Consider the following 233178-nt stretch of genomic DNA (forward strand, 5'->3'; position numbering starts at 1 on the left):
CACAGTGCCACAGCAGGGCTTTGCCAGCTATCCCGAGACGAATGTTTAAAGGCAAGTGGGTGCACAAGAAGGACCTACAAGCCCTAGAGGCTCTGTAACCGGGCACTGCGTAGTACCGGTGTGCTCCAAACAGCCGTCCACCAGTGCTAGTCAAGAACTGGACCTTTCTGTTTGCAGATTCAGTATCATCTCCTGCACAACTTGCGTCTGATCGCTTCACCAGCCAGATGCAGCTAAAATAAAACAGAGACGCTTTACCAGTGAAACAGTGTTTAATATAGTTAAATTACTTAAATAATTTCAATTTCCATGGGAAATCATAACTGTATCCATTTTTGCAAGATCCAGAGTAAAGAGTGTGTGAATACCCCTTGAAATGATCATGACACACTGTCAACAATCACACCTAGAGATACTGGGGACTTGAAATTTCATTGACAACACAACTTCATAAGATGAATCAAAAGTTAAGAAGACTGCAGACTTTTGTAAAGCAGAAAGCAAACCTAAAACTGAGTGTATGGCATGAAGGGAATGAGACTCGGGGGGGGGGGGGGGGGTAAAAGGGAGGGAAGGTGGAGGAGAGGGGAGAAAGGTGTGATGCAACTTAAGTATTCTGCAAACCAGGAAGGATGTAAAGGAGCAAAAGTATAGTACAAGGGCAGACTTGGCAGTTTTACAGAAGTCAATATACTATACTTTTCAGAGATGTTTCCTAGTGGAAGGGAGAAAGGGAAGAGGCGATGCCATTTAAGCTCACGTTTAAATGGCTTAATGCTTGGGTTATGCTTAGCAATATAGCAAATTAATTAAGACAGGCCCATGGATTTTCACTGATTCTCTTTGTCGAGTAGGAAAAAAATAAATCGCCACCACCATAGTGCAATCATTAAGCTGTTAGTACTACAATAATTCTGCCCTGAGAAGAGTGGAAAAGAACTTTATTAAATGTCAAAAGACTGGAGTCGTTTTTAGTGCTAGCCAAATTCAATATCAAAACTCTGCCCTTATAGAATATAAAAAATATAGCTTTTTTTTAAAATTCATTTTTTTAATAAAATAGCAAGGGATTTTTCTTTAATAGTTAAAAAAGGTACATAAATGATAACAGTGAACTATTCATAAACCCCCCACTCATGATAAAGATGTCTCCAACACAACATCAGTGGCACTGTATTTTAAGGTTGACCACCTCATATACACACTTGCCATCATAACCTTTTTTGAAGATCACCTAATTCCTGAAACTTGAAAATCTGTGACTCAGTTTAAATAAGTGCCTACTACAGGAAAGTCAACTTGATGCTGCAGTACATAGTTCCTTGTAATGTCAAATGGCAGTTACAATATCAGACAACTCTCATATCAGCAGGATTCTATTAAGACCATCTATGAAAAATGATTTTTTAAAAAGAAAAGTTCAAATCAGCTTTTTTTTTTTTTTTTCTCATAAGAGCTCCTGTTAGAGTTAGAGGATTTGCTTAGAGCTCTTTTTGACATGTTTGATACCATCTCGGTAGCTAAAACTCAAAGGTGTTTCCATTTGTTAAGATGCCACCCACCGCTTGAATGCTGCACGGAACAACTGCGACTACCGCATTTTGTTTTTTCCTCTTCTTTGGGGTTGCAGATTTTTCTGGATTTTCATTTTAAAACGCATCTGATTCAGCCTGGAAACTCACCTGTTTGTTGTTGGTTGATTGTATAGTGATAATCTGAAAACTGCCAAGTCTGTGTTCAAAGTATTATGCAGAAAAAGATTACACAAAAGTCTACAGGTTATATACACCTCCCACCACACCTTGGTGTGGACAGCCTGCCTTCTAATTTATATATAATTTACAAAATATAGAATTTGGTATATCTGTTAGATCTCCATGTTTTCAATATTACAAAATAAAAAATACAAAAAAACCCACAACAAATTTCAGGGGAGTTCCCCCCACAAAGTGTCTCTTGTTTACATCTAGTCTTTCCCATGTAAACTGATAGATACCAAAGAAGAGCACAGAAGACTTTAATAAATATGGTTGTAGAGCCATCTTCCGTTATCTCGGTCTTCCCCTTCGTCAGACGTGCCAGACCCACTCGGAAGAGCAGTCATTTAGCCATGTAGAAGAAGGGAAAAGAGGGGGCCAGAGCTATAACGTCTTTTCACACCAAGACATTACCAATGCCCTTCTAAAAGGCTTTTTTGTGTGCTGCAACAGTGGGTGTCAATTTTGAAAGCCCATTCAAAACAGCTAATAAAAGCACAGTGGTACACTTCAAATAGCTGGCAGTATGGGATGGAAACATTATGGGAGTGCAAATCCATTCCAAAATAATGCTTTGTAGTGAATCATACATTCCTTCAACCAAGTAAATGTTGTGTTGTGTCTATAAATACTTAAATAGCTTCTTGTATCATCCTGTCGTAGCAGCCTTTTTAAAAAATTCCAAATTCATGTCTTATCTGTGAAACTGTGTTGTACCACATCTTTGGTCGACTTAGCACTCAGCCAGGAACAACTCCAAGGTGGTTTCTTCCCATCGCCTTTCATGACGGGTGGCCAAAGAGTTTGCTGATACCAGCTCTAGAGTCACGGTGTGTAATTTCAACTGCGCTGCATTTTCAGCTTTACTGCCAAAAAGTGATTCTTCTCCAATTCACAATCTTGTCTAATGCAAATTCCATCTGAGTGACGCTGCAATCGGTGCTAACTAATTGGAGGCCCTTCATTTAGAAAGTAGGTGGTCATTTCTCCCTTGCCTTTGACTTTAATGACCCCCCGATATTCCAGCTGATAGTTGTTGGCTGCTAAAACCTGGTACATGTCTGTTGTTACCTGCAGAATAAACAAGAATAAGCAGATGCTTGTCATGCCTTCCACTTAGTCTTTTCGTTTGCTTTTGGAATAATGCACAAAGTTAAAGTAGGATCAACTATTTTGTTTCTACGTCGTTTGACTTTTGCAGCTCAGTCACTAACTGAAAGGTTGGCACAAGTTGCAGAACACACACAACCTTTAGAAACTGAAACTACAGAAGCCAGTCACACATGGTACACAACGTGGGGAAAAGTGCATTTTTCAGGGAGGTCACAGGATAAAAAGAAACAAGTCAGTCACATTTTTAAAAACACACCTGGCAGTCCAGGTTACTCAGATGCATTCATTATATCACCAGAGTGGTAGTAGGAAAATGGGTTAAACATATTTAAAAAGCCCTCAAAAATGACCTGGAAATTACCCAGTGGATATACAAATTTAGAAGGAGTTGTTCAGGGGGTTGTTTTTACAAAGGAGAAGGTGGTAGCTGGCAATGAGGAAGACCAAAGAAATGGAATAATCTAGCCAGCACCCAAATTCTCTCTGCAGATGCCATTCAGAAACAATTGCGCTGCAGAGTAACAGAAGTTTAACAACCATATTTTCAGAGCTATTTATTTATTACAATGTATTTATTCACTGGTTTCCAGGTGGCTTTAAATATTTCCATTTCTGGCTTCCTATTGCTGTAACATTGCTGTGCTGATTTGCTTAACTAGAATGAAAATTGTTCTTGGACCATCTTGTAGGAAAGTTTAAAGGATGTTGGATAAATATTGATCCAGTTAACTGACAGCTTAATTGGAAAGAAACAGCATGGCTTCCCCTCTCGGGTTTTACATCAGTTATTCTAACTATTTTTATATCCCTTCAGTACTTTCCCAAGGAATGACAATCTGGTACTGTGGACATTGGCTCAGCGAAAGCAGGACAGTGGAATGGAATCGCTGAAAAGGTCACTGTCTGAGGGCCAAGGAGACATTTGCTTACAAGACAGTCTTACATTAACCCCTTAAACCATCCTCTTTCTCTAGTTATATATCCCCTTTGCATTGATGCCCGGGCCGTTGCTAGCCTCACAATACGTACATTGTGAACAGAGAAGTGAGTTACAGAAATACATAACTGAATCAAGCCCTTGGAAAATAAAACAAGCTGCAGTTGCACACAGCCAAACAGCAAAGCTGGCAGCACGAGGCTGTAAGTATTGCAGCAGGATTGTGCTCACAGTGCCAATGAGGCACTTGGGGAAGGAAAATCAGCTCAGTGCTTCCACCCAGACCTAAATGGCAAGTTTTTGACCAAAGGTTGAAAAGTTGGTCAAGATTAAAAAGCGAAACTTGATGGTACCATTAGTATTCCCCAGCTGGCTTTTCTTTCAGTACTGCATATGTATGGCATAAAGGAATAAAATGAAACCAAAATTGCAGTTCTAATTACGTTTCAAAACCCAGAAGTGACAGAGGGCTGGCAGTGGAAGTTTTCCAGTGAATTCCTTACCTGAATCCTGTCAGGCACACCGGTGCTGTCCATTCGGCTGGCTACATTCACCGTGTTGCCCCAGATGTCGTACTGGGGTTTGCGTGCTCCTATCACCCCAGCTACAACAGGACCAATATTGAGGCCTGGAAGGAGAGGAGAAATCCCACAATGCCCAGATCCACATGAAGCCTGAGGCAAATTATTTTTCAGACAATAAAAAACATCCTGAGGTTTGTTGGTTCTAGTTGTGCTTCAACCTGACATGTAAAGCCACGGCCAAACTGTGGGCAAAGAAACTTTTAAAGAAAAGTCATAGTCTTTGATCCATTATGCCTGTCTGGCAGCACAGGCTGGATCTGCTCAGTCCAGAGCTACTTTCCAGCACCAGGTATCAGGATAAGGTTATTTGCCATCCAGTTGCCAAGCAAACTGCTCACTTGGAAGTCACTATACAGCTGCTGCAATGCTGAGCGCCTGTAAGGCAGCAGCCCAGTGGCCTTCCAGAACAAATACCACAGTTACCCTCACGTTTCTTCTCTTTCTCCTTTTCTGTCTCGTTTTATTCCCTGACTTGAAAGACAATTTAATGTCCAAGGATGGCAAAGCCTGGGACCACAGGGGGTGTGGGCAGGGAGCACATCACAGGCAAAATGAGTCCAAGCTCAACTGCCATGTGAGATCATGCTGTAGTAGGAGCTTCTCTGTGCCAAGGTCAATTGCCCAACTGCTCCTAATTCCCCAGGGAGCTTCAGTAATAATGCTGTGACCCTAACAAAGCTGCCTTGATGTTCCATGGAGGCCAAAGTGGTCACCAGGCACAAGACAATTAACATCACTGTACAGCTAAGGTAACATCTGTGGGTTTCTCTCCACAAAATCCCCAACTCAGAATGATCACTAGCTATACTTAATCCTGTAAACACAGTGACATTACCTATCTTCATCTGGAAGTTGTTGAATGAATGTTCATTAATGTATTTCATTTGGTCCATTAACCTCATGGCAAAATCAGCCAGAGCTTTGATATGCGTCTTCCCTTCCTTGTCGTAAGTGGAATCGTTGAGGCCTGATGCAGCCATGTATGTACTGCCGATGGTCTTGATCTTCTCCAGCTGCCGAAATTGGTCTTCACTTATTATCTGTTTCACAAGAGCAAAAGTAGTGAAAAAAACCTTGACAAACACATACATACTGGTAATATCCTTGCCACGTGTCCTCCCTTAGTACAAGCACTACAAAAAGTACTGGCCAGAGCCTCTGCTACTCAAAGAATAGGAAGAAAGGGGATCAGATACTTGGAGGAGCGGTGAAGGAATAGAAGGGATTTTAATGTGGTTAGAGAAAAATGAATCAAAGACTTCTGGCATGAGGAAAAATGAACCATGGCACAAGGATTCTATAAGCCACCTTCCTTTAGGAGCTCAGCAAAGTGCAACTAAACTCATTGATTAGGTTCACTCTGCCCACCCGGATTTTCTGCAACTTACTTCATCAAAATCGGCAATGATCTCGTTGAGCAGTCTCAGACACTCCACCCCTTCGTTGTTGGCCTCCAGCTCCACGTAAAACTCTGAGAAGTTGCTTATGGAGGCGAACATGACAGCCACACACTCACAGGACTGGTAGTACAGTTCATCATTTCGCCGCTCCTGAGCCAAGAAGTGGGCTGCCACGTCCTTCGGCAAAATGTTGTGGAGGAGGCGTCTGTTATAGGCCTGCAGCTCCTCCATTTCTTCTTTCTCTTCAGTGGCCTAGTTTCAAGGGGAGAGACAGTGATATGCTTACTCTTTTGGTAACTGCTCTGAGGAGGGGAAAAAAAGCTGAAAATGAACTTGCAGGGAGGACAGAAACAAGAAAGGGGGAAACTGCAAAGGCGAGCAGAACTAGAGAGATGCAGAAGCTTGTGTTTTGCTGTGGAAGATGGTCCATCTCTGTGTGTGTATGTAAAAGCAGGCACAGACCAACACCAAAATCCAATATTGTTATATTTCTAGGCCCTGAATTGGGTAACCTGTACAAGGTCTGTTCTTTCTGGGGAACTCCACTGCCATCCTGCCATCCATGAAAACACCCATTTAGCTTTCCCAGTCAAGCACAGCAGGTTTCAGGAGAACACAGACAGCTCATCATTGCTGAAGGTGGACTGCATGAGCAGCACTGAATTATAATGCTCTCCGTGCACCCTCCAAATGCTCATGTAGCTAATTAAAAGGACTCTCCTTTTCCACAAGGTCTGCTGAGGTGCAATGATGGTCACGAAGTACAGTTACCACGCAGCCCAGGAAACAGGCCAATCCAAAACTCCAGAGAGGACTTTTCACCAGCCTATAAATCCCACGAGTCCTGTGGTGGTGGGTATGTCTGGGCAAAGGGAATCATGAGGAGGATAGGTTGTCTTGTTTCTGTGCTAATGTGTGTGGATTTGGGTTTAATGTTCAGCTGGAACCAGAGCTTCAGGAAGGATGTACCTTAGGACACTGTCCTGGTTTCACCTGGGATAGAGTTAATTTTCCTCTTAGTAGCTGGTACAGTGCTGTGTTTTGGATGTGGTGTGAGAATAATGTTGATAATGTACTGATGTTTTAGTTGTTGCTAAGTAATGTTTATACTAAGTCAAGGACTTTTCAGTTTCTCATGCCCTGCCAGCGAGAGGGCTGGAGGGGCACAAGAAACTGGGAGAAGACAGGGCCAGGACAGCTGACCCGAACCAGCCAGAGGGATATTCCATACCATAGAACATCATGCTCAGTATACGAACTGGGGGGAGTTGGCTGAGCTGCTGCCTGCTGCTCGCGGACTGGCTGGGCCCTAGTCAGCAGGCACTGAGCAGTTGTGTTGTGCATCACCTGGGGGGCGGTTTCCCTCCTTCCCTTTGGATTTTATTGTGCTCTCCTTCTCCCTTCTTTTCATTACTATTATTATTACTATTAGTATTTTTTTAAATTTTATTTAAATTATTCTTATCTCAATCTTCGAGTTTTGCTGTTTTCCTGATTATCCTCCTCATTCCTCTGGGTGAGGACTGAGCAAGCAGCTGTGTGGTACTTAGTTGCCGGCTGGGGTTAAACCATGACAGACACCTAGTATGTACCTAGGCCTAGGTGACTAAAATAAAAGCATTTAGAGTTCACTAGCTTAATCAGACTTCAGAACCAGATTTGATTTCTCTTTGCAGACTTGCACAATACCATTGTTACCTCAATTCATTGCTTCTGGTTTGTAGGTAAAGGCACAGAGGTGTGTGTACTGATCACCTCTCCCTCCCCCACTATCTGACATCAGCAGTATTTTTCCCTCCTTATTTTACTTTTTGCCATTTTGAATATTGCATATGAGTAAAGGAAAAGACAGAGTCAGGTGAGGCAAGGGCTGGGGAAGGCACAGCTGAGACAGGGGTTGCACAGCTTATGGGAGCTCTGAAGAGCTGTCCTGTGTACAGCAGCCTCCCCTTCAGCAGAGGCACCAGGCAAAACACTGAGTCTTTTGAAATGGGTCTTCTTCAAATCTTTTTTTTTTTTTTTTTTTCCCAATTACTTTGTCATTGCTGGAGAGCTGAAGCCAAAACAGGAACGAGTTTCCTGGCACATTTGGCCCTTGGTGTGGATGAACACAGCTCAGACACACTCTCCAGCCCTCACTTTGTGACAGAAGAAGGGGTAACCTCCCCACATCCCCTAAGTACTTTGGTAAAGGCACAAGCAATACTTGAAAAGCACTTACAACTTTGCTCATGGATGCTGGTTTCTGAAATGGGAGAAGTTAAACAAGGAAGGACCCTTTAGAAAGTCATATGTCTGGACAGAACAAAGAGAACACTTGGCTCTGTCTGGGGAAACAAATGCTTTGCCCAGCTGAGCCCAGACCTGGGACAGGCAAGTCAGCTCATCCCTTCCATTGTTGTGCCGTTTCTAAACGAGGATAACAATGTTTATCTGCTTCCCAAGGAGCTTTAATTAATTGGTGCTTCCTCAGTGCCTCCTACTCAAACTGCTGAGACCACCTATTATTAGAATGGTGTCCTGCCATCCAGAAGGTAAAAACATCTATATAAAACCTGCAATCCTGCAGTCCCCCAGCTATGAGTTCTGGGTAGAGGTGACACCTGTCCTGCTTGCTTGAGAATCACATACAATGCCACAACATCACTTGTGGGCACAAATAGTGAAAACTTTAACACTGAACCCGGGGACAGGAGCACAGTGTGGCATTATCTGTAGTGTGTTTGCTATCCAGTACTGCTGCCTAGGAGCTAATGAAGGCTGGATATCAAGCCCATTCCCACTGCTTAACAAGAAAGTGAATGAAAATGCAAACGTCAATCTTTCACACCCCTGAACACAGCAAACTAAAGCTCACTAAACTCTGGGAAACAATTCAGCAGTGAATATGAGTTTCTTATATTTACAAATCATGTTATATTACAGGTTCCTGCAAAAGTCACAGGCTCAGTTGCCCAAATTCATTAACCTCAGTCTTCAGATCTATAACCCTTTACTGTGGGGACCATCCAAAGTGCATTACAAGGAAACAAAGTTTCGTTGTTAATCTGTTAAATAACCAGGATGAGAAGGACTGAGTATGCAAAGTACCAAAAAAGAGCAGAGAGTTACTAGTATGCTCAGTTATATGCCAGATCCAGATGAAATTCAAAGACACTCTATAACACTCAACTCGACAGTGAATAGCTCAGTAGTTTTATATGAATGCCAGTGACTATGTGTATCCCTCCAACACAACAAACACCCACTAACCTGGAGTTTCCAGAGGAAGTCAAGCCTTGCAGTGGATTCCACTTGCTGGGCGTGCAAGTACAGTGCCAGGACAAAGACAGTAATGATGACAGGGGTCACAATCTTCAGTGCAACTCGTGTCATTGTTGGAGAGCTGCTGCTGTGAATGAAAAGAGCAGAATTTCCCAGTTAGCCTCAATGTGGAGAAACACAGCTTAGCTACACTCCACAGTTCCCACTAAAGACTAACCAGCCTCTGAAGAAAAGGCATTTTTCTTTCCCCTCAAAACATGTGTTGTTAAAAGGACAATCAATACCTGCAAAAAGCTGAGGAGTTTGGCTCACAGGCACCAGTTTCTAAAGCAGGACTTTGAAATCGGAAATTTAATCCAACTTCTTAAAAAAAGCCATTTTTTAGAGAATGGTCATATATGCTCAGCCACCACTGTGCTTGGCAAAACCAAAATGCTGACAGTTTTTCAAACTGTGTTCACTGTGTCTCCTGCACTGGCTTCCCCAGCCTCCTAAGTCTGGAACTGTTCTATACTTACTGCTTCTTAACTCTCACTGCTTCTCTATATTAGTCACTCCTTAAAGGCATTTGTTTTGTAAGCAAGTATTCTATAAGCTGAAAAGAGCACTAAGACACATTCCCATCCCTTCTGAAAATCAAGCAAATAAAACCTGTTAAATCTGAATTATAAAACTATACAGAATGAAAATATTATTTTGATAAAACCTTGACTTGTATTTACAAGTAAGCTCTATGAGGTGCTCTGTAAAGCAAGTTGACATAAGTCCCACAAGAAGGGGGATGCTCTGAGAGTAGCTATACATACAAAAGGGCAGCAGTCAGTCCACTTAGGGCGTTTGCACTGTGTGGCACCAGCTCACAGCAACGCATAACCAAATACCAGACACTGCTGGTGAGTCACCATGCTGATATACTGCACCTTGTGAACAGAAAATGCCTACCAACAAAACCCCATAAAAATATTTCATGCCAGAGTGACTCACCATGGGAACGTTGCATTTGGAAACACGCTGAAAAAAACCACAAATACAAGGTTAGCAGAATGTTTGGCTCCCTGCCGCACTCGTCCTTCCATACATCATCCAACAGCACTTCTGCAATGTGGCACCTCGAACACTGTGTGGGGCTATAAGCCCTTTTAAAGCAAAAGATGGAGGGCGGGTGTGGTGTGTGTCGTCTCTGCTACACTCAAAAATCTAGAGCGATGGTGCCACATGGTTAACGTGGTTAAAATACCCAAGCAGCATTAAGTGTCAGAGAATCATTTGGGATTTTAATGTCAGTGTGGGATGCTTAGCAAATGCTTGTGCATCCGTCACTACTTCATTAGGTCAGGCTGGAAAATTTTATCTGAAGGAAGCTTTGGGCTAATACCTTGTAAGGGACAGCTCCTCTATTCCCCATTTATTGTAGCATGGAGATGTGTTTAATTCCTTTAACTGTAGCACTACTCCCTTCTTCTGCAAGTTACTGATCTCGTGCTGTGCCAGCTATGGGTAGCACACACAACTGCACTAAAGAAACCCTTACATGAATTGCTATTACTGTTCACAATAGTGCAAGGTACTCATATGAAACAGCTGCTGGAGAAGATTTTAGGTGTGCTTGTCTTACAGTGAAAGGTTGGAAAGGAGCTTTCTGGTAGGTAGTAGCTGTCTGAGTTCCTGACTGATTGATTGCTTAATGCTGCTGGGTTTCTTCTCAAGTGTGGGTGGAATATTAGGTGGCTGAGAATCATGTACATGGATCTCTTAAAAAGCTATTTAAATGGAAAGAAGGACATCAGTGGTAAAATTACTGTAGTGTCATTGTTGCAATTACAGTTTTGCAGGCTACTAACACGATACATCTTTAGCCTGAGAATCTCATGGCTGTCTCGAGAGCTTCAGGCCACAGTTTTCTGGGGCTGAAGGGAACCTCTCACTACAGAATCAGACATGCAAATCATCAAAATTGAAATAGCTGAGGGAGCCTAACTGGGCATAAAATTAAAAAATAAAAGCATAGCGACTCTCTAACCTTGTTGGTTCTGAGACATTTTCTGCAGCTCTGAGCATGGAATTTCTTCTGACACAGATTTTGCAACCCACTGTTGTCTTGCACACAATTTATTGCACGGCCTTTTGGCCAGCTCCAACACTGAACACATGTGCTTGGACATGGACACGATGTAGGAACCCTGGGGATAGTGACTCCCACACTAAAAGTTGGATTTAGATAGAGTTGGAAACACTTCCCACATGCAGCATGATTCCCCTACTCCCCTAAATCACTACCTGGCCAAGGATGACTGACTGCCCCTCATTATTGCTCTGTCTTATGATGGCAGCATGGCAGATCTGACCTTCTGTACTGGGGCTGCAGCTCACTGTGGGTGGTTAGGCTTGCTCTAAAATCTTCAGCAGAGACTAGGAAATGTACCAAACTCAATATTTACAATAACACTTTGGATAACTCAAAATGCCCAGTGCAAGCAATAATGGCATAACATTGGTAGGTTGCTTCCCCCATGTGCCAGACATCTCCAGCAGCAGATGGCTCTTTAATTACTGGAAGGTAACACAGAGAGAAGCTTGCTAGATACACGCCTGCTCAAGTTAAGTCCACATTTTTAGCCGGAAAGGTGGCTGATTTTGCTCCCATAGGGCAGAAGCCTTCTCACAACCACGATGGCAGGGACAGACAGCCCTCTAAATCACAAACCTCAGCTCGAACAGAAATGATGGGCTTGATGAACAAATCACTGGGCAAAGCTCTTTGGGCTCCACTGTACAGGAACCCAATTTACAAGATTACATTGGTCTATCACATCTTTAAAACCAATGCATTAGTTTTTTCTTTTGCATAGGGAAAAGACAATATGATAGCAGCTTTGGGCATCCAGTTTATACTTCACGTGTCACCACACTGCTGTGTCACTGCAGTCAAGTCTAGCAACTCCCAATGTGCTATAATCAGCCTTTCAGTTGCTTGCATGCTGGGTTGGTTTGTACACAGAAGTGTGAAGTGACATCTGCATCACTTCTAATTAGTCAAGAGTACCATAATGGCTGCAGAGCAGACAGTAATTATGTAGCTACAACGGGCACCCAATTAAAGTAGTATGAGGTCATGTTGCTTATTTTTTTTTTATCAGCTGGACAATAAGGTACATCTCTGAACTATGCGCTACATGCTGAGCTCCCATTTCCCACAACACACAAATGGACTGCCAGAAACTGGGACAATAAATAGCTGTGCATGGAGCTCTCCAGACAAAACAAGTATCATTTAGTGAGAGAGAATATAGCATCACAGAAAGCTATTTCTGGGAAAACATGCTAACCTTCTCCACTTTGTTATTGACATTTTGATTGTGAAGTGACATAAATTATACTTCTAAGTGCTGTAATTTTGCTTAATTCTTGACTTAAAAGAATAAAATAATATTTGGGATACAAAACGCTTTTATTTCTCTAATTGTGTTAGAAAGTGCTAAATAGTGTCCACTGTTGGAATACATAACGTCTGCCAGAAAACGGAGGGAAAACTCGTTTTCCCCATACCTCCACAGAAAGCTGCGTGGGGTTTCCTACATAACTTCATTTGCTTAACATGGCAGTAAAAGCCATACCTCCATTAATTATTACTGGGCACACAGAAATGCTAAAATCATGGAATATTTATGTGAAGGGCAGAAATAACCAGATGCATCTAGCTTGAAGGGGTTAACGACCATCACAATTTCAGCAACTACACAAGCTACTTCATAACATATGAGGTAGCACTGGAAAGGACCAAGTGAATCTTCTCAACCACCCTCCTGTCCAAGACAGGAGCAACCACAGCTATCATCCTTGACAAATATTTCACCTAAATTGGTGCCTTCTAGATCTCTGTTCTCTCACACCTTGGACTCTCCATTATCGTGAACTGTCTTCTCGTCCGTCCCACTCCTGACTACAGCAATGGTCCACTGCTCATGTCTTACAGGCAGCTCTCCTTATTATGTGCCCTGGCATCGTATTCACCTTTAGGCAACACCATGGTTTTATTGACTCACATTCGTGTACAATTGTTGCCTACAAGGGGAAATCATCAAAACAAGTAGGTAACACAACAATGCGGCTCCCAGTGAGAAATGAAACTTGTGGAGGAGGACGGGTTTGTGGATGTGCCAAACTTCTCTCTCTGGTGTGACCTTCAGGAGAGGGGTAACCATGTCAGTGGAAGGAGGTTGCCACACCATGATTAATGTATGACCTGGTGATGACAAACTACCTTTTGCAAGTAAAAGGGCAACTGCCTACTCCCACTTAGCCCAGGCTCTCCTGCTGGGAATTGTGCTGAGACCAGCTGTTGTAATGGCTTTTCAAATGTGGATATTTGTCCAACAGCAGCTGTCCCAACCTGGGATTGATATACCAGGTGTCCAAACACTGCGGTGGTTCATTATCACACCCCTGAGCCAGCTCAAATTTGTTTGAGGATTTTTTTTTCTTTTCTGAGAAATGACATTTCTATGTTTGGAATGTAATACCAGAAGTAGTGAGGATGACTAACTAAAGCTCCCCATTTCCAGAAGAAAAAGAAATACAGATCCGCTCAGATTCCAGTTACATTTTGTTATTAATAGATAGTTCATTAGTCAAGTTCCACATTAAAAAGATCTTAAAGGGAACTGCATTCTTCTGCTCTTCAGAGGTGGAGAGCAGCATTGATAAGGCCTTTAGTTTACAGCCATGCCTTCTCTGGTACCATGGCCTTCCCTTGCTTGCACCACAGCCTCTACACTCCCATCCACCTAATGCCACACTGAAATCATTGGGTGAAAGAAGTCAGATGAAGATTTCAGAAGTGAAAGACACTTACTGGGTTTTAGCTGTAACCAGGAGATCTGCATTGTCAAAAAGGTTGACCCCTGGCACTTCCACAATGAGAACATATATAAATTCAATGATTAACATAAGGATCAGTTTTCCAATACAGCTGATCTGAAGGAACACAGAGCAGGCCAGGAGACTCAGTAAGACACTGTAGGTAAAGTACTGTATAAAGACAAAAAGGGGAAAAAAAACCCAGAAGAGAAATGAATGTCAGCTGAATAAATCAAAACTGAAAACAAAGGAAACTAAACAGAGGGACAGAAAGGAATTGGGATCTATGTAGTTGAGCTGACCGAACACGTACACCTGGGGCTGCCTGTGGGATTCTACCATGCTAGAGGTCAAATGTTAAAACTGAATTGATGGAGAGGAAAACTCTTGCATTCTTCATCAGGCATTATTTGCTTTACACTCAAGAAGCGTAGGGCTCGTAGCTGTATACCCAAGGTTGTGATGTAGGTTTGCCCTGGACATGATTACTGAATTAGCAGAAAGCAGTTATGCTGGAATACTTTGTGCTTCAAGGTCTAATTCTGGACTCCAGTTCACATACCTGCACAATACATGGGACCAAGGGTATTAGTAATTCACACCACCAGGACAGATACCCACTTGAGGCCAACTGGGAAGTATCACCCCTGCTGATGTGACACACTGAATCCATTGGCAAGATCAAGGCTGGACAAAATTCTACCAATGCCAAACACCACGATCATTTTTTTCTGTCAGCAGTTGCAGAAGTGTGCACATGTGTGGTAGTGGAGCCCTCTGCCACATGTGGGTGGTGGGGCAGCAACTGCTGCCCATCTGAGAACTGAATGTTTAGCATGTCAGTACTTTCAAATGTCATTGCAGCCTGCAGGTGCCATTCATGGCTGATGGGAAGGCTAGGATGTAAAACAGAGAGGCACGTTATCCAGCTCATTATTGTCCTGCAGTCTTAAAGCCTGTAAAGATTTAAGCTTCTACTCTGTCCGGACAGGCCTATTTCTGGCAATAAACCTGTATCAGATGCCTGAGGCGATCCATCTTTCAGTTAAAAGCAACCCCTAGTTGAAATAGAAATACGCCTATGTTCTGAGCTCATTTATCAATAGTTCATTGCTTATATATTAAATTAGAGAAAATAACTTGTACAGCTCGTAACTTGACTCTTCAGTTTCTAGAAAATTGGGTGGATGTTCCCTGTGGCTGAGGAGTAGGATCCTACCACCTCCTGAAAGCACACTGGGAGCAACAAACAATGCCTGTACCAGATCCAACATCTGCCCTGCAGAGTACAGGGGAGGGACTCCTCACTTCTTAGCCCACTGACCGGCAGGACCTGGCTCAAGGCTGCCATAGCATCCTTAGCATGCAAATGGCTGTTCCTCATGGATAAAATCCCTCTCTGTCCTGGACCAGCACTCCTGACAACCTCATGAGGGACACAGTCTATTTCTAGTTCTCCATTGTGCCAGATTTTGCTCCTGGGTCTTTCTACTTCGCAGGGTTGAAAGTCACAGTAATGGTGGTCACAGCAACCTCACTGTATCAGATAGGGACCATATTCCTGCTAAGTTAAATGGAAAAATGCTCAGTGGGATACCAGGGCTTTCAGTAGCACCTTGGACATCTGGCTGATAACAGATCAGTCATAAATCTGTCAGGCCCCCATACACCCAGATGACCTTGACATAAATTCTGCCCCCATCCTAGACAGATCTTTTCAATTTCCAGTAGACAACAAATGTAATGGCCATGACCTAAAAACTCAGAGAAAGGTCTTTGAATAGCTATGCAAAAATATTGTATTTTTGGCAAAGCCTTCTACCAGAGTGTAAAGCATAGTTGGTTTTGGGGTTGGGGTTGTTGTTGTTTTTTTTTTTTTTTTTTGGGGGGGGGGGGGGGGGTTTGCCATTAGAAGCATTTGTATTTTGTTTTAAACAAGTTGTTCTGACAAGGTAGGATTTGCATTTGCAAATTGAAGCAGACCACTATCAGGGCTGCTAACTTGCCTGAGTCGAGTCCAGAACCTATTACACCTAGTGAAAGAATATATAAGCAAAGTTTTTCATAAGGACATAAAACAATGGAGGGAAGGGTTAATCTGTGACTAGACACTGATTTTCAGTGAACTGATTTTCAAGTAACACTGAGCACCCGCAAACTCCTTTGAAATTACTTGCAGTTCTACATGCATTAAGGACATAATAAAGGCAATTTTTCCTGCTACAGGCAGGATCCAACAGTTATAGAAGTCTACTGATTATTCAGCCCCAAGGAACTTAAAACATTAATGTGGACTCACGATAATAACTTCAGACATTTAAGTTTGTGCATAGTAGCCTGTGTCAGTCCTATAATGTCAATCAGGATCAAATTTGCTTTCCTCTGAACCACTGAGATTTATCACACAGGTTTTACAGCCTCTTCTCAGATCAAGCTCTGTAACCCATTTTTGCCAAGCAATACCTCTGGAAAGTTGCAGTTGGGCAAAGGACTGTCACAGAATCCCTGCAAGGTGCCCAGGCTGTAGTTGGAAGTCAGATTGCTGATAAGGCATATGTCCACCCGGTCAGGAGTGATGTTGTATTCTGCAGCCATGCAGCTGGCGAGATCCACAGTGCTGCACATGAACTGAAGAAAAAGATGGTATTAAACTCAATGGCATAGACAAGGAGAAGAAAACAAAATAGTTCATGCAAAAGTAGCAATGTGCAAAATATGCAAAATGAAATCACCGGCTTACGTTTATGGCATGTATAATGGCTATGTTTTTTCTCCCCCCCAAATATTAATTAATAAAATCCAGGCTGTGCTCTCTAGAAAGCTAGTTTCATGTTCAACTTCACATACAACTTTATGTCTGGAGGTTCACAGGAAGAGGGGTTGTAGATATTACACATACAAATATATCCTGCTGTCTGTTACAAGGTCCTGGTGTTGCTCTATTTCTGCTAATGGAAATTTCTCAGCTGATAACTTTCCCTTGCCATCTTTAAAGCTGCTGCTGTGGGTCCTTCTACAGGGAAGACTTTAGCATCAAGGCTTAAAGGCTAATGTGCTTGTTATGCTCAGGAAGCAGCAGAGGCCCATTCTGATCTTCTCCACATGCTGCTCCATTTGTCCATTTTGCTAATTTTTACACTAAGCAGTTCATGAGTGCAAAGTACCACACATTATGCAGAAAAAAAAAGCTCTAATTTCTGCGTGGTGCTCAGCAACCTACACCAGCTCTTTGCAGGCGACTGTGGAGTAAGGTGATGGGGTGTCAATGCCACTGAGTTAGTGCCTCCCATTCAAGTACCTCAACAGAACATAAAATTGTTCCTAAATCTCCACTATGAGTATTGGGAAGCTGAGGCAAGAGCAAGTACTGGTCTGTTTTGTAGGTGTTTAAGCCTCTCCATGCCAGTGCAAGTCAGCACTGCCCCAGCTGAGGCCATAACTGAGAGGAGCAGAGTGCTATGTGAAGTCTTTGTAGCTACCTCCAAGCTCAGGGCTTTAATCCCAGGTCCGTTCCTCCTTCCCCCCCTGCTTCTCTTAAAAAATGAAATAGATGTATGCAGAGTAAAGAATACTCAAGTGGCTTCTTTAACATACATTCAGCCTTCAAGCCATTTGTACAGGTGAGAAAACAGCAGCCACAGGGTCCTAGAGAACAGCCCGTCTTTCTCTGAGTTTGAGTGCAAAGCTAGAGTACCCCATCCCAGAAGTGCAACTCAAAGCCTTCACAGTCCTTGTTAGGTGATTACTGCACTTGGAGCAGGATGCTGCGCTGTGCAGAAGGCTGGCACAAAGCCTACACAACACTTAAGTCCCACTCAGTGTTGTGGGAGTTAAATGACGCATCGCGCTAGTGCTGGCCCTTTGCTAAAGGGTACGAATCAGGCTGGGCTTATGTACTTGGAGCAGAAGCATTTAAAGAATCAGAAAAGAATATGGGCACAAATCGGTGCCAGGCATATAACTGGCTATAGGGATGCAGCTGTCAGGCTCCCATTTCTTTTCTGTGTCCAAAAAACAAAGGGGAACTGACCTCAGATGCTGTAAGCATTAGGCAGGATTAAATTAAACCCAGTGGTTCTAAGGGTTGCAATGCTGCAGAGCACCAATAAGAAAACCATGCAGAACCATAGGAGTGAAAAGGAAATAGTGCACATACCATGTTGACAAAGGCAGATAGAAAAACCAGGATAATGGCAAAAACTCCAACTAAGGTACTATTGGTCCTGGACTGTACAATCTTCCTAGAAAGGGTCTGGAGTGGAGCTGGGAAAAGCTGGATGTGACAGGGAAGAAATAATAAAAAAAAAAAAGATGAAATAAACGTGTAAAATCATTACTTGTTCTAGAGATTACAACCCACATTTGAGCTGCCTGCATCCTTCAGCACAGGATCTGTGCGGAAGGCACACAGGGGTTAGGGAACAGTGATGGAGATGGCAGCTCCAGGACGAGGGTGAGCAGGAACGTGACCACCTCGTGGCAGCAGGCCCAGCTGGCTCACCAAATCTACTTAGTCCTTCCTAATGGGAATGATGGCTCCTGAGCCGGGATAGCATGGCTCGCAGGGCTGTACTCATCCTGTCGTGAGAAGCAAACCACAAGCCATCTGTAACTGAAATAGCCAGGAGGTTGAGCCTGTAAATTACTGGATCAAAAATTAACAAAAGCAGAAATGAAAAAATACATGTCATATCCCTCTGATCGCAAAGGCATATCATAGGACTTTCTGGTGCCATTTCAGAAACAGACTGTTGAAAAGCCCAGGCTATCTCATGATCTGTCAGACCCTTAGTGAAAGGCACTGCAGACTGAGCTGGCCTCGTCACCACAGACACACAGTGCTAAAAATAACCACGGGTAAGGGTGATCACAGAGCTCCCCCAGACAGACTGTCCCAGTGATTCACTACTATCAGAGCTAGAAGCTTTTTTCTAATTGCTTTCTGACTGCAGGCCACCAGCATGTTTTGTGTTAGGTGCTGCATCGTATTCTGGGCAGCGACGGTGTGTGTTAAAGCAGAGGCTAACCAGGCGCCCTTTGCAGCAAGGGTCACCCCTCCGCATCGCGTGAGGCCTCCTTGCATCGCATTAGCTACAAGAGAAGTACAGAAGACAATGCAACCAGCCCTTTCTCTTCATACACCATCCACTGTCCCGGCGCAAGCTCAGGGCTGGAGCAGCGAAAGATGGACACCAGAAAACCCTCCATGCCACCGTGCCGGGGCAGAGAGGCTCTGCTGAAGGCTGCCAAAGTTTTTTCCAGAACCCAGCTCTCCCCACCAGCACGCTGCATGAATAACCAAGCCACTAGAGGGTATTTTTAGAGACACAAAGAAGCTAGCAGTGCAGCGACACGGCACTGCAATTTAACTATGACTAATGTTTCTATTAAAAGTCTTGCTTATCCCTTTTATCCTTCACTCTTACATCTATAGAGATGCAACATTTTGGCACTGCATAGCTTCCCACACAGCAGTCCTACAGTGTAATTACAAAGTGTTTGAATGGCCAAAGCACCGATTAGCTGGTGACTTTTACAGGGGGAGAGAGAGATTGTGGCAAGAGTTTTGAAAGAGCTGATTTCAACTGCTACCAGCACATGCACAAAAATCCAGCTAACTCCAGGTGAGAGGAGAGGGCAAGGCTCTGGGGGGAGGGGGGCGGGAAGAAAGGGGAAATTTGGATTATGACTTATTTGCACTGAATGAGGATTGATTGCAATTCACTGAAAGCTTATGCAACCCTTCAGGCTCATGTAGACACTGTAAAACAAAGCAAAACACCTCTCAGAAATAAACCTTGCTCAAAGAGAAATCCTTGGCTCTGTTGCTAAACACAAACCAAAATATCTCCTTGCCCTACTGTGTCCAGCTGCTTCCATGCAGACATCAGGTAGCAGCAGATCGCTACCAGCGCAGGGATGTGGGAAATGCCATGGGGCTTTCCTCTGCTCTAAACTTTAGAGGATTTGGAGGGAGAAGGAGGATTCATGTTGCATTTAGACAGTTTACTCACTAGATTACAGCAGGACAGGCTTTCATGTCACCCCTTTGTTTAGGCCTCAAGTCCAAGCTCCACAAAGGTATGCACGGAGCTAACCTCCTTCTGTAATCTCTGGGAAATCAGGCACCTAAATAAAACTCGGGAGCACTTTGTTGTGGATCTTGGCTCAAGCCCCTGCTGCCAATGATCCCAAAAAAGCCTGACTTTGAACCAAGCCTGAGATATCAAGCAAAGCTATCAGTGAAAGACACTTAAATTCTAATGAAAACATGTTTTCTTTGTATTAATCTTGGTTCTCATTACTTTGCAAACTAGGGAAAATTTTAGGTCAGTAAACAAGTACAGCTGGAAAAAATCCTGAAGAGGAAACAGATGCCAAAAACCATAGGAGGTCAGGATTGCAACAGAGAGCACAATGGTACAACTGTGCCACGCATCTGAGGAACCTCTGCCTTGCGAGCAACATTCATGGAGGCTCTGCAACATAAATAATGCTCTTCCCTCTCACAAAGGCAGATAGAGATGAGGAATACTTGCAGCTTGGAGGACTTCTATGCCAGAAATGGGGGACCTGTGTCAGCTCTGACAACTCAGCTCCAGTCTAGCAATGTTCCCTCCATAAAAACATCCACAAGTCAAGGGTATAACAAAAAAGAAGAAAAAAGAAAATAAGATTATTTCCTCTCCCATATTGTAATAAAATAAAATAAAAACCCTTCTGTCCTAGGAAAAGAAGCAGAATATCAAGATGTTATAGTATGGTGAAAATCCTATACTGTTGCGGGTTAGCCCATTGGTTTGTATTGTCCAACACCATTTACTCCGCTTAATAAGACTCAAATCTTGCCAGAGTGAAGAAAAGGACAAGGGAAGGTCGATGAAATGGTAGCTCTAAACCTGCATGTGCAGTATTGATAACAGAGGCTGAAAGAAAGAATGTGATCCATTTGGGAAGCCAAGATTTACATTTGGGTTGCCACACAAGCTTGAGGTAGCTCATTAGCCCTCTTAAAATTGCCCATGTAAAGAAAAATAACCACAGTGGGAAAAAGGAAATTGTATTGTCCAGTCGATTCCAGGTCATTCTGAATTGAAATGCATAAATGCTGCTGGAAGATACTATCTCCCAGAAGACAGAGGCTCTGAAAGAATGCAGGTACCAATGAATATACAAAGGGAAGGCAAAGCACTGTTGTACAGGTGGAAGTCCAAATTTAAAAAGCGATCCAACAAGTACTAGTGTTACACTGAAAATGATCCACAACCTCCAGTCATTTGCATGACAAAAAATACACTAAATAAAAGCTGTACTTTGCAATAATGGCTGATGGCAGACAGAAGAGTACTATTTCTCCTTTTTGGTTCTTACATATATTGTGGACATGGAAAACGGCTTAGATAATTGCTGTTGTCTTGCGAGATGAAAAAAATTATGAGGTCTTTACATTCTGATTTTTCAATTTGTAATAAAAGCCTTTGAGTCATTTTGAAGCACATTAAGATGCTTCTGGAGTAAAAGACATCTCCAGGCAACTTAATATTGCAAGTGCACTTATGTAACTTATTTCACGGTGATTTATTAGTCTACTAAACAAGTACAGTTTTCAGAGGTATTTTTTCCCCTGCTTAAGAAAAAAAAACCCCAAAATTAGGAGCATCTAGACCAGCTTTGGGAGGCAAAGAAACAGGCAGGCAAGCTGCACCTATGTAAGCTACAGAACAACATATTTTCTCATAAAGGATAACTTGAAATTTCTCTCATATGTGCTTCCAGGAACGTGCAAGAAGTTGAATTCAACACAGCAGTGTAGATACCAGAAGTTAAGGATTTTAAGAAGCAACACAAACTTGATAAGTTAGTAGCAAAGCAGATGTCTGTCGGTGGAATATTTGCAAAGGGATCCTGGTTCCCATGACCTTAGACTCTATTGGGAAGGAACACCATCTCACAGTGGCCAAGACTTCATGGAGCATCAAAGTGAAGAACTGGAGCTCTCTTGTTTATTACAGCTGAAGAAACTTGGAAAGCCAAGCTGACTGCGTTGGCTGTTCCAGGATCAACTTCTAGTCCATGGAGAATTTTATAGTGGAAGATAATAATGACAGCAAAAGAAAATAAAACATGATCAAGCTGTCCAGAAAGAGCCTGCTGGCCATTGTCAAAGCCAAGGATGGAAAGGCAAAAACAGGGAAGGAAAATCTCACATGAAAGCTGGAAAGAGGAAGAAAAAGGAGTCACTTATCATGTAACAGCACAGCAAACAGGCCAAAGTTATGCTTATACTGCTATCCTGGGGTGGACACCTGCTTTCCAGCTTTGTGTGGAATTACATTAGTCTGTAAAAGACATGCTCTCCTATCCCACATTCAAGTGTGAAACAGAGCAAACAATGCTGACATCCTTACATCAAAATTTCACCTGAAGGATTTGTGAAAGTGCCTTCCTTATGCACATGTGTAAAAATGTTGCCTGGAGCAATGTGGAGTACAGCAGGTCAGTAACACTGCAAAACCAAGGGCTGGGTAAACCCACTGTTTAAAAACCTCTTGACTTGAAACACTAAAATCTTTCATGATAGAGGCAGGCTGCAGGTACCAGAAGCTGCTGCCATCAGATGGGTAGCTGACAAGCTAGAAGTAGCTGTCCCCTAAACAAGCCATTTCACAATCAGATGTTGTCACTAGAGGCTAATTTGGAGCCCTAAAATTAGGGTAATTAAAAAGGCACTGGAGCTATAAGGCCTGATATTTTCAATATTTGCAATCTGTGCACAGAAGACACTGGCCGCACTGAATGTCATACGTAAGCAGCTTGTGGGTCAGAGCCAACATGCTGAAAATTCACTTTTGGAAATACCAGGAGCTTCATAAAGTCCTATAAATTCTGATGTTAGTCTGAATTCCCTCTGATGTCTCGTGTTCCCAGGGCCTGTGCACTGAGAAAAAAACAGCCTAAAAAGTTGCAGGCACCAACAAACAGACCTCTCCTGCAGGTATTTGGAAGCTCAAGGCAAAGAAAACACGACTAAATATCTGCCTAGGGTCACAGGGACTGAAAAATCCTGTGTGCCTTTTATATTAATTGTTAATTAAGATCAGTAGAACTATTAAACCAAAAAGCCCAAACCAAAACCAATAGCTTTGAATGATGACAGAAGAAATGAGAGCTGCTGTCAGTATGTGGAAGCAACCTAAGCCTGTAAACCCCAGTGGATGACTAACAGTTGTGCACTCTGAAATTCATCTTTTTGCAAGTCAGCCAGCTTGAATGCATCAGAGGTCTGGGTCTGCCACAGCTCTTGCCCCAGTATCTGCAGAGCACCAACAGAGCTGGTGTGGTGCGGCTGGCAGTGCGCTGGGATGTTGCTGCCAGTGGCACTGCAGTGTAAGCAGGCTCCAGCACAGCTCTGCACCCAGTTTCCAAGTCCTCTGTGGCTGTGACCAAAAGCCACACTGGTTATTATTTACTGCTAACTGCACAAACTGCTGATACTAGTTTACAAACTAATGGCACTCAGCAGCATCCTCATGTGCAACAGACACAGCAAGTATAACCAGGAATCTTTGGGTACCATCTCCCAGCTCAAGGGACATAAGTCTTCCTATTAGCACTGTTATTTCTGACTTGTAATTCTCATTACTGGTAAACAAGCAGGACCAATTGGATGCTGTGCTTATGAACTAGGCTCCCTTTAAAACTGTCATAAGCCCAAGGGAAGCCCCGTGAGTGAGTTGTTAAGTTCAAATATAACCTCAAGCTTCTTTCACTGGGAACATTTTGTAGCTCTTATTAAATGAGAAGGCAAAGCTTAATTCTACAAATCTTTCAAAAATCAAAAAGACATGAAAGGTGCAAGTCTGTCAAGATCACCCACATTCAACTGCTGAAAATGGCACAGAGAAGATAATTAAAGTGAGGCAAATCATCTGCCTGACATAATCCATTACTCCACAGTTTCTTCTGCAGGAAACATATTGCTACTGAGCTATTTTATTCCAGGCTCTGAGGAACAAAGCTGAGCTTGGGCTAAGGAACCTGAATCTGAACGTCTTCCACGTTCTGACACTGCTAGACTGGAAGGATTTCCAAAACTGCAAATACAATCAACATTGTAATAGGAATACCTTTGAGCGAAAAAAATAAGCACATCACCCTTCCCAAAGTGCTTACTGCCAATTTACCGATTTAGACTGCCACAAACAATTAATCTGTTTTTGGATTTCACACAATGTATTTCTTTGCTGATCAAAACCAGTTACAAGAAAGAGTCCACCGAATGTTGGAATCTCTGTACACTCATCTGAGAAAGGCTGATAACCTTCTATATGGCTTTTGCTTCCCCCAGGACATTTTTCCTTCATGATATTCTGCTTCTGGTTATCTGCCTACCCAAACATGCATATGCAGCAGGGGCCAGTACACAGGCGACTCTGCAGGAAGTTTACAGGGAGGAAATGAATGGTCAGTGTTTCATTTCACATTGGAAAATGTGTTCTTATATCAATATCAGAGTGCCTGCAGGGGACTTCATAGACATGCAGATCCACAGAATGGTTACTTCTGACTGATCTAAAGAGATGCCATCCCTAACATCTGTTTGCAGTTCATTCTGTCTTATCAAAGGCTTTTTCTGTAACCCTTATCACATAGTGTAGAAAGGGTGGCTGACAAAACATGCTCTGTTAGCTGAAGAAACAGATCGCTGATCCAGTTATCTTAGGCAAAGGACTCTACAAAGAAACCACAGTACTCACCTTCACACAGGAGTAAATGACAGAAACAAACACCACCGTGGTCAGGATCAGGAAACAGGTCAGGTAAAAACCCAGCATAAATGTAGAGCTGAAATCAAGGAGAATTTTTTTCTTAAATGCACACCATATAGAATAGCTACAGCTCTACTCTCCAGAACATGACATTTGTACAAGCGATGACACACTGTACACGCTTTCTAATTAGGAGAGCAGTGGGAGATAGTAGGTGCCTTGATTACGAACAGATACTCTGTCCTATTTCAAATTACTCACACAGGCTGCAGAGCAGAGAATACCACATCTTTTATGGCAATCACCTTCCTGCTGGGGTGACAGCAGAGGAACTGAAAAATATTTAATGTGCTACAGGAGCTCATAGAACAACTTGCTACGGCAGGTCGGCACCCGGCTGGCTGCGGGCAGGAGATGCCTGGGAAGGAAAGTGTGCTGAGCACTGCAGTGCGGCTGGGTGGGAATAATCTCAATGGGAATAGCTGCCCGTCCTTGCTGTGCACAGGGAATATCTGTGCTGCACCATGGGAGCAACCATGGCATGAGGATATTCAGGGAAAACAGCCTTAGCTTGGCTAAATTCCTGTTCCTCCCAACTTTGAAATGCAAACAGAACCTCAGGACCAACTTTGTAGTATGCAATTTCATCTGTTTTGATCACCAAGATACTCAACAACAATTTCTCGTGATTGGTCTCAGTGTGACAGCATAAGGCCCCTCCCAGGACTAAGCCTTGTTCATAATTTAAAGGAAGTATTCTTGCGACATGACATCGAGGCAAACCACACCAAAGCCAACTGGTCCCTGTGTTCTCTCATGACTACTAAGATAATTGTACTTGTTTGAACCTTCGTGAAATTCATTAAAGCTATTCCTCTTTATCATTATGAATTATCAATGCCATTTTGTCTCTAGTTTCAAATTCAAATACCATGGTGAGTTTCATGAAGCTCTGATGGTGACACATCCTGTGGTTTCAGTTGCTGCTTAACTCTTACCTTCAATAACAACCCAAACCATGCAATTGAAATATAAGAGAAAACAAACCAAAAGGTGAAGGAAAGTATATTTTACCTGCAGTTAAAACATGGAATTTTATTCACTCTTGAACCAGATCACCATTCAGACAGGCTAGGCTGCCTAAAGGGCACTTCAGAATGTACCAAAAGACCAACCACCACCCTTATGGGCAGTGTGGAGGGAGACTGAGCAGCGTGACATTTACACCACACTGCCATAGGGGATTGGCTCCTGCGTAATACTGAGTCAGCCATATAGCTGCCACAGATCAGAAATTGTCAAGTTGTCATTTAAATGTTAAACTGGGTTTTAGGGAGACAGCTTAGTAGCTGCTTAGGGACTTTGATAAGCAACACAAAGGCTGGTAAAGGGCCTTTGCAGGTGCGAAGTCATAGCAGTAATATCTAGAGATCCAAAGCGTAAGCCTTTGCTAAATCAATTACTCCCAAAGAATATTTTTTTATTTAATTAACTATGCATTAATTGCTGCGATTGATCTAGTTTCAATTTTGAGCCTCTTTCAGCTTCAATTCCAGTTTCGCAAAGCGGATCTGTCTACATAGTGCATTTGTACTGATGTTATTTTGCCGATTCAATCCTTTTGTGAGCAGAAGTGAATGTCTTCTTGCCTGGGAGAGCAAATGACCTCAAAGATCAGACTATGCATTGTTTCCATGACCTTCCCAATATCTGATCTAAACACTACAAACCCATCTCTACTCTGAAAAGATCCGTGGTGTGAACAGAAGTAGAAAGCAGTTGTAATGGCATAAAATAGTATTGGAGTTCTCTTTAAATGAGTTCAAATCGTGTTTTAATGAGCTTTAAAAGCTCTCTTTTTTTGTCTTGTAATGAAGATGAATTTGGAGTATTTTCAGAGCTTGTGTGATCTTGTTCTTCAGATTAAAAATGACTAACTCCATATTTGTTTCCAACACAGCAGAGCTCAGTGAATGATGTATTATTGCTACTAAACCAGAGCACAGGAAATACCAACGTGCTTTAATTTTAAGGGATTTTTTATGAACTCTTTGTGAAGAAATACCATGTCTGCAGAGCTCCCTGCTGGAAAAGATCTAGGGGGTTACACTGTGCCTTTCAGACAAAGCATTTCACTGCAGTGGTCCAAGAGCACTGTGCCCCACAGCCCTGAGGAGTTTATGCCATCCTTACCTGGGGAAAGAAAAGACTGCAACACTTAAACCTGGAGTGAGCTACTCAAAGCTTGGGCATGTGTGGCTCAATTCTCTAACTACCTTTTGTCTTGCACTGCTGCTCTGAGTCCAGAAGAATAACTGTACGAGAGGTTATGCCTCATCTGTTAAGCAGACCCTGAGACCTCAGTGCTCTGAGCAACGAGGCTGTGATGGGTTTTTCGCCTCCCTGTCCCACTGCATTCAGATAACAGGACAGCCTAGTCTTGCGTTATGAACGTGTGTGCAACCTTAGTAGGCAATCCTTCCTACTTAGTGATATTTGTTTTCCACAGACTTATAAATGTGCTGAACTGACCTTCCTAAAATGAAGGTAATGGTGAGAGAAATCATACTGGGAAAACAGAAATCCTCATGTGCCAGTGAGGAGGTTTTAATCTGTGCTAGAAATGAGTGAAAACAATAAGTACCACACATCACTTGAGCATGAATTATTTAAGGATTTTTCTCTTCCCCTTGATGCTCTGAATTCTCAAGAAAAAAACCAAAGAAAAGTAGGCCAGAATAGAGGAGGGGAGCAGATGGGAGCAAAGGGATGAAAAGGTACTCACTGTGGCACGATTATGATTTGAACAAAGCAGATGAAGAGGAAGACTAGGGAGGCACAAGCCACGTAGGCTCCAAACCTGTCATCCACCTGCTTGGAGTACTGCAAAAAATGCAAACAGGGTTGTGTTAGTGGCAAGTTTGGCTGGCTGCCTTCTCTCCACAAAAACTTCTTACTTGGCTTCTGTTTAGGTCCTTGGAAAGCAGCACTGGTAGGAAATGACTAACATTACAAACTCCCCTTCTCCCTGGGCAAGCTGTAAGCACTTGAACAGACCCAAAGGCCAGGGAACAAACCCACACAGCTGGGCGAAGAGAGGATTCGCCACGTGCCCCTTGCATGACAGGAACAGAAATGGATTAACTGGGACCAGGATTATAGGTCACTGTCGTCAGACCTAAACTTCCTCCAATGGAAGTTTCCTCCAACAGGGACAAATGTTGTTAATGAGAAAACCTTGTATTTTGTGCAGACGGCTTGGCTCATTCTAATGGTAGTGTGAGGATGCTATGTTTTTCACACAGTCACTTCATCCAACTACTTGTCAACATATCGGTCACATGGCAGCTGCATCCGTTTCCCAAAGACGCTTTATTTAGCTTGAAGCATGGTTGTCAGTACAGGCGGTCACAATGTTTGAACAAAATAAAAGGTGCTCAGAACAGGTGAACTGCTAATTTCCCTAGCAGTTTTCAGCTATAAAATTGAAGGGAAGGAGTGGGGGGAAATTACATGCTTGAGCTTTTATGCAGTCCAACACTGATTCATTGAACAGCTGTAAATCCTGCAAAGGTCTGCTTTTGCAATAGGTTGTAATTTCTGTCATTGAAAGAGTGTTTCTAAATAAAATTATAAAATATTTAGTGCAAACTTATTACTGAAGCTTTTTCCATTGAATAATGAGTTTAACTTGAAGACCACAAAAGTATCCCAAGGATCTGTGCTTGGGCAAAAAAAGAAAAATGATGACTTTGACTTTCTTTGGGCAACTAAAACCAGCAGTTTATGTAGTACCCTTAATAACAGCATCCAAGTACCTTTGGACTTAACTGAATTTAACTTTGCAGCCATCTAGAGCCCATGTTGTCTCTGTTATACAGACAGAGAAATTGAAATGACCTTTGCCTCCCAACAATATCTGAAACAAAATTAGGAAGCAATCAGCTATTCAGGAGCCCTAGGTGTCTTACTCCTCTTTGTCACATTTGTGAGATGAAGAACTCGTTGCTTAAAATGGGCTCCCAAAAATGGCTGGAGTATGAATTGCATCCCAGTGACCTCTAGTAGCACGTGGAGCTCCCTGGGGGGACAAAGGGCAGGGAAAAGCCCCACCAGAGGTGGTTCAGAGCTCAGGCAGGCTAAAACAGGTTTCTCCAGTGATTTGAGGGAGATAAGGGGTGACTGCAATCTCAGTTTGGATGCCTCAAAGTCAGAGAAGAAAATCTGGCTTATTCTGGATTCCCTTTACAGCTCATCATTACATATTCACATGTGTCTGACACAAATGGCTTGGTTTTCCTGCTCAGTGCTCCCTTCCGATGACTGTGACTTTCCAGGGACATTATTATATATTAGTATATTATATTAATATTATATATATATTAGTATATTAAGGTTCCCATGAAGAAGCATGGATTTTTTAAGACCACAACCCCATCTCCAACACCTAAACCCTAGCTTTACCTGCAGTTATAAAAGCTTGATCTTATGCAGAAAGATTAAAACTCCTAAGAAGCCTGACAGACAAGTTGCAATGACTTTTAGAGAACATTACCTTTTTTTCCAAGTCAGGCTCCCTGAATGTTAAGAGGAACTTGCGCACGTGCTCAGAGCGTAAGCGATCAATACTTCTGGCATCGATGGCACGGCCCAGAAACTCATCCACTTCATCTTCTGGGTTCATGCTTTCCTGTGTATTCCTGAGGATGTCATGAAAAGGGAGCATAAGAGGACAAGATAATTTCCTTCTCTTCACCATATATTATCGTTTCACTGTACAATGAGCTGGAGGTTAATGTCATTTTGCTTATGACAACTTCAAGTTGGAAAAAGGGTTATGAGAAGAAAATGATATCAGCTCTAGAGCTCATTGCCAGTCCTGAATCGACTAGTGACGGGATTTGATTTACTTGCCCTTTTTCTATACTACATCCGTTTTCTTGCCTTGCAGTCTCTTTACCATCCTTCATTCTCTAAAATCTGTCAGCAGTCTCCTTCCACTAGTCCTCTGACTTACTGCTCCCTGCACTGCTGTGCTGTCATAGCTGTTAGTGCCTGAACTGGCAAAATGATTTATGTAACCAGTCCTATTTCTTGCTTCCAATAATAATTTCTGTAAATACTTTGTGAAAATTTCTGAACTTGAACAATTCTCCATTTTTGAGAAAAAATTGTTTACACGGGGGGAAAAAAATGTGGCCTGACTCCCCACTGCCTCCCCTTCATGGAAGTTGTTTATGAGTATAAAGCATAAACCAGACAAAATTTTCTGCTTACAAGCTATTTACTGAACTCAAGGAAAGGCTGCAAAAGAAAAAGGTAGCAAAAGAAAAATATACAGATTAGATTCCACTTTCTAAATACATGGAGCAGGATTTCTATATTGCTTATAGTCTTTAGTATCAGTGTGTTTCTGATGCTCAGCTACAGCTTCAGAAAAATGAGGCTTATTTTCAAAAACTGTTAAGAAAATAACACTGAGAACTTAATTGCTCTGAAACATTTTGCACTGAGGATCAGGAAACATGAAGCACCTCCCAAAATTCTCTAGTTATTTTTAAAATGTATCAGGATTTTAATTACTTGATGCTGTCACTTTAATGGCTTGCCTTAAAACTAGTTACAAGCAGAAATTAAAAGCTAATCCTGAAGTGCTGTTTTTCTGCTCTGCTTGCATGATTGCCAAGGTTACCCACAGGATATGCCAATAGTTACCCACTGGAATACACCCCCAGCTTGCACTGCGGCATATTCCAGTTGATGACTATTTCTATGTGCAAACCCCATGATGGCACAGCAACTTACGGCTCATGTTGTGTAACCTTCACCTTAGGCACTCTGGAGAGAAAGTCCCGAGGGTCTGACAGCTGCACTGCTTTATTTTCTTGGTTTTATTTGTACTGCATAAGAGTGCATAATGCACAGTGTTGCAGCCAGCAGACCCCTACAGGTATGACTGTGCTGGAAGCAGAGATCGCTCAGAGCAGCTTACAAACCAGAACGTGACTCTCTTCTACAAGTTAAAGGTTCCTTTCCAAAAGAACAGCTCTTCCAACGCTTTCTGCAAAACCAGACCAGAGTTTAAGCAGCCCTCTGTACCCCAACACTACTGTGTACCTCTTGCCAAGAGAAAAATAAATCAGGTCCATCTATTTGTTTCCATTCCACCTCCCTTTGCCCCAACCAAAGAGCTGAATGTGTCTACACCTCAGCTGGGTCATGATGACACACCAGTGGCATTTATTTAGTTGACCATATGGCAACTGCAAACCTAGTTTGTCTCAAGGTTTCATTTCTATTTTAGCCAATCTTAGTATTTCAGTGGGGTTGGGGAAAACTGGGGTTTTTTTAAATTATTTTGTTTTATTTTGGGGCTCTAGAGTTATTTTATTCCTTGAACTTCATATATTCCATTTTGAAATTAAAAGTGGTTTTGTCTCTAGAAGGACAGAACATTCAATTTACTTCTAGTTGCTTCCTTAGAGGAAGCACATCTGCTTGAGCATTCAAGACGATGCTGCTTATTTTCATTCAGTCCTCACAATATCTTCTGGACTCTTAAAAATGAGCAAGGAAATCATTAGACTTCATATTTACAGAATGTCTTCCAAGATCTTGCAAGTTATTTACACATTTGGGTCATTCACATTTAGTCATTTCATACCACGTACAAGAGATGCAATATGTTTTCCCCTAGAACCGAAGTTAAAGTGTCAGCTCAGCATCTTGGTGAACCTCAGTTAAATTTCAAGTTCCAGTCTAAAAGTGTCACACTGGAAGACACAAAGAGAAGAAACTGCCTGCTTGGCCTGTGGCCTTGGGTGCCTCCAGTTTTGTAATAGGTCATTATACTGCTGAGGGTATCTCTAATACTACAATAACTTCTGTAGTTGCAGATTGTGTAGAAATCTGCAGGTTTTAAATTGCCTTGCTGGGATATTCACAGTGAGGCAGCCACCTTCATGTAGACTGCAGGGAAGCCTAGTCACCTTGCATATACCTAGCTGCTCAGGTGACTTTCACAGCCAGTTGTATCCAAACTAAATTACTGTACAGCAAGTTAGGGTACATTTGCATAAATTTAATTTTAAACTGAAATACAAAATTTCCCCATGCTAAGGAGTGCCCTGATGGCAGTGCCTGTAAGCCAGAGCTGAGGTGCTGCCATACACTAATGAAATTCTTACGTGGAAATAGTTATTGATATATTGGTAGTGTGGTTTGGGGGGGAAAAAACGAAGGATTTCAGGCCGCCACAAAACTTCCAGAAACATCTTTCAAAAGCACTGCTGAGATTTCTCCAAGTGCAGCCAACAGAAAACCGTTGTAAGGGACAGGAACAGCACAAACAGAGCTTGGAGCTACTTTTGCACTCTGCTTGCAAATGTGAAAGCTAGCAATTAACCCAGAGATGCTGGCTTCAGAGTAATCCAAAAATGTTCTGCTGATTTAATTATTTTCTGCAAATTAAGAGTGTGACCACTGCCAAAACTACATGTATGCCATAATTTTAAATGGTTCATGCCTTGATTCAGTAACTAAATCTGCATTTAGGCACGTAAATGTCAGGTCCTGTTTCCAGAGATCTGTGGTGCCTACAACTTCCTTCACTGTAAGAGAAAAGTATTGATGTTCAGTGTTTCCGCACATGAAGGCACTGGGTGAAGTGCTTGACATGGTTTAGGTATCTAATTTTAACCAGTATCACCATGAACATTTTGTGCTAGAGATCTTTTTTTTTTTTTTGCCAAATCTTTGTTCTTGAGTTAAACAGATTTCTAGACCAACAGAATCTGAGGCAAGCAGTAGCTTCTTTTGGTGCTGAACAGAAATGCAAAAATCCTGCAATCTGTACAATAGGATGGCATCACACTGAATCAGTGCTGTAAATACACAGCTCTTAGCTATCGGCCATAACAGCTCAAGTAAGCTTTTTCAAACTACAGGATGGAAGAGAGACATTATAGTCCTTGGAGCAACAGTGGGGATGCCATTCCTCACCAGCTGGGTGACTCTGCTGTGGACTAACACTGATGCAGCTGAATTTATCTTTTCTCGCACAAACTATGAGAAGAGATGCTATTTCATGAGGGATAATTAAAATTTTGGTATTCCTAAGAATTATTTTGTTGTAATCAATAAGTTCTTTTCTGTCCAAAGTACATCTAACATCAACTGAGTTCCCAGCAGCCACAGATGCAAGAAGAAACCCTGGTGACTCCCCCTAGACACCTTGTAGCACCAGCAAAACTTAACAGGGTGCACAGAGCTAGATGTTACAAAAATCAGGTTTGCAATGAAGGGTGAAGGAAGGAGACAATGATTCTTAATATTGCCATGTTCAAGCTTATCACTTCCCTTGACTTTCAGGGTGTTGCTCTCAATGCTCAACCACCATAATGTGCATTTTCCCAAAGCCAGATGGGCCCACAGAAGCACTTAGCTGTCCCAGCTCACAGAGGTATGCTCAGTCCTGACTGGCAGCCTGAGAAACATGATAAGGAGCAACAGCAAAGTATTTCAGGCATCAGTCTCCCCTACTGTCACCTGTCTTGCTCTGAGCAAGCTTACAGTTAATGCCATTCAGTAGGACTGAATCTGAAGTTACTCCAAGCACCTTTGATACAGGAAATGCTTTTGTTATGCCCAGCTGTAGAAGTTAAAAAGGTAACACAGTTGGGTTTTTTCCCTCCAAAAGCGATTTTTCAAAATACCACTCTTGTTAAATTGTTATTTTAAACAATTTAAGTTCTATATGAAAAAAAAATGAAAATGCTGCTTTAATGTGGCTGTCTTTCAGAGTATGAAAGTTTGAATTTACTTTTTCAAATAAGCTGTCATTTCTGAGTACATTTTTATATGTAGAAATAAGTAGTATGCAATAATGAGTAACACAAAATATATACAAATAAACCCCAAAACTATATATATATATTTCAATACATAAGTAATTTTTTCTTATCACAGATGTTCAACAGTTAGACATACTCTACGGGAAGATTCTGTTCTTGGGATATTTTCAAAGTAGCAAATAGAGAAGAATATTGGGGGCAAGGGGAAGAGAGGCAAAAGCATTTTAATTACAAAAGCAATTCAGAACCACACAAACAAATAAATGTTTTTAGGGCAGTGGCAGCTCTGAATGCACATCAGTCAATCCCATGCCCTCAACTGGCTGTCCCTCCAGGAGAAACCTCTGGGGAGTCCAGGCATTATTCTTGGCTGCTGGGCATTAATTTTTGTCTTTTTTTTATTATGAGAAAAAAATCCCAAATGTGCAAACATAAAAGTGTATGACAGAAGTAAATTTGCTTACTTGTCCTTGGGGTCCTCAAAACCCTGAAAGAAAGGAAAAGGACACGAGAGTTAGTAAACAGGCTGACCTCAAGAACACAAAGTATCCTGAGAACAGCATTTCACAGAGTAGTTTTCCAGGGCACTCATTTGTTAGGTGTGGATGGATGGCCTTACCCACCCGCAGCAGTATTTTGTGTCACCAGGCAGAGAGAGACGTTTTAGAAAAACACATGCCTTCAGGTATAATTTGTGGAAGTGAAGATAAGGGAAATGCTTCAGCTGCCTGCTGGCATGCTTTATATCAGGTGTCTTCTTTTTTGCAGTCATCATTAAAGGACACAATGGGAATTATGCTGATATTATAACTGAGGTTGTATTTTACTTGAAACAAAACTCAGAACAATAACATAAGTCAACTATTGTATTCAACAAGGCTGCACCTCTTTATGCTGGGGCTCAGCTAAGGGAGCTGGATGCATTTTGGTTTTCATCTCTTCAGGAGGAACCTCAAGGGGTCTCCTTCATTCTCCCCTTGCTGTGTGCACACACAAAACATGTTTTCTTGAATAAGATTTCAGGAATTATTTATAATATTTTTAATAGCCAAAATGTTCACAGTTCCTCTGGGGCCACCTGAACTGAGTAAGTGTGTGTGTTTAAGGTCATCCAGAGTTTAAGCGGCTAGGAGGCCTCAGAGAAAAATACCTACAGAGACATAATTTTATATGTTTAGCTTTAACATACCTAATAGACCAAATTGCATCAAAATGGCCATTTTGCATGGGCTGAGACAAAATCTGCCCTCTGACATCGAGGCTTATATTTAACTGAAGTCAAGAAAAGTTGTATATTTGACAAGTAGGGTCAAATACTCAGGCACAGAGTTTGTACCCTGTGTTCCAAAACAAAACAAATGTAGCTGGGAGATAGGAAGAACTCCTTTTGTTTTCCTCCCAGAGACTCAGGCCAAAACTGCTCAGAGCATGTGAGGATATTCCAGCTGCTGGACCTGCAGCCGCTACCAGGCTGGGGGCAGCAAACTGAGATCCGATCTGACTGTAAAAAACATAAAAATCTTTGCGGAAAAGTCTTCCCACAGGCTGCCTTGTCCAACACCATCAGAAACAAGAATGCTGATGACATAGTGAGAACAGATTTTGCCCTTGCGACTAGTTCGCAATGCTGTGATACAGCAAGAGGCAATAAAGCCAACACAGCCTCCCTGAAAAGCAGCAGCTTTGCAAGAGGAAAAAAGTGGGTTTCATCACTCAGGTCAAGAGCCAGGACTGTGATTCACTGAGAACGCGATTTCCATTTTTACACGCTCCGTTTCAGACTCAAACCACACTTCTAAATAGAAACTGCAACTCCAGCTTAACCCATCAGAAATTCAGATAAAGGAAGTCTCTCAGTCCCATGTAACAACCACCAGCAGATCCAGTGGGAAGGAAATAGTAATGTTGACTCCAAGTTAGCATGTTCAGTTATCCAAGCCAAAAAAACCATGTACTTTTTGATTTCACATTAAAGAGTGATGGAGTGATCATTCAGCTTTTTGTTGTGTGGCTTTTTTCTCCCCCTTGCTTAATCATTTTACAGTTGTCAGGAATATCTGATCGATTTATTTATTTATCCTCTAAGCAATCCTACAACACAATCCAAAAACAAGTGCCAAAACTGAAAGCTCACTGATTAATCATGGAGACAAAATGCTCACTAATTTGTCTGGTGTCATAGTCAGTTAGGCTGGAAAAAAAAAAAAGAAAATCAGCTGAACATGAATAGTTACCAGCTGAGAAATAAGTGAACTGATGAGAAAACAGCCAGTACTTGCTTATTAGACAGACATCAAGTTCACATTTTCAAGCTTAGCTACATGGGGACTGGATGACTGCAGTGGAAGAGTCCCCTAAAATGGTATGATTTTCACAGAGAGCTACGTAACCATTCATCCCACTGAAATCCTCAAACTAAATGCAGACCTCATACACCTGCCCTCCAGGTGCACAAGTTTGAGGATACAGGCCAGCCAGGTCAAGTTACTAAAACACCTCAGCAAGCATATCCTCAAAAAATTCCCCAATATTTCAAGCATGGAAAAATATGTAGGCTGCATATTTAACTGGTCATTTATATGGGTGAACATTTTATCAACATGAAATTTGATTCTCCCTTGCTTCTCTCCTCCATCAAAACTGTTACAAGGAAAGTCGCTAAAATAATACAGAATTAATTGATCTAGCTTTTTAATTTAAAATACTAAATTGTGCTTGGAACATTGGAAATTATTCATGCTGGTAGCTCAAATTAAATTGGCATTTCAAAATTAAAACTTCAAAAAAAGGCGTATTTCAGGTAAAGCAAAAAAAGGAAAAGATTATTACATTTTCTTTCCTGGATCTTCATTTAATGAGGCTAAATATTTAAGAACAACTTGAACTTCAATTAGAGAGATTCAGCTTAAAATTAAATGTAGTAGCAATCTCTTTAAGTTAAGCAAATTAAATGCTTCACTTCAAACGTTTCCATTTCATATGAAAGATCCTTCAAGCAGAATTGCCAAAAATGGAATTGTTATGGAGAAAAGTCTGCAGGATTATTTTAGGAAAAAACCCCTCAAACACAGCTTCTTAAAAACTGGACATTTATTACAGGAGATCTTTCTTATTTGCTCTGAAGGACTTTGTCAGGATACAGAGCAAATATACCTCTAGGATCCGGCTGTAACCAGAGATTTTCTCCTCTATCCACTAAAGAGCCTGTGTCTCAATAAGGTATCAAGAAGCCTTTTAAGTGGAGGAGATGATTGCACGCACTGGGTCACGCTGCTCACCCTGTTTTGAATTGGGAGTGAAATTTCCCCATAGGTTTTGGTTAATGTGTTTTCACCTCCTCCTACTTTATGGGCATTGCTCGGTCCATTGAAAAATCTGCACTGAAATTATTTCCTTCCCGTTGCACAAGGCTGGGGCACTAATGACACACTCCTCTTTTTTTTTTTTTTTTTTTTTTCTTTTCTGCAGCTAGCAAACAGTTTAGTTTCTTTCAGACTCAGATGCTTTGCTCCAATTAAAGCCCTTTGGCTCAGCATAAGGCTGCTCACATGAATTGGAATGGTCTGTGCTACACACAGGTTAAACACTAAAAACAATCAATCCTGCAGAAATATGGTCTACATGGATTTGCCTTCATTTCTGAAAGATTAACACACTCATGATCTAGTAGACAAATTTCCAAGCTCAAGCAAGAAGTGAAATAACAGGGGCTGCTGTGTGTTTATAAAGCCATTCTCCAGCATCCCTGATCTCACCTGTCTGCGCTTGCTGGAGGCTGGGTAGCTGGGCTGGAGCTGTACCCAGCCTGTTTGGGTATAAAGCAGGTTTTGAGCTGCACAAAGATACGTCAGGGCTGGCTTTCTGCACACAAATATACAAAAATCTGAACATCCAGAAGAAACAGCTGATAAAAAGGAGGTGCCAATAATTTAGGAGAGGGGGAGTAAGGGGGTAGGAAGAGAAACAGTCAATTCCTGGAGTTAAGTATGCAGATGCCCTCTCGACTGCTTATGGATTTGTGCCCAGCAGACCGAAGCGGTGCCAATGGCTTTCTAGGGTGTTATGAAGAAAAAAGCTGGGAAATTGTCAACAGGGATGAAAATGGCAAAAGTGGTGATGGCTGCAAGAATCAGATTCTTGTTCACAGGAGTTCAAGAATAGCTCCATAATCACGATGATGAAGTAGCCCTTGTTAAGGCCAAAATTCCTTTTCTCTAGAAGGGAATATAAGGCATGAGACATGTCTTATCGCAGTGCAGTACTAATGGATTGCTGCGTATAGGACATCATACAATTTTTATTCAGTCTCATTTTAAATGTCCCTGATACTGCAGTTCTCCCCCTTTCCCCAGGAGGCTGCATTATTCTGCCATCAGATTGCAAATGTAAAGGTAATAGCATTTAATAATTGCTCTGAGACTAAGACAGTTGTCTCTATGACTTCAGGAATATTAATCCAAACTTAGCTGAATCAGCTCCCTTAAAAGCACTACTGCCTACCAAAGATCAGTCCTGATCTTTCCTCTATCCTACGTGAGATTCTTTAAAAATCAGATTTTTTTATGGCAGGTCAGGTGGCTCTAAATTTACAAGCACTTACTTTTAATGACCATCCTCAGTGGGATTAGACATGTGCAGGAGGAAAAAAAGAGGGACTGTTATATTACTGCATCTGTCCCTAAGGCTTACTATTTTATGTGGGATACTTCATGAATATCTATTGTGCTAAAAGCTCATATGACTGCCATCTCTCTGCTTGACTTCTAAATTAACTAAGCCCTTTTCTTTGAAGATTAAAACTGGTTCCTTAAATAGAATGAGAAAATGTTTGTCAAAGCCATGACAAGCTGACTGCTATACCATAATGCTTCAAATCAAGAACCATTAGAAATAATAATTCTAACTTTGAGAACATTAGCTGAAATTATTAGCATACTGTAAATATGCAAAAAGAAGTGGAGCAGACTTTACATCCTTCTAACTTTTCATTTAGCTCCAAAAATAAGACACTCGAAGGGCTGATGAGCTCTATGACCTTCTTAATGGCAACATGGCTTGGAAGCATGGATTCCACTTTAAAAACTTTGCTGGCAACTCCAGCAAAAATCCTAAGAGCCAAAAGAGACAGAGAAACTAATTTTTCTTGCCCTCTGTTCACCTCTAGAAAAAGGTTGAAATGGGACTTACATGATGTTAAAGCAGAAAGCAAAAGAACTTTAGACTTGGGGACAAAATGAGCTTTGTAAGAGGTCAGGCCACCTTGCAAAGCAAAGGTGCTTCACAGAGACAGTGACCATGGAAAACAGAAGAGGAGAGCGACAGGCTGAGAGTGGATGTACTTAAAAAACAAACTTGGTTTGGCCCCACTGCAAAACTAATTATTCACATCTGTTTTTAGCAGTGTTACACTTTCAGCCTTTGTCCCTGTGGTCAGAAAGTCAAGGAGACAAAGATAGATGCTGTCAGGTGTAAAAGCAGAAACAAAACTGAAGGACTTCAAAGTATTTGAGCCAAAAATAATGCAATTTCTATACCAGAGTCCAGAAAAAACTGGCACAGAAAATACTAAGCCCGATAGGAAGGATATTTAACAAGTATCTAGGTGCAGAACAACAAACTGGCAGAAAACCAGTTTATGAAACAGATTATATGATGAGTGTGTCTGCTATAGCTGGAACACAGATTAATGAGCTCCAAAAAGGAAAACTGAAGTGCTCCCTCTCTGCAGCCCACCCCACCCGATAAATAAACTTTCATTCCTCTGCACTGCTCACAGATGGTGAACCATTCTACTTTGTTCTACTCAAAATGATTTTGTACACAGTCCCCAGCTGGTAGACCAGACCTGGCCAAACCCATGAATTTATTTAGCCCATCAGATTTATATCTGTAGAGCACAAGTGGCTGCTTTTGAGATAGGTTCACCCCCCCTACCCCCCACCCCCCTTACTTTTAATTAACTTCAGGCTCTGAACTCACACATCTGAGAAGTGTAGGTTGCTGACACTTCCCAGTTTTCTGTAAACTCTGAATCCAATTTTTTTCAGTTCAAAGCTCATGTTTTCAAGTGAAATAGTATGCGGTTCTGCACCTTGCCTGTGAACAGTTACCCAAACTTGCAAAACAGAAAAAGACATAAAAAAAGGTAGTCCTAGAAACGCTCTGAATCAGTTCCTGGCTCCTTAATCTTTGTCCTTACACCTCTACACTCCAAATGATGATAAACACAACCAACTTCCACAGAAACTACTGTCAAATAGCTCTCTAATCAGATGCAGACAGGCTGAATTCAAGCTTAACCAGCCTTTACTGAAGTCATCCACTGGTGCTGGCCAGGGCTGCTCACCCTCCTTGAAAACCAGACCCAAACCTGCTGATCTGCATCTTTTGGTCATTTAAGTTTACTGTCCTGTCTGCCTTAGGAAGCTTTGGAAATCATTCTGGTAAGTGCCACAACTCCACCTCTGATGTCCACCTGTGCAACGCTGCCACGAACATCAGAGAAAACGCTTCTGTGAATAAAGGCAAATTGGTATCTGTATTTCCATAGGCTTAATTTAGTCCCACTCAGAAACTGTTTGATACTTTTAAGTAGCACCTCAGTCCAAACCACCTTTTCCCATATGACTATGATTTAGTCTAGAAAAGAGTACTGAATGGTGGAAAAATTATCAGTGCAAGACCTTCAAGCAAATATTAACCTCTGCCTAAGTTTCACAGAAGCAGCTGCAGATCAGCTGTTGCATCTTGCTGATTCTTATCCCTCTTTTAAAGAATTTAATCAAGGACGATTGCAAGTTCTGACCAACTAGAGTAAGAGGTTTGCAGATGAGGATACAAAACTGTATGAAGCCTCTGAGAATCTGAGCAATATACAATGTTTCATATAGCTTCCACTCACTAATATGAGATCACATGGAAGATGCAAATCAGGCAAATCCTCTTTTCAGAAGCACCAAAGCAATTATATAGCCTAACTGCAGGATAGGATTCCTCTCCTTGCTGTTTGTGAGCTAACCACACCAAATTTGCTATATAAAATCCAGACTAGACCAACAATTTCCTCGCAGGTCTACAGCAATATGTGGAGATTACAGCAGAAAGGATTGCTTGAGGGTTTCTCCCTGCTTGATTACGAGTTCAGAGGATTCTGCATACTGCTATAGCAGTGAAAAAATAGTGGGTCAAATTTGTCTCCATTGGGTGCCCCTGTCCAGCTCCGCTGACGTCAGTGTTGCTATTACCAGATTTAGCAGATGATTGCTGGAAAAGAGGATAATGGTGACCTTCAGTTAAATGAAACCTTTAGAAGGGGGGTGAAACCTCAGCACCTCATTCATGGACTCAAATCCACTTCTGTTTGACGGGGCTGCACTATTGACTGAGGAAAACTTGCCCTACTGAATTTTATTTTAATTTTTTTAATAATTTCTGATCTTTAAGTGGTTAAGTTGGCACAGCTACAGCATCTGTTCCTCTGAGGCGCTTGTTCCCCAATTTTGATTTTTTGAGTAACAAGAAAAATCTATTCTAAGGGCAACTTCGAGACATAAAGGGAAGAAGTGAGATGCATTTGTGATGCAACATGGAGAACTGATTTAGGACAGGGCAAATAGGACAAAGATTTATATTTTATGGTTGAATGACCAGGCTTGTAGATGAATGTTGTTTTGTTAGAAAGTAAACACCAAGCGATCATCATGTAGAAGATTGTGCAGAGCTGTGAGCAGCACCACAAGGAATCAGGCAGTGCCTACCTGAAAGAAGAGCTTGTTCTTCACTGCACCAGGCATATCCAGGATGCATTTTTATAACCTCATCTCACATTAACATCTGCATACAGTCATATTTCCTACACGTGTATAATACCCATTTGATTTTATTTTGGTTTTTACTTTTGAACGAACATCGACGTCATACACAATTGCATTGCAAATTAAATGCTTCATTGGTTTTACACAGACTCATGACAGAAAGGTGGTCAGACTGAAATCAGTATTGCAGTCTTCAGAGTTTCCTCTTTCTGTTTCTAAACTTCCTAATGTTAAACCTCATCAGCAGCTGAAAAAATCAAAGGAAATCTGCCAGGCATCTACAGCCAGGCTCAGTAACCACATTAGCCACTCTGCTCACATTGGATTATAAGGACTCAGAGGTACCTGTTTCTGAAGTAAACCTTCCCAAAAGCATGTAACAGTGGAACAAGCTTAGCTGCTTAGTCATACTAGCCAGTGTGAAATAAATGATAGCTGTATGGCAGCTTTAGGATCCAACAGCAGGACTCTACAGCTGAGTAGATCTCATGACACAATTAATGGTTTTTTGGGTTTTTTTGGAAGCCAGGCAGCATTAGGCTGTGTCAAGTCTTGTTGTAAGACCTCAAAAATGACCAACTTTTTCTGGGCAGCACTAATAAAACCTCAGTAGGAGTGCTGGGTTCAGTGCAGGTGCTCCCTCTTACTGATGAAACGGCAAGTGCTCAGAAGGGACCAAAACCAACCACCGGGCTGGAAAGCATCAACTAAGAAACAAACTTGATGAGAGAATTAGAGCTGTGCAGAGACATGGTAATAGTCTTCGAATACAGAGAAGATAACTGTAAAGGAGAGAAAAATACACTGTCCTTATCTACTGTGAATAGCTTATGTAGCACTGTGTTTTAAAATTGAAGTGGGGAAATTTGAAGTGAAACATCAAGAAAAAAAATCAAACTGTTGAAAAGGGTGCCCAGCAGAACTGTAGGGGTTTCATCCTTTGAGGTTTTTAAACAAGGGCTAAACAAATACCTGTGAGAAATGTTATGGGTATAGTTGGCTCCTGAACGAGGAGGGAGATCAATGCCTCAGAGTTCTGTGCAGCCTAGATTGGAAACTCTGTAAAATCTTTACATCTATCTCATGTTATTCTTATATTCTTTATTCCCTATAAATTCTCCTGATACAGAGGTTTTTTACATTGTTTTTTCTATATTTGCAAAGGATTTTGTAATGTCCCTCCCAACTGAAAAGCCCTGAATAAAATAAATAAAATGTTTTCAGGAAAACCAGGAATTACACAAGCTCCTTATGCAGCCTATTCTTTACATCTAAGCTTTTTCTTAACTTAGATCTTCCTTGCAGAAAATTAAGAGGATTATTTTTAATCCTGCCTTTTGCAGTCATGGAGAAAAAAGATTTATCATTATTTCTTACCTTCCCGTATTTGAAGACTTTTCTTTCTAATCAGTCCTCTCCCTTCTAAACTAAACAAACCCAATACTTCAACACTTCCTCACAGGTCACACCACTGAAACTCTCCTAATTTGTAATTTTCTCCACTGGACTCTCTCCAGTTCATCCACATGCTCCTAAAGGATTGCAATCCCAAATTGGATGTGGTTTTCCAGCTATGACCTTACTAATGCTGAGCAAGGTAAAAGATGCAAGACAATCATTTGTCATCTAGAACAGCCGTGTAATTGTGGAAGGTATCAACATTTGCCTTTTTATCGCTGTTTACAACAAACCTCTTTCAGTTTACAGTCAACTACTATTGCCAAACTTTTTTTAAAATCGTAGTTTTGTTTTGCTGATGAAAACTGAGACATGAGGATTATTTCCAGAACTCTAAAATCCATCAATATTTATAAAAGCACTCTGAAATCTATACTGGGAAAAGCAAAGTATTTCTTAGTGGTGTATAAATATTGTTATAGCTATAAATATACCTGTACTTTCAAATGCTTTCAAATCGGTTTATTTTTGACCTTTTAGCAATTAAAAACTAGACCAGAGAGACAGTGGGAAAGACAAGGCTGGTGTATGGAGACTTGGGGAAATGCTGCTCCTTTGCATATATCACAAGCAGCACAAAAGTCTGTATTTCCAGAAAGATACAGTTACTGGTCCTGGACTGAACCGCTTTTGTTTAGGAAACAAGAAAACGTGCTGTAAAAAGCAATAAAAATAGAAAGCAGCTGTGCTGCTCTTATGCCGTGCTCTGGCTCTTTTCATACTTTGTATACAGCCACAAAGCTGACCCTGTCCAGGCTTCTCTGCCTGCCCAGGGCACGCGAGGCAGCCCTCCACCCACTCCACGCCAGCAGCATCACCCAGCCCAACAACACGGGCTCCCAGGGCCAGGGCCGCAGCAGAGGCTGCCAGCCCGGACCAAGGCACTCTGCCTTCCCACCCCATTTGTATCTGATCTTCCTCTGCTGCAAATGTTCCAGTTTCTTAGGGGCAGCCGCTGACCCAGCAGCCCAACCCAGCACAGTCCCCAGGACTGGCTTTCGCTGGGCAATGGCTCCACCAGCTAATGAGGGGCAGAGTCAGCAATAGGCAACGTCAGCGTCTCCTGCGTGCTGCCTCCCTGCAGGCTCTGCATGGCAAGAAAGGCCACCGCTGAGCAGTAGGAGGGGAAAAAGAAGGATTTGGGATGGTCTGGAAAGCAGAGCAGTGCATGAGGGAGATGGAGGGATTGCTGGGATAGGTGGGATGAGGTGGCACAGCTGCATATTCCAGCTGACTCAGGCCCCAGTTTGCTACAGTAGGACTAGGAAAATAACTCCAGTTTTCCAGGACATTTTAGATTACTGCTGCATGGACATGCGTAGGATATTTTGTCTTATTTATGTGTGTGTGCAAGTGCCTGAATAAACTCCTGTGTGACCAGGGGAACAACTTAGTCTAGGAACATTGTGGAAGTCAGCTGGACCCAGCAGAGGTTAAGCTTTGAGCCACAACGCAGAGAGAAGCGGGGACCAAAGACCTGCCCATGCCACCAGCTGGGCTGCTCTCCCACACAAACCCTGCCAGATGCACTGTTGGTGTGCACAGACACGGAAGCACGTTGAAATGTCATGGTATAAGAGAAGGGAGAGAAAAAAAGGAATCTATGGCTACCTTTGATACTAATTCATCTCATCCAGGGCTACTAATATACCCTAAGAATAGAGGCAGCTACCAGCGCCAGCATTCAAAGGAAAGAAAAATGGCCAAAATAATTACGTTTGCTATTAAGTATACAAGTTCCCTCCCAAAAATGCACTTCAGGGAACTTCAATATTATCTTTCAGGGAAATGTAAGTAGTGCCACAAAAAAACTCTCTCTTTTTTTCTGAAAATGCGATTGTCTTCCTAATGCAAAATGTTCTGTTTGTGACAAAACCCTGTGCCCTTAATAATCATCCATATTACTCCCTACACACAAATGTATTAATATCTACATATCAATATAATTTAACTGCACATCACTGCAACATTACCTGGCTCCTGCCTGAAGACTATCTCACAACTACCCTTATAAACACCTGTTTTGAAATTACAGGGCTAAGGAGCTCCAGGTTTTAAACAGAAAGGCAATGTTGCACTGCCTGCCTCAGCGTACTACTTTAACTAATCCAACCCTACATGTTCCTAGTTTCCAAGAAAAAAGGCCACATATAATTATGTACAAGAGGTCTGGGGGAAAGGTGGGTGATGTGGCACAAAGAGTACATTTTCAAGAGATTTGAAAGCTGGTGCAGCTTACCAAGATCAACGATCAATGACATGTCATCCCAGAGGAGCACTGAAAAATGCCTTTTTAGTTCTGCTCCCCTTCTGTCTGCCTGTATTTTCTGTTTCTAAGCAAGCAGTTTGCGGACAGTGTGCATGTTTGTGTAGTCAGCACGCACTGTGCATGCATTTAAGCACACACAGCACCCATATAACACAGTATTAGAGATTACAGGCAAATAAAGTACTGTGCAAAGCTGGGTAGTATAAAGAAATGCATATTTAAATTAGAAGTTAACACAGAGAGAAAGAGTTGAGACAGGAGATGGAGAAATTGTTCCTATGATCTAATCAATAAAATGTCCATCTAGCAGATACTGAAATGGTCTCTAGGCCACAGAGAGCAGCATGTTTTCATTTTGACTAATGCATCTCAAACATAAAGCAGCGGGAAATACTGTAAATAACAGACGTTTAAAAATAGTACCCAAGAACAACAAAAAGTCTAGCTGAAAATAATACATCTGCATCACGTTTAAATTGGTTTTCAAGAAACAGCCTGGCACATGCAACATCAGCCTCTCAAAAAAGAGCTTAATACAAGAAGTAGTATGGAAGTAGATTGAGTGGAAAACATTTTCTGAGCTGCTGGATTTATAAAAAAGTAATACTGTTACAGGGAAAGTTTCAACAAAATGGGGTGGGGGGGGAAGAGAGAGAAGCTTTTCCTTCTAAAAGTGAGGGGCAGTGAAGTTTTAGGACTCAGCTTGATATTACAATAAATAATTATGTTTTTCCAACTGAACAACAGCTAGACACGGCAAACTGTAATTAACACCAAGAAGCATAATACCGTTTGGCATGCTTACACCTTGTTTCTGAACAGGAGGCTGCAAGAAACCCTTAAAAGCTATTCAAAGAAACTTGTAATTATAATTATGTGCTAGTGTGATTAGGCTTTTCTAATAATGTCATGCCTATTGAGTGCACCCTATTGAAAGGCCAACATAAAAAATGCACTGTTCCACTGATCTGTATGCTTATGTCAGAAGCCCTATTTGGAGATCTGAGAAATGCAAGGAACATTACTATGGAGATTAAGAAATTTGGTTTAGCACTGTAAAATAATATTATGAATGAATAATATTAGCACCAACTATTAATAAATGTGCCAGCATTTCCCGTTAGAAGACAACATATGTGGCTGCTTATAGCTATGCCAACATTTTTTTAAGCTGTGGGAGTGAATCTCATGTTAAAAAGTTCTTTTAATACTTTAAGGTTTTGATAACCTGGAGCAGAACTTGACTATGGGCAAAAAAGTGGCCAGCAAATACACAGTTTTGACTGTGCATGAAGGATCAAAACAGCATAAATAAGGTCATAGAGCAATCCGATTATGCAAGCAACTATAAAGGTACTAAATATTTTTATTATTATTACAAATAGTCATTATAATAGAAACTCTTGTCGCCTTTACGGCAGGAAACAAATCTATCATCTACACCTTTATGTAAAATAAGCCATAAAAGTGCTCTCAGTCCAACTGCGTTGATAAATAGTTCTTGTTAATTTTCATTTAGAAGGACTGAAAGGTATAAGCAAAAATGAAGATGCCTGCTACCTTAATCAATCCGTGTACTTGAGAACATATTCTCAAAAGCTAAACACAGTGGTGTGACTCCTGAGGACCCATGGGTATACGTGGGTATGTAGTTATAGAAGGTGAACAGCATCTGGCTGTTACAACGTAAGCAAGAAACCTTTGCAAGTGCTGAAGTCTGTAATGATCTAGTACAAGTGTATATCAGCTGCTGTTTGAATACTTGGGTTACCGAGCAATTTTTGCAGATGATCACGTCTTCTCACACAGCCTAGATGAGTTTACAGCATGTGGGACAAGTTAGACAAAAGAGCCTTCCTTGTGCCACTCAGCCTCCCTTCTCCTCTCCAACAACTTTGTGCCTCATCTGACAATCACTCACCTCCAGATGTACCAATTATTATTATTTCTGGAGTCAAAGTAGAATTTACCACCCCCATTTGGAAAACACTCTTGGGGCTGCGAAAACCTTCAGACAAAACAGGGAGGATATATAATGATGTATTAAGAAGAAAATAAATTAATGTCCATAAAGCAAGGCATTACCATTCTCTTCATCTCCTTGGAGACCTGATGAGCTCCAAGGTGGTTATAAAAGGGCCGGTCAACACCCCAGTGTGGTGGGTTGTGGCTGATGGAATTAGCACGTTGACGATTCATCTTGGCTATTGTGGCTTTCTCATCTTTCTGAAATACAAACAAGAGAGAAATGCAGAATAAATTTTGAAAGGTTTACATAGCAGTCATTCTCTAAGCATCCTTCACTTCTGATCTCTCACTCCAGAAGATGGTTTTGCATCTTGGACTTTAAGAAGTGGCCACTGATCAGGAGCAGTCCTGGTCCACCATTTCTTTTTCTTCTCATCTTTTAGAACACTTGCCCCTAAGTGGTGCCCGCCATTTTACACCTTGGCTTGTTTTGAATGACCACCACAACCTGTGTAAACACAGGGAGCATTCCAAAATGGAGATATCTAATTTTTCTTTTTAGTAAACAATAATTTCAGATATTGCAGTTTCAAGGTGAGATACTACATAGAATGCCCCTTTCCTCTCTGCCAGCCCCCCCCTCCCCCCCCCCAAAAAAAAAAAAAAACCCCGAACAAACCAAGACTGGTGCATCTGCAAGAGAAATGACACACAGAGTGATCTGGTTGAAGAACAGGAGCCTTGAAGCTCCTTGCAGCTATGGGAATAAAGGACACCTTTCTCTGTAGGTACAAGCCAATAAGTTTCCACACTTGGAAGAGCAGCTTCCCAGACACACTAAGGAAAGCATGTAAATCTTGCAAACAAATTAACAGCGTAGCTGTTAAGGGCAGTGGTATTGCAGCGTGTGACAAAATAGTCTCCTCTACCCTAATGCTAGCTGCAAATTTTATCATTGACACTAGCTTTCCTGAAGTCTGGACAAAGTCTTTGGGTTTGTTATATAGAGCTTGTTTTGAATCTTGGTTGTAATTGGAGCTTACTGCAATGTTTGCACAGGATCTGTCGGAAAGGTTTCATTCAAGCTCAATGCAGTTACAAGAGCACAGAAGTGCAGCATGTAACTACGCTAAACAACAGGCTGCTTAGTTCCTTATTTTGAATATATTCTCTAGCTAAAAACACAGGCAGGTTTCCACGTGGAATGTGTTCTGCAGAAACACAGGATTTTATTGCACAAGACCAAACCCTTTAATCTTCTTGAGCAAGAACTGCACTGGAGATTTGCTCCATGAGGACTGTGCAATTTACCTGTACTGACTCAGAAGGCAGAGGAGTGGCAATTACTACATCCTTGCTTAAAAGAGACAAACTCAGGAAAGCTTGAAAATTTGGACAGTAGGGATAGCTACTCTACATGGCTGTTTATTACTTGAGAGATTAAACTTTTTCAAGAGAATCACTGCTTCCATGAGATTATTGAAAAAATTAGACATGAGAGTTAATTTTGGATTTCAGAAAGTGTTCGGACAACTGAATAATTTAAAAAGAAAGCGTAAGTCGTTTTAAACTCTAGAATTTTGGTTCAAGTGTTGTATGACAATACAGGTAGGTCTGCACTTTATTTTTTTTTTGCCTGGAGTCTGCTTTCCTTACCTATTTATTTTGATTCTCCACTATTCACTGTAACTTATACCTGTCAAGAGTTTGTAAAATACCTGGTGTTATTTCCATGGTAACCGGAGAGTTAAATGTCAAGCGTTATGCTGCCTTAAATTAATTTTTTGAAAGGAATTTTTAAAAGCCTGCTAAAATTCAGCACTGGGGAAAGCTGCCTGATTGACAAGCATGGGAAATCATCACCTCTTTTCTTGCAAAGAAGAGACAGCTATGATGACAACATTTCCCATGAGACCACAAGCTCACCACACAGGTACAAAACGTTTCAAGCAATGTAGCGCTGCAGGCTTCGTGGCCACTAGCTGGGGACATGGTGACACTTGTGACAGGGGCCCTGTGCCAGACACCCAACTGCCCCTGTAACAGTAAGTGGCAGTGGTCATTGCAGCTCTGGGCTGCCAGCAAGGATCTTTTTCCACCCAGCCAGGCTGACATGGGTAGGATCTCAAGTAAACTCAGTGGGAGCAAACCTAAGTGAGCTGTCAGCTCCCCGGGATGTTTGCTGGGGAGAACCGAACATGCTCCCACACTGCACACCCCCAGGACAGCAAATGCCTCCCACGTCACCTCTTCCCCATATTGAACCCACCACCGTTTCATCTGCAAGAGCTGAAAACTCCATTGCTTGGCTCCAGCTGAATTTCACATGAGCCGTCATGACAGAGCCACTGGATAATCTCCAGGAGAACTGTGTTTTAAATGTTCCTAAAAATACACTAATGTGATGCAACGCTGATGTCCAGATTTGAGCTGGTTTGAGGTTTTGTTTTTCAAAAGTCACTGCTTTTTATGGTCTCTGCCATCACTTGTAGCACTTCGTGTGTTTTCAGTTATGCAATCTTTTTCATAGTTATGATTCTTTCTTCTATGATGTGATGCCAGAAAAGTGGTAGAAGATACAGTTTCATTATTTCCAAGCAAATATATATTGCTTTCTATAATAGAAGTGACACTGTCAATCCATTTTATTGCAACTTAGTGAAAGGTTTTCAACCAAAAGCAATCAAAAAACCCAGACACTGAAAGCAGTCCAGGGACCTATGAAAAAGCAAAGCTATTTGGTTACATTGCAAATACCTTTACATCAACAGATGATAAAAGATACATACAACAGGTTTCCCTCCATGAGTTAGTAAATTTGGTTAGAATTTGGAAAAGGCCTTAATGTCAAAAATCCAAGCAGACCTATGGTGGTTTGACCCTGGCTGAATGCTACGTACTCATCAAAGCTGCTCTGCCACTCCCCTCCTCAACTGGACAGGGGAGAGAAAATGTAACAAAAGGTTCATGGGTTGAGATAAGGACAGGGAGATCACTCAGCAGTTACTGCCCCGGGCAAAACAGACTTGACTTGGGGAAATTAGTTTAATTTATTACCAATCAAAACAGGAAAAAACACCTTCCTGCCACCCCTCCCCCCTTCCCGTGCTGAATTCCCAATTCCTCTATCCCCTCCCTCTGAGTGGTGCAGGGGCATAGGGGTTACAGTCAGTTAATCACACATCATTTCTGCTGCTCCTTCCTCCTCACACCCTGCCCTGCTTCAGCATGGGGTCCCTCCCATGGGAGACCGTTCTCCATGAACTTCTCCGACTTCAGTCCTTCCCACGGGCTGCAGTTCTTCACGAACTGCTCCAGCGAGGGTCCCTCCCACAGGGCGAAGCCCCTCAGGAACAGACGGCTCCAGCCGGGGTCCCCGTGGGGTCACAAGTGCTGCCAGCGGCCCTGCCCCAGCCGGGGCTCCTCTCTCCATGGGGCCACAGGCCCTGCCGGGACCCTATTCCAGCACAGCCTGCCCACGGGGTCACAGCCTCCTTCGGGCACCCCCTGCCCTGGCGTGGGCTCCATGGGCTGAGGGGACAGCCCGCCTCGCCATGGGCTTCAGGGGAACCTCTGCTCCAGCGCCTGGAGCCCCTCATCCCCTCCTTACTTCACTGACCTGGGTGTCTGCAGAGTTGTTGCTTTCACAGTCTCACTCCTCTCTCCAGCTGATGCAGATTTTAATTTTTTTTTCCCTTCTTGATATGCTATCCCAGGGGCCCTACCACCAGTGCTGATTAGTTTGGCCTTGGCCAAAAGATGGATTGTTTTGGAGCGAGCTGGCATTTGCTTCATTGGACATGGGGGAAGCTTCTGGTATCTTCTCACAGAAGGCACCCCTGTAGTGCCCTGCTACTGAAACCTTGCTGTGCAATCCTACTGCAATCCCTCTCAGCCACTGAGTGATCCTGCTACCTGCTGCTGCTAGTGCTGGTGACTCTGAAGCATCACTTAATCAATTTGAAGGGAATAAAAGACCTCACGTTTACTGACACATCTGGGTTGTTGTGGTTGAGGTAAGGGTGGGACAAATGGGTAAATATATTCTTCTGAGATTGTTTCTAACCTTGAGGTCAGGTACCATAATTTTCCATAGCTACATTAACTCTGGGAATATTTCCTCACACCTCCTGTAGAAGGTTTCCACTGGATTGTGAACTATGTTTCAGCAACATTTCCAATCAGATTAAAACACATATATACAAGCATAGTGGATTTTTGGTTTCCTACATGTACACCATGCTACTGTATTAACTTGAACAATTGTTGTTAATATCAATACTTACTGAAAAACATTTTTTAAAATCTGATATTCTAAAAAGTCTATCTAATTTATTTTCTGAAAAAAAATCACTTGTTCAGTGGGTGATGATAATAATAAACTCTAAAAATGAAGAATTAGAAGGATCACAGCTCCTCTGTGGAAATTTATGAGGATCCTTCCTCTGTTTCTTCCTGGCTAAGTGACAGCATGAGGACAATTTGCACACAGGGCTACCTAAGGCATAATAACACTGGACAGAAGAATAAAGAAAAGGAAGAGATGATACCATTCAGTCCTACTCATTACAGGTACTACCAGCAACAGGGGAAGGTGCAAAACCTGCTAACAGCAACAAGTTTTTCAGATTTAAAGTGGCTAAACTCCAGAAAGCTGTTGTGGGAACTTTTCAAATCTGGACTCGCAAAGAGACTGTAAATCTTATTCCCAGAGGTTTTATTGTGTTCCCACCACCAGTTCCCACACACTGAGCTACAGTAGTGCTATAGGAAAACTGCAGAAATAGCTGGGATTTTCTTATACTTATCAATTAAATCAAGAATGACTGTTACTTCTTTAGTGTGTGATAGGATTTTCCAACATATTGATCACTATCAGTGTAACAAAGCAGGGGAATTTGAGCATGGATCAGCCATTTCAGATTTGGCTACATATTATTCTTTAAATTGTCTTGAAGTCCAATTGACATGTGAATGAAGTGAATTTCTTGCAGTGCTACTTGTTCCAAACCATTGTCTTCATAAACCTACATGAGTGGAACCCTGCTGAGCTGTGATTAAATGTCTTAAATTGGGAATCGTCATCACATTAGATTGATTGTGTTTTAGGAGAGTCACATGCACAACATTTAAAGGACCATTTTGTTTCCTCAGCTGGATGGAGTTCCAGGACACTATTTAGAAAAGAATGAGAATTGTTTTTCTAGGAGTTACAGCCAAAGTTTTGTTGAGCTGTTTTAAGGCCACCAATAATAATCCTTTCTGAAACTGTTGTGTACCTGCTATTGTTAAAAGAAACACCCATGTTTACTGCAATTGAAAGACATTAGAAAAAAATAAACATTTTTTCAGTTTGCTGACACTGTGCACTCAGCACAGTGTTTAGTCAGCAGTATTGCTCATCTGTTGACAGTCACATTTTGTTTCCACTTGTATTCACAACAAAGCATTTCCCCAGACTTTTGACAATGATGAGGACAATAAAACTAACTGTAAACCTAAGGTGCTTTTAAAATCATTTCACCTTAATAAGTTTCCCACTCCTCCAAACACATACTTTTCCACCCTTCTCAGAGTAAAGCTTTTATCAGTGATTAGAAGCTATGAGAAGGGTAGTTGTGATGGTTCTGCAAATTAGTGCAGCACCCGATCTCAAAGAAGAGAGTTGCCAACAACCACCAAGCAACATGCTCCTGTACAAACTCCAGAAACCTGGGCAGCACAAGGACTGGGACTACTGGGTACTACAACAATAATTAAACTGAGTACTGTAAGAATAGCAGGGATGTGACAGGATAGTAATGACTGGGACAGATATTTTGAATGAAACACAAAAGGACAAACATAAAAGTTGTGAAGGTGGAGGTACAGAGCTGTGTGTTAGCAATACTACCGTCTACAGGGTAAATCTAAAAAAAAAAGGAAGTATAACAGGAATAAAACCAAACCATTCTGTAGAAGGATAAAGACATTTTACCGAGTAATGCAATACCTCAGAGTTCAGTTTGGGAATCTGTAAAAACCTGGGTAATAGTATTAGTAATACTAGCTGATAATTCTGTTTATCTGGAAACACAGACTTTCATATAAAGAAATAAGATGAAAAGCCAATAATGGAGGAAAGGCAAAGATCTCCTTGGATAATTCCTGTATTTCTTTCACGCTAAGGTATTAAGTCCATTAGAAACACAAATTCAAATGAATGGGAAAAATACTGTATGAGAACAGAAGTCACCCTATATCATGTGAGGATAAAGGAAACAAGAATCTACATTACAGTAGAACTGAAGGAACAGATTATTTCTCTTCAGTCAATCACTATGACCACAGTAGAGGCAAAAGGGAAGAGGGATCATAAGTGTAGGGCTATAAACAGAAAACATGACTAAGCTGGAAGCAAAATTTAAGTATGATATGCTGAAGTCAGAAGGACAACCTCCACCCCAGATCTGTGCAAAACTGCCAGCTGCAATTTCAGTTCTGGTAACAGATACTTTTAATAACTATTTAGCTAGAGATCATGACACAGAACTTGTAGAGGAGCAAATGCTGGGCTTGGATTAACAACAGCCTTGAGAGCATCCAAGTTTTCCTAAACAGAAAAAATACAGTAGTTCTCACTGGCCTTGTTTTTACCATAGAGCACTTGACAGTGCTGTGCTGGAGACTAACGGCTAAGACAGACGGGGAATACAAAGCTGGGCAAAAAGCTGGTTTCCAGTGAAATGGCAAGAGATGGTTTTGAATGAGGAAGTATTAGGCTGATTGGAAATTACTAGTAGAGTTACTCACTGATTACTCTCAGGGCAGATTTTGTTTAATTTTGTTCTTATCACATCTGGCGCCAAGTGTAGCGGTGACAGACTTTACTAATGAGAGAAGCAGAGGTAGTATTTAATAGATGAGAAAAAAGGAGTATTAGCACCTGACATTTGAGGACTAACATAGCAGAAATGGGACCCAAGACATTCAAGTGTGCAAACTGCATGATCATTCACTTAGAGATTACAGTCAGAAACTTCATTATCAGGAATCACATTAGTTTATCACCAAATAAATATCAGACACCAAGATAATGCAACTACGCAAAAGGTAAAGGTTTCCTTTGATGATCACAAAAACAAAAAGCTTGCTGCCAGAGCTTATGCCTGTCTCTTCTTCATTGTGTGAACGCTTTATAAGAGTTTGTCTTAGGAGAAAAAAGGCTGAGAGGGAGAGAGAGGATACAATTGCTGACTGTCTGTCTGACAGCAGACGCCAGACCACCAGAGCAACCAGGCACCAGAGTAACCAGGTTTTAGAGCACCTCACTGTTAGCGTTAATGTGAGCAAACAAACCACAGAGAAAGATTCATCAGACAAAGATGGTGGAGCGTGTTAATTTATGACAAGAATTACTTTATATATATATATATATACACATACTTATATATATGTATATATATATCGGCTTACATTACAATGAAATGCATGGAAACCATTTTACCTCACACAGTTAACACCATTCTATATTTTAATTATCAAAACAGTAGCTTAAGGAATTGAAAACAAACACAAGGAAAACAAATTTGAAGCTTTGGATCTATGCTTTAAAAAAAAAATACCACGAAAACATTTATCTAGGGGAACATAACAGTGTAAATAACAAAGTCACTCCTGCATTGCTCTGGGGTATCTGGGCACTGCCTTCTTCACAGGCAAGTGCTCACCCACAAGAGCAGCAACATCACAGGCAGTGCAAACAGAAAGGTGAAAGTGGATCTTGTGGTAAAGATGAGGAAAAAGAAACCTAAATATTTTAGATTTTAAAACTTTGCAGTTTATTCTCTTTCAATAGAAAGCAACTCTTCTGTGTACCAGATAGAAAACAAAGACTACATTTTCAGCTCTAGGGATGTTATTTAAAGACTGAGTGATCAGAATCTAACTCCCCCCCCCCCCTAAAACTGAACCAAATATATTCCAGTTAACGACATCCTCAGAAGGAAAAAGACCTATTTTCAAAGAAGAAGCTAGTCTGAGTTCCTGGAACAAAAATATTAGATAAATGTTCCTCCCATTTACTCTGTGCCAAAGAAATGGCATTAACATGATGAAAAAGTCAAATAAACAAAAAAAGACTGGAAATTCAAAGTTATGGCTCCCCATGGCAACACTAAGCAGAAAGGGTACAGAACAGATGCTGTTACATTTTATACATTCATCATAACTCCTGGTATTGTTTGGTTTCAATGGCTGTGGGACTGATGGACCAGGTATTCAGATAATTCAGGATGTCTGTGTGAACTGAGGAATAGCTCAGGCTCACAGTTACGTGGGTCAGCTGTGCATCTGGTTCTCAGGTCAATGCAAAGCCTGTGCCTTGTGTGTGAAGATGACAGGAACCCAGACACGACTCACAGGAACCCATTACTAAGTTAGGTGAACGTTTTATGGCCATTACTGGAACAGACTGAACTGAAAACCTGGCTAAATACATGACAAGAAGTCAATGTATTGACTTCCATCAATTTTCCAAAATTATTCCATCAAGCAGAAATGGAAGGAAAAAGTGAAGTGCTAGAACTTTGCCTAGCATCAGGTAAAATATTCAAGACTGACTGAGCTGACTACAGGAGAAAGCTTTTCTCACTTCTGATCTTCCTATTAGGTGAAAATGAGTTTTTAAAGAGGGAGAGAACTTTAAACTATTCACAAAGAAAATGGCTATGAGAGCAAGAAAGTTGCTGCAGTATGGGCAAACCAGGAACACGCCCCCCCCCCCCCCCCCTCAAACTCTAATATCCATGATTTTGGGTAGCAGTTTCTTCATGTTTCAATTTAGCACAGTAATTACGTTGGCTGTGCACATGTCCCAGTTCTTAGCCACCCTGGGGTGCAGTACATTAGAGCTGCATTATAGTAGTGCCTAGAGACATCAGCTGAGGGCTACACTGTGTAACAGAGCTGCAATAAATACATATAAAGCAGTGAAAGAAGGGGGTGGGGGCATGTGTCATCGTTTTATTTTACCATGAAAAATCCAGACACAAAGATGCAAGCTCCTCAAAATCTAAGCCTGGAATGGAATCCCCCTCTCTCCTGAGTCTCTGTCCAGTCTCTTAGTCAAATGACAGCCCTGTGTTCAAAAATGAAGTCAAGTCCCAAGCGCACTGTGTCTCTGTTTTTGAGTTTTTTGTCTACACTGGCAATGAGCAGAATCCTGATCTTAGGTTTTCCTCTTCTCTCCAGAGAAACCCTCAGTTCTCCACTAGAACATGCAGACAACTTGGTGAGCACATGGTTTAAGAAGTCAATAGAGCTTCTCCACCCCAGGAGATGGGTCCTGACCATAAGGGTATTTTGGTTTATGTTCTAAAATCTACCCAGCAAAGAAATGGTTTAATTATAAACATCAGCTGGCCCACTGACAGGCAGTGATGCCCAGGAAACAATAATCTTGCACTGCAAGCTCTAATCCTCTTTTGAAGATTGACAATTGTTAATGAGATTTATCTTATGAGCAGATAGAAACCAAAACATCAGTCTCTCTCTTTAGCAGATGATAAGGGATTTTCTTGGAGATTTTTTACACAATATCCATTAAGGAGATTTGAGGTTTCCTTTCTCTCAGGAAATGAGGCAATGGTAGTGAAGTATTTCTGTATAGGTGTTACAGTTATTTAAATCAACCATGCTACTGGAACATGTCACAAACACTAATTCATATAATCTCATGGTAGTCACATTTACAGCTGGGGGAAGGTTTAATCGGTCTTAGATTCAGAAATACTTGAAATTATTTTGAATTCAGACTGATCTTTATATGCTTGTCTGTACTGTGAATAGCAAAGCAATTTCTATAGTGCAGAAATTACTTAAGAGACATTATTGGCTAGAATCAACTAGATGATCAAAAAGGTCATTTTCTAGTATTACAGTCTACCATTATTTAAAAGACTACAAACTAGTGATAACATCAACCTATTTTCTGTTATTGGCAGTGTCACAAAAAGAAGATGTATTGGCTGAAGTCCACAAATCAGTAATGCCCTAAGAGCCTTATTTTGTGCAGCCTGACCTGTGTCATAGCAGTAGGTATGATCTCATCCCACTGTCACAGTGATTACCCATCATTACGGTGGGCTAGATTTTCCCATCTTCAGAAACAGAGGCTGAAAAATAATGGTACAAATTGCTCTAATCTTTGTGTTTATGGCAATATGGTGAGCAGGTAAGCAAAACCACCTCTGTCTGTAATCTAAAGAGACCTTTGTGTTTTTAATCTATTGCTTTAAGAACTTGTACAAGTATCAAATTTAATAAAAAATGCATATCTATATTAACAGCATTCTTCAAAATTATTTTGAAAACAATGCAGGACAGTTTCTTTGATAGAACTAGAAAGTACTTGGTGCAGAAACCTTATGCAGAAGGTGGGGCTACATCCTTTTCTATGCATGCAAAAGTTCAGGAAGAGGAAAGAGAAACAGGAATTCTTGTCACTGAAGGTGAGGTAGTCAACTCACTCATCTATTAAGGTTGGTGTTCACTCTACTTTGGTGTGCTGGAGACCATCTAGTTATTAGAAGTATCTAAACCTGCATTAGTTTGTCTGGTCTTACCCGTTTCTGGCTGCACCGTACAATCAAGAAAGTCTCAATACTGTGCTCTTTCAGATAAGCGTTGCGTTCCCCTCCAAAGCCCAGCTCCACCTCATAGTCTCCATTGAGATAGTTCAGAGTTGCTTTTGTTATGTGGATGCGCCTTGAATGAGACAAAAGACAAGCCAGTTTTGTAGGCTCTGAAAAGTTATCTCCTAAAAAGCCACTTCTTGTCAGTGACAGGTTCCATGTACCGGAACAAACAAGCAATAAAACCCAATCTATGTAGCCAGGCCACTACCCATATAGATGTAGCATGGGATTTGCACCTGTTTTAAAGAAAGCAGGCCAGGAGGAATCTTAGAGAGAGCTGTGTTCACATTAAGCGTCTTACACATCCCTTTATAAGCACCTCCTTAGATACAAAGCACTCATTCTTTTATTCACTTAGCTCTAATGCACAGCAGATTTTTTTTTTTTTTTTTTTTTTTTTTGCAAACACAGGCCCTTCACAAACACGTCTACTCAGTGGACACATGTAATATATACTGTAGCATGTACTGTATTGTTGTATCACGCTAATCACTGTGGTACAAGAGTGCTTTGTAGAGGTATCCTATCAAATACCATAGTCTTATGCTTTCTCCCAGAGCAAGATGGAAAGGCACTTAACTTGGCAGCAACTCAGTCTCCAGTTGGCCCATACCGTGGTGAAACAAGAACTGATTCTGCGCTCTCACAGGAATGTTTCAAAAGAAAAGGCTGGTTTGAAACAATGCTTCATACAATATCCATCGATAGCTGGGATGCTCTACAGCTAACACTGTTAGCATACAGTCACATCTCTTTGTAACTGTGACCAGCTCTGCTAGTGTTTGCTCACACTTGCTCATTTCTATTGTATCTATCAGCTTTGTTTCACAGAGAAGGAATTCAGTTCTTACCACAGAAGGATATGCCCATCTTAGCGTTTTGTACCTTCTGAAACCAAAGATATGCAGACATACTTAGAACACTACACCCACAGTTCATTTTACAGCAGAGACATAGACTCTCTGAACCCCTGTCCCCCATTTCCCCACCTCACTGTGACATGTCAGACACAAAACAACACATGGATTAACATGACAGCTTTGATGAAGCAACTTACCCAGCTTTGCCTCCTGCTTCCATGTGGTTGGCTAACGTAACGTCGTTGGACCACACATCAAACTGCCACTTCCTAAGGCCCAAGACCCCGCAGTGAACTCTCCCGCTGTGGATTCCAACTCTCATGTTGACATTTACTCCTGTCACCTCCCGGACTAGTCTGAAAAGAAATATAGGAAGAAAGGACATCTCTAAGAATTGCATGGTTGTAGTCAGTGGAACAAACCTGCAGCCAGAACGCAAAAATCCATAATGGCCTATACATTATTCATGCATACACACGGTGCTGCTTATCCACATCAACAGGACAATGAAACAAAACCAGACCAGCTGTACTGCTCTTGGATGGCCTGGATGGCCAAGCAGAGTACTAATTAGAAAGGGGAGCTCTTGGAGTAAATCCATGTACTCTGAACTCATGGTCAAGATGAGAACTCATAAAATAAAATCTTTGGGACAGTAAAAGGAATAAAGTGTTGGTCGCTGATTTCCATACCAAAGCTGGACATAACCTGCCAGCATTCAGTCTCATTGAGAGTAACAGCATGTTGCAAAGAGAAAAAGGAAATGATTTCAGAGATCTTAATTTGTCTGTATGGCACCAAGCATCAACTCTTCCACAGATGAAATATGATATGTGTGTGAAATACCCCACTGCAGTTGGACAGCTTAAATCGGGCTTACAGCTGCAGTCAGAGCAGCAAAACCAGAGAACCACATCTATTGCAATCACTCCAAACAGGCAGCTACAAATACTCAAGCTCTGATTTTATTGAGGTTTTGGATACTCTGCTTACTCCCAAAATTACTGCTGGAATACTTTGTGGGTTTTGCCCTTTTAGGGCAAAAGTTAACTTCAATAGCTGTTCACATGGAAAATATATTTAGGAACGTGGGTAGGGGAAAGTCTTGATAAGGCCATCAGAACAACTCTGCTTCTCGTTATTGCTGATCACATCATTCCCAGAATGTCCACGTTTTGCAGCCAAATTCACCTACATCTCATAGCATGGACCTTTCCTCTGAGGTGTTATTTCCTTGAAACATGAAGTTGTCCTGTATACCTGTCAGATGTCAACCTCTTTAGTTTTCAGGTTCATCTAGTCCTTTCTAGATAACATCCTCTGGACAGGTAAAGTCCTCACAACTTCCTAACATCAACACAGATCTAATATTGATGCTTTGGTTATTAATGAAAATGAATGAATATAGACTAATTTTGGACTATTATACACTCCTTACAGTGTAATATGCCCCTTTAAAGACTTTTCTTGTGGAAACGGCTCCTACTCTCTTACAGTTCCTTTTTCCCTACAATCCCTATCTTACGTTTCACTATCTCGTTGCTAAAGTAACATTTATTATTTTTATTAATGGGCAGCAGAAGTTTATTAACTAGCGGGGAAGGGAAGGTGCATATGGCTAAGGTGCCACAGGCTTATGAACTGAAAGAGCTCCAACCACAACACTTGGGAACGCAACAGGAACTGGGGTAATGAAAATGCAGCTGCAGCCATAACCCTTGCAAGGACAATAGCAGCTGCAGCATGGGTACAGCACTGAGGAGGGAGGAAGAACTTGCTGCACAAGTGCTTGCTACAAACCCTACTGCACCCTCTGCCAAGACATGTTACTGACACAAGACCAGGGAACTTCTCCTAATACAGCCATTGACGAGAAGCTGTCTTTCTCCAGACTTCGCAGCAAACAAATGAGTTTGGTTATTCTTTATAGACAAATGAAACATCCTTTGCCACCTTCCTTTTTTTTTGTGTTTATTTATACCAGCAGTATCATGAGTATAATTCTTTCTGATCTGGGATAACACTCCCCACTGTTATTGTGATGTGATGAAATCAGCCTATGGGCAGGGCCTGGTGTTGGTGAAGCCTGCAATCAAATGTTCATTAGCTATTTGTTACCTGCAATCAAATGTTTAGTAGCTATTGGTTACCTTAATTGTGAAACCTCTTATCTTGATCCTTAGAGGAGGAGCAGGGGGGGCAGAAAGCAGGAGTAGTGCTTTCTGCAATAAGCAGACTTATTGAGAGATAAGATTGTTAAATGCATCCATCATACATCAAGTGGGAAACAAGTTTTAAACGCTGCTGAAGAGCTATTTGTAAACAAACACTGAGTGCACTTCAGCTCCATGTTTATTTCAAAGTAAGATGCGCTGCATTTAATCCATGAAGTCTAGACAACCTGGTGTTACTCAGCCTTGTGGGGGATTACACAGCAATGTGTCAAGGTCTCTGGCTTTCAACAGGCCAACTACTGCAGAAAGTGAGACTTTTCTGAACAATGTACATAGTATCCTCATTGTAAGGCTGCTGGCTAAGAGTTGCTGCTTCTCATGTTTTGACAAGACACTTTGTCACCTGCTACTTAATCGTACTTCACGTGGAAGAAATAGCATCCTTTCAAGATCTACTGAAAACTAGTTACTTGCACCTCCTTTTATTTTGCATTTTGCATGCAAACACCAAATGGAGACTGCTGCAAAGCAATAAAGTTTTAAACCAGCAAAGTAAAGGTAGGAAGACCTGACAGTGTACATTGTATACAAAGCAAAGGAATACTGCTGCGTACTGCTTTTTGGACAGGGTCTCCTGGGTGAAAACATACTGCTTTTCAAACTATGTATGTTATGAAAATGAGGCCGAAAAGTGTGGGTGTGTATTCATGTTTTTGCAGAAATTCAAATGGTAAGAATGTACGGTATCAAGCTCAGCAAATAGACAGCTCTAGTTTTTATCAAGATGAAGTGGAAACTCCATCAATGTACTGAACGGAATGAGAGGAGAACTACATAGAGATCTGCTTCTCTGTTGGTACCACTGATATATCAGAAGGTGCTTTTGCAAAATAAAAAGCTAGAAGAGAAAGGCAAAAGGAGCAGAGTCTCTGCAGCAGAGATGGTGTAGACACTAAGGTCAGCTCAGTTACCATCCAAAACTGACTGAACTTTGTGCCTAAACTTGCATACACTCAAGATGAGTAAATAAATCTTCCCTCTCTGAATTCTGAAAGAATCGGCCTGTGAAAGCTCATGTCCGATGCAAACAATATTCGACATTGTCTGCAGTCCTCTAAGTAATATAACTACATATAGGCCTTATTTACTCTCAAAAGACAGAAATGGTCTGGACAAACACAGGACTGTTAGTCTGACCTCAGGAGCAGACAAAACTTCAGAACAGATTTTAAAAGGAGAAAATAAAGATAGGGAAGTAAGTGAAAATAAAGGAAAAAGCACCATGGATCTGTCCGAGTCTGTGGCAGACCAACTTTATGGTTTTCTTCAATAATTAAACTGAAGTAAGAAAGCATTGAATCTGACCTTTTTGGCATAGCAACACATGGAGAAGGATTAGTTAAGCTAGACAAGACAGACCTTAGCAGAGGAACTGTAATGTGAGTAAAAAGCTGCTTTGAAGACAGGTAAGTGAAGAGTGACTGAAATTTAATAAAGTTATTAATAATCCTCTGATTTCACATTTCTGTAATTCACTAGAATCCTCCCTTGAGAATGAGACTTCCAGTAATTAGAGTAACCTTTGCCTTTCTCATCAGGAGACTGAGCTCTGATATCCACGTGGCTGTAATGGACTCAAGTGTCTGTCTGTCTGCTGTCAAACCTTTACTGCATTTTGTTTTCTTGTTCCAGCTGGTCTCCGTTTTTGCTGGCATCAGTTCCCTGGTTTGGCTACCTTGCTACTAATGTAAGGAAGACCTAAAAGGAAAAAAAATCTGCTTGCTATTTGTTCTGAAATTCTCCATGGGGAATATGGTACTTACGAGATGGCCTCTATCATATCCATTCCCATTTCAACACAACAGTGTGCATGGTCAGCCCTTGCTTCTGGCAACCCAGAAACACAGTAATAGCAATCACCAAGGATCTTGATACGTAAACAGTGGTTCTCCTAAAAAAAAAAAAAATATTAAAAAAAGTAATAATAAAGGAGAGATAAGTATTCAGCCTATATTCATGCTTGCAATATCTTGCCTTTTAGGGCAGTGAATATTTACAGAAATCCAGTGAACCAGCACAGTATGTCATTTTTGCAACAGGAAAGAAAAAATAATCAGAATTTTAATAGAAAACTTACAGCTGCTAGCTTATCAAATCTGGCAAAGAGCTCGTTCAGCGTCATGACCAGCTCCTGAGCAGTACATTGGGAGGCCAGACTTGTGAAACCCTCTATGTCTGCAAAGAGGATGCTTGAGAAAAAAAGAGAAAAAAAAAAGAAAGTGTTACAGAATTTGTTGCTGATGTTTGTCTAAGTTCTTGGGTAGAAGTCCAGGGACAGGGAGGCATGTAGGGGTGTCTCAGCCCTATAGCAGCAAGATGAGCACCCATAATGCCACCTTATGATATAGCCTTTATCACATGTAAAGTCCTGTGTGGCATGGCCTCATTCCCTCCAGAGACTAGAAAGGGTGAAAAAAACCCACCAGCCTTTCATTCCTCCACCCCTACTCAACGTTCAGAAAATTTACAGTACCCTGGGAGCTGGTGGTGGCATGATAATGCTATCAGCCATCATTAACAACAAGGTGCTGCTACACAATGACCAGATTATCCCAGCTATAAAATCAACACTTACCCATTTTGTTCACATTCCTCAACGTCTCAGCTCAATAACATCACCCATGTCATAACTGTGCTGCAGAAAACCCACACTCTTCTGTCTGCTTCCCCCACTGTCAAAATACAGCCACGAAATAAAGTCCCTCTCCAGTGAATAACCTTAACCTGCCTACCACAGCTTTCACCCCCGCTTTGGTGGTCTGTTTGCACGCATATGCCCCAGCCCCATGGCTGGCAGCACCCTGCCCTGTACCATGTGCCTGGCAGACACACTCCTGCAATGCTGTGCACAAAGCCAGGCGTGACGGCACCACGTGCTGCCAGGGCAAAGGCTTGTGCACAGTAGGGCTGGCTGGCCGTGCCCTAACACGCTCGGCTGTACTGGTGAAGACTTATCGTCTGGCTTTTATGCTCTTCATTCTCTAGAGAAGGAAATATACACTGATGTACCCTGCTCTGCTCATGTCCCAGCTGTATGGGACATGCTTCTCACTCACTGCTTTGGGGTTTTTTTTACAGCTTCTTACGAACTAACAGAAACGAAACCTCCCATCTGTACCACACCTTCTAGCTGGCTCAGCCCCCGAAACACTATAAAAATATACACCTACAGCACTCAGGAGCTCCTCTCAGTAAGGCTGCAAACAGGCATCACCCAACTTTCTGTGAAATGACAAGTGCAGCCCTTGCCACCTGGGGCAAACCTCTGCTATTAAAAGAGGGATACCAAATTGCTCCCATCTGCCCAGGATGTACTGGGAAAGCCCCCTGAAAGTAGCGTGGACTGTTTTGAAAACACAATTATTTGAATCACAAGTATTAATAACAATTCTTTGATTTCAATTAATCAATTCTAATGTTGTGCTGCAAAGATATTTCTTTTAAACTGGAAAAAGCTGTCTCATTGATAATTATAACATTGAAAATATTGATTTGCAATCAAATGTAGCCATTATGCTAAACTTAAAACTATTCAGTAAAACAAGAACCAGACTATGTCTATATAGATCTAAGATAAAATGTATATATGCACAAACATTTATATAAATACAAAATCCATAACTTATACTTCTGTATTGGCATATTTATCAAGTGGTCAATTTCTTTTTTCAAGCTGATTATTGCATCAAGCTGTTCTTGAATAGGAAGAGAAATGAAAAGTGTAAATAAAAAGGAGTTTGGAATTGTTTCTTCATTAAAAAATAAAACTCCAGCATGTTTTAGGCAAATTTAGGCTATGTTTTCAGTTGAAATTCCCTGCAATGTCCTCATACAGAAAGCAAAACCAACAAAAATATTTTCACAAGCATTTTTTGCAAAAATCCTGAAACACATTTCAATTCTGGCATGCTTTTCATATTTTCCTTCTACATTTCAACTTCAATAAGTCATCAACCAAACATATTGCATTAAATATTTCTTTGCTAGTCAGACTGAAACTAAAGTGTACAAGAAAAAAGCAAGACAGGAATGCAGGGATGTCTGAATCAACATAAACTTTGCCATTTTTTAAACACTTGAGAAATACACAAAAAATAAATCAAGATTTCACATATCTGCAAATAAAAGTAAACCTCCCCAAGAAATACACTTGAAATCAACTGAAGTCTTAGAGATGAGTGTATTGCTTACTAAGGAACTTAAATATGTGTTAATGTGTAATGTACAAATAGGAAATGCATCCAGTTCTTATGGCAGTGACAAAATGTATCTTCTTGCAAGATTGCTCTTCTTCCAGAACTGGGCAAATTGCAGATTGCTCACTTGAGCATGCGTTCACAGTCTAAGCTTGTGTGTGTGTTGTGAAAGCCATGTGTGATAACAGGAGGAATAAAGAGACGTTGCTGCTCTGATGTTATAATAGCAATGGGTATATCTGAAAATACTACACAGGGATGCCCTGAGCCTTCTCCTCACGCCTGATTCAGAAAATTAGTGCTAGCATAATGTCCTAAGAAACATGGATAAATGACTGAAAGTTGCTCCCTCCATTCATCATTACTATCATGCTAGATAAATGGATCAGACATTCTAGAAGTTAAATTGCAACAATATTTTCAACCAGGCAAATGAACTAATCAGCAGAGACCTATGGACCTATCCTATGCACAGATTTATGCCTTCTCAAATTGAAACTATCTGATGACAACATTTTCTCAAACTTGAAACCTTCTATGGGTGATCAGCAAGTTGTTCTTTGTTCAAATTTAGCAGCCATCTCCTTCATCTTGATCCTTGTCTTGTGCTTCCAAGGACAGCACGGCTGCAGCTCCACATGCAGCTCTCTGGCTGAGTTCTAGAAAACTACAATAATTATAAGACTACAAAAGTGTTTATATGAAAATAAAACCTGGGAAGGTTTCATGATGTGAATCAGAAATGCATCCTGCACACAGGTTGGTAGCAATATTGGGAAGTTAACATTGACATTCCTGTTAGAAAGCCAACATTTACTACATGAGATGCTTCTCGGAATGAGTTTTCTTTAAGGAAAGAGGAATGCATGAAACAATTTCAACAAAGCCAGTTTGATAATTTTTAAGAGGAAAGTCAAGGAAAAAGAAGTTTGGTTTTATCTAAAGCAAAGGAATGAAATGCAAGTATTTTTTTAGATGGTTCAAGTCTCTCCTCAGTCTTGAACATGGACATGATGCTTGGCAATAAGGGGAAGAGCTTCACTTGGCACATGCCTTTTCCTCTTTATATGAAAACATGTAACCAATTCTAAGTAGGTTAAAGTCCTTTGCATGACTTTTTGCACACTGTGCGATTAACATGAGGGTGTCTACCTGCACAGCCCATCCCCTTGCACCTCTTCCATGTCAGCTAACTACCATATGAACCTCTTGAAGCACCTGAGCATGTTCCATTACAGGCTTAAGACAGCTGTGTGACCGGCCCTGCAATCACATACCTATACCACTGACCTATCAGAAGACACTGCCTGGGATACATGGGCTGCTGAGAATGGAAAACATCATCAGGGTATGGAAAGGACCACATGGGAGACGGCAGAGGACAGAGCAGTGATCTGAGAACAGAACACAGAGAGGGAAAAGACACATTTGTGGCAGGAAACTGGAGAAAGAACAGCACATGACTGTCAGAGAAAACAGCCCTTGCAAACAGAAACCCAGCCTGAAGCCTCTCTCCTCTGCTCTCAACAGAGAGCTCCAAAAGCCATTAAATCACATTTTACTCCTCTGCCTAATCTGTTCCCTCCACACACTTCCACTAGCACTGCAGCTCCAGCTGCAGAGACAACAACCAGGTTTGTTGCTCTCAGCCTTGCTAATGACCTGCAAGGGAGGAATGGGGACCCATGTACATGGTGCTATCCTATGCCACTTCTGTGCCTTTTGTTTTTAACCTCAGTAACCCTTATATTCAGCCTTCTCCCTGTAAATACCCAACAGTCCAGAAGCAACTAGGAAAAAAGTAGATTTCTTTTACAATAGCCATCTGTGAAAAGCACTTGATTCTCACTCTGTGTTTAGTCAGAGCTGTTCTTTAAAAATGAAGTCCGCTGTATCTCCTTACACAAACAACATGTGCAGTGAGGTTGCAGGAGCATCTCCCACTCCTGCCAGTGCATCTTATCCAGAAGAGGAGCCTTAAGAGTTTAAACACACAGCTTCCCCACTACCCTTAGGTCCTTACTCCACACTCCAGTCTTTCATGTCAGACTACCCTTAGCAGTGAAAAGATTTTATTAGAGGACAATGGTGATGGACGATCATGATGAAAGGCACAACTCAAGCCAACTATTTGTCAGTCTTCAGAGGGTAAGGCATTTCCTTGCTGGTGGGAGCACAATACCAGTAATAGGCCTTCCCTGTGCCAAAATGTGGGTTAAATGACAGCGGTCAACATAAGGTCAAATGAAATAATTATTATAGCTATAAAATATCATGAGATAAGTAAGGCAGTGGTTTAGAAGTACTGTTAGCTGAAGCTGACTGTAAGGGATTGACCACACAACCTGCAGCCTAGGCATCAGCAAATATTACCAGCCCTGGGTCCCAGTCCCTTCATCTGGAAGGCTACTGCTTTGTGGAAAAAAGAAAAAAAAAAGTTTAGCATGTAATTAAAATGTTGTAATGGCTTCAGAGCTCTTGATATATTTTCCACTCCGTCACTGCCTTCAGATTTACCATCTGATTGGGTTTTTTCCAGCACTAACCAGGGCACGACCTCAAAAAACCAAAAAAAAATGGTTTACTTCTGGGAAAGACAGACAAGAAAAGGGGAGTTATTAATTTTATACGATTTCTTTCAAATTGTTTCTGTTTAATCTTGTTTGAAAAGTACCACAAATTGTGTTATAGGGTAGAGGTGAATACTTTCCTAAGCTCCTATTTCAGCTCTATTTCCAGCATAGCTCAAGATTTCATAGCTGCACAAGGCAAGCTCAGTTTTGTGCCTACTGCCCTACGTGGCTCATGACACTGACATGGAAGAAAGATGAAAAGGAGCCTGAGTAGCTTCCAGATCCTGCCATCCTCCCCTCTGCTTCGGGACCAGCCTGATACTTGTCTGCTTTCACCCAAGCCCCCGGCAGGGGAGCAGGAAAGGTGGATATGTGCACTGGAGCATCCTTGTGCTGCTGACTCCTGCTGATTCCAAGAGCCCAGGGCTGTTGGGCAGGGCAGGCTGGGCACACAGCTTTAGCTGCCACTGCCACCAGGATGCCAGCCTCTGCCTGAGCTTGGCCCTTACCAAAACCACCACCACCACTACTATGTACTGTGAGATCTCCATGAACAGGATGTCTAGATGCTTTCTGCACAGTGCTTCACATAACTGCAAAGGCGGAGCAAGGTGAAATTAAGAGAGGAGCAGCTAAGATGCGGAGCCAAGAGAAGAGAATACCCGAAGTGCTGAGCTCAAGCTTTCCCATTTTTTGGTCTGTAATGCATTCCCAGAATAGTTAAGATACACACAGGCAACTCAGGTACCAGCTGAAGCCTTGGTGCAATACCCCAGAGATTGGCAGTGTAAGCCTGCCCAGCTTGGGCTGCTTTCACAGTCTGTGCTCAGGTCCATCCCACTTCACCTTGGGTCCTACCACTGCAGGCTATTTAAGACTAGCTCCTGTAATTCAGGTGATCCTTGCTGTGACTGCACTGCTAACATACCCTGAGGCATAAGCATCACAGGATCTTTCAGATGGCAAAGGATAAGGTTCTTAGCAAGGGTGTGGGAAGGGGAGAGATCTTGGCAGAAAGCAAAGAACGACATAAGGAGTAGGAAGAGCTAAGGACAAGGTGGGAAGCAGGAAACCCACATGAGACATTTTTAAAACCACACACACCTACACAGAATGATTTTGAAGTGCAGCCTTAAATGTCTGAAGCTAATAGAGTTATCAAAGGACGTACATGACACAGCCAGGTTTCCCTGCAAATGCAGGATTATTCAAAATGCTAAATTAAATCATCAGTGTTTCTAATGTAAAAACAAAAAACCAGTCATGTTCTATTTTGAGACATGTGCATGCCATGCACGCCAGCCACAACATAAATCAAGCAAGGCAAGAAACACAAACGCTATCACCATCACAACGGTAATGCCAGTCATGAATATAAACACCATGTGTTACTGGGAACAGAACACCACAGGCACTACATGGGAAACAGAACAAAACCCCAGACTCCGTGAGCTTTAATGACTTATAAAAAACGCAAAGTGCATCTGACTGCATGTGAATTGAAGTCACGGTATTTTATTGCAACAAATGTTATCTACAAGAGAAGATAAAGTTAACGTACCATAATTGTTGTTCACTAAATACAAGCATTCACAAGCAAAGGTGTAACAAGAGAAAGTAATTTGCTGTAGACACAGTCTGTTCTTGTCAGTGAATTCACTAGGCTAATTGGTGAGGACAGTGTCTCAGGATGCTACTGTTATTTTACACCACCATCCACTGCTACTGGTGTTGTATGTAATCAAGTCATGCTATGAACAAGGAAGAAGAAAAAGGAAAGATGCATTTGGATGAAGATAATAAAACTCTCACTTGAAGGGCCAGTTGAGCCCTTAACACCAAACTTGGCTTTCACAGAAGCACAGAACAGTTGAGGTTGGAAGGGAGCCGAGGAGGTAATCTTGTCAAAACCCCTGCTCAAGCAGGTACACCTAGAGCTGGTTACCCAAGACCATGTTCACATGTCTTTTGAATATCTCCAAGGTGGAAGCATCAATTAAGCAGTTTGGTAAATGAGTCAATTTTTGCACTTGGACATCTGTTTAAAAGCCAGTTCCCCACCACTACTGTAAGTCCAGAAGTTATTTTCCAGCTTCTGCAGCATAAACATAGTATTAAGTTCATCTAGAAGTTCCTAGAATAGACATGGCATCAAGATACACCCAGTCTCTTTCCTAGCTATAGCCACTTGGAGATGGGATGACAAGGAGGACCTCTGTGTGGTCTCTTTTCTACGCACCCTATGCAAGATTTCAGCTTCCAGAAACTCCAAGTGAGAGCACCTTATAGTGCTCTTTCCCTCCTGAATTCGATAGCAATGACAACAAAAGGACAAACCAAAACAAGCCAAGGACAAGTTCACAGCAGTGGCACAGTAACCACAGTCACACAGCATGTCTAGGTAAAGCAGCACAAATGTGAGCAAGGGCAGCAAAGCCCACCTAAGGAGGGTGAAGTGGCCCACACAGATCATCAAGCTGTGTGACAGCCCAGTGACTGGTCCAGCAAAGGCTGTAAGCTACTTCCAGACTAACTTAGGTCTCAACAGCACGTCAGCCTTGCTCTCTAGGGATGTATCTGTGACAGGCTAAGGTCTTAGCCTCAGCCATGTGAAAAGCGTTCTCCAGAACAGCAGGACATCAGACAAACCAGACGTTAAAATACTTCCTTTTCCTACAGTCATGGAAACTCACCACCACCACTCAACAGTAAAAAGATATACTCTCTTTCCTAAACTTACATGGTCATTTAAGAGAAGATCCACTTAGTATTGGAAATCACCTATTATTTCAAATGAGTCCTAGCACTTCTGTGACACATCAGCTGGCACAGCAAGGGGACTCCATCATGCACCATGACAGTGCTCCATCTTCAGATCAGGCATACTGCCTCCCACTTGCTCAAGGGGTAAGAATGCATATATGTTCACAAATGCTGTGATAAGCAAAGCAATACTTTAGAGAGAGAGAAAATAACCAAAACAGGAGAAAATACACACAAAACTCCTACAAAACCAAACCCCTAGAATACTGTGAGCCTTTTCACCTCTTGCTTTCCTACAAAAGACAGAAAGCCTCTTGTCCCTCTTCCAAAGCAGCCAAAAATGTAAACTAAACCCAAACCCCATACTTGAGAAGTTCACTCTGCAAGACCATACCAACTGAAACTGGTGACAGAGTAAAAACTGACAAAGAAGCAGAAGACCAGATGGCTCTCAGAGACACTGGTGGCAACGTGCAGACTGCCATCCACAGAGCTCCTGCATGATGACAGCAAGGCTCATTGCAAAGATATAAACAGCAGAACCCTGCCTTTACTTGATTTTCCCATGTTTGCTCTCAAATGAGTGTTACCAGAAGTTAGAACTGCCTGGGGGTCTCAGCTGGAAGATGCACATCTCCAGCATAAACTCTCAGCATTTGTGGTTGAAGCTCTGTCTGTGTTGGCAATGTGCTCCTGGGAATGCCCCACTGAGAGTGTCTGACCCTGGGGCACTCAAGAGCTGCTGAGAAAAATGGCACCATACTTTCCATCACAGTCAGTGCTCCTCACCTCAATGCCTGTGGTCTGCCCTTCACTGCTGATGCTGGAAATGAGAAGAAATTAAGATCCTGAAGTCACCAACCAGAAGGGGAAGACTGCAGCAGTCATACAGGAAAAAAAAGTTTCCATGACCTTCCTAGGTTTGCAGTTTACAAGCATGAGTAGTAATCCCAGTTATTGGAATTTAGCTAGAGCTAAGCAGCATCAATACTCAGTTTTTATTTTAAACGTTAAAAACTTGCTACCCTCTCCCTCTAAACATCTTGAGTGAAAAGATTTTCCTATTTCAGCAGGCTATATTTAACCAGATTGATTCTTCACTGGAAACAGAAGTAATAAATAGCCTTTTGGGAAGAAAAACTATTTGGGGAAGGCAAAACAAATAAAGATAGATATGCAGTGGCTACCAGCCAAACGATAGGTGGAACATGTTATAGATGCTTTTGAGATGAATGGAAGGAATTTTACTACTCCATCATCACATACGGTTTCAGCAAGTCAGGAAGAGCCCAGATCAGGGGAGTCATTCTATCAGGGTTTGCATTTAGCAACATTGGGGAAGGTTGTCAGGGAACTAGGTGTCTCTTGTGCACCAGCTGGAGGCAGGCAGCCTTTTGTAAACTCTCAGTTAAATGATTTATATTGGAGGTCTCAATATACGCTGTGTCTCTTCTTTTCAAGGCGTCTAAGCCTCCTGCCCAATACGCAACTCATTGTGTTAGCGACCATGGCTCAACTGCAAAACCAATACAGATAGATATGCAGTGGCTACCAAACTATAGGTGGAACACACTGTAGGTGTGTTTGAGATGAATGGGAGGAATTTTACTATTCCATCATCGCAAACCAAATTAGGTGCTGCTGTCTGTCAAACATAAAAAAGAAATCCGAGTGGCCTAAATGAGATTTTGGGTTATTAAGAATGAGACACGTCAGACCTTTTTCATGTATTTAAGAAGGGGCTGTTGGGAATGTGAAAATTTTCCCAATCATTCCAGTCAGGGAAAAAAAAATCATTTAAGTGAGAAAGATGCCAAATCCATTCCAACTCCAAGTAAGCAGAGGAAGGCAAAGTTGAAGGATATACATGGCCTTTGGCAGAAAGGCGCAAAAGAACCATGCATACTGCTGACCCCAACCGTGTGTCTCCTTTGGCTCTGAGCAAGCCCAGACTACCTGGGCCTGCCTGACCAGTGGCAACTGAGCTGGCAAATCTGTCCAAACTGGCGCTGGATCCAGCCCACACCAAAATAAATCTCAGATTCATTTGTCCCACAAGACAGCCTGAAATCCAAAACTGCATGTAAAACAAAAAGGAAAAGCCATGTTATTTTCTGGTTTTTGAACTTTAGACATGCTTTTTGCTGTGAGCATTCTTGCAGTCTGTTTTCTGGCATTAGAGGAATCTCTGATGTCAAAATCCTGCCAAAAAAACAACAAGAAGGAAGACAGAGCTAAGAGAATTCTGCAAGAAGGGACTATCCATTACCACCACAGCTGTTGGAGTCTGGCACTATTCCTCCCTGCCCTCCTTCAAGAGAACGGCTTGCAAAAGTGACTGAAACCATAAAAGCAGCACAATAGAAAAGATAAAAAAAATGAAAACTTAAGTATTAAAACAAAAGACAACTTGTTGCATAGAGGCTGTGTGCCAGCAATCGATCAATCATCAGAGAAGACAACAGAATAATAATTTTTGGCACAGACAGTTAACAGTTGCACATGTATACCCTGGGTCAGGCACATGGGCTAGATATTGAGTACGTTGCATCTAATCAACTTTGGAACGCTTTCTGTTATATATTGCTCAGGTCTTTATCTTTGATAGTGAAAGAATGAGCTCTTCATAGCTGTGCAAATTGCATTCAGTTTATTCTTCCCTAGTATCACAGATATTCAGCCAAACAACAATGCTTTTGTACTCCTTACTGAAAAAGCTGCAGTAATTCTGCATGCAGTGGTCATTTCAACCTAATCTTACTTCTTCCTCACTCTCTCCTCTAGCTTCCTCAGTGTCCTGTCCTTTTGTGATTTATTTACTCCACAATTTTGGTAAGTCAGGGTTTCCCTCTGGAAAGCCACTGCATAATGAAAACATTACATTAGTATATAAATGACAGAATTTAAAACGTTAAGGAGCAACTATGACTTTCCTATAGTTATCTCATTTTCCCAAGGGAAGTAGGTACCAAAATATGCAGGCTGTTTCATGGATAAGCTGAGAATGGACAAGTGATGTGATGTTCTCTGTACACAATTACCGTTTGTGTTTGGGAGCTTTCTAGATCAATAATACTGAAGTAGCCATTTGCTGGGAAAACTGCCAAAGAATAGGAACACGAGTCTTACTGCCCTTTTTGGAACAGTCAACATGAGTTGACTTGTTGCCTTCTCATTTCTATACTTTTAAATGTAATTGAGCACTTGTGTTTTTAAAATGACACTGATGAAACTGTAAAAAGAAATGGACCCAAAGCATATAGAGAGATTTAACTGTGCACACTTCATAATGGCCACTTCTCTGAGAAACACCAATGCAACACCAGTGGAGAAAAATTTTAAAATGAAGACGTAATCCTTTGTTAGTTATTCTGAAAGGTAAAGAGGCTGGCCAAAGAAAATGGTACAGCTCATTAACTGAGGGATCAACTTTTTATTAATTAATAAACAAACCTGATCATAAATTTAATATTAAAACACATGATGTTTTTAGTGAGATGGGAGATTGGCCATAATTTCAGAATTAAATGAAAAGGAACAAATCCTGCAGGAAATTGAACTTGTGACCTGATTATTGTACGCTACATTAATATTCCTTACCTGATAATAACCAGTAATGAATAGATATCCTTAACTCACGAGTAAAGTGCTCTCAACTTTACAGGGGCTACAATGTTAAGGGGTTTGTTTCCTTTTTAAGATGTGATCTGCCATCATATCGCAATTGATCAATGGCACTTGAGATTTTGATTTGATTCCTTTGGTGACACAGAAAACTCCAGCTGCCATGGAGAAAAAATGTAAATATAATGAAATTCTGCACAATCAATATCAGCAGTAGAACCACTCCCCCTTAGAAAGCAGTATAGGTGAGCTCACTAAATGAGTATTTCTATGCAAAGACCATCCTTGAACAGAGAATATTAAATTCTATGCATGTCTTCAGCCCGTAATATACCTCATATTTCAGATACTTGCATATGTCCATTATTTCAGAGATAGCAAGCAGTGTTAAATGTATTCTATGGCATTCAGATTATATACTGCAATATCAGAAAACATCTACACCACTTTCGTTTTATTATTCTGCTGGTCAAGACACTAGCTATCAAGACACCTTGATTCTAATCTTTGACAGCCCATCATTTGATTCCATGATCGATTACTTACCTGGCTCTGTCTCAAATGTCTGTTTTTATAAAATAAAATGAACCACTGCATCTCTAGCTTCTTAAGCACATTAAGCCTTCAAACTTACATTAAGCAATTGTTAAAATTTCATTGGTGCTAGAAAAGCCACAATACACCATTTTGCAGGGACATCAGTATGGTATATAAAGAAAATACATAAAGTTGCTCAAGGTCATGTAGGAAACACATGGCAAAGCAGGAGTGTGAATCCTGGCCTCATGAGTCCAGGAAACATCTGCACAAAACCTACTCCTGAGATGCTGGAGCAGGGAACGTGGTGAGGCAGGTCTGCCCACTGCATATGTAAGTCTTTTTAACTTTCCACTGAATCTCCCCTGATTTTTGCAATCAGTGGTTTCTTCTTATAATGAAGCAGGCATATAATTTTAACTTGATTTCAAGAGAATTACTGTAATTGCCACCACCAGAATAATAAATCTGTGTATAAAGAAATGGCTTTTCTCTTGCATTTTCCATCAGAAAATTTAATTTCTGTGTAATGCATTGAGATATTTCACTAAGTCATTTGCTTGCTACTCTCAATATTCGCAAAATACCATCTCCAAATGAAGTTCCTGTAAACAGTTATTAGTTTACCAGTGAACTAATACCAATAAAATCAATAGAGTCTGACCAGATGTCTTCTATAGCATAGAAAGTGACCTTAGAGACCACTTAAAATATATATTATGGTAACATTTCTCAGACCATAAAAATAAGAGGGAAGCTACTGTGTCAGATCTTCCTACATCTATGCAAAACCAGGCTAGCTAATTTTGGCTTTCTATGCCACTACAGTAGCAGCAAATTTGGCTTGAAGATTAAAACCAAAAAGAATTAAATAACTGCCTGGCATTTGAAAGGATGAGTTCAGTTCAGAACAGTGGGTGTCACAACTTCAAAACACTTCTGTATATTCATCTGTTATGTACACTACAAAACTAACAGCTACTTCAAGCAAGGAGTGAAACTGGAGTCACAGATTGCTGGTGTCCCAGTGTTAGGGTGGCCTTTCACAAAGCTGCATGAAATGGAATTAAAGTGCCATGGAGGACACATACCCATCTGAAGGCTAGCACAGCTGGCAATAAAATTGTGCCTAATGAGTCACAGGACAAACAGGTTGGGACTTGCCCCGTAGAGGATTCAGGGAAGCCAGAGCTAAATTCACTTGCAGAACAGGAAGAAGTTTGAACAAACCATCTCGTGTGAAATGTCTTACGGAGTATGTATGTTAACAGCTACACAGCTCCTGTCCCTAGCACAGACACATTTAGGTTTCTAAACAGATGCCTTTGATTGCTCTTCCAGATAGGAGTAGCCATAACTGTAGTAAAGTGTTTCTAAAACAACGTATCCATGCTCTCCCTCAGGGCGCTGTACTGTAACTGCATGAATTAATGCCGTACAAGTTTCCAGCACAAACAGGGCCCAAGGCTGTCAGGCAGATCCGGAGCAATGGAGAGGGGAGCGGAAGGAAACTGAGCACGCAAACAAAACACAAACCGTAAAGATCTCTGAAGAAACTGGAATTTGCAAGATGCACACTAAGGCAAACAACAGCTGTGGTATTTGATGTTTGTATAGCTGTTTTTAATGCTCCTATAGTTCAGATATCAAGAGATGATTCTCTATTCTTAAGTACCAAGCCACTCTCCGGAAGCCTGAAAATGCTTAGCACAGCTACTCTATTTCTTATATACCACAATAAACAAACTTGGAAAGGAGCTGGATTCTAAAAGCCAGTGCAAAGAAAGAAACAAAGGGGGGAAAAAAAGCAGCAGCCCACACAGCATCAAATGCTGGTAGGCTCAGTGCTAAATAGCAGATGATTCTTACTGAATAACTGCCCTAGATTTTGCAAACAATACAGGGAACAAAAATAGAAACCCATTTACATATTGCTGTTAATAACTTTATTTATAGTGTCACAGCTAGAACACAATAACTGCAGCCACGGCTTAACTTGAAAGCCATTCACTGTGAAAGAGTCAGACAGATACTGTTTTCTCAGCCCTTATGCAACTGAAAAAAAATCCTGCTGACAACAGCCAGTCACCAGAATCCTAACAAACAGAACCAGAAAAAAGTTAACAGCAAAGCCAAAAGCAAATCATCCACAGGATCCCACTGGCCGCTGCCCCTCCTGGTTACTTCAGACATGCTGTGGTTAGTCAAGGACTACTGAGGCTAGAAAACACAGCAGATACATTTTCACTTCAGTTTGAGCCTTATTATAGCATCTTACAGGAATACTTGACTGGGGTTTTTCTTTTTTTCTTTTGTCTTATTATTAAGAAAAACAGATAAAACTCAGACCAAGTCAGCAGCTACAATAAAAAAAAATAAAATAAAGATACATGTCCAGCATTTAAGAACAGCCCTACCACATCCACACTGCCTGCTACATGACTGTAGCCACATCTTTGCTGGGGGCCCACATTCCTGCCAGCTAAAATACTACTGGCCTGTTACAACAGACTGGCACATCTTTATGGAACATTAATATACACATAAATTTGTAACCTTGATTTCTTAGTATTCTGCAAACACCCACTAGATATAAGTAAATGGAGTGAGAACAAAGCAAGGGAACCGTCTCTTAAGACCCTTCGCCCGAGAAGTGAGAAAACATGGATCTGAATTTTCCTCTGCCTGAACTGGACAACGGGTTATTTTGGATTGGGAACAGGGGTGCCCTCAGGACCTCGTGCTGCAGCTGCTCATTATGTATAAAATACTCAGAATAATTAGATGCAGAGACAGCAAGCACCCCGCTCTGCCCTGCTGATTACAGTGCGCTCTGTGACATAGGACAGCGGGACTCAAGCTGCTGCTCTGGGCTTTGATTCTTTTATATAAAAAAATGAAATAGAGTTAACAAAAGAGAATGAGGACGCCTTCTTCTGTTAGGGCCTCTCCTAGGAGATGTGGCCTCAAATGCCCTCTGGCACATGGGAAAACTGAATCCAGATAACCTACACCAGCATGTGGGTCAAGCCCCTATGCTCCCAGATGAGCGTGGCATGCCTCATCACTTGTGTCTCTTCAGATCTTTACTACCTGTGTGCTTTACTTTATGTCACCTGGAATGTCAACTGAATTAATTAATTTCTCTGGGTTTTCATTTTAGTGAGGAACTGAAAGATGCCTGTTTGACATGGCAGCCCAGCCGAAATGTGCTGCTAATTCCCCCCGCAAGCACAGCCAACAGTCACGAGAAGCACCCAGCACAAGGAGCACGTGTATTTGTGCACACTCCCTGCTTGCTCTTTCTGCACAATTCCTCTGCAGTGCAGGCAGGGCAGAGCCTTCAAGGTCTAGTCGTTAGGACATTTCTGTAACAGCAGCCATGCATTTTGTAAGCTCTAATCAGTCTCGCTACCAAGTAAAATTAAAGAAATCACTGTCAATCTTGGTCTCTCCATTCCCCAGCCCTAACCTCCCCTTGTGGGGTTGACTGGTAGCAGTGCATACCTTCACAAGAGTTTGTGAGCATAAGGCACTAAAAATGCACGTGGTGTTTCCAGGCCATTCCCATTATCCAGCAAGATGACTTAGAATTTGTTCAGTTATTAGTAATACAATAAATGCTGTGTCTGATACACATAATGGAAAAATAAAAAGCTGCAGGACATGAGAGACCAACAAAATACAGCTTTTATGATCCTCCACTAGAAATGATCCTTGAATCTGCAAGAAAAATAACCTAAAAAGGGATGAAAGAATATACTAAAGAGATTTAAATAAGCCAGTGAATGCATGCATTTAAGCAAAATACACTGATCTAATAAATGCTAATGAAGTTCATATTGGGCTTCTGCATTACAAAAGTGTAGCCCTGGATGATTCTCAGCAGACATACCATTTTATAGCAGATGAAAAAATATTTTCACCATCCCGTGCCATTTTCAGATTCAGAGGTCCCCCTCAAAATGACACATTTAATCCTTAAACACAGCTTTAGTTTTGTACAGTTGTTCTCCAATACTATTTTTTCTCCCCCCCCCCCCCGCCCCGCCCCCGTTCTTTTTAAGCTTTCAGGGAGGTACCACTTTCAGTTGACTCCTTCTACCACTATATACTTCCAAGGAAAAAGAGCTCAGCAGGTAAGCCACATCTGCAATTTCAAGGTTTCTGGGCTTTGCAAGAAATTTGTAATCACTTCAGATTTCAATAACAAAATATTCAGTTTGCAGCTGAAAATTACAAAGAACACTGGATCTCAAAACCAGAATATGACATACCATTTATATACCATAACACAACTTTGTCTCTGCATTAGACCTGTCATCCTAAACTGTGACCTGCTGGCTGCTATTCTGCAGAAGGGGAGATTCTTAAGGAAAAAAGGCAAAGATGATGTGGGGTTTTTCCTCCTTTTTAACTGAAACAAAGTAGAACCACCAAATCAAAAGGCCTCTTTTTCTCTTGCCTGGAAAGAAAAAGAATCTCACAAAGGGGCTTACAGTAGTTTTGAATGCAATCCAGAACAAAAGGTTCCAAATGAAACAGAATAATTATACTTTTATGGATCAGCATTTGGCTTCTGTTGAAGCCTGATCTGTAACTGCAATTGCTCAAGTTCCCCTGAGCAGAAGCCAAAGTTTTGTTTGCTGTGTTCTACAAATTGATTCTTATTAGCTCATTCTTTGGAAACAGCCACAGCAGAAAGCATCAGTGCATTGGTGTGCACGCTCCCAAGACTGGAGACTCTCCACCAGAACTGTGATGGCACACAACTGTCTACTGGTTAAAACTGCATGCATCTCTTTTCCATTCTCCAGTCTCCTTTCCTCCAGTCTATTGCTAACAAATGCTAACAATTGCTAAATTTGCTCCTTGTTTTCCAAGGTTTTTTGGTCTTTTCTGTCTTTTTTGCCTACCTCCCCACCCTGCAAATATCCCATCAGCTCTGTGACATAGGTCTCTCATCTCCTTCATGGCCCAGGATGTTACAAAGCATCTCTCCAAACTGCTACTGCATTCAGCACTGATGCAGGGGTCTGCTAGGCTTTGGAGATAACAGAAATTAAGTAGTTGTCAAAAGGAGGGTTGTCCTACTAGCCTCCTATTAGCAACACATTACCCCCCAGTGAGTAGAAAATAGAGCCAGCGTATTATCAGACTCCACAGAGAATCAAGCTTAAAGTTAACCACCCCCCCTCCCCAAATCAACAACAAAAAACTCCAAACAAAACACCTGACATGGTGTATCAACAAACTGTCACTACTATATCTCTGCTGGAAAAATTCCCCACTGCCTCACACATTCAACCTTCCTCTTCATGTGGGAGGGCAAGTTGTGCTTCCAGATGCTCTGCACAGCTACCGTTGGGGATAGACATTTACAGATGATCTTACAAATGAACAAAGCCGTGGCCATCCAGCCCTCTGCATGCCACTTACTGGGGAGATCTCTGCAACAGAAGGCTAGGAGAAAATATTTTGCTGAGAGTCACACAGATCCAAGCTTCACAAGGGGTCACTGCACTAGGTTTTTGGGTTTGAGGGTCAGCTCTGTAGAACTGGAGTTGAGGAAGCTGATTTCAAAGCCTGATGATCCTCCTGTATATTTAAGGGGTTCATTTAGGAGTTTGGATCAAACAGGGACATGTAAAGAACATAGAATTTCTCAGACCTTTGAGAGCCTCAGATATTTGTCAAGCACACATACAGCAACCACAAAGATCCCTGTAGCCATGATATCAGAGAAGATAATACCTATATCCTGTATTTTGTTTGCTTTTTAAAGCATATCACACACGTATTTCTTTTCAATTTCTGAAAACTATTTGCAAACTTCCGAGTCCTCAGAATCTATATGGTCTTACAAATCCTTATTCCAACCATTTAAAACTGCATGCATCTTTCTAGGGCTTCCTAACAAACAAACGGACAAAGAAAAATCTCAATTTTCTAAAAGGAGCGCCTCTACCATTGCACAAGGCCAATCCCCTGCCAGTGGTGTATGGGATGTGTGTGTGCATGCGTGCTGAAATTCATTTAATCTCTTTGGTCTTTTGCCTTCTTTGCTGTTTTGTGCAGTTTCCTGTTGCTTCTCATTTCTGAAGCAACCTGTTCTTAGCTTGGTTTCTCATAGAAACACCATTTATGGAATTATGCAGCCTGCACAGTCAGTACCAGCCTCTCCCTAACTTTTTAACCACTTAGTATCAAGTAAAATTAATAAAAAAGAGGAAGTTTAAAAAATATACGACTTTCAATTACTGGAGGACATATACTCAAGTTAGCAATGCATTAACTTCAGTCACAGGATACCAGACCACTTGAGAGCTCTTCTCCACTAATTGGTTTCAGCTTTTGTCTCCTCTTCATCATTTTTCCAGTGTCAAAATTATATATAAACCAGTAAGAACAGATGCACAAATTAGCAACAATTGTTGAGGGATATAAATATAGTTATAAGACAAGAGAAGTTAATCCATCCCCATCCAAAACTGTGCCTCAGTTTGCAGCTTCTGTAAGAGGGCTTTAAATATTTTTGAAAAGTTCAGTGCATTACGGAATAAAAAGTTGAACTGCTTTTTGCTTTTCAGTCATTATAGTCTGAGGAGGAAGCAAAAAGGTAGGATGATTTTAACAAGAACCTCTTCAAGTGTTATATAAATTCAGTGTTCTTAAAACCACTTTGCATGTTAACTAGATGACAAAGTAGTTTGTTAACTGAAATTTAACCAAGTTTTACAAAAGGAAAGCAAGTCTGTACAAGCAAGTCTTTACAAAAGTAAAGTTTTGGTTTCTCTGAAAGAAAACTCAATTTTCATTGTCAAGTTTAGTCCAGAGCAGAGAAGACTAGGGGTGCATTAGTTCAATAAACATAAATTGATGCATTTTTTTACTATAAGTTTGATACATTTGTTTTTATTATCAGGCCAATCAGTTGCCTGACATATTTTTTTAAAGTATATTTTCAGTGCTATTGAAGAAAAAAGGGAATCCAACCTTGCTGAGTTAAAATACTGCTCTGTAAACTTCTGAAGGCACCTTCATTATTCTCTCCAAATTACTATTCACAGAATTTCATCATTAAAACATCTAACACACTTCACTCCATCACCCTGTGAACTTCACAGACCCTTGTGTAAACTCAGAATAGCAGGGTGTGAATTATACATCACAGGCTCTTCCTAATTGCTGATGGCTTGCTGGTGGCTGCAGATCTGCAGTGACTTGGCACGCTGCACTTTTGGGATGTTATCTTTATTACAACACACGTGTTTAAGTAATGCATCCAGCGGGGTGCCTTGCAGCCAGTTATTTATCTGTTTTGTTCTCTGGAGGGTACAAGGCGCTCTCATGCCCCTGAAGACACCAGGAGTTCCCAATAGGGACCAAATTCACAATATATTCCTAGTTCAAAAAGATTGGCAGAGAGTCAGATGAATACTTAAACAAGGTAGCATGTATTTGTTCTTCTTAAAGGATGCTGTGCACAGTGCACAAAAACATAGGTTTAATAAAATATATAAACCAGCTCTATTCTTTGACTTAAAATTTTTCAAGACTGAACCATTGATACACACATACTGAAAAGAGGGGGTGATCCTGGGTGGAAAAACTCACTCTAATATTAATGCTCAGGCTTATCGCACAGCTTTCATGTTAAGTTCAGGTGTAACAATGGCTGCAAACTAAGCAAATTCCTCTCTCTACACATGGATTTTATCTTGAATGTCTTTATCCAAAAGACAATGATTTTCCCCCTCAAAAACAACAAAATGGCTAGGAAGTGTCTAGCAATTAGTGGTACTAATAGCAAAGTAATTCACATTCACTCATGAGTGAAACCTACTTCCACACTTACAAAAATTATTACTAACTTAAAAAAATAAATACATTATATTTTCTGGAAAAGTAAAAAGCCAAGATTCACTCCGGGCAGACACTGGTAGAAGTTCTCAGGAGCTGGCTTTTGACAGGGAAACAGAATTCCTGTTTAGGTAAAATTCACTGCCATCATTTGGGGGAAGACGTGGGAAGGCGGATCCTTTCCCTCCTACTCACTTTTCTCAGCCTACAGCCTCAACCAGAAGCTATGGCAATGCAGGAGGGGCCTGAACCCAAATGAAACCCACACAGTTTCCCCCCACCTACCTGCAACACTAACTTTCTGCTTGGGGCATATACCTTGAACAAAGAAAAGGAGGTAGAGGTCTTGCTAAGACTTGATTCTGAGAAACAACCCACCGACCCATTAACACATTTTGGGAGGAGACTGAAGCTCACAGACTGGCAGGTAGAGCAGTACCAGGAAGCAAGACATGGATAAAACCTGCTCTTGGGCTTCTTCCTGTTTAATGCTGCTTCTCATCTTCAAACATAAATCATCTGTTTTCATTCTGCCTCCCCCCAAAAAGGGGAGAAGACAAGGAGGGAGATGGATCATACAGTAAATTCTAAAACCAGGTTCTGCTCCTGCCCTTTCCGGCAATAAGGCCTTCCACAGAAATTAAAGATACATAAAATTTGGCTTAGACAACAGATTTGGGGAATACTTGAAATTGTTATGGAAGAACTGGCAGAAATCTATACGTGGTATACTGTAGTTTTATTTATTAGACATGGTAAGATTAAAGTGATTTCACTTTAGCTTCAATAACCTCCCATGAAAAAGCATGAAAACAGAATCAGATGAGCACTTGATCAAAATCAGCCCACTGGTATAACCACCTCCAAAGGCAACCTCCTGTCTGACCTGGGTTTGGTAGGATATACCTCATGATAAACCCATTAACATTTCAAAACGCACGTCTAGCAAGCCAGAAAAAACAGCCTTATGCCTATACTCACCAACAAGAATATACCACTAAGCAGCGTGTTGCTTTGGCAAGCCCCAGCACTAATATGTCCAGTTACAGCTGTACCCTGTGAACCCTCCTACTAGCTGCAATCAGAGCTCAGCTTTGTACTGTTGTTGATATTGGTAAGTCCTTTCACACCAAGAAACACCAAGACTAGATGTCCTGTGTGTGAGGACAGTGGGAGGAGGAAAAAGACGTTTGCTTAGTTGAAATTTTCAAAAATAGCATACAATTACACAGCACCTTGCAATCTAGAAATTTAACACACTTCATAAGCAACTAATTAAGCATCACAACGCTTACAGGATGAAGAGGATAAATTGACACAGCTGGTCTGAATATCCCGACACTCAGCCCAAGTGCAAACTATTTGGTCATGTTTAAGGGGAGAATTTTTGGTGTTAGAACATAATTAAACCAGAAAACTAGTTAAAAATGTTTTTGTCTACAAAGCTGAAAGCAGATGGACTGTTTAATTTCTGCAAATGGTTTAGTTCAAGTTGTCAAGATGTTTAAAAAGCTCCGAGATCAGGTTAATGTTGTTGAGTATATGATTCATAAGAATTATGTGAAAGGGAGAAAAGAAGAAGCTGTCACTTTCACTGTGCTTGGATGCCAGCCCTAAAATAAGCTTCTTGGAACAGTTCATCAAAGGAATTTTGATTACAAAGCCAACCTTTATCCCTTCACAGAGGACTTCAAACCTCCTTTTATAGCAGAGATTACTATATTTGGCGAAACCTAGATAGCATTAAAGCCATTATCACTGCAGTGAGATACTATAAATAGCAATAGTAATGTAAAACATTTAAAATTCAGCCTGGGAAGCATGATAGATAAACAATATTATCTATGTGTATTTTAGGGTTGTCTATCAGACATAATCTCATTCATGATAACGTGCACCAATTTAGTTACATAATTCACCTTGTTGTTTAGTCCAAATTACTTGCATAGTCTGGGGAACTCCTTTCCTGATTGCATTTGACAATAGAATTTATATTTAACACGCACATATGTGGGAAAGGTCAAATCACGCTCTGAGGTTCTGGATTTGTCAAAGTTAATTCTCATTCAATAAATCAGGATGGGAAATGGTTTCGTTCTCTGTTAAAAGGTTCTGTTCATTTGCATCAAAAAAGAGTGTATTAACCCCAAACCTCTTCATCTTAGTTTCATCATCACCCTAAATTCTTAAGAAGAACATAATCCTGAAACAAATTCTGCTGCCAAAAAGTGACAGGAAATCATATTTTCTTTGTGGATAAATTAGTCTCTGAACCTTACTTTCCATAACAATAAGCAGGAGATTATGAACTCATTCACAGGAAGTCCTGATAAGGCTCTAAAAAGATTTGCTTTTACCCATTCAGGTCAGAAAGACCACTGTATTTTGCATAAAATGTTGTTTCCCCAAACAGAGAGACAGCCCACCCTCTAAGAGAAGGGTAACACAATAAGCAATATCATGGCAGAACTGTCCCTTATTAAAGGATCATGACTGTTTTACAGACCTACTACTGGCACTAGAGGAAATTTTTTTTTCTACATAGGTTTGATACTGACTTCTTGTATCTTAGCCCTGCTCCTCTCCCCTCCCCGCCCCCCCCCCCAACCAAAAAAAAAAAAAAGGAAAGAAAAATAAGCCTGCAACCTTTTTAAAAAGAAAAACACAGTATGTAACCTAGGAACTAAACCTAAACATATCACAGAAAAACTGGTCATTTAAATACTCCTCATTTTAAAACAGACCCCACAAACACAGAGTAAATTCACATAATTGTAGAATAGCATTTTCTACTAGTAGAGTGTTTTGGGTTTGCTTTTAATTAAAATTAGAGGTGGTCCCAAAAGCCCAGACCCAATCATCCCTGAAAATTAAAATATTTAATCTTCTCTGGAACAGAATTTAGTAAACCACTTCTCCCACACAAAATGTCAAACCCGGCTAAGTGCACAGGGCTGTGCTCCTGCACTTCTCAAGTTCAAAGGGCCAAAGTTAAACCCAGATGGAAACATTCAGTGTCAGTGAAGCTCGTTATTTCCACGTTGACTGTGAAAGTGGTGAGCAACCTCACCCTGAAGATCCAGTAAAAATTAAGATCATAGGCTCCAGGCATTACGATGCATTCAAACTTTTAGATCAATAGATAATGAAAATTCCCATCCATTACTTTCATTTATAATCTACTTTTTTAACTGATCTGGGAGACTGGGAAAAGAAAATCACTGGATACAGCTGACAGAGGAGGGAAACCTGCACCTCTGTGCAGACATACAGTCCTTCCCACTCCTACAAACTGCGGAGGAAATGCTCCGGCTCATAAATCATCAACAGGAAGCCAGATTCAATGGCTGGGCACAGCACCCTTGCACCGACTTCACATACTTCTCAATTGCCTTGACACAATAACCTTTAGCTCATAAAAACTTAGATCTTATGATATTTTTGAATAGTGACAAAACCAAAACTGCTTACAGTGTTCTCTTCTCAAAAGCCTCCCCTTGAGCTTTTCCCCATGAAAAGTAAAGAGCATGCTTGCTTTTATTCAGCCAGTTCATTAATCCACATCATTGAGACACTACCACCTACCACCAGTGTGTTTCTGTGTGCTTCAAAATCATCTGCAGTCATTCCCACTAGAGGTGGTTTCAGTGCACCCAGGCAAGAGCAAAGGCTCCATGCTGAACTCTTAGTGTGAAATGAGTCATTTGTTTCAAATCATGTTTCTTTTTTTCAATATTCATACTTAGCTATTAATTTCCCTAAAGTACATGAAAATAAGATGTTCCTAAGTTACCTTCCATTTGCTCTCAGTACATATACTGTTTTATTGCTATTTCTTACCTCTCTTTCCCAGCTTTTTCCATTATCTCAGTGGGTGTTGATTTAGGACCTCATAGGCACAGACAACAAAGTCCATACTCTGAAGAAGATCATTTAAATTGTTTCCCCTTGCAAGGTCTTTTGTGACCTCAGCCTCCCTTTGGACTGGAGGCCATCTGCACCTGCAAGGGCTTGATTCCTAAACACTCATTACCGTGAGGAACAGTGTTAAAATTACTCTTAGGCTGCAGAAGGTAATCTATTATGGAAAAGTTCATAAGATGTGAAAATTACGTGTTTGCAAGCTTCCTGTTAGCTACCCATCAGGACAGTCCAAGGAACTGGTTGGCATTTATATATACGTTTCACCTTTCATGTTACTTCACAGCCATAACTGAAAATCATAGCCAACTGTTTTCTCTTTCTATACACTGGGTCATGCATCATTTTTTGTTGTATCTTTTCAGGTCTTCACATCTCCATTCTTCTTCTTCATCATCATCCATTTCCTTTGGGCTATTTTTTCCAGTTATAATAGTTCTGTCAGATTACCCTCTCCATTTAAAGTTACTCATTTGCAAATTTAGTTTATTATTGTTCATTTGATGATACAGTTAAAATTTCAAATTAGTGTCATCCTAAAGAGCCTTTACTAAGATTTGACTGTACTGAATAACTTTCAAACCCGCAAATAACAACATACGGAAATTGATGTGAAAGTCTATAATACCATAATGACTAGCCTCATGTCATATCTAACGAATTGCATTCAGTTTGAATGTCAAGCTGACCTTTGAGTACTGGAAAAAAGTAATTTCTTTATTAAGAAAATTCACAAATGGCATCTGACACAAGAAATTTACACACCTTCTGGAACAAGCTCAGTGCCGTTAAGGAAAAAATGAATTTAAAGACACAAAACCTAATCCAATTACTGTAGCACATGATCTGTTGAGGGCAATTTGGAAGGCCTCTTCCCTTTACCTTCATCACCATATGTATTTTCTTTATTTTTATCACTGAACCATTATTGTCTTTGATATCTCATAATGTTTTTGTCTTCAGTATTGCTAGTGGATCTTTACCTGTTTACTGAGTCACCACCAAAAAAAAATGAAGAGCTGAAATGAAGTGCATCCAAGCCTGCACAAAGACTTGTCCTGATTTCAGTGAGTCTTATATCAGACTCTACATTCAACAGTAGGCAACCTTCTGCCAATTTTCTACTTGTACATTACCTCTCCCCACTACCCTCAATGCTAACGAAATGTCTTCAGATGCTTCAGATTTTCATGTGAATTTCCCAGCATCAACTATTGGGAGATTATGCAAGGCACAGTATATTAGAAATTTAAGAAATACACTTTTACCTGTTGAGCATCAAGTATTGGAAAATGTAATTCACGAGCATACTTAAAGCTATGTACAAGAGAAAGCTACGCAAGCAGTTTACAGGAAAACCACTTGTTGGAAGGAGAAATGGAGAGGTGAAGAAGGGAAGCTCTCTATCCCCAGTCCCTGTGTCTCAGCAGAAGTATTTATAGATTCACAGAACTGTGACATATTCCAGGACCTGGCTTAGCAGAGACGTAAGTGATCCCCAAAGAGGCCAGGTACAACAGCAGAGGTAAAATGCATCAAGATTAAGTTAAATTTAACTTTGTAACTGGAGCCCATAAAGATATCAAGCAACTAAAATACAACTTTATCTACTTTATTGCCTCTTCCCTGGGAAGTGGACAGTGGGAACCCGGTGATGTTCAGAAGCTCACGGTGCTGGACTACCCCAGTAACAAGGCCTGTGTTTGATTTTGATTGATTTGCCAGAGATTGGATATCAATTTCTTCTGCTCACCCAAGCTGACTAAGAAGCAACACGCTGCTGGGTGACTGAGCAGGTGCCAAGGGCTGTCATTAACAGACCTCCTGCTTGTAATTCCACTCTGGCAGAGACCACTTGAGGTGACCTTAACCTCAGCTGGGCTCTGCAATTCACCCCATGGAAAGTGTTGCCAATCTTTAACTTGCACCCCATCGTGGCTTATCAGAAGCGTGCTTGAAACTGTCAAAAAATAACTGAACTAAAATACACTTCCTTCTCAAAACTACTGAGATTCACTCCAGGTGAGGAAGAAAAAAGAAAAATCTAAGAAAGAACTCAGTTACAATTGCTTCTCAAAGGAAGACATTGCAGGAATGTGGCAATCCTATAAACAAACTTTCAAAAGTTAACTGGTGATACTTTTGAGTCTTTACACTTATTTTGGATTATGTGTCACTGTCCTCTTCATCACTGCGTGTTAACTGCCAAGCACTGGGAGGGTCCCTCCTCCCCAGCAGTTAGGAGATGGGCTGCTGTTCTTACCTGACATTGTCATGCTTCTGGATGTAGATCTTATGAAACATCATATCTTCCTGTTTGGCATTAATGTCAGCTTTCATCTCCATGGCAACATGTCGAGGAAGTACAGAGAGCAGGAGACGCTCCTGTGGAGTCAGACAGATGAACCAATTAAAACACCTGCTGCCCAGTTAACAAACACACTTTGTTCCTTACTGGGGAGAAATGAGTCATCAGTTTGGTAAGAGATGAGTACAACCAAGTGAAACGGTCTCCATAAACCCAGCAGCTGATCCCCTAACAGGTCATATGCACTTCTGTCCCAGTCCCACAATAAGAATTCAATGATTGTACAAGAAAAATTATGATTTTTCATCTCATCTGGGCTGGGCTTGTGATTCATGGTTGCCAATTCTTGCAAATGAAGGAGCCATGCAACTCAAAAAGTGCCTTTCCACCATTCTTGGAAGGACTCTGATAAACGATACTGTCTGACCTCCCACACAGCCTCTAAACACCACCATGAAGTCCTCTTTCACATAACACCAGAGGACTGATACCCCAACACCCCTGGGCACCGGTTAAAATTCCTTCCTTTCCTATCTAGATCATCTAAGCACATTCCCCCAACAGGCACAAACCTGTTCTTAGCAGCTAGAAAGTCAAAAGGAATGCCCCAACAAAACTAGCATGAAAAGTTAGCCCAACTATACAATGTAGTACTACACTTCTACACTTAAAACTGCTCTTAGTGCCCAATTGCATTAAGATCTGTAAACTCACCTACAAGAGTGTTTTCAATATCCACCTCTGTCATCAACAATTCACAGCTCTCCACTCTCACTTGGCACTTTTATTTACTGATAATAGCTTTAGTGTGACTTTCATAACATTATTTTGTAAGCTGTTCTGTATATAGCTTTGCATGCTAGGCAAAAATTAGTTATATGACAAAATGATGACTGTCTGGTAATTTTCCTAAAAACTCACACAAAAGCCTGTGCTTGTTATTATTCTAAATTTGGTGGCAATTTCATGCAGAAGCCATAGAATTAAAATCTGCAGGTAGTATGTGCCCCAGGGATGCATTTGTGTTATTTCAGAAATCACCTCTGAGAAATTCTGCCCAGACCTTCATCTTATTCCCACTCACACCCCTTGCAGTTCAAAAGAAGTTTTCACTATGGATGAAGAAGGTGGGAGGCATCTCCTTTGGGATCAGCTCCACTGTGGTCCAACCCTCGGGCAGTGCTTTGGAGTAGCTGAAGGATCCTAAAAGCTTGTGCCACTCTCATCTTTATCTTTCTTTACCTGCAGTGAGCACAAGGAAGAAAAGGGCCTTCCTTCCTGAAGACACAGATACAATGTGGTGTAAACAAAGGTCCCTAACCTTATCTAACAGCTCATTACCTCTCAACAACACAGGGAACAGTAGGGCTCAAAAGCAGTTCCTGACTCAGAGGAGTCAGCAATCCTGTACTAATTACTCACATCACCAAACTCTTGCTTGCCCATATTACAGTTATAGGCACATTCCTGGTTTCTAATTCCTAGTTTTCACTGAAAAATCCCCATTTCTTTCTTCCTCTGAGGAGACAAAGTAACTTTGGGGGAACGAGAAGAAGATGAATTCACTGGAAATGTGCTCAGCATGCACTGTGACATTTTATGGTCTACAGCACTGCCCATATTTCCCTTTTCCTCCTCCCTTCAATGTGTACCTTAAAAAGATTGATTCTTGCCTCCAGTCTCTGAAGAGGTAGTAATAACACAGAAGATGTGTTGGAGGGATTTCTATCTCCTCTTCTCAAAACTGCAGCAGTCTTGACAAGATACTTGTTTTTTAAGATACTCTTACCTTCACTAGTATACTGCAGGTACTAACAGTTACATACCCTTTTTTTTAAAAACAAAAAAAGATCATGAATCATGCACATTTCCTCAGGCTTCTGTCAGCTCCTTAAGTGCAAAAGCACAACACGTATATATGCTTTCCAGAGTAACTGGTGTATATGCTGTTGTCATTTGCATATTATAATAGGCATCCTTGAATGTGTGAAAGCTGCTATTTTATGTGTGATTTTACACATCCTCTAAATGATTTGAAGCTTAAAGGGAGATTCAGGGGCACCCACAGGTTTGGAATATTCCCTGTAGGCGCATGAGCGTGGAGGGATGCTTTTTTTTTACTTGCTTGCAAAACAGAGACACATTCAGGGGATTGAGTTTCTCTTATTAGTACTTCAAGAGATTTTCACATACATTTCTGGGTAAATTTTGCTTGGGAGCCACCACCCCTGCTCCTCCTGACACCACAGGCACTTAACCAGACTAAATCACCAATATTTTCAAGACACTTGAGATCTCCAGGAGATGAACTAATCACTCTGAGCTATCACAATTGGGGAGTAATATAGGCTTATCAAGTGAAACAAATACATGTACCACAACATCCCTTCTCGCGGCAACTAATTAGGAAGTTGAGCCACATTACAGAGCAGGTCATTATCTTTACTCTATTTGTTGGGAGCATCACAATCACTGAAAATGACCTCTGAAGCTAATAGGAGGAGGCTGTAACAAGTGACTTTGTAAAGCACAAGCCATGTTCAAAGACCTTCAAAACAACAAACCTGTTACATTTTATTTCAAATGGAACACAGAAATTAAAGACTCCAGTAGACTACAATTTTCATTTTGCTACAATGACTAGAAAGTCCTGCAGCCCTCGCTCTAAAATCACTTAGTATGCACCAGTGAGGTGACTGGGACTGCTGTTTTACAAGTGTAACAAGGCAACATTCTGACCTGATAAAAAAAGCAAGAGCAAATTCATATATAATTCTCACTTCAAAATAAGATGCAAGTATAGTTCCACTGAATTATACATTAAACACATGCATCCCAAGGAGCACTAGTCTCTAGAACAGGCACAGATGAAAGAGTACAATGCAGATCTACTCTGTTCAAATACATACATATAGATATATGTATATATGGGCACACAGATCCTACAACAACTTGGTACTACATGGGAATTTTAACTATTTGTGTCATACTCTCCCAAGGTGACCTCACAGCACTACAAATATTTAATGCCTTATGACTATCCATTTGTCTTCAGGTTTAATAAGACTTATCTTTCACCACAAGTTAAGTGATGAAGAGATGAAAAAAAGGAGAGAACAACTTTTCAGACACAAAAGACAAGCAATGCCAGAAGTAAAACTGTGCAGTCCCAATAACCTATCTCTTACTCAAATCCTAAGTATTTGCTCACTACAGATTGTAGAGAATGCCTGTTTTTTCATCCAGGAGTATTTTATTCTGGGCAAGCAATAGTGATTCCTGTTATGGCTCTGCCATAGATTACCTCAAATACTTAAATCATAAGAAGTATCTCTTCTGCACTGGACATTCTGGATTTTTCTTTACTCTCTTGCTAATTTTGCATGCTGGTAAAGGCTTAATAAAGTAAAATACACATTCCTTTGCCCAAGATAATCTGCCCATCTTTAATAGAGAACAGTACACAGGATCATCGCCAGATCTCCAGAAACAGGCAAGCAACTGTAACATCGTTGGGCTGTGCAGTTGCGTATCCCTCTACTCCTATTTGGAGACTGCCTCTCCCAGCTGAGGGCTCAGCTGCCCTTGTTTGTGTCTGCTATCACCTCAAGATTATCTCAATGCATTATGCATAGTGATTCATCTGAAATGAACCTGGAGATCAATGTCAGTGCAGGCTGTAGCAGCAAGTAATCTTATTAGGAGTCCCCAGCTGCCAGGACCCACAGTTACTGCTGGAAGTACTAGAAAGTACTTCTAAGTGACTGGCTTTGACCCATGTTTTTCTGATGTTCTGGCTTTCCTCTGTATAGCATAGTGCTTTCTGGGGAGGAAAAGAAGAAAAAGGCATAAAGCCAGGGCATTTGTCAGGGCTATTTCGTTGGGTACTTCTGACACAGAAGTTTCTAAATCCAGAACAGCGCAAGCATTTGAGCCATGCTGCAACGGCAGTCTCTCAGCAGGATGACAGAGCTGTAGTCAATCAGTAAAATGGGGTATTCTCTTGGCTCAATCCTTTCCTCCATTTCAAGGTGTGGAAGGAGGAGCGGCTGCTCGTTTCATCTTTCTGAGACCACATTCATTACAAAGGAAAAAGGATCCTTGAGCATGAATCTCATTTTCATACATATACTATCAAAACAAGGCACATGTACAGGTTATTTCACAGTAAGGGTTAAACAGCAAGTATATCAGCCGGAAGTACTTTGTGAAACACTGCCAAAAGACAAATCCATAAATGCAGGTGGGCTGAGACACGAGGGAAAATTAAGGTGTGTTGCCACAGAGATGCAAAGACACTCCAGTTGATTCATTCCTCTGACCTCTTCCTCAAACCCACAACCAAGCTCTGAGATACCTCCCAAGGGAAGAGTGGAAGCCCCGTTTCACGATTCATTTCAAATTGGACTGGGCAGACCACCACAAGAAGTACTGCAGTGCAGAAATGTGTTGGCAAGGGAATAGTCAAGCTGCCCCAAAAGGTCTTTTGTATCTAAGCTTGAGGACACAAAAGATCCGTTGCAAAAGAACCCCCGAATGAATTAGGAGAGTGGTAACATTCGGTACCCTTGACAGCTAGGCTGTATGATGGCATCAACAGGTCTTTTTAGAGCAAAACCACACCTAAGTTGGTGATGAATCTTAACTTTTTTAACAAATACAATTCACTTGAGGCCTATAAGGTATACAGAGGTGTGCAAGCAGGTGGGAACCTTTGTGAAAGGCAGGAAAAGGACCCTCTCTGGAGGTATCAAGGGACAGTATGTTTTGTGGACCAATTTTTACCTTTCACTTCTGAAACCTTCCTTAGAGCTACCTGTGGCAGTGGCTTTGCTGACAAACACATCACGCTTTGACCTTACAAAGAGCGTCAGTCTGAACCCTGTGCGCTGCTTGTACATTCAACACATGGCTTCAATGATGGGTTCAAAAAAAACTATGCAGACTCTGCATACTGTGTAATTTTAATCTGCGGAACATAGACCACAGGATATGCTGAAGTCTGTGGAGAAGTCTGTCAGGGCATTGGGGAAAAAAAAACTCCCCTGAGCTCTCTTTCAAACTTTTAAAAAACCTGCCCTCTACCATCAGCCTGTTCTTGCTTGGAGTAATCAAGAAGCAAGAGGCCTGCAAATCCCATCCTACAGGAACATTTTGCATGCTAATTCTACTGTAGCAATTTCACTTTTTATTTCCCATTGTTGCTCTTACCTGCTGCTGGTTCTCCCTTTGAGAATGAAGCCTGGCTTGTATGCATTCCCTGGTCTCCTGGAAAGCCTGTCTTTGGGACACCTCTGCTGGGTAATGGGTACACACGCCTACAATGTTTGTACAGGAGAAGATGAGAACATTGGAGACCAGCTGCAACAAAAGAAAAAAAAAGAAAGAAAAAAAAATACTTGGTTACACTTTGGAAACCTGCCATCAGAAACAAAGCACCAGCCAGAACACAGCCCCTTCCACAGCTCCTTAATCCAAGCCATGCTTAAACTTCAAGCTCTTAATTCCAGTGTATTTTACCTCTCTAGTCTTTAAAATATAATATTGTCATATATGGCCCCAAATATACATTTTTAACACTATGTATTACTTCACTGGTAAAAAATACAATTCCACTGGTAGTTCTGTAATCTTGCTTTTGGTAATTCAGTATCTTGGAGCATCTGTGACAAAATATATAAAAAAATGCATCTTTGCTCTGTCAGCTAGTAAGACTCGTACAAACAGATCTGACAGAGGAACACAAATATTTCCATTTTTGTGTACCTACATATCTGGCCTGAAAACATATCAAAGAAACCATTATTTTGAAGTAGCACTTAAAATACTTAAGGGAAAATGTTGGTATGCATAAGGTTAAAGAGAAACTGAAACAATTTTTTAAACTAGTTTCGACTTAAAATTTTATGCTACTAGCTAAAAGAAAAAAGACACAAAAACATTCTATACATTTCTGTGAACATGACTCCAGAAAGAGTTGTGAAGTCTGAAGCATATTTGGAACGGACAAGCACAAAGGAAAAGCTACATTGCTCTTCTGCTTCCGCATGGGTTATATTTTGTAAGGAAGCAGTCATATAACTTTTGCTGAAAAACAGTGTCACAATCTTTCATTTCTCAGCTATTTTAAAAAAAAATAGGAAAAAAAAAAATCCATGCCCATTGCTGGCATTTGGTTCATGCAAAATGTTCAAAACGGCTTCCGATGGTATCATGTAAACATTTCCTTTGACAGAGGTCAGTCACAGTGTAACTTTTTAGGAGCTGCAGAAACTGTGCTGGATCTCCTCTTGAGGAAAGACTTATTCAAAACACCTCTCATCTCTTCTAGGGGGAAAGTCTGTCATCAGACCTGCAAGATTCTTAAAAATAGAGATCTTTGCTGTATTCCCTAATGAGTCCAAATAGACCCTTCGCCTTTAACACTTCTTTACTGCAGAATAAAAAAAAAAAAGTAATTTCCAGGCAAGCCCACTCCCTGAAAATACAGGGCCAAGCTCTGAAGGGCAGGAGTGGCAGGCACTCCTCAAGCTCTTTGCTCACAGGGGGTGCTCAGGACTCCCCAAAGCAACCTGGTCACTGTGCAGGAGAGAGGAGCCACCTCCATGTTAAACATGGACCCACATCCCAAAGAGCAACAACCCGTCTGAGAAATCCCACTGGGACTACTCTAACTCTTTGACTACATCCACGCGCTCAGGACAGTAACACTAATTTTATTAACAACTCTGCCTCGAAACAGGATTTAGGCAGAAAACTTTTATCTTTCCGCTAAAATAAGCAATACCTTGTGCTACAGCCAGTTGAGGATTTCTCTCTGTGGACAGCTGCCAGTAGACAGCAACACTCTAACTCCCCAAGCTCCTGCATCAAAGTGCTGCATTTTGGGCTATGTCCCCGCAGTGGGTTCCCACACTTACGTATCACACTATACAGTACAATAACATGCAGATTATAGATAACCACTGGTGACTATCATCAATGTCAGCTATCTGTATTTGCAGATAACTGGTTTCCAAGGAGGAAACTACTCTCATCCCCTACAGATGGCTCTCTCCATCCAAAGAGCCCACATTTTGCATAGGTAGGGTTGTTGAAGGTGCAGGCCATACACGTCAACATGAAATAACTCCTGATCCTGAAGCTCACACATTCCCTTCAAAATTATATTCTGACTCAGCTCTTTCTAAGGCTGGCTGGATCCTGCCAGATCCAAGGTCCTCCATCTCTCCCCCAAGGTTCATCAGACAGCAGCCAACTTGCACCCAGATCCTGCCCAGTTACCCAACCTAGCGCTGCATCCAATGGCCATTTGATGGTATTTTTTGACTGATAATGATCATTTTTAGGAATGAAAAATCCCCATCTAGTATAAAAAAACCACTAGTGCTTATTATAATGAAGAAACAGCTTAAAAAGGGACCCAAAATAGGGCTTTCCTAGGAGTTACTTTGATTCCTGCTCCATGGATGCACTGATTGCAACCCACAGCCAGTGAACACCACTTCTACGAGTTCAATACAGTTAATATGGGCTCAAAGGGGTTAACACTAAATAGCATCTTTTGCATGGCCGGATTACAGCAAGACTCCCAAATCCTCTCTACTGAAGCTATTCAGTTGTGCACCGAGTAGAAAATTCGTCAGGGCATATGAAACAGCATAAGCATGCACCATATATCTGAGATGGATAAAACTGAGAGCACAAAAGATTTTAAGGAAATATGAAGTTTTCTTTTTTAATCCCAAGACTCTGAGACTTTACTTCACAGCAAAGTGTATAGTAGAAACTCAAGATAAACTCCCGAAAACAGCAACTCAACTCTTGCACAACATGTGGTTCAGATAGCAGGCAATATATCAAAAGTTAATTGAGCAGAAAAGAGGAACACAACACCTCAGTCCTGAAAACAAGCTCTCTTTCAGTATATCTCAGTGCCCACAAAAAGTCCCCCAGGTGGGGCCCACCCATGATGATACTGTTGTTGTGATGATGCCTTAAATAGCCAAACTGTACAGTTCAAGGCATGCAATTCATATTGTGCATCAATGCCAATATTGTCAAAGGGGAGTACAGAACACATCATCAGACTTGATATTATTGATAATGTTTGTGGAATACAATGCAATCCAACTTTTCAGCACTCTCTGACGTCATTTTTCACAAATCCAATGGACTTCACAGACTGATTTACAAGACAGACTCAGATGACCATGCTTCATCAAGTAGGAACAAAAACTGTATGGCAATGTAATTTTTAAGTAGCAGGGGACAGACATCCATATTTATTCTGTTAAGCAGAAGCTCATTTAATTCACAGTATGGCATCTTTGCAACACCCTGAAACATAAGGGGAGAAATCTCAGTGTAACGTTGAAAGTATCAAAGCTCTGCAGAGATTTAAAATTGAAGCTTTTACTATTTGCAGCAACACTTGTTATGTGAGCAAGAGCATTTTTTTCAATATCTGTTCACAATAATTTTCCTCACAGGTATTTTCAAATACAATAATGCAAAAAAAAAAAGAAAAGAAAAATATTTCTAATGTAATTCATTTTTTCCACAGTCCTCTGTCTTAATAAATTAAATTTATAACCTGTTTGCCAAATGGTACTACTTGCTTATCAGCTTCCTTGCCATTTTGCTATGGTAACCAGCTTCAGTCCCAGGAGGAAAGAGATGATATAGATATTAAAAAAATGATTCCCTAAGCTCCATGGCCTGAAAAGTAAAAACATATTATGGCAACTATTTTAGACAATCTGTGCTTGAAGAGCTGTTCAAGGCAATGGGAAAATATAGTTGTCTATTTTGTAGTTGATTTCCTTCCCCTGCCTAGCTAGAAATTTAGACTAAAAGGATTCCAAACCTTCTGATTTTGGAAAATAACAGTTTATGAAAGACAATTTCACTTACATGTAACTCCTAGATATGCTATTAAACCTGCCTGTGGTATTGCCATTTTTGAGTATTTCATAAACTCATATATTTACTCTTACAGCATCTGCGTGTGGCAGAGAAATGCTATTATCCTGGTGCTACCGAGGCAGTTTTTTTAAAGGTGATTTAGTACCTAAGAAAAATCTGTCTACTATGAGGGGTTTTCAAAAATCACCATGACATCTTAGTTCTACTGAAATAATAGATCACTCAACCTCAGACAACAAAACAGACCAGACAGTTTCTAGTCACTTTGATTTCATTGCACAAACGGAGCACTGCAATGCTTTTGTTGAATCTCCCACAGGAAACTGTTTTCAATACTTTTTCCCTTGGTGATTGAAGGAAAAAAAGGAGATGGAAACAGCTTAGTTCCACGTGCTCTAGGAGTTATGAAAACCTGGTATTACAAAATCAAAACTGAGAGCTAAATTTGGCCTGACACTATTGTTACAAAATTGATGTTTTGGGCATTTCAGGCCAGGCTGAGGAAGAAGTGGGATGGTGACCAGGGGAGAGCTTCCAGACCACCCCAAGAAGACAAAGTATCAGCTTGCATCAATATTGCCATGCTTCTCCCTGCTGTGTTTCTATTTGATTATTCTTCAAACACCAGATGCTATTCAGTATGTAACTAAGAGACAACAACATGCTTAAGAGGGATAGTGTCAAGATAAATTTTGTTAATTCCCTACCTCTGCCACAGCAAACAAGGGTGGCTACTGACACAAGAAGGTGGCCCATATTCCTTGGAATATCACTGCTCATTACAAGAATCACAGCTTCTGTTTTTTGCCAAGTTACTCGGCTTTGGTCCACTTCTCATGCAGAGGAGGCTCAGGGTTATTTCTGTTCTGAGATCACAGCACTAGGCTATTCTCTGTTAGTTTCCAACACCACTAATCAGTATTTTGTTTTTCTATTTATTTTTCATTTAAATCAAAATATTGTTCTGATATTTCATAAAGTCTCATTTTGAAAACAACTACATTTTAAGCTTTTATTGTGGAGCTGTAAAACTGTCACAAGAAGGAAAGTACACACATGGAGATTAAAAAGTCATGCAAAACAAGCTACAGCAAACAACAAACTAACTACATATCCCTTCTTTCCAGAATGTGACACTGCTCTGCCTCTGCTTTCCAGCTCTTGTGATACAGATCTAGCAGTAACTTTTTTGCTAAAGCAATTATCAATGCAACAACTAGGTTAAAAGCACATAACTGAGTTTCTAGACTACATTTCATAGTGATTGTATACTGAATTGACAAAGTGGTCCAATTATTAATTGTGGGGGCAGACACAGAAATTAGCTTTGCTTTTTGTGAGTTCCTTTTTTAAACTGTGAATAATTACTATGAAATCTTTAATACTCATCTGAAACAATGTAAGGACAAAAATATGATGGACTACAAAAGCTCTAACTATCCAAGCTATTTCTACAGCACCTATGTGTACAATCCGGAATTGCAAGTACAGATAAATTCTAAAGATAAAAAGCACAAACATTATGAAAAAATGTTGTTATAAGGTATAGCTAGTACTGGTTTTAAACACTTTCCCTGAACAGCAATTAACCCTCTATTGCCTTTTTATATACTACTACCTAATATAAAAATTGGAGTGGCTACAGAGCCAAAGGCATAATGAAAATTAAAACGAAAGACAACATCAGCTGGCTCCAAGATCAAATTACTCATGTATTTGTGCTGTATATACAACATCTTTTATTTCCCAGAGCTACAATTAGCAAAGTACTAAGATAGTGAAAACTTGTTGATTATGCTAGAAAGATAATTAAACAGTTAAAAGTCATATGGTCTTCTCCCAGTACTTGGCCAGTAAAGGACAGAGTAAGTACCAGTAAAGAAATTAGAAGGTTTTTATTTTAAACGTGACAAGTACTTTTACTGAGTAATTGAAATTACTGCAACAACAAAAGATTCCATCAACACACCAGTCTAAGAACAAATCTGACATTGTTACATGGTGCCTTCCCCCTGTGTTCTGTTGCCTCTGTGCAGCAACCACTCACTTTGATCTCAGGCAGAACAGAAAACTGGTTACAGCCACAATCTTCCGGAGACTTCTCTAAGTCCACTTTATGCACATGAGTAATGCTACTGAAACCAGCTCTGAAAGCTTAAATGCTTCCCTAAGTCATAGTGTAATTTAACTATCCCAGAGTAATAAAATTTGTTAGTGATGCTCTATAATACGCAGTAAATCTATTCAGTTGACATTGAGAAGAAAAAAATTTCTTTGCAGAAATACTTCTGAAACTTTTTTGCATAGTCCTCCTATTTGGGAAGCCTACAAGGAGCAAAAGCTGTCTCCTTTAATCTTTCAGCTAGATTCTACATTCAGCATAAAGTTAACTTGCTGAGAGTGAAGCAGTAGTATTTTGGCTGAAAACATGAAAAAATCTTTATGCCACTTGTGAATGTCTCTGTCCAAGAATTATAGTCAACAAAAACATGACACTGAAGGTATCTGTTCTGTGTATTTCAGTGACCATCTCACCTTTCCAGTCTAGTATATGTTCTTCTCTTAGATGTGATGCTCTGTTCTCCTAAGCGAAACACAAGCAAGTATTTTGTGCCACGTAAATTCATTCTTTCTTTAGAATAATTACCTAATTTAATTTCTAAATATATAGTTGCAGCTAGACATGAAATACTACACCCCTCATCCAGAGCAAAAAAAATCAGATTTTTCTATTTTTCAATTCTTCAAGTTGTTTCAGGGGACATCAAAATGTTTGATGCTGCTTTCTTAATATTAATGTCTGAACCTTTTTCTACACCATTTTAATTAATTTATTGATTGCTGCAATTGCAAATGTTCTGTGCATTCTTTCCCACTGATATTCTTATTATCATACAGAATGCAGTACGTACTTTGGGTTACAGATTTGAGGTTTTATTACAAATAACACTTTTAAATCCCCATTTTATTAAAGAACAAAACATTACCAACGCAGATGTAATTTTAGTAAGCATCTCAGGAGGAAACATTGCTATATTAAACTGATACATCCTACTTCCCCATGACTGTTTTATTAATATTAATTAATTAAAAAAATTAAAAATAATTTATTATTTTTTCTGCTGGGATTTCAGTGAGGTCCTATTTTCTTTGGTTACTGAGCAATAAGGTTAAGAGGAGAATATACTGTCCTGACCAGATCTTGGCGTAACCCCAGCTAAAAGAAGTATTTCTCTGTCTAAATTTTCCTGGAACTCTATCATTATCCCAGCAAAGCATCCTCTGTATGTGGCACAGCCTGGTGGGAAGAAGTGCAGCCCTTCACTAGCAGTAAAATAGTAGGGAAGGAGACTCTTGGGTCCTATTGTCCAGCCTCACTGAATCTCTGTGGCAGCCAAGTTTCTGCGCATCCTCACAGTTCACATACTCTATATGCTACAAATCAGCACTGGTTTTCATGTGAGGACTCTTGACGGTGAATCAGATGAAGCAAGCTGACAGCCCACGGCTAAGTGGGAGACACAGTCACGTGGGAAGCTGCCATGCGAGGGGAAACATCCAGTGGCCCTTGGATGCAAGAGTGAGACCCTAAAAACAGCTTAAGGGAAGGCTTCTTCCACTGAAACAGGGACATTTCCCTTTCCCTGCTTACAATTCAACCCCCGCTTTATTATTTAACGTATCACCTCTTAAGTCTTTGTAACCAGGCTGCCGCCTCCAACTCCAATGGCTTCTTATCTTAAGAGATGGTACATCAGCCAGATGCCTCTCCTCAGCACAGACAGCTGAGTACAAGCTGCAGGTTTGGCCAGTTTCAAATCTGCTGTGGCAACCTCCAGAAGAACAACATGGTAGCAATGGAGGGCTGGGATTGCCACAGCTTTCATGGGCAATACTGCACAGGGGGTTAGTCAGGGCATGTTTCACAGTCTAGCTCACTTAACCTTACCCTAGCGAAAATGCATTTGTACCATGAGTAAATTCACCCCTCTGGAAGTGGTGTTTATTTCTTATCCATAGAGGTACCTCTCTGTCAAAGACTTGAGCAATCAAATACAATCTCACTGAAATAAAAGGTCTTCAAACAGGACTTCAAACATTAGATACATCTCTCTGAGGTCACAAAAGTGGATAAAAGCTCTTAGACTTTCTGTGCATGACTCACAGCTGTCGGTGGGTTAAACATCTTCACACACAAATTATGTCAAGATAATTTTGACAACTGTACAAAATTTGCCCAGATGCATGATAGCTTAGGCAATTTAGACATTTACTTTAGTTAAGAAAATTAATCAAAGCTCTGGTATTTCAGCAAAATTAGTTGTTCTACAAATTATTATAAGTACGATTGAGTTTGAGTTGTCTTCACACCAGTCCCACCTGCCTGTGTGCTCCCTAGGCAGGAGGAACTGTTCATGTAAAAAGATAGAATAGGTGTTAACTTAAAAAGTGTTAATAGAAAACATTGTAATCAAATAGAAATTAGATTAAGAAGTCTGGTCATGTTTTCAAGATTTCCCACAATGCCTCTGAAACTAAAGGAGCTGTATTCAATGAGGAGAAAGGTCAAGAAACATGCTTGATTCATCTTTTATACCCTCCTTCCTATCTGGTGGAAGGTATGTGAGGAAAGGAAGCCAAATGCTTAGGTTTTCTGTCAGGCCCTCTTAAGATTAGTCCACTACACTGAAACATACACGAAACTTTATTTAATATACGCTAACTAACTCAACAAGCAAATACATATGCTGATTTGACCCATGATGGGAAGAGGATTTTGTTCAATTTTCTGCACTTTTTTTTCTGGTTTGGGTCAGGTTGTGCCTGGCAGTCATACTGCCTACATCATCTCAGCAGAAGAGGCCTCTGCAGCCTGTCCTGCAGGATCCCAGTCCTTCAGAGTCACCTCTGTGGCTGCCACTACCTGCCGTCTCCATCCCCCTGGCAAGGGGTGTCTGCCTTTCCCAACAGCCTACATGCTGCCAGCAAACACTCTTCACAGAGAAGTACGTTCCCAAGACCTGTGGTTACTTGCAACAGCTATGAGAAAATATATCTGTACTAAATAAGCAAAATCATGAAGATTAACATCCCTCTGCTCCCTCCCTTCCCATCACACTGTACCCTGGTCAGTGTTTCTGGGAATATTTCTGGGACTCCTGGACTCAGATACAGGCAGTGCATCACCCCTTATCTTCCATAGTCATTTAAGCACAGGCGTCACCTCCAGGTCACTGGGAAAACAAAAATATTTATCTAGTTACATGAAAGTCTTATTTATCTGGGAAAAAAGAAAGTTCTCCAGTTGCTCAGCAGGCAGAAGTGAGCGCCCTAAATATGGTATGTAGGATGTAAAAATTGTTATTTCCCAAGCATTTAGAATGTGTGTTTTTAGGAGGTGGTGAGTTATGCTGGTTTTGTTTGTTTGGAAAGAAATGTAAAATTGGAGAAAGAATGGAATACAGATGGATTTTTGGTTTTGATTTAAAGACCTTTCTTCTTCTGTTGCTGGATATCAAATCAAGCCAGGGTAGCTGCCCACAAGCTATGCTCCTTCCTATTAACATCCCTATCCCAACATATATTTTTAATAAACAAAACCTACCAAGCACCACCAGCAAAGTTTGAACTCTTGAACTGAAGCAGTGGCTTGTACCAAATGAGGTGAAGGAGCAGCATTTGTAGCAAATAGCAAACATTGAGCACAGCCACCACTAACATATAAATTAGTCTATAAGGGATCTGACTGGATCACAGCTGAATACTCTTCCTTTAAAAGCTTATGTGCAATTTTGCCAGCTATTACAGTAAACTAAGCTTACTTTTGAATGAGAAAGGTTGCATAGAAGTCCAAGATTCATTACCATATCTTATGGTCTGGCTGCTTGAGCAGTTGAGCATACTGATCTCTAAACAGATTTGGTTTCAACAACAGAAAAGTTATCAGTAGGCAAATTTCCAACCAAATTTTAACTGAGCACAACAGACAGCTTGAAGGCACATTCCTTGGCCTTCAGCTTCGTCATACTGAATTTCAAAGGTCTACCATAATACAACGAAGATTTTACAGAGAAGCTTTAAAAGACTCTTCAGAATTGTTTATAAAGACAAGTTATAAAGAAAAGTGTCAGACAACCTAACGACATTGGTTATGACTAGCTCACTTTATAATAAAAACAGCACAACACAATTTAGCCTGCCTTTATTTCATTATACACAACCACTTTTCTCTCTGCCTTTGGAGCTGTGCTACTTCACTCTTCATATGTTTTCCACTCTGCCTTCTTTATATAGTAACTCTTGTTATTATTCACCCTGGACTTTCTTCTCAGCTTCCCAGTTCCGTCTTTCCCCCAAACATACACACAAACACATGGCCTCATGGTTCCAGGATCAAACCAAATGATTATTTTCAAATTAGCAAAGATGAACCCCGTTCTTTTCTGATAGCTCCAACAATTTGGTTACATTGCTACTACATGATCTTTCCACAGTGTATATTACAGGGCAAAGTCTTAATTGTTTTGCAGTATCTCAAGGAAGACATTTCAAGGTCTACTTTTAAGACATATGTACTGAAAACATTATCCAAGTCCCATACCACAGGACTGTATCATTAATTTCTGTAAGCATTATGAAATGCAGAAAGCTGGATTCTTGAATCAAGATATGCTATAGCCGAAGGTTATTTTTGCTAGGATCTTAAACCTGCTTTTTCTTGCTGTCAAAAGTATAAGATGATTATGATGAAAATATTAGCATTATAATACTGTAAAAATTAAAATGTTTAACAGAAACAAACAAATCAACCTCACTTTGCTGGAGATACAGTTTGGAAGAGTCTTTGAATTCTGACAATTGAAATAAGCTGGGTCTTCTGAGAACTGGGCAGGATATAAAGGAAATAAATCCACATTTCTGTAGCTAGCGGAAAATTTTGAGTCTGTAATTGAGCATGTACTTTTACTCTCCCAAAGATCATTACCAGAGATTATGCAGCTGAATAGGTTTTCTGAGGTGAACTTAAAATAGACCTAATATCATACTAACCTTCCCAAGAGGATACTCTACACCACAGAACTGGACTTTGAAAAAGAGTGAAATATGAGTATTTAAAGTAACCTAATCTGAAGAAGACAGACAGAAAAAAATAGGGTGCAATTATCAGAATTTTTTTGTAACAGGACAACAAGACAACGAAGAACCTAAGAGACTTCACAGACCATGTAGTTCACTCCCCACTTGACTCTTGAAAACTATCATATCCAAAAATTGATATAACAATCCTGTTGATGTTTAAAGGGCACTGAATAGCGTTACTTGCTTTTGTTATATTATAGATAGTATTTCTCTTAATATATCCCAAAGAGACACTTACTTTTCTTGGAGTGGACAATACTGATCATAAATTAGCTTGCAATATACTTTCCCTGCCATCAACAGCTGTTTTGCATCACTGCTTGAATGTTTAGTCATGGCATTAAATTCTTAATTTCCAAGAATACAGTACCTGTGCACTTAGCCTTGCCTAATAAGCCTTTGAAAAATCTGCACTTGTATTACGTAGCAATTTATTAGTATACTTAAAAAAAAAATGAGTTTATGAAAAATACCTCAAACATGAAAGGTAACTGGATAAATAACTGTTTAAAGAGGGAAAGCATAGCTAAGAGAGGTTTTGCTACCTACTGAAAACCAGGTACAGTTATTGCCTTTATGAATGGGAAATGAGAGACACAAAAACAAATAAAGAATTTATCAAGAGATAATAATAATAAAAAATGGTACAAAGTGGTGTAAAATCTTTCAGTATATGATCAGATCCATGACTGTGGTTTGAAATCACAGATTGGTTCTTTGCCATGCTACCACAATGTGATAGCATTTGTCAGTCTAAATCCAATAGGGAGCTCCTAAGCTGCTTTTGATAGGATAAAAATATTGGATCTAGTTCTCTACTCTTATCAGTTTAACTCTATCAACTTAAGACAGAAAGAACTAGACAAAATTATTAATTATACCTCTAAGATCTTATCTCATCAAACACGTCTTAGTGTTTTCTGATAATCAGTCATAAGCAAATATGAGATATGCCTTCAAAGGCGAAGCAGGTGGTCCCTGACAGATAGCAGTGGTAACTGATATATCAGCTGGTGCACAGAAGGCCCAAATGCTCTAATACGCATCCTGCTGCCGAGCTAGTAAACTAACAGTTTACTAGAAGAAAAAAGTGAAAGGATGGTGAAAGTCGTAATTCCAGATATGCAACGCAAATCCAGGAGAATTCAGAAACAGAACAGACTACAACAAAAACTTAAATGGGTCTTTTCTGCCATTGACTTCCTTCATACAATGAGGTCTCCAAGACAGTCTTCAAAAACTAATGAACTGCACTTTTGAGAATGTCAAATACCTTTCCCAAACAAAGAGTAGAAAAGTTTCTCAAAATGGTTCCATCAGAAGTTCTAGAAAATAGTCATGTAACTCAAAAGAAAAAAAGACAAAATACACCAACACAGATGTATCATGTTTGTTATGACTAAAGACCCTCCAAACCCTAATCCTTTTTAAGAAACTATTTCAGAAATTTGTAGCAGAAATCAACTGACAAAACCAACTATATCAATGTGATGCTAAGCCACTGGCATAATGCCAGGCATCATATAGGCATGACAAAGTCATCACAAAGAGCACCAACCACTGCTAAGTTTGTTGTAATTTCTCATGCAGTTATCAGTTTGTTTGTTGCATTCATTTTTAACTGGAAATTTCACAGTGCCTCTGTAGTTTTGGAAAACACGCACCCCCCAAAAAAATGTGAGAGAGAAGGGAGAGTGTGGTAGAACCTCAGAAGAGGCAGAATCCAAACCAAAAGGGACAGGACAGAAGAGGGAAATGGAGATGGAGAAGCAGAAATCAGAACAGAGGGCCAGAACTAATAAGTTATGGACAGAGAAGAACAGACATCTGCACTTTTTCTGGAATGATTACACATTTCCTTCTTAAAGAAGCTGAAATAAAACACTATTTCTTTCCCACTGTTTTTTCTGCTGCAAAAATAATTCTGCTCAATAACAACTAAGCGTACAGTCCCCTCACCTGTCCGGTCTGAAAAGAACCAAACAGTCTCTGCTGCTACACCTTGCTGGCGGAGAATACAAGTGTTAAACACTTTGTCCTGGGACTGCCTTAAATAAAGAAAGTGAATTGAGGCCGCAGAGGCCACCTAAATGCTGAATGATGTTTATCAGCTCTCAAGCAAGTTTTTACCAGTTTCAAACAAGGCTCAGTAGGCAACGTGTCACATTTCCTAGCATGAGGGCCCAACTTCACAGATCCAATTTGCCCTTAAAGTATCACTTTTACAGTGTAATATTGCTATATCTGATTATCAGCTCTGAACAGATCAGGAAGAACTATCTTATATGTGGCTATTTAATTAGTTCAGAGCAAGCTGTGCTTCTTTCAAAGAGAAACTGGTTAGAAAATCAGCACCAAGCTTTATTGGACTTAGGTATTTGATGCAAGTGAATATCCAGGACTTGGACTCCCTGGAGCATATTTATCTTCCCCACTGTTTCCTACCACTACAGATGGGTCACATGCTAGCATCTAATCAAGATTTCATCCAGCTACACACACATCAGATCTAAACAACAGGAATTACAATGCTAGAAGTTATCTAACCACAAGAATTAAGGAAGGGAATTAAACATTAAAAACAATAGAAAGAGGAAAATAAGGTTGGGTTCCCTCCCATGCCTTTCTTTAATTCAAGGAATGTGAGCAGGGTGATTTCTTGGGAGAGGGGAAGGGTAGAGAAAGACAGACCGAAAGAGTACATTGTCCTCAGTCCACCATCTAATATAGTATCATAAAAGCCTCCAGAAGCAGAATTCAATGCAGCTGATACGGAATAGTAAAGAAACTTGGTTGATCATAAAGTGCCTCTTGGCAAGCATGCCTTCTCAGCTCTGCTCCTGCTTCTCAATTTGAGTGCCTACCATCAGCTCCAGTATCAAAGGAACAAAAGATGCACCTGGCAGCAACAGCTTCCACTTTAGGGAGAAAAAGGTTGGCCTTTGGTTTGAATGCAGATGGAAAATGTGCTCAAGTACACTGATTCCTAAAGTGTCTGGAAGCAGTCGAAGATCCCTGACATAAAAAACAGTCTTAACAGCAGGTGCAACTCCTGCCAGGGAGGTGAATAACCCTATGCCATGGCATCTCATTTTTTCCCCAGCTCTTCAGAACCTGCCTCAGTCCAACTACAGTTAAAATTCACCCAGCAGGTGTTCAATCAAGCCCCTTTTTAGCTACTCTGTCTGTAACAGCTGCATCAAACAGACAACACACATTTCTTCACGCTATCTTATGATTAAAAAGACAGGTACTCTACATCTTTGCTCATCTAAGTATGTAAAGTTTCTATTTCTGTACTCAAGTGATCCTTGACATAGCTTATACAATAATCCATCACCAGCAAGCACTAGGCAATTAAATACCTTTGGTCCCTCTACACTATTTCCAGTTTCACCATGTTCAACTTCTGAATACCTGATAGAAGACACAACATAGGAAGCACAGCAAGGAGATGGGCAACATGGGAACTTACTCTATTCACGAGAAAAGTTTTAGGCAAGTGGACATTGGTCCCTGACTACTACCTTTGCCTCTGTCCTTAATACGTACATACCATGGGCATGTCTGAACTATTTTTCAGCAACCATACTTGACAACTCCTCAATGTGTGGAGATAAACACTGATGAAGGAACTAATGCTCCTTCTATACTGTGCTGTGGCTTGAAGCTAGGCTGGTCTGAGGGCATCCCAAGGATGCAAGCAGGGCATTGCCAGAGCTCCTCTGTTACAACTTCCTTTACCCAGAAGGGGCACTTTGAAGAATTTACGGGAAAGTCCTTTCTGCTTCTCCAAGGAAGGAGGTAGAATTCTCCAATTACAAGGTTGAATGCTTGCAACTGCTCACTCAAGGGAGGCTGGATGCCCCTCCTCTTGTGAAGAGCAGCTCTGATTTGGAGAACCTCTCTGCTGAGCCAAGAACAGTCTTGTTCCAGCTCATGAATTACATCCTAAAGCCCCATGAGCTTTTCAGAAAGGCCAAATTCTGCTATTGTTGCAACTGCACAACCCAAGCAAGGACACCAAGGGTACATAGCTACTTAGACATTGACTCCTACTGTTCTATTTGAGACACTGGTCAGGTCCACAAGACTACAATGTCAGGTCTTTGCAAAACAGGGCAAAAGAACCTCCATTGAGTATCTTATCATCAACAGATGTGTTGCCAGTATGTGCTATCATTTTCCCCACAGTATGATTGCGATATGAGTCTTCAGAGAAACAACAAACATTTGATTAATTCTCTTTCTACCTTTTACCTCATGTAGTCAAGCAGTTTGTGGTAAGACTCATAAAATACTGACACCATCACAAGTACTTTATTCACACAGAACAGAATTTACTTAATCTCTTAATTTTTACAACTATCATGTGGGGGTTTTTTATCTTTTAAAGAAATTGTTTCTGAAAATAACTTTTTTTCCATACATTCTCCCTTCTACCACAGCCTGCTCTGATCTGTAGGCTTCAACTACACTGTTTTCTGGCCACCAAATAAAAGTCTAGTTTTTCTCTATTTGGCAAGGCATAGAGAAAATGGAGTGACAGTCCAGACCTGTAGGATTAGGATTCAAACAGGATTTTAGCACTTCTAGGACACCTTCCATTTTTATTTTGGTAAATTGGTCTTTCTTGTCTGTCATTTGGCTATTACTTTCCTTTCTCACCATGTACATTACAGAACCTGTTTTTAATTGCTCCGCAATACCTGTTTTAAAAAGGTTTTGTGCATTTTCAAGGTATGCACATTGGAAATATTCTCCAGATCCTGTGCTGCAGGACTCAGTCACCAATCCATTTAAGCAGCCTGAAGTAATAGAAAAGCCAAATGTAAATTCAACCAGGAGATAAAAAGGTTTTCTTTTTTTTCCTGGCCCCAGAGGGAAATATATTTTTGGCATTTGTGCTCACACACTCAAAGATTTTCAGGTGTATAGCTGTCACCAGTTCATTATGATGCTTTGATGAGGTGGTTGTAGGAGCTGAAACTCTGCATCGGTATAAAAAGTTCAATTTCTAAAAGCAATCTGAATAAATGAGCTGCTCCTACAGTATGCAAATGAGTAAAGCATAGTTTTTGGGCATCCAAATTGAATCTAATTCATGTACTTTTTTACATCTCAGAAAATCTTAGTTCTCATTCCCCTGCATGTTCTGGCTGAGCAATTATATCCTGAGTTTCGATGGAGACAGACACTGAGAGGTATTAACAAACACAGTGAGGGTCACTGTTCAGATGTGGAGAGGCTGTTGATTTTATTTCCCACTGGAATCACTGGGAATAAATGAACTACAGGATTCCAGAAGAACAGCTTGTTCTCCAGGCTTTGCTCTGTTCAAACAGGAAAAACTTAAGTTATTAAAATACATACACAGAGCATGAGGACTGAAAACAGGCTGTGAGGTCTTTTGCTCTCAAAATCACAAGCAACAACTCTAGACCAGTGCTGGCCAAAGCAAATGTCTTTACTTTTCTTACTGCTTTACTTCTTCTTTATATTATCCTTATTACTAGCGGTGGCATGTCAGTATTGCTGTCCATACTGCTTCCCTCATCATACTATAAGAGACTGCATCAGAGACCACCCATATCCCAGAGGTTTCCATCCAAACACAGCCTTCATAGTGGTTCCATCAAGGAAGCTACTGACGGAATAAATAAAGGGTGGCAGTCCACTTCAAACAGGCTCAGTCTTTCAAAGGAGCATGTAAACCACCATGTATCACTACCTCTGCTAGACAGGCGAAACTCCAATTCTGACACTTCAGAGAAAGATACTTCAAGAAATCCTGCCTTAGACAATCACTATCACTAGAATAACCCACACAATATTCCTCAAAAATCCCATTACTGTGGTATTGACTCTTCAGCATGAAGGTTAATGTTTCTTTTGCTATCCTAAATACAACACGTAGGTAGGGGAGGAGGGATCCTGATCTTAGGCAGCCTTCTTAGGACTCAGCTGCTACAATCTCTTCCCTACCTCCAAACTCTAGATTTAGTATCTGATTTTAGCTGTAGAAGGGATAGAGTTAATTTTGTATCATCAGAAACTGCACTAACAAGTGTGATATGATTTCCTACTTGATCATTAACCTGTCAAATTCAGCATAATAAACCCTTCACCAATTTGAGGAAATACAAAAGACTTGTCACGGAGAGAATTTTAAGAACACGACAATCATGTATAAATTAAAAAAAAAATAGTGATGCTACTTTCTACAGCTGGATCCGTAAGAAATAATCTTCCACCTTCACACAGTAAAAGCAGCTGCTTCTGCAAGAAGTTTTTTTCTTTTTTTAAAATGTTTTGAAACTTTGTGAGCTTTCAGTCTTGCAAAGAACTTACCTGAATCACAGAGTCACTCAAAGTGACACTTAAATGCTTTTCAGGAACCAGGCAATGGTCTGGTATACATTAAGTTTATGATCTATATTTCCTTGCAGTCTATCACAACCTAATAAAACTATGTCAACAAGCACTGAGGAGGGAGAACTAACACAGTAATTTTCCAGCCACATCATGCCAGCTCTCAAATGCCAAACTTCCACTACCAGTGTATCTGGAGAGCCTGCAGAGGCAGTGAATTGAGTATACTGCAAGCTAAGCTGTAAGCAAGTTACTGCTGGGTGATTTTCTAATAGTGTTCAAATGCAAGAGATAATTCCAGGATCTTCACAAGCAGTAGGAGGACAGTGTTCCAGGCGCAATTTGCGCTCCTGAGTTTGGAAACATCTGCATTACCAGATAAAGAACCTTTTATAAGCAGTACCAAGTTAATGAATTTCTCCAAAGTGTAAAGACAGCCACAGAACAGAGATCCTTAAGTAGTAGCACACTGACAAACGCAGGCTATAATTTTGTGGGAGGAATTTCAGTGTAACTGTTTTTCCCTAAGTTGTTTCTTCTGGTGGCTAGCTCCACTAGCTATAGGTTTCCTAGAAAGAGGGCCAGGAGACCTGCCACAGGATTCAGGCTTCAGAGTCTACCTGACCACTCACTCATCTCAGCTAGGCAATCAGTGTCTGTTCAACATAATCTGCATAGTCTTTTACCGATATCCTTTGCCGTCACAGGATTTAGCACAACAATCATGCTGAATCACCTGATAGAAACCGGGAGGTTTGGGACTTTGCTGCCGCAATATTTTCAGCACCCTGAACACTGTATGTCTTTCTCAATAGAAAGGTGTTACATCGCACACACAAAAAAAGGTCACTCTTCAGGATTTAAGAAGGAAGGGTCTTCAAGGATATCTCAGCAGCCTTCCTCTTCTCCTCATTCTTCATAATTGATAAACTAAGCCCTTTGGGTATTCATGGAAAGGAGGGCTTCTGGCTGTGGTCTGGGTATCCACACTAAGCACATCTTCATACAGCCAACAATTTCACTAGTGAAGTGAGCAGACAATACTTACAGTGGCCTTGTCTGACACCAGTGGACAACTGTCCTCTCATTCACTTGCTTCTTTGCTCGTCGCCCTGCTTGATTTATTTGTAGCAGCAATACGTTAATGTTATCTGACAGCTACTATTAAAGTGTCACAAGCATGTGTATGCAATAACACAGATGCTGCAGGAAACCCACTGCAGGCCACTCTCTTCCCAAGCAGAGACAGCAAGGGGAGCATGGGGAAATATCTTATAAAACAGTAATTTTCTACTACTCCTACTGCTCTTATTCAGAGGGAAAACTGACAGACAGGGGAAAAAAACTAAAGAGGTCAAACACAAGCGGAAGGCATGGCATTTCATTCAGACAAAATGAACGCTGTAAGTTTTTCCACCTGTGTTCTGATAATTAAAAAGTCCAGCAAAACCAAAACCAAACACAACCACCCAAAGGGCACCTTCCCACTCAGGTACCCAGTACAAGAAACTGGGCAGACTGTTGGTGGTGTCACATTGAGTAGATGGATGATCAGAATGTTAGGAAACATAAAAAAATCTTTTTAAACTTCTTTCTTTACAGCAGTACACAAGTGTGGTGATAAAATGGCATGTGTTCGGTTTGTGATATTTCCTGCCTCCATAACCCCTCAAGTACTTACAGATCTATTCTTACACCACCCTTTAAAATGAGAGAGAAGTTACCCTTCTATATGAGAACTTATATATATGAGAAGTCTCATATATATAGAGCAAGCAAAGAATTTGTCCAAGGTCACAGAAGAAAGCAGGCAAAGCCAGGATTTGCACAGAGATTTCTCAAGCACCACATTGCCCAATACTTTAACAAAAGCAATCACTAGCTTCTTCTCTGTTTCAGCCTCTGTGAGAACAGCTATACAGGAAGAACCAAGCAACATATTCTTGCTGTGCCACTTTACAAAAGTCAGTAATGTCAAAGAATCTGCCTTAACCATATACTCTATGAGCTCTGAGAAGGGAAAGCGATGCCAGGTTCATAACTCATAAAGGGCAAGAAACACTTGGCAGCTGTAAAAATCTCAGATAATGAGAAACAAAGCCATTGTGATCTAAGCAACAACTACATAAATAGAACCAGAGGATTATTTCTGCTCTGCATAGACAGAGCTTTCCATCTGCAAGTATGAGGAGCACATGTAAGAACCTCACTGGCCCGTTTTTATGGTTTCAATAAAACCATAAAGCAGTTTGTCCTCAGTACCCAAAGGACTATGGATCTGAATGATCGCTATTATATTCACTGGTATTCAATGCACCAGGTAACATAGTAGAATTCTGTTAATTTATCAAGGAACACTGAATAGCACCCAGAAAGACAGTCTGAACTGGGATGTCTGTCAGCTTATTTGCCAAAAAAGTGCAAACCTCTTAAGACAACTGTCCTCATAATAAAATTTGTCCCCTCTTTCCCTAATTTAAAAAGTTCTCACTGCAAAATACTACTTTCTATCACATAAATAAAGAAAGAAATAAAATTTAGCCCATTGTCTTCTTGCTTGAGTGAGGTGACTGAGTCAGCTGATGTGGCCTGCTAATCACAGAATGTAGCAATACTGATAATCAGGCAGGGGGTACAAAACAAGAACAAAAAAAAGGTGCTGCTCAGTATTTATTAGTGCCTGTGCCACCAGTTTGATGTGGTTTGCTAAAAGATACCACCACACAGGGTCTACCAATGTATGGCTGCAAAGATTACTGCATTTTCTCATGTCAGAGTACTCTTAAGTGCCTCCTAATGGGACACAGGTGCAACAGGAGTTTTGCACAAGAGTTAGGATAAGCCAAAAGGCTGATTCAAAACATTTACCTAGCAGACTTGCACCTCTGTCAGCAATGGCTCCTGCAGAAACACCGAAGAGCAGGGAGCTAAATACTCCTGGAAAAAACTTGCAGCGTAGTGCCCTTTGCTTAGCCACTGCCATTGCTGTCCTCCAAGCAGTTTTCTTCTACATAGCACCATCAGAAGGTTGGCTGATACGCCCAGGATCAACAGGGAAACAAGCTGTAACCTATTAACTGCATAATCTACCTTCTCTCTTTTCAAGGCCATTATGGTCTAAAAAAAAAAAGCATGGTCAGATTTGCACAAGTATTTAGGCCAGATGTACAGATAAGCAGCTAAACTATTAAGACATACATTAAATCACATTAAGTGCCTATCTGCACCTTTTTAAACTGAGCTTCTTTCTTTATCAGATTCATAGTAATTTAATAGGAGCTGATTAGAAATTAAGGTCTCCAGGGCCAACACATAAAGTTTACTTCAGTTCACTCCAAGCCACAAAGCCAGCCACAAACTACTTGCTGCTGCGTAAGCGGAGACTCAATGCATGCAAAGAGATGCCAGGTGAGTAAACCAGGAAAGTTGGGACACTTGTATCATGGGAGACACAAATCATGAGTGTGAGCTCTGCAGAGAAACAGAAGATGTGGCTGATGATGGCTATGTTAGTAAGCTGCAGCCCGCTACTCTCAAGCTGTGCCTTGGCTTTGAGTCCCCCTAAGAGGTAAAAGTGCACTAAAAACATAGGCCAAATAAAACATGCTTTAATTTGCAACCATTAAAACCCCAGCTGCAAATATAACTGAAGCATGTTCCTTTTTAAAGAAGCAACACAACACTTTCTCCCTCCAGCCCTGTTGACTTCAAAGGCTTCAAAAGTAACTCGATGCCACGACTGGAGGCAAAGCTGCCATTAAGTGCCGACTCCTGCAGTTGCAGAAATTTTGAGGTCCCACATTCTGTTTTGATTCATTACCTTCAAATGAATTAAAACAATAAAAAGAATAAGAAAAATAAGATGGGATGCAGTTTCCAACATGGCCGTCTGAATGCCCGCATGTATGACAAGAGCTGTAGGGTGAGCAAATTGCACAGAGCCCACGGCTGCAAGACATCTTACCAATATTTCTGATACACTCCACTGAGGACTATCTCTCCCCACCACTGCATGGCTTGTCATAAAGGATTTCTTATGTCCCTATCCTTTCTTTTATTTCAGTTTGTGCTATTAGTCTTGAACAAGTTCAGCACTGACAGAAAACAATCCTGAAACCCCTTTTAAAGTAACTTCTCCAATGTGTATATGTCACAGCCCACTGAGTTTAAATTAGCAGAGATTTAATCCATGGCTTTTGCACATCAACTTCAACAGAAACTGTGTTTGTGCATCCACATCACACACACAGACTCGAGGACTCCCTAAATTTAGCTGCAAACACCAAATGGCTTGCTCTGAGCCCTGATTTAGCCTCATGAAACCCTGCCCTGACCTGGAGCCACAGGCCAGGGTCCAGGTGAGCTGGTATGACTTTATGAGACTAAATGCAAAGGGGGATAAGGCACCCACCCACCCCAGCGTGCTGTGTCGATACTGACAGTCCTCCCACCTTTGAAAATCAACTGGAGCGCAAGTCCCTGCATTGCCAGTACTGCACCCAGCCTAAGCACTACTGGCATGTCCATGTGCTTCCAATAAAGGGAACAGGGAGAGAAGGAAAAAATAACACTAAAAAAGGGACAGCCCTGTGGCTGCCACGTACTTGAATGAAAGATTGATTCCTTGCTTATGCTGATGATGTTCTGGTACAGACTGCACATGAACAAAGCATTGCCAAGCATTTAATTTATTAAGGTGTTCCCAACAAGCACAAACATAAAAGTTACTTTCCAGGTGTTCTTGTCCTCGTGTACTTGAAAACAATGTAGCCAACACTGAACCTCCTTGGCCATTGCTGGGTCTGTGGCAAGAAGGATCAATCCAGCCAACAGCCCCTCCTTTCTTTCCAATTCTCCATCAAGCAGATGGGAAACCAAGGAGAGGAAAGAAAACTGAGGAAGGAACAGCTGAGCTGACTCATGCCTTTAAAGTGTCCATTTAAAGTGACCAAGTAACTATTCTTTAGGTCAAACCAGAACAAATACAAGTCTGAATATGAAAGTATCTTGCATAAATGCAGATGCTAATCACAAAAGCTTAACTTCAAAAGAAACACACTCAGGGATGCTTCCCATTGTTGCCAGTGCAATACCCAGGCATCTTACAATCTGTCAGTTAGAGTAACAGGGATAGTAAAAGACTGAAAGAAAACAATCTTGAGAGACAAGGCTGTAACCAAGCCACACTTGCACATGCATCTACATCATTCTCTGGACAAGAGCTGATGGAACAAATTGGAGCAGTTAACTGAGAACAAAAATAATAAAGAAAAGATTTATTTTTAAATTATTTTTTTTTAGTACACAATGACAGCACAGAAGACTTCAGCCTGGTTTCCACCTCTGCAGCTGAGCTACTATACAGCCTACAGCTACTCACTTAATATCATCATGTGCCAGAGCTTGGTTGTGGATTATTTTCATTTCATATCCCTTCTCATATTTAATCAGGCTGCTCAGAGAACAGTTTACAGTTTGTTACTATGCAGCTTCATGACATCTAGCACAATATGGCTCCAGTCCTGGTCCTAGGGAGAATAGCTTAATAACAATTTATTACAAACAGCACAGGCCGCTGGTGGCAGCATTGAAAGGTTGGTGGAAGGCACAACATATAGAGTGCAATTACTCTTCATGATTTAACCCTGCGGTCCTTTCCCTTGGGCAAAGGCTATCTTAGTGCCTTTGGGGTGGTGGGTGGTGGTGGTGGTGGTGGTCAGAGTAAGCCCTTAATTTCTAAGAAAATAAATCAATACACTTGCAGCAGCATAAAGAACAGTTGTTTCCTATCATCTACCTTTAGGACCTCAAGTTGTTGAATCCACTCTACCGCCCTAAACCCCAACCAATTTGCTGAGTTGCAATATGCAGCCATTAAGGCTACCTTCAAATAGCAACCTGAAGTGTTGTTTCTTCCTTCCAGGCCGGTCTTGTCTTCCCCAGAGCCATATTTTCCTATTGACAATGAATAAAACCTGTTTTGTGTTTTGTTTTAAAGTAATTTGTAAAAAAGAAGCAGTGAAAATAACAAACAGACAATGCCTTTTTCTTTAAATCTTTCCAACATAAAAGAGAAAAGCATGCCTAAGGGTTTCCAGGCCAGCAGAGTTTTCTTGTTTTGTTTGTTTATTTTAACAAAAGTAATTCAGAAAGCATGAGAGCAGGACGTACTGGTACCAACTATGTTATCTCAGCAGTGCTGCAATTTCCCATAGCCTACACTATCTGCAGGACCTCTGTTTCTTTCTGGTCATGAATTCAGAAACAATGATAGAGTTGAATAAAATTGTGTGCTTTGATGAATAGTGAAGCACAGAAATCCTGCATTGTGTGACTCCCAAGTCACACAAAATCTGTACTGCTCTGAACCCAACCTTATCACCAGTCTCAAATTTTCTTCACTACTCTTCATCTGTAAAGGGTACTGACTGTGTTGAGTATGTCTACAGGGTATTCACAGGCAGAACAAGTGAGCACCACAGGTGATACAGAATGGGCAGAATGCCATGTGGGCACCCTAACAGTAATAGTGACCCACCTAAACAGAGCTCAGGACCCTGTTAATGCAGCCACGTGAATGCTAGCTGGCCTGGATGGGCTCACATCTGCCTGGAAAACATCTTGTAGATGTAATCTAGTTCTCTCTGCTGAGGTTGGAAAGCTCTTCTGCTGTTGCCAGTTAACAGCTGGCCCTGAGCAGGACACCCTAAGCAATGGGAACAAGAAATGTCAGGGTCTGACCAGCTGAGCCTCACCTTCTTCAAAAATCACAGTAGTTTCTCACTGACTAACAACTCCAGATTGTGAATGAACAGCACACCTGAGAACCTGGTGGGGAAAATCCCACAAGAATTCACTTAGTTTCAAGCTGTAGTAGACAAATCTGCATTTCCCCAGATCAAGGAAGGGAAAATGTGAGGGGATGAATTTATCATACTCTATCATTGCTCAAGTCTAGAAGACTGCAAGTTAGCAGCAGCACAGCATGGAACTCACAATGTAATTTCCCTCCAGACTACTCTAAACTTGGAATAGGGGCTTTTCCAAATTTATTGCTTCTCTGATTTCATAACAAATTAGCTCCATGTACCATTACAAGAATTGCTTTGCTGTCAGCCCTGCAGGCTTAATTTGGGGTCTGGGAAGCAGAGGGCTCTTCCCTTCTCACACATTGTCAACAGCCATACAAGGTTCTAAACACGGAGTTCCACCCACGCTTGTCCTTGTACAACCCCAGTGAAGCCTTTCACAAGGTTGGACAGGTGTAAAATGACAGAACTTGACCTAAAACAGCACTAAAAAGACAAAGCTGGGGAAAAAAAAAAAAGTGCTGTTGCTCTGACAGTACATATTAGACTTGAATTGACTAAGAGTTTTCCGTTTTGGTGTGTGTTGTTGGGGGTTTTTTTGTTGTTTTTTTAAAAAAAGAACAGCAACATATCAAATCAGAACGAAGATAACTGAGGGAAAGGGGTAGGAGGAAAGAGAATTGCTGCCAACAGTCAATGCAATACTACTGTTTTCACGGAGCATGTATTCCCTCTAAAAGTGGTCTGATAAGCTAGTGCGACAGCCATCCTGCTACTCAAGCACTGTAAGAATGTAAAATAGATGGTTAGAAACTGGGACCGTGGTGTCACAGGCAATCTTCCACAGATTTATGTAGGTGACTTTTGAATCTAATTATCTTTTTTCATCTCCACTACACCGATCCCTCACTGATCGTAAATACTATGCATCAAACTAGCACAGAACAACTCCTGTTGGGTGTCTGTTCTAGCTGTGGTAATACTCATATCGACAAACAAACAGGAGCAAAGGCTTTATTAAAATAATCCAAGTTAGATGTGGATTTAGTTGCATAGAGTAATTGAAAAGATTGCCCCAAAGCTGCAGTAGTCCTAAATCTGCTGAGTATGCGTGCAAGCAAGCATGCTGTCATGAGGCTGACAGATGATGAATTTGCTTGTGTAGTGAATACATACAAGTAAGAAACAGCTGGAAATGTACTGTAAAGCGTGCTCTATACAAATCTAATCTCTGCTAATATTCCTCAGATGCTAGCTGCTGGCCAGCTGGGTGCCATTGAGTGACGACTTTGGTATGAATTTCTGTTTGTGACTAAAGGAACAAGAATTTTAGCTGAAGGGCAGATTTTTGAGGAAGGGCCAGCAAAGGCTCTCATAAAATAGTCTTGTTTGAAGAGGTAGAAACAATACTCTAATCTTCACCTCATATTTACTCACAGCCAGGCTTTTTTGGTTTGAAAGCTGTCCTCTGGTTGAACTCAATCTTCTCTCTTTCTCAGTTGTCTCATTTATATATGAAACAGGGTAAACAACTATATTTTAAAATATTCAGTGTTACTTTTTTATAAATAAGGAGAAGCTACTTCCTTCTAATTTCCCTGTGTGAGAGAGACTCTCCATTCCCTTGCTAATGTCTTCTTCTTACATGTCTAGTTTCAGGTAATTAATTCACAAGCCTGGCTAATCAGACCTGTATTGAGTATTCCCAACACCACCAGGTCTCACTCACTCTATGACAGAGCTACTAATCCCCTCTCCTACTGGGAGCACTTCACTGAATGCATCCCAGGGCTGTACTTGTCTTTCACGGCTGTGTCACTACAGCAGCTTAGTCATTCTTGGACTGACTCATGCACCGTGGTCTTTTCTCCTTTTCTGTCATTTCCAACTGATGAAGGCTAAGTGCAGAGCTGAAATTAAATCTAACATGATTTAACAGCTATCAACTCATAAGACCCTATCTCTGAGAAGAAAGAGTACACAGCTGTAAAATCACATTTAAGCCCAAGGTTTCTATTTGTCCATTGACATCACAACTGAAATCACCCAGGAAAGCATCCTGACAGTTCACGCAGATGAATTTGCTTTCTCAAATATCCTTCTATATTTGCTATTCTTCAGACCTGTGGCATTCTCTCCAATACAATGCGTTCATTAAAACTGTTTACAATTTAACGTACCAGTGTTCGCCTGTTTTACAATTTCTTTACTCATTTTCACACACACACACCCTTCCCTTTGAGCATGCTTAAAACTCGCTTACATTTAGATGTGGCAATTGCACCATCACTTCTCCATACCTCTTAGCAATGAAGATTCTTTTCACCTTTTCTCCCCTTCTCCCTCTCCTCTGCTGTTCAGTAGTATTGTCCCGAGGCAAAACAGTTATTCACCTTTAATCCATTCCTAGGTGGTCTTTAACTTAAACCCAGCTTTGGCAGCTGCTCTTCTTTCCTTGCTCTATTTTTATCTCTGTAAATATGTTCAGGCAGGCGAAACAAGAAGAAGTGCTGCAATTAGGTGGGTTGTTAAATGACAGTGTGATGAAGAAAGCAAAAGTTTGTAACACTTCAGAGCCTTGTCTACTATAATCTGGCACAGAACTGAACTGAGAGGCAGGAATGCTGAGCCACAGACAGAGCAATACCTCTATTGCTCACAGCACTGCCACAAGTGAGTATCATTCATAGGAAATAAGAGGGCACAGGTAATGCCCTTGTATTGAGTGCAGGTAGAAATTACTGGCTGGCATTTCACCTCATGTTTTTGATTATTGCTTAGAACCATTTTTTGTGCTTCTGTAAGGTCAGTTCTAAGAAATAATAAGAACTGATTCACACTAATGAACCTTGAAGCAATCACAGAGCACAGAATCTTTTGGCAGCATCTCTGGAATTAAATATTTACTGGACACATTTCTATTCTAGGGACTTAGCCAAAGTGAGAGAGAAGGCATGTGAAGCCAGCCTTTTCCAAAGTAAGCATAAAACCCCACAGACATAATGCCACACATGGCCCGCTGAGAGATCACAGAAACCTGGCTGCCTCGGAGATCATTCATCTGAAAGGAAAAACAAGAGTGGACTGGTAGGCTGGGAGGCACATCAGACAGCCATCTCAGCTGCGGTGTGCCAAGGAATAGCTGATTTGACCCTGCCCCTTGCTCCTTTTTCTCTAGCAAATATTGCTTCTTGCTCCGCCGAGGCAGAACTCCAGCAAATGTTTACATTATTGCATGATTAAGGTAAGGTTTAAAAATACCCTGTTGAAGATTTTACTCTACATGTGATGAGAGCTTGTGATTGCCATCATGCTCTGAAACTAGCTGCTTGCTTTTGTTATCACCTTACTTCTCCCATAGCAACCCTTTCCAATCAAGTAATGCTAACTGATCTTGGAAATCAATCAAACTTGTATTATGTTTACATACAATAGACCACCATGACTCACTTTCATTTACAGCCCTTGAGCTCCAAATACTGGTTTAAAACAGGCCACAGATTATTATAATCATGTTTACACAAGAAATATAATATGCCAACCTGTCAAAATATTGTCAGTATTAATTTGACATAAATCTGTCCCCCAAAACTAAAGCAAAAACTTAATGAAACATTTGAACTGAGGCAGGCTGGGAAAAAGGTAGAAGCAAGTACTGGAATCAAACACAAATAATTCATGGATGAAGCTTAAAAAAGCTGAGTATCAAAGAGACAGTTGTCCCAAAGAAATCGGGCAGCTTCACAACAAGCAGTAAGGCATGTGAAATGAAAACTGTCATGAACCGTGGAAGACATCAAAACCAAAGAGAAAGAATGGCAGACTGCCCTTAGAGTTGGAAGAGAGAAGTGCAGTGCAAACTTGGGTAACGAGAAAAAAAAGGCTACCTACATAGAAAAGCAGCTCTAACAGCCAGAGAGTAACTTGCCTTGCTTTCTAAGGATAAAAAAAATAAAACTAGATGGCCAAGCATCATGGCAAAGATGAACTGTATTTCTATACAGTGGAAACTGGACATGCCTTTTTAACTACCACTCCTCCAGGAAAAAGGCACGTGGAAAGGGGTTACTTTATGCTGACGGGCAAGAAGGAAGCTTTACAAACAGACTAAGCTCATTAAGTGACTACATGTTTCATCTCTCCTTGAGGAACCATTTTTTCTAATACAGCTGGGGAGAAACAGAGCCGATTTCCACATCATTTAGTACCTTTTTTAAGACATTCTGCTCCATCCTATGCAATGCAAGCTTGGATGGATTTCAGTGGGAGTTAGCAAGTGAAGCTTGGAAACAAATGTCAGGAAGGAACTCCATGTTATTTTTACCTAATCTTATTTTTCCACATTAAGTCATCTGGGGCAGTTTTGTTCCTGCTGGAACCCTGAAGTCCATGGGAGTTTCAGGTAATCCATATCTCAAATTAAGCACTGCACAAACAAAAGGGCTGATACATTTGGAAATTAAAAGTCCTTACCTCTTTGCCAAAATTGCAGTCTGTATAATGTGGGATGATACAAAATAAACCTTAATGATTCCTGAGCCAGTTCCTATTTCTATAGCTAACTTTTTACAGAAATAATCCATACTCCCAGTTTTGAAGCATAACTTCTCTCCATTCAATGAGTTCCCACTAAAACATTTATATCAGAGAAAACTGACACTAAGATGAATTCAGTGGCTCTCAAAGGTGTGTTCAAAACCTGAGAACAAACAGAGTATTAACAGTACTTATTTGTCATCTCTTACTTTCCTATGGGCTAGATAAGATCTTTTGTTAGGAGTTTGCACAGTACTCACAACATTGAGGTCCTGATCCCTAACTGTACACTTACAATGTATAGAAAAATAAGGTCTGTAAGTAACTAGTTAGTAGTCATCTCAGTCCCCGCCTAACCCAGAAAACACATATTTTTTTGTGTTTCACAAACTGATTGTTTCACAACTGGTTATTCTTATGGCCATTTTCTGCTGTTACCTTTTCAATTTACCTACAAAAATCCTCTAAAACCCACTGTCTTTTCACTACCAAGTTATTTTAATTGACTTCCAATCTTGTTCCCAGTTTCTCTCTTTAAAATTGTTAGGATCTTCAATATTTGCACTGATATAAACATGCCTTTTATTATCAAAAGAATTTGCAGCACTGAATGCAAAACCTTGTGGGTTTTTTACTCTTGCTTAAAGAACACATACAGAATAGCACCCATTTTTAATTATTCCTCATTTAGCTTGCTGCTTAGTATTGAAGTTTGTCCAGACAGGGAGCTAAAGCCTATACAGAACCCACCACCAATGAAAGGCAGTTCTATTTTGTGTTGTATCAGATATGAAAATACTTGTAATAGAAGTATACATAATCAACACAAAAATAAGTGCAAGTCTGACCAGTATCCAGTAATTGATCACAGATGGTAACAGATACAGCAGAAGGTGCAAGAAACTCCAGAGTAAAATTAGGTGATAAACTGCATACAGAAGGAAGCACCTTCCTAACCTCCACCACTCACCATAATTTATGGTCTGAAGCATAGAAGTTTTTCTCTATAAAGAAAAAAGGGGGAACCTACCAGGGGACATATTCCAAGCCCTGGGTTGGCATTATTTTGTTCAGTTCTCGTCACTTTTCTACAAAGGGATGCAGTAGAAGCAGAACAAGATCAGTGACAGAAAATGCCTACTAAAAATAATGGGAAGTATTATTTGCTGTCCTCTTCCTTGTGATTCTGGCATATGTTCTGTTAGGTCACCATGACACACTGAGGAGACATGTTCATTCAGCTTCCCACAGTGGAAGCTGTGGGAATAAATATTTTTGTTCCCAAAAATGTTTTTCCACCCACAAACAACGGTTGTTAATTTAAAATCCCACAACACATACAAATCAGTATTGTTACTGTTCGATCTGTGCCTAGCTTGTGACAAAAATGTGTTTCATGTGCCATCATGTCCATTCACCTCATTTTGCCCTAGTCTTCTGTAATCTTCATGAACCTCTACAATTCCTTGCCATATTCAACTACTACCTCTCCTTCATCACATTTTCCCAATCCCACGCATAGTACCCATGGATCACAACATGAAATATCATACTGAAGTTCTAACCATTCAGTTACTTTGTACAAAAGTCAGTATTCCTAAACCTTTGTTTCCTGTTTCTTGGCAGGATGGTCAAAGTAATCCTACCATTTGGAACAGCAACAACTCAGAGAAGAGGATAATAATGGTGGTGAGTAATTTTACAAGCATATTCCGACCTAGGGGACTCCCTACATGTTATACAGTTATTGGCTTCAGAGAAACAGAGAGCAATGATATTTGCAGTCCAATATTTAAAGAAACTTTGTGCCCTCTGGCACCAGGGCCAGCTGCGTGATGAAAACTTCACTCAGCCTCCCTGTAGTTGGAGATACCTAAAGCTTAAAGGAAACATAGGCCTCTGACCTCCTCTTTTCCCTGAGAAAGCCTGTCCTATGGATGGAGTTGATGACAAGTGGGGTGCTAAGATGGATATGTATTTGGTGAGGGGCTAAACTGGGTTAAAATCTACCTGAGTGGCTAAAATACACAGCAGTATTTCGTCACTGAAAAATAAATTCTGCTGAACATTCCACAACAATTCTGTCAGATACTGAGCTCAGGTGTTAAGATGACCTGGGGACAAAAACCTAGGATAAGTTACAAAGCAGTCCTCCCTTTCTCTCCCCTATCAGGAAACTCACATTTTCCTACCAGCAATTTCAAAATGTTGTGAGAAACTTAGACTGCTTCTTTTATCCTGTATTCCCAAAGTGTTGGCTTTGGGGAGGCCAGCACTATTTGTGCCCATCCATCTCCTGGTCACTTCTTCAGCACATACCACTTCCCTAAATAGCAGCAGGGATGAAAGTGAACATCTCCTTAAAATTCTCATTGCAATACAAATGACAGCTGCTATTCCTCCTGAGGATGAGACAAATTTTTTAGCCATGTTGTTTTTCTCATCTCTTTTAAATTCACATGTCAGTACATTCCCCCCCACCACCACCTCCCCAAATAAATCTTCAGTTATACTCTGAAGCTTTTCATTTCAGAACTGGGTTCAACAATAAGGACAGCAGGTGCCTGTCTGCTTTTGCTTTGCTGCTTAAGTGGTAACGTATTTCAAATTACACTGGATTGCAGGGTTCTAAAAGCCTTTTCCTTACAAAATGACAGTACAATACATTACTTTGGCTTCTGAGCCTGGCTCCTAACCACAGTGTGTTCTGCACACATCCCAGAGCTTTACATCTCCTAAGAAACAATGGCAGCCTTCAGTCCTGCAGCTGTTCTAAGGTTCAGATCTGGATAAGTGTTTTGGTCTCAAATGAAAGATAATCTGAACACCCTTTTCTTTGACAGTTTTACTAGTACAGAGTCCAGATCATAATTTGGACATAACTCTGAAACTGAGCAGTTCTATAGCTCAACCACATTCCCAATTCCATTTAAATTCTGGTTTTAATCTATAATTAATAATTACTCTATGATATCTATATAATCTGTCCTACTTCAATACTCTCCATGTTGGCTGTGGTCCAAGATGCACCATGAAGGAGAGAAAACCGTTTGGTTTCTTTCAGTTTAGATCATGAGATCTACATGCTTATCAATATGAACTGCAATTTGCAGTCTTTTTCATTAGAAAAGAATATTAAATTAGAGGTGCCAAAGTAGTCTTATTTAGAGGAATTTCTTATAGGAAAAGGAATAAATAAAATTGTAAAGGAATACCTTAATGGGAAATTTGAAGTCTGTTCTATTTTTAAAATTTTTCCATTCATAGCTATCTATGTCTTCCTTCTCTTGCATTTTTTAGAAGAGGGATATTTGTATTATGGTAAATTTCAGTGAGACCTAATACAGAAGCACTGCTTGCAAGTATTATTAAGATAAGGAGCAAGAACTTTATTAGTCTGAACTTTCTCATTTGTTTCTCTACTTTATTCTTAATCTGTTCTTCTATGCAACCTTTCTATCTGAAACTGCAGTAATGTGGGTGTGACACTTTTCAGAATGAATATGCTTAGGAATCACAAAAGAAGATAATTCACTGCATGATAGGCAACTGTGAAAGAACGGAGTACCAGTCATGCAAATACCCTTTGCAGAGATGGACTTCTTAGCGCATGGACCTGAACATTTGTTTACCCAACAACAGCATGCATCACATAGGGGCAAGATTGCATTAGATTAGCAATGCTGCCAAATTCTCTCAAGAGCTCCTTTTTCACAGCTTTTAAGCAGTCATTTATCTCTTTTAGATCTGCCATGAAATGTAAAGTTATGGAGGTTTTATTATAGTTACGGTAGTACATAGAAACCCCAAGTTGTTCATTCTTCTAAGACATCTGTGAGGCAATGGACAAGTTCACATGGAAACACAATAGTGCAGAGGTACCTGAGTTATTGCTGGCTCAAGACAATATGTCTGGCATGGCATAGTTCAAAGCCATGTAAATCCCGGTAACTCTAGTTTAAGATACAGTGAGTTATTAGGTTGCCCTAATACCCATTCTAAGGAGTTCATTAGTCAGTGACATTCAACCTGACTGCAGCCAGCCAGCTCAAGTGTCTTTGCACTGAGTTCGTTAACACTTTAGGTTGCAAGGTCAACAGTGGCAAAGTATGCTTGGGTGTGTTTGCAAACGCTGCTATTACGAGTTCCACTTATGTAGCTAGCTGGCCTGCTGGAATCTTCAGCCTTGTCTCCGTGTCAGGCTTAACAAATACGATTTGGGCTCTCTGCTGGCTGAAGAACTACTACAGATCATCCAACTGCCCTTACTACTAATGAAGCAAAACTGTTACATTCACCACACAGCACAGAAAAACCTCAGCTTCTCCTCCGTGTCAGACATCTCCTGTCCTATTTGCACAAGGCTGTCTTATACACTTTCAACCCATTCACACCCTCACCTCATTATTTGTTGTACTTTTCAAACAAAAGTTATTCTGCTTACCCCTTGTTCTGTTCCTTGCTGCCCCTCACATATGGACAGACACTACAAAGCCATGTCCAGGCCTCCTTCAAATCCTCCCCTTCAGACTCTCCATTTTAAGGTTTGGTTTGGTTGTCTTCCCTGCAAAGGTTAACACCATTATGCTACCATTAGTATGCTACATGTCCAAAAGAGCAAGACTGAAGTGTGTCTGCCCATCATACAGAAAAGCTTTACTGTTACTACACTCACCCCATGTGACCTGTACCCAACTGATGCCTCTTGCCTTAGGTTTCGGCTAGAAAATCTTTGGAGAAGCAGCATATCTATTCATTTCTATGCATTTCTTATTAGGAACCATAGCACCTTCTGCTAAGAGCCAGAAACTGGTTACGTGGGGAAGCAAAGCATCTCAAGATTACAAGGCTCATCAATGCCTGCATAAGGATTATATTGTCTATTGATGCCCAGTCCAATTGTTCTACCAGAGCAGCGCTACTTTTCCACACTGACACCCTTTGGGCAGGAATAATGAGAGGGAGATGGGGAAATAAAACTATGTGGGACTCTCCCTTCAATTTCCATAGTCAAGGAACCAAGAAAGAAGATTATTATTGCATCCCTTAAATTCTAGTTCATAGTTTCCCTGATGTCTATCATCACTTTAAAAAAAATGTGAATACACATACACAATTTACTAGGACAATGTACAACAGCTGCTCATTAAACTTTTCTATTTCCTAGCATTTTATGGCCATGGCACAGTATTCTTCTCTTTGTTGGAATCACACGTGGAGAAAACACCAGCTCTAGTTCTGTTCTCTGCACACAGTGCAGTTTTCTTCCACATCACCTAGAATTAACTAAACTCATCACAAAAAATGGTGACACTCAAAAGTTACCCTCAGCATCTTAAGCTATAAAGCCATAAAAGATCAGCAATACAACCGACACTCATATTCCTTAGGCATGTTATAAAACCTAAGACATTTCAGTTACTCTGAACACACGGCTGATGGTATGTAATTAACTATTCCTTTCTGAAGTTTGGATCCTTTGAACATCAGCTGAACACAGCTACATAAATCCCAAGACTAGATAAAGGAATAAAATATTTGCCTATATGAGAGTTCCTCCAACTAACAACACCCTGGTGGTCAACAGAAGCAAACTGTAAGGTCTTCTACATCATCTGCTTGGACAGTGGCATATGACAGAGCATCCAAAAGTTCGCATCTTTCCGTAAAATGATAATGATTGCTTAAATTAAGCTGTGGACTGGAATGTGCTAGATGTCGTAAGATGGCCACAAATAGGGAGATACAAGTTGTCAGAAAGATGGAAATGATGTTTCATCATGTCTTCAGTGGCAGCACTGACAGTCAGTTTTACAGTTCTCTCTTCAGACTAAAAAGTCTTAAGCTCAAGTTTGTATCATTCTCTCCAAGTCAATGAAGTCAATAAACTTGGGCTGTGGTGCCTTCTGGGTTTATATATTCCAGTGGAACACATCTCAAGAACATGAGAAATACTGATATGCCATAATACTAAATAACATTGCAAAAGTCTTCTGATGCTTAACAAAATCAAGGTCCAGATTTTTAGGCCAAGCATTAAAAATGTGCTGAAAATGATTCGGACATCATTGCTGAAATAATCCCTTCAACTCATTAAAAATAAACCAAACCACCATACAAGACCCTGTGAGACAGTAATTTATAAATATTAATATTAATAGATTCAGAACTAATAAAACACAGAATAAGTAGTAAACAACATAGTTGCTACTTTTTTTACTCGCTTTCCCCTGTTCGAGCTCTGTTTCATTGTTCCCACTCTACTTCCAACCTAATCCGATTTACTTTGAATGAGACCAGCCAAGCCTTGTATTTAACTTAAAGACCTTTACCTGAAGACAAGATGTTAAATCAACCATTTGCAAAGTTATGAGCAGTTTCTTTAATTTATCTCAGTGGCCACAAGCAACTATTGTTTAAATAAGAGAAGGTCAATATTTACCAATGTTCCCTGTAAGAACTACAGCAAAATTGTAATGTTAGAAACAGCATTTAAATTAGGAAAATATTCATTCCCCTTTTATATATCCAAGCCAAATATCTCCACCTCTTTTTTTTAAGCACAACAACATGACATAGCTGATGTATGTTTCATCACATAAAAGGAGATTAAATGAAGTCAACTATTAATAACACACCAGAAGCTCTGGTTCTGGTATATAAACAGGACTATGGTCTGCATGACAAATACAGCAATGCTGTTAAGTCTACCCAGCATTTGTTGTCCACTGCTCCAACAGGAGAAAACCAAGGATGATTACAGGGGTAGAAAACACATCCTGTAAGAAGTATTACAGCTGCTTGATTTAGGAAAGGGAAGCAAGAGTGACACGATAATATATTCTTCAATATATGAAAGGCTACTGTGAAAATGTAAGGAAAACCATCTGTTCTTCACATCACTGTTAGCTAGGACAAGAATTAATTGAAAAAAAAAAAAGCAGTTTGTCATCTTTAGCTTTCTTTTCTTTTTTTTTTAAAGAACAAACGCAACTTTCTAAAGGTGAAGATAATTAAGCAGTGAAATAGATTGCCTAGGGAAGCTGGGAAATCTCAAACTCCAGAGATGTTACATAATAATTTAGACCGGTCAAACATGACACAAGCAGATACTTAATCCTTCCATCTTGCTTTTTTAATTATTATTTTATGAGCATGACTTTTAAATGGCACAGTTTCTTAATAAATATGGTGCGCCAATTAACATGTTTTAGGATTATACATTTCAGTTGGCTTATGCTAGAGGGATGAAGCAGACTGAACAAATGTTCAAATTCTTTTAGTTACTAGAAACACTTATTTCCTAATTAAGAAGAAAATGCACTCTTGCTTGTATAACTATGGGATTCAACAGTGTTCCCAAAGAGGCCAAAATTCTCACCAATTTCAATGAGATAGCAGTAATTATGAACATCATCATCTATACAAGGCTTTTTAAAACAAAATCAAAAGAAAACCCAAGCAGAACAATCTCTTGCTTAAGAAGAGAAAAAGCACTCTCATGCTTTGCCAACAGAGGTTGGCATGGATGATGAGTTCCTGTTCTATGAGAGAGAGCAACGTCCTAGCTCCTTCCTGCAATGTGCTTATTTTCTTAATTACATTATTGAAAAGGAATTTCATTCCATCTGCTTTACTGGTGACAATTTACTTGCATTATGGACTTACTACGAAAGTCAATTACACAAACATAACAAATGTGAAACAGTAGGACACACATGCAAAATAAGAATGACTATTAGTTTACATGTTCAGGCTGTTTTTCATGTGCCAGTTTCACATTATAGTGAAAAACATGCTCATATTCCTAACCATATCATTTATAACACTGGTTTTGTTCACCGCTGAAAAGTAATCTCTTCAGACACTGAAGGCTTGATAGGCCAGAAGTCATTTATCTGCTTAAAGCAATCTTAGCCCTGCAATTTGGGTCCTGATCAGATGCCACTTCACTGAGATCTTTGTATTTAATCACACAACATCTAAAATGAGAATTTTATAACTGCAGGGTTTAAGGACAGAGCTATAGATGAGGAAACCTATCTACCTTCCAATTGACAAGTGCTCCCTTTCCATAAAGCTGTAGCAAAGACTTCTATAAATCAGTGGTTCACTCTCATTCAGAAGACTGCGTTCCATTAAAAGACACTGAAGGACTGAAAAGGATTCAGAAGCAGATGACAATAATCAAGGGCATAGGAGGAGAAAGGTTTCTTACAAAATGACACAGAAAGACTGGAACGGCTTACCTGAAATAAGAATCGTGACTAACAGAAGTACGTACTGTCACAAATAACTGGCAGAATGAATATCAGAATCTTCTATTCTCCCTCATAAATCAAGTTCAATGAATTATTTAAAAGTTAACCAGGTTCTTAGTAAAGCTTACATAATTGCAAAATGTTAATGATGCTACTGAAGCCAACCTGATTAAGGTTCAAGGAAAAATTGGACTGATCTCTGGACAGATGTTGCCAAGAGACAGAGTTCAGTAAGGGCAAGCGGTGGAGGAGTTCCATGTCTGACACTTCAGTTTATGTTAACCTGCAAGGTATTGGCTTTAAGAGGAGCAGCTTCCTTGGACAGATTAACTGCTTTCTCCTCAGTTCTGTAAATTGACCTCTGAAGTACCTGGGACTGGTTACTGTAGATCTAATACCATATGTTGCTTCCTACGGTTTGTTTCCAGAAACAGTGCCATGGAGATGCCCTGAAAATGCCCACTTGCTTGTACTCTTCCTCAAAGCAGAAAGTCTCTCGGCTAAGTTTCCTTAAAAAGAAAGCTGAATCATTACCACTACCGTGGTTTAAAATCAATGCAACATTACAATAATCAAATATTACTCATATTATTTAACCATTAAACAAAGGAAGCTGAAGTTGTAATAACATCTCCATTATAAGCAGAGTTCACATGTCAAATGACTTAGTCCATCCTACTTTGTGACTGCATACTAAGTGGTGTTATAACATGTTTAGTCACCAACCTCAAAATTATTAAACCCTCCCCACTTATTTCAATGTGGGATTCTTAGCTGCATTAAAAACACACTCTTTCCATGAATTTCATATTGACTTGTGCTGTGTAATGCAAGTGAACTACAGAAGAAAATTGTTTTCAACTGGTAAGGAGAAAAGACCTCTTCCCTCCCTTGCTACCAAAAAGCAGATACCTACACTTCGAGATGGAAAGGTTCTTGGACAGGCAAGCCTGCTGCCTTCATGTCACAAGCAAATGTTACCTCACTGGAATTAGCAGTGAGCCTTTGATACCTAAGGCTGTGTATGGGTGAATATTATTTTAACTACCATCATTAATTTAAATTAATAACAGGAGGTTTTCCATCCTGTGGAATGAACAGATGCAATGACAGACCGCCTTCTGGATTGAGTCCTTAAAACCTCACCAAAATAATTTCTGACTGTCCTTCAAAAGAAATTTTAATTCTGCCTCAAATTCATCTATTTATCAAAAAGGGATGCTACTTCCTTACTTTAAAGAGAAAGGGAAGAGTAGTGTTAATTTGTAGTACTCCTAATGCATGAAGTGTCTGCCCTCTTGGGTGCAATACTGCCACTGAAAAAGCAATGCAAGATGTTATCACTGCAGTAATAAAACCAAGAAAACATTTCACAACAGCAGAGTGCCTTTATCCCAAAGGCTTTGCAGAGATACCAGTACAGGAATTGCTGCACTCTGAAATACAGTATGCATACACTCAACCTGGTGCCATTGGGCGGACCTGATGGAAAAGGCTAAGGCAGCTCAACCACACGCAGGACAGCAGAAGAGGAATTGAAAAGCATTGTCTCTGAGGGAAATTCCAGTGGGAATTTAGGTAGGTTGAATGCAACCTGGTACTTAACCAGATCTAACATCTCCCATTATACAATTTTATGAATAAATACACCTTGCCTATTCCACATGCACAAGAACTCTCATTTTCCCATCTGTTATGGAATACATTAGGCTCATATTTAAATGAATTCAAAGAGAAAGAAACCCTATCCACTTTCAAGGTTGGATAAAAGTTTCTTGAGACAAAGAAAACATCCCACAAATTCCTGTAGATGGTAACTGGCCTTTCAAAAGTCACTAACTACTGGTATGACTGACAAGCTTTCAAACAGAAAAATGCCAGATGGAAAACTATCCAAGCATCAGTATTTCAAAGGGTATAAAACACCACCTTCAGCTGTAAAATACATCCCTCTAAAGCTTTTGTGTATGAATCATGCCTTTTTTATTTAGTTTACTTGTAATGATGAGCTGGAAGACAGAGGGAGGAGAAGTGAAAGCACAAGGGGTTCCTGGTTTACCATCAGGCCCCTAAAAGAGCTCTCCGTTCATTAGAAAAGCCCTGGAGAGTCCCCTTCCCTCAAGCTCATCATCCTGGAGAGCTTGTTGCTCTGCAGCCTGTCTGTCTGAAACCAACTGAACAGGATTTACATTGCAAACCTTTAATCTGTGCAGGCTAAATTGAACCCATGCAGGCTGGCTGAATCATTAAATTAATGAATTGTTAAAGTTTGTTTTTTTGTGAGGAGCAAGAGATCAAGTAGAAAAAATAACTACGAAAGCTAAGAGCCCTGAAGTGCAGTGTTCTCATGCTGGCTGCACAATATCCATCATCGCAGGACTTAGAAATCCAACACAGATCTTCCCATAATGTTTCATACTACTCTCAGTAAGGCCCTGGATAGGTCCCATCTCTCAAAGTCACGTAGGTCAAACTGTATTTATTACTAATTCAGGCTGAGCAGTGCAACAGTATTAACTCCAGCATGAAATACCACAAGCAGCAGATGTCCGGCAACAACTGTTTTCCTACAAATAAACAAACTCGTGTGTTGAATTCTTAAGCAGCATCTAAAGGACACTAAACTTCACCCAGAGACCCAGCAGAGAACTAAAACAAAGCAAAGCATACTGCTGTGAGATGCTGAACTTCCTTATAGGGGCAAAAAATGTCTAAGAAAGTCAAACGAAGTCAAGTTTATGTCCTAGAAAGGAGGATAGACAAGAAGGAAAATATCAATAGATTGAAATTGCTTATTTTATTGAACATTATGTAAATAAAGATAAGCTTAAGTACATCATCGTTCACAAAAACGTTCTCAGATTCAGTTAAGTAAAAACACTTGACTAGTGCTTTGAGTAGATACTTCCTACATATACTCATGTCAAGCACTAAAAACTAAAAACAGAGGTATCAGCTTTACAAAAGGTGGGGATTAAAAGACTGAAGAATCAATTTATTCCCCTTGTTTAGAGCAATGTGCTAAACTCCCATTTTCACCCAGCTGCCACACATAGCTTCCCCATAAAAGGAAACTACTTGGGCTAACTTGAGCTCAGAAGTAAAAAAAAATAATCTTTTTGACCCTGACCTCAGAAGTACCTGCAGCAAAACTCTGAAGGAGTGGAAACTGCTATGCAAATTTCAGGAAGAGACCTAACATTCTCCCAGTGATGGGACATCAGCATGGCTGGCTGAGCCACAAGGAGAAGTTTTCAATCAACAGCACTTGGGTGAAAGCGTTGCTCTGACAAAACCATTCTGGGATAAACGCCACCCACACAGAGCCTTATTGCATCCAAGAGACTCCAACGCACAAAGCAACGGATTCACTGTAGCTTCAGCACCTCTAACGAAGTCAGGACTGATTAACCCTACTCATAATCTGTACCTGTGTGCCAGAGGTCAGGTTTCTACACCGTGTTCAGTTTAACCAGTTTGAAACAAGGCAGACAAGACCCATAAAGTGCTGCTTGTTTTACACTCGAAGCAGGAAGGAATGAAGGAGAAGGTTCCTCTTGTATTCTTCCCAGTTTTGCTATATACCCAGCTCGGACACTTCACTGTGCCCAAATTTACCATGCTATGCAATGGAATAATCCTCAACTTCTGTGGAGGATGGCACGTGCTTTGAGATGGTGAGAAACACAGTGCATACTAAGCGCTACCAGCAAAGTGCTCTACAACCACTCCTTGCTGAGAATGGTGTTTGGTACATTCATTGCTTGACACAGAAGATGCACTGCTATGATTAGTTACTCTGAGGAATCTAATGCTACTCGTTAACTATTTTCATGTTTCTGCCCTTGCAAAAGCAAATGTTCCCTTAAGTATAACTCCTGTGTGTATTTTCCACAACTGTCTTGTGAGGAAAAAAAACATTGGTCCACTCAGGAGTGCTTTACTTCATCAGGGAAATGATGGAGAGCACTATTCCTGCTACAAAGCCGTTACATGCTACCATCTTTTCCCCCTTTCCTGCAAAAAGTGAGGTGCTGCTCAAAGCCTTGACTGAACAAACTAGATCCTTACAATGCACCATGCATCATGCCACACACCAGCCACAAGCACTTTATAGATTTGCCTGCAAATGCTATCTATAACCTATGTCCAGCACCAACTCTCTCAGAAATCACACCATAGTATTTTAACATACATTTAGAGGTCAGATGCAAAAGGAGCACATTCCTTAATACTTGGGACGGCCGTAGTAAGACTTCCCCAAACAACACTCACGACACCCATTTGATTTCCTGAAGCTTCTCTCTTTGAGGACTATGCTAAAGGCAAACTACTTTGAAAACAGCATGTATTGTATGTGGAATATGGCCAGGATGAGAAGGAAAGAAACTAAGGGAGAATATCCTCAAACTAAATGCTAAAGAAAAAATAATCCCACACTTTTTATATATTTACAATGAAGACACTCAATTCAGAAAAAATAGATGTCATCCACATTCACAACCTTAAAAATACATATAGACAAACAGTGCACCTGGAAGCTAAAGAAGTTACTGATTTTCTAATTCCTGTGGGACAATAAATCTAAATAAATTGAATTAGGTACTTTAAAAATACAGACCACTTTGTTCCTTTAAAATCAGCACAGGGGATAGAAATACAAGCTTTTGATTTCAATTTAATCCTGGTTCAAATAGAAAAGAGATTTTCTATAAAAAAGTACAATACAAGATGTGAAAGCTTCCTGCTGGAAAGCACTGCTAAAGGAAAAGATAGATCCTCTTAATTAAGGCTGTCTTGTATTTGTCTCCCTAAAACAGACATGATCAATAGGTGCAGAATAAAATTGATTGCTGCAGCTCATTTCATTATGTGAAGCAAATGTCTCCATAGAGATTAAGCATGTCTTTAATATCTGAAGGTGGTAACATCTGTCTGGTTGAAACCGTGAGCTCTCCAAGGCAAAGTTAAAAAAAAACCACAAAACAAACAACCAGATTAGTAGTAGGCTGCATAATTCTTACTGCTGTCTCCCCCACTTCAAATCACCGAACCCCATATTAGAGAAATTATCCTTAGGGCTCTTATCTAATTGACCCTCTGTACTAGCACTAAATGTCACATCCTTCCCTAGCAACAGCTGCTAGACTGAGCAAGGTCTTCTGTCATGCATATTTCTGCATAGCAGTCATTCGGGAGCTCCAGCAAGAAAGCAGCTGGGAGGATGGGGGAAATGGTGCTCCTGCCCAGCCAAGACAGGAAGGTGAGGAGGGAAGCTGCAAGCTGGAGGCGTGCTGGGGGGAGCATCTGCAGAGCAGCATTCGGCAGCAAAGGAACCCTGCCAGAGGAAGAGAAATGGCGAGGAGAGTTATCAAGTAAAAGGCTGAGCACGGATTTACTGCAATTACCACTGTGTGTGTGCTCTCTCTGCTTTTCCTCTTGCCCCATTTGTTTCCACATTTCCAAGACTCTATTTTAAAAGCAGTGCAGCCAAATGGTGAACAACAAACAAAACAGTATGAGGGGATGAGGCAGGCAGGGATGGATGGATAGAACACAACCTGTTTCACCACATGTGGGGAGTCTGACTTGACGAGCTTTGCTGTCAGTTCTTGTTTCCAAAAGGACATCTTGGCTACTCTTCTGTTTTCAGCAACCACCTCACCTGTGCAAGCAGGAAAGTAGAAGGCAGAAGACAAGACGCGTCTGCAGCGTGGGATGTGTTTTGCAGCAGTGTAGATGACTAAGAGAGGATCTGAAGCCTTGAGAAACCAATCCCACCAATCCCACAACCCTTGTTTCATGTTTTCATTTTGGGAAAGGTAAATAAAAATGCTTCTTGGAAGCCAAACAATAGGAAAGGATTAGAATGAAAAGCAGCTGAGGCAGTGTTGCCCCTTCATCTTGCATCTTTGCTGAGGTCAGAAATATTATAGGACTCAAGCTACCTGGAATGGAGCAATGAAGTTTTCTGCCAGCAAGAGCCCGGAGCCGAGGGATTACTCTGAACCCAGGCCCAGATCCTGCTAGAGCTTCCACACAAGCAAGAGACACAAAACATTCCCCCACCCATGTTTAAGGAATTGTTTTCATTGTAACTACACTCACACCATCTGTCTGAGTTGCCTAAACAATACCATGTGTGCAGTTTGTGCTACCCTCTCTGTACAGATATTTACATACTTTTGCACAATACCCTTGCTGAAAGATGGATGAAAAGAAAGCATAATCCTGCTGAGGCAGTGGCAGGGGAAAACTGAAGAGGCGCATTCGGACTTGGCAAGACTTGGGATGTTCAGCAAATCATTAAAACATTCTCATCAGCAACTCACAAACACATCCATGTAGGCTAGGAAGGTAGGGACCTGGAAAACAACATTCCCACTTCCCCCACTCCTCTTAAAATTTATATTCCTGTTGTTGTCAACTAAATGTTCAAGTCCCGCAAGAGTTCACCAAAAGGTGGTGAGCTCTCCATTACAAGCTGACTGCGACTTGAGAAAATTTCAGTCCACTTCTGATATGGGCATTGAAAGAAACATCACTGTAAATAACTATATTTTTATATGGAGCCTTTCCAAAGTAAGGCTTGTGAGCATCACAGCCTAGTCCTCTGCTTATCAAGACACAACATAAGCAATGCTTTACAGCTTCAACATAATTTAATCTTTGAGTTTCAGGTTTACTTCAAATGAAAAGCTCCAGCACCAAGCTGTAGGGAGGTATCTCCCACTCACCCAGCTTACTCTACCTGATAACACACTCTGTCCGATAGTTGACAAATATTTAGTCAAAGGTCCTGGAATATGATACAACATACAAAACATGATAGTTTTACAGAAAATATGATGAGATTTTATATTTTTTTTTAAAAAAAAAGCTTAACTGAAGACATACATCATAAAAGGGATTGTATACTTTGAGGAAGAAAGTCTCAAGTCAGCAGCCAAGGTTGCACTGTTGATTTTTCAAAGGTAAAAAGAAAGAGAGTAAATTATTGTTGTTCTAAAAAAAGAGTACATTTGCTTTTGTATGAAACTTTGGAAAAGCAGGGAACTAGATAATTAGGCTAGTGGCAAACTGGATTGAGAATATGCCAAATCCCTGTGCAAGACAGTCACCAATCACACCAAAAAAGGTAGAAACCTTATCAAATGATCAGGAAATACTACAAAGTCAACACTCTTCTCATTCCTGGCAGTTTTCCTTCTTTGTTTTCAACCCAGAAAAAAAATTAATCCCATGAACAATTCTGAAAACTTTAAACTTTTACCTGAAATTTAAGTGTGCAGTTCTGGGAGAGATCTCTCCACATGCATACATGGTCTGCCCGTGTTCCCACACTGTTTCAACACCCCATACTCCATTTCTCCTGTGCTCCAGTCTATGGAGTAATATAAACTTAAACAAAACAACCAGCCTTTCAGCAAACAGTAAACTCTCTCCATAAGTTATGCAGAAGATAATGAAAAGCTGGCTTGCCTAAAAGTTTTCTGAGCCTGCTGTCAGGTATCTAAAGATTTAAGTTCCCTCTGAAAAGGTTCTTCAACAGGTTAATTGCACAGCGATGGGCTCTGAAATAAGATCAAGATGCAGGCAGACCAGCAATGAAAAAACACAATTTGTATCTAAGTAAAACCCACACAAGTGGCATGGAAAGATTAGAAGAACCTTAAGCACCATCCAACCATTCCTGGTGCTGAGGTTTGTCTCTCCACACTCTCAGGCCCAAGAAATTCCTGACAAAGTTTTTCTGGGTTGTGACTAATAATTTCCAAGGAAAGGAGGTATTGGCCAGTCTTGTCTAAACAAATCAGATGAGGCATGTTTAGGAAAGGTGTTAGCTAACGTTTTAAATACCACTTAGCACCTACTTTTGGCAAACGATTTAGCTAAAGTAGTTGGGTTTTACTCTTCTGGTTTATACTAACAGCTATTTTGCTTTAAATAGTCTCTCAAATGGAATAGGCTATGATGTCCTTGAGGAATTTTTGCCTTCTGGTGTCGCAGGGCTATACTACAGTGTCAATGGGCACATCCATGCCGTCCCCCTCCCCACCACCTACACAGAAGCAACCATATAGACTGCTACAGAGACAGGATGATGTAAATCTATCCTCTTAAGACAAAGCAAGGCTTGTAAATTGAAGTAATATGTTTTATTAAACTGACATAGCAGAAAAAGCCCTTTCAGACATGCAAACTGTTGTTCTTCACATCTTCTGTCTCTACCCCTGGATGACCCCACATCCAGCAAAACTTCTTCCTCCCATGAGGAGCAGATTTCCCTGATGTACCTGTTTCTTACTGTTGTCTAGATGACCACCCAGAAGCACTGCCAAGACTGCACCAAGACTGTTTTTTATTACCTACATTTAAATAAATGAACCTCAAACTCTTGACAATTTATTCAGAGGAGATTTGCTTACAATGAGACTAACTTTGGTTTCAAAATTGCAGGAAATTACAATAGAGACGATTGTTCTAGATATAATTCTGATTTACAGGGAGGAAGCCTCTGAGGGCTCAGAAGGGGAAGGTGATTGATACCGGTATTATCTTCTGAGGGGGGGGGGGGGGAAGCGGGGGGACGACACCGCAATGACAGTAAAAGCAACAGAATGAGGATGATGGACTTAAAAAGGCTTCAGTAAATTCAGGGAACCAGCTGGCTGGGCTCCTGTAACAGAAACTTCACCGGAAATACACTGAAAAGCTGCCAGAGGGAAAGGGTAGAAGCAGGACAGTAGTCAAGAAAGCATTAGGTGTTTAAAAATCATGTTTTGAAAATCCAACACAAAGCAACTTCTTATGGCTAAGAATAAATGTGAAATAACAGCAAAGCTCTCCTGTGACAAAATCAGAACCTATCTCACAAGAGCAGCACCACAAGTACCAAAGGACATGAAAGATGAAAAGAGAATATTCTATAAATCTATCAGAAGGAAGGTACAGCCCTATTGCTTAGTAAGGAAGGAAAGAATATAATTCATGACTGAGAGAGACTAAAATAATCCATGCTTTTATTGCTCCACACTTTCACAGAAAATGGTTACCTTTGACCAGAAACTTCACCGTTCAAAAAAAGAATCAGAAACAGAGAACAGAATAAGGAAAGAAGCAGTTAAAAAATGTAAGACAGGTTAAATGTAGTCAAGCCCACAGTTCTAGTGGAATCCAGTACTGAACTAAATAAAAAACCCACAAACTTTTGAACCATTGCCAATCATCTTCAAGAATCTTTCCTGAACTTTAAACACTCAGCAAAGTAGGAAAGTAAAATGTTGCAATTCTCTCTAGAAAATGAAGGCACTGGGGAATAATTACTAGAAGTAAAGGGTGAAAGATCTGGATTAGTTTAGTTTAAGAAAAAGGAAAATGAGAATGCAGTAACTTGTGATATATGTTAGATATATTTAAAGAAGACAGCAATTAATTGTTCATCACATTTACACAGTACAAGTAGTTAGCTCCACTTGCAGAGGAGGTTTATTTAGGTCAGACCCTAGGGAATTTTTGCCTAGGTACAGACAGTTAAGTATGGGAACATGTCCCAGAAATACTGGTGGAACTGCCCCCACTAAAGATGCTCACGAATAAGAAACAGTTATCAAGAATGTCTTGGGATATTCTGTTGTGCCACAGAAAAAAGGAAGGAGTCATGAAAAATGAAGGTACGTAGTTTCTTGAAGTCCCTGCCAGGTCTACATTACATTTCTGCAACTCCCTAGGGCTTCAGGAACAAACCTGAGTTGATATTGGGAGGGAGGGGAAAAATAAAAGAACAAACCAGCAAAAAGCAAAGCCCACCTCCAGATTGCTGCTAGTTTAACTTCTGGTTCTTTTAGAAAAGCTGAAATGACTTTGTAAAAGGATTCAGAAGAATATGCTTTTTTTGGACAGTGATTCAAACCTGAAGCTGTGCTGTAGGTGCTGTGAATTGCCCCCAGAAAAGCCTCCCACTTGGCTCATTAGGCTGAGAAAACAGCCTTCACAGCTAAATCAACCCTCCTTAATACTACTCTTAGCTCTTGATAACAACAACACATCTTAGAACAATGTTAACTACTTCACTTGAAAAACAAGCAAAAACCTGCTTGCAATGCAGGAAAATATGTGACCCGTATTAGATATGGACTGCACACATGAAACCAAAGATCTCTTTCTCTAAGCTGTCAGCAGCTTACAGACTCTTGCATTTAATGAACTACTGCAGCTGCGGAAAGGTTTCCCTTGCCTGAGCATCACTGAAGTAATGCACACCGGTGTGAAGAAGAAAATTTGCAGAATGATTGCTACTGGCAGTTTCTGTGCCACAGCTGGGGTAGCCTTTAGAACAACTGAACAGAAACTCATTCTGCCACCGAAAGGAATAACTTGCAAAATATGCTCCAAGATTGCCTTTGATCATTCACTGGGTGCCTTGTCTATCAAGGATTCTCATAGTTCATCCTCCACTTGCAGAACAGCTCTTGTAGTTGATAACCATGGAAGCAAGGACTGCCTTGTAACGCTCACACACTAAGGGCAGACAGGCGACATTAACCGTGTAGCTTCTAAGGTGCAGTGCTAAAACATGGTGATCTACCACGGAGTAACTCAGTTGATAAAGTTTTTTTGAAAAAAACAAAGACAGGGGAACGTGGATACTTTGCTTGGATACAACTAGGGCCAAATGGGATAGAAATCAAGGCAAACCACTACTGGGGCTAGATGCAACAACTTAACCTGCAGGGATAAAGTACCATACATCAGATAACTGGGAGCTTGCTTGTCACATTATTTGGAGTTTCTACAGGCCTCTCAATGTATCCTTGCCCTAAGGTAAACTTGCACCCACCTACAGAAATACAGCTAGGAAATCAGAAGAGCCTACACTTAAATTCAGCTCTTACAATTTAGTAGGCATGTTTTTGAGAAGCTAATGTCCTTTTAGCTTTTAACAGAATGATGTTCCCAGAGGAGGTAAATTACGCAATGAATCAGGAAAGGCTATCTGGATAGAGATGTGCTGTTTATTACTATCAGCTGGACACAAAATTTACTGACTTATCTTTGGTGGATGGACTCTAAAGTGAATCTTTTTTTTTCCCTCCCAAAATAAGAATGTCACCACAGTGAAGGAAAATTTTTCCCTTGCTTTGTGTGTAATAAGAAAAGACAAGTGTTTTTGCAGGGCAGGTTCCTATAACAGAAGGATGTTCATCTATGTGAGATTTGTACTTACACTATCACAGTAAAATTACCTGCAACAACCAAGGCTTCTTGTATCTGAACAAAGAACAACACTGCTTACGTCACCAGTTCCTGCATGCAGTACTTGTAGGAGTCAGGGATCATCTTTGCTCTGCCCTGGACTAGTAAATGTTTCTAATAACAGCTAAAAAAGCCCTAGTGGGGCCGGGGGTGGGGGGTGGTGGGTGGTGGAGGGGAAGTCTTTGTCTGCTATAACTTTATATTAGTTATACACATTAAAATGTTGGAGAAACATCATCTAGTGATAGGTGAAACTGGCTCAGCAAGAACTGCTGCAAGATTACGAGACTGATACAAAGGTATTTTTGAGTGAGCAATTGAAACCAGTCCTCCAATAGCTAGTTTGCTGCTCGTAAAATTAATAAGGCATAGAAACGAAAAGCTTTTGGGAAGTTTAACTTCAAGATTGCTAATGTGGAAAGAAGAATATAGTCCAGATGAGTGAGGCTTTGGTAAATTTAATGCTAACCATGTACTGTAAATACTACTCTATAAAGCCACGCAGATAAAACAGTGTGGTGAATACAGACTGTGTGCCAAGTTTAACATTTTTCGTTTGTATGCAGATGGAACATAAAGCTATGAGTAAATCTGCTTTGAGTTCCCTTTCTTCTGACTACTCTTATTGTGAAATACAATGAACTGAAAGAAAAATTGAATTACAAGCTGACTTGAGATCTGTATCCCATTTTGGATCACTTAAGCTGCATCCCTGGGTTTTTACTATGCTATTCTACAGCTATTACAAATTCAACAGATACCCAGTATACTACCATCAGCAGCTCTGTAAATATTCCAGAGGGGCACTAGGCATTAAAGGAAGAAGCCCTACTCATGAAATGCAGTTCAATATGCAAAATTCAAAATGCAGTGAGGAATGACACCCTACAATCAACACCTTCAAGCTATTCCATATTCTAAAATCTGTGATAAAATTGCCTCAGGAAGAAAGGCTGATAAATGCTTTCATACACCTTAGGCTGGGACTCCACAAATGTCGTTATGAGACCCACTGAGGCCATCCCTCAGTAGTTAATCTAGAAAGTTTGCCAGTGCAAAACTAGTCCATGTCATCTTTCCTTCAACAGGCATCTCACAGTACATGCTTCATACCAGCATCACCATGATGGCTTTGATACTGGAGTATTAGAAGACCTAAAGCCAGATTTATTCTACTATTAATCACAATCTCTAAAAAAGTTGAATTTGTAACAAAACTTTTATAAATGCTTTCTGTCATCAAATGACTTCCAAGTATTTTACTTGTCTAATCTCAGAGAAGTCCTATAAAGTTTACGTAAATATAATTCCTATTTTACTGTTGCATATAAAAAAGCATACCCCAGTGAAGAACTCAACATTGTTTCCCCAAATCTGTCACAGCCTTGAGTGCTGCTATAACTTAACCTTCACGTCACGCCACTGGGAGATGTAGATGCTCATTAATTGTAAAGATTCAATGTTTTACTTTGTGTTTCCAAAATAAATGATTGTTTCTCAAAGCTTTCTGTGCATTCCCCAAGATCAGGAAAAAATTTGAAGTGAGGATTCAAACAAAATCTAGATGAAGATATTTTCAGTTAGGCACTTCACTCACAAGACACATTGCTTATCTTTGCAAAAAAACACTTAAGCTAAAGAAAAGACATTTCTCTCTGACTAACATAGTACACAGCAATGCATTAACAGAGTAGTCTGCTCCCTTAAGTTTGAAAAAGTTCGTTTCACTAGCAACATTTCTCACTGCTCAGAATTTAGTGGAAAACCGCTGCTAAAAGTTTCTGAAACTGGCAGTTAAAACACACCTCTTACAAACTTGGTTTTCTCCTGCTGCACACTTTCCTGGAAGCCACGCCACTTGTCCTCAGGCTAGCAAGGTGCTTCCCTGGGGTGACACTTGGCTGAGAAGTCCCATGCCCCTCATGTAGAGCAAGGGAGCATTACTTCTGAAGAAAGAGCTGCACCAAAGTGGCTCTGCAATGTTCAGAGCAAGCTGCTGAGAGCCTTGGGAGAAAACCGTGGTCCCATCTCATAACCTTATCCTGCCCCTGCACCAGCACAGTGTTTTTGGGACGCATCCGCCTTCCCCGAGAGGATGCATCTGCACGTAGACCAACAGGGACACATTCTCACAGTACCAAAGGAGCCACAGGCAACACAACAAATGACAGCTTTGCTCTCAGCTTTCCAGGAATGTACAAGGGAGGTTTCTGCTTGCTCTGCGGGAAGCTGTGCCACAAACAAGGCTTTCATGTGACTGTCTCATGTCCCAGGGAAAGAATCTTTACCTTCTAGCAGATGACATGTGAACAGATTAAGAGCAAGGATTTCACCATGTTCCTCTAACTCTTAGCAGAGGTTAGCTGCAAAGAAGCCTCATGTACCTGGGATATTGCAATACCCTTACCCTTTTTGCCAGCAGGTAGTGAGGTGTCACAGGGCCCTCGCAGCACCAGACAGGACTTTTATCTTGTGAACACAGGGTTTGGTTAGAGGTTGGCTAGGACTATGGCACTTTCCCTCACCATAACACATTTCCCACCTCAAAGGCCATGAATTAAACAGTGACCGGAGAGGTGTGTGCTGGCAGAGCCTAGGTAGCTGAGCAGGACCCCAGCTCCCGCTTCGCAGCACCTCCGTCCCTCATAAGGCCATGCCTCACGTGAGGTAAGCGCCAAAGCCTGATCTTCAGTACACTCAACTCCTTAAATGCTCTGTGTAAAAGAAAAGCACACATGAGCACCGACACTTACCATGTCAGCTGAAGAAGGAAAGGAGACGGCCAAACTTTGGTACACAAGTCTCCTTCTTTTCCTGTGGTAGCCCCATTCCTGGCACGGAAGGGCCTGCTGGGGCTGGGTCGCAGTAATGGCCGCCGGGCCACCACCCACCTTCACACCGGGCAGCCAGCTGCTGCTTCTGGTCCCAAGTTTTGCCCGCCTTACCCTCAGCAGGGCGTGAATTTGGGTCACCTTCCTCTCCCCAGGTACTGTTTTACACAACTTTGAGAGAGCTCTTCTAAGCTACCTTATGGGGTGGAAAACCAGTAAGCCACTTTAAGTCTATCCTGGTGAGGGAGTAAGGTGAATTCACAGACCACGCAATCACACAGCCTCATTTCCTTGGAAAACCAGGCTGAAAATCCCAAATAGAAACAGAAGTGCTTGTCAAAGTTTCTCCTGGTTACTAAAGATCTGTTTCAAGGAGAGTGCTGGGTGTGGGGAGGAGACCCAGGAGCTGGCCTGGTTCCTGCCGCCATCCCAGGTGTCACCCCCTCAGCAGCAGCACAGCCTGCGTCCCCCTGGGCCCGGCCCAGAGCTGTGTCCCCGAGGGCACTCCGTGCATTACCTGGAACACAAGCAGACACAGGGAGGGAGCCAACCGGGCTCTCCTTAGGTAGAAACCCACATTACTTCTGACAATCCCAATGTTCTCTCCAAACACTCTGGGCTGGCGTTAGGTTTTTTCCATATATAAAACCACTTTCCTTTCCCTTTACAGAAGTGAAATTCAGACCAAACCCCATCAGTACCTCATGATCCAGCAGATGCAGAGGAGCCTTCCAGCTTTGCTGTCCCCAGCTGCCCAAGGTCACCCTCTGCAGAGCGCTGCCTCCTCGCAAGCCTCCGCTCTCACAGGAGAAGGTAAGAAGAAAACCCCAGGACCCAAGTGAGTCCAAATGGGACTATGCACAAGGCACAACACCGATTTGTTTCTAGTAGTATGCAAATCCACTAGAAAAAACTCAAAAGTAACACAGGGTAAAGCTCCAGGGGTTCACAGTCTATTTACAGAAATGCAGCCACACTGGCAGGGCCTCATTTGCTGTTTAAGCGTATGCAATCTCAGATCCCCAAACTACAAACGTTTTACTGGTACAAAACTGACAAAACCACTCAGTCTCTTTGACAAAAAAATTCCAGTCCTCCCATGATGTTCCAATTAGGTCTGCAACCAATAACTGTCAGCTTTGTGAATAATTTCATATAATTCGCTTGGGCAGAAACCTTTCCTACAAATCTGCGGCTAGGACTGAAGTAACCAACCATTACTCACTTTCACACCATAATGCAGTCGCATTTCATCGTGTTAACTTTCACCTTCAGGGCCTGACAGTGCTGCCCTGGTGACACTTCTCTATGCGTTGAATTACAATAATACACAGGAACATGTATAAGTAGGTGGACCCAGAGCAGCAGCTAATTATCTTTGGATCCAACACAACCTCCTTCACAGCTGAAGGATTTTCTGAAGCCTCTCTCAAGGACCCTCTCCCATACTGTATTCAAGAAAGCATATTCACTTCTTAGCTCTGGTGTTATCAGTGTCTTTCTTCTTCCAAATATGAGGAAAATGATGAAAAGTTGTGAATCTAGCCTGGACCAGAAAAACACAGATATTAAGGCAGGCTCAGTGCTTCTGTAAGTATGACTGGGAGCATATTTAATCTTACTTTTTGCAATAGTAGCATTTTTCTCTACTTTCTAATTTATTTCAGCTCAGAGGAAATACGTGACCATCAGTGCAGCATGTAAGATGAAATCTTGGCCTAGCAATCAGAGACAGAGCAATCAACAAAAGCTAAAGAATTTCTTTCATCTTTTGGGTTTTGTTTTAAGAAATGCATGTCTACTCTGAGTTTTGTATTGGGAAGCTTTTGATCTTGCAGTGTAATGGAAAGAAAACCTCTGCATTAAGTTTGCCGCTAATGCTCTGTTTGCAGAGGGAAAACTTCCTTATCAGAGCAGGCGCAGGACAGGAGGACCCATCTTTAACAGTGATTTGTAGCTTTGGCCTGGAAAATATATATATATATGATTACCTGCCCTGAACTGTCGCACAGTGGTGCAATATGCTTCTAATAAGTGGCCACATTCCTTTTCAGAGGGTATATATAGGAAATGTATTAGTCTTCTATATATAGACCTGTTGAAGTACAAGATGTTGCTAATTTTTTCCTTGCAGTTGTTCTCAACATATGCTTTTCCATTTCACAGTATTGTGATTCTGAAAGGGTGTGTTGAATAGCTGTGTCATACCTCATACACATAGATTTTAAAAGTTTCTCATCTCTACTGTAAATTTTCAGTGATTCAGAAATAATATAATGAGCATTACTAGACAAATAATTCCCTCTACCAGTTTGTCAAGTCCAGTTTAGTTGTTCAAGGGTTACAGGATTTTAAAGTAATCCATCTATGTTTATATATAATAGTACATTAGAATATAATGGAATGCAGTCAACAAGGTAAATCTCTTTTGTGTATTCTCCACTTGTCTGTAAACCATCTGCAGCTGGGAAGTTTCATTGTTAGAGGTCCATTAATGAGACCAATACAAGCTATATCCACAAGGGATTAGCTGCCTCATATGCTATTGAAAGACTCTTGAGTTCAGCAAACTGTTTTGGTTCTCACATGCAGTTATGCCTAACTGTGCCCCTCCTTTCCTCCATTAGCAATCCAAAGGCTGGAAATGAAAACATTCCCATTTTTCCCCGATATCAACTTACACACAAAAAAATCATACAATAAATAGATTCAGAGATTCTAAATTTATCTTCAGTGGATTCTCTGGAACAACGAGGGGTAGGTAAAAGGGAAGGCTCTCTGCCAGGTATTTCCTCTCCTGTATTTATTAACTGACTTTTCTCCTGCTTTCATTGTGGCTTGTCTCAGGTTTAGTTACACATTCATCAGTTTTAGTTTTAGTTCCAGAGGAAGCCCAGCTGCAGCTGCTGTCACCTCGTATCAACAGCACTGACTGGCTCTCTTGTACCCTCTACTCCTTCCCAAGAAGCCATTATTTTTATCTCTATATAGTAAAGGGGGTACATGAAAAAACAAATTAATAGACAGCAATAATAATTATAAAGACACTCCCTCCACTTTCATCCCCTAGTATAAAGAAGCAGAAGGACAATAACCACAGAGCTGCAGAGCACAAGAGCCTGCTTGTTTCTCTAGGGAAGAAAAAAAACATTAAAAAATGTGCATTTGCCATGGAAGAAAGACTGCCTTTCTGGTTGTGTCCAAGCTCACATGACAGATACAAGCTGACATAACACTGCAGTTATTTATCACAGATGTTTAAAGATACCTCTTAATAAAAAATTACAATCACACACAGTACCACAAATCCACCAGACCATGAAAGCTAATATTTACTCAATACTAAATACCTAATGGCCATGCAAGCCTCTGAGGAACCAAATTTGGTTACTGCTTTACTACTTGGAAAGCCAGTGCTTTAGAGAAAATAGATTATTTGGATTTTTTTACCAAGCTATTCAGCCTTTACATTTTCCATCAGTCAGTCAGTCAGAGCACACGTTTTCCATTTGCAGAAATACTGCACTTTCAGCACTTCAGATGCCAGTAAAATGGATTTTCATCTTTGCATTTAGTTTTGCATTGGTTTAGCAATGATACAGAAACTGGAAAAGGAGTGAAGAACAATGCAGACTTTGAGCAGAGTCCTGCCTGTGCACCAGGAGGTAAGGAAGGAGTTGAAGGATGGAAGGGTCCCTTTGCTGCATCCCTTTGTCCTACTTACACGCTGCTTTTCCTGCCCCAGTGGCATTTCCTGCCTTGCCTTTGTGAGGGACAGCATGAAGGAGCCTCCATCCACTTTTCATCTCTTTATTTAAGGAATTTACATAGTCATTACTATGGCCCTATATAAGCCGCATAAGCTTTAATTATTATTTTTTTTAATCTGTTGTTAGCTGTAATCTTTATCACTGAGATAGAAAAGTGTTCCTGAGACACAGCTTTCCTCTCTGACCAGTTTCTGTACGGGCACCCATACGCCAGCACCATGCAGGGCTATGTAAGAAGGCCTGAGCTAGCCTGGGTACCAGGAAAAGTACAAACAGACCAGTGCAGTTCTGTGCTTGAGCAAATGTCTCCTTTTCCCCTTACCACTTGGTGTTGCTTTGTACAGCTGTGGCAAAGCCTGCGCCTGAGTTTGAAGAAATTGTGATTTACCTGAAGCAGGCAACAACTAAGGAAAAAATCTTCAGACACATTATTTGCTCAGTCCCGCCGATTATGCATGGATAAATGTTATGAACAGCAGAAAGGAAGAAAGCTGCTTTGGGATGCTGGGAAACAAATACAGTGTCAGTAAATGCAATGGGCTTTATGTGTATAAAACCCACGGAGTTTGTGCATACACAGTTATATGATCTAAATTACCCATTATTAGTCAGGAAAGAGATCTTGGAATCATAACACAGAGTTCTCTGAAAGCATCAAGTTGAATGCTCGGGGATGGTAAAAGGGAAAAAACAGTGTCAGGAATGATTACAAAAGAAACAGAGAAAATCATCTCACTGCATAGAAATGGAAGGTTTGCCCACATCTTCAATACTATACACAGTTCTAAAATGGATTTGTGATAATTAGAAAAAGACAGGGAGAAGGAAGACATAAGTAGCAGAGGTACAAAACAGCTTCTTGACAAGAAGAGATTATCCAGAGGAGGACTTTTTAGCCTGCAAGAGAGATCACTGTGGAGAAAAATATGATTATGGTCTAGTATCATGAACAGCATAGAGATAGTGAGTGGGAACAACTCTTTTGATGCAAGAGATAGGGGGCACCAAATGAAATGATCGGACAGCTTAAAAAGAGAGGGGGCAATTTTATTTTTTTTTTATTATACACTACATAATTAAGTTGTGGCACTTACTGCCACAGGATGTTTTGAAAGACAAATGCATAAATCACTTAAAAGAAAAGCAATTAGAGAAATTCATGGAAGAAAGGTCCATCATGGCTATTAGATACAACGATGCAGATACAACCTCTGGCTCAAGTAGTACTCAAAACGGCTGACTGCCAGAAGCTGGGAAGGAATACTGCTGCTGCTGCTCTACACCAGCCAGTAGCACTTTTTGGGAAAAGAGAGTGAAGGACTGAGATACAGTCTGAGTCAGGATGTTAGAGTAGACGGCTCTATCCTGTGGCCCAGTATAACTGTTTTAATGCTCTTCTGAAATGGACTGATTTGTCTTTCAGAATCTGACACTCACCAATATCCAAATTTAATTCCTTCCCTATAAAACAAGGGTGTGACCAGAAGTTACCAGAAATATTACAAACAGCAATTATTTAATGTGATTACACCTACACTTCATACTTTCGGATTGTCTTTAATCTGGGAATTGCTACATGACTTAAAAGCCACTCAGCTAACCTATTACTGCTTGCAAGTTTGCATCCATGACAAAAGCTTTACACAACACTACAGTAATGTTTCTATGTTTAATTGCACAAGAAAAGTATCTTTTTAAATGCACGAAAGGGGGGAGATATATATATAAAAGCAATGAAAGGCCCCATCTTCTCTTACATATATCAGTATAAACTAAATGAACTGCGCTGAACTTCCATAGATCAGCAGTGCCAAAGAAGGGCAAAGTCACCTCAGAAAAGCCATTAAAGCTATAGTAGATTGTTTCAACAATGCAAATTAACGTTTTCATTCTTGCAGGTTTCTCTAAGGGCAATGTAAAATTGCAGAAAAATCAATTACTGAAATCATACCTAATCAATAATTAAAGGCTATACAGAAATGCATATCCATGAGGCTACGCAAATCACTCAGCTTCTTGATGACTTCTTCTCTTTCTGCTTTAATATTTCCCTAGCATGGTTTTAGCATACTGAGTTATTCAGCTGGTTAAGGAACAAGATGAAGAACTTTGATGAGTGAGATTTGTTCCTCCTCTGCATTTTCAAAAAACAGGAAAGATGAAGTTCAGGTAGGTGGACAGATTTGAAGTGATTTGCACCAAATCTTTTACAACTTTGTAAGAGTTTTCTGTTTCTGAAAAGTGTCTACTTCACTTCTTTCAGACACTCCTCCCAAGACAGGCTGTAGAGGGCCCTATTCTGATGTATTCTACAAGACATTTTTTTGAGGGGGAATACATACAAACAAAGCAAAATAACCACGAAAGCATAGCTTTTAAATTCAAGATTTACATTCAAAAGAATTAACATGGTTTGTTTCTAAAGCAAGTCCCTAAAACAAACTGTAATACATGAGAAAGCTTAACTTAAAATTGGTCTGGAGCAATGTAACACTGAAAGTTTTCACAATACAAATGTGGTCTCATTAAATTGGAGGAGGGAGGTGAAGGCAGTAGGGAAACGGATGCTACAGTGAACATACCCACAAGGTAACACTTCATTGGCAAAGATGCTAGAGGAGCCCTTGTAAAATATACATTCCCGACTGAGCCTGCATTCCAGGTGTTCACTTCTCATTGCCATCATCCCACCCCACTACAGCTTTAACAGGTGCTGGTATTCACCTTCACTCCCCATCCTAAATTGCTGCACAGTAAACTACAGTTAAACACTACTAAATGACTGTCAGATCCCACCACACATAGCAGAGTGTTTTGGTGATGGAAAAAGAATGCTTTTGGGGTGTGCAATCAGCAGATTGCCTCCAATGAGGCAATTGCTAGAAATGAACCACCATTTTAACTGAAAATGGATAATCCTGGCAAAAGGGCTGAGAATCCCATGTTTTCCTGGGCCAAGTGAGTCCTCTCAACATGTGAGACAGAGTAACTCTCCTTTGCCCATTCCATGTCTCTTTCTCTTTTCTCTGAAGTGACATGCTCCAGCAGAAAAGTAGAAACGTTTCCAACCACCTTGTTTCACACTTAAAGATGACAAAATCCACTGTGGCTAAGAAAGTCACTGCACATAAAGGGGGCAGCTTAACCGCAACTCCACCTTCTCTGGTTCTTCCACCTGGAGTTTTTGGTCTGTGGAAGGATGGCTGCACACACCACTCCTTTGAGCAGGCTTCAAGCTGCAGGCCTTGGATGCAAAGAGCAGTTTGTGGGCAGCCAGCTCCCAACCTCCAGAGGAAGGATGCTACTCAGACACAACTCTATCCATAGGTTTTCCTACAGGTAGGAGGTAGATGTCCCATACTTAGCGTGACAATCATGTAGAGCTCATTCTCAGAGGCTTTGCTTCCCCAAGTTAAGTGCAGGGAAGACTGGGAGCCTAATATCTAAGTATTAATTCCTCTGTGGGCTGAGGTTCCGAAACGTTAGGTGCACATACTGCAAAATATTTTAAGGTATCTGTAAGCCAGCATCATAGATTACTCATGAAAATATTGAAAGTGTAATACTAAAGCAGATAAAGGTGGTGGTGCAAAGTTCCCAAGCTCAAACAAGACATTGCTTGAGTTGTTGCTTCATAGTCTAAGCAAACCATCAGAAAACACATAATCTGCATGCCCCACAGCTGCACTGTGAATATGGTTCCATTGCTAAAATCCCCAATGCCCACAAAGCGTCACGTGCTTTCCCACAGCATCTTCACAGCTAAGAGACAACAGATTACCGCTAACTCATGTTGAAAAATTCCTGCATCTAATTCAGTATGATTTAAACATAATAAGCTCTTAATGTTGGATGAAAAAGTTGTAGTAAGGGACCATAGGAAAGGGACACCTTCAGCTTCCATTCTGGCTCTGGGTAAAACAGCTTTCAGTTACCATGGGAGCACATCTTCCCACAGTACCATAATCTCACACCTACCATGATAAATGCAATCCAGCATCCTGAAACAAGTCCTGCTTTGTGCACACTCAAGCACAGCCTGACTCTTCTGTTTTTCCCCTGGGCCAGGTGTGTGTAAAACAGGCTGAATTCTTCCATGTACACTTTCTCAGGCTTGAATCTTTTGCAGATTTGTGACAGATGAAGATAGATAAGGCAAGAGGGATGTTTTAGCAGTTTGATTCCAATCTGTTCTTTGGAATAGCTGGGGCTGACTCCTAGCTTTGTCTGATACTTCCTTCTTTCAGGTGAGTCATTTCAGCCTCTCTGTGCCTCAGCTGTGCAGAACACCAGCCCAGTGCTTTTCCTTTCCAGAGGAGATGGAAGGAGGCATAGCATCTCCTGGCCACAAATGGAAGTGCCAGAGCCCATCATCTTGTTACCTATACTACTGCAGCTTTTGGGGGTTGTGAGATTTGGGGACTTCGCTTGTTTTGGCACCACTGACATACATCTGCCTTCAGATCCTGAGCCCCTGCCTAGAGACCTGACAAGAGCTGATGAAGACAGCTGTGGAAAATAAGCAGCACTGAACTACTGGACCATTGCTGCTACTGGTTGGGATGCACAAGTACAATAGAGACAGCGCTATGCACAAAGAGGAAAAAGCTCAAGGAGAATGGTTTCTATTTTAACCATGTGACTTCAGCTTAAGGACACCACAACCACAGTTTCTCCAAAGGAAATCAAGGGGGTTAAAATGCTAGCTAAGGAAATGCAGCTTGGTAAGTCTTTTTGCACATTCCAACCTCAGTCTTGCAAAGGAGCCTGAAACTTTCCTGTCTGACCATCATTATAAGAATATGAATTATTTTTTGAATCTCTAGATAACTAGGGCAAACATGGCATTTGGGAGTAGCAGCTGTCCCCTGACCATCACGTACTGCAGCAAGAAAAATCCATACAAACTTCTGCTTTAAACACATATCAAGTCCTGTTTGGAAACAAGCATGGTTCACCTAGAAGCTTGGAAATGTGTGTTGGGGATGGGGAGGAGAGGTTATCTGTGGCACACTGGATCCAGCTCATTAGAGCTGTACACCACACAAGATGATGGCTCATGCTTCCAGTTGTTCATCACAGTGAAACTTTTTCAACACACCAAACTGCAATTAGGTGCATGGACAATTCAAACTGAAAAAGAAGCCATTTCAGGGAATCCTTACAGGAAATGATTATTCATTATCAATAATTGTAGTGATTTATAGCTGATGAGGTATCTACCTCCGGGCCTACAAACACTCAAATTATTAAGCAAGAAACATTCTGATCCTAGACAATAAGACAGGAGTACAATGACTGAGGGAAGTTACTTTATCAATAAACAGATGTCATTATTTAGCACCAATAGTCTATGACCCCTTTTATCTCTGGGCCTCAGAGCACTTTACTAACATTAATTAGCCTTGTGAGATAGCTCTGAAACCCGTTTTATGGGCACAGAGCAATTATGCCTACTTTATAGGCACACAGCAGTTAAATGGCACTCACAAGGTCAAAGAAGAGTTCCGGTATCCAGCCACCAAATCTGTCCAGCAACTCACTCTACTAGTAATATATCTAATCCTTATTTATTGTTCAGTTCCCATGCTTAGGCGGACCATTTGACTGAAGTTCAGAGGATCCGATACTTCCCACAGGTGGACAGCTAGGAACTGCAAAGCATTCCCCCCATAGTGTAAATCTACACCAACATCCCACTAAATGGCAAGTCTCAGAACTAGCATTTACAGCCTCAGAAATCCAATTTCCCCATAATTGCAGTTAATATCAGTATATAATGGAGAACACCTAACACCATATATATAACCACAGAGTATTCGTTCTCATCCTAACGTGCAGCCATTAAATAGCATTAAGAGACGATAACCAGCAAGCAACACTACAAACCGCAGTTTTGCATAAATGACTGCCAATGTGCCATGGCTGAGAGGAGGTAGGAGAGTTACCATAGCATGAGAAGTGAGCCTTAACACAACCCTTCTATTGAACCGTGCATAAACACAAAGACAAGTTCTGCTCAGTCTATCAGCTACAGACAGATGTTTCCATCTGCCTCAGAGGCAAGGGTGAGAAGTGATCAAAACACTCAAATGCATGATATTTTCAGTTCTGCCACCGACTTGCTGTTTGACTTTTCATAGGCTGATTTACCTTTGTGTTTGTTCCTTGTTCAATAAAAACTGAGAGCGCAACTCTTTTCCAAATTCAACCTCCTCTGCTTTCAGTTTGGGACATAAGCTCCCTGGACATTCAGTCACTCAATTATGTATGGATCTGCATGCATCAAAGACCTTTTTTTTTTTTTTTTAGTTTTTGAAAAAGCTGTAACCAAATAATCAAAAATCTTACCAAAGGTGGTGGGTTTTTTGGTTTGTTTTTTTTCTTTTGGTTGAGGTTCACAAAGTGACTGCTTTATTATTATTTTTATTATCGTTATTATTATTATTATTGGCTTCAGATATCCAGATTTCTTTTTAAGATTCAAGTCAATTTAGAGGTAAAGACACCACTTTAAAACAAAACAGAAAATGCAATTTACATTTCCTGTCATGCTGTTTTCCTTTTTAGACAAACCTGAACAAATCTGTGGATAAGTCCAACAGCTTCAACTCAAAAGCTGCATTTTCATCATCTTTTTGAGCTTGAGAAGTTCACTAACAGTTTCTGCCCAATTTACCTACCTACCCAGAAAACAAATCAGCATTTAATTAGGTGCATGTACTTAAGAGCTGCTATGTAGTTGCACCATGTGGAGACTAAGAATATCTTAATGTATCACAGCTACCCAAAACTTGCTCAGAAAGCCTGAGATTTGTAACATTGTGTAGTTGTAAATATATGACATGCAATAAAACCCCTTCCACAAACACCACCTGCAAGCAGTGGCTAAACAACAGAATCTTGGGCACATCTGCAGGTATGCAGAGTACAGAAAGCACCCTTTAGTTGGCACACTGGAGGGAGGACTGGATACTATTATAAGAATAGGGCATCTTTTTTTCCTTGCAGTTGCATCCCAGGTTGCTTAAGCTGACAGGGACGTTCTTTACATGGGAAGAAAATCTATTTGTTTAACCTACATAAATTCCACAAGTGAATATGTATTATAACATCTTCTCTCCTCAACAAATGTATAAATTTATGGTCTAAATACCCGCTAGTTTCTCTCAAAGAGGGAAGTCTCAAAAAGGGGCAAGGCCTGAACACAACCTTTATACAGACATACTGAAAGCACCTCTTGGAGGAGAGAACAAGCTCAGGAGTTCCTGGAAGCCACCAAGCTTACCAACATCCATTGAAGAACAGCTGTGAGCCCAAAGAGCTGAGGAAAGAAAGGTGAGAGAAAACCCCATGACAGTAAACAAATACCAGTTCCCCTGGGGATGCTCCACTCTGCCCTATCCCTCCTCACTCTCTTTTCATCCTGTGACTGCCAGTGATAGCCCAGTTGAGCTGAGCAGGATGGCTCAGTCCTGGTGACACCATGCTATGAGATTCAAATGTCTTCCCACCACTCTCACCTGGCACAAGACACCAAACTTGGGTCACCATTTCCCCCAAATTAGACAAAGGCAGGGCAGCAGGGAGGCAGAAGGATAGACAAGGTGGTGGGTGCTTCCAGGATCTTCCTGTAGCCTTGATGAAAGCAATTTCAGGTTCTGCATTGTCATCTTCTACATAGATCACGCACAAACAAGGGAACAAAAGAGATGTGCTAGCTCCAGTTCTACTAGAAACACAAAGGCATTGTTTTGGTGGATAATTTGCTCGGGAAAGCTCAGCTCAATTGCAGGAGTAGCAATTGCTGCAAGGTCCTGCAGCCGATTTAAACAGACAAAGTTAAAACCCCCTACATTCAAAATTGTGCAAGACACAAAGACCATAGGACTTTTTTTAACATCACAGAGAAATGACCCCAGTTTGTCTGTGCAGCTACCTGACTCCTCCATATAAGATAATATAAATTAAAAAATGAGGTTTCCCCTTTTGATTAATTTGCACAGTCACTACGTTCATAAGCAGCTGCACCCACAATGGTTACTCATCCTGCTTGGAAAGGGGACTCGCACTAATTCTCCCAGAGTTTTGTTCATGTATAAACAGGATCCACTGGCTTGGCTTTGCCTACCTGGTGGCTTAATCCTCAGATGACACATTATGTATGCATGTCTTACATTGTTTATTTTTTATATTTCAGACTTTTCTGATAAAAACGCATAAAATCTAGAAAAACAAGCACAAACAATTTTTCAGAAGTTGATAGCTGTATTCATTTATGAAGAAAAAGCAGTCACATCTGTGCTACATAAGATGTGTTGGAAGGCCAAGATACCATTATCTCATTGGTGTTTAAATATAGCTTTCACCAGAGAGAGTTCATCTTCACCCATGCTGTAAATCGGGTTAATTTTTCAGCATGCCAAGTGGCAATTTGGTCTCTTAACATGAATGGCTTTTGTAGCATCAGCTGCAGCTTCACAATATTAACATCTACCCTTCAGAAGAACTCTGAAAAATGAATTATTCACCCTAACTTGAACAACTGCTTCATTCTCAAATCAGGCAAGCAATATTAACTCTAAATTGTTCTGCATTAGAGTAAGCAAGGGCTGTCTGAAACAGGGATTAAGTTAGTGTTTACTCCACTGAAAAATTAAGCATCTGTTTAGACATACAAGTCTGTGAGAGAGTGAGAAGTGCTGAGCTGTGAATGCGTAAAATTTTGCAGAGGGACTGCTCAGCCGAAAAAGCATTGGCTCAGCCCACATAAGATACAGGACTGTATTTATTTAAATGAATTGCAAAACTAGTGGTGGAGTAGTTGGCAGGTACTTCCACATACATAACAGAAAATGGAGACACTCCAGACTATCACTCCACAGAATAAAGAACGTACCTGTTTAAGCAGTTTACAGGGAAAAAGATCTTTCACATCAAGAAATCCCACTCACTGCATTCATGCTGCCGGACACTTCATAGTCACAGTAGACTGACCACAAAGGAAAATAAACCCAAACCTCTCCAAATTTTACATTTTTTTGTGGGAGAGATGAGGGAGGGAAGTGGCTGCTTTTTATTTGCAGAAACACTTAGTATACACTGGTGAAAGCAGCTAGTCTGCACTTCTGACAAGGCGACTTTAAAACAAACTTGTACTGATTTCAGCGAAAGTTCCATAATACAAAAAAAAAGGAAAAAAAATATTCCAGAAGTGTTTTTCAATCTTTTTTCTTTTATTTTTTTTCCCTCTCCCCTGTGGCAACCCATATTCTAAAACACAATTTTCTAACAGGGAAAGATTTTCATCATGTTTTTCTTGCATCGCCTTATTCAGTTCTTACAGTATTTTTATCTTGCTTTTTTAGAGTATATTTATATTTGAGGGCTAGATGACTTTAACGTGCAATGAGCTGAGATCATTTAACTGTACATGAAACAGGTGATAATCCTACCTCCAGGTATAGGATATGTTTGAAATATGTTTGGAAATTACTTTCAAGGAGAACCTTTTCCTCCTCAAAACCTCTGACAAAACTACAGGTTGTTCTGAAGGCATCATTTGGCATCTAATGAGCCTGAAAAGTGCAGTCCTCTTCCCCAGATTTACAACTCCAGACCTGTACACAGACTTTGTGCACCTATGTAGGTCTGTACAAGTGTGAAGAGGCAGATAGGTACATCAGCTTCTCAGGGATCAGAGCTGCAAAAGGGAAATTACACTATTGCACTTCTTAATCCCACTTGATACTTCGTATGCAGTACAATTGTAAAAAATCCCATGTTCCACAAATGTTTACATTCATCCTCCTGAAGGAGAAGGGAGGAAATTAAGATCTCCAAAGCATCTCTGAAGCACACGCTGAGACTTTTTCCCCCGATTCAAGTATTTCTGACTTCTAAGAAAGAAAGAGTCAGTCTCTGCAGGAGACAATGGAGGTATTCCAAGCATGTGATGGAGCCATCTGTACATTTTAGATCTTGTCCCATCTTCCCTATTTAAGAATCCAGCATTTCCAGTATGACCAGGCTCTAGGTCATTGTAGGGAGCAGAGGTAGTACCATCCCTCTCTTAGAGGGACTGGTTGTGCACCAGCTTCCTTCAAGACAGAAGCAGATGTAAACCTGGTGCCAACACACTGTGGCTGCCAGATGTAGTCCGGAAGAATTAGGATTATCTGAGCTATTCTGTTTTCAAAGCCACCTTCATCTGGGAAGAAAGGGAATTAATTCTACCAAAAGCTGACTGATCATGTTCAGTTATATCTGAATATCAGTTCAGTGCCAAACAGCAATGCAAATGACATTCAAGGATTACTATCACTGAAGTGGAACTCTTTCAGAGAAGTCCCCTATCAGCCCTGCCTCCTCTGACACAACACCTCACCCTTCTCTTGTTCGCTCCTGCCCATCTTTCTCTGACTATAGATAAGTATAAATTTACACAAAGACTTGCAATAATAGGCTCTCACTGTAGTTTTATAAAAGAGACTTTATCTTTAGAGTCAGAGTAATTGCCAGAAATAAAATCTGGTTTAAATATCATGGTTTATTTAACACTTCCCTTCTTCAAAATGTAGCGCTCTATTTACAAGCTAATTAGAAGGTTTTATAGTGTTTAAAGAAAATGTATTCACATTAGCAAACCATCAACAACACAAGCCTTGTGCAGATCTGTATAAGACACCCAACAAAAGTTGGCAGCGTCAATCACCTGTCTTCATTGTCAGTATAGTTAGTATATTATTAGTATAGCACAGTACTCAAGCACAGAAGAACTAGATTTAACCTAGGAAAACAATGAAAGAAACAGACTGAATCAACAACAGTCTTCCCCGGACCCCTCAATATGCAAATATTTAACAAAAATCTCAACGTTCTACTTTTTATCTTTTGTTGGCATTGTGCATGATGGAACAAATTAATGTAGGAATCTGACAGCTCTACAAAATAAAGCCCCCTTGTCTATGACAAGCAGTGGCACTTTTAAAGTCTGCCCTAGGCTAGCTCAACCTTGCAACTGACAGTGAACACATTTTAAACATGTAATTCCTTCTAGGTCTTGGAAAAATACGTTAAGTTAATCTACTGACCTTGGAAAACCATCAGGAACATGGAACATCTGTGTGAGTGGAAAGCTCAGTCTCTAACCTGTCTGTAATGCATCTTTGGGTTTGATCTTCCCACCTGCAGCCATCTGAACATGCCACACATAAAACCAGATTCACTGCTGTGCATTTTCCAGTCTATTTCCTAGCATCCCTGGCTCCCCACTGAGGGTAAGAAACAACATTTGCAGAGTTTGGCAATGGCGTTCTTACTGTAAATGGTGAGTTACACTGATGCAGGTGCAGCTTGTGTACCATTCTGCCGTCTCACGCTCTGGCTATGATGCTAAAAGGCGATCAGAGCAGGCACCTGGAGTCCAGGTCCATCCTTCCTTTGGGTTACAGAGCTCGGCATGCACACAGTCCCCACTGGCAGCAAAGATGTGTCTAACTGTGCCAGAATTAAAATTCCCTCCAGCAACACACATTTACAGTAACTTGAAATGATAGACTGCTGCACTGTAGCTACAAATCATCTGCACCGTGCTGAACTGTAATTTTAGCCTATCTGTTTGCAATGCAATCTGGGCCTGTGTAACAGAACCATTTTGTATCTGTGATTGCATGTGGGAAGAAGTGTGGGCAGATGGATGACAGGTGCAGTAAAATAAAGCCACAAACTAAGCAGTGATGAGGTTGCCCATAAGAAAGGTCTTCAGGTAGCCATATCGCTCAAGAGTGGGGGCAATCAATCAGCCGTAAACAGATGACCTGAGAACATCCCTTGTGTTCCATTTTACATACACTTATCCTGATTTTTTTTCTTACCCCATATACAGAAAAAGAAGAGCTTAAATCCACTATCCCAAGACCATCAAGCTATCCAGTGATCAAATAAACAGAGTACAAATTCAAGAGACAGCACTGGTGAAGTGCCCACAGAGCCTCCAGCTAGCAAGATCTGTAAGCACACCTGCACACAAGATGAAATTGCAGTTTAAGATGAGTTACCTATCGCAGGCTGAGACATAACTGCGTTATCGATTGTTACGGTTCTCTCTCATCATTGTACTACAAGACGCTTGAGACTTCATAGTGCAAACCAGTATGAGCATAAACAGTGGACTCTAGTTCACTGAGCTTTAGGTTTCTGGAGCCAGGGACTCCTGTCTCAGTCCGTTTCATTTGCTTTCCCAGCTTTCTGTCTTTTCTTGGTTATTCTAATTTCAGTATTTCTAGGGTTATTCTCCCTCAGAAGGTTTATCTACAAAAAGCCTTCATTCTGGAATGAGACATAGTTCTAAAGTGCAATACCCATTTCAGAATATAAAAATTGTTCTTGCAGAGTAGTTTATTTTGCAATAACTACTTGGGCCAGCTTCTCCTTGAAGAAAAACTTGCTGTGGTTTTACAGTAAAGAACAAGATGAAGGAAAGCATCTCCCCCTTCCCATGTCAGAAAAGATTTCTTTAAACCCTAGTTCAAACTCAAATGTCTCAAAACCTTGACAGCAGAGAGACATCAACTCTTAGAATCTGCTTGTTGCAATGAAAAGTATCACCATCCACAGCCACTTGTCACCAGGCCCCTCCTAGATATCACAGGAGAGGAGCCTGTGGGAGCAGTAGGGCAGCAGTGACAGGATGCAGAGGCCACACAGATGTTTTCCATATCCTTTTCAGCAAAGGTGGCACAGCATACGGGGGGGGGGGGGGAATCCTGCTTATTGCCTTTAAATGGTTTGCATGCTGCTAACAGCATATGTAGTTCAGCTTGAGGACCCCTAACTTACAGCTTTAGAGAGCTTAGGGGTTGCAGCTGTGCCTTCAGTGGGGATGAGGTCCCAAGTCCCAGGGCAGATGCACTACACAGGCAGAGAGCAGTGCTGCCTGGGAACTCCAGCCCTTCCCAGCCTGCTGCAGCACTATGGATACAAGCAGTTCCATCGGGTGTTAACCCCAGGTACTTTTGATGCTTGCTGCATAGTGCATGCATCCTGCCCTACAAAGCAGCATCACAAGGCCTGCCTGGGATATCAAGTCAGTGAATGGAAAAAACAAACATGACCCATGACAAAGTTTTTTTGCTTCCCACAGACCTTTCCCTTGTACATTAAGTCACGCTGCCCCCTTTGTAAATGAATTTACCTTTCCTGACATAACACACTGGCCATTCATCCCACTTGCATTATGCCCCCTTTTAAGCAAAGCTAGTATTTTGCCTTTTTTCTTTCCCTCCAAACATTCACTAAAGCCAGATACAATCCCAGTGCCTCACCCTTTCAATCACCTCCTCCTCCTCCTCAGCAGAGAGGCTGGAACGTCTCTGACATTTGACCTTGCCCCTACGGAAATATGCAGCACTGCTTCATTTCCCTTTTATGGTCTCTCTGCTTATTGCTGATGCTGGTAATTTTAGTTTGTATTGAACCACAGCTAGATTGGTACCCAGTAATGTTTACAGTCTCCTATAATGTATATTTTGGAAACGTTAATAAAAACAATTTCTGAAGAGGAGAAAGAAATGGCATTCAAATTGCTCACAGAGCGTGAAGAAAAAAAATACCATCTTGTCAAGATTAGCTGTGGGTCTCTAACATCCTTTAATTATTATTGAATGGCATTTTCACAAGCTGTCATGAGGGAAAACCCTTCTAAGCCTTCTAAGATTCCCAACCCACATTTAGATCTGAAGTTTTATAGAGTTCAGGCTTTGAACCTGTCCTTGATACCCAATATGATCAATTGGTTGCACACAAAAAGGTCATTTTCATTAAAAACTGGAATGGTCTTTTTGAGAATCAACAGGCTGCACATTCAACCTGTGCACTGAATACGGAGGCATTTCCAGGGGATGCAACTGACACCTGACAAGAAGGAAAAATACAGCTATCGACACAGAATAGCTGGACCCTGTGCTCTGCCACCTTCGAAAGGAATGCCCTGCACAAAGGCACAAAATTAATTACGTTGTTCTCCACACAGAGCTGAAGACTCATTTATTTCAGTCTAAATTAACAAATATCTACAGTATCATGGCTCTTAAAGGAAACTAATGAACTGTTCTATATTCATCTTTCTCATTACAGATTTGTTACAGCTTATCACACGAATAATATTCAGGCTCTTAAGAGGAAAAAAACCCACCCTGTGTCAGAGAAAAATACCTTAATTTCTCATATGCACTTAAACACTACATTAATTAAATAGTAAGAAGTCATACAAATCACTTTAAAGCTGCTAACACAAGATGAGCTTCTGCCTTTTCTGTGCGCCAGATGAATTTCTTAAATGATGTAGTCTCTAGCTGCTATCACAGATAAGGCTTTTGCAACAGTTTTGGAAAGAAACTGATGTAATTTTGTAGCATTATGCATTATCCTGGGAATGAAATAAGGGCAAGATTTCATTCTACATCCATAAAGAGAAGCGGTTCAGAATTCAGAGCCTAAGGACAGGACAAAGTAAAGGGACTTTGTGTCACCTGCTGGCACCCCTGCTTGTGCTCTCCTTTGGCTGCTCTGACCTTTAGGCCTTTCTGAATTATGGTAGTCTTCTGAGTATGTCCTACGGGCCACAGCACCGTTTAGAATCTGTACTGCATTATGGATTACAGATGCATCTAATCACATCAGCCCTGCCTGTAAAATCACTGCCCTCTGAAGCTTTTATGCTGGAGGGATCCTGCTGCAGCCACAAAAGGAACTAGGGCATTTACAGCTCTCAGTAGCAGTTTGAAATTGGAGGAGTGTCAAAGGGCAAGGATTTCATCCAAAAGAGCCAACAAAATGGCACTTACAAACAGAATGCAGGGTGCTCAGACTCATTCAGTCTGCCACTCCAAGAACAACACGAAGCTACAATTAAAAGCTTCAACTCTGCATCAGGGAATACAGCCATACAGATAGAAACCTGTCTATGCAAATCTGACAACATATATGCAAGCTGCATATACACAAGCGTAGACTTTCTGGGTTATATACTCAATGAAATTTATTTCTAATGTGATTAAACAGTGTCTGAAAATCAGATCTCCCCTGATGTAGGCAATGTTTAATTCTCATTCCAACTGGATACAGAATTTGGACACCCTGAAATCAGCAGGTTTCCAAGTCCACCAAGTCAAAACCAAAACCTGGAAGTTGCACCTTCAGCAAAACAAGGAAAGACAAAAAAAAGTTACAGCTAAACAGAGATAGGCATCTAGAACTGGTATACTTGGATGCATTTGACTGTCACTCAGGTTTTTGTTGTAACACTGGCTGCCATCTGTCCTTTGGAGAGAAATACAAGCAAAACCTTCAAACAGCCTTACTCTCCTGTGTCCACAAGCAGCAGTTCTGATGAAGGAGGAGTAGACTATAAAAATAGCCTTCAGAGGTCTACCAGGACTGAGGTGGCTCCGGACCTCACAAGCACCACTGGATTAAGGAGTCCCACTACAAATAAGGCACCGAACATCTAGTCTTGAATATTAACTCTGCTGGCACCTCCAGGCAAATCACTTCACTCTCTGCCTGTCACCTATTCATCTCTGCCTCTCTCCTCTATTTTAAGTGTAAATGTGACAGAACATACACACCTTCTCTCTATGATATTGCTGACACTGAAGATACAAAGCCCACATTTCAATTAGGGTCCTGAGGCACTCAAATGACAACAGCATGGTGTTTAGAAACCATCCTTTAAGCACAACAGTGCTAGTTCCCATCCCAGTGAGCCCTTAATGAGGCTTCCATATGCTCAAAGTTTACCTGTCCAAAGTTGTTACCATCCCTGAGTAATTTTAAATTCATGGAGTGTTGTCTATGGATCTTTGCTATCTTAATCAGCTGAAAGGCTTGAAATGAGAAACTAAATGAAGGATTTATTTTGGATTAGAAATTTATCTCAAAAAATCTACTCCAAATACTTTGAATCTTTTCTAAATGAAAGAAATTATTTTTAATATTAAATTTTCTTATCTAAAGGTCATCTAGTCAAACAAAAAACTATTTATTAAAACTTCAAATACAAGTTTTCTCTGATTATCAAACAATTTCAGTTCTCTTGTTAAAGGGTAAACTTTCATTTACATGCAACATAGAAACACTCTGATATAAACTCTGGTATAAACACAGTTAACTAGATTACTAGAGCAGCAAGTTGTCAAAAATCAAACAAATTTCTCAAAGATATCAAACAGCATTTTCCAAACAATAAAAAGACCACAGCTTTCATCTCCAAAAGTCACAAACATCACTGCAGAGAGAACTGTACATTTATGAGAGAGAGAAAGGGGTTTGTTAAGTGTTCAAAAGTTCTTTTGATATCAAAGCTGATTGACGATGTTTGACCTTAACAGTGTGGATCAATCAAAAAATGAAAGCATTTTGAAAGATCCTTTTAAAATCATAGGCCCATGAGAAACCATAAGAAGTTTCAGGTGTGGGACTTTTCTATTCGACATCCAGAAGGTGGTTAAATTTGCACCCTCATTCAAAGTGAGAGGCTGCTACAATATTCCTAATATCAGAATACATCAAGACAACCTACTTCAAGATATATAAAACTGACCAAGGTGCAAAAGGAATGAGGCTCCAACAAATTTTCCCAAACAACATGTATTTTTGAGAACTTCAAAGGTTTTAGAACTTGTGACTTCCATGTTGGTTTGGTGTCTAAAACAAAAACCACTCCCCCAAAAAATCATTGTAAATATGATTTTATTTTCTAAAACAAATTTTCTTTCTAAAACAAAAATCACTCTCTATATAAATGATACAACTCAATATAGCAAGCAATGTATATCAAATGTATTGGTTCCTCTAGAGGCCTCATTCAGATAGTTTAAAAGTTCCAGCCAAATCTGTAGGCCACCAAAATAGGATTGGTATTGTTTTTGTAGAGGTAAAAAATTGCTTCAAGGTTTTGGAGATCAAAATGAAGAATAATCTGTGCTGAAATACATGGTAGGCATTCTAAAGACCTGTGAAATCCAGATTGGTCTGTTTATTTTCATGCAGCATGTATCTTCTGGTAAAATGGGAACTGTGATGTTAAATTCCTACTTGCTGGTTTGAGCTTTTCAAGGAGATATGTCAATAATTCTTTTATTTATTTAGGAAATACTTCTCTGAATGTACCCAAAATGAAGCTTAAAAGACACTATGCCAGTTTATGAATTTGAATAAAGAACCGCATAATACAAGACTTATGCTTGCTATACCCAGCAGTAAGATCCTTCCCTTTACCTGGTACTCAGATTACTCTCTCCCCTCCTCATCTTCTTTCTTAGTTTCCCCATTTCTCTGTACTACGTTCAGCTTCTGCTTGGCCCATCTTCAAACGTCCTTTCTCAGTTAGCTTCCCTTTCCTCATAACCTTTTCTTTTTCACCTTCCTGAGCCAGCAGTACCAGTGCATAAGATCTTTGTATGGCTTGAGAAGCACAGCTGACTGAAAAGCTGCTAGAAACTGAGAATCTTAAAGGAACTGAAACCCACAACATCAATACATTTCTATACAGAACGTGTTTTGGAGAGTGGGCAAAACACTGGGGGTAGATTTTAATCCACTATCTTTCCCTTGGAATACACTATCTTTCCCAAGGAAAACCCTTGGCTTTTTAAGCTAGTATCATTTTTTGAGGTTAACACCTCTACTCTGGGCTACTCAAGTTTGACAAAGTTCATTTTTCCTAAGCATTTTCTGGAACTCATCATTAGATAGAAATAGTAAGGTTACTCTCAGGAGCACTTTTTCTTGCCTGTTAACATATTCCCTGATAGCTCTTGTCTTGCAACGTTAAATGTGCGCTCAGAAAGGAGTCTCTGCTAAAGAAGCTTTCTATAGCTCAGCAGTTCACAGCAGACTTAATACTCATTTTTTCCGACAAAGTAACATCCCTGTACAGTCATCTGTACAGCAAGGTCAAACTGCTCCTGCTGGGTTTGGTGGTTTGATAGCTTCCCAGGCAAATTTAACTGCTTTGTCACTGTATTCGTTTTGACTGCCCCACAGATTAAAACCAGCAGTAATTATTCCCCATCCCTCCAGCGCTTTCCATGGCAGTGGACTGTTTGTTCCCACACTTTATCTTCATGAGGTGTTGTTATGCCACTGCTGATGCAAACAGCTGGTCAGTTTTTATGATGGGTGTATTATCATCTGCTGTTACTGCGCAATCTGTAATACATTTGATTGCCTTCTCTCCTGCCATCAGCAGAGATCTACCCATCACACAGCCCACACAAACTTTCAATTAGAAACACTTCTGCAAAAATGAGATGATAAAGCATCATGACATAAGATAGACTAAGTGAGTAATAGACAGGTCTTACAATATGCAAGGCCATATCTCAATAATACATTTAGCCAGATGTTATATGGCCTAGTTTTCAGGGATCCTCAATATCACCCACAAGTGAAATGTGAATCAGTGCTCTGCAGAGAAACTGTTAGCCAGGCCAGGACCTTACTGTATGCTGCAGGATTATAAAATAACAACAGTGTCTAACTGAAGTAAGTTATAGCTTAATATCTATGGCTATATGACTAACAGAGGCCAGGTAAGTGGGCAGCTTACAAGGGATCAAAGTAGTGGCAGGACGCTTCAGTACTCACTGGAGTTAAACCTTACTAAGTTGTTTTTTATTTCAAACGCCTACATTATTTTGAAGACCTAGATGGCAGAGTTTGAGTGAAGTGTTTGCCAGGTACAGGTGAGGAAGGGAGAGATGAATTCTGCCAAGACCAGCCTCACGGTGTGGGACACAGCTCGTCAGGGCAGCCCAAAAGCTTTACTCAAAGTCAAGCCCACCTAAGGAGCTGGGCACCTTTTGTGCCACGGCAAGATCTGAATCAGCATTTCCGAGTCTACCCTGGGGCTTCCCGTGTTCTTAACGCTGGGTGACCCATTCATATTATAGTGGCTGAGACAAGGAGCTGAGGACAACTACACCGCATAACACTGTTTTGTGGATCAATAACTCATTCAAGTAGTGGATGAAATAGCACAGCAGGACACTGGCTGACAGCATCAGTGCAGGCCACAGAAAAGGATGCTTTTAGCACAGATTAACACAAAACATACAAAGGATGGGTTTGGATGAACTCCACTGACATGAGCAGAACTCTATTAAATAAGAATCTGGTTGAATATAGTGAACAGTTATTCGCAGCACACATTTGCAAATTAACAACCCAGAGAGCTACAGAAGCTCCAATAATCCCAGGTTTTAACTTTTTTCCCTTGTTGCCAATCTTGAAATTTCATAGGCAAAGATCATCAAGAAAACTTTTTTTAAAAAGTAGCAAATGTCTTTTGCATTTTGGTATCTCTGTTGTGCAGCTGAATATGTTCTTTAAATGCACTGATCTTACAAGAGACTGCACTTTGTCAAGAGAAATGGATAGGCTTGTTTTACTGCTGGCAACACACTTAATATAAACAATGTCTTGCACTTCCCTTCAAGCTTGTTTATCCTACGTTTTCCTCTGAAATAAAATGACCCCACAACATGGAAAAAGGATACCAAATCCCAGCAAGAGGTTTAGGGCTGCCTCATGCAGCAGAGTTGCCCAGTGCAATTCCTCTGTGCGGATGAGCTGCAGTACAACCCAGACGGATGATTTCTGACATTGGTCTGGTATCTATTTCTCCCTGGCAATTTTGCCTTTTTTTTTTTTTTTTAAAAAAAAAAAAAAAAAAAAGGCGTTCCTATTAGGTAGGCTGGCCAAGACTTTAGTGGTTGTGGAAACTAAAGCTGCAGAGCTTGTCATTCCAGGTCAAGGTGAGCACCTGTCATGTCACAGACACCTAGAGGCAGTCTCCTTGATCCTGTCTGTGCTGTGTAAATAGCGTTAAACTTCACTTGCAAGAAGGGTCAGTGCAATACATGTCACAAACATTAAGAAAAAGTCATTAATATAAATTACAACCACAGCTGCCAAGTACTGGAAAAAGTTTTGCATAGCTGTAACTGATAATTGTGCAAAGCTGTCAAAACTGTATCAGGTGTGTGTAAATTATCACACACACCCCAAAAAAGTATCCTGTTCCACCTCATTTTTGTCTTAAATGGTGTGAAGAAATTGCAGTTTCCAAAGAAACACATACTTCTTCCTGATCATCTCTGTTGTGTTTAAACACACACACACTCAGGAACACCAAGAATTATCTGTTTGTTCTGGTATCACACCCACCAGACACATGATGCGTGCTGTGACATACTGCACTTGTACTTCCACCTACTGTAAATAACATAGTACGTTTGCAACATTAAAAAAATCAATAAAGGTTATAACTAGATATTGCAACCAAGTGAATAAATTTAAGCAGTCTATTGTTTGCCACCAGTAGCAGAACATTTAGATGTGACAGGAGAGATGGCTTTTATAAAAGTGATAATTTTTAATGCACCTACTATTTGGGGAGGGGTCTAATTAGCATTACTTCTTTAAAACCACATTTTTAGTTACCTAGTGAATATTTCTCTGACTTTCAGTTAGACGGGTGAAGAAAAGACAAATTAAGGGGTGATAAAAAGGACGCCATCATATCAGTAGATCACTACAGCTGTCTTCCAGGCACAAGGAACATCATGACTTTTCCTATCTTGCAAAAAGGCAACATTTTAGAACTCACTCCCCTTGAGCCTAATTCTGTTCCTGTTTAGGTAAAAGGTAAAGCTCCCATTGACTTCAAGTGGGAGCAGAGTGGGGACAAAAATGATCATTTATGAAAAACACTTCCATAAATGCAAGCCTCTCCTCTGAAATGTGGCTTTCTCACAGACACCTGTGGATCGTAACAAAATATCAATGCTATGTTTGCACCAAGAGACAGAACCAACAGCTGGAACTTTTCCTATTATATCATCACAATGAGATCATTCATAGACTGGAGAATTCGCTACCTAAACATGCAAAAGCAAAAAATGTATATTTTCAAGCAAATTGTCCAAAATGGCAGGATTTGTCTGCGGCAGAACTACTACCACAGATTTCTCTAGAGTTCTGGGGAACCATGCTTAGTCCTGCTGTGTTCCACCTCCGTCAGCACTTTCATGCTCTCTACACCGGTAAAGGTATTAACAACAACTTCACACTTTTTCCTGGTGAAAACTAGGAAAGCTCCTTTCAGAAAGGAGTTTTGGCACCGAGGCAGACAGGTGATCTGATAACAGCTTGGGGAACCCACTCTTCTCTACACAGACAGACCTTGTAACCCATAAAGACTTTAAGCTGGGGCAGTCAGGACTATTTATACAAATGACAGCTCTGTTTTGAATTCTTCGATGCTGTCTCACCCACGCAGGCTCAGTCAGCTCAGCTACACTCCCAAAACTACGGGCATAGATAATACACCACACAAGGAAGTAAACAAGAAAAAAATCCACTTTGCTTCTCTGGTGGTAAAACCAAGAGAGGCTCCTAATGAAAACTGGCAGCACGAAAGGAATTTTACAGAGACAGTTTTTTTCCATCCGGAGTCTTCAAGCGATAGTTTGCGAAAGTGGACAGAGTTTAATAATCAAGTCCAATACCATAGTTAGGAACATAAAACTACTGAATTTATACCCAAGAAACTTTGTGCCTTCCCTTGCAACGGTGTGCCAGTCCATTCCATGGATGCTTGTTCCTGTTCAGGGTTCTCCTTTCTTAAGCGATAAAACCAGTGGGCTTGTGCACTGTCAGACTCTCAGGTTTAGCACGTTTCCAGATACAGCCATGTTTCTGGCTTGTTTTCCTGCTGCCGATGTTCTTGTGCCTCCAAGGGAGCCTTTGTAAACATCATGTTAGAAATGGCTTTTGAGACAGTTTCCCCAGGTAAAAAGTGGCAGATATAAACCTGGTGAGACACCGGCAAAAGAAACCTAAGACAAAATAGGAGCTAAAAAAATATCTTGCTGCACTGATTAAATTGTCAGGCAAGACAGGGAAGTCCATTATAAGACTTTCTCTGTATGAATACATTGCTCTCAGATTTCTTTAGAGGTAAATTTTGCATTGCAAAAAATACCAGCAGAGAAAGCTACACACTTATCCTTGATCTTCTGAGTCTTACACTTACGTATTTAAATAGAGCGAGACACATATATCTATTTCTACCTCTTACCATGCAGATAACATGGCATGTATCTCTATCACAGCAACCTAAAGGCCACTAAGTACAATCAGTCTGTCACATGGAATAGTGTATTACTTTGCATTTTCACCTGCCAAAGTTTAATCATTGAATGTTCTGATCTGTCTGATAACAAGTTTCCCATCTCATTTTGATAAAAATAGCCCAATACAACTTTACATGCTGACATGTGTTTACACACAGTGACTAACTGGTCCAAGGAGGCTCCCAGGAGTTACTCAGTCATTTCAGGTTCTTCAACAACACACATTCAGCTTACAGCTGTGTGTAGGAGAGATTAAGAGGAAATGCAATGCCTCAAGCTTCACTGAAGTACAGTCATAGGAGCCAGTTATCTGCTTCTCCAGGTAAAAGAGCAGCTCTAATAAAAATTACTCCCTTCTACTCTTCATCACATCAGTCCCTTCCATTCTACTGGCTGATTTTATTCCTAAAAGAAGTTACCTCCTAAGACAGACCATGCATGGAAGACGGTGCATTTACTGAAAGCAAGATGACAAAGATCATGCATTTTGCCTTACCTCTCTAGAAACAGCCTTCAACAACTCTAAACCTGACAGAGACAGGAAAGCCAATGGAAAAACAACATACAAAACATGCAGCAGAATGAACCAGAAATCATCGCAGATTGTATTTGACACTTTTCTGCATCACGTATTCTGTGTCACTGTACTGCTGCATGCACGCATGCTCCCGATGGTTCATGACTACAGTTTACTAAACCAAAAAAAGGGATATATTATCTACAGCATTGGCTCAGTGACCAGAATTGTTGGCATTTTGAGGCTCTTGATGGTTTGTGTCATAGTAACTGAATCTTACTGAATCAAACAAATCCACTTAACTTCATGACTTCAGCATCATTGGTAAAAGGAATGCTCGGACACACTCCTTGCCACAGTAGTGAAAGGTTTCATCTTGTAAACCTCTTTCCTAAGAAGTAAAACTTCCAGCAGAACATGCTGCTGATCAGCACAGGGAAGTCTGCAGTACTTCTCCACTCAGCTGAGACTCATCCTGTGGAAATACCTCCTCTACTGTATGCCAGAAATTCCATTTCACAGCCTTTGGTCACAACCAATGCAGTAACATCTAGGCTTTCTTGCAAACACACTCAGTATTTCTAAACTTTTGAAGAGACACAGCAGGAGCTAACTGAACCTCAGAAGATTCTTTCCTTACAAGCTACACCTTTTAAGGCCATATTGCAGAAAATTTAGAAGAGCAGCACATGATGGGACAACATAGAAGATCTAAGATATACCAAGACATACATGTTGTGGCAAAACCTACAGAATCAGACACGTAATTCCATGTTCTTTAACAGAGTATATTTCTTCCTACTCATCCTTCTCCCTCTTCTATATTCAGAATTACAGTGAAACACGTTCTCAGTGAAATCCCAATTACATGTGAAACGCACACCACTGGATATCTTTAAAGCTTTGACATAAAGTATGAGATACACCAGCTACTCTCAAAATGACTACAGTGAACTACTCCCCAAACAGGACCAGTCCTGTTTTATGGCTTGTGAACAAATATCAGGATGACTTGTTCACCAAAGCACATGAAACCTATTAAAATATGTTAATGGTTTTTCATACCATAATTTTGACCTTTTCATTTTCCAATTATTTCTCTTAGTAACTGAAAAGATTTTTATGATACTCATAATTTAGGGGGCCTTGGCAAGTGTGTACAGTACCTTTCAGCATTGCTGCCAAACAACTTGAGTTAAAGTAATAAATTAAGGCATAACTGTCCTCTGCTGATAAGCAGAATTACCAGCAACACATATTTTATAGCTTAAGGATACTAGTTGTTTGTATAATTTAAGTCCTACCATCACCTGAGAGAAATGCACACAAAATATAACCATGAAGCAGCAGTGACATGTTGTACAAACACGGCTAATAATTTTTTTTTATTGCTGTCCTTCCCATTGTGATTTGGAAGAACTTTGCTCGTTAGCAATTACAAGCAATGGTATACTTCATTGAAAGAAAAATGAGGTAGAAAAGCTGTTTCATTATTCATCGGGACACAGCCTACTCCTTTTATACAATTTGGTTTTGCTTCAGCTGCCTGAACTTTGGAAAAGCAAATACTTTAATAAATTGGCATTTATTAAAGGGCACTGTAGTGTCCTTGACACCTCTGTAAGCCTCATGTTAAGTTCCAGTCCTGCACCTGCTTTCTCCATACAGGTGTATTTCAAGTCACTGGACCCTTTTTCAGTATCATATTTTCATCTGAGGAAACAGCATAAGAGACGGGGAGAAATGCATCAGGAACTACCTGTATACTGCCTTGACTGAATGTATTTTGTGTGCAGCCAGGATGCAAGGACTGGCATCAGTTTGTACAGTATCATAAAATACTAAGGCATGAAACAATGTGCAGCATTGTGCATATCCTTCGCACTGCTCTGAGGTAAGCACAGCCAACCCGAAGGAACCGCTTTAGAAAAGCTTCACAAAAAGAAAAGTATTAACTTCTCCGCAGTGCTTCACAAGCCTGCTTTGCTGCTTTCCTTTGGCTAATCTGCCTCTGGCTTGCTAGGTGCCCCTGGTCAAGAAACAGTTCTTCACCCAGCTAGGGCTGGCTCCCCTCCTTAAGAGATGCAACACTTCCTCGTCAGCTTTAACCATGTGGATTTGGTGACTTCTCATGCCAGCCAGAAGACCCACCTAATGCAAGTAAGCGCAGACTGTATCTGCCCTGGCAAAGATGAGCCCATGGGTCAGCAGCAGGTAGGAAAGCAGCCTGTCCATGACCCATCTCTCATTTCCACCTCACAAGGTGCAGGCTGCAGGCGGGGAATGGCAGTCTATGCGTGTCGGGGCCTCAGGAGAACCTTGAGCTGGCAGGTAGGGAGCAGATGACAGCAGAGCCATAGCTACTGCCCCTTTCCTTGTTTGCCAGTCCAAAAAGCTGTAAGTAGGCACACAGCGTAGCACAGGGACAGTGCAGTGACCTGCCAGTGAGGGCCAGCAGCTTTCTCCTAGGAGGGATTTTACTTCAATTCTCCATTCCTGCTGGCTGACTTATGGGCGCTGTTCTGGCATCCTCACATATCCTCGGGCCAGCTGTAGCTCCAAGGGGGCAGTCACATCCCCTGTGCCTCGTCTTCTCTCTTCTTTCATTACAAGAGTAACATGTCAAGTGGGGAAGGCAACAGATGGCGAGAGCTGACCAACCCTCATCAAAGCTGAGAGGGCTCTAAGTTCACATCTGGAAACGTTTACATGTTTTGTTAGAAGATGAATACAGGCATGACCAAAAAAGGAGTATTCTTACATCTAAAAAAAAAAGTTGCAAGAGGGGGTTCAGATTTTTATTTGCCAATTATGAAGACATTTATTTCAATCTCTAAATCCAGAGCAGAGAGATTTTGCAGCACAAGGCATGCTATTTCAGTGCCAAAAAGTTCATTTTTCATCTTCCCAGAGGAACACATTTTTCATCGTGACACTTTCAGAATACAGAAATGTGAAATAGAGAAAGCCTGGAGATCTAGTAAAACTGCATAGGACTGAAAGAGCCACAGCCTCTCCTGCCTGCATGGCTCCCCAGTGAACTGAGGTATACTTACCTCTCTAACTGCCCAGGACCTTTCCCCAGTATTTTGCCATCATAGAAAATGAACCATTGTAATGAATTAATTTCTAAGCAACTATTTTTACTGGAGAGGTAAAACCGCTATGGACAGGAGGGGAAAGATTAACCTATTTGTAGAAAGACTTGGTTTTGTGAAAAATAAGTATTGAAACAGTAGAAGCCATACAGTCTAAAAGCACAGGACAGATCTGGAATCTCAAACAATACCTTGACTTGCTGAAGGGCTTAATTTGTCCATGTTTCTGTCTCACCTCACCCATAAAACCAGGATTAAATCTTCCTTTGCAGAACTGTAAAAATGCATTGCCATTTACCATCTGTTCAAACATCCTACTTACCTAGTCTTGACATGAAACACCTTTCTCCTAGTTCTCAGAATAAGAAGCACAGTTGCAAGAGTTGTCAAAGATCCTGGCTCTCCCTGAACGCTACCATCTTAAAAAATTTTATTATCAGTTCAGGAAATTAATTCCAATTAGCTCGCCTTGCAGGTTGCTTGGAACAGAATATAAACTTAGTTTAGAAGAAATCATCATCATCAGGTGATATTTTCCTCTCAAAAATGCATCTCCGGTGAAATCAGGGCAAGAAAGCAGTAGAGCTACACATTTGTCTGGCACTTTTGTGTTGACTTGTTGACAATTTCGTTGACTCAGAACTCTGAATTCTGACATCACCTTGTTACAAAAGAAGCATTTTCAGCCACATGTTATTTTTCTACAGGGATTTGACTCATTCTTCCAAACTTTAATTTAGAATCAATTGTTTGCTGTGTTATTTTAACACATAAAAGGCAGCACTGGCTCTTATTATCCCACAGAGATTTTTAAAAGCCTAGAATATAGTTGTGGAATAAGTAGCTCCTTTATTTAGGAGAGGACAGAGAAGAGGGAGGAGGAACATAAAAACACCTTCAATTGCGCAAATCACTTAGTTAGCCAAACATCCTAATGCTTTTCTTTTTGTTTCAAAGAGCAATTCTCTAAGCCACTAGGGGTTGCAAGTTCATGCAAAGGCTAATAAAACCATTTGACTGTCATTTCTGAGTGGGTGGAAGCTCTCTTCTGAATCCATTTAGAAATGAAGTCACCCACACATTTCCATACTTGATAGAGACCATAGGGCAAATGACCACCTGGCAGCAGCGTGCAGGGAAACAAGGAAGGGAGAAACAGAAAAGAAAAACACTAACACCAGGTTTTCCAAGCTGTATAATAATGACAATATGCTAGAAACCAACATTAAATGGCTTTTTATTCCACAATAAAACTACTGAGCTATGGACAAGTAGTTTTTTTATAAGGATTTTTCTCCACCTCTCAAACAGGGCACACAACCAACCACACACTAACTTACTATAAAACAGTTCTACAAATTCACTAAGATCAGTATTGTGCCTTTTAAGAGCTGTCCCAAGCAAGGTTTTGATCTGTGATTCAGCACCTTGCATGAGAAGGACATGGAGATAATGCTGCTTAGCAAATCAAGCATCTGCTCCAAGTTGCAACAGCTTACACTGATCAACTTTTTATTGTAATGACAAACAGGTACTGTCTGGAAACCCACAGTCAGCTGAAACAACATTATACCCATTTGTATGCTGAACAGATAAGGCAGGTGACAGCTTCTGCAAATGGAGTGCAGAAGATGCAGTGAAATTTATTTTGAAAAAAACAAAAAACCAACCAAAATAAAAAACCACCACCACAAAAATGTGTAAGAACCTTCCTGGAAATGTAGTATTCCTTGCTCTGCTCTAAGGATCTCAACCCTGACAAATGTCTTGTGCGCATCGGTGCAGTGAACTGAAAATCTGGGTTTAATCTAGGTCCTGTCTGGCCCAGTGGCCCCTGGCTGCCTGGGCACCCTGGAAGGACTTCCCTGGCATGTCTTTTACTCGAAGCCCCCATCCTACTCTAAAGGCCAGTCTGCACACACAAAAAAAAGACTGAAAAACTGAAATGGTTTCAAGGAAAAATTACTAGAATGATGTGATCTTGAGAACAGATCATCAGGAGCTCATTTACACAGCTTAACAAAAGCAAGATGGGGAAGCAATTATTCATATGCCGAAAAGAGAACTGATGCCACAGAGCTCTTCGTCATGCAGATAAAGGCAGAACACGATCAGAATGTTTTCCATTGAAACATCCCAATGGTCAGAATTTGACTTACAAGATATTCAAGCTGTAAACTACAGGCACCTTTTTACCACACAGGTAGTTCCTTATTGTGATGGCTTACAGAGGACAACAGTAACTAACTATCATTTAGAACTCACTTCAATCAAGCCTGAATATTTTTCATGAAGATCCCTTAATTCATCAGTACACGTCCCAGCTTAAAGCAAGAATTAGTTGGTGGAGACCCACAATGTGTCACATGTAACTCTAACTCTGTAACTCTGAACATCACCATGACGAACGATGAATTCATCTTTGTATTCCCAGCTGGGAGTACGCAGTAAATCAATATAAGATGCACAGATATGCAAACAAGCTGTTATCATCCTCAGGCACATTCCCTTCATTGTGGAAGCGATGGCTGCTAAGCAAGGCTGGATGCTAGCACATGCAGGGAAGCCTGCCCATACTGCCTTGAGGTGAGGTGAGGTGGCGAACTGGACACATGGCTTCTCTTGTACACAGTTCTTATTGTTCCTCCACTGCCATCCCCAGAGCAACACACCATTCTCTGTCCCTGCATTTGATTTTATCAACACTCAATTTGATTTTATCAAATTTATCAGTGTTGATTTTATCAACACAAAGTGATACAGGTTTCTAGACACCTCCCATGATTAAAAAACTTTTTTTTTTTCTTTTCCACAGTCACTCCCTAAGCATGGCCACAGCGTCTAGAAGAACGTCAAATGGAGAGGTCTCATGTTTCTGAAGGTGAAGATTATTACCTCTACAGTATCAACATCCTGTGGTCTGAACAACGTCTAAAATTTACACTAGGATGCAAAATAGCAAATGCCCATTTCATATGAACAGAAAGTCCTGATTTGAAGACTTTGGGCTTTAGAATAAGGTTGGGTTTTTGTTCATCCTGTTACTATAAGAAATCAGCTGTACAACACAGAACTAGGGCAATCTAGTTTGCTCAAGAAGTAACGACAAAAAAAAGTAGCATCACTAAAAGATGCTCATTTTTAAATACTGAATAAACTACATATCCATGCTATAAGCTAAATGTGCTGTATTGGGGTGCATATTCCTTTTATCAGTAGTCATTCAGTATATGCTACACTGAAGTGACTTTGCTACTGGTAAATAATGCACTACTCAAACTTTCTGCAATAAAAGCTTTATACCACATTGTTATTAATTTATCTCTAAATGTTACTATCTTCAGGATGCTTTTCTTAATAACTCCATTGAAATTGCAAAAGCTGGCTGTGAGCCAGGCATAGTGACACTGAAATTAAAAGAAAATTTTTATTTTCTTTTAATTAAATTAAAATTTAATTTAATTAAAATTTTCTTTTAATTAAAAATTAAATTCACTGAAAGCTGAAACACAGAGCGATACTCATCAAAATCTAAAGCAAAACATCAATGTATTTTAGATGTTGGCATTTTTAAGTAAACCATGACCTTCTCTCTCTGAAAATTGTAATGTAATTGTTATATAGAACAGGTTCCCCATTAAAATTTCAAGAGACACAGTCATTAAAAACTCTAGAGAAAAAACCATCCAGTTCATCCATTATAAGAATATTGCATTTGAAAATTTCTCATGATGAAATAATATAATTTGGTGGGTCCCTCCACTATACTAGACTACGCACTGTTTTCTGCGGTGTATGCTTGTAACAGCTGAAGAATGATGCAGAGCCACAGAGAAAATAAATGCCTTCACGAGAAGTAGGAGAGGAGAGTAGGTATGAAGAAGTGCACAGGCAGTCAGCAAGGTGGGGCAAAGATTGTATTGCACAGAGGTCCTAATGTAAGGCTGTTTTCTAGGCATTACCAAGATGAAATTTCAAGTGAGGGCATGCAACTTCACAGCATGTAACAGAGCTCACCACTGAACAAACAAATGGAGAGAAATTGTCAATCAGAAGACATAACTTTCCTTTCTCCTGCTGCTGTTCTGTCACAAAAGCAACACAGAAGTCACAGGATTTCCCCAAGCCCCAGCTTCTTGCCAATGGAAGAGAAAAAGCATCTCAAGAATGTTTTTTGATTTTGTGGGACAGAAATTACTTATGCTTGTAACACTGATGCAAGGCCAGGCAACTTACATAGCTGGTTGAGCACGTGCAGGCACAGTTAGATGTCCTTGGGCAAAACAAGAGTTCTTTCACTCTTATTTCAGGACATCTCCACTGAGTTATGGTGGAGCACACAGGAGAAGAATATAACTTGGGGCAGAGAGAAAGTGAGACTGAGGGTTTTTAGGGAGCTCACTAGGGAGGTCAAAGGAAGATGTCTACCTGTCCTCCTCTTACAACTAAGAGTAGAGCATCACTGCATGACTCACCAGAAACATTGTGATTCTCCATCAGCAGAGATCAGCACCATCTTATGAAGCAGGAGAAGCAGTGGATAAGGCTGTGCAAGGCTGGTGGTGTCCAAGCAGACAGAAGAGGAAAGGCTGTTCAGGTTATGCAGAATCTGGTCTCTCATTCACCACTGCGTGGGGATGACTTTTTAAAACATGAGGCTCAGGGCACTTCAACTTATCTTGAGCTCCGTAACGGAACGGTGTCTCACCCCATGTAAAGTAATGCAGGATGGAGAAAGTTTGTCTGTCTTCAATACAATTATCAACTGCCATGGGTATAAATCACCAGAAACCAAGCACTTAACCGATTGCCACTGATATTCTTCTTTCCTCCACCTTCCTTCTCTTGATGGCAAAGGTAAAGATTAAGAGTGTGTTTTAGCAACAGCACAACAGGCTATGAAGTATCTCCCTGCTGAACAATCTCAATACATACTAGACTTTTGCTAGCTTCAAATTTAAGACATTTCTGATATCCCAATTTCATCTTTCAAAAGTCATGTTCCTATTACACTCTTACAGAAGCTGTTTAATCCCGTCACAGCCAGGGTATCCTGAGGCAAACGTATGGGATACATCACTAGTACCTAAGGAAATTCATGGTCAGGACAGAAGAACAGCTGAAAATGAATTTGATCAATGTGGACTGGTAGTGAGGATGAAGCAAATGTAAGTGGAGATCAAAATAAAGCTAAGAAGAGAACTGGGATTTCATGAAGTGAAGGAAGATGCTGCTTTCTTATTACCAATCCAGAAGGGAAGACTCTTCAGGCCATCTATGACCCACTGTAGGATGGGCTTAAATCTGTATGATTTTCAGGTGTCACAGTGATGACAGTGAAACAAAAACAAGGAAAGAAGGCTAAAGAACTGAAGTTGGGTCATATAAATATGAACAGCATAATCTTCAGTTAAAGCCCCAACGATACTGTATTTGGTAGATACTAAACACTGGCTTACAGATGTGCTCACACCAGCATCCCAGTGAGCTATCAATGCTGCTAAAATGGAAACCCCACCAGACATTGTAACTGAAACCAGTTCCTTCCTCATGAAGTCTTAGTTTTACAGAGCATTTTAGGCCTGAAGCACAGTACAGGAAAACATCTCTTCAAGTACTTATAATTCAGTAGATGAAGACTAGAGGGAAAAGCTGGAGAAAATATCCCCCAGCTTTTTTCTACCTTTGCCATGGAGTTTGATTTTTCAGGCAAATGTCTCACACTTGAACAAGTGAGATTGGCTGAAAACCACAAGATCACAGGAATTATTTAATATACCAAAAGAGGGGAGGGGGTAAAACAGGCCAAAAAACATCAGTTGGAGGCTATGCATCATGGAGATGAGACTAAAGCCCAGGAGTATAGCTAGGATTGCTTCTGCTTTGAAAAATTGTTCAGCTATATTTCTCTTTTGCAAAGAATAAAGATGTCATAACAAGAATTAGAGATTGTCAACAGTAAGAACAACTGAAGGAAGATTTACTTACTTGTTTGTTTGAATGAGACGGAAGCAGCACAAACAGACCCAGGAGGCCCTTCTGAGACTCCAGCCTTGGGGTTAACTGGCTTCCAGTCTAGTCTCCCAGCAGGAGATCCTCACTCTATAGTGTACTGCATATAAATGTAATCCTAATGTAAGGCATAGCTCTGAACACAGATATTGCTGCCTATCGATATAAAACATGTAATTCCCTGAGTATTTGAATCAAGGAAGTGGTTTCCTGCAAATCTGCATCTTGGGCTCAGCGATGTCTCACAGCACAAGCTTTGAGTAAAGCCCTTCCTACAGCTGGGACTGCATCACAGGGTTCTGTCCTGGGCAGATCTTCTAGTGGCCATAGGAAAAAACTCATTTGTAGTAACACAGTTACCCTTGAGACTTCTACAGGCCTGTAAAATTTGGCTGTGATTGGCCAGTGGGTTAAAAAAAAAGGAAGGGAAAAGAAGGAAGGAAAAAATATGCAGAACCAGCTTCATCCTGTATGCTTGTTTCCTATGGAAACAAGACTAAACCCAACACATGACAGAACGAACACTCAGCTTAATGCCAGTTCTTTTTCAGAGCATAAGATGACAAAAAACCCTCAACCAACAAAAAGTGTTTGTCCTTCACTGTCTCAAACAGGAATCTCTGCAGTAATTGCACCGATCCCATTTTCTGTTGAATTGCATCATGGGCAGTGCAACAGGGAGGGGAGAAAGGAGAGAGAGCAGATGTCACTAGATTTTGAACACACTGTTAGCATAGATACACTCCAACACTGAAGAGCTGCTAAAGAGCCAGACAAATTAATGACGTCCAACTGGACGGTCTAGATTTTTTTTTATTATCATATCTCCTGCACAGAAGTCATACAGCTTGCTCCTCACTGATGTGGTTGCCATATACGAATAGTGCATATTACACAAAATGAAAGCATAAAAAGAAAGTATATGGAGATCTGTATGTTTAAGCTTGCCAAGTGTTGCCATTTGCCTACAAGTACAGTTCTCGGAGCTACGAAAGAACAGGAAAAGCTCAAAACGCCTTTGCATTCCCAAGCATCCGCTCTCTTCTCTGAAGAGTGACTCCTTGTTTAGCATCAAGATGAACCAGCATCATTTTAAGTCAGCCAGACACATTCTAACCCAGAAGGAAGAATTACTTTCCAAGACCCTCCTAAGTCACTTGCTTTTACTGCCATGTAAAACTCTGAATCATCCAATACACATAACTTCTAGGGAGGCAGTTTTGCAGAATAACTTAATCTCTGTTCTTCAGCACCTGCAAGAAGCCATCTAAATTACCTACATGCAGAAAGATAGCCACTTCACCAGGCAGGTAACCAAGCTAAACCCAAAGGCTCAAGCACCTTGTACATGAGCTAAGTGTGTTAGTGAAACAAGTAGCAGAAAGCAGAAGGTATTTAAAAGACCCTCAGTCTACTTCTAGTCATGTTACTTGCCAGCTTAGCAACTGCCTTTTCCAGATCTACTTGCTCATAGAACCATAGAATGGTTTGGGTCGGAAGGGACCTTAAAGAACACCTAGTTCCAACTCCCCTGCCGCGGCAGGAACACCTTCCACTGGACCAGGTTGCTCAAAGCCCCATCCAGCCTGGCCTTGAACACTTCCAGGGATGGGGCATCCACAGCTTCTCTGGGCAACCTGTTCCAGTGTCTCACCATGCTCACAGTAAAGAATTTCTTCCTAATATCTAATCTAGATCTACCCTCTTTTAGTTTAAAACCATTACCCCTTGTCCTATCACTACAGGTCCTACTAAAAAGTCTATCCCCATCTTTCTTATAAGCCCCCTTTAAGTATTGAAAGGCTGCTACATGGTTTTCCCAGAGCCTCCTCACCTTCTCAGGATAGAGACCACTACCTTGTGCCCATTTCCCTGGGGCTCAACACAAGGCCGCTTTTCTGGTGCATTCTTCACACTATCAGACAGCAGACACTAGAATCTACCACTAGATAGATAAAAACATCTCCAGCTTGCATGGAATTACTTTATTGCAAAGGAAATCTTGTCCCAAGAACAACAGCCCTTCAGTGCTCTAACAGGGTTACAAAATACTCTGAAAGAGGAACTTGCAGTATTGGCCACCAACACAGTTCCCAGCACATGAAAAGAAAAGCTACTCTTTGGCACTGCTAGGAGGGAAATCATGACCTTCATTCTGCCAGCTACCAGGCAATGCTACCTCATCCTTCTATCTTCCAAGCTTCATCATACACCTTTGAACTGCAAGTGTAACATTTTCCACTGCAAAACACTGATGACTCCCTACAGTCAAGTCTGCCATCACGTTTCCAGAAGTACTCCTACTTCTTTAATAAGGACTTCATGGGCAGGAGGATGACCAATCTTCTGGTTGTTGGTCAAAAGAAATGTTTCTTGTTGTTTCTTTTTTGTAATTTCAAATTCCTTCTTGTTAGAGATTATGCTGTGCTCTGCAGAGAGATGTATTCCACCACCCACCAATGAATAGCTATTCAAGGCATTGTCTCAATAGCCCCCTCGGAAACTTAAAGGACACCATTCTGACACACAAACACTGCCAATTAACTACAAAGGGCCTTATTTTCCAATAGAAATAGTAATTTACATATTCCTCCAACTCTCCCTAAAGATCAAGCTTTTTCTCAGCCAGCCACATTGTCAAAATGCACAGGTATTTAGCTAGTCCTAATTTATTCTAGAATTTTACCAACAAACTCTGTAGCTTATTTAGTCAGCAAGGTTTCACCTAGTCAGACAAAACAAAGACCTGCACAAACCTCATTTTTTTACCCAGCAAAACGCAATTTTCAAGAGCGATCCGCCAACTCACCTGGTAACACAGAAGTCATCTGTAAGCCAAGGCCAATCTCTTCACTGCAGCCACCAGAACGGATAACTCAGAGTAAGGATAGTCTAGGAGAGGAGCAGGACAGTTGTCCGCTTATAACATCTGGATGTAGAAGACAAGCAAGTGCTGATCCTACAGTGTGTTTATCGTAACAGTAGTAACCTCCTTTTGCCCAGGGTGATCTTGAGACAAACAACAGGTCCCTAGCTGGAGCCTGTTCTGAAACACGAAGCCCGAGTTTCCACGTCATCTAAAAGGAAGGTGTCTTTTTTCTGTGGTGACACTTATTCAGTAGCTCACACCACCCACGCCACTGCTAGAGAGGACTCTCCGCTCTGCAACGGAGCATGTTTTCCCCCCAAGGATGGATGCAAACAAGCCAAGGTGCTAAAACATTCAGAGGGAGAAAACTGACAAAACCTCCATTCAGGCCGCATACTGCCAGTCCGCTCGGGAGTGCTCAGAGCCCACCTGCACTTGCTCACGTGCAAACTCATACCTGGAAGACCAAACCTCCCCAAATGCCATGTCAGCCCCTGTCCCTTCTGATCTTCCCCATCTAACGTTGAGCATTACGTTATTTCAGACCACTTCTAACTCCCTCAGGACTGTCATTATGAAGCATGAAAAGTAAGTAATCACTAGCTGGGATTTCCTTTATCTGTCCTCTTTGACAGTAAAGGAGACCAGTGTGTTTGGTAAGCCCTTAGCCCCGACTCATCCTGTTCTCTCAGGTGTTTGGGCTCCTGGCACAGTCCCTTAGGGGAACTGGATGTCTCAAAGATGGCACTCCAAACCCTCGTGCCATAACAGTGATGTACCCACATCCCACTAACAGGAGGTGTTCTGTCTGAATGTCTCCAAGTCCCCACTTCTCCTTAGCATACAGGTGTTGGAATGAGGGCTGAGCACTGGATGTCTTCATCCAGCTGGACACAGAACATGAGGCCCTTGCCAAAGAGACCTGACTGAGCAGGGTTCACCCTCAAGATTTGTTTTTTTGCATGTGTGTCGAGTGAAGAGGAGGTCATGCTGTCCCTGCTCGGTTTTAATTAACAGTTTATTCAGCCAGGAAAATGAAAGATGCCCTTACACAGTTAAAGAACATCTAAATTTATTGAACCCACCTCCCTGCACTATCAGGCTGATCTGGACAAAGGCACTCTGTAAGTGCAGTCAGGAAGCAAACACTCTGAGAGCAGAAGAACATGACACCACAGCCCCACGGTTAAAACTGTCATGGAAGCAGGGGAGCTAGGTGCGAGGTCTCATTCCTGGAAATGTAAAACATCTGAAGTGCCTGGAACCATACCCAGGTTCACCCAGCTCTCCTCTCCACGGATGTGATTATTGCAATGGCACAAGCTGTTGAAAAATCAGGACTGAAGCATGCAATTCTGATGAATGATGGCAATAAACTAGCATGTGATGAGTCTTCATCTTTTCAAGGCAGCTCTCTCCACTCTTTTTTAGTGCTATGGATCTTTACATTACTTTAATGAGATGCCAAGATAAAAAACACTCCAAAAGCATTACTGAATGCTATTTTATCCTCTCTCCCCTGCTTCAATTTATATTTGTCTCATCATTTTGCCAGTGGAAATCTTCTTATTTGATAATCTCTCTAAAACCTTCTGAAATAATTTTAGAAACCTGAGTCAACTGGATGTTGAATTTTGACAAGCTTTTGAGAGAAAGAGTTATGCTTAACAAGTGATCCAAAATGGCAGTCTCAAACATTCTGATTTTTAAAAGATTTGGTCTGCAAAAACCAACTTTGATTTTCTTTACACTTTGTAGCATGTCTGTCTTGCCTCAGAGACAGCTGCTCCCTTGTTAGTAGTAACAGAAGCAAATGCAAAATAAGGCTTGGCGTAAGCCTTATGACTGATGATTTGCACTGCAACTTGCCACAGTTGCCCAGTGAAATAAATCTCTAAGACCAAGTCTGTCATTAAAATCACTTTACAGCTCTGGGACTGGCACCTGTACATAATGAGGCAGCATGGCTGAGAGACTGAGAAAGCATGAAATCACCTGGAACATCTGATAGAGCATCAGAAGTGCTGCGTGGCTGTCTGGCGTGGAAGCAGATACACAGGCAAGTTTATGAAATGTCATTTTCACTGAGCATTAAGTTACCAAAAGCCAAACAGATAAATCCGAGAATCAACATGTAAGTAAAATGAATATATTTTACTAATGTATGTGCACGAAGGAAGGAAGCTGTGAAGGATACCATGACCACCAAATGATAAGCTACACAAGCCATGTGCCTTTCGATGGACTGCTGGGAGTTGTCAGGGCATAGGAACTGCAGGCAGCCTGATAAGAGCATCAAAGGAGGCTCTTACCATTTGCATTAATGTAATTGGCTGTAGCACAGGGATGTGGACAGAAGATAATGATGGCAGTAGTTTGTTATATTCCCTCATTGTTCTTCCTTCTCCTGCCACAATTAGAGCAACTATACATATAATGCAATGCAAAATTATATTGACTGAATTTAGTCTACTAGTCCCAGCAGACAGTTTCTGTTTAGTATGTTGTCTTTCAACATGCAGCACAATGCAATATCAGAGGCTTAAGATAGATAGCGATAAACAGCATGGGCTCATTACAAAGATTCATTACCAATTATGCCATCAGCATTGAGCTCTGAGTTTTCCAAAATGAAACATTTGTTTTCTAGCAAGGGAAGCATAGTTATTTCTGTGGCAGAGTCCTGTTGAAGGATCCTGTTTGTAAACAGGGCCAGAACATGTCAGGTCTGTTTAAATCCAGGATTGGACAAAGTCACTCAGGTTTTGCTGGAAGGACATATTCACTTGTTATCTGGGACAGCTCCTGCATTCTGTCAAGATGCAGGAGTGATGACAAAGTGGCTTGGCAACCATCTTGTCAGAAGCAACAACAACAAGGAAAGAATAGCACAGCTTAGAAACAAGAGAACTAACACACACCGTTCCCACCACTGTGACCTTTTCCTCACAAAGGCAGAGAAAGTGCTGTTATCAGGAAGACATTAGAAGGGACCTTGGAAAAAAAGCGCTGCTTAGCTGGCTGGTGGAGATTGTTCTGTCCTCATTTGAAGTGCTCAATGGAACTCCTCATTCTGAGAGTACAGCTAGGAATTCCTCAAAAAAACCCATAATAACTGATAATCCACAAAAGAGTGAGAAAGGGACTTTAGTTGAAGTCTTGTATTGCAAATCTAATTCTACAATTTTAAACAAAGTGAGCACAGAATACAGAGACACGTTGCCTGCAACAAAACAAAGCATCAAATCCTATATAGCTGGGTGGGTTATAACTTGAGGACTGCCACTAATTCTCCATGAGTTCCATACACATCCTTTATCTGCTTGTACAACGAAAGAGTCATTATATAGGCAGTTTGTGCTGAAGCTACCATCAAAGTTTAAAAAAAAAAAAATGAAAAAGCTGGGTGCACTTAAGGGTAAAAATAAGGATTCATCACTTATGCTTTCATTGACCTTGCATCAAGGACTAGAGCTGGTGTTTTTTCCAGATTTCAAAGAAAAGTGTAACTACCCGTGCATGTAAGAGCCATCTCACCGTACCATATCATGGGAAAAGGGCCTCTGTCCATGCTGGCAACTCAGAGGTTCTATTTACTGCATTCCTTACCCTTACAAAATGACAGATTGTTAGGAAATAAAAATCCAATCATACACTGAAATTAAGAAAGCCAAAGAAATGACCTGCCCCAATTAAATCTTATGATCAGAACTATTTCAAAAGCGAACATTGGTGTTTTTTTTCAGCTTGCCTAACCCATGCGTTCTTCAACAGCCTCTATTTTGCAAGTCAAAATGCCTTGGATAAGAATTAGTCAGAATCAGAATTATTTAGCAAGGTGCTATTTACCAGTTGTTCTTACCCTGATAGGCAAGAGGTTATAGGTCCTCAAGGAGGTGTTTTCAGCTACCTAGTTTCCCCCTTCACATTACTTAATTCTGGATGCAAGACAGGGAGAAATAATAGATTTCCCAGCAATTGAACCCTCCAAAGCAAAGCACATCTGTCTCTTAAAGACAGGGGTCTCACCAAACCCATCTAAAGAAATTTAACCCTGGCAATCAGTTATTGATGCAGAAATATCCCCTTCCACCAGGTGGGATTTACACTCCAGCATGCAAACCAGCTTCTGTTAAAGGAATGAACTTCTGCTTCAGAAAGGTTCTATATGGAGCTGAACCTTAATGATCACCAACTCAAACTCAATTCTTATTTCTATCAAAGCTGTTTAAGGGATCCCCATAAGAAGGTCCTATACCCTATCCAGAGAAAAACAAGACCTAAAGAGGGAGTCCAACATCCTGAAAGAAGCAGCATTTTTTGACTAAATTAATTTCCAAAGTAAAATTCTAGGAGATGGAAACTGTCCGTGAGTGAAAGATCTGAATGCCTTGGTGATGGTAGTGACCAACACAGGTTAATCCTCTACTAAAGCCTTGCTGCTTGTCTAGCACAGTCACCTTGTACTCTCTCCGAGTAGCCTGAATCCTCCTGAAAAAAAGGGAGTCACAGTGATCTGCAACAGTCAAAAGAAAATTCAGAGATAGAGACATTCAGGAAAACATGTCAAAGTAAATACATAAAAGCTCTAGCTTAACTGATGTGGCTAGAACTCAGGGATGCTTTATCCAGACTCCACTAACACAACATATTTCAGAAACCTTAATAAAGGGAGCTAGCAGCCACTAATAGCTGCAATACACAACTGAATCAGAAATGATGGACTACTTCCAGCTCTGCCACTGACTGGAAGCATGAAGAAGTCGGAGTGCCAAGGCAGCATCATTAAGACAGCATCAGTATGAGTTACCCATTTTTGCTGATTTAATACACAGGAAAGATCTCTTCATAGATTAATAGGAACGATGCTAGCTCATTTTCCTGCTTGTCCCCAGAAAGTGGCATCTGTTTTCCCCTACTTCATAAACACAGCTTAAATTTTGCAATATGCATTCTCTCAGTTTGTATTGCCAAGCAGGTGCATGACTACACCACACCCAGGATTAAAAAAGGATTAAAAAATATCCCAGCCCCACCAAATATTTGGGGTTTTTTAAATGAAACATACCCCAAACTCCTAATTTAAACAGCTGGGGAAGTGATATAGCGATATTTTGGGGAAATAGGGATAAAGTTTGTTTTCCTTTCTACCTCACTCAGTATCCATCTTCTTCATATGTAAAGACGAGTTTGTTTTAAACTCACCTCTGGTTCAGCCACCATCCTAGTAAGTTCTTCCCCACACTTCACCAATTCTTCACTTTCTCTATATCACTTAAAGTCATGGTCCATAGCCTTTAAGACTTCAGTATGAGCAATTCAGTTTCATTATTGCCATCAGTCTTCAGTGTGAATTATCATCTGCTAAAAAAGTTGTCTAAACCCACAAGCAGCCATCAAAGCAAAAGAAAGTTTCAGCTGCAACAAATCTAGTCTGAACAACTACAGATGGCAAAGTTGAAAGCTCATTTCTTTCTGGGTAATTGAAACACAGTCAGCCACCTAAAACTGCAGGAAGTAAAGGCAAGGCATCCTAGTGCTGGCTCCTTTTCTCCTTTACATAGTTCACCCCAGCCTTTCTCTGGGTGAAGGGAAGGCAGCTTCCCTTATGTTTATGGGGCACAAGCAAAATAAATTGTAGTAGTTCCTTGGGTCACCCAAGAAAGAAGAAAGGGAGGCACTGCACACCCGCTGTGTCCTTCTGCCCTTGTCTAGTGGTGCCTGTTCCAGAGGTAAAGCCTGGCAAACCAAATCTTTCAGCTTAAGCAGGAAAGCATCACGGGTTTTGGGCAAAGACCCTCAATACAGAAACCTTAACAGACTTGTGCTCCAAAATGTGACCTGTGTCAGAGTTTGACCTCAGTGAACATAGAGCCAAAGTTCTCAGCTTTGCTAGCAACTGCTGGACATCCCTAGGCTAGACAGAGAGCCACTGTAAGCTTAGTGATGGTCAGCCTAACAGAAGCAGCAAAGGTACCTTCTATCAGGTTTCACTGCTACCAGCTGTAGGCTACTTCTGCCAAGCTGAAGCCGTTTACACTGGCACTCAGTACTGATTAGCAATATCTTAATCAAATGTATTACAGATGTTTCCAATATAACTCATTCTGAGGTGCAGACAAAGCTGTAGGACAAAAGGAATACCACTTTCCCCTTTTAGAAGAAATGAGAACAATTTTAACACAACAGCATAATAAGAGCTCAGAGGAATACCTTTCAATTACCTACAGCAGTTTGTCCTCAAATTTCTGGAGTCTGGACAAAAAAAACCCAAACCAAAAAAGAAACAAAAACCCCCACAACAGATACAGTATCAGCACTGGGGGAACAACCGATCCACACAGAAATCCCTCCAATGTCTTCATAGCAGCTTCTGCAAAGGTAATTTTACCACTAAAACATTAACAGACAGTGTCTCAAGGGACACTACGCTGAGCTAACAGCAAGACTGGGAGCCTGCTCAGAATTTATGCAGTCACTGTACTGGGCACCATATAAGACACAAAGAAATGAGCCTACATATAATTTTTAACACAGGAGTTGAGCCGCTCCTGACCTCCTGAGTTTTTACCACTAAATTCAAGAGAAACAACCAAAGCATGATTAAAACCATTGAGAACTACAGCTACTGCTTAAGCATTCTTCCTTGATGGCAGCACGCAGGACTCTGGTTAAAAACAACTACACGCAGAGATCAGCATCTCAGATGGAGTTTGCACTTCCTGCTCTTTTCTTCTGTATGGCTGAAGAGGAGCAATGCCAGGTGATAAACATGTTTCAGACACCCGTTTTATGCAAATCCTCTGGAGCCAGGAAACTGTCTGCCTGGAGCTTGGTCACACTTGCAGGGCTGTTGCAGTTTCTGGTTCTCAATTACCAGCCCTGCAAACACTGAAAGGGGAGCCTCGGGACACGCCAGCTCTCTGTAGAAATTAATCAGCAGTTCCATGAACAGGGGAAGTAAACGTGGTTTCCCACAGACTTACAGTTTGGTTCTCTAAGGTGTAATGAAGCTGTTGGTTCAACCTTTTTTGCAGTTAGGGTAGTTGTAACGCCTCATTCTTCTCTGAGGATTCTCCAAAAATGGCAGAGGTCAATCTTCCAGTGTTATTATGTCTGAATGGGCGCTAACACACCGGGTATCTTGTCCTCCACCTGCCTAAGCTGAAGAGACTTTATCTGAAATCGCTACTGTATCTTTGTCCTATTTGGCTGAAAATAATCAGCAGATATGGAAGTTGTGGTGAGGAAGGAGGGAAGGGAAAAAGATCATTTGCGTCTAATTTTCTTTGGAAGGCAGGCCAAAATGTAGCACAAAACTATTCATATTAACATTCTATACTTTAGATCACCTCCAGCTCTGTAAGCTGATCCTTTGAATCCCAAGAGCATCCTTTAAGAATGCCCTAGAAACCCATGTTGTGTTGCATTTCTTTCAGCATCGTTTCAAATATGCTAATTAGAGTGGAAGCAATTAGAACAAAATTTATTTACCCATCTATATTTGTTGTTCAAGTTTTCCCCAAACGCTGAAATGCATTGACAAATACCAAGTCAGCATGTCAAAAAGCTATTTCTAGCTTGTCATATAAGGTGTGAAGAAATACATGGCATTTGACTGGTTTCTCCCATCCCTACTGAATTTATGGCTTTAAGGTTCAAACTGTCAGAAAGGGTGACTGTCACTGACTGTAAACAGTAATTGCTTCCAAAAGCCCATGCAATGATGCTGATTTCGCTTTTAAGTAAGGCACGCTGTCCAGACCAGCTGTAGACTAAAAGAAAACAACTGTTTAACAAAACCAAACAACTTGGAACTTAAAAAAAAAAAAAAATATCAGAAGGACCAAATCTGTGCCTGAAAGGTTTATTACGACTGTATTCCTGTGTCTAGTGGGGTGGCTTGCTTGATGTGCCCTCTCTTATGACCTGGGATGTCCTCTGGATCAGCCAGGCACTAGGCTGGTGGGGTGACATGGGGAAGGAACGGGGTGATGGAAGCACTCTGTAGCCTCCAGGTCACCTCAGTTCCTGACAGAAAGCAGGTCTAGCTAAACTTGGCTTCAAATCTCTAGTCCTCTCCTGGGATAAGATCAACAGATATCTATCAGTGACTACAACCAGTTAGTATTTTATTTCTAGCCTTACAGATAGAAGCCAGAGAAAAGTTCATTCCTGCAGGAGTTCAGGTTCAAGGAGAGGCTTGCTGTATCACTGCTAGTACTGATGGGCTTACAGACCTTCCAGGGCTTTTGTCATCTACATATTTGATATGTATATCACTTCTGCTAAACACTGACTAGAAGCAGACCCAGGGGAAAAAAAAAAAAAAAAAAGATACATACAAATCTCACTCAGTGCATTCTTTCATTTGACAGCAAATCCCTTACAACTGCACTAGGATATACAATCATTTTTGTCTCTCCTACTTGACCCCATATTGGGAAAACACACTCAAGTTGTCATTTGCTTCTGAGATTGTTGTGCAAGACAGAGTCAAAAGCCAACCTACAAGATGCAGGACATTATTATTACTGTTATTATCATTTCTCTTGCTGCGGTTGCAGAAGGAAACGTGACTGGTTGGATGCCGTTTATTCTCAGCAAAGCCACTCAGGCTGTTAATCATCTCTGTGTTATGTCCCAGCTGCTTGCATACTGTGCTATTATTTCTTTCAGATTTTTCCAGGAACTGAAGCGAAACTTGATGGATCTACAATTCCCCAACACTTCTCCCCGCCTCCCCTTTTTTAAAAGGTAAACATTATATTTGAAACTTTCCATTCTTCCACTACCTCAATGACCTCTCAAATATAACCAGTACAGTAACAAGGGGGTTTCAGCTGCTTCTTTAAGCATTCTAGCAGGCCTCCTCCTGACAGCAAATGGGGCTTTTAAGAAAATGGCTCCTCCTATCACTGAGAGAAGCACCAATGCTCCAATGCCTGGTGCACAGCTTGTCAACCTGAAGGCATGACAAACAGTTTTCTGCCAGTTTCATCAGTCTCTTCTCTCATTACATGGTTGGGTCACCAAAGGTTTGAATGTAACACGGTGTCACATAGTGGCTCCTGAAACACCACCTCTGAAAACCCAATAGCCTGGACCAAAAGCCTTGTTAACATCCTGATGTTGTGTATCTAGCTCTACCACTCTCATGAAAAGCAGTGTGAGTTCCCTAGCATGGATGGAACTATGTTACTATAAGTACACTTAAAAAGTTTTATTTATGTACAAAAGCACAAGCCTCTGTAAAAGGTACTGCATACTGTCACACAACTGAACACAAGCTAAGAGCCATGTTGATATGAGCCATAATCATACTTCAAAATAAATACTCAGCTGCTAGAAATCCCAGGCATAAGCCAAGCCTAACATGTCTCACAGCCTAAAGCAACATTTAAGTTATTTGTTTAGGTGGATTGCTTTTTCTTTTAACCATGACCATAGACCCACAATTTTCTTAACACTTCCATTTAAAATGGTTATATACTTCTTTGTCCAATTTTTTATCTATAGAAGAACAAAATAAAACTTCTCAAACTGATTGCAATGAGGTACTTGCAGAAAATTCACACCTAATCTTGCTGTCAGAAGAACAGCAATTTGCCAACTATAATATTTAGGAACTCCTCCTCCTGCAGCACAGAAAGTTTAAAAATATTTATCTCAAAGAGTTCATGAAGTTCTGTACATCCATTTAAGAGTTTGTCCTGGGGGGAGAACTAGGAGAAGATGAAAATATGATTTGTTTTGTACACAAGTTACCCTGGGCTCATCTAGAACACCTTAGGTTGACGGCACCCTAGCTGGTTTCCCTGGTAACTAGAGATACCTAAACAATAGCCAAAGTTTGAGGAAAAGTGCCTGGTACAAAACCATTTGCACAAACAGGAAACTATTTTGAAAGATTTGCAAAAAGTCATTGAAGAGATTCCAGTATTGTAAGAAAACTGGCATTGCTCTGGCTCTTAGGCAGCCTTGCCTTGACGAGCTACAGAAAAGACATCTACGAAATGCAAGCTTACTGTTAGTCGGTTTAAAATCCCTCCACAGTTCCCTTGGAAGCAAAGGCTTTTCTCAAAGCCCTGAAAAAAAAAAAAAAAAAAAAGGATATCCACTGCCACAAACTATTAAATTACTACCTTCTCCCTGACTGTGCTTTAAAGAGTACATATAGGTGCCTGGTTCAGGAAGGTTTCTGTGCTCCGGAACAAGTGCCTAAATGCATCCACTTGATGAGGTATTTAAATACAGAAAACTCTGTAAGCTTCTTCTCAGCATGTTATTGCTTGTTTGCATCATCCTGCAACTTTCCTCGTACAAAGAGCCCATGATGCCTACATGTGGGCTTCCAATTCCATTCTGGCAAGCAAACACATAAGTACCCAAGGACTTTCACCCAGCTAAACCCTGAGGCATCAGACCAGCTTTCACCTTTTTCTTGAAAGAATGCAACTGTATTAAAGTACTTCACTTTCAGGACAGATTCTGATCTTTAATTGAGAGATTTTCATTATTATATTATTATTATACTTCCATTATTTCATATTTCCTCATTTATTTTACATACTTTGGGTTTAAAATATTCCTATTCATGGTCCTAAGAACCTTAGTAATTTAAATGTCACAATCCACAACAATAGCATTTGTCAGTTACACCACAAAGGCAATAAAATACACCAGACACTACCCAAAGCCTGTAAATTCAGTCATATAGACAGCCCTTTGCTCCTGATAGAGGTTGTCTGTTCTTCTGAAACAGCCCTTATCGAATAGGTAGCTTTAGGTGAAGGTCCCAAAGGTCAACCAACTTTGGCAGAGATTATTATAGAAAGGATAATTAAGGTAGACTTACATCCATGTGCAACCCTTAAGAGACAGAGCCAAAACTGGGAACTCTAAATTGGGAAATGGCACCTATGGTATTCAGCAGAGTTCCAAATTTCCAACTCCATTCCAGCGTACTGCTCCTTCGGGAAAACTAATGAACCTCAGAAATAGTAAAGGGTGGGAACTGTCAACAGGAACTATTCTGCTCCTCAGGCTAGCCCAATTTCCTACAAAGGCCATGGAAAGATTCCTAATGGTTTCAAGAGGGAACTAGATCACATTTGCATAATGCAACTATGTAAGTCTGAAATAACTCCGTGGATGTTTACCTCCTCAGGCCATGCAAGATGCACACTGGCTTAAGAGAGGGAAAGCTGTGGCACAGCATACGCACATGCCCTGTCTGTGTAAGGCTTTCTGCAGCTTGATCTGTTTCATGTAACTTTAATAAGTAGCCTCACATCTGCCTATATCCTATACAAAGATATTCAGATCAGATTTTACACACATAGAAAAGGTTCTTCTGGTGTCTGACCTGTTCATATGATAGATCAGACACTATACCGATATCAGGGACTCCCATAAATTATTTCTATTAGGCTGATCAAACTTAGTCTTTATTTATTTATTTCATGGTGTATGTTTCTACCACTGTAACAAAGGTCACCCAGCCACACAACAATGTTGACAAGTATAGCTGAAAATTCCATTTTTTTGACACAGGAAGTAGTGAAGGGGAAAAAAGAAATTATGAATAGTACGGTCTCTATACATACAGCTCGTTATGATCTTTCTCCTACAAGGCAAAGAGTGAACAAGCCATCCTGTAAATCAGAAGGAATCGTAGGTACTTCCCTATCGCTGCACTGACAGCGGTAAAGTGCTGCCAGCTAAAATTTAGTTCTCAATTACGCCTTTTGAGGATTGTCAACTCCTGACCCTTAGATGCAATGGTGTGGTTGGCGGCAAAACACAAATACCTGCCAGCAGAACAGTAACTGGGTGTAAGTTACCAACAGTAAAGAAATGAAATTTAAATGACATTCAGAAATTCTAGAGAAACCTGCCACGCTTTAAGGTAAATTAACAGAGCCTCAAAACAGTCAAGATATTTTCCAGGTTTGTAATCAAAGAAAGTTTGGAAAATAAAGTGGAAACATTGAAAATAAAGTGAAAAGAGGGAAAGGAACTCAGTCAACATCACGGCCACAGACAAAAGAGCCTTATCCAATTTCCCTCCTTGGTCTCTGTAAAGCAAATCAGCTGAAAGGAACATACACAGACATCACAAAACACTGACAATGTTTATTAAAAAAAATTAAATAATCCTTTAGGGAATTCCCATGCCGTAAGGGTTATGTTACAGAAATTCAACTCATATCTCTATAAAAGCTAACACTACCTCAAATATTCAGTTAAGAGCACTGTCATGAGAAGGAAACACTGAGCAGCATACTCCTTTGGAGCATGGACTTCGCAGCTTCTTTCACAATGAGAAGATTAATTGAAGAAGGAAATATTTAAGATAGCCAAAAATGCAAAAATTTTGGAGTAAAAGCAGCCAAGTCAAATGCAAAACAAAAGCAAATTTGACACACAGAAAGCAGCAACAGATTACGCTTTTGTTTACCTCAACATAAATATTTTAAAAGCTACTTTATTTCTTAAACATTCAAACATTACTCCATATCTAAAAGTACTGCTCTCCAGACACACACTTTCATGTTTCACATGACTTGTAAAAGATAAACAAGTTAATGAAAGGTAAACAGCTTTAATTGCAGCTTTCAAGCACATTCAGAGTCTCATCAACTCTCTGATATTATTTCACTAGTACAATGTCGTTACCTCAAGAATAGGCGTGCTAGTATCTAGCATCAGCTGCTGCAGCAGTCTAGCTGCCCTTCACAAGATGCCAATGTTTTATGTTCTTCAAAGTTCATACTTTTCTAAGCACAACAAGACCATTACCACCATTGCCAGTGTACCGTAAGACAAAATGAACTCTTCCCAAATGTAGTAGGACTCACTACTAACAGGAAAAAGTTGCTACAGTTTTCCCCATTTTACAGATAGGGGTCCCTGAGCAATGATGCACCCAAAGTAAATCAGTGGCTTAGTGACAGCCAGCACGAGAACCCCGGTTTCATCCCACATCCACGTCCATTGTAAGCTACAGTTCCTCCTTCCACACCTGTAAACCACAACTATTCAAATAAAACCTCCAGTGTCCTCCCTACTCCTGGGGACTCTACCTACCTTCTAATTATCAAGAGAGGCAAATCCAATAATGCAAAAAAATGATGGCTAGAGGTATCAGGAAGGCACACTGGGACAGGAAAGACAGAACCAGGGCAAATTGCGATGACAGCAGTGAAGGTGATGACCACTAAGAAAACATGGTTACAGGGAACGAGTCAAAGCTACTGGAAGCAACAACAGCACAAAAAAATAGCAACGGATAACAGCAAAGACACCCCCTTCTCCCTTTATGCAGCAATAGCTTGACAGACACAGAAGTTGAAAGAACAGACCAGTCTTTTGGGCAGAGGGGTGGTAAAAACACCCAAGAAATTAGGCAGAAAGTTAAATGCATCAACAGAGAAAGTGGTGGCAACTCTGTCAAGAAAGCAACATGCAATCTGTCAGTGAAAATACAGACAGTTGTTGTTGGCTGCAGTTTAAAAGCCTCTGCCAAAGGCTGTGAAGAAGTTTGTTTCTTTGGAGCGATGACCTGACTTGGTGAAGATGGCAGCTCAAACAGCTGACCACCACTGTTCTTGAAACAGCAAGGAACCCCAGAGCGTGGGACTGGTTTTGATGGAGTTATCCCAGTGATTAACCGGCCTTTCATAATGGCTGTGAGCTGCAGGCTGTGCCTCCCTGAGGCATGGAGAGCTGAAGTCAGAACAAGCTGTTCCCTTTTTGTCTACTTGCAAATATCTTCTGGTAAAGAGATAACTCAAGTGAGGGCTGCTCTGCGGGAATCTCCAAGGAACGACATCCGAGAGGGCTGGGATACATGGCAGGGGGAGGGGTGCTCAGCAAGCAAAGCAATGGCCTTTCTTTCCTAATTACACTTTTTTTTGCCAAGTTGTAATTAGTTTGCCTGCTTTGTCTTCTGCTTGACAGCCTGCTGATCTCACCGTTACCACCCTGCATGCTGACCTGGCAGGAGCTCCTCTCCATCCTTTCCTGGCATACGGATATTTTTATTTAAAGCCCTTATAGACTAGATAGACTTCACTGAATCAGCAAAACTACTCCTGTGATTCCTACTTCTATAACTACCTTTTATTTGGGTATAAAATTCCACTCAGCCCTTCTTCCCACACCCACACAAAGGATTTTGTTCCAGCTCTGCAGGGTATAGAAGCTGTAAGTACATATTATCAGCATTATCGCAGACCCTCTGAAGTCAATGAACTATTAAGTTAAGCAGTGACTGCAGCAGGACCCAAATACTTCACTATTAACTAACTGCAATGAACCAGCTGTCTTAATGCAGGTTGCCCTATGTCCAGGTTAACATCAGGCAAGCTGCTGCAGCACATAGAGTAAGAGCCCATTTCCAAAAAGTACTTTAGTAGAAGGCAATATTTAAATACAAATTCTCAGAAGACTATTTCCACTACCTTCCACGTTATGCAGGGTCACAGGCCATGACCAGAGTTATCCAGCTTCATGTATTTCCATGACAGATCAGACCAATAATGCTACAGGTCAAGAAAGAATTTTTACTGTGGACAAAGACTCCCCTGTATGAGACCCACTCAGAGCTCTGAGCTATATGGACTTGCTCCAGCTAGAAAGCAGCCCTTGCAATTTACGCACTCCATCAGTACTACACTGCCCTGAAGGAAGTATCATTTTTTCACTAATGTGGTATGTGCCTCTCGTGCCAAGTGAAAAGCACACCCTGCCACTTCAGATTGGTAATAGAAACTAAGGGCTCTCCCTCTAGAAGAGCATTTATAAAGTGTTCAAAACTAATGCTTGGTTTTAGTCAACCTGCAAAGGGGTATAGAGTTCCCAAGTGCCGAGAGGCTCCAGGGATGCAGCTGAGGCCATTGCTAAGACAGCTAAGCCTGTGCTGCTTCACAGATCTTCCTTGGATGTTCTCAGTGCCCCTCTAAAAGTCCTTTGGCCCATCACAGTCATGAAAGCCCGCATCCTGCATTCCTGCAGCCAGAACCCTTGACAAGTGGGTTGGTGTTGCAGTAGCTCCCCGATTCACCACTCTGCCTCCTTCGGAAACAATGTGCATCCCCAGATGGCCCAAAATGGAGCACACATCTCAAACAGTCAAAGGGATTTCCTCTCCCTCATTACCCCCTATCACCCGAGGCTGCCCCTGGTGTTGGGGGCAGAAGGACTTCAGGTGTCCCCTCGTCATCAGCCTGCTGGCCAGCTGCGCCCCAGCTGTGAGCAGCCGGTTTTACATTCCCAGCGCCGGGTGAGACTACTGACAGACACATCCCCAGGGACTGACTTGCACAACAGGAAATCTGAAAGGTGCATTTATCGACCTTGCCAGTTCTCTAGGCTACACGTTATTAACACCGACGATAAAGCTAAGGGGGAAAAGAAATAAAATAAAAAAATGCCCAGCCTTGCCAGCAAAACAAAGGCACTATGCCCCAAACCGGCCTTTGCTGGAATTTCCGTGCCCATACCAGTGCAGCAGGCGTGTCCCTATCTGGAGATGTCCAATTATCCCACACTAAGGATTTTTAAAGCCTGTGGGAGCTAGAGTTAAACCCAGTTGCCACCAGTTCCTATCATGAGCACTCGTTCAAGAACATGCCTATAGAAAAGCAAGTCTGAACCTTTTGGTGGGTTTAAAATAGCTATCAACCACCTTGAGCGAAGCAGGGCTGGTTTGGGTGGGGCGTGCTGCTGGCAGGGCTGCGAGAGGCACAGGTTTGCATTTGTACTTTCGACTTCTCTGTTGTAGGCCCAAAGCTGCAGGAACCACGTGCTGATCGCTGTGTGCAGATAAGTCCAGACAGCTTCGCTCTTCCAGGCCTCTTTGCTTCTCCTTAAAGGGGAAATCTCAACTCTTTTTACTCCAAACCTTCCCACCTGCTGGCAGGCTGTTTCTCCCCAGAGGGCATGCATTTTCCTGGATACATAATTTCCCAGATATTCCCAACAGTGGTAACTGCCTGCCTAGGATTCGGATGGCTTTCTTTCAGCTCCTGGAACTATATGCTGTGAATATACAGTATGATAGGAAATGGGAATATAAAGGCATGGGGGGTGACAGCTCCTACCCTGAGATCTAACTTGGAGATTGGGGTGGGACATCACACAATGACAAAGTCACCCCGGGGATTAAAACAGAGCCCACGTAGCATTGGCTGAAAAATTGGAGCAGACTGAACAGACAGAGCAGTTAGCACTGCAAATGCCAGAACTCACAGAGGCTGGTTTCCTCCACCCTTGCATCTTGTGGCCAACCCACTTGCTCCAGCTGAAGCTTTTCTGTGTTTTGGCACTTAGAAAATTTTTGCCTGAGTCAATGCCCCAGCCTTCGTTCAGGGGAGCACTGACACCGCGGCCTTTTGCCTCTGATTGAGTGCTGCCCCACACCGCCGGGCTGAGTCCCCCCCTCCGTGCCGAAGCCCACACGGGAGGGCAGCAGGCATGGGGCACCATCTGGGATGGGCAAGGGAAAAGCACTTTTCAAAGAAATAATCCGAGCAGACTGATGCGAGCGCCATAGCCTGAGTTAACTTTAGATTTCAAGTGGAAGAGCTGCTGGCGACTTGCCCAGATTCCCTGGCCTGCTGCCTGCCAAGTCCTCAGAGACTATTTTTATCATTATTTATTTATTAAAATTAACTGTCTTGGGGCTGGACCGCAGACAGACGGAATCTAAAAATGCAGACGCTCAACAGAAAGCTAGCTGGGAGGTAGGGGGAGAGGTTAATTCTAATATCTGGTCCTGTCCCACTGAAAAGAAAAAAACCAAAACTTCTAAGAGAGTTTGTGGCTTAACAGGCTTAAATTCTTGCAATTCTTCTAGGCACCACGTTGCCTAGAAAGAGAAGGTACGGGCTCACCTGGCAGGTACACGTGCTATTTCCATACAGACTGGCAGACTGGGCAACAGCTTACAAATTCGGAGAAAGGTCATGGAATAGCAAGAAATTGATGCCATGAAAGCTGACAATCCACTGTACCAGTCCCAAGCAGAAGACACCAATTTTAAGGAGCAACCTGAATCTGTAACTGATTCTCTGCTACAAATCAGTTTTATCTGCTGAGATCCTCTATGAGAAAGGCACTCTGCTTTTTTTTTTTTTTTTCCTTTTTGGCTGCCCGAGACCATTAAATTATACCACACAGGATGCTTGTAACTAAGCACTCAGTTCAGCTTCTGCTACTAGATACCTAGTCTTTTGCTATTGCCTTAGAGACCTAAAGATAATTCCTTTCAGTCCTTCCCAACCTGTGCTGAAACCAAGCCAAAGAGGCCATATATCCCATATTAAGCCCAAACCACACTGTTATTTGGAGAATGCAAATCCAGCCAAAGCCACAAACAAAATGGATTGTTCCAAAATGCATTACCAGATGGATTGTGATGAATGAAATGCAGAACACCTACAAAGAGATTTCCATCTTCAAAAGGAACCAGTGCATCTGATCTCCTCAAAAACCAGGTCTGGGAATGGGGAACTATGGCAAGCGAGACTAATTCTTTCTACAACAGAAATACTTCACACAGATGAACGCTTTCCACCCACAGACCGTAAAGCACTTTTTCTAAAAGCAAGAACTATTCTGGTTTCACTCAGAATAGCAGAAGCAAGGCATGTAAACCACTTGCTCAGGGCCACACAATACAACATGGTATTGTCAACATTTTGACCTTGCTTTTCCAGTGCTTACCTTGTCCTATTGTGCTGCCTGGACAATGTGTTGATAGACAACAGGCTTTCTATTCCAACAGAGCCCTGCAAATCAGTTACCAGTCTGCCCACATCATGCCTGGGTTTAACTGAATCAGGAGCTGGTGGCTGTTGCTAGCACAACACTGATGCAGGAAAATTCATCATATTCGCACATTAACAGCATGAGCCTTGCAAGCATGACACAGCATACTGCTGGAGTGTCACACAGAAATGAGGGATTCACTTTTGATGTACTGGACAGCCACTCTTCTGCAGGACTACAGCGTGGGTCTCAGTAGTTCACGTGGCTCATATGACTCTGCATATCCTCTTGGTAGGATGTTTCCCTTGATTTCAGTGGGATTTCTAGATGCAAAAGGATTCACAGTTCTAACGATGCTTCAGCACACTCTGAAAAAGCCAGGATGTATGTGGATTATCTGACAAATTCAAGGTCTCTCCTATATGCACTGATCCAGGTCTGGAATATAGGTGTCCTCCTTAGGCAGGTCAAAATCACAGTCCAAACCACCATGATGCTAACAGTACAAGATTTTAGTGACATCTTACAGATTATATACAAGTATCCCACTACAGAAAGTTTTATTTGTAGTCCAAGCCTCACAACCTATCAAACATGAAGCACAAAATCTTCCTTTCTCCCATTATAGAGGAACACTTTAGCTAGGAGGGCCATTTCCATGAGATGTGCTATATTTACGTTTTGAAATGTGTGCAAGGCAGGAAAAGAAAAAGGACTGTTTGACTGCTAATGAATCACCCTTGTTGAAAGTTTCCTTTGGGGCATTCTGCCATTAGAGTCACTTTGCTCTGCCTGCTTTTTAGCCTGACTTTCTCCTGGCTTCATTCACCTGACATACATCTCTCCTTAGGTTGTAGGAATATACACCTCTGTTTTTGTAATTTTACATGTCATTAGCTGGGCAACAGATTAATATAATATATGGCTGTATATTAAGCTCACTGCAAGGGCAATGATTAAGGGGACAAAAGCATTCTTTAAAATAGCCTTTTTCTTTCAAGAGTAACCTTGATACAGTCAGAACAGTGCTTGTGTACCATTCATCTTCAGCAGAACTTTGCTAAACATTAACTAGTTGCTCCTCATATCACTTGTGGCGTGGTCTCTATAAAAATGCATTAATTTCCTTTTCAGTTTAACAAAGATGAGACTGATAAATTAAAACGTGTTGCTAGAGACCAGAGATTAAATTAAAGACATGCATCAGGACTTGGACCCTCTCAAGCCCTATGATCTGCTCTGTCTGTTAACAGTGAAGTATTGACTGCTTTCTCCTCTTTTATTCTGATGTGGTCCATGTCAGATCCCATTCATTATATGCATTAAACCAGAAATAACCACCTCAAGAGCTGTGTTCTGGTCAGTTTCACTCATGTTAAACCCATACACAATTTCATGCACACAAGCACTAACAAGAATGTTACCCATCCTACCTTCCCCTGTACTACAGAATCATAGAATTGTTTATGTTGGAAAACACCTTTAGGGTCATCAAGTCCAAACGCTAACCCAGGGCTACCAAGTCCATCACTAAACCACGTCCCTAAGCACTGCATCTACATGTCTTTTAAATACTTCCAGGGATGGTGATTCAACCACCTCCCTGGGCAGCCTGTTCCAACGCCTGACCACACTTTCAGTGAAGAAACTTTTCCTCATCTCCGATCTAAACCTCCCCTGGCACAACCGGAGGTCATTTCATCTTGTCCTATAGCCTGTTATTTGGGAAAAGAGACCGACCCCCACCTGCCTACAACCTCATTTCAGGTAGCTTTAGAGAGCAATAAGGTCTCTCCTCACCCTCCTTTTGTCCAGGCTAAACCACCCTAGTTCCCTCAGCTGCTCCTCACAAGACTTGTGCTCCAGACCCTTCCCCAGCTCCGTTGCCCATCTCTGGACACGCTCCAGCACCTCCATGTCCCTGTTGCAGTGTGGGGCCCAAAACTGAACCCAGGATTCGAAGTGGGGTCTCACCAGTGCCCAGTACAGGGGGACAATCACTGCCCTGGCCCTGCTGGCCACACTGTTTCAGATACAAGCCAGGATGCTGTTGGCCGCCTTGGCCACCTGGGCACACTGCTGGCTCACGTCCAGCCGGCTGTCGACCAGCACCCCCAGGCCCTTTTCCTCCAGGCACTTCCCAGCCCTCTGCCCCCAGCCCGTAGCGCTGCGGGGGGTTGCTGTGACCCACGGGCAGGACCCGGCACTGAGCCCTGTTGAACCTCATACAACTGACCTGGGCCCATCGGTCCAGCCTGTCCCAATCCTCTGCAGAGCCTCCTGCCCTCTGCACATCAACACCCCCCAGCCTGGTGTCACCTGCAAACTGACTGAGGGTGCACTTGATCCCCTCATCCAGATCATCGATAAAGATATTAGACAGAACAAGCCCCAAATCAAATTTCAGATCTAGCCACTTCCCAGATTTAGGTCTCCACATACCACAAAAATACTTACATTGCCACAGCAAACGCTTCTTTTGGTGGCTGTACCAGGCTACGCAGGTTCACAGTATGCATTAACCAGGCAGAAGATTTCTCTTCCGCAGAGGAGAAATCACACCTGGCACAACATATTCCCTATCAGGACTTCATCCAACAAACCCCCTCAGAGATCCCCAGTTTAATGAACTAAGTTGTTACTCCTTCATTCTCAGCATCTCTTTCCCTCCATCTAGCCCTGGAAGCCTCCACCTCTTCCTTCTAGAAGGAGCCTCAATAGGTAAAACACAAGTTCAATAAAAGCATAAGAAAGCTGTGTGAAGCCTATTCTGTGCAAAGCCACAAGACCCCACAGTCCAGATTTGCATACACAAGATCCCATCCCGTTCAAGTAATACTTTTTCACTTAACTACTGACCTATGCCACTGGGCAAGGCATGCAGAGGGAAAAAGGATCCTGCAGAGTGCTCTTCTTTGCCTGCTGAAGGACAAGACTAGGCACTGTAAAACATCCTGCAAAGAGAAACTGAAATGCACCCGCTCAGCTGTTGAGCCTGACTCACTCAGAGCCACACTCACATCCAGCGTGGGTGCAGCTGAAGTGACACAACAGCTTTGTAGGTTCATGGGTCTGCCTGCTTCTAGCAATTTTGCATGTGCAAGGGGGCACCACCACCACACTGCGGAAAGCTTGTGATCTGCAAAGTTAACTTTGCCCAATTCCACAGACTCAGAGCCTGGAAGAAGAGGTGGTAGCAGCAACACAAAGACAGGGCACAAGAGCCTGCCAGCAGTTTGCCTTAGATGGATACTGACCCTTGGATGATGAAGCTTACTAGCGGTCTGCTGTGTTTACAGTTATACAGCAGATGGTTCCTTTGAAACAGAAAAGCTCAAGAACAAAACAGGAGGTAGGCCTACCACCGAGTTGTTTGGTGAAAGTTTCCTACAATTTTTCCATTGTCAGTCCCAGCTGAGAGATTTTTGTTATGGAGAAGTCACACGTGAAAAAGAGGACAAGCACGTGCATGCCAGGAAAGTTTAGTAACTGTTATTCCCATCATAAGATCCATGGCAAGACATTCTGGGTCTCATCATCAGAGTACCAGCCTGTCTTTGTTTCTTCCATCCAGCCCCTTGTTCTCTCCTCCCTCCACCCTCTTCTTTGAAGCCTCCTTCAGACAATTTTGAGCAATCATCACCCGCTCAGCCTGTTGCCATATACCCACAGCACCCTCCAAGGCAGCAGCAGGGCTTGGGCCATACCTGGCCTATTTTGGTGCCCCATCCCTCTGCACAGCCATGGCTCTGTGCTTCACCACATCCTACACGGCACACTATCAGACTGCTAATTCAGCCAGCTCATGAGATTTTGCTCAGCAGGCACCAGATAATACTTCACATTCATTTTAATTGCGACTTCTTTGTAATGTTTTCCTTTGTTCAAGGGAGAGAAGAAAATTAAAGAATTGGTTAATCTGGTCTATATAATAAAACAACTTTATTCTGAAAAATAACAACCCCAAGGGATGTCTCACAGCTGCCTCTCCTCAGCTCCATGCACCATCCTACTGATCTTCTTGGTTTCTTCCAGTCTGCTGCTCCTACCAGCTCCATCTAGGCCCAAAAGCCTCCTCCATCTCACACGTGGCACTTGCTGTCTCATACACAAGCTCTCCTTCACAGCCCATTTTCAGTTTGACCCTCCCCAGGGTCCCAAAGACCTAACTCAACCATCCCTTATCATATCCCACCTCTCCACAGTAAGCTGCCACTGCCTTCTCTTGCTATGGATGGTACAGAAAGGGCTGGAGAACAGGAGAAAACAGGCAGGACTGCAAGCACAGAAATCAACAAGGAATCAGTAGCCCAGCCACTAGCATCCCTAGGTGCTTGCCCTTCACCTGGACAGCACAGGTCATGCCTTTCCGCTTCGGGCCAACACCCAAAGCGTTTTCGGTAGTAACTTGTTCCCTTTTGCTCTCCCAGCATTCAAATTCAAAGTATCTCCATTGAAAAATGTTTCTGTGCTTTAACAAAACCCAACAGACACCTAGCCTCTGAGTCTACTGTATTTTCTTTCATTTCTAGCAGAAGTCTGCTGTTCAGAGCTTAGTCAAAGGCGCGGTGAGAATCCTGTCTGCTCTACCACACCGATTTCCACTGCTGATCACATAAGTAATCAGCATGCTGCGATATGCAAGACTGGTCAGGCAGCTCGTGCCTATTCAAGTGCAGCTACATCCAGAAGCCTGACAGTAGGAAATACAGAAGCCCACAAGTTTATAATTTATTCTGTAGAAGTGACTAGAGGCAAGAGGAGGCAGTCACACTGTTTAGTCTATGAAAAATGCTCTTTAGGAAGATTTTAGATGCCTAAATTCAGAAGACTCACTTGGGAGCTTTCAGATGCCTGAGGCATCCCATGTTGAGCGCCTAGGCACTACAGGAAAAGAGTGAGTGGCTTTGGAAACTGTTTCACAGGTTAACCAACCCTAAATGATGCAAGAAGGTGGTTTTACTCCTTCCTCGGGTATGTCCTCCCCTCCCTTATTACTGAGGCTAGAAAACAAGGACCTCGGGAAGCCACAACCATTCCCCTTGTCCTACAAAGCAGATGGGTCAAACCAGCTGTCCCATAGGTTCACTGTGACAAGCATGGGATGCTGAACAACATACCAAACCCACTTTCATACAGCACATTGCCCCCACCATAATCAGGACAGCCACACTCTGTGCATGCTCATCCAGGAGGATCAGATTGCTGTCCACATCACAATCCTCAAACACCTTGGCAAGGAGAGGGATTCTGCCAGCTCAAGGGGTTGATCAAACGAACAGAAACTTGGATCAGACACAATCACTGCAGAAGGCTAGAATACAGTCTCCCAGACTCAAAGCAAGTGAGCACTCATGAACAGAGCCGTTAAAAAAAAAAAAAAAAAATCTCACTATTCCATATGCTTTTCCCTTAGGACAATTATTCTGGCTTGAAAAAAAAAATTATGTTGGTTTTAGAAAAAGCTAAGTTCAAACAAAGCCCAGCCACCGTTTTCTCTACCACAGTTTCATAAAACCCTTTAAGGCAGATGCTAACGTACAGCTGCACATACAACAGCCACAGAAACGCTGTGAACAAGAACCAGTTCAGAGCACGGTTATGGAAAGAGGTGCCGGTGCAGCTTCCTCGGCCACCGCTGACAATGCTGTTTTGTTCTTCCATAAAGCTGTTTTGTTTAGGGCCTTCTTTGGAAATTCCGTGATGAAACACACGCGAAGCAACAGCACAGACACATGTGCTCCTTCAGGATTGTTTTCACCACGGTTAATATTCTAGCCCCCAAGACCTCCTCAGCCACAGTCTGTTCCATATGTTCATTACTTCATGAGCAGGGATATAGAGTCCTGTCCACACAGTTTCTGTCTGCCTGTCCCCACTCCTCCCAAAAGTCACCAAGCACTTCTGTGGCAGCTGCTTTTCATGGGTTTTGGAGCTGGCTTTGATGGCAGCCACAATGATAGGGCTGACACACCCTTTGTGAAGTCCATCCACCTCTGTAAATCACACAAGCCAATAGTCCTGATGACACAAAATCATGGCTCAACGCACACTTCTGTTGCAGAAACATTTAGCAGCATAACAATGCAAGGACCTCAGCACAAGAAAGTTAGGAAACACTTCAGTATTAATGCCAGCTAAGTAAAAACCTGCCGATTTCCTCAGCAAAATGGCACTTGACCCACATTATCTAGAAAGCTACCGCTTGCTTGTTGTTCTGTGCAAACCCTACTTAAAATGAAAGAAAAAACGACCCACATTTGAACTGTCTCAATAACCAGTGCTGCATAAGAAAAAGGCTCCCAAGGTAACTCCATTAACCCAGTGTATCTTCAGTGCAGAGGTTCTATAAGGCAATTTTTCTTTTGCAGGAACTCACGCTGAACTTTTCTTCTTGCTACAGCATCTACTCACAATAAAGCTGGTTACTGCATACTCCTGTCCAGAGCAATCCCACCCCATGAAAAAACCAGCTTCCCCCTCAAAAACACATTTTCATAAACTACCAGCTCCCTATTAAGAGACATTTTATGAGACACAGTAAAGGTACTACTTGTCAGACATTCTAAAAACAAACCTAGACGGGTCATCCATGCTGCAAGGTGCTCCGCTGCAATAACGAAAGCCATACAAGGAGGCCTGCACCAAAACTTCATGATCAAATTAACACGCCTCACCTACACTTCCCCACCCTCCTAACTGTCAGTGGCCTGTAAGGTCTCTTCTGGTGTTTCAACCCCTTATTTTTCCTATAATCACTGAGCATTCAACTGCAAGTTTGTTTTGCTAGACCCTTCCTATCCAGTCTCATTTTAAAAATCTTCTGGAGCAGTTAATATTCTGGTTAAGAATCACATCATGTAATTGCATATATATGGAGCTTACACACACACCATCAATACCCCAGCATGTACACACTCCAGAGAGTCACCATTGCTCACAAACAACTGGTTATCACTGAAATTTTAAGGCCTCTGTCATAGTCATACCTAAATCAAAAAGATGGGTGACAGGAGGATTGCTCTGCATTCTCCCACCAGCGTGCATGCTCCTTTACCAGGCGATGCCGCTTGCAGTGCGGTTCATCAGAAACCAGCTCAACGTTCTGCTGAAAAGAGGTCAGAAACTGAGGGTGACAAAGCACATCAGGGAGAGACGGCACTGGAGGTCTGCAAGGCCCAGCTGCAGCACGTTGGGCAAGCCATGGCCTGATCTGCTAGAAATAGGTATCGTTCCCTCCACAGCGCTGGTAGCAGGAAGAGGCAGGTGGGCCAGGCTAGGCAGCAGAAGAAAGAGGCAGAATGCCAAGGTAAGCCTGAAGCAAATTGAGTATCAGAAGGCAGCAGGTTCCTTTGGGACTGCTTCGTTGCTCTTTTGGCAGAGGAGGAAAGCAAGCCATTAAAGAGGCAGCATACACCCGTGCCGACTTCATTTGCAGCACTAATTGCCATGCACGTGCGCTAATTGCCCTCACATGAAGTGCAAGGAACTGGGCACTACTTGAATCCCATGCAGTAGGTGAGGCTTCCAAAGTAATGCTTGTTGGATCATGCTCTCATCACACACTCCACTACCAAAGCAGGAGGGAATTGGGGCTGTGTCCTTTTTTAATAAAGTTATCCATTGCAGTTTATTTAGATACCAAAAAGAAAAATTTCAACCAGACCTCCAAGAGACATTCAGGATATTAACAAAGTCTGGAGCTTCTTACCAAGGTAAGAGGAGAAAACAGCCACTGAAACAAACTCTTCTCTGCTGTCACTGTGGAGCACAGGGCAATGCAGGTACCTTACGCAACCATTTCTCCTTTTGTCAGTAAGCAACGCCATTTGACTGTTAGTGAAAGCTGACAGCTGACAGGGCTCATCCTCGCTACCTGCTCAGGTAAAGTGCACCAGAAAAATAAGCTCCAGCAGCAGCAACACAGAGCTGCACTGCCTGGGGCCTTTTCCTGTGGCTGTTTACAATGTTAAGGAGGTGAAAACAAGGAAGCAGGAGAGGAAGGGTGGGCTGCAGCAGGTGAAAAGACCATGCTTGCCCATCCTCTCTTCTGCTATGTTAAGGATTTCCTGGAAATAGGGCTTTATGCTCTTCCCTCCAACAAATTCTGAAAGCAGCACGTCCCTATCAAGATGTTGTCCTTAACATCCTTCAGCTGTATCTGTTTTCTCCCTAGATGATATCCACCCCTCTGATCTGGCAGCTCAGGTGCACAGGTGCACCTCACAGACTATTTTGGTCCAAATAAATGGACTACACTTTTAGTTGAGCTGGGCTGGGAGCAAAAAAACATTTCAGTTACTGAATTTGATTGTCTCTTTGGCAGGTACTGCTGCTAAAGCACACATGACCAAACCCTCAGTGATCCATTACCATATGGGTGAAGAAGAGGAAAATGCACCTCTCACTACTAAATTTTTTTACAGTATTTCTTTTCAAGCTTTTGGGGTTTTGTTGGTTTTTTTGTTGTGTTTTTGTTTTTTCCCAGGACCTACAGAGGAATCAGGCTAGGGAGAGAGACAGGAGACACTGCAGACACATCTTTCACCAGCATTTCTCTGAAAAATGTGTACTGCAGGGTGCCTAGTACCAGACAGATGCCTTTCAGTAATGTGAGGATTGATCAGTGTAAATCAGTCACTTTTGTTCTACACCAGCTCTTCCTTCCTACAAAAATAGCCCTGAGGGGAGTTAAAGGCACTTTGCAAGCAGCCAGAGGGCAAAGGTATTTTTGGTGATAGGCAGAACACATTTAGATTCCAACTAATTTCTTGTGGTGCTAAATAAAAACTAGATAAGGCAACAAGGATTTAGGGTATGGTTTAGACACAAGTAAGATTCCTGTTAGATCTGGCTGGGACAGGGAATAGCAGAGGGAGAAGGTATCCTGGCTGTTAAGATTCAGAAGTTATTCAACTCAGCCCAGGGAATTGCAGCCCTAAGGCTACTGTTTGTGCAGAGGGCACCTTTCAGGGTTTGGTTTTTTTTTCTCTTTACTGAAAAGAACAATTTTTTGCACCCTGCCCAGACCCAAGCGCTAAGTTTCCACCAGCAAGCCAATATTACAATGCCACCCATTTGAATGGAGTACAGTATTTCTCCAATAATCTTCAGCAGGAGGTTTGGCATGCAGGAAGCTGTCAGCATCTCTCCCCATGAAGTTTTACATACAGCAATATGCTCATGCTGTGGCAAGGCACTGGCTGAACAGTACATGTAGTATTGCAAATGCTTAAACAAAAGAAGAGCTGATGGAAACCACTGGGGGGACCCTACTGATCTCTAAAACTACCTGAAAGGAGGTTATAGGGAGGCGGGGATTGGTCTTTCCACCCAGGTAACAAGCAACAGGACAAGAAGAAATGGCCTCCAGTTGTGCCAGGGGAGGTTTAGATTGGAGATTAGGAAAAATTTCTGCCCTGAAGCGTGATCAAGCATTGGAACAGGCTGCCCGGGGATGTAGTGGAATCACCATTCCTGGAGGTATTTATAAAACAAGTAGATGCAGTGCTTAGGGACATGGTTTAGTGGTGGACTTGACAGTCCTGTGTTACCAGTTGGATTATGATGATCTCAAAAGTCTTTTCCAACCTAAAGGATTCTATAAAACCAAAGGAGATTCTGCCAGGAAAGACACAGAAGAGCGTCACCTGCCACTTCAAGCATTTAATAACCCTGGATCCCAGAACTACATCTTATTACAGTATATTGCCCCAGTCACAGCTGCTGTGGAATTAGCAATGAAAAGGTTTACTCTCATCCTCAAGCAAGAGGCCAGGCTCTGAAAGCAGACAATTTCTCTGTGAAGGATGAGTTGTAAGCAGTCACTGCCATCCCTAGCACAGAAACAGTCATATCAAGGAGACACTCGTGACCTGGCTACTGAGAAGCAGCTTTGGTAACAGGGCCAAGGGCTGGCTAAACATGACAGATAAGCTCCTCTCTTGACTGTCCCTATCGCAAGTGGCCCCAGCCCTTGCCAAGGGGGTAAACACGTAGCACAGAAGGTGACACCATCTCTTCTAATAGAAAATGGCATATATGGGCAATGCACTAAGTTAATAATATAAAGTACTCCTGACTTACACAAGCTACAGTCTTACCCTAGAGATACTGCTGTAAAGATTGGTCTGTTCAGAAAAGTTTATCAAAATAAACTGAAGAAAATTATTTAAACATGTGTGAACACTCCCCTTAACAAGCGTGACTATTTAGTTTGCATTCCCAGTGGAAGCGAATGACATGAACTAGGTCCATTTGCATCTAAAATAGAAGAGCAAGGTGATTCCGGCAGTGGACTACAGCCTTTATACAGTGGGGGCTATACTGCAGTTGAACTAATCTGCCTGGGTACCTTTCCCTGGCAACATTACTTGCACAAACCTTTAGCATCACGACTACAGCCAGATACACATTATCAGGAAAGAAAAAAAAAATGCAATATCCTAACTTTCTCTAATGGGAGATGAAAATATTTTCAGGAAATACTTCCTTAAGTATTTGTTCACAGTCACTTCAACCACGGCTGCAAAAAGCACACACTTTTAAGAGCCCCTGGAACAGCCCTGGAGTGCTAACAAGTTAACTAAGTATACCTACTCTAACAGCTGAGAAGGACTAGGCACTGAAAGAGAAATCACCTGTGAAATGACATTTAACCTTCAAGCTTATTGCTTGTACTGTAGTGCTTTCAAGAAGGCTTCATTCAGGAATGAGACCCAACTGCGCCAAGTGTTATACAAACACACTGTTTGTGACGGAGAACCTCAGGCTTCAGGTGGGGTGGGAGCTGGGGTTAGGTAAAACAAGGAAAACCAAGAGTCAGTTTCAGCTAAGAGCAGCCAGAGCTCTAGTCAGGGACATCTCTACTGTCCGCTCCTACCCAGGGCTGTGCTTGCTTGTTTGCCTAAAACAACAACAAAAGAAACAAAGAAAACACATACTGATGTGTCGTGATCCCAAAGAGCACGTATACAAAAGAGTTTTTTTTTCAGATGGATCTTTGATTAGTACTTGCCACAAACACTTCAGGCTGACTTGGTCTTGTCTTGGTGCGGTGGGATGGCGTGGCATGGCTGACCTCTGGAAGTATCCCTCAACCATACCATCTCTGGTTTTGTAGCTTTCAAAAGTTATCGGTGCATCTGTCATACCAGGGGGGTGACACTTTCTCCAGCACACCAACACAACTAAGAAGATACAAGTTTGTGCTCTATCCCCTCATTTTTCTGGCTTGTCAACAGCCTTGCAAATTTCTCAGATATGATAGTACAACTCCCATATGCACAGCAGCTATTTGGTGGTGTACTACCGAAGAGTCCAGAATAGAAATGGAGTGAAGAAAGACTCCATATTCAACATCAATTAAAAAGGCAAGAACATAATTACCCAGTACAAAATCTGGGCATGATGTCAGAGCCCCTTCACAAACTAACATGACCATCTGTGTTATGTTTTAAGTAGATGCCGCCACCTTGAGCAGGAAAATACCCCCAATATGTTCCATCACAGGGTGTTATAATCCTGTCTTACTAAGAGAGGAGAGGAAAAAAAAGTACTGGTTCAGTTCACCTTCATTTCAGAGATCACTGCAGATTGCTTTTTCAACTGACAAATATTGTGCAATTCCGCATTTAAACTATTTTTTTTTCCCTCCACACCATCTGAACAGAAGAAATCAGTAAACGTAAGAGAAGAATTGTTCAGTGAGTAATGTTAAAAAGCTCAGTATTCCTTTCTGGCCTTAAGATCCAGCCAGTTCACCACACAACAGCAGTTCCCACTTCCCACTAGTAACCTGCTTCACGTTTAACAGTTTTAAAGACTGCAGTTAGCTTTTAGCATGAGTGAGACTGACATTTTAATTACATAGTCTCCCACCACACTGCAGAGCATCCTCCTTTCCTAGCACCACAGAACATTTCTTCCCTTCCTCTACGAGATTACTAGCAACCACCTGCCCAAAAGAAAGAAATCCCATACAATTGAAAATACCTTCATTAATAACATATACCTTGGTCCACCCATTTGTGCAATTCTGTACATAGGTACCCACACATCAAGAATACACACAAAGCTGCTGTTGGGTACCTCCCAGCCACCTGAGAGAGTTCACTCAGCAAGCATGTCTGAGTAGCTCTGTCATCTGTGGGCTGTCCAGCAAACTACTCTTTTTAGAAATACCGATTTGAGTACTCTCTTACCACATTGCTAGGTCTAAGAACTCAGTTTTCAGATTCTGAGGGACACAGAGATCAGTACTTGTAGCATTTAGTCTAGAGCAGGGAATAACGAGAAGGAGCTATGGCTTTTTCTGGAGGGGAAAACACAGCCAGGGAACTGTCTGCATTAGCAATGTTTTATGACAGATTCCTGCAAGCAATGTCGTAGCCTTTTCTTTTGACTATGAAGTGAGACAGAATGTCTTATACAAGCTGCAAACACGTTTAAGGAATAAACAGTGTACGTAAGTTGCTGCTTTGAGAGATCAATTTCTAATGTCCGGGGGAAACACAAAAAAAGAAAAGACAAACCTTTCTTCATTTATATTCGCCCTCTGTTGCATCAGCACAGTCCTTTGTTTACTGTCTGCAAAGATGCACTCTGATACTAGCAGAATGTGTACGTTAAATTTGTAGAGCAGCTTTAATCTCAAAAAAAAAAAGAAAAAAAAGAGGAACGTTTCCCAGGAAAAAGGAGGATGCTAGCAAAGCATAGCAGTACCACAAAGGCCCAATTCACAGGAAAAAAATTTATGGGTGTTGCATGGATGTGTAAAACTTTCCATGAAAATAAAAGGAAGCTTAATATTGCATCTGAAAACTCATCACTCAAAACCACAGAAGAAGCGGTCTAGCTAGAGGAATTAAAAACAAAATCAGGGCAGGACTGATGACCCTTTGAAATATACTTCTCTTCTGGTATTTCTGCTGCTATGAAGTAGGAGAAGCCACAACCGATGACCATACAGTGCAGCCTGGATTTGCTTGATGCTATTACTACAGACAATCCGGATAGTGTCTTAAATACACAAATATGATTTGTGTTCTTGATGTCTGGGAAAGAGTAAGGATACATTGCAATCACGTTAGTGACTTATAAATACGAAGAAAAAAAAGTACGTATTTCATTTGCAGAACAAAGACTGACAATATAATGAAACTTTCTGTAGTGAATGCTGTAACAAAAATCCCACTCAGCGTCAGTGAGGCCAGCCTGGCACTAGAAGCAATACTGTTGGTGATGCCAACACTGTCCATGAATTCTTAAATGGTGGGGTCTCTTACCACTTGTAAATACATCATCTTTGTGGTGCAAAACTGACCTGTGTCTGGCTGAAGCAGTTCACAAATTTGTCTAACCACCAGGCTTCTGATGGGAGAAGGGCTCCCTGAACGTTCAAACGCAAAGTTGAAGGTGGAAGGTAGAGCTTTAAATGGCATTCAGTCCATTTCTCTGGCTGTCAGAATAAGACCATCTCATGCTAAATTCTACTACAGATCTGTTCAATGATGCCATTCCTGTACCTGTACTTCATCCTGACAGTGATGAAGCTGGCAAGACTTATCACCATCATAAAACATTGGTATTTCCTTGGGAGTGGCCCAGTCACAGGTGCTAAAAAGCATTTTGACTCTTGTCTTGGCCTGACAGCCGTTTTATGTGTGATCTTATTAAGTGCTAGAAACTTCAAGCTTTCCTGTGATAAGGTGAGAACATTTTGGAGTTCAGGAGACAAATATTAAAATTCTTGTCTGTTTCTCACACCCCCTCATAACTAGATTATATTTTTTAATATCTTTGGGGTTGTGTTTTTTCATTCACATGAGATTTCCCCTTGGGTTTTTACCTAGCCTGAGGACTCCATAATAATGAACCAAATTACATTTCTGGCAGCAGCTGGATACATCTCAAGTAGAGACAAAAACATTTTTATTTTTTTGAAAAGTATCATCAATGTCAAAACAAAAAGAAGAAAGAGCATCCCCTGGATGCAAGACATCACAAGTTCAGATCACTAGGCTAGACTTCAGAAGGTGGGAAGGAACTAACACCGAGTGTATCCCACATCAAAACACAGGACTCACAGAAGATGAAAAAAGTCACACAGCAGTTATACAGGAACCTCACCCACTTCCCAGAAGCTGTGAATCTTCACATACTTCGCACACACTTTATCACTGTCCAACCCTGCTGGGCCATGGAAAGAAAACACATAGCTTACCATGAAATCACATAGCAGGGAGTCTCGGAGACTGGTGCACTCCAGCTCCCTCTGCGTTACATCATTGCATCTTCTGGGTACAGATCACCTGTGCAAGGTGCCGTTTAAATCCTACGGTGCAAAGCAGATGGGAAGATAAAGCTTGCCCAAGGCTAGCAAAACTTGGAGCCCTGTCTTCTACCTCTCCAAACAAAAGTGGGCATTTTGTCAGAACTGCACCCACCTGCATGAGGGGTTGGGGGGTGGGGGTGGTGATGGAGAAAAAAAAAAAACACCAAGAAAAAAAGAAAAAAAAAAAAGGAAGACAGGAACTCTTCAAAGCACGTTCTCAGAAGCCAGTACCAGCTACAGGGTGGACGACTTCACCACACATATGGAAGCTGCTGCCAAAATAATTTCGGTTTTTACCTCTCAGTGTTCCAGCTGCTGTGGGAGATTTTTCATTGCATCTCCTAGCAGGACAGAAGGAAAGTTCTTTTAGTTCAATTGGAAAAGGAGAGTAATATCCAGTACCAAAATATGAAGACAAAACCAGCTCTTCCCAAAAGGCTGTAACTGTTCCAACTACTGCAATGGCCCAAAAGTTAGTAATTGTTCCAATTTTCTTAAAAGACTGAGAGGGAGCTATGGCACATGACTGAAAGATTAGCTAATCAAACAGAAATTGAATGCATTTGGAGGACAATCTGGTGCCCAAAGTTCACATTCCAGCTGGGCAGAGTCCCAGTCCTCTTGCACCCCAGACCTTGGCAGTGCTGCCCAAGCAACTGTGAACTCTGAGCAAAAGGGCATTTAGGAAGAGCTGAGCCAATTCAGGCTCCAAGAGGGCACGACAAGTTCCAGCGAGCCATTAACACCAGGATAATCAGGATTTTGTTTCTAGTACCGTTCAGGTTTTTAAATCATCTGAATGCAGTTACTCACAAAAGACCACATAAATAAGATACTCTGTCAGAGACCTGTCCAAGTTAGGGTATAAGGGTCACACTGGTGTCAAACCAAGCCATCGAGCTTGGGACACTGAGGGACAAGTCAATAACTGATTTGTACGATTAGGGCGTAGAAAGCTATCCTTCTGCCTCATGCGTCTTGATGAATTCCAACCTTTTGCTGAAGTATCTTCACCTCTCCAGAAATAAGCAGAACTAGCACACCCTGCCTTTTCAAGCGTGTCATAAAATGTCTAGAAGGACAAGCCTTTTGCTGGAATGAGCTTATCTGGCAGAGCAATGCACCTAAATCTTCTCCATCAAGCTTTTTCTTCAATTCACCAAGATCCAAGCCAGCTATAAGATTGCAATTGCTACCGCAAGGCTGAGAGGAATTAAGACAAATGGGTCAGTTTACCAAGACAACAAACCTATTAAGAATCTAGGAACGCAGAAAAAATTAGACACACAGCACTCTATTACACTAACCAGTGTACGTTACAGTGAAATATCAAACTAATGCAGGGTAGTGGGAAGGAGGATAAAGAGGGGGGAGATTAGGAGGTGGCAGGATCATAGGGTAATTTAGGAGATAAGAAAAACAGATATGCCTTTGTAAACCTCAAGCAAGACACACATTCCCAAGAGATCCAGACAATATTCCTACTAAGGACTAACTGATATATAATACCTCAGGGACTTAATTACCTCTGTTACAGAATTACACTAGGGAGACAACTACCAATGCAATGGTTACTGAATATTTTGGATTACCTTTATTTCCCTGAACAAAAGACCACAAACCATCAAATTTTACAAACTTCAGTCAAATTGTTGCTTGGGCAGATTCTTTAGTTGTTAGCAGTGCTGGAGCACATCTTACCATACAAGAGCTCTACTGATATCAATGTTTATGCAGAACAGGACATTAAGTGCTGTGTGAGGCACATGGTATCTGGCCCCACGTAGCCAACTGCCTTAAAAATCACACCCTAAATGAACATTACTCAAATTTATTTTCCAGGTGGACAAAAGTAAAACAGGCATCAAACAACCGTAAGAAAAGTGACACACAGATCTATCTGCATTTCAGGTAGCTCATCTCTCTGTTACAAATAAAAGCCACTCAAAGACAACGAAAGTGCAATACAGTGACTTGAGTAATTCACTTCTGAGAATCTGTTAGTCTCAAAACCAGTCATCACCTACATATCTTAAGCACAGTGAGGCTGAGATGGAACATACAGTACTATTTCTCCTGCTATATGACTAGCTTCTTGTTGAATGAGATTTAAATTGCACCTAAAAAGCATCTTTACGAGACATAGAAGATATCCACCAGACTCAAGTCGATATCCTATTACAGTGAGAAGCTGGTTTTAGCCCTGCTGAAGTGACAGTTTATTTAGGGAAAGGAAAACGAGAAACTGCACACGTTTTCACACCAGCATCTTCCTATAAATGGTTAAACTGAAATGCTACACTTTCGAGAGAACCACCGTGCAGCTGTGGATCAATCATGTACCATTAACGTGGACTGACAGGGAGAAAGGCCAGCACATACACAGTTCTCAGAAGTGAAGGATGAGGAGTACTAATGTAATGTTGTTATGATGGAGGCATATGGAAATGGGCTGAGCAAGAAGTACCTCAGCATCAGGAGCCTTGAATCGGAGTGCCATAAACAAGAGCCATGCACTGGGGCAGCTGTTCAGAACTGTGCTATCAGAGAGCCTTTGCAGAAGCTTTGCAGTAGTATTTGGAGAGGAAAGCAACTGGAGCATTTCAGTTTCTCTTTCGATAGGGATACTGACACAAGACAAAAAGTATTTATCTTTCCCAGTGGTCTGGTTTTGTGGTACCTTAACAGTCACCCGCTCACACTGAGTTAATAAACTACAAAGGCTTAACTGTATCCTTGAGCAAGGAACCTCAGAAAGTTACAATAAAACAGGTTTGGATGGGAAAACAGGAGCAAATCTAACCTCAGTCCACAGGTTTGTTTGATGGTTTTATCCCTTACTCCTGGTCCCCCACCCACAATCCCCATCCCTTTTTAAGTCTGCTTCAGAGCCCAATAAACTCTGTTGTGAAACTCCTTGTCCCTTAGCTCCTAGTCTTGCAAAAATGCCAGTGCTTACTCAAGACTATCTGCACTGAGGGCAGCTGGTCTGCTCACATGACTTAAGCATCTGCAACCCACATGCTGTAAGTTCTTCCATACATCTGTACAAGTTTGCGGATCAGCTAGGTAGCTTATTCCTACCAGAACATAGACTAAATCTCAGTATCATCTTTGTTGTGAATGCAGGACAGTGTATCGATAAATAGGATATTTCTTTCTCAGTGAAGTATTAGATAGTCTCATTTGCATGTAAATTACTTCTTAGATGAATCCTAGAGTTGGATGTGTTTTCAGAGCCCAAAAGCGTATCAAAACCAACCTATGGAAAAGGTTGGCCTAAAACCAGATACACTATATATAACAAGGAGAGGAAGACATGGTCTTGTGTACATTGTAACATATTTGTAATCCAGACTGTCCCAGAATAACACAAGGGCACAAACTTGAAGACAAAAGCAGTCATCCCCTCCCCAATAAATCTGAAAGCAGTCCCTCAAGAATTAATTGATCAAGCATCAATTTAAGTAATCAAGATTTGTAATTGGCGAAGCGTCACATACTTAACGGGCTCTGCTTCTGGCAGCAGTCTTTGGATGAGAGTAAATCCTCAAACACAATTTCTTTTTCTCCCCTCCCTCAGCATTGGATAACTTCTGAATATAATGCAATAATTTGCATTATTTAGCTTTTTTGTTCTAATCAAACATCAATTTGAAAAGCCGAGGTCATTGCCCCTACCTGATCAGACTCACAGAGGTACCAAGTATACCTGTTGGTTTTGCTAGGGGTGCTCAAGGCACTCTTTAGCAAGACAGACCCCAGACTCCTCCAGGTAGTAAAAAGAAGTCAGAGCCTACTTCCCAAGTCCAGTGACCCCAGAAGAATTATTAAAAAAAACCCCAGCCCATCTAAGACTGAACAATCACAACTACCTTTACTCCTGTCACTTTACCAACTCAGAAATAGAGGACCGCCTTAACCCTTTCATGAAGCCTGACTAGCATAGTCTCAGACCAGAGAGCTTGGCGGCAGATAAGTTCAGTAGTGCTAGGAGAAGGTAATTCAGACAATAAAAGCATAAAATTCCTCAGCAAGGGAATCCAACAAGTTGCCTTTCTCCCAAAAGGGATCTACAGCCAAGGATTTTACTCTCTTGAGAAAGAGAAGCAGCAAACTTTTTAACAGGCTCCTGAGCCTCACAAAAGTGCACAACAGTCCACACAAGAGTCACGCCGCTTTGAATGTTAGTGGATCATAACAAGAGTGTATGATTTTTCCTGGCTTGGAAACAACTGGGACAAGATTAAAAGAAAAGAGCCCCCACAAAGAACTTGCTTAAGTATTATGGTTTAAAATGCCATGAAAAAGAGAGGAAAGGGGATACACATCCTAACCAGCCTTTCTTCTGTGACTGCCATGGATAAAGAACCATCTGGTCACGTAGTCACAAATGCATTCAACATCCACTTCTGCTCCACAAAACCCAGGCTGATGTGACTGCCAGCATGAAGTCACTGAAAACAACTTAACCCCCTCTTCTCATTTTATGTGGTCTTCATCTGCCTTCGCCCCAGTAGTTTGAAGGGGGAAAACAGGGCTTGCGTGCATCAGTGGGGCAGAGCTGAACAGAACAGATTTCCATGGCAACGAGATACAGCCCCAGTGAGGAAGGCCTGTTAATAGATGTGAGGCAACGTGCTCAGCAGAAACAGATTTTTCTATCAAACAGCCAGAGATAGCGGCTCATGTTCATACGCAAACGTGCAAGGAATCTGATTCTTGGCCTTGTACAACCCCACTGAATTCAGCCAGAGCTACGCCAACGTAGACCGCAGCAAGATAGAGACTGGCATTTGGTGTTAGTACAAAAAAAACCCCCGCAACACAGAGAGACACTCTGCCTTTGAAAACAAAGTAAGAGCACATCCTAAGACGTTCCTCATTAACTAACTGCAGGAAAACCCAACTAGTTTGACCAAATCTAGTATGGAAGCGAAAGCAACTGTGTAATGCACAGATTTGTACATACCGTACCATCATCTACTGCCCGTGTATTTACCTTTGACAAGTGCACATTTATACACAAGCCCTACCTCTTACAAATAATCCTGCTGCACTTAGAAAGGGAAGGAACTGTAATGATCCCAGATCCCCTACTTAGGGAGTCAATCTTCTGGCCTTTGTAATTTAGGCTTCTTCCCATAAAAATACAGTTAGCAACACTCCAACATAACAATACTTTATGCACTTGTTAGTATCCTTCAAACTCAGCTTTGCTCGTAACAGACTTTTAAGTCTACTGGTCATAATCATGACAAGCTTTGCCTTCATATGTAAGAATGCAGCCTCCAAACACACTGAATTCAATAGAACAAGTCTCGGTTTATAAAGTTAAGAGCATGCACAAGGCTTTGCAGGACCAGAGCCCCAACGAGGAAGAGCTAAGACCATTAGCAAATTTTTCTAAGTCAAGCAGAAAAACAGCAACTGCCCTGCTCACAGCATACGCTCTGCTGGAAATGTACAAAAAGCCATTTATATCACGCATAAGCAAAATATGCCATGTACAGTTTATAAAAATATCTGTAACAAGCTAAGAACAAAGCCAGAAACTGTCCAAGCAGGCTTAACTGGGCAGTGGGGAGAGAAAAGAGTAACTTCATGGGCTATTCTGTGGAGCAGAGCAGCGACAACCCCATCCCAGCAAAGTTTTATTTAAGCCCTACAACTTTTCCTGATGCTGCAGCAGGTGGAACGCAAAAGGACTCAGAAGTAAGACTCGAGGCAGGCACTGCAAATGCAAGGCTTTATTTCATATTATGTGACAGGGCTGTAAAGCTACCAAACACCTGATTTTAACATACAGTCCCCAGTTACATACAAGCATCAGGGCTGTATCTGTGACAGTCTCAGCCTTGTTCAGAATCCTGTTCATCAGGATGACGATTAATTACCACATAGCTACAATGTTTTAAGTGAATGGTTTCCTGATTGCCAATGTGTCTGGCAAGCTTAAAGCACATGAGCCCCAAGGCTGCTTGCTTGCTTGAAAAGAAGAGCGACGCCTTGTATTGCTGTTGTTTATACAGATATGGTAATTAAAAATTGCACTGTAATGCATTCGATAATAGTCTTATTGTTCCCGTGAACTGAATTGCTCCAGTTAAACATAATATCACAGCTAAAGTATAGTCTACATTTATACTTTTTTAAAAAACTTTTTTTTTTTTTTCTGGCTGTATATGAACCCTGGGCTTCTTCACCATAGATATTTCCAGCACATCTGTGAGCAAAACACCTTCTCGCTCAACCAAAAGCTCCACATCCCCATGGAGCACACTCTGCGACGCACAAGCAAGCACTACAGTGACACCAAACCCAGACTTGGGAGTGACACACAAGGATAACCTCTAGCTGACAAAAATGGCAAGGCTTTCCACACATTTCTTGGTAACACGGCAGCAGGCACGGATACCATTCCACAGGTGTGCTTAACGCGGAGCTATTTACGTTAAATACAACTGAAGGGCATTAGCAGGGCTGGCTGACAGCGCTGGAGCAGCAATCACAGGAAACCAGTAAGGCACACTTCTTAAACGTTTAAAGCCTTAACAGAAAGCAGCAACGAGGAAACACCACAGCTATAAAAAAAAAGCAAGATTACAGGCTAGCCACCATGTCATACAGCATCCCACCTCATAGCAGATAACCTAGGGGTTCGACTGAAAGCCCTGTCAGCCTTCCAGCATTGGGCAGGCCTGTGGAAGTCAGACAAACCCTCTGACTTTCCTCACCCTTCAACACGGCGGGCAGGTGGGGGCCGCTGAGCGCACACCCGAACCGCTCGGGGCTCGCCTACCTGCTTCAGGAGGAACTTATCCTCCGCGTTGATCTTGAGGGAGACGGCCAGGTGGATGGCGGAGAGCACCACCCCGCTGATGACCGCAGCCCTCATCCGCACCGGCAGCAGCGTGTAGATGCTGTAGATAAAGAAGACGGTCCACCAGATGCCCTCTGAGGCACTCCTGGGCCACACCAGTAGAACCCCTACCACTTGCACTGCCAGGATCACCAGGATGACAGAGTAGCACGCCAACCACATGTGGTCCTGGTGGAAGTCGTTGCGGTTGCACACCATGCACAGCACCACCATCAGCAGGATGGCCAGAGAGAGCACCACGACGTAGGATACCTCGTAGTGGCCGTGCGCAGCATGGAAGATCAGCATGACCACGCAGACCAGCACCAGCACGGCCATGAGCATGGTGAGGCTGCTCTGGTTGAGCCGGAAGAAGTAGCGCTGGTAGAGGCGCTCCAGTTTCTCTGACTGGAACTTCTTGGACCTGAAGATTTGCAGCAGGCTGCTGCAACAGCTGCCCATGGAGAAGGCCGCTTCGGAGTCCCCCTCGTCGCCGTCCTCCTCCTCCAGCTCCTCGATCTTGGCCTTGATGCGTCTCTCCTCCAACCCCAGCTCCACGGACCGGGGCCGTACCTCCCCCTGCTCCCCCAGCTGCCGGGGGCTGGCATTGTTGGGGGCAGTGGTGGAATCACCGCCGGGTGGGTGGCGGGACCGGTGACGTCGGCTGTCGTCACCATGCTCCTGCCAAGCAGATTTGGACCTAAAACTCATCATCCTGCAGCCACTCTCCCCGTGGCTCCGGCTCGCCTGGGGCTCATAGTCTTCCTCGCTCCTCCACCTGCTCAGCATGCGGGAGGCCTTCTTGCCCGAGGACCTGTTGGGAGGCGGCGGGTAGGAGTAGCCATTGGCCCGGGCCTCCGCCTCGCCCCAGGCCGAGCGGTGCTGCTCGGAGCCTGCCCAGGGCGAGGGGCCGCCGAAGCCCGGGGGGCTGACGCTGTTGGAGCGGGACATGCCCGGCGGGAAGGGGCAGCGGGCGAGGGGACAACCGCCGGGCTGGTGCAGGGGGCTCCCCCACCGCAGGGGGTGCGCAGCTGAGAAGAAACCCCAAAAGACAGTGGGGAAAGGGGCAAAAATGGAAAAAAAAAAAAGGGGGGGGATAGAAAAAAGGCAAAACCCGCAAATACCCCCAAAGTCTCCAGAGGAGCCAGGTGTCCCCCAGAGCCGGGGTCTCCCCGGGGGACCCCTCAGTGCAGCACGGCGGGCGCCATCGCCGGCCCCGGTGCTTCGACACCCCCGAGCGAGCTCGGCGCCGCCGGGGCCGGGACGCCCCCCGCCTCAGGGCAGCTCTCCCTCAGCCCCGCGGCAGCCGCGGGGGCTCGGGGTGCCGCGGGGGCGCCGCATCGCATCGCAGCGCGCCGCGCCGGCCCGGCACCCGCCGCTCGGGGCTGGGCGCAGGGCGGGCGGGCGGCGGCACCGGCCGCCCCGCGGGGAGGCGGGCGGTTTCGCCGCGGGCCGGTCGGCGGGGAGGGCAATAAGGCTCAGGCTCGTAGGGCCGCAGCAGCCTGCGGGAGCATGCCCTGCCGGGGGAGCCCTGGGCGCGGCGGGGGAGGCTGCCCGGGGCGGGCCGGGCTGCGGCGGCGGCGCCCCTGCCTCGCCTCGCCTCCCAGCGGCGGCGGCGGCGGAGCCCCGGTGGCAAGGCAGGGCCAGCGGCAGCCGCACTGCTCATGCACACGGCCGCCGCCGCCGCTACGCCGCGGTGCCTTCGGGCGGCGGGAGCGCCTCTTCCACGGCACCGGGGAGGGGGAGAAATGAGCAAATCTGAAGGGAAAGGAAGGAGGAAAAAAAAAAAAAAAAAAAAAAAAAGAAAAAAAAAAAAGGCGGGGGCTCGGCGCTCCCTCCCCCGCGCTGTCACAGGAACGGAGCGGCGGCGCAGTGCTACGGGCGGCAGCGGCCCAGCACGCCTCTGTCAGGGACGGCGGCGGCAGCCCGTCCCGGCCCCGCGCCTCTTTGTACTCCCCATTCAACCGGGCGCCGGCCGCGCCGGCCCCCGCCCCCGCCCCCCGCCGGCCCCCATTGGCGAGCCCCCCGCCGCCGCCCGTCGCCATTGGCCGCCGCCGTCCCCCGCCCCGCCAATGCTTGCAGCCCAGGCCGTTAACTCCTTCGGCGCTCGCGCGCCGCGCCGGCCGTTGGCGCCTCCCGAGGGCGCTGCCTGAGGCGCCGCCGCGGCGGCCTCGCTGAGGGGCTGCCCGGGGAACGGCCCCACTCGCTGGAGTGCGGCTGCGGTTTGCCGGGCCCCGCCATAACGGGAGGCAAGCGGGCTTTTCTCCATGTTCTGCCTCGCCTCCGAGGCTGCGGGCTCACGTGTGGTAGCTTTCCCGGAGGAAGGAGGAAACTGCCTCCTGCTCAAGAGGACAGAAATGCCACCACTGAGAACCGCTGGCCAAACCACTGGGGAAACAAGGAAGGTAAAACCCCAGATAAAAACCCAGCTCCGTACCCGTTATATCGCTGGACCTACTACTAACACCGCAATTAAGACTAAAATATGAATGCAGGCATTTGGACTTTGTTTCTTTTCCAACCACTTAAACTACATCCCCCACTGCCATCCCACAGCGTTGGGACACAGCCTTACTGAGGGAGGACCCTCTTGCCCGGTGAGCTGGCTTGTGGCAGGATACCACAGCCGTTCCCAGCACGTTTCAAACAGCAGACTTCTACAGTGTTCTTTGGATGAGCCGCTCTTTCTGCAGATGTCAATTTAATTGATGATCTACAGGGTTTTGAAGGCAAGCATCATAGGTACTAAGAATAATATTATCACTTGATGTTCTGTATCGTGTTTTATTAAGCTGTCAAATCAGATAGCTGCTTAGCTTAAGTAGCTGAAACGTAATTGTATAGATGTTTCTTCAAACATCCCTGCTCCCTAGTAGTGAAGCTGTGGTTATCCAGGGCCACAGATAAGGCAAGGTTTGTAGAGAGGTAGCATTGGTGGATAAAGTTGGAAAAACCAGGTAACTTTCCAAACACAAGCCCTTCACATGTTCTTTACACATGCAAGTTAACTCCACAAACTACAGCAATTTAGGCCTTTCTGCATTTCACTGAAGGTTTGTAAAATCACATGCAGAATTTTCAGCAGTGGTTTCCACAGAGCATCTTCTACTTACCAGGGATACACAGTTAAAGATTTTGACTAAACAAACCACAAATGCATGTGACTATTACAGTGGTACCCACTTATGTGGCATTTTCCTGCTAGATGCTACTTGCTGCAGCCGATCAAGATTGTATTCGGTTCCCTTACCATGAGGAGACATTTTTATATATAAATACTACTGTCTTTCAAATGGAATTTATATTTTTTTGGAATATTATACAATGCTGTCACTATCCATACACTAGAACAAAACTCAAAAATTCTGTGGTTGGTTATGCTGGCTGCACAGCGACTGAACTCTTAAGGATAAAGACAGTGAAACAATTCTTCAGTGGGTTGTAAATTGGGACAAGTCTTTTTGTTTTGTACACAAAGTCCCATTTTGGGGTTATTCTCTCAAAGCCATTAAAGATCACACTTTTTCACAAAATTGTGGAACTGTAAAATCAAGCAAAAGGGAGAAAGAACACCTACAACGTGTAAAATTAATTCTGCTTGACAGAAAATGACTAAGTAGGTATGCGTAAGAACCAGGCACCTTCCAGATCCAACTCAACATCTTACTACATTTAGTTCTGAAAGTCAACAAAACATTGCTCAGGTAACGGGCCAAATAATTTTGAGTTTCTTGTTTCACCACTGGGTCTAAGCCAGGGCTTTCTTAGCTTTTGCATCATGACAGCCTCTGGAAGCCTGAATCCAAGGCAAGATTCTGCAATGCAGTAAGCTATAGCCCCTTCTCCAGAAAGTTTACGTCTACAGGTACCAGAAAACAGTAGTTTCAGTTCTGGAGTGCCATTCATATTTCTTTTCAGTATGCAATTGTTTGACATATGAATAGTTTTACTTTTTGCTAATGTTAAAATAATTGATGCTAAAGCTGAAGATATCAAAGTTTGGGTTTTTTTTAAAAAGATCCATAGCCAGAGGGCAAAAAAGCTTCATCCTTGTTAGAAGGGAAAACAAGTCTTCAACCAAAAGTTTGTAACTTTAAAAACAGGTAGGTAAATATGAGGTGGTTGAGTGTAGAGAAAAGTAAAGGAGCAGTTAGAAGAGATTCTGCAAGAAATCTGTAACTAGTGAAAACAATAAGAATGCTGTATTAGAAGCAAAGAGTAGCGCCAAATAATCGGGCACTTTGTGCAATGAGGACATGCAGGGCCATGACAATGAAGATGTTAGATTCCACACAGATACGAAAAATCTTAAAACTAATGCCACTTTTAGGTGATCATATTACTGGATCTTGTATCTTGGAACTGTAGTAGAAGAAAGGTAACTAGTAGGATATCGTAATATTAAGATACGGATTATAATACAGAGAGACTACCTACAGCCATAACATGCAGTTCCCTCAAGCCTTGGCTCGTTTCTAATTCAAAAACCTGATTATAAACGGCAGATGAGGAACTGTCTCGCCTGACAGAGTTAAGTGAGAAAGCAAAACCACAGCATATCCTGGGTGGCTGTACAGTCCTTTAAAATTGTCTAACATTTATTATAAGAACATTCAGGCAATTATTCTGTCATAGATAGTAGTTACCTTTTCCTTTCATAACTTAGCCTAGTCAGTTTCTGAAGAATGACTATCTAAGTGAGGAGCTTCTATATCTCAGTCCTAACATGGCTATTTACAAACTATGACCTTAGTCAATACAAGTATTCTTTGTATTCTAATCTGTAAAATGAGAACATTTACTTGCTCTGTTCACAGAAATCAACACACACAAATATCACAAGACTATGTAGTGCCAAAACAAAGAAACTTATGACTCGTTATCCAGAAAGGCTAATGTTCTACCTTCCACTCTAGCCTAGCCTCCCCAGATTCTACTCACCCAATCATAAAAGCTAGTTTGTTTTTCAGAGGGTGGGCAAAATTCCATTAGGTACCTTCAATCATAATTCAGTCAAATTCTGGATTAAAATTGAGCTCTGCCTCTTTGGGCTTCTGTCTTTTTCAAAAAGCATTTCTCTGGTTAAAATAATACCTAAATGGAAGTAGATACATGGAAGATTTAGAGAACGCTAGCACAAAACTACTAAAATAGCAACTCCACAAGAACCTTCAGCAAGCCACAAGAGAAACAAGTGTAGTCAGAGAGCTAAGTGAAGCACAGATCTAAAGTTCACTTCAACACCAAACAGTTCACACAAATTCTGATTTCAGATGTAGCCTCCTAAATCTGTATCAAAATTCTTTAATTATTACAGCAGGTACAGTAGACAAACATTAGCATTCTTTCTTTGCGTTATTTACTTAAAACAGTGAATAACATCTACACAGTGACCTCATAACAAACGTCACACATTTCACTTTTCATGGTCTTTTCATGCACTACAAGATTCATGCAAGTATTAAATCCAGAACTCAAAAATGTCTATGCTCCCTAAATGAATGAAGCTTTTATATAACAAGTTGTTGGTCCTTCACTGACTACATTTGCATAGCCCCAAGCAACCTTCTGAAAGGCAGAGCTAACAAGAGTCCAACCTGGAGGCATGAAATACTGAAACTGAACAAGCTGCTACTATGTATTCTCTTGCCTCCTGCCCTCTGCCCCTCCCCATGCCCCCCCCCCCCCCCATCTGATGATTCATAAAGAATAGAACCCCAAGTGAGTATAAAACTATGAACACACAAACCCACAGCCATTTAAAAAATAAAAAAGAAGCCCAACCCGAAAGAACCTGACTCATCACTGACTTTTAGGGGTACCTAGAAAGCGTAGCAAGACAAGGTACTTATTGAATCAGGTTTATCAGCTTTTCCACAGCAGCATCCACAACATTTTGCTCCAAATGAAGAACTAAAAATATTTGTATTATGTTTTTTCAGACAAGCTAGAGCTGGGATGCAGATCTACAATATGTGCATATGCACATACACAATACAGGATGATTACATCATGAAATTCACCATAATACAAACAATTCGGGTGGTCATTCATAGGGATTTCACATAATCCTGACATTAAGAAGAAAGTAGCCAAGGATTCCCACTTCTTCACAAAGACTGTGACACAGCAATTCATTTGTTAACTGTAGTCCATATATACCTACTCAGTATAGGTATATATACTACATACCTATGGATAACATCAAAGCAATGGTAGCATGACTGAAATACTTGTCCTGAGTGGACTCCTATAGCCTTTATGTTACTTCTGGCACATCAGCTAGCTTAAACCCATATAGCTTACAAAATACTTTTACACAAGCTGTAGTGAGGCTCAATCTAAAGTTCCACTTATAAAATTACTAACCTGCAGTACAATCACAAATACTTAAGGGGCACCAATAGTTACGGTCACACATGCCAAAAACCAAAGTGCACGACAGGCCTTGTCATTACAGCATTAAGCACAACAGCAACTCAACTTCCACTACCAGGAACCCTAGCTTCAGTACACCTGCAAACAGGGCCGAGTCAGATGGCTTTTGCCATAAAATTTACACTGAAAAAACCATACCGATACTGTCCTAATTATGTCAGAAACCATAAGAGGATGCAAAATGTTATTTTGTCCACAAGACTAGCAAACCCTAGATTCAAATATTTTCATCTTATTTTCTCTGTCCACCCCCCTCCTTATTCACTCTGAAATGACATTAGCACATGCTGTATGTAGATGCTCTGGAGCTAAGCACAGACACAATTTTTAGGAATTTCTCTGAGACTTACACCCTTCTTTCAAATCTAGTTAGCACTTTTTAGTGACTGTGTTGTCCCAGCCAAGGACAGGTAAATGGACCAGAAAAAAAAAAATAAAATATTGCCTACCCTGTTTTCATGAGAAAGCCAGGCTTGAATAAAAATATACAAAAGCAGACAATTTTTTATTGAAGTTTTTCTGAATTACACAACTTTAACGGGCAAATAATACATTGTATAGTACATTTATCCCTAAGAATTAATATAATAGCACTACAACTCTAATTTATATGCAAACAAGTATCAGTTTAAAACATGTAACTAATTCATGTTTTTTAACACCAGTGGTACATAATAAGTTTACACCTTTCCACCAGCAATTTATTTCTTTGAAATCTGGCAAGCGATGGCCTTATCTGCAGTCATGTACCACCAGGAACCTGGAGCACGCTGGCCCATGAATGCTTACATCTGCCCTGTGTTTGTACACAACTGCGTGCCCAGAGCAGGTTTCCATATATCCTTCAATTTGGCAGAAGTTTTTGAAGAATAACTTGGTACCTCTGGATTGCACAGTTTACTTCTTGTAGGGCTTTGACACTGTCAACTGTTTATTTCCAGTCTCACTAAGTAAACTAACCAGCAATGTCTTTACTTTTCAATTTCATGTCCATTTTCTTGCCGATCCAAGAAAGCTTTTTCCAATCTTCCAGTTTACTAACTTCAGAACAGTTAAAGTGCTTTACTCAATTTAAATTGCACCAAAAAGTTGAGTAAGGAAACACATACAGTACTCAAATCAGTAATTTTCACAGTAGTAGTTTATACAGAGGAACAGAGGACTAAAACAGAGCACTTAAGTTTGTGCATCCAGTTACCCATAATCATGTAATAAACACCTGGTGGAGAATGAAAGATTTCCTGTTGTCAGCACACCAGCCAAAACATTGCAGCATTTCCATTAAGTGCTGTTATTCTGCCTTAAAACAAACAAAACCACCCAAACAACCCTCTCCCACTCCCAAAAAACCAACTACTGCATACCAAAGTAAAAAAGGAAGAAAGTTTTGTGTTTTGTTGACTCCCATATTCTTTGGGAAGCACAGTGGTAGCTCTGTGACCTCCAGTACCTCTCCTCTTCCATCTCTTTTTATTGACTGTCATTTATCAAAGACCACCACTTCTCTTTTCACATCTTTTTTCTTATCCAGCGAGTGAAGAGGTTGTATTTCACCTGAAGAAACCTCTATCTAAAAGGAAAACTGATTTCATAAAAGCAACCTAGCGTTAGGCTGACTGGAAAGCCCTTCCAATTCCTGTATCCTCTGCACAACTGAACTTTTTTGTAGGCATGCTAGATGCAGGAGAAACAGAGGGCTGACCTTTAAATACCTGAAATGCTTCAATATATACACACACACATTGATCCTTAGGATTATCACTCACCATTTTTAAGTGAGACTAACCCACTGTAGTGCCCAAGAGGCTGAATGTAGATTACACAGCAAATAGGATTCTGCGAGTTAAGGTGTTCAAACTAGAAAATGTCAGTATTAAAAGTTTTTAATATACACTTGCTTTAATTGATAACAACAGATAGTTTGCAGAAGATGGTGCAGACTGTCTGAATCAGGAGTCAAAAAGGCAGGACCAAAATGCAATTTAGTGTTCACAATTCAGCTGAATGAGCCTCTGCAAAAACTTCTACCAATGAATTTCCCAATACAACATGCTCATGTAGTAGCAAGTAATGGAAAATTTCTATGTACAAACTATATATAATTAATTTAATCTACAGAGAGGCAGTTTGTTGTGACATGGAGTTTGTGCAAGTATAACCAGACATGGAAGTGTTTCTAAATATTGTAAATTATGCTTTTTTAGCAAAAGATTGAAATAATATGCATCTACTTAAAACACTAGAAAAATTAAGATATAACATTAACAGTAACATCTCTTTCCCTAATATTAGCATATTATCAATGTCATTACATTAGAGGGAAAAACATACCTGGTAATACTAATGCCCAACTAATTTGTGAAGATATAAAAAGGGCTTTAGGATCTTTTACATCTGTAAAAGAAATTAATATTCTGGGTATCAGTGACCAACAGTATTAATAGTGTTTTAAATTTCCCATCTACAACTTTAACTCCAACTGCTTCAAGGTAGCCTTCAGAAACCACCACAGAAGATTTACCAGTTCTCTACAGTATCAGAAGTCATCTGACAAGCGTGGAAGAGTATTTGTTTAGGAGATGGGAAGCAGAATTTAAAAGCCATTTGATATAGAATGGAAGTTCCACGCACTTGAGCAGCTTGAATCAATCAATCCCAACTCTAGAAATGCTCAGTCTACATCAAATAAACTGAATCAGACAGATATTCACACCTTCTTATTTTGTACTCAGCACACCAGCACAGATCCTTCCTCAAGACTTATATCAAGAACTGCCAGTGCTTTAAGATGAGCCTTAAATAGTATTCTGAAATTAATTTGCTTACAGAGAGCTCCTTATGCTCTTCAGACTTTTTAATGTCAACCGAGGTTACTAAAATTGTTTTCACACATACTGTTTTCAAAATGCAAAGAGGAAACACAACTAGATTCTAAGGCACAAATGGAGTTCAGCACCACTCTTCATGACATAACATTTCAAAGAGAAGTTTTTAATTACACAGCAGTGCTAAGTCACAGCTATCATGCATAGGACATATGCTGATGCTGGGCATGACAACATTATTTCATCCCGTCTGCAATCAAACAAAAAAATCACTGTAGTTGTGCAATCTTATGACAAGCATATGCCTACAATAATAGCACTCACTCTGCAACTACTGCTCGGTTCCTATTAGAAGATTGTAACTTGTTATTTATGAGCAATAATGGCATCTAGACAATATTTAAATCTCTCTCAGGAAGTGTTAAAAATGCTAAGAACGTTGCCGTGGTAGCAGACACATTATATTTAGTAAATGAACTCTGAAGTATTCTGTTGTATTAGTTAAACATTCCACTATATCTATACTACTCAAATGATTTTGGTTTTTTTTTTTTAGAAAACTATCACCCATCTAGAGTACAGAAAACAGGAGAACAAAGAGCTCAAGGATCCTTCAGGAAGTTTTAAGTTTCAATTTTAACATAGCACATTGTTATGAATACCTCCTTTTAAAAGTGAGAAGCAGAGCATTCATAACAGTATCAAATTGCCCAATTCTTTTGTTTGAGCTCGAAAGTTATGTATGCCAAAAAAATCTTGTAAATTAAAAGGTACACATAGATTAATAAAAAGGCAGCCCTAACTCACATTTATAAAGTATCTGCTTTTGTTTGTCAAACAGTAACAATACAACACATTTTCTTTAGAATTATTTTATTTGGATTATAGCAATTAGTACCACTGTCAGTAGGCCGAGTCCAGGCAGAGCGCACAGAATTGATTTCACAAGGCAACAACACGGACTAGTTTTTTAGCATACAAACCATTTCACTGCATTATCAAGTAGAAATATCTTCCAAACATGCATAAAAAGTCTATGCTTAATCTTTCAGAGCTCCAGGTAATACCAGATTCCTAAATATACAAAAAATACATTTAACTTATAATCTTAGTGAATCAGACTTATAAAATTACAATTTTATTCTTCACAACATAGAAAAAAATACAAAAATGACCATATATAGTTTTCACCCAAATTTCACTGACATAAATATACATCAAAATGTATGATTTGATGTATACTCGTGAAAATTTTAAGCTGAAAGACAGGTTTTAAAATGACACTGCAGATTGGTCCACACAAATGCCAACCTTTCTATTGATAAATAATAATTTAAAAACTGTGATAGAAACATCACATTGTGAAAAATTACAATCTACCTGCACTTTAACTTGCACCTTACTGTAATTTACAATATGAACAGTTCTACAATTCCAGTTGTAAACTATACACTGGTAAGAACCTTGGTCTTTTAGAGGATAATGACTAACTTGGACAAAGCTGGCATGGTAGAGCATAAAGTACTGGGGACTGATCCAGTGCACGCAACACAAAGACTACTAAAGCAGAAAACGTCTGCTGCAGTAGTTTGGTGATGCTGATAGAAAACATGCAATCCAAGTAAATAGTCTGTGGGGAAAAAAAAAAAATCTGCTCTGAATTTGTGACAATACTAATCAAATCTTCTAGTATAAAGTTCACACGAACCACATTACAATGTCAGTGACAGTTGAAGGGAAAT

General features: G+C 41.3%; 1 protein-coding gene across 2 annotated transcripts; it reads right to left on the reverse strand.

Annotated features, from left to right (window-relative positions):
* Positions 1-253: 253 nt before the first annotated feature.
* ADCY5 (adenylate cyclase 5) lies at positions 254-224112 on the reverse strand. Of its 2 annotated transcripts, none has more exons than XM_055813195.1 (21): positions 222114-224112; positions 93809-93958; positions 88553-88674; positions 62890-63001; positions 62576-62703; positions 58776-58934; positions 57647-57788; positions 47160-47300; positions 33998-34020; positions 29237-29381; positions 27467-27564; positions 24670-24757; positions 18069-18185; positions 16376-16540; positions 13908-14083; positions 10040-10066; positions 9044-9179; positions 5780-6043; positions 5227-5431; positions 4311-4435; positions 254-2828 (listed from the first exon to the last, which is right to left on the reverse strand). In XM_055813195.1, exons 1-21 carry the CDS (start codon positions 223122-223124, stop codon positions 2700-2702), a joined length of 3663 nt encoding a protein of 1220 aa, XP_055669170.1. In that variant the 5' UTR covers positions 223125-224112; the 3' UTR covers positions 254-2699. The 2 variants fall into 2 exon arrangements, with proteins under 2 accessions (XP_055669170.1, XP_027652266.2); XM_027796465.2 differs by having other exon boundaries at positions 9044-9182.
* Positions 224113-233178: the final 9066 nt, after the last annotated feature.

The sequence above is a fragment of the Falco peregrinus genome, chromosome 8 (genome assembly GCF_023634155.1).
Source record: "Falco peregrinus isolate bFalPer1 chromosome 8, bFalPer1.pri, whole genome shotgun sequence".
In the NCBI taxonomy this organism is placed as follows: Eukaryota; Metazoa; Chordata; class Aves; order Falconiformes; family Falconidae; genus Falco; species Falco peregrinus.

What these genes read in the sequence shown, in the direction of transcription:
- ADCY5 (XM_027796465.2), bottom strand. Translation starts at nt 223,124, where the DNA reads ATGTCCCGCTCCAACAGCGTCAGCCCCCCGGGCTTCGGCGGCCCCTCG. An exon ending in AGCCTGACTTGGAAAAAAAG is followed by an intron (nt 27,565 to 29,236) that starts GTAATGTTCTCT and finishes CATTTTTTGCAG; the next exon opens with TACTCCAAGCAGGTGGATGA. An exon ending in CAAATCATAATCGTGCCACA is followed by an intron (nt 24,758 to 27,466) that starts GTGAGTACCTTT and finishes CCTTGATTTCAG; the next exon opens with CTCTACATTTATGCTGGGTT.